General features: G+C 40.4%; 8 protein-coding genes, 5 long non-coding RNA genes, 10 other non-coding genes and 2 pseudogenes across 57 annotated transcripts in view; 12 read left to right on the top strand and 13 right to left on the bottom strand.

Moving 5' to 3' along the window:
- Positions 1-536: 536 nt before the first annotated feature.
- On the bottom strand, positions 537-16,699 carry LOC123638790. Its single transcript, XM_045552617.1, has 3 exons — positions 16,273-16,699; positions 2,833-3,219; positions 537-1,762 (listed from the first exon to the last, which is right to left on the bottom strand). Exons 1-3 carry the CDS (start codon positions 16,677-16,679, stop codon positions 1,327-1,329), a joined length of 1,230 nt encoding a protein of 409 aa, XP_045408573.1. The 5' UTR covers positions 16,680-16,699; the 3' UTR covers positions 537-1,326.
- Positions 2,562-3,336, top strand: LOC123638401 (histone H2B type 1-C/E/F/G/I-like). The gene has a single exon (XM_045552018.1). The coding sequence runs from the start codon at positions 2,847-2,849 to the stop codon at positions 3,225-3,227; it is 381 nt and encodes a 126-aa protein (XP_045407974.1). The 5' UTR covers positions 2,562-2,846; the 3' UTR covers positions 3,228-3,336.
- Positions 16,700-17,627: 928 nt separating the features above from the next.
- On the bottom strand, positions 17,628-18,154 carry LOC123638389 (annotated as a pseudogene).
- A 402-nt stretch (positions 18,155-18,556) lies between these two features.
- On the top strand, positions 18,557-19,083 carry LOC123638793 (histone H2B type 1-H-like; the record flags this gene model as incomplete). The annotated part of the gene is made up of 1 exon (XM_045552618.1): positions 18,557-19,083. A coding segment is annotated over one exon (396 nt), but the record flags the coding sequence as incomplete, so codon positions are not given.
- A 9,182-nt stretch (positions 19,084-28,265) lies between these two features.
- Positions 28,266-29,180, bottom strand: LOC123638407 (histone H4). Its single transcript, XM_045552023.1, has one exon. It carries the CDS (start codon positions 29,149-29,151, stop codon positions 28,840-28,842), a length of 312 nt encoding a protein of 103 aa, XP_045407979.1. The 5' UTR covers positions 29,152-29,180; the 3' UTR covers positions 28,266-28,839.
- An 888-nt stretch (positions 29,181-30,068) lies between these two features.
- TRNAM-CAU lies at positions 30,069-30,140 on the top strand. Its single transcript has one exon. It is a non-coding gene; the product is annotated as a tRNA-Met (tRNA).
- Positions 30,141-32,139: 1,999 nt separating this feature from the next.
- Positions 32,140-32,212, top strand: TRNAR-UCG. The gene has a single exon. It is a non-coding gene; the product is annotated as a tRNA-Arg (tRNA).
- Positions 32,213-37,971: 5,759 nt separating this feature from the next.
- TRNAS-GCU lies at positions 37,972-38,053 on the bottom strand. Its single transcript has one exon. It is a non-coding gene; the product is annotated as a tRNA-Ser (tRNA).
- Positions 38,054-42,230: 4,177 nt separating this feature from the next.
- TRNAQ-UUG lies at positions 42,231-42,302 on the bottom strand. The gene has a single exon. It is a non-coding gene; the product is annotated as a tRNA-Gln (tRNA).
- A 1,396-nt stretch (positions 42,303-43,698) lies between these two features.
- Positions 43,699-43,780, bottom strand: TRNAS-UGA. The gene has a single exon. It is a non-coding gene; the product is annotated as a tRNA-Ser (tRNA).
- Positions 43,781-44,705: 925 nt separating this feature from the next.
- TRNAG-GCC lies at positions 44,706-44,776 on the bottom strand. The gene has a single exon. It is a non-coding gene; the product is annotated as a tRNA-Gly (tRNA).
- Positions 44,777-47,211: 2,435 nt separating this feature from the next.
- TRNAW-CCA lies at positions 47,212-47,283 on the bottom strand. The gene has a single exon. It is a non-coding gene; the product is annotated as a tRNA-Trp (tRNA).
- Positions 47,284-49,282: 1,999 nt separating this feature from the next.
- TRNAR-UCG lies at positions 49,283-49,355 on the top strand. The gene has a single exon. It is a non-coding gene; the product is annotated as a tRNA-Arg (tRNA).
- A 1,760-nt stretch (positions 49,356-51,115) lies between these two features.
- LOC123638418 lies at positions 51,116-90,931 on the bottom strand. 7 transcript variants are annotated; one of them, XR_006735342.1, is made up of 7 exons: positions 90,045-90,931; positions 78,927-79,037; positions 78,144-78,318; positions 77,897-77,957; positions 76,506-76,885; positions 62,870-63,017; positions 51,116-51,135 (listed from the first exon to the last, which is right to left on the bottom strand). It is a non-coding gene; the product is annotated as an uncharacterized LOC123638418 (long non-coding RNA). The 7 variants fall into 7 exon arrangements; XR_006735339.1 differs by lacking the exon at positions 51,116-51,135 and having other exon boundaries at positions 62,454-63,017; positions 90,045-90,930; XR_006735341.1 differs by lacking the exons at positions 51,116-51,135; positions 62,870-63,017 and adding an exon at positions 64,282-64,384 and having other exon boundaries at positions 90,045-90,930.
- On the top strand, positions 53,123-53,204 carry TRNAS-AGA. Its single transcript has one exon. It is a non-coding gene; the product is annotated as a tRNA-Ser (tRNA).
- TRNAW-CCA lies at positions 57,581-57,652 on the bottom strand. The gene has a single exon. It is a non-coding gene; the product is annotated as a tRNA-Trp (tRNA).
- Positions 90,001-117,131, top strand: LOC123638353 (butyrophilin subfamily 2 member A2-like). 18 transcript variants are annotated; one of them, XM_045551940.1, is made up of 17 exons: positions 90,001-90,179; positions 91,795-91,885; positions 92,146-92,493; positions 93,538-93,819; positions 95,353-95,432; positions 95,714-95,734; positions 95,825-95,851; positions 96,719-96,745; positions 97,169-97,195; positions 105,102-105,204; positions 106,535-106,882; positions 109,094-109,234; positions 109,457-109,738; positions 111,312-111,479; positions 111,946-111,966; positions 112,063-112,089; positions 116,665-117,131. In XM_045551940.1, exons 2-17 carry the CDS (start codon positions 91,807-91,809, stop codon positions 116,712-116,714), a joined length of 2,031 nt encoding a protein of 676 aa, XP_045407896.1. In that variant the 5' UTR covers positions 90,001-90,179; positions 91,795-91,806; the 3' UTR covers positions 116,715-117,131. The 18 variants fall into 18 exon arrangements, 16 of the variants coding, with proteins under 16 accessions (XP_045407896.1, XP_045407894.1, XP_045407895.1 ...); XM_045551938.1 differs by lacking the exon at positions 116,665-117,131 and adding an exon at positions 113,957-114,805; XM_045551939.1 differs by lacking the exons at positions 109,094-109,234; positions 116,665-117,131 and adding an exon at positions 113,957-114,805.
- On the bottom strand, positions 94,187-95,242 carry LOC123638426. Its single transcript, XR_006735353.1, has 2 exons — positions 95,185-95,242; positions 94,187-94,573 (listed from the first exon to the last, which is right to left on the bottom strand). It is a non-coding gene; the product is annotated as an uncharacterized LOC123638426 (long non-coding RNA).
- A 2,568-nt stretch (positions 117,132-119,699) lies between the features above and the next one.
- LOC123638356 (butyrophilin subfamily 3 member A2-like) lies at positions 119,700-131,605 on the top strand. 8 transcript variants are annotated; one of them, XM_045551962.1, is made up of 10 exons: positions 119,700-119,918; positions 122,858-122,942; positions 123,202-123,549; positions 124,597-124,878; positions 126,452-126,652; positions 126,774-126,794; positions 127,872-127,898; positions 128,322-128,348; positions 129,868-130,419; positions 131,310-131,605. In XM_045551962.1, exons 1-10 carry the CDS (start codon positions 119,838-119,840, stop codon positions 131,315-131,317), a joined length of 1,632 nt encoding a protein of 543 aa, XP_045407918.1. In that variant the 5' UTR covers positions 119,700-119,837; the 3' UTR covers positions 131,318-131,605. The 8 variants fall into 8 exon arrangements, 6 of the variants coding, with proteins under 6 accessions (XP_045407918.1, XP_045407915.1, XP_045407919.1 ...); XR_006735319.1 differs by lacking the exon at positions 129,868-130,419 and adding an exon at positions 126,885-127,046 and having other exon boundaries at positions 119,703-119,918; XM_045551959.1 differs by having other exon boundaries at positions 119,701-119,918; positions 129,868-131,605.
- On the bottom strand, positions 125,287-126,553 carry LOC123638425. The gene is made up of 2 exons (XR_006735352.1): positions 126,285-126,553; positions 125,287-125,673 (listed from the first exon to the last, which is right to left on the bottom strand). It is a non-coding gene; the product is annotated as an uncharacterized LOC123638425 (long non-coding RNA).
- A 13,564-nt stretch (positions 131,606-145,169) lies between the features above and the next one.
- Positions 145,170-165,591, top strand: LOC123638423. The gene is made up of 3 exons (XR_006735348.1): positions 145,170-145,293; positions 150,673-150,787; positions 165,571-165,591. It is a non-coding gene; the product is annotated as an uncharacterized LOC123638423 (long non-coding RNA).
- A 20,057-nt stretch (positions 165,592-185,648) lies between these two features.
- Positions 185,649-187,268, bottom strand: LOC123638363 (annotated as a pseudogene). Its single transcript, XR_006735327.1, has one exon. The product of XR_006735327.1 is annotated as a dnaJ homolog subfamily A member 1-like (transcript).
- Positions 187,269-212,643: 25,375 nt separating this feature from the next.
- On the top strand, positions 212,644-230,878 carry LOC123638794 (rap guanine nucleotide exchange factor 2-like). The gene is made up of 13 exons (XM_045552619.1): positions 212,644-212,700; positions 213,331-213,489; positions 219,324-219,476; positions 220,026-220,190; positions 221,133-221,240; positions 221,340-221,543; positions 221,644-221,758; positions 222,208-222,457; positions 226,186-226,346; positions 226,964-227,204; positions 229,149-229,532; positions 230,449-230,660; positions 230,751-230,878. The coding sequence occupies exons 1-13, from the start codon at positions 212,644-212,646 to the stop codon at positions 230,876-230,878; spliced, it is 2,337 nt and encodes a 778-aa protein (XP_045408575.1).
- A 622-nt stretch (positions 230,879-231,500) lies between these two features.
- On the top strand, positions 231,501-233,253 carry LOC123638422. The gene is made up of 3 exons (XR_006735347.1): positions 231,501-231,531; positions 232,571-232,794; positions 233,134-233,253. It is a non-coding gene; the product is annotated as an uncharacterized LOC123638422 (long non-coding RNA).
- A 50,906-nt stretch (positions 233,254-284,159) lies between these two features.
- The window catches only part of LOC123638359 (butyrophilin subfamily 2 member A2-like), an 11,062-nt gene continuing 6,863 nt past the window's right edge, over positions 284,160-288,358 (top strand). The window contains exons 1-4 of one of the 4 annotated variants that reach the window (XR_006735321.1): positions 284,160-284,405; positions 284,879-285,005; positions 285,752-286,099; positions 288,348-288,358. The exon at positions 288,348-288,358 is cut by the window's right edge and continues 271 nt beyond it. Coding sequence is in view for 3 of the 4 variants with exons in the window: in XM_045551967.1 (XP_045407923.1) it covers positions 284,909-285,005; positions 285,752-286,099; positions 288,348-288,358 (456 nt within the window). In the remaining variant the exon portion in view is untranslated. The remainder of the gene's footprint in view (positions 284,406-284,878; positions 285,006-285,751; positions 286,100-288,347) is intronic. The other 3 variants (XM_045551967.1, XM_045551969.1, XM_045551968.1) reach the window with 3 other exon arrangements.

Below are 288,358 nucleotides of genomic sequence, written 5' to 3' on the forward strand. Positions count from 1 at the left end.
TGACTAGAGAAGCAGAGACTGTGATGCACTTTGGAAATAGAAGAGGCCACACTGGCTCTCCTTTTGTTTCTGGAACACACAGCTTTTCTCACCTTGAGATTTTCCTCTTGCAGGTCCTCTAGCGGCCAGGAACATCCTTGGCCTGGCTCCCTATCTAAGAGTCCAAGTTATACGAGTTATCACACAACCAGTAAGTGTTACAGCTGTGATTTTAAGCCAGTCATTCTTGGCTCCCATCTGTTGTTTAAACACTATATCATATTTTAAAAGGGCACGAAAAATTCGGAAACCCCAGGAAAGTTGTTTGAATAAATAGGATTGGAAAACCCTGAAAACTATATATAGATTCCATATATAGATTCGTGGAAGTACCATCCCATGCAGCTACAAAACAGTTCTAACATCAAGAAATTTGTTTTAAACCTTTTTAGTTACACCCACCCACGCCTTTCCTTAACAGGGCAAACAGTAACTTGTTATCCACATTGTTATTTCCAAGATTATACAAATAGAATAAAATGTTTAATCTCCTTAGAATTAACATTTGCCATCCTGTTAGTTTAAAGACAATTAGGTTATTCCCAACCCTGGGGAGATTACAAATAATGTTGCAAGTGTTAGGTTTGTTCCAGCTGGCAACTCGAAAAGTATGTATGGGACACAATACGGTTAATGGAAAACCGAGGTTGGTGAAGCAATAGCCACGGGAGTCCGTAGAGTCCCCGGAAGTTGTAAACCTAACAGCTGCAGCCAGCATTGCTTCTCCCCTGATAAGGACGGAACTACCCTCCTCCCGTATCGCTACAGGATGAGACTGACCCAAGGGTCCCAGAAATTGGTTGTTTAAAACAAATTTATTGCAGCGGCTGTTTTTGCCGAGGTATTCACTCCCCCCAAGAAACCCTCTATAAAAAAACCCAAGGCTTTCCACTCCCTCAATGTGGATGCTCTTTGGCCTCCACCCATCTGCACTCAGATGCCCAAAATAAATAGCATTTTGCTACATATGAGGCTTCGTGCCTCTCTCTCCCGGACTTTACAGTAAGAAACTCGTGTAGTTTTTTTACCCGGGCTTTTACTTTGTCCGGGATAGAATGGAGGACACACCCGCGCTGTTGTGGGAAATGGTCGGGAAGTTAAGACCGGAATAAATCAGGCTTGGCAGCCGAGGCGTACGGGCTTCACCCACACTCCCAACCACTAGCCAGCCCTTACTCTCTACTTCAGAACAATTTGCTCCTTTGTGATACAGCGCTTGAAACTGAAACCGTGGGTGGCTCTAAAAAGAGCCTTTGGATTTAACGGTTACGCCCCCAGGAAAGCAGCTTACGCCCTCTCCCCACGAATGCGGCGCGCGAGCTGGATATCCTTGGGCATTATAGTAACGCGCTTGGCGTGGATGGCGCAGAGATTCGTGTCCTCAAAGAGCCCCACCAGATAGGCCTCGCAGGCCTCCTGCAGCGCCATCACAGCCGAGCTCTGGAAGCGCAGGTCGGTCTTGAAATCCTGCGCGATCTCCCGCACCAGACGCTGGAAAGGCAGCTTCCGGATCAGCAGCTCCGTCGATTTCTGGTAACGGCGGATCTCACGTAGAGCCACTGTGCCGGGCCGGTAGCGGTGCGGCTTTTTTACACCGCCGGTGGCCGGAGCGCTCTTGCGAGCTGCCTTGGTGGCCAGCTGCTTGCGCGGCGCTTTGCCGCCAGTGGACTTGCGGGCTGTCTGCTTCGTACGAGCCATGAGGGAATTCTTCAGTAGATGATCCCTACAGAGGGATCAGCGTGGCTTGCTCCTATTTATACAGGCAGAGTTCTCCTGATTGGTCCGAATCTTAAAATTCCGCGCCCAAATTAAGTTGCTTGATAGGCTCTGTGATTGGCTGCCACGTTTCATTTTAGAAAACCTTAACCTATTGAAATGTGCTCATTTTTTTAGAAAATCTTAACCTATTGAAATATGCTCATTTTTTCTTTTCTAGTTCTCTTGCCCTATATTATGTATTATACACCTCCCTGTATTATGTACGTTAATTGACTATTTTAATGCATCTGTTTGGGATTGAGTTTGGGAAGAGACAAAAATGAACGTTCCGCGGTTGCCGAAGGATTTCAAAAAGTCCACGTTTGAACATGATTGGTCCACCCCGGTTTCGTCGTGTATATTTTACAAAAATTTTTGACTTTGAAAAAAAGTTTTTTTTAGCAATAGAAACACCCTATTTCACAATTCTGAGCCTTTCAACAAACACTGGCATCATTCCCATACAGTGTTCTAGGCAACGTTAAAATATTACTGTAGTTGAAATAAGACCACCCTTTCGTATCTGAAAATGCTTAAATCTTTAGGTAAAGTAAAAATACTGCCGACTTTGACCAGATTTTACAAGAATGCCAATGGCATAATTTTGGAAGCACTTAAATCTTTAGGTAATCTTTTCTAGAATTAGTTCTTGACAGATAACTTTAAAACAGGAAACTGCAACTTGGTACGAAACTAGAGACATAAATACATACCAGTCTTTTGTTTCTGTTTAAATCCGATCTAGGGAGGCAGGATTCATAACTAGATAGTACTAGCAGGACATTACCTTTTTTAACTGTTTTAAAAGAAAAACTACCTTTTCTCCCCGCAGTGGTGTATAAAAGAATTTAAGGGCGGTTCCGCACAAATAGCCAATCAAAAAGTATATCTGAATCCACCTTATTTGCATAAAAGCCTATTTACTGATTTCGTCCAATCAGGGATTGAGAAACATCAAGTACCTATTTGCATAGAAGACCTACAAAAGTAGGCCAGCTGGGCTGTTAAACTTTCATTTTCCTGTCCTTTTGTTGCCTCAGCGCTTTATCATGCCGGAGCCCGTGAAGTCCGCTCCTGCCCCGAAAAAGGGCTCCAAGAAGGCGGTGACCAAGACCCAAAAAAAGGACGGCAAGAAGCGGAAGCGCAGCCGCAAGGAGAGCTACTCCGTGTACGTGTATAAGGTGCTGAAGCAGGTCCACCCCGACACCGGCATCTCTTCTAAGGCCATGGGTATCATGAACTCTTTTGTCAACGACATCTTCGAGCGCATCGCGGGGGAGGCGTCTCGCCTGGCGCATTATAACAAGCGCTCGACCATCACCTCCAGGGAGATCCAGACGGCCGTGCGCCTGCTGCTGCCCGGAGAGCTGGCCAAGCACGCCGTGTCCGAGGGCACCAAGGCTGTCACCAAGTACACGAGCTCTAAGTAAATGTTTCTAGACACTGTCAAACCCAAAGGCTCTTTTCAGAGTCATTTCACAGTCTCAATTAGAGCTTTAATGTTGTAAGCTGTTATGATCTACAGAAAAGTTAATCTTTCTACGTTGCTTGCTTCTCCAGGCTATTCTGGTGCTCCTACTGTTGTAGTGAACAGATAGTTTGGGCAAATACAAAGCAGAAGACACTAGTGGGCAATATAGATAGTTGAGATAAGTTTTGGCTGTAGTCAGTTTTTTAAGAAAATGCAATGAAACACTTCCAGTGAGTTACTTTAATCGTAGTTGGAAACATTGAACATCTTTAATAAGCCATCATATGCCGGGCGCGGTGGCTCACGCCTGTAATCCTAGCCCTCTGGGAGGCCGAGGCGGGTGGAACGCTCGAGGTCAGGAGTTCGAGACCAGCCTCAGCAAGAGTGAGACCCCCCCCGTCTCTACTAAAAATAGAAAGAAATTATATGGACAACTAAAAATATATGTAGAAAAAAAATTAGCCGGGCATGGTGGCGCATGCCTGTAGTCCCAGCTATTCGGGAGGCTGAGGCAGAAGGATTGCTTGAGCCCAGGAGTTTGAGGTTGCTGTGAGCTAGGCTGATGCCACAGCACTCACTCTAGACCAGGTAACAGAGCGAGACTCTGTCTCAAAAAAAAAAAAAAAAAAAAGATACCATCATAGAGAAGATAATGTCTTTGTGGAAGTCTTTTATGTAAGTTAACATTCATTCCTTTATGGAGAGAGTTGATTCATTCTCTTATTGAGAACCTATTAAGCTATAGAAAATACTCAAAGCAGTGAGAAGGATAGAAATTATCCATGTTCTTATCTGGATTGAAATCTAAAATGGATATTTGAACAGTATTCTCAGATTGACAGAAGGAGGAGGCATCAGTCTGAAGATGACTTTTTTTAAAAAAACTGGCTTTTGATGGAGCTACATTTAAATTGCTAAAAGCTGAATTAAGACAATCTTGAAAATTTTCAAGTTCCCTGGAGGCAATGCTTGAGGGAGGGTGGAGCAAGAGAGATGGTAGGTAAGAGAAAAAGCCAACAACTCCAACTTTAAAAGCAGACTGATTCTTGCCTTTTTAGGGAGGTGGCTAGGGCCGGGGGAAGGAGGATGAAAGAGAGTAAGAGAGAGGACAGGTAGGGAGATAGCACAGATTTCAAGTCTATATATTGATGGAAATGGAATTAAGAACCACACATTTATGTTTTCATCTGGCCATATATCATTGGTTCACAGGGATTTCCAAGAAGTCTTAGTTTAATGCCTTACTAAAATGTACAACCTTACTGAAATGTGGAAAGTAATATTATAATGTTAATTATTCATGTTAAGAATTCTTTTAATAAGATAAAGGTTTTTGTTTTGTTTTGTTTTTAATGTGCACCTGTGTGAGTTAGTATTTGATACTCCTGGAAGTGACAAGCAACTTGAAAGTCACTACTTGATAAAAATAAAAGTCTACTTCTCTCTCACACAAAGCTAATACAGCTCAGCCTAGAATGGAAGCTCCAATATCCTTAGGAAATTCATCTCCTTATGTGTATAATATGTGTTTGTTCTATTTGAAATAGTCTCAGAAATATTCTGCAATTAAATTCTGCTATGGAAGACCAACACAACAAATAGGATGCATAAAACTCATGTGTTAAGTAGGTAATTCATAAGAAGTAAGAAACTTATAAGAAATGTTAAGTAGGTAAGCAAGAAGTTTCTGAGGTGTAGACAAAATTCAAAAGCTATGTTTAGTATAAATCATAAATTAGTAGCATGTAAGACATGTGAGACATACAGAGAGTCAGTAGGCCTTCTGTGTGCTACAGAGAAGAGATGAAAGAACAAAGAAGCGCCAAATACTTATCAGACACCAGATATTTATAAAACAACCAATATTTGTGAGGTCTTAAATTGACCACCCATTGTTAACACCCATTTTAGCCTCATTTGCCCTCTGCAGACAACATGCATGAAAAGAGCATGGCTGCTCATTATGTCACTGGTGAGCAATATGAGTAGCTCTATATACTTGTCCCTGTATCTCTCCAATATTGCAAGCATGTGTAGCTCCAAATAACTTCCACCTGCTGAGCCTCTTTGCTTATCATCAACTTTGGTTTGGAAAACCCCCCTCTCCATGGGAAAATATGTGGGGAGGGGGCTCACACATATGACATGCATAATCAAGGACTCAGGTAGTCTTACTCTCTCATTCACAACCTATCTGGAATGTGTTAACATGCCAAATCTCTTTCCCCTTGTTTCTTACTATATGTTTAAAATTGGTTCCATTAAATTAAATAAGCCATGAAACTCAGGAAACTGGTCTGTGAGTCTTTCTGTCCACCACCTTTGGAATGGCCTGCCTGGTAATGTATTTGGAGGCTACCATTGCATTAAGGTAGTTTCCCAGATGGCATTGTAATTCTGTCATTCTTAATATGTAGTCTAATTATACCTAGGGGCACATGCCAGAAGGAAAAAAAAATTGTTTTTAATCTAAGATGCCTGCTCCAGCTCCAGCTATCATGTTTGCATTTTATCCTGGAGGAAGGAGAAAAGCTCAAGGAAAGAAACATCCCCACTATTTATGGAAACTTAAGGAGTTCAAAATATGTCACCCCAAAATATGCTGCTTTGGACTTCAAACTGAATGCATTTGAAGAACAGCAAAAATGTGTAAGGGTCAAGAGAAAACTTCCCTTTTACCTTCTGAATGTTTGCTGAAAATCACTGATGAAAAGGCATACTAATAGGAGAAAAGGCAGACTAATAGGAGAAAAGGCATATAAATTTACTTAAGCATAGTTTTATGTGACACAGGATCCTTCAGAATGAAGAACCAAAGATACACTAAATGGGGAAACCCAGAAAAGACCTATATATATTCTTCTTGGCCTCTCTGAGCATGCATTCCTTCTTTCTGGGTGTAGGTCAGGACACTCTTTGGAATGAGGATCTCATGACCTACAATCAAACAGACAGGTCAGATAATTTATTTTTACAGCCAGTTTTTACACAGAAAGGCAGATGGAAACTTAGAGTAATATGTTTAGGTTTTATGGCTGGCTTTGGGGAAAAGGAGTTCTAGTTTCTATCACCCTGGGAAAGAGGGATTCTTATTTCTGTGGCCAGCCTCAGGGGAGAATGAGAAGCCAGAGACAGGAGGGCAAGAGAAAATTAGAGAAAAATTTTGCTTCAAGGCCTTCATTTTGGTATGTCATTTTCTGAGCCCCAACAAATGCACGACAGGGCTTTTTCTGAACTTCCTCTATCTGCCTAGAGACAGACCCTTCAAAAGGAACTCAATTGTCTTGACTCTCCTCCCTAGTAATGGTATCAACCAGTAAAGATTAAATTCATATCACAGGAGAAGAAACTGGAAGTTAAGGTCACCTAGACAGACTGTCTCAGGCTACCACCGATTCTTCTGAAAGAATTCATCTTTCCTAAAATTTATTTACTCTCTCCTAAGTTACTTACATGTCTCTCCTCTTTTCCCTATGAAAAGGATATATATAAGCTTCTAGATCTCACTGGGTTTTAGGGTATTCACTTTTTTTCATGTGATACCCCCATGCACATCATAAATTTATATACCTTTTCTACTGTTAATCTGCCTGCTGTCAGTTTATTTCACAGACTTAATTACCGAACCATCAGAAGGTAGAGGAAAATCTGCCCTCCCCTACAAAACCCTGAAGATGGTATAATGTCACCTTAGCTAACATGTCACTGATCAAAAATAGTCAATGGATACACCTATGTGCAAAGGAAGTTTGGGGAGTTTATTGAATCATAAAGGAAAATCAATTTTAGGGAACAATTATGTGGCAGTCCCCGCCACAATTCATGCCAAAAAACAGTATAAGTAAGACAATGAGGAGAATAGCTCTTAGAGGCTGACTGGTGAGTTCTTATATTTTCAGGAGGACACTGTAGGTTCCCAGTACAAAACAAATAAATTATAAACATTGGCAACAGTTGCTTCAGTTGGGAAGGTAATAAACAATATAACTCTAACTAGAATCAAATTTTCATTTTATCATTCACAGTGCTAGAAGTCCAAATATAGCTGTCTGCAGTCAGCACAGGACTTGGGAAATCAGAAAAACACTGGGAAAAGTGAAGGCAGGACTATGTGGTCAAACTCAATGCCTACTGTGAATGAGGCTGGGCTATTTGAAACACAGTGATATCCTACTGTTTTAAATCTCCATTCCAGGTTCAACAATCTGTTATACAAATTCTAAGTCTACCTGCCATAGTCCTGTCTTCTATTTTGCTGGATTTTCTCAAGTCACTCAGAAGACGTACCTATTGATGTCAATATCCTTTGTGCACTGACTCCCCCTCCGCATTAGGTTCAGCCTTCCCTTTTGCTATAAACAGCTCAGCTTTCTCCTTTCAAGATTCCCTGCCATGTTCCTCAAAACCTTCTATATCTAAAATGCCCACCTTACGTAAATGTAATTATCAATCAAACCACAAAGGTGAACTAGAAATGGTCACCATTATCTAGGACATGAAATATTATCTCACAGAGGAAACAATAATGTATATAACACATCAACCTAAATTAATCAAAAGGATCAGAATCTAATGTAAAGATAATGTATTCAAGCACAAAGTATAAGAATTAACCAACAGGAAACAACAACTCCAAAGGAATGGAGTCAGCATTTCAAAATAGAGAAGTTAAGTTTTCATTTATATAGGCAGAGACAGACATTTTTAGCAGGATTCCGTTATTTATACAAGGTTGGCACATAGTTAAAGCTATAGTTATTGGTTATAAGCTCTGTGGCTTTTGGGGAAGGGTACGTTTAACTTTTTTTAATAGAGGGTATAAGAATCACAGGTTTTCTGTCATCTGGTCTAAGGAAGGCATGATAACAAAGGAGAAATTAATCTTTAACAAGGGTCATTAATTAAAGAGGCAGGAGGTTTTTGTCCCTGACATTGCTTCTGTCTACTAATTGCACAGAACAAGAAAAATAAGAAAACAAGCTGTAATCTGAGAGACAAAAGTTGTAACCAAATGTGACTCAGATCACAGTCACATCTCTCTCAAGGCTTTAAGTGTTCTGGGGGTTCCAACAGCTTTTAAATTTTATTTATTTTCACAAACTACAGAACAGCATTGGAATATGCCTGAAATTAGAAGAGTTTTGGGGGCTATGACCTGGTTTGAAATTTGTTTCATCATTTATTAGCTGGGTGACCTTTGGTATTATGTAGAATCATTCAGCTTGTTGCACCTTCTGTAGAGATAATAGAGTAATTTTAACAATGATTAGGTAGGTGACTTGCTCAGGCTTATTCAGAATTGGGCCTAATACAGACTTCTGACTTCTATTTCATTGTTCTTTCTACCACTATCAAGAAAGAACATGGGGCTTCTGTGATTTTGGAAAATAAACAGGTTTTCTGGAAAGGAATTTACAGCAAGAGAGGATATTATGACACTGTTGGGACTAGGAAACTGACATCCCAAAAATATGGTACTTTGACATTCTTAACGGAAGAAGCCACAAGATCTTTCTGACCTTCTCCTCACCCTTCCTGTTTCTCAGTCCTCTGTGTTTACCAAACCATAGGATGAAGTTGTTTTCTGAAGTTCCTTATCTGCTATAGTCTGGACCTGCCAAAGAAGAAAACACTTACTTTTGGTCCATTCCCTGAGTTTACATTAACTGAATTCTTATTACAGAAAGAAATATTGAGGTCTATCAACAAACCTGGACAGACTTTTGTTGCAAACCATTGTCGACTACAGGCTCAACAGACTTTGTCTCAGCCCACAGTATGTTATTTACACCCACTGAAGTCCCTAAAAATCATATACTATTCCCCTACTTCATCAATACTTCCCCATTCCCCTTTGTCCTACGCATTAGGGTATATAAGCATCTCTATCCCATTGGGATATTGGGTAATCACTCTGTTAAGAAATTTGTACACCTTTTCTCTTATTAATCTGACTTTTATGAGTTGATTTACCAGTGAATCTTCAGAAAGCAAAGGGGAAGTTTTTCCCTTGGCTCCTACGATACCAACTCTTGGCTCCCATTTCCATGTAGATAAACTCTATAAACCTTTGCAGGTAGAGATTCGCTTGCTGTTAATTTAGCCTCTTTCTTCCTCTTGGGCCCACAATGAATCCTCATTCAACCTCCCTTGTAGTTAGGTGTGGCCTTTTAGCTAAGTTCCTCACAATGGAACATATACAAAAGTAACGCTTGACATTTCCAAGCCTGGAGCATAATGACCTTCCATGAAGGAGTTTTTCATGTTCTTTCCCCTTCCAGGGAAAATGTGGAAGCCATAGTTAGGATGGCTAAATGACAAAGACATACGGCATCTGGGCTCTAGAACCACTCTTTGGAAGTACGCATACTTGGAAGTACATTTTGGACCTCATATCAACAGAAAATCAACTTGTATTGTGTTAAGCCACTGAGGCTTAGGGGTTTATCTTAACTAATATACCCTGCACCAAGGCAGAGGCCAGATTCCTAATTTCTAAAAGGAAATATAGTCACTTATTGCTAGAATTTCTTCAGGTTTGAGACACTCCATCTATAGAAGAAAGATAAGATTTTATGGGTCATAAAGATACAAAGCAAAATATGGCTGAGTTTTTCCTCAAGAGTCAACCAGAGGAGAAGAAGCTATAATCACCTCAGTCAGCAATAGAACTTCTGCCCCCAGCCCAGTGATCTTTCAAATCTGGATGTAAACATAAGGACAAGACTGTTTGGTTGCATATATTGCTTCCTGGACCCTCAATCAGAAAAGCTCAAGGAGAAAATAGAGACCCTGTGGTATTGATGTTGCTCCCCAGATACAGTTATCTGGGTAAATCCTTAAGGCCCCCCAGACATCTGTTCTTTCCTCCAAAGGCACTTACAAAAGAAGTCAAAGTTACTAATAGTTCACACACTGTAAATAAAATCTCTGGATGTCATATTAAACTACAGTCTCATTCAATAGGAATGATTCAGGAAAGATGCAATCTTTCAATTTTTCTGCCAAGCTTTACTTAGGGCTCAGGATCAATAGTTAGAAACATGTGTCACCTTCATTGTAAATAATTTTAATTTATTTTTGTTTTATTAATTACAGATTTGGCCATCATATAACCATTATGAAGATTTTAAGATACATTTCTGTTGGCAATAGGATGAGCAGTTTTCTTTGTACTTGGGAACTCATTGTTACTGAACAAAACTGGGGTCCACTCACCTGGCACAGCAAAGTCAGATACTGAAGCCAAGAGTTGCAGTGGGAGAAAGAGACACTTTAATTTCACGGTGCCATGCAAGGAGAACAACAGGCAGCTAATGCATAAGACCTGAACTCCCTGATAGCTTACAAACCAGGGTTTTTAAAGACAGGGGTACACTTCAGCCAGGCAAAATTGTAAATCAATACATGGACTTTATACATTGGCTTGGCCCAAAAAGGCAGGATATCCTGAGGGCCTATGAGTCATAGGTGGAGTCAGTGATTCCTTGATTAGGAAAAAGGAATGCTAAGGTAAGTGTGGGTCCAGGACCCTAAGGGAGAAATGTAGAACAAAGAAGGGCAGTCAGAGTTCAATTTCCCAGTTCCCCCTTATCTGCATTTTCCAACTGGTGGGAGGTTCTGAAAAACAACTCAACATATATAATATTAAGATGCCATCTTTAGTTTCCATAGGGAATCACACTGCCTCCTGACTGTGGCTTGCTCGGAGAGCCATTGCTATTCCCATTTACTTTTCAACGCTAGCTAGGTCCCAGAACTCTCCCTGAAGAAACTCAAGATTTTCCTTTATTTCCAAGCTTGGGGAGCCTGGCAAGCCCCTAAGAGGGGTCTCTGCTCTGTCTCAGTCCTCCCTTGTCTTTATGTTAGTTCTCAATATTGAGGGGTACAGAGATGCAGACTACTCTGGATACTTTATGCTGAACTGGGGCAAAGATTGAGGACTAGCACATGAGGAGAGAAAGTTTCTAGCATGAAGCTGGAGATGTTCATGAGTCCCAGGCCTGGTACCATAGTTCTGAACTATTATTAGTTGTTTTTATCACTATTTTATCACAACAATTTAATACACATTTGGCTACAGTATAAAGTATATGTAAAATTAGCAAGACTGGCATGCCTAAATTTAGTAATCCAGAAAACATGGACTGTATTCCATGAGGAATCTAAGAAAACAAAGACGAAAACCAGTCCTCAGGGACAGTCAGGGAGACTTATAACCAGCAGCTTGTTTTCCAGTATTTTTTAGACGAGTTATCTCTGTAGATATGTTCATGTAAGTAGGCATGCAATACTCTTCCCTGCTCAGCTAAGATGTAATCTAAGACTATCTTATTATCTAAAACAACCTGAGTCAATGAATTAATTTTACCAGCAACACCTCATATAGTCCCATTCAATAAGGATGAAGTTGATCTTAAACCAGCTTCCTGGAGGGCAGTCATTTGGGGTCTCTAGATGAATTTCAACTTGTAGGGCCTCAGGAAAAAGGCAGTATCAATTTTATTGAATCCAAGTTAAAAAAAAAATGGAAGAAAAATTTAGAAAACATTAGTGTAAAGATTTGTTGTCAGGAAAAAATTCAGGATTCAGTCCTGAATTTTTATAGGCAAATAATAAATACTCAAAAACACTGTATAAGGCTAGGATCTAGGTATACTATAGTTTTTTACTGAAACATAATTTTTCTCTCTACAGTTTATATCAAGGATAAATCATAGTAGGACCAATTTATATACAAAATAAATTTTAGTCTCATTATACTTGGCTTATTTCCATAAAGTACCAAAAGAATAATTATTGGCAATATAGGCTCCATTTATTTATTTGTTCATTCATTCATTCATTCATTCATTTATTCATTTAATTTTTGAGGCAGGGTCTGGCTCTGCCACCCAGGCTGGAATACAGTGGTACAATCATAGCTCACTGCATCCTCAAATTCCTGGGCTCAAGTGATCCTCCTGCCTCAGCCTCCAGAGTAGCTAGGACTACAGATATGCATCACCATGCCTGGCTAATTCCACCCCCACAAACCCTGTAGAGATGGAATCTTGCTATGTTGCCCAAGCTGTTCTCAAACTCCTGGCCTCAAGAAATCATCCCACCTCAGCCTCCCAAAGTGCTGGGATTACAGGCATGAGCCACTATACCCGGCTGGGATCCTTTTAAATTGTGTTTTCTGGAATTTTTCCATAAAGGATCTCAGCCTAACCAAGCTTTTGCCATCAAACTGTTTGTAATACCTGCATAAATTGGGGGAATTTCTCTCTTCTCGATAATCCCAAAATAACCTGAGGTTCCTGGACCTATCAGAAAGTGACATTCTTTACCTACCACAGGTCAAGAACCTTGTAAAGAACAAATTATCAGGCCAGTCTTTGCAAGGGTATTTTTACCAGCTCTATAAAATCAATCTTAATTCCACAATGTAGTCTGGGCATATCTGAAAATATGCCATTCCAGTTAAAGCCTTGGTAAAATAACCAGTACCACCATTTGTGTCCTGTTACAAAAGAAAACAGATTCTTATTGAATTTATGTAAATAATTATACTGCCAGAAATCAAAAACATTCACAAATAGTTTCCAAATTCTGGAGAAATCAGGTAAAGAGGAAGATAAATGTTTCAGATTTTGCTCATGAAACTATAATTTAACCAATTTGTTGTAAGCTATAAATAGCTCAAAAGAAAAATGTTTTCTTGATTCTGGAAAACAAAACAAAGAATCACTAGTGTTTTTAAAAAGTCATAAAAAAATTTTAGTCTTTTATTAGTTCAGACCAAATAAAGCAGAACTTGCTTAAATGAGAGACACAAAGACTCTTGTGTTCAACTCCTCTCAGAACCTTGCATCTCATCTAGTGCAAAAGCCAAATTTCTTACAGTGGCCTGTGTGGAAAACCAGAATATGCCATCCCCAAATATGAAAGACTGTTGGGCTGAAGACAATTAAGAAGCAGCAGATACAGGAAATCTCTCTCTATTTGCCTAAAACAAGGACAGAGATTTACAAAGACAAAAAGATATCTTGTACCCCTTTCTATCAGGGAGGACAAAAGTTAACCACTGAAGATAGCTTTCACCCTTACTGGCCTGGAGATAGACCAGAGGAACCGGCAAAGCACCACAAAGCAAGCTTTACTAACTAGCCTTCATCTGCCATTTATTTGCTTTCCTCAAAGTTGCTACCCCTAGAGATTCAAAGTCCTTTACCCTTCGCCTTGTCACTTCTCTAAAAATTTTCTGTTCTTCTTTGAAGATACTACATAAGTTGAAATTCAGTCACTTCTTTAAGTATTCATTCTCTGGATGTCTTCCATGTCAATATGAAATATATATGTTAGTAAACTGTTTTTCTTTTGTTAATTTTTCTTTTGTTACATAGTTTGTTTCAACTAAGAACCTATGTGAGGGGTGGGGGCTGAAACAAAAATTATTCTTCCTTTACACCTACAAGCCCCTACATGGTCTGGCTTTCTTTTGTTTCTCTCCTTTAATTTCCTATTGTCTGTCCTCTGCTTATTCCACAGAGCCATTCTGGTACCTCAGCACTCTCCTTCCACTTCTCTTTGAAAACATGCACATAGGTTGTTTCCTCACCAAGATCTTTCAGCTCTTTGCTGAATGAAATATCTTCTTGGTGAGATCTTCATTGGTTGCCTCATCTAAATTTCAGCTCCCCATGACACTCTTTATTCTTATTTTTCTCTCTCACAATGTAACATATTACATATGATATTCACTTATCTAGTTTATTTTCTATCCGAGAGCCAAATGTAAATTACATAACAGCGAGAATTTTGTCTGTTTTGTTCTCTGGGTGTATTCCCAAAGCACAGACCAGCATCTGGCATATTGTAAACTCACAACAAATATGATTGGAGTAGGCTCGGTGCAGTGGATCGCTTGAGGCCTGGAGTTTGAGACCAACCTGGTCAACATGGTGAGACTCTCATCTCTACAAAAATTTTTAATTAGCTGGGCACAGAAGATGGTTCATTCCTGTTGCCCTAGCCACTTGGGAGGCTGAGGTAGGAGGATCACTTGAGCCCAGGAGTTGGAGGTTGCAGAAAGCTATAATTGTACCACTGCACTGGGCAACAAAGTGAGACCCTGTCTCAAAATATATACATATATATATGTATGTTTAGAGTAAATAAATTTTAAAATTCAGTGTTAAAGAAATATTTGTTATAGGAATAACAGTAGCATCATAATTAGGTTTTTAAATGGCAGCTATGTATTAAAATATTGAGAGGCAAAATACTGTTACTTGCTTTACAAAAATCAAGGTAGTGGGATGAAGTGGTGTAGATAACACATATTTGGCCAATGTTGATGTTGAAGCTGGATGAGAACTACATGGGTTTTATTAAACTATCTCTTTTTCCATATATTCTGAAATATCACATAATAGTTTTTAAAAATAAAAACAATATTTTAAAAAAAATTTCTAAATACATAAGTGAAAGTTATGGGGAAGAATCAGCTGGATACCCAAACAGGACTTTCTACTAATCTGTACAGGAAAGACCCCATATGAAGATAGAAAGGTATCTCGGTTGTCTGCCAGAAGGCCCACAATGGTATCTGCTCCTCCTCATAGCATCCCTAAAAACCAGATACTGCCAATCACTCCACCGAAAGTGGCTTGATATCTCAGCATAGACTTACATTAGCCTTGCCCTCAGAAATTGTTATAAAAGCCAGGTGTTACTTGACTCATTGCAGTGAGATAAACAGTTGTCAAGCAAGTCAGAAATTCCTCTCTTGGAGACCACTATATTCTCTCTGAAGGCAAATTAGGAGAGAAGCCCGATTCAATTAGGTAACTGTGCTAAGCCTAAAGTCAAACAGGAGCTAATTAAAAGTATGGGAATTTATGTAGCATTGAGTCACAGTACCAACTACTTGTTGGAAGCACCTGAATTTTAATAATTACTATTTCCTGTGCCCACCATGCAGACTCTAAATTAGCCCTGATTGAACCCCAAATAGTTTTATAAAACCTCCCCCTGTGGCTGTAATGTCACATTGAGGCAACTGATCTTTAATGAAATCAAACTATCTTAGGGGCTTCTTGCTGTGCTCACTTTTTTAAGAGAATATTTCATTCTATTACATAAATAAGCATATAGTTTGCAAAAACTCAACCCTGGTAAGAAGAGTTCACAGGCAATCTGTTTTTACTGATGAAACCTAAAATACCAGTAAACAAAAACGACCTAGGCTACTGATTGATTTAACAGTGGTCATGAGAATCACCTGAGGTAAACTTAGCGCAATGCAGATTCTGACTCAGTAGCCCTGGGTGGCCTGAGAATCTACAATTCTAACAAGCTCCCAGGTAATGCCCATGCTACCAGTAGGCGGCCCACACTGAGTAGGCAAGTTGTAGAAGCCATCGATTTGCTTTGGGTTCTACCACCAATAAATTCATTTAGGAATCTTGGAGGTGTCATTTTTGATATAAAGTCTACTATCAGGAAAAGACAAACCTATTTCACATTAAAGCCGAAAATTGCTTTTTAAACATAAATGGAAATGAGCAAATAACTTGAGGTTTGAGACATGGCTAAAGCTGTGAGAACATAATTTTAAGAGGTGAACTGCAAATGCACATCTATGCTGTTGACCCGAACCCAACCTATGTGGGTAGACTTTTATACTGTGTACCCAGATGACCCAAAACTTGAACGAGTAGCAATTACTGCCCCATTCCAAACTACTCTGTAGTTAATCCCACTACCAGACCCAATACGCGGAAAATGTCAAACCCACCTTAAAAAGGAACACAAGTCAAACCGTTTAAAGCTTCCAGGAGACTGCTAGGAAGCAAATCCAGCAAATTTAACACACGAAAACGCAAAATGAATGGCCTTTAACACAACAGAACCGCAGCACATGCAAACAAAATTGAAGTTAATTACAGCTATTTAAGGTAGAAGTGGGTGGCTCTTAAAAGAGCCTTTGAGTAAAATCATTACTGAGAAAGCTTTACGCTCTCTCCCCACGAATGCGGCGCGCGAGCTGGATGTCTTTGGGCATGATGGTCACTCTCTTGGCGTGGATGGCGCACAGGTTGGTGTCCTCGAACAAGCCCACCAGGTAGGCCTCGCAGGCCTCCTGCAGCGCCATCACCGCCGAGCTCTGGAAGCGCAGGTCGGTCTTGAAATCCTGCGCGATCTCCCGCACCAGGCGCTGGAAAGGCAGCTTGCGGATCAGCAGCTCGGTCGATTTCTGGTAGCGGCGGATCTCGCGCAGGGCCACGGTTCCGGGCCGGTAGCGGTGGGGCTTCTTTACGCCGCCGGTGGCCGGAGCGCTCTTGCGAGCCGCCTTGGTGGCCAGCTGCTTGCGCGGGGCCTTGCCACCAGTAGACTTGCGAGCTGTCTGCTTTGTGCGCGCCATCTTAAAACGACTACAAGAAAAACCACACCGCAATGAAGCTGAAAGAAGATGCGTTTATATATACTCAGAAACATTCTGATTGGCCTTGTTGAGTTTGAAAAGCCCCGCGCAATGAAACCATTGGCTGAAGAGTCAATTAGCTGATTGGAGAAGTACTGAAGATTCTGATTGGATGAATTGATTCACCTTTGGATCCCTTCTTCTCTTTGTTAAAATCTGGGATCCAAGGGAGTTAATTTTTTACGATTCTAATTCTGCAAATCTCAAGCTGTAATGTCCATAAAGAACCACTTGAAGATCTTGGAAGACGCTAATTGTGACCTAGTAGATGTGAGGTGGGGCCAGATATTCCGAGGACCACGCTCTGAGAACAGACTTAACGTGTGTTTTGGTTTTTCGAGTCACCCGGACGGCCACTTCCTAGCTCCAGTGAACCAACCCTTTGACCTACATGGCAGAGTTCCTAGGTGGAATACCTGAGAGATCACAGGTAAGCGCCTAGCCCGGAGGTGACAGACACACAACAATGCGCAACAAATGTTAATTGACTTTTATTATGTTGTCCCAAATGATGTTTTGGTTCGGTTTGGAGTTGTCTTTTTAGTTCCCCAAAATTTGATCGTTTAGTTCTCACTGGGTTCTATCTATTGTTGACATTCTAGGCTACAGCTCCGGCTAGCCTCTTCTGCAGGGTAACTTGAGGAGCACTGCAGTGGCCCTGTCCATCTAAAAATTACAAGGTTTGTAAACGTTACCGAACTTGCTTCCTCCTAACTAGAGTAAGGTCTCTACTTGGAATATTAAACATGCTCTCATGTGTCCTGTTTGCCTGGACCACATTCAAGCACAGTGGTGTCACAGGACATTTAAATTGCAGTCAACTTAGTCACTTGTATAGTGAGTAACCTGAAGGATTATGGGCGTATAACTGTTTTAAGGTTGACAGAGAGTAAGAAAACCCATAATTCTTAGAGTTAGTCAACTGCAAGGTTTTTGATGTGAAAATGGGAATGGCTCTAAAGAGCCTTGGTGGGGGACGAGGGACATGGTAGTTACACCTGCTGATGTTTCAACTGATTACTTCATTTGCTCTTGGCTTTGTGGTGATTCTCGGGGGTCTTTGGCAGTAGCACAGTCTGGATGTTGGGCAGGAAGCCACCCTGAGCGATGGTGACTTTGCTCAGCAGTTTGTTGAGCTCTTCCTCGTTACGGATGGCCAGCTGCAGATGCCAGGGGATAATGCAGGTCTTATTGTTGTCGCGGGCAACGTTGCCCACCAGCTCTAAAACCCTGGCAGTCAAGTACTCCTACACAGCCGCCGAGTAAACTGGCGCGACGGCCCCCACCCGCTCGAAGTAGTTGCGCTTTCAAAGCAGGCGGTGCACTCGGCCTACTGGGAACTGGAGACCAGCCCGAGAGCAGCGAGTTTTAGCCTTGGCGCGAGCCTTCCCTCCCTTCCCTCCACGTCCAGACATAGCGAAGTACTGAAATAATTGTATAGGAAACGGTAAGAAATTGTTACTAGTAAAGCGCAAGCAGCTGGAATATTATATTTTGCGGCAGTTTGGTGAAATAGTGCATGGTATTGCCCGAATACCAATTTCAACCAATAGAAAAACAGGTGTTAGGAAACGAAGGAAAAAAACATCGCTTCTGATTTATTTAAAGTCATTTTAGTTCAACAGTCTAGTGATTTAAGGTTGAGGTTTGGGAAGAGCCAATGAGAGTTAGGAATTCAGAAATAGCCTATCGGTATTCAGATACTAAAAGAGCCAATCAGAAAGTGTAACCCAGAAATCCTAATTTGCATATGTAACAAACAAATAATAAAAGCATTTGCTTTCTCTCACATTTTGCATTTCTTTTCTGGAAGGTGAAAGTGTCTCTTTGAAATCCCTGATCCAGCTAAGTCCGCTCCTGCTCCGAAGAAGGGCTCCAAGAAGGCGGTGACCAAGGCCCAAAAGAAGGACGGCAAGAAGCGCAAGCGCAGCCGCAAGGAGAGTTACTCTGTGTACGTGTACAAGGTGCTGAAGCAGGTCCACCCTGACACTGGCATCTCCTCTAAGGCCATGGGCATCATGAATTCCTTCGTCAACGACATCTTCGAGCGCATCGCGGGCAAGGCCTCTCGCCTGGCGGATTACAACAAGTGCTCGACCATCACCTCCTGGGAGATCCAGACGGCCGTGCGCCTGCTGCTGCCGGGAGAGCTGGCCAAGCACGCTGTGTCCGAGGGCACCAAGGCTGTCACTAAGTACACCAGCTCCAAATGAATTTGGCTGTGAGAAAAGATGCCAGTGACGCAAAGGCTCTTCTAAGAGCCACTCATAGTGTCTTTTAAAGATCTGTAATTCTCTAGGTTTGTAAAGTGGATAGGGCAACACGTGGATTAAAGGCTTAAAAATACTGGGACATATTTCTTATTCTATAGAGGCCTAAGAGTAAATGCGTAAAAGGAAAAGTGTGCACAGTTGTAGGTTGTTTTCCAACAACAACCACACCACCCTTACCCCACACCCGGAGAGGAGAGGTTTGAAGTTTGTTTTCATTTTTACTTTCACTTTGTCATAGTCCTGTTGCCCTTGATCGGGAGTAACAATGGAAATCTGGAGTTTTGGGTGGTCCTAAATCTAAACAAAAGTCGAGAGTAGAGTAAGAATTGAGGAAAGGAAACTACTTCGTTTTGTAATTTGCTGTTAGCTTGTGAATGGCTAGTACTACACTGATACAGCAGTATCACCTCTGCTGGTTGCATTTCTAAACCACAGGTCTCTACCAGTTTCTCATACCACCGTCGTTGCAAATCCACTAACATCTCTACAAATTTGTCCACTAGTATGTCCTTGGATTGTTTTATGTAGCTATATGTTATCTCTTGGCAAAATCAGGAACTCTGTTCTGTCATCCAGTAGAGTTTTCAACCTGGCTGAACTTACTGAGGTTTAAGAGGTAGAACAGCAACAAGATTACCATGAGGAGGGAGGAAAGAAGTGAAAGTTTTAGTGCTACATAATTCAACAACCATGATTCCTGGGAAGTGAGGAGACAGGGATCTGCTTCTATCTGTTTGCCTCTTTTAGGCTCCAAGAACTCCTGGAGTTCTCTCTACACTTTCTCCTCCGTGTGCTGGACCGACCTTGCCCACAGCTACTTCTTTGTTCCCTGAAATCCCGTTTTAAGAGAGGAGGGTTACAAACAATTAACATTTGTGTGAGAGTCCTTAGCATGCATATGACATTGATTTTATACTACAATCACCTCCTGTGAAATGGAATCTCCTGCTTTACGTGTGAATGACCCAAGGAATTAAGGTTAACTAACTCCTTACACAGAAATAAATAAAACTGAGATCTGAATCCCATTCATCTTATTCTAAGTACTATTTCTATACTATTTATTTGTTTGTCCCAAGCAGTAGGCTAGTTGCAATCATAGGAGTAGAGAAATATAGGCTCATTTGGAATTAAGAGAAAAGTAGAAATGGTCAAGAGTTACACATATTTTAAGTTGTGCAGCAAATTCCTTACAGCAGCAAAAATTTCTTTACAAAAGAAAAAAAAAATCGTGACTTTTGGGCCCTAAAGATCAACTGGCAGCAAGTTTAACTTTTCCAAGCACTGCATTGGAAAAGAAAACCATGGGCATTAGCAATGTAAACTGATGTCTAAAATCTCATTTTGTACTTACAAACTACATGTCTTTATCTGCAAATGCCTGCATAGCATAGTACTGTGAACTTTAAATAAGTGACCCAATTTTGTAATGATGATTGTGAGGAAAATTTTGTAAACCCCATATACAATTAGGCATTCATTTCTTGCTCTCCAAAGCTGATTTTAAATACACTTTAAAATAATGTATTCATGAAAAGAAATATTCAAGCATGGTTTAGGTGTAAATCCGGGCCAGGCCGTGGTAGCACCTCCCTGTAGTCCCAGCTACCCAGGAGGCTGAGGCAGGAGGCTTTGCCTGAGCCCAGGAGTTGGAGGTTGTAGTGAGCTATAATGAAACCACTGTACTGTAACCCCGGGGGACAGAATGAGACCCTGTCCCAAAAAATAAATAAAAATAAAAAATAAAAAGGGTGGGAGGTAAATCCCTCAGGACATGATCTAGTCCTGATTGCCTGTTTCAATCCTGAGTGTAGCCAAATTATGTAATTCCTCTGAGTATTCCCTTACTTCTACATAGTAAAAATAATTAGTAACTACCAAATGACATTGCTGGTATGACCAATAAAAGAACATAGCTAAATATAGTATGATGATGCCTACACAAAGGATGTTCCCAAAAATATTAGCAGTGGCTAAAGCCTCCGGTTGAAGCCATAGGGGAGATGTCGTTGGTCCTGCCCACATGGGAAGCCCAGAATCCTGAGGCCTTAAATAAGATAGTAGACCTCCAAGTCCACTACTATTTGATACCAATTGGTCTTCCTTGTTTGGCAGTGTACTAACAGTCTCATCATCTATTTAGAACCATCTCTTTACTCTTGTGTTTTGAGGAAATCCTAATGCCTGTGGTAGTTAGACTTCCCTGTCTCTGCTTGCCAATTCAAGCAACATGTGTCATATTTTCCAGGGACATTCTCATGCCCTCACTAGAACTAGGGCTACCTCACTTAATGGTCCAATATGTTGAGTTGTAAAAAAGAAAACATAGAAACTCACATAAGAATTGCATAGTAATATTTTTTTCTTCCTATGCTTCCTGCTTCCTTTGCTAACCTTCCTATAATCATTTTTCCTTCATTTATGTATTAGGTTTCCCTCATATGTCTCCAAACCAGAATCATTTTTTAGATTGATAAGGAAAATCCCCATCAGCCACCTGAGACCCCCCCACTCCTCACGGAAGACCCGCATCAGCATAATACAAACCTGTTACCTGGCGCATCAACTAATCTATTACCTGGCACATCAACATAATACTAACCTATTACCTGACCCATCAACTAACCTATTACCTTAGCCACTTGAGACCACACCCCTCAGACAACCCCAACTTAATAAAAGTGGGAAAAATCGGGCAGACAGGGCTCAGAATTTGGTGGCGAGACCCCTCTGAGCCTGCTGACGAATAAATAAACCTTGATTCTCCAATTCTCCGTGTGCTGCTTGGTTTGTCCTCGGGACCACCCGCTGTAACACTTGCTGTAACAAGATGAACTTCTGCAACTGGGTTAAGTATGTTCTTTAATTGGGGAAAATGGGTGACTGATGAGAGCCAAGCTAGCCTGAAACCATTCTATCCCTGAGATACTGGTCACTCTAAAGGGCACCAATTATAATGTGTAAATTCCTGTGCCTGAAAAGCTGAGGAACACTATCTCACCCCCAAAGTAGAGGTAGCATCATCTTTAGGCTCTGATACTAGGAGCTGCTACTTTTGTATTAATATTTGTCATTTCTACAGTAAATCATTTCTGAAAAGGACCAGAAAACAAGTCAGTCTCTCATCTACCCTCAGCAGTGTATATATATTGATGGAGTTCAGAACACACTAACCCAAAATATGACATCTTGACATACTGAATATTTTAAAGAGAAGGAATTTGAGAAACAGCATGTGCAAGAAGTTCTCTCTGACCTTCCCCCATGCTTCTCCCCTGAAACAGGTCATAAGATCCTCATATGAGATCTGCAGAGTCTGAGAGGGAACTGAACAAATTGGCCTTACTAGGTTTCTCCTTGCTACATTTAGCTCATACTCTTCTTTTTGTTCTATTATATTTCTGCACAATTCTCCATTCTCCATCAAACCTAGTGTAAAAACACTGGGATTTAACTCCTTCTTCAGGTCTTTATTTCCTTATGAAGGCTCCAATATCATATGAAACATATTAAATATGTATGCTCTTCTGTTGTTAATCTGGCTTTTGTTACAGAAGCTCCAGCCAATGAACCAAAGATGGGCAGGAGGAAAAGATAAATTTCTCCCCTACAACATTCATTAGTGTGCGTGTTTGTCTTTCAAGGGCAGAGAAGCAGGCATAACATTGAAAAAATTCCAGAGAAAAATAATTGCAGAATGAAAATATTTGAGAAGTGTATTCGAGTGCTAGAGCTGCCTTAACAAAGTACCACAGATTGGGTGGCTTAAACACATTAATTTTCTCACAATTCTACAGGCTAGGAGTCCAAGATCAACCCTGTGACCAGGGTTGATTTCTTCTGCGGCCTCTCTCCTTGGCTTGTAGATGGCTGTCTTCTCCCTCTATTGTCCTATAGCCTTTCCACTGTGGGTGTCTGCGTCCTAATCCCCTTTTCTTATAAGGACATCAGTAAGATTGGATTAGGACCCACCCCAATAACTTCATTTTATATTCTTAAAGAGCCTATCTCCAAATACAGTCACATGTGCAGGTACTAGGTGTTAGGACTTCATCATATGGATTTGGGGAGAGTGGGAGGGAGACATAATTTAGCCCATAACAAGTATGGTGATTAAGCTTCTCAACACTACAAGAATTAAGTATTCCACAGGCGTCTCACACTCAGCAGGACCAAGATTGACCTCATTATACTGCCTCCAGCTCAACTTACTCATCCAAATTTGAAATCTAGTTCCCATCCTATACTATTAGCTTTCCTTTTCTTCATACATTTAATAATACATGAAGTCTTATTGATTCTAACTTCTAAATTTATTTTAATATTGCCCATATTTCTATTTATTTTAGCTAAAAACTGGAAATGTAAATGTTGAAAAGTATGGGTTTGGCTGAAAATAGGTTTTATCCATAATGAAATACTATGCAGCTGTTTGAAAAAAATGTGATAGAAAAAATAAACATAAAATATGTTCATGGGATAGTATAGGAGGAAAGCAAGTTGCTAAATAGTGTATTCTCATTTATATATCATTGTATTATATTATATTCATAATATAGTTACAGGAAAAGGAAAAAAAAGAAATGACTAGAGGCTCAATACCAAAAGGTTAACAGTGCTGATACATTCTTTTTGGTGAAAGGATCAACTCCTCTGAAAAGAACTTTATTTGGCTCTCTCCAAAATTCCCAATGGTGTGGTTTAAAAATAGGTTAAGTTCTCCCTCTAGCCCTTTTCTCTCCAAGTCACACTGTCCTATGTTAAGAAAAATAAAAGTAATTCAATTATTGAGCACTATGTACCAGGGATTATGCTAGCTAGGTTTGGTATACAAAAAATGCATAGGATGATTTTAAGATACAATTCTTTAGTAAGAAATTAAAAAAATAAGGCAAGAGAAAGGTTTCCTAGCATAAAGGAAAAAATAGACTAAGAATTATTTGTGAACTGCCTAATAATTCATGTGACTCAAAGCATATGTTCTTGTTTATAAAATACTGTCCTAGTGACATCAAAGAGGATCAAATGGGAAAGTGAAGCAAAATAGGGCAATGTGACTGTAAGGGCCAGAAAAACATAAGGGATTTTAAGGCAAGGAAATAACATAATTCAGGGCCATGGTTACCTTTGGGAGGAGTAGCCGGAGGAAGAGAGATTATGTCAAAGTGGTTATTGGCAATATTTGTCATATGCAGTTGGCTATTGGGGTCAGACTTGGTCATAATATTAACCTTTATAACTTGTATATGAATTTAATATATTCTTTTATAATACCTAGAAGTATAAGTTTAAAAGTGAATAAAGAAACAATAACATACAAATATATTAGTCAAAAAGTCACTTCATCTTTCATGAAAAGACAGAAATTCCATAAGCTTTTAAATGTTGCTTGTATTAGAAATTTGGTTATGAGAAACAGAATTACCCCTTGTACCCCAAAAGTCTATAGATGCCCAGAAAAGACAAGTAGGGTATTATACAAAAATTGCTGCTAATATACAAGACTTGTTTTTTAAAGGATTTTTCTTGAAATATTCTACCAGAAAAAGGAAATACTTCACATCTACACTGAAGTATTTCATTTTATCAATTGTAAATTCATTTATATTTGTATTCATTTTATCCATATTCATCTAGGCACTTGTTCAGATAAATTAAACATATAATTGAAGTTTAATATGCTCAGTGCAAGACCTGGTTTTGTAAAAGTTGAGAGAAATCAAAATCAATGGGGGGATGGGGAATTTTGCATGGCTCTCTGTTGTCTAAAGTGCACATTCCTGTCATTGGCCTAACAGGGCTCCAAAATCTGGCACCAAGCCACTTGTCCAAGCATCAACTATCGTTTTCAATACTGACATGAATTATACTCTTTGTGACATCCTATATAGTATTCCTTTCCTGCTTCGCTTTCAGGGGGTCATGTTTTGTCTCTCCAAATAGGCTGCAGGGGAAAATAAAGCAGGGAGGTGTGGATGGGGTATAATGCTAACAGTGTGGTCGTAGCTTCACCAAAAGGATGATATTTGAATACAAACCAGAAGGAAATGAGAAAGCAGTACCCACAGAGATCTGGAAGCTGAGTGACCCAAGCAAAGGGAACTATAACTATCAATACATAGTCCCTGAGAGAGATACATCCTTCAAGCAGGTTCGAGAGGCTAGTGAAGCTGGGCTAGGAAGGAGAAGACGAATAGCGAGATTTGAGGCCAAAGAGCTAACAAGAGGCAGGGGAGTGGGGCCTTGTAGCCACTGAAAGGACTTCAGATTTTCCTTTGAGCAAAATGAAGGCCATTAGAGGATTTTATGCATGGGAGTGACCTGATCTGATCTGCCCTTTATTGCAATCCATCAGGCTGCTGAAGTAATGAGGGTGCTACAATCATAAAGGCAAGAAATGGCAGTGGCTTGACCAGAGCAGTAGCAGTGAGAATGAGAAAATGAGAAATGGTTGAGGTCTGTCTTTTCAAGGTAGAGCTAATAGGACTTGCTGATGGATTGGATGTAGAAAAATAAAAATGACTCCAAACAAAAGGGTAGAAATGCCATTCACCAATTTCAAGATGATGAGAGAAGTTATTTTTGCAGACGTAATGTGAGAAATTCTAATTGAGGCCTGTTTAAGTTGGAAGTGGGTATTAACTGGACTTTCAAGTAAAGATGTCAAGTAGGTGACAGGGTCTCTGAGTCTGAAGTTCAAGGGAAATCTGTGGGCTGGTGATTTAATTTCCAAATCATCGTCATATAGACAGTGTCTCCACAGGGAACAAGGAAACATCAGTTCAACAGAATCACACAGAGAGTTTCATTCTCCAGATCCAACTTCTCAGAGTGAAGCCAAGCTAAAGGAGGAGAAAAGGTAGCATAGGATATAGAACTCTTGAGCTAAGTTCCACAGATAGGCTTGAGAGGCCACGGGAGGCCTGAGAACTCCTGGAATTGCATGCAAAATATGTGGGGAGAGTAGGTGCATTTTGGAGAAAGGGTGTGAATATGTATCACTGGGTACCCCAAGTGATTTCCCCATGGCTCTAACTTTAATAGATTATTTCAATGAGAATTCCAATTTTATTGTATACTCTTATTACGGAGGGCAGTTTTCCACATCAGTAAAATACGGATAATTTTTATTCTGTTTGTTCTGAGAACTACAGGAGACAGGGAGAATTACTGGAGAAAGCACTTGTGAAACTGTTAAGTTAGGAATACACATATCATCTATACACAGCAAACACTCCTTATTTCTCTGACCTAGGGCTCAGTCATTGAACTGCTTCTCTTCATTATCATCCCTCTTTCCTAAGAGACATCATTTCATCTTGTGGTGTTTTTACTCTCATGGCAGTTATAGTCTGAGGACTCTCAAATATGTTTCCAGCCAGACCTCTTCCATAAATTCTAGGCTCATATATCCAACTGCTTATTCCATATCTTCCTCTTAGATATGCAGCAGGCATCTAAAACTCTCTCTGGATGTCCAAAGCTAAGCCTGGAATTCTCTCCAAAACTTGTTCCTCCCACATTCTTCCCCATTTTAGCAACTGGCACCTCCATTCCAGTTCCTTTGGCTAAAATCATTGGAATTATCCACAATTTGTCTATTTCTTTCATCCCCTACATTCACTAGCTCAGAAAAGAACTATCAACCCTCCCTTCAAAATATATACAGAACCAACCAGTTTTCCCAGCGTTCACCACTAACACACTGTACCCAGCCACTGTCATCACTCACCTGCATTATTGTAGTAGCCTCCTAACTGGTCTCCTTGCTCCTATCTTGGCCCCATCAGTCTATTCTCCATCAAACATTCTGATAGCTCATTTTAAAATACAAATCAGATTATGTTAGTCCTTTCTAAAAACCCTCCAATGGCTCCCACCTCACTCAGAGTAAAAGCCAACGTAGTTACATTGGCCTACAAGGCCATACAGGAACTAATTCCTCCAAATGCCTCTCAGACCTTAGCCCTTTTCCTCCCCACCCCGTGTCCCTTTGCCCAGCCACAATACTTCCTTGCTATCTCCAGGCTTTCCTACTTGGTCTTCTATTTGGAATACTCCCTCACTTGCTCAATGTCCTTTTTCTCCAACCATCATTTTATCAGTACAGCTTTCCGTGATCACATCATTTAAAAATATCATCTCTTCCCTCCACGTTATGCCTTTTCCTGCTTTAGTGATCTTCATGGCACTCAGTATTACCTGACACACTATATTTTACCTGTTTTGTTTGTGCACCCATGCCCAATAAATGTAAAACTCCATGAATATAGATATATTGTTCATTATTGTTCATTGTTATAATTTCCAGAGCAGAAAACAGTGACTGGCACATAGTTTATGTGCTTAATTTTTTTGTTGTTAAATTAACATCCTCATATTAGTTTTTCTCCTCAAACCAATGCCTTACTTCCAATAATATCTTATTTTTTTCTTTTCATATTTATGCACAAGTCCACATCATTAAAAAAAGGCAAATTCAAAATAACTACATTGATTTTCCTGGATTCAAACTATCACCGTACAGATTACTTGCTGGACACAAGAAAGAAAAAACTGATTTTACAATGGGATTATCGCTGTAAACCAGCAATTGTTCTATCATCTTTGCATAAACCAGATATCATGTACCTATGGTGCAAAAGTATGTACATATCTATAAATTGTTCCTGACAAGCATATTAATCTGATTTCAATTAGGTCTACAGAAATCACATCTACTCTACAGGACATAGAGTATAGAAAAGTAAAATGATCCTATTGGGAAACAAGCCAATCCAAAGAATATTCTGTAGTTCTGGTCTCCAGCAAATCAGTGTCCAAAAATGAGAGAAGGAAGGAGACTATTTTCAATTCAGAGAATTGAGACAGAACCAGTCATGATTAGATCTTTCACTAAACAAACCTTATCTCCAAGACATTTAGGGCATACGTGGGATTTTTTTTAATGTGGATTGAGTATAATCTGAAGAAATTCAGCTTTAGTTAGGTGTGAGATACTATCTGGGAGTTTTTAGCAGGGCATGCTTAACGTGGGGTGAAATAAATATCCTGAGGCCTGCAAGGACACTTTTTTAAAACGGTATCATGGCTAGTTGCGGCTAGTTGCTAACAAGTTTAGCTGGTATGTCATTCTACATTTTTAATGTTTTCGTGACGAAGTCCATAAATACATTAGTATCTATACCAAACAACACTGGCAAGCTCTCCTTGAGTATGCTCTTAATGAGCCATTTCATCATCCAGTGAAAGCAGCAATGCACACGCCACCAATCTCAGGGTCGTGTTTCTGCCGGGAGGCACTCTCCTTTGGGTTTCTGAAGTCGCCTTTGTTTCCGGCCCACAGCCCAAGCGCCGGCTTTCTTTGTCCCTCCCCCTGCGCGCCATTTTGAGCGCGCTAACGCAGTTTCTGCGACAGTTCACCCCTTTTCCGCAATACTCGAGAACCTCACGAACACGATTTCGAACTGTATTTAAACACTAAGAAACTGCTCGGGGATTATAAGCAATCTCAGTCCAGCTTCTCCATTTTGCCACCGGAGTGTTTAGAGAACGAGTTAATCTCACACCTAAATTACTGATTACGGAAGGCAGGAAGGAATACAAGTTATTTTTTATGCCCAAGCCATTAAGTCAAACTAACACTGAAACAACGAAAAAAATTATTCGCAAGTCAGACACACACTCAAAACTACGTTCTCACCAACAGCAATCTAAAACATGAAGCAATAAAGCAAAATGTTAGCTCTTTCTCACGAAAATGTGGGCGGCCCTGAAAAGGGCCTTTGGCTGAGAAACGAAGAGTTTGGGTTGTGTAAGCGGAGACTTCAACCGCCGAAGCCGTACAGAGTGCGCCCCTGACGCTTAAGAGCGTACACCACATCCATGGCAGTCACCGTCTTCCGCTTCGCATGCTCCGTGTAGGTGACAGCGTCACGGATAACATTCTCCAAGAAAACCTTCAAAACGCCGCGAGTTTCCTCATAAATAAGACCAGAAATGCGCTTGACACCGCCACGCCGAGCAAGACGGCGGATAGCAGGTTTGGTAATTCCCTGAATGTTGTCGCGCAGCACCTTACGATGACGCTTAGCGCCCCCTTTGCCTAGTCCCTTGCCGCCTTTGCCACGTCCAGACATTTTGAAAGCTCTCCTAAAATCTCTTTCAGAAAAAGCGTACAGCGAACTGAAGCAATACCCTTATATGCAAGGAGTGCGGACCTAATTGAAGACTGAAGATATGCATACGGGAACTTTCTACTTGTCTGCTGGCCCCACCTCTCACAACCCAGCCCCCAGTGACGTCACCAACGTTTCAGTTCTGCGGACATAGAGCGTGTTGTGCCCGGAGACTTCTGCAGCTCCTTCACATCCAAATAGGAATTTTGGGGCGGTTTTAGCAACTACGTCAGACTGAAACAATTGACATTTTGTAATGCTTACTTGCTGCTTGGGATGCTTTGACACGATTGCACAGGAGCCTTGGTCCACACGATCGGTACTGCAGCAACCTCCATTGAATGCGGAGTCCAGCTTTGTCTCTTCGTTTGCAGTGCTTTCCGCATTTCCGCTCCTCGCTGTAAAGCTCTTGCGGACCAAACCCCCCTGCGGAGAGTTTGAAAAATGCAAGACTTCACTCTCTCCATCACCAAGCCGAGAAAAGTCTTACTAAAAGGGTTTTCTCTCCGAAGGGAAAACTATGGTTGGTTAGTGATTCGGAAATATAATTCTCGCCCGCCGCGAGGAGGCCCGTGTTGCATTTCTAGTTTGTTTCTCTTCCTTCCCTGTTTATTAAAAGTGTGTAATTCTCATTTAAATAGCTAGCCACCCCTCACATCTGCATCCAATAACTTACCAGTGTGGTAATGTTTACTTCTCTATTCCTAGTTTTGTTTTCTCTTTGATTCTGGTAGCAAGAAGCCTTATTCGAAAGAGAATTGGCAGCTTTTGATAGCCAAGGCATTAAAATAAATAGACAAATTCCCACAAGCTCTTTTAGCACAAGAGTTTTCTAATCACAAGTTAAGAATATTAGTAGAGAACCTCGGCCATGGGGAAGCAGAGTGGCGCAGCGGAAGCGTGCTGGGCCCATAACCCAGAGGTCGATGGATCGAAACCATCCTCTGCTAAGTTCCTTTCTTTTTTCTTATAGTTACCCAGAACGTTAACCAGTATTTTACTAAAGGCCATCATCATGGCACTTATCTACAGAGATAAATGAAAACTAAAATTGAAAAAATAAAAACGTAACATTTAAATTTTCCTTTCCATTTGCTCACAGGTGATTTTCAAGTCAGAAAAACAGGTAGTTATAGTAGAAATTGTGATATTAATTTTCATTTATCAATATAGAGACAACGGATTTTAAGAATTGATGTCATAGCTAGATGTTGAAAACAAAGCTACAAGAACATAAAACACGTTTACCCCCATAATTTCCTGAAATAATAAATAAATAAGCAAATAAAAAGAAAACTAAAATTGATTTGCTACATTAACTTTGCTTTAGCAATTTTCTAATTCTGGAATGGTGGCAGGTTTTGAGTCAAAATGCCAGACAGCCAAGAAGAGCATGCTAGGAAAAAGAAACAAATACAAGGAGACATGATAGCTAAGGGTTCCTAAGGAACTACAATACAAATAATTCAGTGTGATAGAGTATGGAGGTGAGGTCGTGTGACGAGAAGGATTTGAAGAGAAAAATGACTATGTTCTATTCACTTCCTATTCACCTCCTGTGTTCCTCCTGAAGTCACCCTCATCTCAGTAAATGCAAACTTTGTTGTTACACCAAAAAATATCCTGGAGATATATATGACTTTTCTATTTCTCTCACATCCCCAATCTAATCAGCAAATCCTTCAAAATATATTTAGAATTCAAGCACTTCTCACTACTTCTGTCAGCACTACTTATGTTGGTTTAGCCATAATCATGCCTCCGAATATTGCAATAGCCTTCAACTGACATTTCTGCCTCCAGGAAAAGAGAAAGAGAGCAATATATCTATGTTCAGATTTTTGTGGGATAGAAGAATCTTCTGGTTAAATAATCCCTACGTTAAAGATGATTGCAGAATTTTAAAAAATGTATACATGAGAATATATTGAAAGAAAAGCCAAGACTATTACAAATGAGCCAGGAGGGCCTTTGCTCCCAGTGTCCGCGATTTAAGAAAATTAAGGAAATGCCTTATGTGCAGACTGCTGACATTATCATCAAATGGAGTTCATGAGGTCACAGAGATTAACTAACAGGCTTGAAAGAAGCCATCCAAAACACAACTTTAAATTTATACTCCATTATGGGACCAAGCACTCTACAAAATATTATACATTGTATAAATATCTTCTCCATAATACGATTTTACTGCATCATGTTTTTATGGTGATTCATCTATTTAATGTAAATATTGTTAATAGTCAAAATGTTTCTGTTTCTATTTCGTGTTTCTTCTTAATATATGGCAGCCTCAAAAACAGTAATGGCCCTGGACCTCTCTATACTCCCGAGAAACCCCAAGAAAGGTATTCTCTTTTTTTCTCACCTCAGACAGGGGCATACTATGAAAAGTGCTCTGATAGCACATATAACAATCAGAGAAAGTGCCAGAACGGTGTGAGGAAGGGAAAATTGTCGTAGAGGTCATGCAGGATGGCAAGAGAGACGATCTTGCAGATGTTGCCTCGTGGTAAAACTGCCTTCCAGGTGCAGTTTCCTTGACAACTGTCTAGGCAGATACCCCAGTTACCTAGAGTCTGTAAATGGTGGGTGTGGGTGAGCATCAATATGGAATAAACCCTGAGTAACCTTAATTTTAAAAATCTCTCAGTGCAAATAATATTTCTGCATAATTTAGTTCCCATAAATTCCACTTTTTTTGCTTTGGGAGTCGTAGAGGAAACTTTTTCTCCATGGAGTACCCATGTACCACAAGACTGAGATAATCTCAACCGTTCAGAAATCCTGACTCTGTGGCCGCAAATAACCTCCATTTTCCCAATGGCTAAAAAGCACGGGAGCCACAGATGCCCTTGCCTTTGGGTCATTCATTATACGGAATACTCAGTACGGGGCAGAAAGCTCATTCTACTTTCTAAATGTTGCACTAGAGAATATGATTCAGGGGACCACGTGGCCTAATGGATAAGGCATCTGACTTCGGATCAGAAGATTGAGGGTTCGAATCCCTCTGTGGTTACTTTGGTGCTGCGTTTTAGGCACTTGTACAAAACTCGATTACCCAGCGTCATTGGAGAAGAAAAAAAAAATCACCGTTTTTCTCAACAATTTTCTTTCTTTCACCTCCTTTTTGAAGGGAAGAAGGAGACGTTCTCAAAGGCCTTGGGAGATCGAGTGCCAGAGTGAAGGCAGGCCGAAAGTTAAAACCGAAATGAAACCATCCAGTATTGGGAGTCTCTGAAGTTCTCCCCAAGTCTGGATTTTAAGAGCCTTTTTCAGTTTGTCCTGAGCCTCTTGAAAAAAGGAATTCAGATCTGTAAGTCAATCTCTGTCAAACTGTTGAGTTTCAGACAACCCCAGGCCCCACTGGCTATCACAGTAGGAAACCTATAGCTTTTTCCCTCTGATTTAGCACTAGGCCTCAATCTCTTCACGCTCCTCTCCTAGGTCCCCATGTCCTACAGAGTTTTGGCTGCTGCTGCTACCAAAGTTTCACTCTTCCCCTCTCTTTCCATCTTAACTTTTTTGCTTTGGTTTTGTTGCTCTTAAAAGGACGATAACAGCTCATATTCAATCCTACACTGAGCAGAAATATAAAGGTCATTAAAAAGAGCCCAACTGGTTACAATGTGTGTGCGCAAACAGAAAGACCAGGAAGACAGCTGCGCAAAATAATTAAAACCCATTTTGTGTGCCTAAATAATTGAATTTAATAATAATTTTTAAGATTAAGGAAAAGTAATTTCCAATTGTTGACATCATGGTAAAACATACAGCATTTGACTCCACCCAGATGAGAACATTGGTTTAAATCACATGGAGGCCATAAGGGTGTTTCTAGGTCAAAGCAACAAATATTAAAACACAGTAATAATTACTTCTTCCTGTCCCCAGCCTTTTTCTTAGTTCTTCTGTGTGATTCTGGTTTCCTTTAATCATCTATAGATTTCAAATTGTATTAAAAACTTGGAGATTTAGCATTGGTTTCCAGACTTTGAGATTTCTTGGAGTAAAAAATGTCAATGTCCTTGTTCTGTGATAGGGCCATATAGGCAAATTGACCCCCAGATGCAGGAGGAGCCAAGAAACCAAAGAAGGAGGCAGACAAATACATTTTGTCAGTAAGAGGTGATTATTAGGGGGATATCAGACAGAGAGTGGTGGGGCACTGCAAGACAGGTAGATCTCCACCCTTCAGCCCCTAAACCCAGGGCTTCTATCTTGGGGAAAAGGTATAGATGCTCTGGAAGTAATGTGTAGGTGGCTACAGGAGCCACAGCCTGTGGTGTATGCAGCAAGCAACAACAAGGATTGGTTTAGAGGGAAGGTGAAACTTAAAATGAGTAGGTGTTTCTACATAAAGAAACATCAACTAGACATTTTGGAGGCAATACCAGACTCCAGGTTAGTCAGGTGGATTAATATTTAAAACTAAAGTCACTCTTGTCCCCACAGTCCTCATGTCACGTAAAACAACATTCCGCTTTCCTGCTTGAAAAACCTACCATTTACACTAAGCATCCTTTTATAAACTAGAGAAAAGATACAACCTCTTCGAGGCAGAGTCTCACTCTGTCACACAGGCTGGAATGCAGTGACACAATCATAGCTCACTGCAGCCTCAAACTCCTGGGCTCAAGCCATCCTCTCCACTTCCACCTCCCAAGCCACATGGCCCTGCCTAAGAACAACCTTTGAAAGTGAGTAAAGTTATAGTTGAGAATACTCATAGTGCTCACCTTTTTTCTGAATTCTGAGAACATAGAGAAGCTTCCTCCTCTCTCTCTGACCAATATCTAATCCTCTGTATCAGAGGATGAACAAGACTTTCTCCAGAGGATCCACACCCTCCCCAAGTATTTAATGGAAGTAGAAATTCTGCTCCAAGAAGATAAAAATGTCTCTGACACAAATTTTTTCCCTCTTCTTTTTCTTTCTTTTGCCCCTGCACCGATAGGAAAGGTTATGAAAGAGAGATTTTCCAAACTGGGAAATGTCAAAAGGGAGAAATTGAAAAAGATAGGGCAATGTGTGGACATCCTGAGTCCTAAATGGCCACTGGAATTTAGGAGCTTGTCCCAAATCCAGAAAATGAAAATATATGCAACCTCTGATAAATGCATAAGCCTCTCTGCATTGAGAAAGGGATTCAAGAGAAAGAAAAAAACCTAAAAACCACTCATTAGAGAAGGATAAAAAAAGTGAGTGGAAGAACAAAAATAAAGGAGAAAGATTTCTAGATGTGAATCACAAACACTGGGAGTTTGGCTCAGTTGGATGGGGGCAAAACAGATTCATAAACTTAAAACAGCAGTTCCCACCTTATCAACAGGGGACACATTCTAAGATCCCAGTGGATGCCTGAAACCATGCATAGTACCGATTCCATAAAGACTATGGTTTTTTCTATACATACATGCCTATGATAAAGTTTAGTTTATAAATTAGGCATAGTAAAAGATAACTAATAAAACAATTACAACAACATACATTCTTTAGTAAAAGTTATATGAATGTAATTTTTCTCTCTGTCTTTCAAAATACCTTATTTTACTATGCTCATCAATTTTCAGACCTCAGTTCACTGTGGCTAACTGAAATCACAGAAAATGAAACCTTGAATAACGGGGGACTTCTGTAAATGTTTATGAAGCACCTACACTCTTCCCCGCCACAACCCCACTGCCGCAGCCACTATTCTAGGAACTAGGATTCTATAATAGAATATAGGATCTAGGATTCCAGGATCACAGTGAAAAAAATACACAAAAATCCATGGCCTAAGAGGTTTGGGGGTGGGGGAAGAAGGAAGGAATCAACACAGAAAACACAAAATGAATAAGTATATTATAGAATATATAATAAATTATACTGTATATTAGAAGAAATAGATTCTGAAGGAGTTAAAAATATACCACTTTAGCATATTGACTATTTTGAGTTAAAGACATTTGAAAACAACAGGTGCAAGAAAACTACTCTGATCTTCCCTCTGTTTCTTAAAATCAAAAGATGAAATTGCCATGTGAAAGAAGTCCTCTGTAAACCAGAAAGAATAATCCTTATCAAGAATGGGAAATTGAGGCCTAGGGAAATCTATACAAACCTTGTTATACTAGTCCTTGTCCTTGTAGCCACTTTTCAACCCAATTAACTATGCTAGCCCAAGCCACTTTGCCTTGTTACATTTGTATAATTGACTACTTTTTGTCATATTCAGTATGTAAATGTTCAGCTCAAACTGCATAATAGCATCTTCATTTCCTTCTGAAGGTTCCTGTACCATGTAAAATTTGTATTAAAGGAATTTGTATGCTTTTGTCCTGTTGATGTCTTACGTCAATTTAATTATCAGGCCCAATGGGAAAAATTCTAAAAAGATAGAGGTAAAATTTTTTCTCCCCTACAGTTCAAAAACATAATGATTTTTATTATGAATTGTAAGAAGCAAAGACTATGTGTTTCAGTCAGTTATTTCCCCATGACAAAAGAACACAAATACTTAAAAATGTATAACAATAAGCATCTGTGTGTTGAAGGTCAACAGCTTTAGGCCAAGCTGATATGGATGGCTGTACTTTACGATGTGGGTACAGTTCAACTTGGCACCTCATTCTTAAAATACAGCAAAACTAATTTCTTTAGTATTAAAGGAAAAATAGGAACTTTGGGTTTAAAAGAGGTAAAGGACACAGGGAAAATTGCCCCAAATCTACCTCCCTACTTTGTAACACCACAAAGGGATATGAGCACATTTCAAATCATTGTTTGGTGTTTATGGAAAGGAATGATATATAATCTTATGAGACCAAAAACAGGAGTGACAAATAACCTGGGTACATTCCGTTCTGCCTAGATGAGGTCTCAATCCTTCTCCTCCCTCCACCAACACCACGCACACACACATATCCCATATGACTTCAAGTGTTTATTTTATAAATATCTTTTGAATGTTTACAATGTGCAAAGATGGAAAGCCAAGGACATACAAGGAAGGTAAATTGAGGAGGGAGGTGGGAGGAGTAAGACTGCTCAGCCATCCACAACATCAAACATTTTTGATTCTTCACTGGGGAAAAAACAAAATATATGAAGTATATCATCCAATTCCTGAAGACTTCCAGATGGCTTCTAATCCAGATCATCACCTCTCAAGTTTTTACTTCCAAGATTAAATGGGTTAAAGTTTGTAAACCATCTTTGAACCACATATACCATAGATAAAATTCAACAACAGATATTGTCTTAAAAAGCCACACTTATGGAGAGGGCAGGACAGGAGAGCAAAAATTAAAAAAATAAATAAAATGTTTTCAAAAAGAGTAGGAAAAAAAAAGCCACACTTATGTCATGGTGGCTTGCACCTGTAATGCCAGCTTTTGGGGAGGCCAAGGTGGGAGGATTTCTTGAGCCCAGGAGTTTGAGGCTTCAGTCCTCAAGAGGGTTTGGGATATCTGTGCATTTATAAGAAGTATATTTCAGAAGAGTTTTCTGTCAAAAGTCACAATCCCAGTGTCAGGGTTTGAACCAATTGGAAAGACTTCATCACCTTAACCACTTGATCTGAAACAACTTGGTTCCCACAAACTGTAAGGTTGGTTTTTTAATAAGGAAAGGTGGGTTCTTAAAGAATTCGTTTATCTGCTCCCTACTTTTTTCCCCTCATATGTAAAAAAGACAGGTGATAAACGGAGAGAAATTTTTCAGAGTGATCATTTTTATGATCCCTGAAAATTTTGTTATTCTACTCTATGTAGACAGTACCTTGCTATAGTTTACTATAAAGTGAAAACAGGTGACTGGAGATTTTATGGGATGATGTTCTAAAAATAAGATACAAGTGACAGAAGATGATCAAAGAAGGGAGAAATAAATAGAGGTTGGAATAGCTGGAGAAGACCTTCAATTTAAATTAATTCAATTAAAATATTAAGAGAACAATGATGCTTTCTGTTTGCAGATTCACATAAACGGGAGGGGAGTACATTTGATCTGGATCTTGCAAAAAGATTTTGCCAGAAGGAAGGAGAGACCCTCCAGGTAGAAGGAACAGCATGGGCAAACGTAGAGCATGTGGACAATTTCTCCTCCTGAAAGACAGGGACCAGTGGTCAGATAAAGGCAGAGTTTGGTGGAGAAGGTGATAATAAGGTGTTGAGAGAAAGCCCTGGACCTGGAAACGTGCATGAGACTTAAAAGTCAAAGAGGATTAGATAAAAACTGCCAAAATAAGGAAACCAAGTCTTAAGAGTGGGTGGGAGCAGTGACTGAAGGGCACCTGCAGTGGTTCTCAACCCGGGAGACCCATTTGAATGACCCAAGGCCAGTGCAACACCGACCACTGGACCCCGCCTCCAAAGATTACGGTTCATCTTATCTGAGAGAGGGGAAGAGACACCAGTATTATAAGAAACCTCGCCAGTTGCGAGTAATTTACAACCACTGGACCACCATCTGGCAGGAGAGAGGCCAGGGGCTGCTTGGGGCAGAGGGTTAAGTACAAATCGAAGGTGGGGAATCAGTTTCCAACTACAACCGTGTTTCGACAACCTGAAACAGCGGTGAGCACACCTCTGCCTGATATGTTCACCGCTATGAGAGTTTAAATCTCGTAACTTCCCACCAATCCCCTATAAAATGAGGGGGGAACCCGTTGCTGGCAGACAAAATTGTTCGTCCAAACGGCTAGGACTTTCGTTTTTCCGAAGGCTCCCCCGCTTTGTACACGCTGGCAGAAAATCTCACGCCCACGAAACAGCGGAGGGACTAAACACCGAACGACGAGGGTGGGATTCGAACCCACGCGTGCAGAGCACAATGGATTAGCAGTCCATCGCCTTAACCACTCGGCCACCTCGTCCCACATGCCAACCATACTCACGAAAAATTTATTTATTTACTCAACAGAGTTTTGTTTCGCAATTTCTATCGTTTTAGTGTATGTTTTCAGTGATGAAATTGATGTTTCTGCTCTCTGTAAATGGCCCTCTTACTTCAATTAAAAAAAAAAACTAGAAGGGAGACTGGAGAGGGGACGGGTGAGGCTGAATAAAGACGACAAAGTACACTTCCTAAGGGGGGGGGATTGGGAGAAATTAACAAAGGAGAATGCAGTTAGTGACTGCTTTTCCTTTTAAAATCAAATTAGATTTTGTTTTTTTCTATTTGGCCATGTATATGAACACTATGAACAGCATCATTAAACCAGTTGTAATTATTGTTGCATCCCTGGACACTCCTCTGTAGGATTCTCAGAAGGATGCCTACCATATGATTACACTAATGTCTCTGAGAAATAATAACTATCAACCTCTTCTGGAAGCCCAAGTGGGTGATTGGTGAAAAAGTAGGAGTGGTGAGTTAAGGTCAGATTGTGATTGGTTCTGAATGTCAGACCAAAGATTTTGAACTGTATCTTGAAGAATTGTAGAGCCATCACAGGGGTTTTTGTTTTATCTTGTTTATTTTGTACAAAGAAATGTGATCAAAAAATGGTAATTTAGTATTGTCATTTTATATTATTATTACCTATTTCTATGCCCTCCAGCCAAAGACTACCAGGAATACACCTAGAGTTGGATAAAATGGGTTTGTTGCTGCTTCAAGTAGGAAGAATACACATCATAAGAAACCTTGGAGAATCTCAGCAAAAAGGTGTTTACAAATACCTCTTTTTTTGTGCTTGTGTTGGGTGATTTCAGGGAGGGTGAAAAAGGAAGCAGGGCTTTCTTCTGGATTGGATGCTGTCAGGAAGGGAGGGCATAATTCTGTAATTAGGTAGCTTCATAAATTTTATCTAGAGGGAGGTAAGAATAGAATGAAGCTAAAACTATAAAAGCAGTGGTGCTTCATATTAGTTAGTAGAAGTTGATGTTTGGTATTTTTGTGGTTTACATAGTGACTTTGTTTTATTATCAGTGCTTAGACAAGATTATGAAATGTTTTGTTGTTAATATGTCTTTTGTTTGGTTGTTTCTGTATCATTTCATCACAATCGGAAAGATCAGTCTGAGGCTAATGTTCTGTCTGTGAGATTGTTTATATTCAACAGAAGAACCCCATGCCCTAGCTGTGAGCACCAGGCCCATTCCTGACAACACCCAGGCCTAGTGGATAGGGTCAGACCAGTTCCTGGATGCCAGGGGCAGCTTTTCTTTTTCTCATCTATACACAACATAATTACAAAAAAATAAGTATATATGTGTGTGTGTTTTATGACATGATGTAACATACAATAAATAAGAAAATGAGGATGAAGGAAAAATAAAGATCAAATTTGTAATATGATCAAGATTCAAATTGCATACTCTAAGGAGGTAGCAGGAGATGATTTAATAAGTATCAAACATATTAAGTATCAAATCAGTTTCAAAACATGCCAAGCTAAAACAGGAAAATATACAAAGTTTCAGTGTTTTAAAGCTTAAGTGAGTGACAAATTCTAAAATGTTTCTGGAAAGAAAAAAAAAAATGACTTGTTCTCAGCCTGGTGCAGTGGTTCACACCTGTAGTCCTAACACTCTGGGAGGCCAAGGCAGGAGGATCACTTGAGGACAGGAGGTTGAGACCAGCCTAAGCAAGAATGAGACTCCATCTCTACTAAAAATAGAAAAATTAGCTGGCAGGGTACTTGGGACATGATTCACCTGAAACATTTATCATTGCTTTTTGTTGAGAACATTTGAAAACTTATAGCTATTCTGAAATATAATAAATTATTGTTAACTATGAAAAAAAAAAAATTAGCTGGGTGTGGTGCCATGCACCTATAGTCCCAGCTACTCGGAAGCCCAGAGTAGGAGGATCACTTGAGCCCAGGAGTTTGAGGTTGCTGTGAGCTAGGCTGATGCCATGGCACTCTAGCCTGGGAAACAGAGTTAGACTCTGTCTCCAAAAAAAAAAAAAAAAATTACTTGGTGTTGGTAGTGTTGGGATTAGGAATTATAAAGCATAATAAACAAACCTGGGCCTAAAGAGTCCATTGATTCATTCATTCATTCAATCTTTTGACAAATATTAATTAAGTATCTTATATGTACCAGTCACTGTTCTAAGTACAGTTTTATATACTACACACAAAATTCCCTGCCCTGATGAGGCAATTAAAAACTTAAAAATCAAATATATGGGGGCCGGGCGCGGTGGCTCACGCCTGTAATCCTAGCACTCTGGGAGGCCGAGGCGGGTGGATTGCTCGAGGTCAGGAGTTCAAGACCAGCCTGAGCAAGAGTGAGACCCCGTCTCTACCAAAAATAGAAAGAAATGATTTGGACAGCTAAAAATCTATATAGAAAAAAATTAGCCGGGCATGGTGGCGCATGCCTGTAGTCCCAGCTACCCGGGAGGCTGAGGCAGTAGGATCGCTTCAGCCCAGGAGTTTGAGGTTGCTGTGAGCTAGGCTGATGCCACGGCACTCACTCTAGCCCGGGCGACAAAGCGAGACTCTGTCTCAAAAAAAAAAAAAAAAAAAAATCAAATATATGGTATGTCAGAAGGCGGTAAATGCATTTGAGCAGAGACAACTTAAACAGGGTGGTCAGGGAAAAATTAGCTCAGTGGTTCTCCATGCTGCACATTGGAATCCATGGGAAACTTTTGAGAAATATCCATGTCAGGGCAGTATTCCTAGAGATTATTTATTTATTTATTTATTTTATTAAAAAAAACTTTTTCTGTAGAGAAGTCTCACTATGTTAGCCTTGATAATCATAAAGGAAGATATATAAAGAAAAACTAAAAAAGTTTCAGCCACGAGATAATTTTCTCAACGGGAGGTACCAGGAATTGCTCTCAGTATAGCACTTCCTGACTATGGAAAGAAGAGACCTGCAAAGTGTCAGTCATAGCAGTAGGCCAGCACCAGTCAGAGCTCATTCCACCTTGGGGTCTCTAGGGTATTTAAAACACAGTGTAGTGGGCACACTTCTTGTGTAATCCCCTCCCTTTAAGTGGGAGCTAGACATAGTGACTTGCTCCTAACCTATAAAATATAGAAAATGTGACAGATGTCACTTTCATGATTAGGTTAAAAAAGATCAAGACTTCCATCCAACCAAGAAATTTGAACTATTGCCTTCTCAGTTTATGTGCGTTGATGAAATAAGCGGCATGTTGGTGAGGCCCACATGGCAAATGAATCCTATGAAGTCTCCAGAAGATATATAGCCCTGCTGACACTTTGATTCTACACTTTTGATCTCCAAAACTGTAAGAAATAATTTCATATTTTCTTAAGCCACTAAATTTGTGGTAATTGTTACTCACAGCAGCAACAGGAAACTAATACAGAGGCACTAAGACGCTACCGTGACTAGGGCTGAAGAGCCGAAAGAAAGTTTACAGAGCTTATTCTGGAACAACTTTTAGAGGCCAGAGGAGTTCATGGGGCTCTTTTCATGTTATTGAAATCACAGAGGATATGTTTTGAACTGTGGAGAGTCAATAGAAGGAATTCAGAATCCCACTAACAGCTGGGATTCCTGTATTTGGAGTCCAGAGGGTTAACCATTACACCATGGTACCTTTGCACAACAAACCTCAAAGGTGAGCTAATGGAGAAGAAGAGACGAAATGGAGAACCACAGAGGAAAAATCAACAAGATGTTCCTAAAGTCCCAAAGAGATTTTGACTCAAATTCCTGGATTCTGAGTCCTGTGTGCTAACCATTATATTTTGGAATCCTTACATGAGGAGCTGGCTGCTGCAATTCTTAATGTATATACTTGCATTAGGCCAACACATTTTGAGGGGGCTCCAAAGAAGAAAACATTCACTGGAGGGGCCCCTGACACATGAACTGTTGAGCATTCTGAGCACACAGCTAACTTAGGATCTGACAAATTTTGGGAACCCAGGCAAAAGTAGGTATTAGGAGAAAAAGTGAAGATTCTACAAGGACAAGATACTCTTCAAAAACCAGAAATTAGAATTAGTAGCATAAGAGGATGAGGAGAGAGGAAATACCGCGCAGGAGATAAATCCATGGACTGGGATGTACTAGCGATTTGAGAGAAACACAGGTCACAGAAATCAAAACAGGTCCCACCGAGACTTGAACTCGGATCGCTAGATTCAAAGTCCAGAGTGCTAACCATTACACCATGGGGCCACCACTGGAGGCAAGGGAAAAAAAAAAAAAAAAAAAAAAAGAACACTTGGAAAATCTTTAAATATTGATTGAAGGTACTGTTACAGTGTTCAGTACTTGTGGACTACAGTTTTAAGGTAAGAAACAGCAATAGAATATCTGCTGCATACCTGATAGCAGAGGATCCAAAAGGTTCACACATATTACACACTTCCCAAGACTAAGTTCATATTAGAAACTGACGGAACAGGAGCCCATTGTATATTATTTTAAAAAGGAAAGAACTGAGGTCCAGTATGTGAAAGAAGTGTCCTCTAGCATCCGGACGATAATCTAAATATGGGGCAACACTGGCGTCCAACAAAAATGAAAAGGAAAGAGAGGATAGATGTAGAATTCAAGGTGAAAGAGTACAGGGTGCTGCTCTGCAGTGAGGCATCCTATTGCTAACTTTAACGGGGTATTTAGTTGCGCAAGTAATCTCCTTCCTCCCGGTACAATGTAATTTGAGAGAAGGGGAGGTAAAACGACAGCGAAAGAACTCTAGGTCCACACCGAGATTTGAACTCGGATTGCTAGATTCAAAGTCCACAGTGCTAACCATTACACCACAGGGCCAACAACAAAGAGAGTTACCTGCTACATTTTTGACAGCATTAGTGCGGCATGTTAAATTAGTCTGATGGGAATGTTTTCCACTTTGGATTCTCAAAATAGGTGCATGTTCCTAGATTCCAAGACAGCTGCAAACTTGCACCAGCCGGCAAAAAGTATTAATAGAGCTCCCCTTTCCTTGGAATTGTTCTAACCTGTCCATGGTCAGCCTGAGTACCGGCGTTGCCTTGCAAAATCAGAACTGTGCATTTGCTAAATTCTTAACCTGGGCCATGAGCATTCATCTACCTACGGGTTTATAGAGGAAGTGTGGACACTGATAAATCTCTGACTTAGGACGTCTATGCAACGTTTTTGAAAATTCTCTATCTGGTATTTCCTCTCTGCAGTTGTGATCTCAGAAAGTGAGATGATACGAGGATCCAGAGGGTAGGTAAAAATGGAAATTTCTGTTTGAGATATGGATTCCAAAAGTTAAAGGCAGGTGAGGTTTTGGAAGTCAGACATGAGCTGGATTCAGATAGGGAGACAGCATTTCAAGAAGTGTTAAAGACATAATAGCCTGGGCAGTTTTACAGTATCTTTATAGCGGCCTCAAATTGCTAGTGTTTTCAGGTGCTTTCCTAAGTAACACGTGCAAAGACTTTTATCTATGCCTTATTACACGAAAGGACTACAACCATCCTCTCCAAATTTTATGTAGAAAGATAATAGTGGAGGGATATGCAACATATTCCGTGCTGCTTTGTATGATTGCATAGGTATGAAACATGTTTGGGTGCCTGCAAACAAAACATTCCTTCGTAGCCGGCAGGATTCGAACCTGCGCGGGGAAACCCCAATGGATTTCAAGTCCATCGCCTTAACCACTCGGCCACGACTACGCACCTTCCTTACTAAACTGGATCTATTCCCATGAGGAATAATATCTTTCCTGTTTCAAACGTATCTTTCGATTTATTGATTCCGACAAAGGTTTTGAAGTACATGTCAACCTGCTAAAAAAATCATGATTTTGAATATTTACAATTTGGTAGCAGGAGTTATTGCAAATTGCAAAACTTACCTGATATACAAGACGGTAAGGGGGGCGCATGCCAACCCCTAACAGATGTAGTGGTCTCCAAATCCGGAGACTGAATGACCGACTATCCATATGTAATTAAGATTTACCGTATTGGACACCAGAAACAAGAGTTTCTAACAAATTACCTTGTGGATTCTTACACAACCATTTGTGGTCCGCAAATCTTTGATAGGAAGTCAGTGAGAAACCTTATTCAACCCTTATTTTTCTCTAGCGTCTCAGACCGTCAAAAGGTACGCTTTTTCATAGCAGAGGATGGCTTACGATCCACCGACCTCTGGGTCATGGGCCCAGCACGCTTCCGCTGCGCCACTCTGCCAGCATATGTCACAATGTTTCAATGACTTATTCAAGCCATAATTTTTTATCTTTCTGCTTCCAAATGATCTATTATATTTTTAATGTTTACCTCGAAGAATGGGAAAAGCACGTTGATAATCTGCACGCAGCTACACTCTACCACCAAATAACAGCAGTTTAGATTTTCTCCCGAAAAACTCAAATCAGGTGTACTAGAGTTCACTGGAACTCAGACCGGATTACGTTTCAGGTTATTGGAAAACCAACCACATGCTAATTGACATAATTTTTAAATTGAAATTGCAAAAGCTCCGACTGCTCTCAGCCAGCCCCTGATACTGCACGGAGTCAAGGTTACTTCAAACTTTTCTCGCTTTGTGAGTTCATTCGAAAATAATTTACTTTCGGGAAAACACAGAGGCTGCATTGGCCGGGAATCGAACCCGGGCCTCCCGCGTGGCAGGCGAGAATTCTACCACTGAACCACCAATGCTTGCTAACAGGCTCTTTCATTATCATTATATAGCTATGTTTGTATTGTTTCCAAGTTTAGTAAAACAGTGAAATTGCACTTTCTCTGGAATTTTCTTCTCCAGAAGAAATCAATTTGACTGACACCTGGATCTCAGACTGCCAGCCTCCAGAAGTGTGAGAAGATAAATTTCTGTTGTTTAAGCCACCCAGTCTGTGGTATTTTGGTGTTTGTTATGGTAACCCTAGCAAACTAATATTAATACAATTGTTACAGTGAGGAACAAGACAGAGAAAATAATACTAGCTAGTATAGAGGTGCAATACTACCATACAATTTGACAGAACTCTAACTGTATACCTTTTAGGAATACAGTAAAGTAAAAAAATGCATGCTTGATTTTTTTTTAAATGACAATTATCCTTTTTTCCTGTTTTGAGAGAAAAATTTATCTTTTTCACTTCCTTATAAGGCAAAAGATAGATCAATGTATTTTGTGACATTCTTTGATCCTAAGTAACATAAAAATACTGTAATTCAGTGCATTCTTAGTAAGGTAACTAGTCTTAATCCTTCATTGCATAGGTTCATTTTGTGGGAAAGAAAGAAGGAGACATGGTAAAAGATGGTTTCCACTCGTTGTTCCCTGAGTTACCAGGCCAGCATGCGACTACTGCACCACTCTGCTACCTTTATAAAGGTTTTTAGCAAAGCCATAGTAAAATCTGCCCTCTCCTCCCATAGTTTCTCAAAAATTATTAAGTGCCTTCTGTGTACCAGACACTTGGCCAGGCACTAGGAGTGCAGCAGTGAAATACACAGACTTGTTTAGCCCTCAGGGGTTGTTATTGTTAACCCCTAAAAGATGAGTGTCTCAATCATGCATGGAACAGAGAATATCCTTACAGAGGAAATAGCAGGGGCAAAGGCCCTGTGGTGGGAAGGAGCAAAATGCATTTGGGGAACTGAAAGAAGGCCAGTGAGACAGAGGACTGTTAAGCAAAGTCAGTTGGTTTGTTTTGTTTTTGTTTTAAGCAGGAGAATGTCAGGATAAGACTTGCATTTAAAGACAAGCATAATATTATCAAAAGATCACATTGTATCCTATAAATGTATACAATCATGATTTGTCGATTAAAAATAAAATTAACTTTTTAAAAAATAAGAATAAGGACACTGATTTAACTGAACAAAAGAGATTTGCAAAGGCGAGTTAAGAGATGCGAGTCATGATCCCTGGCAAGAGATAAAAGATGAAGCAAAGAGGCCATTGTGGTAATGGAAAGAAGGGGACAGACAGGATATAACACATGAGGAGGAAAAACTGCACAACTCACTGCTCGACTGAGAAGAAGAGGTAGTGTTCAGGATGGCTCCAAGTCTTGAGGATGGAGACAAGGGTGAGAACTCACAAAGTGCTTTAGGCAGATAACCAAAGGAAGAGTCAGGAAGCAAAGAGGGCTGAGGATGAGCCTCAGAAAAACACCAACATTTAGTGTTCCACGTGGAGGTCCTCTGCAGGTAAAGGACATGAGAAGAAGTGATAAGAGAAGAAAGAGGAAAACAGGACACTAAGGTCTCTGATGCCAAAGGAGAGCGTTTAGATTAAATCTCCCTTTAAAGAGGATGGCAAAAGATGCACTGTCCAAGAGGGGAGTTCAACAGCAAGCCAAGGGCAAAACAGATGAATCCCACTGAATCTCTGTGAAAGCCATGAATTAAACTAAAATCTTAAGGCTCCCCTGCCACCCACTGACTGAATGGACCTCTTCTTGGCAGAGGGGATATCCTAAAACTAAATTGCCTGCCACGAGGAGGGAGATCAGACATGCCTCACCATGCTCCCCTCCCTTCTTGGAGATGTCCTTTTTAATCCATTAACAGGCCTAACGATATGCAAGACAAACCTGCAGGTCCTCAGTTTACACAACAAATATACATCCAGTGGCCTGTCTCTGATTAACAGACCTCCTTATCTTAAAACATTGCAAGCCTTTAGACAAAGCTTCATGTCTTTAACCAATTACAAGTCAAAGAATCTTTACACCCATCTGTAACCTGTAAGCCTCGGCTTCGATATGGCCCACTTTTTCAGACCAAACCAATGTATGCCTTCCATGTATTGATGCATGACTTTACCTGTAACCCCTGTCTCCCTGAAATGTATAAAACCAAACTGTAACCCAACCACAGAATTTGCTCAAGGCTTCTTGGGTATGGCTCCAGGTCATGGTCCTCAAATTTGGTTCAGAATAAATCACTTTAAAACTGTTTTACAAAGTTTGGCTTGTTTTCCACTGGCAAGGTAGGTAAGTCTATTCTCTTTGTCCTCACAGTTTCCAGGGTCTCAAGTTTTCTATCCAGGCCCAATTAGATACATCTCAGAGTAAAGTCCGCTTAGCGAATCATCCACTTAGCTGGATCAGCTTTACCCCCACCCAAAACACTACCACCTTTGACCTCGACGTGATTTGAACACACAACCTCCTGATCTGGAGTCAGATGCGCTACCGTTGCGCCACAAGGTCACAGGCACAACACTTTTTCACTTTAAGTTAAGAATCTAAAATTATTTCCTCTTTCTCTCCCCCCCCCCCACCAAAAGGATTTATTTTTTTATTATTTGATTTGATTCTTTCCCTCCAACACACACTGTTCACAGCTCCGCTAAGGTTTCATTGAGAAAGGTTATACAAGGGGAGTTCTAAATCTTGGTTTGGGTTGACCAGATTAAATATTAACCCCAAACCCAAATGATCCATATGGTAAAAACTCAGTTGTTCACGTTCAAGCTTTCCATTTGTCAAAATTTCCCGCTTTCAGAAAAATCTTCTACGTATTGGGTTTAAATCCGCGGTAAAATAGGAATAGGAACGGCTGTGAAGTTTGTACTAGTACTTTTCTTTTCAATTCACTAGACTTCTTCTTCTGGAGACTTCCAGCCTTGCATTGCCCTGCTGTACCTGACCTAGCGGTGCCTACTGCGCTCAATCCTATCCACACACCCACCCCATCCTTAACCTGCTGGGCCTCAAGGACCCAACCTGAAGGGCACCTCCTCATGAAACGCTCACTTCTCAGACAGAACCCGGGGCCTCTGGTCTCTATTGCATACACCTGCTATTCAGTTCACAACAATAACCCCAAACAAATCGCTAACGTTTAATTAAGCCCTTACCATTTTCTTCTACTAGCCCCATGTCCCACTGATTCTCAAAAAGTGCTACCCGATCGGCAGCTGCGAAGAATTCAGAAATGCGAATTATTGGCCACACCCCATACCTACTGAATTAGATAGTGGAGGTGGGGCCCAACAGTCTATGTATTAACCAGCCCTCCAGGTGATTGTCATGTAGGGGAAAGTTTGAAAATTCCTGCTCCAGCCTAGAAACCCGATATTTTCCTATTTCAAGAAAATAACTTCCCATCTTCTAGGATGGAGGAGGGGCAGTGTATTATAATAGTTTACCAGGGCTGCTGTAACAAACACTAGACTGGGTGGCTTAAACAACAGAAATTATTTTATTCATAGTTCTGGAGACTACAAGTCCCAGATCAAGGTGCCAGTCAAGACTGATTTTTTCCAAGGCCTCTCATGTTGACTTGCAGGTGGCCATCTTGTCCCTCTGTCTTTACATGGTCTTTCCTCTATGTGTCTGTGTCCTCTTCTCATAGGGACATCAGCCCTTATGATTAAGGCCCACCTTTATGATCTCAATTTACCTTAATTACCGTTTTAAGTAACCTGTCTCCAAATACTGTCACACTCTGAAGTACTGGAGGTTAGGGCTTCAACATATGAATTTGAGGAAGTTGGAAGGAGGCCCAGTTGAGCTCACACAGGCAGTTTCCAGATGAAGCTAGTGCTGACAATTCCTGAACCTGGCATAGGAGAAGAGGATGGAGAAGGGAGTTCAATGGCGTAAATCTATAGCCTCTTTGCTTTTCCCACTCCTGGTTTAAGATTTAGCTTTCTCAGGGCTGACAAATCAATGATCACTCTTCAATTGTCTTTCCAGATTACCAAATTTTGTTTCTGTTTTCTCCTCTCCTGAACTTTTGTCCTATTTGAATTTATTTTTTAACATTGCTTGAGTGGGATTTGAGGCGTGCACGTAAGTAAATTCTTGTGTTTAACCCACAATCTTTACCTGGAAGCATCGCAAGACAACGGTGGTTCCCTGGGTGTGTAAAGCAATCCAGTTCTATCTGCGCCTCTTCTTCAGCAGCTCTCAACTCAACCATTCTTTCCTCAGGGTGGCCTTTCTCCCTGATTCTCATGAACAGATAAAGTACTCTATTATTAGTTATTGAAGCACCACATTCTTGCCCTTTGTAGTTATCCACTTGAAACTTCACTGTATTTTTGACCGTTAGATTAAACTTCTTCCCCCAATTAGACTGTAAGATTTTTTCAGGGGTTGGAAATTCCTTGGTTTAAATAATGATTTCACTACAGTATTACTTTGCAGCTCACGAAAAGGATATTATTTTCCTGCAACAAATTGGTAGTTGTCACTAGCCAAGGACCACGTGGCCTAATGGATAAGGCGTCTGACTTCGGATCAGAAGATTGAGGGTTCGAATCCCTTCGTGGTTACTTGAGGGCTATAATCTATTTCTACTCCAAGTGTAGCTTAATGTTCAGGGTGGCTCAGGCATCATTTTATTTTCTCAGTTAAAGTCGATAATCAGAAATCTAGTCCTATTCACCTTAACAGCCTGTAAGGTCTATAAATGGTTCTCATACTTGCGTGCAAACCGAAGCACCTGCTAGCTGGTTAAAACCCCAAATCCTAGGCCTCACCCACAGAGATTCTAATTAGGTCAAGGGTGGTGCCTACTGGGAAGGGAAGCCAGCTTCGAAAGCTTGCATTTTATTTATTTTTATTTTCTGGAGATAAGAGTCTCGCTCTGTTGCCCAGTCTAGAGTGCCGTGGCGTCAGCCTAGCTCACGGCAACCTCAAACTCCTGGGCTCAAGCGATCCTCCTGCCTCAGCCTCCCCAGTAGCTGGGACTACAGGCGTGTGCCACCGCATCCGGCTAATGTTTTTCTATTGTCGGCAGAGATTGAGGTCTTGCTCTTGTTCAATCTGGTCTCAAAACCTTGATCTCAAGTGAACTTCAGACCTCAAGCGATCCTTTTGCCTCGCCCTCCCAGAATGCTAGGATTAAAGATGTGAGCCATGGTGTTAGAACCGTTCCCCGTTCCGCCCCAGGAACAGAATGGCAGAGTCCAAGGCTGCAAAAGGCAAAGGAGTTTATTGGCTGGCTCGAGCCAGGGTCCAAGTCCCAGAGCACCAACGCAGTGGTCTCTTTACGAACTAGGACCCCGTTCAATGGGACATATGCCCTTTTATATTCTTTGCTACAGCTTGTTACAAAAGATTGTCCAATATTGATTGCCCAAACCCCCCCCCACACACACACACCCTGCACAAGCCATTTACGTGCGATTAGGAATGTTGCCCTGGCTGTTAGGCTGTTTACGTGCTGATCATGCCTCGGCCCCTTTATCAGTAAGTTATTTGCAGTCACCCCCCAGGGCCTGGGCCTTGTTTACCAAGCATTTGAGTAAGCAAGCACCATTCACAGAAGCGGAATTTGGCCGTTAGCTATAAGCAAATTATTTTACTTTTCAACACACTTAGTTCAATGAAATAGCATAACACACTTGAAATAGCACAACACACTTGTAGGGGCTGCAAATTATTTCTGCTCTTCAATGGTGCTCAGCCTCAAGCTTTTGATCAAACAATAACAAAAAGCTGGGAGACTGTTCTACACTAAAAGGGATTAAGGGAATATTACAATCAAATCCAGTGAATGAACTTTGGGTGTTGGTTAGAAAAACTGGCTCTAAGAAATATATTTGAGAAATTTACATAAGGATTGGATATTGGATATTTTTAAAGAATTGACAGATATTTTAGTTGTGATAATGGTACTGTGCTTATAAAAGATGCATGTTTAGGTGATATATGTTTATGTATTTAGGTGTGGTATATCATAATGTCTGCAAATGAATTTCACATGATTCAGCAGAAAAAGAGCTAAGACTAAGATGGCAAAATGTAAATTATTGAATCTGAGTGGTAAATAATTGCCTATTTTTTTCAAAGTCTTATATGTTTGAAAATTTTTATAATAAAATTTGAATTTTTAATAAAGGCTTGTCAGAGACTGTTCTATTTAAACAAAGATCCTGAAGGATGAGCACAGAGTTCCAGGTAGCCAAGGCAAAGGTCAAGGTGAAAAAAAACGCCTTCCTTGTCTCAGGAGTCCCAGGCTGCCTTGACAGAGCAGGCAGAACAGGAACTGAAAAGGTCGGATGAGGGTCTTCTAGCTATTTTCAACCTTCCCTGTAGTCCGCAGAATATCTTAAAGACATTAAAGGAGGTAAGGGACACAATCAAATATGCCTTCTCTGTTAATGCTGAGGTAGCCCTGCTTACACAATCTGCCTGCAGCTGCATCTCCGGTATTACCTCTCACCGCTGCTCCTCTCAGTTCACTTCCAAAAAGCAATGTTTGAACTAGACAGAATTTTCTTCAATTTCTCATATATTCCGTAAAATTTAAATCTAGAACACCACCCTCCCCCTAGTTTGGTTCATTTCTATACATCCTTCAGATCTGAGCTTAAATATGATTCATTCCACAAATATTTATTGAACACCCATGGAGAATTCAGAGTAGAAACTTTCTTCACAACCCTTCTTCGTAAAGCTTGGAGTCTAATGAGTGACCCTCTAGGCACCCACCGAAGACCTGTGTGGTTGGGCTCTAGCACCCCTCTTATGGGCTACTATGGCACACTACACCTCTCACTTGCATTCATTTGTTTAATTGTTCATTTCTGCAATTGTTTACTCTAGAAATCCCTGAAAATAGTGGCCATATTTTTTTTTGTTCTCCACTGAATGAGCAGCTCCTAGCAAAGTGCTTAGCACATGATTGTGCTCAAAATAAAATTTTTGAAAGAATGAAGAAATGAATAAATCATTTTAGGGATCAGGGACTGAAGGCCAAAAGACTTCTAAGAAGTTGTTGCAATAACTCTTAGAAGCAACTGAGGACCCGATCTAAAAAAAATGGGCCTGAGGCTGGGGAGGAAGAGCCAGATTTGGGAAATAATTAGAAGGTTGAATGGAAGGCCTGGTGGGGAGGGAGTTAGGGAGAGGGAGGACAAAGGGAGTGTTTGTTTGTTTGTTTTTGATTTTGATTTTTTGTTTGTTTGTTTTTGGAGACAGTGTCTCACTCTGTCACCCAGACTGGGGTGCAGTGGCCCAATCTTAGGTCACTGCAGCCTGGAACTGCTGGGCTCAAGTGATCCTCCTGCCTCAGCTTTCAGAGTAGCTGGGACTTCAGGCATGTGCCACCATGCTGGGTTATACAAGGGGAGTTCTAAATCTTTGGTTTGGGTTGTTGGAGGAGGTTCAAGTCTGAGGGAAAGGATAGAACTTTCCTTTGGGGATGTATTGCTTTTGTGAGGCCCATGGACATGCAAGAAGAAATAACTAGGACAATTGAATATTCTGAAATCCAGAAAAGAGATCTGGACTGGAGATGATTTTCAATCCATCAGCACATGAGCAGTAGTTTATCAATCATCCCTTACTCTTCTGTTCATGGATTGGAGCCATCGATAAAATATACGGAATCCCCTACTTGATCTCTAATACACATTCACACATGCAGATAATATTGTGGTAATGATAGTGTAATTTCAGAAACATGGAGATCCTGGGGTTTTGTTCTTCCTTTGGAAGTGGCCTTTTTTATATGTTTTCAAATTATTATCCACAGCATATAAAATACAGTTGTTCTTTCCCTTGTGGGATAAGGGTCCATACAGTGAAGAGGATATGACTCTCAAGATACTTTCTACTTTCCAATTTCATTTAGAAATGTTCTTTCTGCTGTTTAAAATATTTTGAGCTTTATGAAGAGACAGGAGACAGGTTTACTATAGAACATTTTGGTGGATCCAGGTTCTTGAATTTTAAAATGGTAGTTACAATTGTGCTGACGTTTGTGCTTACTATATCACAGGCACTGTGTTTAAAGACATAGGGGATCTCTGAGGAACATCTTTGTCAGATTATTTATTGAGGATAAATTATCCACTAGGCAAAAACTATAAGAATTTTTAAAGTTATTAAAACATATTCTTGATTTGCATTCTAAAAAGACCCAAAGAGCATTCTCAGCTTACCACATATATGCCTTGAATTGAAGTTTGTTGATTCCTTCCCGGTTTCATTGGTGGAAACTAGTATTATTTTTAAATCCTTAGTCAAAATAAAAGGTAGAATATGTGATACATGGTAACATGTATGATATTCAAAATCTGTAGGGAGACTTGTAGTTGTGGCCAAATGGTTAAGGCAATGGACTAGAAATCCATTGGGGTCTCCCCGTGCAGGTTTGAATCCTGCTGACTATGAAAATGTTGCTTTTTGTGTCTTCAGTCTCCTCTCATTCTGTTACCAACACTTCTCTACGTTTTACAAGTTACACGAAAATGAATTGTTCAGGGGCATAAGTTAAGAAGAACTTGAATTTTTGTGGTCCTCAAAATGGATTTCTCATTATCCAAAATAGACCTTATCTCAGGTCCTTTACAAGTTACATCAAAACAGATTTCTCATTGCCCAGGAAGGAATCGTTGTGTATGAGTAAAGGAAGTCAAAGCAACCAAGAGAACCATAATTTGTTTTAGTTCTGAAGGTTTGGGGTTCAAAATCCTATGATTAGAAGGAAATAAGTTGAAATAAATGTTTCGTGTTCCTTCTTAGAACAGTCATCCCATGACACTTTCTTTTTCTATAGATGTAACTCCAGGGCTGGACACAAATGGGCCAGTGGCGCAATGGATAACACGTCTGACTACGGATCAGAAGATTCCAGGTTTGACTCCTGGCTGGCTCGTTGCCAGCTTATTTTAAATGTGGTTATTGAGGTTCCACAAATTCCCCTTTCCTCGATCTCTGTGTATCATTTGATATGTTAAGTTTTTAAATTTCTTAAAATATTACTTTACAAAAAAATGACAAAATTTTTATAACATTAACTCTAGCCTTAAGTTCACTATTCTTCTTTTGCATAATGTTTTCTTTAAAATCGAATTGATAACATTGATAGTTTTAAAAACAGACTAATCCTCACATTGCTTGATAAGACTTAGTAGAAGGAAGACTTTTTACATGCATCATTCTGTGAGAGTTACGATTAAGAGTTTCACAAAGAGATTTCTAGATATCAAAAATTTTTAGGTCCTTTTCTATCCTTCTAACATATACATAATTTCAAGAATCAAACATTTCACAAGATTTGTAACAGAAACCAATAATCTCTTCTCCCACATGCATCCATGGTGTCTCTCTGTGTATCCAAATTCCTTTTCTTAGAAGGACACCAGTCAGACTGGATTTGGGCCTTTAACTTAATCACTTGTTTAAAGACCCTATCTCTAAATACAGTCACATTGTGAGGTACTACGTGGGGGGAGAGAGTGGAGTTCTGCATATAAATTTGAAAGAACACAAGTCAGCCCACACATTCTATGTTGACTCTAGCCATCAAATATACTACCTGATTGGTATGGTTGACTTCTCAGAAATAAATAAGAACCTTCATCAAGGATGCTTACTCAGAAAGTCCCACATTATCCTTCCAAATGAATAACAATTCTTAAAGGAGGCCTTTTCATTTTAAAGAACAAAAGAGAGGAAAAGAAAGGACTTCTGTGTAGTCTGGACTGAGGGGAACCTTCTGAATCAAACAGGTTGCCCCTTTTTCCTTCCTTCAAAAACTATTTGGAACTTGGAAAGCAGTTAACATGTTCTGCTTTCTATTGTAAACATTTCATTAACCAGTGCAAAACCCAGTTTCCCCAACGCTCAGATTAGGAATCTCAGAAACATGAACATCACAGAGAACCACGGGGTTTTCACAAAAACAATCGACTTAAATTTCAGGATTCAAATCAGAACAGTTCTCCATGGTATGTTAACAATCTATGGTTTTAGTGCCTTAAAAATCTGCTCCCAGAAACCTCTCTGATACTGTTAGTTCACTCAGTTCCAGACAGATCCACTGACTTTTCTCTATTTTTGGAACAATACAGGCATGCTCCTGCCTCAAAGCCTTTGCATTTGGTATTCTCTCTACCTGCAACCATCATCCACCAAATAGTACTGTGGCTCACACTCTTTATCTTTCTGAGGTCTTTGCTCAAATGTCATCTTCTCAAGGAGACTTTCCCTGATCTTCCTATTTAAACTTGCAACCCCTACCACTCCCCCACTCCCAGCCCCCCACAGGCTTTATCCTCCTTCCCTGCCTTGTCTTTCTTCATAGTTTGTTTACTGTGGTTTCCCCACTACAATGTAAACATAATGAGGACAAGATTTTCTTTTTTCCTGCTTTATTAACTGCTGCAGTTTTGGCAGAGACTGGCAAGCAAATTTTTTTTACTTGAATACGTGAATGAATAACTAGTGAAACAGAATAAAGAAAATTGGGGGACTAATACGGGAATAAATCAGTGCATGCTTTGATCATTGAAGTGGCCATAAGTGTGGGGCCATGTCAATGTGATTATAATAATTCATGTCTATCTCTGGTACCCAAATAGGAAAATAATTCCAAATTTGCTGCAAATGTTAGTGTTTATAATTGTGAACTAAAATAAAATCTTAAGGCTCCCCACACCCCGCCACGCCCCCTCCTCCCACCAGCTGACTGAATGGACCCCCTCTTGGCCAAGGGGATATCCTAAAACTAAATTGCCTGCCATAAGGAGGGAGGTCAGACATGTCTCATCATGCCCCCCTCCCTTCTTGGAGACATACTTTGTAACCCATTAACAGGCCTAACAGTATGCAAGACAAATCTGCAAGTCCTCAATTTACACAACAAATATATGATATGTCCAGTGGCTTGTCTCTGATCAACAGACCTCCTTATCTTAAAACATTCCAAGCCTTTAGACAAAGCTTCATGTCTTTAACCAATTACAAGTCAAAGAATCTTTAAACTCACCCATACCTGTAAGGCCCCACTACGAAATGGTCCACCTTTTCAGGCAAAACCAATGTATGGCTTCCATGTATTGATTCATGACTTTACTTGTAACCCTTGTCTCCCTGAAATGTATAAAACCAAACTGTAACTCAACCACCACCCATCCACTTGCTCAAGGCTTCTTGGGCATGTCTCTGGGTCATGGTCCTCAAATTTGGTTCAGAATAAATCTCTTTAAAATTATTTTACAGAGTTTGGCCTCTTTTCCCTCAACAGAATCATGCAGAGAGGTTTAGAGTATTATCTCCAGTTCTGCTGTTTACTAGCATGCATGACCTTGGGCAAATTATTTAAACTCTGCAAATCCCAGCAGTCTCCTTCATAAGGTGAGAGTAATAGCAAGTATTTACTTTGTAGAGGTGCGGAGAATAAATGATTTAGAACTTGGAAAGCAATTGGAATAGTGCATGGCACCTAGTAAATGCTCAAACAATAAAAGCTAAACTGTTGTTTTTGTTATTATTTATTTTTGGATAGTAATGTATTGCCCCCAGAGATATAGATCTCTGACAGAAGTATAAATCAAAAGTAGTTCTTCTACGGTATCTATGGAAACTGGTACAGTTTCCTCCTTATACGCGGAAGAATCTATCTTGGAAGAAAGGAGGGGAGGAGGAAAAGTCCAACCTGCGTAGCAGAGGATGATTTTGATCCATTGGCCTCTGGGTTGTGGGTCCAGCGCACTTACACTGCACTACTCTACTGAAAGTAATAAAGGCTTCCTAGTTATTATTCATCTCTTTTAGTTTGTCAGTTTTCCAAATTGCAGAACTGCATGTCTCCTCTTTTCCCTCCAGAGTAATAATCTATTTTTTGTAATACAATGGTCACGGGCCTAGACTAACTACTAAGAAAAAGGTCAATAAGAAATAGAAAAAGATCATTTTAGGTATACTTCTCTAAAGCACAAATGTATGATTAGATATAACGTCTGTCACTGTGTATTGTGTTAATATATACAGTAAATATATGACAAAACGTCTGCTGATATTCCAAATGTCATGTTTTAAAGTCATTACAAGTTTTACAAAATAATAGAAACTCTTCAGAAGAAATAGATGTAGTTTACCTTTTTTTCCATGCTGTAATGTACTAATACATAATCTTTAGGGGGGTTCACGGAATGTTTAGCCCAGAGGATTAACCTTCTCTGATGTAAGGTTCATTCCCCATAGTCTCCATTGGGCAAAGTAACCGCGTTCAGGTTTTTTCCTCTGGAAATCGATTAACTCTTTCCGTGATTTGCAAGGGTTGGGGAATTGCAGAGATCCAGCGAGGTGCTGTGGAACCCCTCTACCTTGGAAAAGCTGATCCAGGTATGAAGCAAGTGAACTAGGTCTCTGCGAAGATCTGTTAAGCTCCTGAAAGTTGGAAAGAGAGATGTGGATAGAGAGACGGGGCCAAGAGCACAAAAGTGAGAGTGGACAGAAGTCTAGGAGGGTTTAGAATAGGGACAAATTGGTGAACAGTGTAATTCAGAATGTTTGCTTAAAAAAGAATGAAAATGTCTCTATGGGCCTAGGAATAATCCAAAAATACAATAATATATTCCTATGTATACCTACCTAGTTAATTAAAAAAAAAAAAAAGTGGGGCATTTTGAAGAGACTAAAGTAACTGACCATACAAGCCTTGGAGGAGGGAAGGCAACTCTTCCTTCCTTCCTTCATAACATTTCATAGATACGGTACTCCCCCCCCATATCGTCATCCACATCAGTGGGCTAAAAACAACTGACCCCGACGTGATTTGAACACTCAACCTTCTGATCTGGAGTCAGATGCGCTACCGTTGCGCCACGAGGCCCCTCTGAGTCGCTTGTTAACTTACGTATTACTCTGATCTATAAAAATGATTTTTCGGTACTTGCTTAGGGCCAGGCAACCGAGCACCAAATAATGCCTGGTTGCTGCTTTCTGAATAAAGCCGCTGTCCATCCAATCATTCTGCTTTTCTCAGCCTCCGAATTACTCCATTTTCACCTCTTCATATGCATATTTCATTCCTTTTCTTACCTTGTTTTCTCCATATATTCCAAAAATAGAAGTTTTGGGCGTTTTGTTGTTTTTTTCTTTTTAGAAATACATTCTGTTAAAAGTTGCTCCCTTCGGAGTGGGGTTGTGTAGAGGAGGCGGCTGAGAGTAAATAATGAGTATCTTTCCTTCCCCTACTCCTCCTCAGTAATGGACGCTAACCAGGGTGAATTTTGAACTCGTTTCCAAAGTTGACTGCCGATCCTAACCAGTGTTTCAGTGAAATGAATTCACGAGGCAATCAGATTACTGGGTCTGAAACTAGCCCAAAAAAAGAACAAGAAATCTTGTCTTTGGGGGCGAGTGGGTTATTCTGGCCCTGTGCTTTGGCCGCTTAAAGAGCCTGCCTAGGTAAGTAGAGATCTGAATTTTAATGTCAGCGGGGTTTTCCTGGGAATCTGAGATCTACACACAGACCATCTCCCCTAATAGTGAAGAGGCCACTTTGAACTCCTAGGAAAAGATGTTCTGAAAAGTGACCCGCTCCTGAAAACAGATTCATCTTTCTCTGAAAATTAAGGTTTCCTTTTCTTAATCCTAAAAAATCTGTCCAGAGCCCTGGGTTCCAGCTGGAAGTTGTAAAGGATCATAAATACTGAATTGAAGGAATTTGTGTTTGACCCTGTAGATAGCAGAGTAGTTTTGGTAGGTTATATGCTGTTATTTGTCTGTTAACAAATGAAGGTAGTCATTCTGTGGGGTTGTGGAAAAAGATTAGGGGGCTTCAGTAAGGAATGTGTTGAAAGTCGGAGGCATTGGGTGGTGAGATGAACCCAGCTTTCAGAAAATAAATTACCACGGATTTAGAAGGATCTGTAGCTGCTTCCAGAAAGAAAGGAGCCTGCAGATTTGGTGTGTCAAGACGATCTAGTGTGATCTGCTGTTGAAATGTCTGTTTTTCTCATATATAAAATGGGGATAACATTCTTGTGATTTTATTTAAGTAATGTGCTCTAAGTTTATATATGCTTAAAATGATGCCTGGCATATAATGAGCTCTCAATAAATGTTAGTATAATTTCCATCACTATAAAGTTCAGTGAAATTCTTAAATTCGTATGTCCACCACCAGCCTCATTCAGCAAAGATTGTAGTAAGACTTACATTTGTCAATTGTTAGCCCTCTTGCATAAATTTAGTTTGGTGTTATGAAACAGAATTAAATAAATTTGCTCATTTCAGATGTTAAAATTATTCTTTTCCTTTAATAAGAAAAAAAATAGTTAAAATGAGCATCATCCCAGGTTGCAGCTAAAATCAGTGAGGACATTGGCAACATAGGGCTGTGAAGGAAGCTGGAAATGAACACCAATTCCAATCAGCAACTGGAATGAAAAACTCAGTGAAACACTTTAACTCATAGAAGTTTCATTATTCACTTGTTTTAGTCCATATTTAACAGTAATTCACAGCACTGCTGATTTCTGTCAGGTTGTTTATAATGAATTGTTTCTAATAACAGAAGCAAGTCTGGATAAAATTTTTAACATTGAGTTGTTATTCAGTTTCAGTGACAAGCATCTAGAGCACCTTGATATTGAAATTGCTTCTCTCACTGCAGACCTTGTTTCAAAGCCCGTTACTTTCCAGAGCTGGAGACCATGAGCCTAAGCCCTGCAGACTTGGTTGTATTAGATACCTTACTCTAATCTGGGGCTCAGGCAAGAGAATTTTCAAATCTCCCAAATTCTGGGTCATAGCACCAATCACAGATATTGCTGATTTGAGTTTTAATAGCTGGCTTTGTCTTTGTGACTGTGTTCCTGTCTCTATCCAGTGCTTCTTCCAGAAACTTGGATAAATTTCTGAAGATCTAAGGAAAGGGAGTCAAGGAAAAAACAGTTTGTGTTTTGTGAGGCTCCTCCTACAGACTGCCTCCTGCCTATCACCACACTCCTAGAACCACCTGCTGACAGATTCCCATATCAGCCACTTGTCTGGGTCTCCAAATATCTTTGTTCCTGTCATACATCATCACTGAGATCTCCAGGCCTACTTTGACAAGACACACTGTTGAAATCTATTTGGGATCATCTCCTGACTTCTCACTGAATACAGACACTTGTTTGCTACCATTTCCTCTGAATAAAGTCTCCCTTCTCAGCTGGGCTCTATCCTGATTCCAGCAATGGGCCTGTCCTCTGCAAGAAGGTGTCTGCTCCACCCTAGTGAGTGAACCAATTTCCAGCCTGACTGCAACACCAGCGTAGATTTGTGTTTGGGGTGGAAACAGAGGTCAAGTGTAATTATGTGTGTTTAAGGCTTACTTAAGAGATTTACGTCCATTAAGATGGCTATTATTTTAAAAAGTCAGAAAATAACAAATATAAGTGAGACTGTGGAGAAATTACAACAACTTGTACATTGCTAGTGAAAATGTAAAATGGTGCAACTACTTTACCATTGTGGAAAATGGTAAAGTAGTTCCTCAAAATATTAAACATAGAATTACCAAATGAACTAGCAATTCCACTTGTACATATATACTGAAAATAATTGAAATCCAGGACTTGACCAGATTATTTGAACACCAATGTTGATAGCAGCAATGTTCGCAATAGTCAAAAGGTGGAAACAACCTACATGTCCATTGACTGATGAATGGCTAAACAAAATATGTGTGTGTGTGTGTGTGTGTGTGTGTGTGTGTGTGTGTGTATACATGAATATTATTTGGCCTTGAGGAAATTCTGATACATGCTACAATATGGATGAATCTTGAAAACATTATGCTAAATGAAATAAACCATACACAAAAGGACAAATATTTTACAATTTCACTTATATGAGGTACCTAAGAAGGGTCAAATTCAGAGACAGAAAGTGATTACCGGGGCTAGGAGGAGGGGAGAATGGAGAGTTATTGTTTAATGGGAAGAGAATTACTTTGGAATGATTAAAAAACTTCTGGAAATAGATGATGCACAAGAATGTGAATGTACTTAATACCACCAAATTGTATACTTAGAAATGGCTAAAATGGAAAATTATATATTTATTTCACTACAATAAAACAGTATTTAAAAAAACTAAAAGAGAAAGGCAGAGAGACAGAAATGAGGAGAATCTGGATGTTAAAAAAGGGATGCACAGAGGAACAGTGCCTTTCCTCTCCTGGTGCAGAAATATGAGACTTTGTGTGCATGTCGTGGGTAAGGCTGGTAGGCCTATCCTGTATGTCTGTGATCTCATCTCTTACTACCCTTCCGCACTCTGTTCCAGCCACATTGGCCTCAGCACGGGTAAAAACATAATAGGCTCAATATAAGGCCTGGCTAATTTTTTTTTTTCAATGCAAGGTCCTTGGAACTACAAACACATACCTTGAAATTAATTCAGGAGTCCCTCATGAGGTATATAAAAATCACAAGGTGTATCATTCTGAGATAAGGACCTGACAGGTACTGCTTTGGTTACAGCATCGCTGCAGGCAATGCTTTAGACATTGCCTTGGGCATTGCCTCACTGATCAAAACAAAGTTTCTATTATAATTGCCCAGATCAAAACAAGATGAAGGCAGGGCAAGTTCCAACCGATTAGAACCAAGACGGTGGAGGAACACTGCTCCTCTCATGAATATTTCTCCCCTTATTTAGCCCATTGCTTAAATAGAAACGCAACAGGAGCCAGGGGGCTGGTCCTCCTCTGCTCTGTCTGTGGAGTAGACTTCCTAACCTTCTATAGTTTCTGAATAAATCTCACTTTCACATTAGTTTGTTGGCCCAGTCCTTAATTCTTTCTTTTTTTTTTTTCCTAATTCTTTTTTTTTTTTTTTTTTTGAGACAGAGTCTCATCTGTTGCCTGGGCTAGAGTGCCTATATATAGTTTTAGTTGTCCAGATAATTTCTTTCTATTTTTTTTTTTTTTAGTAGAGACTCAGTCTCGCTCTTGCTCAGGCTGGTCTCGAACTTCTGAGCTCAAATGATCCACCCGCCTCAGCCTCCCAGAGTGCTAGGATTACAGGTGTGAGCCACCACACCCAGCCCTTAATTCTTTCTTGAGCAAAGCTGAGGACCTACTTGGACTTCAAGTGGTTCCCAGCATTGGGAGTCACTTTCCTGCATCATCTTGTCTCTCAAGGAGATAGAGAATTTTTACTTGTTCTTTCTTCTACTTTACTATATAAATTTGTGTGAATTCTTTCCAGACTTTGTAGTCATTTTTGTGCTACCTTACACACATGTAAATCTGAAAATGCTTACTCAGTCATAAATTGTGTTCTCCTATATTGGTACGGAAGGATATTTTGTTGGCAGGATTGCTTTATTTTCCCAAAGACACCAGGCCTGGTCTCACCTCAGGGTCTTTGCATTTGCCATTCCCTCTGCTTTGCCACTGTTTCACCAGATATTTTTATGGTATGTCCCCTTGTCCTTAAAGTTTTTGTCACCTTCTCATCGAGAACTTCTTGTCCACTGTTCTCAAAATGGCATACCTCTGACTCTCCCTATCTCTTTTCCTTGCTTTATTGTTCTCTGTAGTACTTGTTAGCATCTAATATATATATATATATATATATATAGCTTATATATATATATATATATATAGCTTATATATTTATATATTACCTCTTAAAAATAAGTAAAAGTAACTAAACTAAAAGCTAAGACACAGCTCCTTCAGGGGTCTGTCCAGGAGGTCAGCTTGCCCTCCACACAGTATCCCCCAGTGGTTAGTTACCATACCCTCGTCACCACCACATCATGGCTACAGCTCCCTGCTGAGAACACCCCAGGAAATTGGCCCATAGGGATAGTGGCCTCTCCAGGAGATCAAATTCTTAATATGTGCCTCATTTTTCTTGCGGATCCCCTGTGAGACAACACATGGTTAATTATTGTGGCAGAGGCTGCTATAGTAGTTTTGTCAAAGTCTGTTTCTTTGTCTGTCAGAAACATAGCTAAACTACATTTCCTAGCCTCCTTGCAGTTAGATGCACATGGCTGGGATCTGGACAATGGAGTGTGGGAAGAAGTGTTCTAGTTATACCAATTCACAACTTTGAGACTTGATCTAGGAAATCCTTCCACAACGTTTCCTTTTTCTCTTTCTCTTTCTGTCAGTCAAACGCTGAAGACCCCGTGGAGGACTCCATGGTCCTAGATGCCAGAACCATTCAATAATCTCTTGGTGACCACTGAGAAAATCAAAAAGAAAATCTGCATTAGATATTGTCTGAGGGGAAAAAAGAAACGTATGGAGGTGAAAAACTGAGACTTAAAGTTTTCTGTGTTATAGTAACCAGTATTACTAATACAATAATGCTTTATTTTTCCTTGTTCTTTTGTTTCCCAAGTTTTAGTATGTAAACTCTAAATCTCATAGCATTCTAGAATCATTAACACGTACTTGCTACACATATGGCAGAAAATACATCAATTTTTCAACATTCTAAAAATTATTAGCTTATTTAACAATGAACCATTGTTCTGTAAACTAATTAAGATTCCTCATGCACTTCACTTCCTCAACCTACAAATCCAAGCTGAGCAGAAATAAATAAATAGATACTACTTTTTTGCAAATGCAATACTACACTAAAAATCTCTAATAATGTGGACTTAATTCTAGGTATGATTTTTTTTTTTTTTTAAGAGACAGGGTCATGTTCTGTCACCTAGGCAGGATTACAGTGGCACCACAATCATAGCTCATTGTAACCGCCAACTCACAGGCTCAAGTGATCTTCCCACCTCAGCTTCCTGAGTAGCTGGGACTACAGGCACATGCTACCATGCCCAGCTGATTTTTTTTTTTAATTTTTTGTAGAAACGGAGTCTCACTATATTGCCCAGACTGATCCCAAACTCCTGGCCTCAAGCAATCCTCCTGCCTAGGCCTTCCAAAGTGCTGGGATTACAGGCATGAGCCACTGTGTCAGGCAGTATGATCTTATTTTAGCCTGACTTTCAAATTTCTTCCCACTCTCATCAAAGCAAAGAATTTTCTTAAGTGTCAGTCTCACACTTATTTTTTATTTGTCTACTTACTCTCCTGCTCATTCCCAGGCAAGTGTGCTAGTAAGTGTTTACTAACTCTCTAAGGAAAAACACTATCCTGGGATATAGTGCTTGCCAATTTTCTCACCAAAGCTGATTCAAACTATAGAATCACTGAAGTCACTGAATGTTGAGTTGGGAAGAGATGTGCATAATTGGATTCTCTGAGCCAGTACAAGTGGCTCTGGAATACCACCAAGGTCTAATCTATAGTTCTCTCAACAGTAATGGCAATTAGAAGAAGCTCATTGACTTAGTCCATTTGTGTTGCTATAAAGGAATACCCGAGGCTGGGTAATTTATAAAGCAAAGAGGGTTATTTGGCTCATAGTTTTTCAAGCTGTACAAAAAGCAGAGTGCCAGCACCTGCTTCTGGCGAGAGCTTCAGGCTGCTTCCACGCATGGTGGCAGGGGAAGGGGAGCTCGCATGTGCAGAGATCACATGTGAGGGAGGAAGCAAGAAAGAGAGAAGGGAGAGGTTCCAGGCTCTTTTCAACCACCAGTTCTGTAGGAAGTAAGAGTGAGAATTCAATTACTCCAGTGAGAATGGCATGAAACCGTTCATGAGGCATCCACTTCTAGGACCCAAACACCTCCCACCAGGCCCAGTCTCCAATGTTGGGGATCAAATTTCAACACAAGACTTGGTGGGGCCAAACAAACCATATCCAAACCGCAGCACTAATATGTATTAAGCACTTACTATGTGACAAAAATATTTCTCTGAATTTTTATATGCTCTCATATAATCATATTTAATTCTCATAACAAGTCTGTGAGATTGGTGTTGAAAACATGAAAAATTTCCCAGCAGCTGGAAGCTAAAATCTAGGATAATTGAACATACACAATTCTTTACAGGACAAATAGTAATCAGACAAGACCACTCTGTTACCTTGGTGAAACAAGATGAAGATAAGACTACTCCATAACTGTGTATGAAACAGGAAAGAGATAATGACACTCTGCAAGCATAAAAAAAAGTAAATATTCCCTTTTCCAGCATAATAGATTGACTGTGATTTCTTACCAATGACAGCCCCAGCCCCACTTTAGTTGCCTTGTTTGTAGGTAGAAATTACTAGAATACCCAAAGTCACTGAATTGCCCCACTTCCTGACAACACCCATTCCAGAGCTGATGTCTGATTCCCTTACACCCTCCTTAGAAAGTAAGCTTCTCCCAACTCCCTCCTACCTAGATGCCCTCTATTCCACTAGCGTGCACGCTCCCTTGCCACAGCAAGTTAAATAAATCTAACTTTGTTGGACCATAAGTGTATTCCTAGAGGTCTTTGGTCAGTGGACTTTAACAATGTCAGTAGCCCTACAGAAGAGAAAATTAAAGTTTAAGCTAAAGAGTCAGGGAACCTGTTATTTGAGGTATGATTTCATATGAGAGATGGCTTTACCTTCCTGCAAGGAGCATATGGTCTGGGCTGAATTTATAAGACATTATCAGAGACAGCAAAATGAACTGACTGCCAGAATAGGGGTGCACAGGTGGGTAATCCAGAAATTAGCAACAGCAAGAAGCTGTTATCACCCCTTAGGATGGACGGACAATAGAAAGAGGGGGCTAGAATGGTGACAGTGGTCCCCAGGGAATGATGGGCAGGAGCTAGAATTCCAGAGGGAGGAACTCAAACCCTGAATGGATGCAGCTATTGCACGAAAAGCCACAGGAAGCAGAGAGAAAGGGAAAATATCCTGGCGTCTGTGTTCCTCCTGAATTCCAATCTTTTGTTAGTTCTCCCATTGGCTAATCCCACCCAGAAGCCACAAGGCACGAGTGCCTGGGAAATGTAGTTTTTTTGTGATACAAAGCAGAGTAAGGGAAAGATGGGGACTGAATCTGAAAAAGACAACTTGATTGATACAATACCCTTCCCTGTTATGATCAAAGTATTAAATCTATTAAAACATGTTTGAATGCATCTATAAATAAGTCTTTTTTTTTTTTTGAGACAGAGTCTCGCTGTGTTGCCCAGGCTAGAGTGAGTGCCGTGGCGTCGGCCTAGCTCACAGCAACCTAAAACTCCTGGGCTCAAGCGATCCTACTGCCTCAGCCTCCCGAGTAGCTGGGACTACAGGCATGCGCCACCATTCCCGGCTAATTTTTTTTCTATATATATTTTTTAGTTGTCCAGATAATTTCTTTCTATTTTTAGTAGAGACAGCCTCGCTCTTGCTGAGGTTGGTCTTGAACTCCTGACCTCAAGCAATCCACTTGCCTCAGCCTCCCAGAGTACTAGGATTACAGGCGTGAGCCACGGCACCCGGCCTTATAAATAAGTCTTCTCATTAGAGTTTGCCCTTTGGACTAATTCTTTCTAATATGCAGTTTACAATGATAAGAATTCTAGTATAACATGATGTTACATTTTATATGTATTTATAGAAGTGTCTAAGTTTATAGCAGAAAAATCATAGGGAACAACAAATTACAAATATTCAATTGAATAAAAAGTTTTCCTTTCTAAGATGTAGTCATTAGTATATAAAACACACACCATGTCCCAGGTATAAAAATAGTAGTAATTTACTTATGAAAGAGTGATATTTTGATAGGAGGATAGTTTCATAGTTTGATAGTAGAATTTTTGTTGGTTTGTATTAAATGTAAAGCACCTTAACAAAGAGGCAGACCGTAATTGGTTACAGATCACAGATTTCCCTTATTTGAACAAAACACTTGTAAATATATATATATTTGTAGAGTTTAAATACCAGGCCTCAGGAAAGGTCTTGAATATCCAATAGTCATTACAGTAGATGAAAGGTCAGCAAACACACCTGTAAGGCAAATCCAGCCAGCAGCCTGTTTTTGTAGTGTCCACAGCTGTTTTTACATTTTTAGACAGTTGACTATAAATGAAAAGAGAATAATAATCTGTGCCACATCAAAATTATATGAAATTCAAATTTCATCACCTATGAAGATTTTATTGAGACACAGCCACGTCCATTTATCTGTGGCTACACTACAAGGGTAGTTATGAAAGACATTGGAGGGAGGGCTTACAAAGCCAAAAGTATATAATATCTGGTCCTTTACGGATAAAAGGGTCCAGACTCCTGGGCCAGAAGAAGGTATTTTCTTAGAGACAGAGGCAACTGCTCCTCTCTAAGCGTCAGAGGCATCTCCAGAATTTCTCATTATGGGGGCAGCCCAGGTCTGGATAGGCAGAAGGATCCAGTGCCTTCCAGCATGCACTGTTTGTTGCCCAAGGCCACAGCATATGGAAGGCCTGAGCATAGGGTGGCTCCTAGTCCTAGCTGGTCCATCTGCCTGCTGGCTCACCGCCTCTGTCCAGGTTCCCAGCCCTAAATGGAGTATGACTGAAGCTCTGTGCTTGAGTTTCATAGTCACCATTGTATCCTTATAAAAATATGATGTATTCCTTTTTTTTCCTTCTTTACTGAGCTTGGGTTACATTGTCAGCAGCAAAAGTATTAGCATATAAAAACTCAACCTATATTTTGTGTGCTTGTGTTTTACTTTAAAAGAAACACTTTTTTCATTTGGGGGAGAGGATAGACCACTATATCCTTCTTAATTACAGAAAAGTAAACAGGCTCTTTTGTGGTTCTAGATTAGCGACCCATCCATTCATTTACTCATTCGCCAAATATTTATTGTTGGCATACTATGTGCCAGGCACTTTTCTAGATTTAAGGGATATTTCAGTTAACAAAACAATTAAAACAAACAAACAAACAAAATTCCTCTGTTTGATGTTACTATGCCTGGGATAATACTAGTGGCAACTGGAGCCTTCTTGTGACCGTGAAGAGAGCTAAGCTGACAAGCTAAGCTTGTGAAATATTAAGATGGAAAGAATCTGGGTCCTTGATGACAATACACAGATGGGAGTTGAACATTGTGTTGGTCAGAGTTCAGTTGTAGAGTGTAGAATGCATTTTAGGTTGTTTAAGTAGGAAGGGATTTCTTACAAGTACTCTCTACCATGAGCATTCAGAACTGACTTCCAGTGCCACACTGCAGAACTGGACTACCAAGGAAGCTCCTGTGGTACAGCACTGTAACTGTACCACAATGCTGCTGCTGCAACCAAGGACATCACCACCACCAGAAAGCCCCCGCTTGCTGCCAGGTTCAGAACCGTGCAGCACCTGCATCGGCACCAGCAAAACAGATGCCTTACGGCCTGCCTCTCAATTCTTAAAAATCAATGATAGGTCACTAAAGACTCTGCTAACACTACACAGTGAAACCACGTAACACTTGAAATAGCAGAAATGCAGCCCCTGCCTCATTTCTATCTTCCACATCCCAAGTGGCTGCATCTGATTGGCTAGAGATGTAGTTTGTTAAAACTTCATACCCAAAATGAGATACCATTCTTAGGAAAAGGGGAGGCCCAACATTAATTGATAAAGTCCTGAACTGACCAAGATGAAGTCGAAGTCCATTGACTTAGAAGTAGCCTGATTTAACTAAGATGAACGATCTGCCATTAAGCAGGAAAAGGGCTGGACATGGAAATAAGGCTCAGTTTATATTCAAATAAATGTGCAAAATTTCACTCCTGAGGTTATGGCCTACAGAATTCAGACATATTCATAAGGCCTTCTAACTCTGTTATAACAATCCTGCGGGCAGCACACACGTCTTTTCAGTTCCTGGGATTCCCACTGTGCACAACTCTCGGCTTGCCCATCTACAGTTGCGAGCTTGAGTCTGTCTCTCAGGCACCCAGCACAGGCAGCGGCGCGCGGCGCCCGCCAGGGGGCGCAGGAATCCGGTGATGATCACCCAGGAAAAGAGAGGAAGGAGAGGCGGGAGGAGTGGAGGAAGCGGGGAGGGAGGAGGAGTGGGGGAAAGGGCAGGGAGGAAGGAAGAGAAAGGGAGAGGAGGGCTACGAGAGAGAGAGAGAGAGAGAGAGAGAGAGAGAGAGAGAGAGAGAGAGAGAGAGAGACAGACAGACAGACAGACAGAGACAGACAGAGACAGAGAGAGAGAGAGAGAGAGAGAGAGAGAACTTGTGAAAGGAAAGGGGAAAAGGAGAGGGGAGGGGAAGCAAGTTACTGAAGGGAAAAGATTCTCTGGATGCAGTTAGTGGCATTTGTATGATACTTTACATTTTACAATGTATTACAGATACTGTCTCATTTTTTCCTCACAGTAACAACCCAGTTAGTGACTGATGTCCACATTTTATTTTATTTTCAACCTGAAATGTTGTCACTTGTTTTTAATGTAAAACATACTTTCCATGTGACAACATAAAGAAACATTGGGTGTGTCAAGACTAATGGATCTTTACTACATATTACAGCTTTAAAAAATCCATTTCTGTGGTAATTCTGAGATCTCTGAATAACGTGTCACCAGATGATACAATCCTGTCAGAGCTCAGACACAGACAAAGGGACAGAGCAGTACACAAAACTCAACAAAAGTCTTCCCTCAGGGAGTTGAGCATGCTAGTTAGTGGGAGAGAGAGAATAAGTAACATATTTAGTTTGTTAGATGTAGACTTAAATTTCATGGAGAAAAATTAAGCTTGGAAGAGAGATAAGGTGGGGTGAAGAGGAGGGAGTGATCAGGGAGGGTTTTAAGCAGCCTCCTCATCCCTCAACTGGGGACAGTTAGTTCCCACAGGCTGCGGTTCCCGTTCTAGCGAGGAGTGTGAAAGTTGCAGATACCAGGATGAAATCACTTTTTGTCAGACCCAAATGAACTAGAGCCAGGGATAAATCACGAAGGGGAAGGATTCATGCTTGCATATCTGAGATAAAGACTGTCGCAAGGACTTTCTAAATTAATCCCATGAGAAATTCTTTCTTTAGGACTGCAGCAAATCAGAAAAGATGCTCTCAAAAGAACACTGCCCAGTAATGGCATCATCACCAATGAACTGATGCCAACTCTGGCTTTGAGTCTTTGAAATCAATGGACTATGTTTCCAAGAAGCTTATGTGAACTTCCCTTTTTGCTAATACAAGTTTCTTTCATCTTTTCCTCTTCAGATGCATATGTGGCTTGGCATAGTTCTGCATCTGGGGTTATAATTCTCATTTCTAATTGCCAAATAAATTCAACATATTTGGAGATATTTGTCTGTGATTTTTTTTTTTTTGGTTGACAGACACAAATAAGTTACTACATGTATAGGCTTTACTAAGGGCTCTGTAAATGTTAACAATACAGAGAGAAATAGAGATAATTTATTACTGTAACCAAAACATTTGGAGCTGTAATATTTGAGGATTGGATTAATTTTTTTAGCTCCACAGAGCAGAACTACAAACAAAAGGTAAAGGTACAGAGAGGAAGATCTTGCTCTGTAGGAGAAAGAACTTTCTCACAATTAGGCTTGTCCATTTTGTGAGGTAATGAGCTCCCCATTTGGGGAATGATTAAGCAGAGATCTGATAGCTCCCAGAAAAGGATGTAGTTGAGAGAGTTTGTGCCCTTTGTGGGCAACTAAGTTAGCTGAGCTTGATGAGTCTTTCCAAAACTCAAACTTTATGATTCAACTAAAATTTACCAATAAGGTAATCGGACATGTATCGAATGATGCATGTTCACTCTACAAATCCTGTTTGAACTCATCTGCTGGTCATTTTTAGAAGTTAAGCATAGGGTTTACAGTCTTGTGTTATGTTATATTTTACTCATGGTGGGGCTCGGAAATGGATACCCCAAAATATGGTGCTTTGTGCATGCTGAACTGAAGAAGCCTCAAGGTTCCTCTGACCTTCCCACCCTCCAACCATCCATCCCCACCACCACCATCTCTCCCAAAGCTTAGGATAAAGTTGTTCTCTTAAGTTCCTTACCTGCCTAAAGTTTAGATCTACCAAAGAAGAAAAAAATTACCTCTGGTCCCTTCCTTGAGTTCATTAACTGAACCCACATCTCAGGAAGAAAGACTAAAGTCTGTCAACAAACTTATACAGAATTTTGTCACAAACCATTGTAAAGACTGTTGTATGTTCTTCAAGCCCATTGAACCTTCCCTAGTAATCATTTATTTCCCCTCAGTAGAATTCCTCTTCTCCCTCTTCTCATAACCTGTTTGCCAGGATCCAAATCCCCCTTCTTTCTGTAACCTCAAGATGGTATATAATCTTCTGCACCCCATTGGGGGGTTGGGTCTTCATGCTAAAGGCTCCTGTGTATACATGTTAATTAAATTTATATGCCTTTTCTCCAATTAATCTGCCTTTTGTGAGTTGATTTTTCAGCAAAAATTCAGAGAGCCAAGCAGAACACTTTGGTTCCAACACTGACAAATAGCAAGTGGCATAAAACCTTCCGGCATCATTTTCATAAAGTCAAAATGTTTTCCTTCACAATTTGTTTTATAACATCTATGACCTGAGTAAAGATCCACTGTTTTCTCTATTATTGTGCATATTCAGCACAACTTAGTTGTTATAAACAGAAACTTTGGGATGAGACAGACCTGGCTTTAAATCCCAGAAATCTGTTCATCTTTAAGTGACCTGAGGCACGTTACTTATCTGAGCTTCAGATTTCTCATATGTAGAATAAAGTCATCATTAACTGTTTAAAAGTGATGTTTTGAGGATTAAATGAGGTAACACATACATAAAACACAAGCATAGTGCTTGTAAAAAAGTAAGCCAATAATTAGCAGTTAATAAAATTAGATTTCATTCTCATCCCCCACACCATTTCCTGTGGTGTGCATTAAATTACAGTAGTCTTACTTTGTTAGGACCCTAATTTGAACAAATCAATTATAAAAATACATTTTGAGACAACTAGGGAAATTTGTATATGACTAGCTTTAGATGATTTGAAGGAACTACAGTATTAATTTTACGATATGATAAAGGCACTGTGGTTATGAAAAGAATGTTTATCTATTAGAGATTCACTCTAAAATGCTTACAGATAAAATTGTATAGTGTGTGGGAAGAAAAGTGAGAGTGGAAAATGTTCCATCTCTTCATGGGCATATGAGGGACTTCCTACTATTGTCTCTACTTCTGTGTCAGCTAAAAACTTCCATAATAAAAAGTTGAAAACTAGAATGGAAAAAAATGACATGAAAACCCTCCTAGTTAACATTGTTGAACCATAAAAAGGCAGGCCATGAAACATAAGAATTCATTTGGGAAAAAAAGTACATCATTCATTGATCCATTCCACAAATATGTGTCAGACACTGTTTAAATGAAAGGTGTTCTGCAGAAATGTTAGTCTCAGCTCCTGAGATAGTAATTTCCAGCTGACAGAAAGACTCAGAGAACTTGTAAAGGCTCCCGCACCTGCTGAATGCGGCACATACCATTCAACACCATTTCTGTTTGTTTCGAAAATGCAAAAGTACCTGAGGCCTGTTTGTGGAATTTGAGAAGTTCAACTTCATGATATCCAGTCCCCTGCTGGTACTCAGTTTCAGATGCCCAGTCCCTGCTGACTTTTTAACCCTATCCCTTATCAGATAAACTCTGCAAGGCATGGCCCTTATGTTTCACATTTGCATACTTAAAGGAATGGAGTTAATGTCTGAAAGACACGAAATCATCGTTATTTGCCTATGACTTAAAAACTCATTTGCTCTACTTATTTTACCTTGCATCTGAAGTCTTTCATTTCTAATTGTGGAATAAAAGGCTGTCTCCCTCATTAAATAGACTTCAGGCAATAGCAAGCAGGTTAGATACATATTTTCAGGTCTAAGGGAATCTTCTTACTCCAGATGAACCTGTAACCAAATCATGCCCTGGAATTGATCCTGATGTTAACACATTCTCTGGGGTGGAGTGAACAAGAGCCCTTTCTCCTCATGCTCCTTTCCTACCTTCATGCTCAGTGAGATGATTAAGCTGCTCTGATCCCCAAAATGGAAAATCTCAGACCTAGCTAAAATAGTCCTCCCTCTGATCAGTGAGTGACAAGGAGTAACTGTTAGGTCCAGAGCCGAGAGAGAGACACAGGAAGTCTCCTGTGTAGCAAAATGCTGTTTATTTTGAGCATCTGGGTGCAGATGGGTGGAGGCAAAAAAGCATCCATGAGAGAAAAGGGGAGAGCCTTGGGTTTTTATAGAGGGTTTTTTCGGGGGGAGTAAGTAAGTGGGCCAGAACAGCTGCTTGTAATTAATTCTTTTGCAAATAACCAACTCCTGAGACCCCTGCCCCAGTCACATCCATCCTTCAGCTCTGGTGTTGTTTTTATCAGGCGAGCTAGGGAGGGGTGGCCTTCGTCTCTATCAGGGAGGGAGGGGGAAGTAATACTGGCTGCAAGCTGTCTGTTAGATTTAACAAAGTCCAGGGACTCTCTAGACTCCTGCAGCTATTGTTTTACAGGCCTAAGTTTTGCATTAACCCCATTCTGTCCTATACATACTTTTCGGGTTCCCACCTGGAACAAACCTAACAGTAACCATGAGCATAAAAAGATAATGGTAATAACATTTACTCTGTCCTGGATGTATGTGTATAGAGTTGCCATTCAAAAGGGGTATATATGGTGGCTGCCTAAAGCACTTTAAATGTCCAAATTATGAGAGGTTGGTGCACCCCAGCGGCAATTTTCTGTTACCACAGACTCCAGTCAGCAGTCATGGGGTTGAGAATACCTGCACAGTAGTCCCACCTTATCCACAGTTTTGCTTTCTGAGGTTTCAATTAACCGCAGTCTGAAAATATCAAATGAAAAATTCCAGAAATAAACAATTCGTAAATTTTAAGTTTCGAGCCACTCTGAGTAAGGTGATGAATTCTCACCTGCTTTGTACTGCCTGGGATACTCATCCCTTCATCCTGCCCATCCACGCTGCATATGCTACCCACTCATTAGTCATCAGCGTCATCTGCTCCTGACATCCAGCCATAGACATTGTCCTGGCTCAGTGATCCAGGATCGCCCAAGTAAATAATCTTCCTTCTGATGATACATCAGAAGGTTAATAGTAGCCTAACACTATATCACAATGCCTACATCATTCATCTTATTACATAGGCATTTTATCATCTCACATCGTACAAGAAGAAGAAGGGTGAGTACTATACAATAAGATATTTTGATAGAGAGAGAGAGACCATTTTCACATGGTCTCTATAACAGTAGTTTTATTACAGCGTATTGTTATAATTGTTCTATTTTATTATTGTTGTTGTTAATCTCTTATTGTGCCTAATTTATAAAGTAAACTTTATCATAGGTATGTCTGTATAGGGGAAAAAAATACCCTCTGTGGGGTTCAGTGCTATTTGCAGTTTCAGGTATTCACTGGTGGTCTTGAAATCTAACCCCTGAGGGTAAGGGGGAATTACTGTAATTCTACCAGGCTAGCAGACTCTAAAGGTTTTAGAGGTAGTGCCTGGGCGGTGGCTTATTTAATGACTTCCATGCCCCACAGGCCTTTTTGACCAGCCAAACTGGGCTGTTACATTTTTATCTGTAACAAGTCTTTTTTTTCTTCTTTTTTTTTTTTTTGACCTTTTTTTCCTTTTTTTTTCTTTTACACATACTGAAGAATTCCCAAAGCAAGTCTTGAATTAACACAATAGTGTCCTATTTTGCATTTAGTTGCAGAGCTTTTTTTCAACTTTTGTTGAATAATCTCTTGAGGCTTGGGTATCTCAGGTGGCAGGCAGGTGTGGATATGCCCTATTGTTATGGCTGGAATTCTTAGCTGTGAAGGGGCATACCCCTTGAGCAGTGGTGATGTTCTGTGCCTCAAATGTCAATGCCTATAATACACTCAGCCATAGAAACCACGGTCACCAACACTCAAAATGGCTCAAAAGGCCCCACGCACAACAAGCAGATGAGCACCATAGGTCACTGCTTTTGTCCCCAAACCTCCTGACTTTATCAGTTTAATTTTTCCCTTAAGGTGACCTAGAAATATTGTCATGTGGACTTCAGTATCTAAGAACCCCAGAAAAGTCTGAATTTTATTTTCTTTTCTCTTTTCATCTTGACAGGAGTATAGGGTTATTGGCCTCCAGCAGGAAATGGGAGACTTTAGCTCCATTCCTAACTGCAGCATTCATCCAGAGACATTTGGAATTACAATGTTCCTTTATCAAACACACACACCAACCAGGCTGCATAAGACTTGCCCAGCCTTTCTCCATATCCTTTAAATGCCCTTATCACCTGTGTTGGTTCCATCCCAGATGCCTCAGGGACCACCTGAGGACCTCTTTCTTATTCCCTCTCAGGGCCCTCTGGGTCCATCTGAGTATCCATTTTCTGAGTTTTCTGGCCCCAGGGAAGGAGCAATCACATAAGTGCCCAAAAAACGGGATTTTTTTGTGCCTCAGTCCATGCAGCCAGCTCACTCACAGCCACGGGGTTGGGGGGTGACCTATGTCCCATTTATCATCCTTCCTTCCCCATAAATCTGCAGTCCTCAGCCCCAGGCCATGGACTGGTACTGGTTGGTGGCCTGTTAGGAGCCAGGCCACACAGCAAGAGGTAATCGGTGGGCCAGTGAGTGACCAGTGAAGCTTCATCTGTATTTACAGTCCCTCCCCATTGCTCACATGACAGCCTGAGCTCTGCCTCCTGTCAGATCAGCAGTGGCATTAGTTACAGGAAAACAAGCTCAGGGCTTCCACTGATTGTGCATTATGGTGAGTTGTATAATTATTTCATTATATATTACAATGTAATAATGATAGAAATAAAATGCACAATAAATGCACTTGAATTATCCCAAAACCATGCACCCCACCCCCAGTCCATGGAAAATTTGATTTCCACATCCCTTGTGCCAAAAACGTTGGGAACCGCTGCCATAAATCATCCATCTGGATGTCCAGCCCCTGCACTCCCAGGTTGATGTCTCTGCTCTGGTCTGGGTGCTGGGGGCGCGGGTATCACTCCTCCTGCTTCACCAATAAGCCATGGTTCTGTCAGACAGTATGCTGCTCACTCAACCAATTTTGTGAAGTCGATTCACCATGCACTACTTATCAACTTGTCTGAATCTGGTGAAATAGAACATACATGCAACAAAGTACATGAAGCAGATTTATTACTTACAGACGGCAGCAAGAGACAAAAGAAGGCTAGGATCCATTTTGTGTGGGTTCTCCAAGGCTCAGGAAAGCTGCCCAGGGTAGATAGAGCCTCAACTGCACATGCCCTACTAGCACCACAGCTGAGGGACCCGGAAAGGCAGCCCACCTGGATCATATACCTCAGGGGCCACGTGAAGCTAAACCTTTGAAAGACATCCTACTTCCAGAGACAGAAACAAAGCCCAGGCTGTCCTAGGCAGTTCCTCCCTAATTCAAGATGTTTCATTCCTTAGGAGAGGCAGAAACAGGCTGTTCAGGTAGTTCCTCCCTATCTCAGGATGTTGCATTCCCAGCACATTCTACAGTTATATTCTTGAGAACTACAAGCCAGAAATGGGGGAGAAATGGATCAGCCACCTGGAGAACTGTCCTGCAGAAAGAAGCCACACCAATGAAACCTGCCTGACAACAGGGAACAATTGCATTGACAATTATGTGAGAAGAAATCAAATGCTTTTGGGTTAAGCCACTGAATTTTTGAAATATATTTGTTACAACATCAGGCCATACTCCCAGAACCATTATGGAGGGAGGGACACAGGAAGAACCATAAAATTAAAAAATCAGAAATGGCAGGGGCCTTACAGGTAATCTAGTGAAGTCTAGCCGTGCAGTCTACAGTGGAACTGAAGTCCAACCAGTTTAAGGGACTTGCTCCAGATCACACAGTTTACTGTCAGATCTGAAATGAGATCCCAAGACATCTGTCTGTGACCTGTAGTATCTCCACAGAGATTTTATTTTTCCATAGAGATTTTGACGATTTTCCTATTCCAATGCAGTAGCAGTTCCCAGAAAATCAAAAAACGATCTTCAGACATTTTTTCAAGGGGTAAGGACTTATGGAATGGAGTCTAGAGAGACTGGTATCTCTTCAGAGTTGTAAAATAGCCAAGAAATAGAAGGGCACATTCCTGTAGAATCAGATATATCCAGTGTGAGGTCTGCTAGGCAATGCCAGTAATCTGTTGAAAAGACAAGATACCAAGTCATGTTTTTTTGACCATTTTAGAGTCTTTCACAATTTTTCTTGACAGTTCTTGTTTCTTTCTTTCTTTCTGCTCTATAGTGTTGGGCACAAAACAAGTAGTTCACACTAAGGCAGCAAATATTAGATTAAATATTAAGTAGATGAACAGACATTTCCCCAGAAATACCGCTTAAGTAGTGCTAAAGAAGATCAAAAAGGGATTTCCAGAAATGATCTGGACCACTTGCAAAGACCCTAAGAGGAAGAGAGAAAACTACATACATGCATACTCCTCTTTAAATAGCATCCTCACTGCCTTCTTCCGTCCAGCATGGGCTTCAGGGAAGTCCCATCCTTGTACACATTTATGTACGCTTATTTCTCTGTTCTGGCTTTATGGGTAGTTTTTATTTATTAACTTAACTTTTTCTACACATATCATATTTCAAATTGCAAAATATCTCTTAAAAGGATTTCCACTTATATAGAATCCTTTTTCTGACAGAAAACAGGGTGGAAACTGTCATTTTCTTCAACTCACATTATTTATTGGATGCTTACTAAATGACTAGCATGGGCTGAGTGCTAAGGAAAATTCAAAAGAAATATATGCAAAAAAGGTCATTTAAATAGGGTCTCTTCTCACAGTTATTTTAAATTGATCTGGCAGTGTTGATAGCACAGGTAATATCACTGAACTCTCCATTTTATAGGTGAGAATCAAGACAGAAAGACATTGGGTAACTTGGCTGAAATTACATGTGGTGGAAGTGGTGAAACTGGGACTGGTACTCAGGTCTTCCAGTTCCTACTGTAGCCCCTTTCCAGACCAAAAACACATCACTCAACAAAGAGCATTAATTTGAAGGGCTCCCAAGTTCAAGGTAATTCTCAGTGGAAGGCTCCTCTTCTCATGACTAGAGGAAAACGGAATAATTTCCAGTCATTCCTCAGGATTCCAGTTTCAGTTCTATATTCCAGGGGTGATTTTGCCTTTCTGACTTACCACCAGGTCCCAGAGGCTTTTTAAAAAATGATTCTCAAGGTTTCTTGGTTTTTCAATGATCCTGTAGGAGAGAATGGAACAAAGTTGGAGTCACTATCCTGGCCAGGCCCCTCCCTGCTGTTGGACTGGACCAGGAATCTCAGGGGGTCCTTGAGGCATCCTCCATGCTGCTCCAGCACCTCCCAGCCCTTGGCCCTTTCCTGTGTTTCTCCACAGGAATCATGCTCAGCAATCCCAACATACGCACTCTCTTCCTGAAGGAATTTCCTTGGGTGGCTGCTCAGATCTCATTCTTGCTTGTGCTGACACTTCTTCTAGTGGGTATGCTTGGCTTCATCTGGAAATGTCACCGGGAGAAAGAGCAGGAATGCCGGAGCAAAGGTAAAGCCATCAGGAGACAAGGAAGTGAACTCCAAAGAAGACTGAAGGAAAGGGGATTGGAGAGATGAAAAGGGAGAGGACAGGCATGAAGCAGATCAAGAGGGTCTTTTTACTGAGGATTCTAATGCAGTCTTTCTTCGCTCCATAATCCTTGTTCAACACTGAACCTATCGTCCCCCATTTACTTCACCCAAGCTGTAATCCTGACTGGGACCTGGAGCTCCATGTTCTGAGATAGCTCACAGGACTCCCTGTGCACAGAGCAGGAAAGGGGGCCTCCAGAGGGTCCTTGGCCAAATAGATCTGGCTCGTCTATTGTGGATGGTGCTAATTAATTTCTTGTCCTTTTGCAGACAAATTCCAGAGAGCTGGGTAAGCTCTGTGCTTCCCTCTCTGTGTATGATTTGGGGCCATGTCACATGTCAATTATCACATGAGGTTTCTTTGTTCTACTTCAGGCTGGAGAAAAGCCCAGAAAATGGGTAGTGAGTAAATTGTACTTTTTTAATTGAAGACTTACCTGCCCATTTAATAGGTGTCTTTGTCCTGATTCTTTCCCCTGAGACCTTGCTCACTCTTACACAATTTGAAGTTTTAGCCCAAATATCTCCTGGCTCTCACCTTGGAATGCCCCAAAGCTTTTCCAAACCTGTGTCCAACATTGAACTCCATATCCTCTTCTGCCAACCTGCTGGTGCTCCTTCTTCCTTTGCTTCGTCAGTGGTGCCAACATCCGTCCAAGTGGGCTCCTTTCCTACCCCTAAGGAGGCAAGTCCTTTCTATAGCTTATCCTAGGGCCCCTTCACAAGCATGGACCACTCCCCCAATGTTTTCTTTCTTCTTGTATCACAGATCCCTGGGGTTCAGTTTACCACAGCCCTTGTCTCAATGACAGCCACCAACAAACTACTTGGGCTCCTCCTTTGCTTCCCCACAGAGTGACTGCCGCCCTTTTCATTTTAAGGCTTTTAGTTTAAATAAACATTAGAAAACAGACAGGGAATCTGAAAAACAACCAGCATGGACAACACATTGCTTCTTAAAAGCCATTACAGTATTTACCCTAGTCTGGAGTTTCAGAGTAAACTTGCTGAAAGAGAAATCTGATTATATTCCTCTGAGTTCCCAGTCCTTCCGTGGATTTCCATTGCTTCCTGCAGTCTTATTGGGGTGGGAGATGCTATGGAGATTTGTAAATTCTAAAAAAATTTTTAAAAATTATTTCAATGTCAATTTTAACCTGAAAACACAACCTAAGAAGACTCTGTATCATCTGGTTGCCATCTTTATAATCAATTATTGCAGAGAGGTGCCAGTTTTCAAGGTAACTGCTATGTTTATCATCATATTAGTGGCAAATGACCTCCTAAAATGACAGATTTTAACTTTAATGCTGCATTTTTAAACTAGTTCCCCTCTTCCTCAGGAGTTTGAAGATATAATTTCAGGTGCATTCTAAAAATTAGTTTTTGTCTAAACAAGCTTTTTCTGTAACTGCACTGAAGAAACACTGGCCTCAAAGATAAAGTCCAGCTTCCTTGGACTCATTACTGCATGACAGGCACTCAACCATCCAGGCCTCCTCCTTCTGCTCTAACTTTGGATGTCCCTGACATGTGCCACCCCACACCAGACTGTTCACACCGCCTGCAGTGCCCCAAACACATCATGTGGTATCATGTGGTATCATGTTTCTACACCTGTTTCCTCTGCCTGGTTTACACAGATGGTTGACCTCTATTTATTGTACTCATTGACACAAACTGGCACAGGTTCCTTAACCTTTCTATAGCTCTATTTTTCCCTTCTAGAAATAGAGTTAATTACACCAGCTGCTCTGAGCAGATGTTAAAAAATGAGATAAGGTATGGAGAGCACAGCACAGAGCTTTGATAGTGAATATTAGCCGTTATCCTCACCACCACATCCTTTCCCCACGTCTCAGATGGTGAAACAATCTCCCACCTCAGAGAGAAAATAGAAGAGGCAGGTCCCAAACTCCCTGCACCACATCCTACACCTGTCCCTCCTGATCTGTCATTTCTCCTGTCTGAGGCTAATTCTACACCCTCGTCCTGGATGTCCTCCTCTCCAGCTTCCCTCGGACTTCTCTATTCACTTTATTTATTCATTTATTCATTCAACAAGGATCCATGAGCACTACCTATGTGCCAGTCACTGTTCTAGGTGCTGAAAGCAGAGGAATGAACAAAACAGAAAGTCCCCTGTCAAAACAACATAATTTGTTGTGGTGGGAAACAGACAACAAACAAAATAAGAAGTAATATGTGTGGTGTGTTGGATGATGATAGGTGCTAAGAATATAAATAAATCAGAGTAAGGAATATCAGAAGTTGCAGTTTAAAATACCATGGTGATGAGCAAGAGGAGCAAGGCACAGGAACACCTGGGGGAAAAGCATTCCAAGTAGGGGGAACAGCACTGTCAAAGCCCAGAGGCAGAAGCACACGTGGAGTGTGTGAAGACTAGCAATGAAGCTGGTGTGGCTAGAGCACACAGGTGACCAGGGAAATGGGAGGGCAGGATGTCAGAGGGGTCTGAGGGCAACATCACATATGACCTTGAAAGTCATCATGCTGACCTTGCCTTTGCCTCTGAGAGGGGAACAACTGAAGGGTCTGAGCCCAGGAGCACTGGACTGACTTAAGACTTAAGAAGTCACTTCAGATGCTAGACTGAGACTGGGCTGTGGGTAGGGGTGGTGGATAGAAGACTGAAGACCAGCTGGGAGCTACTGCACTGATCCAAGTGGGATATGAGGATGACTTGTACCAAGGTGGAGCTGTAAAGTAGTGAGAAATGGTCTGATGCTGCACTTATTTTCAAGATAGACCAAAAAGGCTTTGCTGATGGCCTTAGATGTTAGGTGTGAACAATGGAGTGGATCAAGGGTGTCCACAAGGTTTCAGTCCTAAGAAACTGTACAAATGGTGTTGCCATTCACTGAGATGGGGAAACTGTGAGAGAAGCAGGTTGTGGAGGCAGAGGGAGAAGGCAGCACAGAAGTGAAATTTCAGTTTTGGATACACCAGGAGCCGATGGGAGGCCCACGTGCAGGTGCAGAGTAGGCAGGTGGATATGAAGAGCACAGTCCAGCTGAGAGGTCAGGATGGAGTGCAAATTATTCTTTTTGCTCTTCTGTATCTTCATCTTGTTGCCACTGTCCCTTTCCACTTACCTAGTGTATTAGTTATCTATTGATGCATGATAAATCACTACACACATAGTGGTTTAAAGCAACACACATTTATCATATCATAGTTTCTATGGACAGACATCTAGGCACAGGTTAGTGAGGTTCTCAGTTCAGGGTTTCCAAAAGCTACAATCAAGGTGTTGGCCAGGCTGTGTTGTCTGAAGTATTGACTGAAAAAATCTCCTTCCCAGATCACTCAGGTTGTTGGCAGATATTATTTCATTATAGTTGTAGGACTAAGGGCCCCAACCTCTGGAGGCTGCTCTGAGATTCTGGAGGCTACCTCAGCTCCTTGTTATGTGGGCCTCCCAACATGACTACTCTCTTCTTCTTCAAAGCCAGGTAAGGAGATAGAACCCCTAGAGTGGGTCGACTAGCAAGACAGAGACTTATACAACATGCTATAATCAAGGAAGAGACATCTCATCAGCTTTGCCATATTTTATTGGTCAGCAGCAAGGCACAGGTTCAGCCCACTGTCATGGAAAGAGAGCACACAAGGGTGTGAACTCCATGAGGGGTGAGTGATCTTAGGGTCCCCCTAGAGTCTGTCTGTCACGCCATGTAACAAGCTCAAAGTTCTCCCACCGTAAGCAGCCCCTGCTTCTGCCTTCCCTGAACAATATATTCCCACTGGCTTCTCTCTAGGTCCCTATTGCTGCACAAGCGAACTGTCCGAAAAGAGAACACATGACACGAACAGCCTTCCTTCCCTGCCTGCTGTGATGATGGACCACTGCTCTACAACACCATAAAAACTGTTCCTGCCTTATCTTCATCAGGGTAGGCTAACTATTGTAACAAACAACTCCAAAGCCTCATTGTATAAACATAATACAAATTTATTTTTCTGTCTCTTTAGAGTTCAGGACAGATCACATGGGAGGTGAGAGCTCTGTTCCACACTGACCTGCTAGGGCCCCACCCTACTCTGCATCCAGCCAGCAAATGGGGAAGAAGTGATAGAAATATTGGGTAGAAGGCTTCTCATGGGCCAGGCTTGAAAGTAGCTAGCTCTTCTCCTGGGAAATGTCGTCTCACTGTGTCCTTAGGAGAAAAAGACACAGTATTTGGTGAACACATACAAGTTGTCCCCATAAGAGTCTTCTGAGTCTCTCACTATCAGGACCTGGGCCAAAGATGAACACACACTCTTGACCTTCTAGAGTCCTAGTCTGGTATAGAAGAGAAACAAGAAACAATAGTGCAGTGACAGAAGAGTGATTTGTACAAAACGCTGTGGGAGATGAGAGGACAGAGTGAGAAGAGGGGATTACTGAATAGCTACCCCTGCTCCCAGGGCCCTTGACCTCCAGATTTCAGGAACCTGGAGCATCTACTTATAAAAGTCTCTGCCTCTCCCAGGGGCTCTTTGAAGCATGACCTTGAGGACATTGGGGAGATGCTTATCACTCCAACTGCTTTGAGGAAGAAGGAGGAGGGTTTTATGGGTGAGGGTCAGCTTCTTGTCCCCCTTAGTCTCAGTCATTGAGATGCCACAGTGGAGCTGGTACTCTCTTCTTTCTTGCTGTTTCTGAAGCTAGTGTGACTCTGGATCCAGATACAGCCCACTTTGAAATCTTTCCATCTGAAGATCATTGAATGTGAGGTGGAAAAACGCACTGCAGGGTGTCCCCGAAAAACCCGGTAGGTTTTTGCTTGCACTATGTGTGATGGGCTATAAGCCTTCTCTTTGGGGAGATGTATCTGCAAAGTAGAAGTGGGGGACAGGGTTTCCTGGGAGCTTGAGGTTTGTGTAGAAAATTCAGAAAGGACTTGGGGAATCACAAAGTCACCTCAAAATGGATTCTGGGGCATGGAACTGTATGCTATAAGTATCACGTCACCGTTTCCCTCATATCCTTCTTCCCACTGAGCTACCTGCGTCACCAGATGAGGATCTTCTTGAACTATAAACCTCTTTCATCATGTGGCTGATGATCCTACATCTCCACTTCCTCCCAGGCTTCTTTTTCTCAGCCCCTATGGCCTTTCTTCTGCTTCTGGTTCTCTCACCCAACCCCTCTGACAATCTGTCACTGAGGCTGTCAATACTCAGGCACTCTCTCAGTTGAACCTCCCTGGGAAAACTCTGCACTGGGATTGAGGAGCTTCTTCTAGGGACAACGGCCCCAGAGCTCCCATCCCAGCCAGCAGTGGAGGCTGAGCCCCTCTGACTTTTGATCTCAGAGCTTTGATTTCCTTTCCAGTTTTCCAAGGGGCTGGACAAAGGCTGGGGCTAGTGTATGGTGCTCCAGGGCTGAGTGGTGCAGAGGATGAAGGAAGGACCATGCAACATGATAGACTCTTGTTAGGATTGTGCATCTGGTGCTGCCACCCCAGCTGGAAACTGAAAAAGAAACTGAAAGGAAAGCAGAGAGAAGAAACTCTGATATAAAGACAAAAGGGGTGGTGGCTCACAAGTCTCACAATGTTAGACTTTACATCTAACATTCTTACATCTAATGCCACATCAGATCATCTCTAAGAATCCAACACATCCTCCATTAGGCAATTTCAACAACCCTTACATCATTTTTCAGCAGAGTTTCATGATGTCTATTCCAGTTTGTGAATTTGTTTACTTTTCTTTTCTGTAAATAACTTCCCACTTAAAATATAGTGCTTCATCAACGGTTAAGTGCATGTTCTCTAACCTTTTAAGATGTTTATACCAATACATGCCCATTTAGTTTATCTCATGAAAATTGGACCTTGCTATATATATTGTTCCATGACATTTTTTTTTACTTAAACACTAATATTATAGTATTTATAACAAGATAGTTTTCTTTCTTTCCTGTTGCAAATGATATTGCTATAAACATCTTTGTGTGTAAATTGTGCATAGCTTTAATCACTTCTACAGAATAAATTTCAGGATTTCATTTGTCATTCAGATACATTCTTGAAAGTGCAATTGCTGGACAAAAGCAACTTGAATTATTCTTAAGTATGTGTACATACCTATCTATTTCCTACAGGAAAGAAGTGTCTGCTCTTATTTTTGGTCTCTGTTAGGCCCATCTCCTAAAGTTAATGGTTGAAGCCCACCCTTCAGTTTTGCATTCATTTGGGGTCAATTTGAACCTTTTCATTCTCCTCAAGGAATAATTGCAACCTAACAATCCTGAGAAGGAGGATCAAGTTTACTTTTTACTTAGCGTACATCTTTATGACTTATTCTTTGTGAGGCATTGTTATAAGTCAATTGCCTGTATTATCTCATTTCATCCTTGTAACAGCAACACAAAAAGTCAAGTACTATTATTACCCTTATTTTACAGATAGGGAAACTGAAGCACAGAGAGGTTGGGTCACTGGCCCAAGGTCACACAGGTAACTTAGCATCAGAGTCTGTGCTCTTATCCACTCCATACTGCAACCTCTCCTCACCAATTATAAACTTGGGTGCCTGAGATGTACTAAATGGTACGTTCTCAATAGAAATTTGTTAAATCAGTGGATTTGTTTCTGTCCCATTTCACATCCATTTGTTCTAAGACTTTTCTCTCAGGGCTTTGTGGAAAGGCCTGGATGAGAAACTACCAAGGTTAGAGATATGAAGTATTGGGCCCAGAAACTTCTTTTTTTGTTTTGTTTTCCTTTTCTTGAGACAGGGTCTCACTCTGTTGCCTGGGCTGGGATGCAATGGTATCATCGTGAGCAACTTCAAACTCCTGAGCTCAAGTGGGCTGCCTCAGTCTCCTGAGTAGCTGGAACTACAGGCATAGGCCACCACACCCAGCTAGTTTTTTAATTTTTTTGTAGAGAGGGAGTCTCATTGTGTTGCCCAAGTTGCATATTGAACTCCTGGCCTCAACAGATCTTTCTGCCTTGGCCTTCCAAAGTGCTAGGATTATAGGTGTGAGCCACCGCTCCTGGCCCAGGAACTTCTATGACTCTCAGCACCTTGGCTGCTTCTCTGTGTCAAAATAACTTGGATCCTCCAGGTAGCAGTTGGATGTTTCATTCTTACTATAAACACAGAACCAGCCCTACTTATTTTGTGTAATAAAATGATGAGTTGTATTTCAGTTGCCATGGACCCCCAGGTTGAAGGTCATGTAAGCTGAGTATGCCCAGATGAACCAAGCCTGCACCCATGGGTGGAACCTAAGTGCTTTCACCAAGGCATGCTGACCGAATTAAGAAGCCGACACCTCATTGCATGATCCATGAGTCAATCAGATTGAGCCCAGTATCACCCCACAGCATGATCCAGTCATATCATGCCTCCCAGCATCACATCATTGCAAGATCCAGTCAGATAAAGCCTTGTTGCTCTCTTCCTACAAAATCTGCCCCAGATACCAGTTCAGGGAGACAGATCTGAGTATTGCCAGTTGACTTGCAATAAAGCCTTTCTCTTCTCAAAACCTGGTGGCATAGTATTGGTTTTTATGTACATCAGAGAGAGAGCCCATTGCTTGCTTCATAACATTACAGATATAATTTCAAGCAGCAAAGCTTCTGATAGATTTTGAATTTAAAATTAAAACAAACAAAAAAATAAATAAGGATTGATGGATGTATAAGAGATGAAGAGAGGTATGGATTATAATAAAGTAAGAAAATTCAGTAAAATGTTACTTGTACAATCTAGGTCAGGGGTGGGGAACCTGTGGTCCAGAGGCCACATGTGGCCTTGTAGGTCCTTAAGTATGGCCTTTTGGCTGAATCCAAATTTTACAAAATAAATCCTTTCATTTGTATTAATACACTTTGGTTCACCTTTTATATTTTTATTTTATTTTTAAAATGAACCTATTTAAAATACCAAAGAATAAAATAAGTTTCAATGAAATAATCCTCCCAGACTCCCTGACACAATTAGAAAATTAATAAGCCATAAGGGCTAAATTGAGGGCTGCTGTGCTCATGATTTAGTTCTAACTTCCCTGCCTGACTGGCACCAATACTGCAAGAGGCTGGTTGGCGAGAGTTTATGGGATTCCATTATGCCAGTCTGTTATCAGCTTTGACAGTGGTGTACTGTTTGAAGTGGAATTTATGAATAGTTGCATAGCTTGACAGTATTTTTAATTCTGTTTGCTTAACAGCCTATCACATCAAAGAAGACCAAGAGAACACTGAAGGAAGAAAACAGACTTTTTAAATAAGGATTGGGAATTGCAGTATTATCTGGTTTCTGATAAAGATAAGATGATTTGCTTGCTTTGTGATACTGCAATATCAACATTAAAGAAATTCAATGCTCCTCAGCATTATAACACTCATAAAGACCACAAATATTTTAAGTTAGAGGAAGAGGCACAAAATGTTGTATTGTGGAAATTAAAAGATAAAAAGCAAAAGCAGAGACAATTCTTTCAAGCAGCAATAACACCTGGAAATAATGCCACTGAAGCAACATACCTTATATATACCTTGTATACTCAGGGAAAAAAGGGAAGCCATTCAGTGATGTAGAAATTGTGAAAAAATGCATTGTCAAAGTTGTAGGATGCTTAGACTCTAATAACATTTCAAAGTACAAACAACTGCCTCTTTCAAGGAGAACCATAACTGATCACAACATGAATTAGACTTCAACTTAACAGAACAAATTAATGCAATACTTCAAAAGGAAAATATATATTATTCAATCACTTTAGATGAATCAACTGATGCTACTGACTCCACACAGGGTTTATACTTCATGCCGGTAATAGCAGAAGATTTTCTTTGCCACAAAGTGTTACTTACTTTGGGGTTTCTTGCCAACAGAACATGTAAAATAGATAACTTTGACAACTTTCAGGATAAATGTTGTGAAGTTGGACTGAATTTGGTAAATTTACTGAGTGTATGTACAGACAGTGCACCTTCCATGATGGGAAAACATGAAGGGTTTATTGTGCAGGTAAAAAAAAGTATTAACAAATCCAGATGCTTTCATTCATTTTCATTGTATACAATCTTGCATCACCAAAATCTCTGTGCTAAAGCTACTATTTTAAGTGACACTTTGCAACAAGTTATAAGTATTGTTAACTGTATTCCTGCAAATGCAACATGGCATCATCAGTTTTCTAATATGCTAAAGTTGAACCCTGAGGTATTCAGTGTGAATTTGCCATATCATTCTAAAGTGCATTGACTATCGTAGGGACAGGTGTTAGCCAAAATTTTATCTCTAGAGAGAACAGATAGTTACATTTTAAGAACAGAATCAGCAATGCGAATTATTGAAAGAAGATTTCTATGGGAATGCAGCATTTCTAAGTGACATCATGTCAAATCAAAATGATTTGAATATTTCTTTGCAAGGTAAAGCTCAGTCTATGTATGATATGTAGCAAAAAAAATCCAAGCATTTTTTAAAAAGCTATCTTTTTTCAAAATACTTCTTCAAAAGGAAATTTTGGATGAACATTTTCTCCAGTTAGCGAAGGCCATTGATAAGCAGGATGATATATGTGCATCATTTGAAGAATATGCAGCTGTTACAGAACCATTAATTGGAGAATACAATGAAATGTTCACTGACTTTGAGAATTATGACATCACACTCAAATTACCGTTTCAGCTTCTACTTGGTATCACCAAGGCACCTGATGAACTACAAATGGAATTGATTGAGCTCTCAGTAGAGGACATTTTAAAGTCATTGTCTGATGCTAAGAAAGATCCAATTGAAATGTGGAAAAATGCAGTAGAATACCTTCAGCAACATGCCTGAAAAATGTTTTCTTGCTTTTCAGCCACTTACTACTGCGAATTTACATTCTCCTACCTAACCCAAATGAAGACACCCTTAAGGTCACAAATGACTGATACCCATCTAGGGGATCAACTGAAACTGCCAACCCCCATGCTACAACCAATTATTCAAATGCTTTCCAACAAAAAGAAGACACAACAATATCATTAAAAGGTCAGTTAACTTTAAAATTAACAAATATTTTGAAATTATTAAGTACATAGTAGTTAGATTTTTACAAAATAATGCACATTTTTAAGTATATCTAATTGAAGTTTCTTGAATGTGGCCTTATTTGATTACAGCTAAATTAATGCAGACTTTCAACATGAAAAGATTCACCACCCCTTATCTAGGTAGTAGATACACTGGTATTCACTAAAAATTCTTTCACCGTTACTATATGTTTGGAAAGTTTCATGACAAACTAGTGGGGAAGGAGAGAGGGAAAGGGAGAATTGTGTTTTCTGCTGATAACAGAGACCAAAAATACTATCGGCTAAAACAAGAGTTTATTTTCCTGTCATGTAAAACGAATTCAAACGTGGCAGTCAAGGGATAGTCTGGCAGCTCAGCAATGTCATCCACGCCCCAGCCTACTCTATCTTCATTCTCTACTGTCTCAGCACTTGGCTTCCATTCTCAAGGTTGCCTTATGGGCACAAGGCAGCTGCTGTACCTCCGTGTCCAAAGCCTATGTACTAGGTAAGAGGAAGAAGGAAGGAGGGAGTAAGTGTCTCTCAGCAGTTTCAGCCTCCCCTTTTAAGGGTATCTGGGAAAAGCACAACCCTACAACTTCACCTACCAACCAGTGGCTCAAACTTAGTCCCTTAATTTCCTCTATCTACATGGGGAAGACAGCATTGCAGTACACGAGAAAATTAAGCCTTGTTACTAAGAAAAAGTGGGGAATGAATATTACACAAATGACCAGCCATCTTAACCACAGAGCCTGAATTCAAACTGTTGTAATATAATCAGATTCCATCAGCCCAGATCACATCTAAGCCCTAGGAGCTTTGAGGGCTGTATCACTGTCTTGCAAACCAAATAAAGTGTCTTGGGAGGTCTTAGGCCACAGGAAGAACCAGTTTGTCCCACAGATCTCATACACAGACAGGATTCACAGCCTAGCTAGAGTCTAACCTCAATGAATACACTGGCAGAGTGAGAAACAAATACACATGAAAATACAATATAGCGCAAACAAGGAGCTGAGGGTGAATGAAGACGCTCAGAAAGAATTGCAATAAGAATTTCCTGAATTATGTAAAACATGCCAAGCAGCACTGATTCTAGAAACCAGAAAATTATGATATTCATTAATGGATCTTAGACCTAGATGCCAGAGGTGCTTAAAACGGTCCAGTGTGTCTGGTTTTCTTTCCATTCTTACTTTCATTAGGCTCTGTAGTAAGAGATCCTCCTCCTCCTCCATGTGCCCATCTACAGGCAACCAAATGTTAGTAAATATCACAGTAGCATTTTAATTAACGCACATTGTTCTCTGTTCACACATTAAAATCTTTTTATTTTTCCACTCCATTCTGATGACATTTCTATTATGAGGTAAAAACCATAAGAAGAAGGTATAAAAGAATATGAAGAAATACTTATATACATACACACATAAGAATGATTTAAATAGGTAAAGCCCCAGAAATGCAAAAGCTACAGGGGGAGGTAGGGCCTGGAATTTTTCTTCAATGGGTACAATTCAATGTAGTTTCAGTTTTCATTCTAACCTTCCCCAATGGTTTCTACCCAGCAACTGGTGAGATGCACCACCTCTGAGCCAATCAAAACACTAATTCTTCCAAAGACAGATTTTTGCCGTTTCTTACCCGAGTGAACCGTCTCTGCTTTCTTTCTTTTTCTTTTCTTCCAGATAAGAGCCTCTTAACCATAATAGAAAGGATGGAGAACTATTAATCACCTTTATTCTGTGGGCTGTGATCTTCAGATGGGAATACCAAGGGGTAAGCGAGGGAAATTGCTTAGAGCCAGGACTACAGGGCCTGGGAGGAGAAGAGGGGCTGATAAGCTGAGAGCAGGCATGCAGAAGGTACCCAGACAGAGAAAGGGGTGAGGACCTTGTGTGTGGGTGTGTGGGTGTGTGGGTGTGTGTGGGTGTGTGTGCGCACACACACGCCACGTGCAGGAGCATGCTGGGAAGGGTGGAGAAGTAGTGCAAAGAATGAGGACTTAACAGAGGTTGGGATTTGGTGGATTGAAAGGGAGACATCCTGAGTGATGAAAGATTCTAACTGCATGTTCTTAAGAACACATCATGGTCAGAAAGGAACAAAGGACCCTTAAAGTCTGTTCTGGCCAAGACAAGGCATCTATTCAAAGAGACTGTAAAAAGAAATGTGCCCTAAAGATTTATATATAAATGTGTGTATTTCAGAACTATTTCTTGTATAGAAAAATCTGAACCAACATGCATATACAAGAGGTGGGGCATCGATAAACAATGCATAGTTCACTCATTAAAAGGGATTTCCATGCAGCCACAAGAAATTCAGTTTTTAATGAAGAATGATTATTTATAATTTTAACAATATTGGATCCATACATTATACTTTGTTTAGTATCTTTTAGGGGTTAGTATCTGTTTTTCTTTCTATTCTCCATTTCCTCAAAACGTAAACTATCCTTTCCATTATTTATATAACCATTTCTTTATTTTGGATATTTAAGTTATAGCTACATTTTGCTATTATTGATTTTACCATGTTCAGTAGCCTTAAACATTGAGTTAATTTCTGATTTTTACTTCTTCAAAAGTAATTTGTATAAACAGAATTTTTGGCTCAAAGAATACCCTGTTAATGCTCTTGCAGAAAAATTTACATTGGCAATAATAAAGTATATGCTTACCACTACATACAATTTAAAATTTTATTCCCTTATATTTTTCTTTATTTTCAAAATTGTCTAAAATCATGAGACAGAAAAATAAATATCCTAAAAAAAAAAGAAAACTAATTTCTGATTCTGAAGACAGCACAGAAATTCTTAGGTCAAGGACTAACCATAATAACAATAATAATAATCTGCCCCCCAAACCCCAGCAGCATAAAGAACAGTTTTGAGGAGCAGAAGATGGGGTGAAAGGCAATGTTTATTCCAAGCGAGGGTGTGAGTCCCAGGCAGGGGTAGAAGGACAGCCAGCTGCACAGACCTGTGTCCCTTGGTTTCTCCTCACCCCTCCCCACACCTCTTGCAGACCTTGTTCTCAGAGGCAATTCCCAGACCCAGGTACCCCTAGCAGCAGGTACCATGACTGTGGGCCTCATAGTCCTTTCTTTTGGGGGAAACTGTTGAGGAGTTAGTATTTACTGAGCACCTAATAAGTTCCACTCACTAAAATTACACATAACAATAATTAATTGTTAAGTAGTACATGAAATTTTTAAAATTTAAAAAACATTAATATAGCTTTAAAAGTAATGAGAACAACAGGCCAAAGTGTCCTTTCACTCGCTAAACCTCCAATTTTCAGTTTAGCATACATCTTTTTATACCTTCTTGAGACATTTACATATACAGGTATTTACAGATCATGCTTTTGCTTTTGTTTTCAAATAGAATCAGAGGAAAATGGCAAGTGACCTGGACTTCTTCCTGCTCTACTTCCTTGCCTGCCTCATCTTGGTCCAGCTGCTCACTCCTTGCTCAGGTAGGTATGATTCTGTTTTTATGTGTGTGAAGCAGACAAATTACCTACTAATGCTCACTTAGATCCTTTGACTCCTTCCATATCTGAAAGTTCCATCCCAAACCAAAGTTCACATGCCATTAAGAGACAAAGAGCACTTCTGTTAGGATCCTGTTCCTCTCTAGGCTCTTTATACCTCCCCTTCCCTGCCAAGGACAACCCTTACTCTGATGACTCCATCGCCACCACCTCTGATGGAGCTTCCCCCTTTTGCTGACCAGCTCAGTTTGCTGTACATGGACCCCCTGGGCCCATCCTGGCCATGGTAGGTGAAGACGCTGATCTGCCCTGTCACCTGTCCCCGACGATGAGCGCAGAGACCATGGAGCTGAGGTGGGTGAGATCCAGCCTTAGGCAGGTAGTGACCGTGTATGCCGGTGGAAAGGAAGTGGAAGACAAACAGACCCCAGAGTATCGAGGGAGAACTTCCGTTCTACGAGATGACATCCCTGCAGGGAAGGCTGCTCTCCGAATACACAACGTCAGAGCCTCTGACAGTGGAAACTACCTGTGTTATTTCCAAGATGGCAACTTCTATGAAAAAGCCATCTTGGAGCTGAAGGTAGCAGGTGAGCCCCCGGGTTTTGCTCTGAGGTTGTTCCTCTGTGGGACCTGGGACAAGAATTTCTGCCTCAAATCCAGTGCAGAGCACTCCTGGCTGGCCCCTAGGAATTGCCTGCACTGTCTTCCTACTTAGCTGCTCTGAGACCCTTGAGAAAGGCACACGCTTTCCCTCAGAAAGAATTCCTCCTGTCCCCTACATGCTCACGTAAAGAACCCCCACACTCCCACCCCCAGCCCCCAGGGGTCTGAGAAGGGAATCAAAAGACAAGGGATGGGAAGGATTAGAAATCATCTCTTCAGTGACACGTACACAGTTGCTTTGGTTTAGTTGTGTACCGGATGGCTTCTGTGGCCTCGCCAGATGCACCTACTGTGGGCCCTGGGAGGCCACTCATAGGGGCCGTATCTCCTGCTAATGTTCTCCAGCCAGTGACCCCCAGGAACACACCTGCAGTGGAAGGGGCCATGTTGATTATCTGTTGCAGCAAAGATCACACACCGTGGAGAACTGTGGGGTGTCTCAGTCAGAAGGTGTTAGAGAAGACTTGGTATAGAGTTTGGGCTTGTGTTAGGGGATTTGGGGGATGGCCTGCAGAAGTGGGCCTCTGCTCTTTACTAGATGCTGTCAGGAAGGTGGAAGGGGATTAACCCTGTGAGTGGGAACCTTAATCAATCTTTTCTAAGAGGAAGGAGACTAGGGCCAGATTGAATCTCTAATTGATAAAAGGAAAACAGTCCCTCCTTGCCTGTGTGGGGTGGTTGGCCATTGTTGTGGTTTGGGCAATGTTCATATTTCTCTCTACTCAGACAACGCTCCCTCTCCTCCTGTTTTTAAGTTAGGGGTGAGTGGTAATAGCCCCATTGTTTCTGGCCCTGGGGCACTGCACTAGCCCACGTAGCTTTCCCCTCACTGTGACCACACAATTGCAAGCAGCTCCTGAGTGAAATCCTCCTTGAATTATCTAATGTGAGTGTATCGTTGATTCTTGTTGAGACTCTTCCCGATGCAGGAGGCTCCCAAGAATTTAGGCTGATTTATCCTTCCACAGCACTGGGTGCTGATCTTCACATGGAAATGAAGGGTTATGAGGACGGAGGGATCCATCTGGAGTGCAGGTCCACCGGCTGGTACCCCCAGCCCCACGTCCAGTGGAGAGATGCCAAGGGGGAGGTCATCCCAGCTGTGGCAGCACCTGTGGTTGCAGACGCAGTGGGCCTGTATGCAGTGGCAGCATCTGTGATCATGAGAGGAGGCTCTGAGGAGGAGGTATCCTGTACCATCAGAAATTCCCTGCTCCAGCAGGAAAAGACAGCCAGGATTTCCATCGCAGGTCAGTACCTTGCTTCCCCGTGAGCCTCTGCAGTGAATGTAAGGCCTGAAGCAGGGACCTGGAGCCTTCTTGTTTTAGGAGAGCTTGTCTGCCCCATGAAGCTGTTTGTGCCACAAATATTTACTGAACATTTTCTGTCTGCCAGAAACTGTGGCAGGTAATAGGAATTGGAGGAAAATGGTCAAGATAAGATCTTTAACCAAAGTTAAATGACAAAATGAGAAAAAACGCACATATTTATAACTCATAAACAATCAATTTCCTTAAAACATAAGGAGATTTAAAACAATCTAGTAAAAACATTAACAAAGAGTATGAATTATTAGTTCACAGAAAAGGACATAAACATGCAAAAAAGTGCTCATTCTCGCTTATCAGAGAAATGTATATTAAAGCATTTTTCACTTATGACATTGGCAAAAAACAAGCAAAACCAGTAACTGATAACACATTCTGATGGCAGGATGCAGGGAGGCAGTAACTCTCAGGCATTTGCTGTGTCATTTCTTGTATCCTCGGTATACATAAGCAGAACCTCTATTGGGGGCTATAGTGCAATATCTATTCGCACCACATATTTATTGATCCAAAAGTCCACTTCTGGGGATTTATCTGATACATAAGCTTACACTTGTGGGAGATGATCCATGTAAAAGGCTGTTTCTTACAGCACTCATTATGACTGCACGAGGTTAGGAAACTATACAAATGTTCACTGATACGGAACTTCCATACAAGGAAACGCCACACAGGCCTGAAAGAAAACAGAGATAATTCTCTCCATACTAATACGGAAAGATCTCCAAGATACACTCTACACAGAGAGAGCAAGAATTCATAACAGTGTGTATAGAGTGCTATCTTTAGTGTAAAGAAGAGGCAAAATAAGAATACATTTGTATTTACATCTTTTACATTTAACAAGCAATTGCTTAACACTCACTATATGTCAGTCACTTTATAAGCATTAATTCAATCCTTCTAACCTCAGGAAGTAGGCACTATCATTGCCCCACTGCACAGATTAGGGCAGTAGGAACACAGATTAAACAATTAGTCCAGGGTCACACTGCTGACCAACACTGGAGCCCACATTAGAACCCAGGCCCTCTGGCACCAAAGTTCATGTTCTTAACCATCGTATTCAGCTGACTAATGAGAAGCTAATAAACGGAGGGAGGGAGCACTGGGTGGATGGGAGACTTGGGTGACGTTTTATATCTGTATTTTTTGAACCATATAAATGTATTACCAATTGAAAACTTAAGAAAAAATGTGTGTGACTGTGCTCAAGTCACTCACTTTCCATGGGAGAGGCAGGCATCTCAAGAGAAGTAATGGTAGCGGGTTGTAGTAAGGGCTTACCAAAGTCTTATCCAAAGTTGTCTGAGACTTTAGGAAGAGAAAGATTGTTTACCCTCATGACATATGTTTCGTGTCCCCTGTCCTGGGGGGAGCAGCTAAAGCTCGAGATGCTGCAGGCTGGGAAGACAGAGCCACAGGCCCCCCGGCCCACAGACCGTCCCTTTGCAGACCCCTTCTTCAGGAGCGCCCAGCCCTGGATCGCCGCCCTGGCAGGGACCCTGCCCATCTTGCTGCTCCTTCTTGCTATGGTGGGTTACTTCTTGTGGCGACAACAAGAGGAAAAAAAGATTCTGTTGAGGGAGAAAGAGAGAGAGCAAGAGATGAGAGAATTGGCACAGAGCGCAACAGAGCAGGAACGAAGCATAAGAGGTATCTGACCCCAGGAGGGACTCTAAGCCCCTGGGGTACAGGCCTGAGCCCAGAGACCTCTCCCACATGCCCACCTTAGCACTGGGTGGTTTTTAAGGTTTGTTGTCCAGAAAATCCCCTCTCCCATAACACCTCATTATTCTTTCTGCTTATTTTCCAGAGAAGCTCAAGGAAGAACTCAGTAAGTTCCCTTTTCCCCAGATACCCAAGCATGTCTTCCTATCCCTGCTTTATGTACCTTGATGACTCTTCCTTGTTTATTCCATTTCAGAGTGGAGAAAAATCCAGTACATGGCTCGTGAGTGGCTCTGGCATTTTCTGTCAATTATCGCTTATGACTGCCTGTGCCTGGGTATTTTCTAACCCTTAACTCTGCCCAGGCTTGGGGCATGGCCTTGGATCCCTGTGACCAGGGAAAGAAAATAAGTGTGGGTCATGGAGAAATCCCCAGAAGGAGAGTCTCTCTCTCTCTTTCTCAGAAAAAAGAGGCCTTCAATCTCTCTCCACTGAGGCCTACAGACTCTTTGGTCCTGAGAGACACTAAGGAATATCCAGGGGTACACTTGAGGAGAAAGGGGGAAGAGGTGGGTAAGGTGCCTTGTCCATCCCAGGAACCTGACTAATTGCTTTACATAAATGATATGCTGTTGAGGAAATAAGAAAAATGGAAGATTATAAGGAATGAGAAGATCAGAAAAGAGGGAGGGAGAAAAGTGTTCCTCATATACAGAAGTAGCTACAGTGGCTCAGTTGGTGTAGATTTATTATAACTACTTTCAAAAATTAGTCCGTGAAATTCCTCATTAAGTTTCCCAGATTATTTTCAGAAGAAGGTAGGAAATAATACAGATTGATACAGATGTATATGCACACACACATATAGACATGGTGACAACAATACCTAAGTATGGGAATATAGATATGTACAAAACAGATCAGCTGGACCACATCAGGAAGGTACTAACACACTGCCTGTGGTGTCTGTCACTAGCATTCAAGTGAGGTTCCTGGACGTGATATGAAGGAGGAGAGGGGAGGAGAGTATTGAACCTGCAGAGGGAGAAGGTAGGGAAGAGTGGAGTGGTCAAAAAGAAGATTAGGTGGATGCAAAAAGAAGGCAAAAGGGCAGAGTTCAAGTGATATCTCTACCTTTCTTTCATTGCAGTTGGTGGGAATTCTCCAGCCTATAATGGTGAGTGACATTGATGTTCTCTGAGTTTCTTGGGACGTGTGCCCTGAGCTTTCCAACTTTTTCTCTACTGTCACTCATTGACATTCTCACTTGGAATAATCAGATCTAGCCCAAAGGCTAATTTTCAATGGGGGTTCCACTTATGCTTTTTGGGAGCTTCTGAGAGAAGCCTGAGGCTCTGGCACTCATGCACACCCCCTAGCAAACCCTCGCCATGCAGCCGGCAGCTCCTCATGACAGAGGAAATGGAGCCCTCAGTTTTGTAGAAGTTGCCACCCCTGATCCATCAGACCTGCAGAGGAGGGAAGGTGGACACTGGAAGAGACTCTGAAGAAAAGGAGAGAGAAAAGACTGAGTGAGGAGGATGGGGTCGGGAAGAATAGAAATACTGACCTTTTCTTATCTCTGTCTCCTTCCTTTCAGAATGGAAAGTGGCCCTCTTCCAAGCTGGTGAGTAAATCACTGTATGTTCCCTACACCAACAACCTGAGGGACCATATCCCTTTCTATTCTCCAACTCTTGAGGTTTGGAGAAGAAAAGTCCCCATGACAAGGAGACTTTTGGGTGGGCAACATGAGGGTGCAATTGCAAGCATGCCCATCTCCAGGACCCTGTCTGCTGAGAGCATAGGGACCCAGGGAGAATTGCTGTCTTGGGCTTCCACAGACCTTCATGGGAAGGAAGAGGCATGAAGTGTGGAGCTGAGGGGCAGATAACACAGACTGAAGAATACTGCAGGGACAGTGATGATAGGAAATGCCAAGGAGAGAAGGCAATGCCTGCCCAGTCTTCATATGCCACCTACTGGCTCTGTGTGTGCTCAAAGGATTCAGTGTGTCTGAGCTTTGGCCTCCATATTTTTAGATGATTGTAATTCCTATTTTGTGGGCACTGAGGTGAAGACTGAAGAAGGTACTGAATATGCATTGGAAAAAACCTAGCAAGAATGAAACAGCATGTTCAAAATGGGTGTTTTAAGAGGGTTTGGAGAAAATAGGGTTAAGGGAAAGCAAGAGGGGAAAGTGCATTGACTCAGGGCTCCCAATAGTGGGGAGCTGTCTCCACCCCTAGACTTCAAGATTAGAGGCAGGGGGCTAGTCCGGAAACCCAGAGGACACTGTAGCTGAAAGAGAGGGATGCCTGAGAAGAGTCAGGCCTTTCTCAGAGCGGCTCCATCTGTTGGTGCTTCTCTCTTCTCTCTCCCTCCAATCTTCTGCCAGGGCCTGCCATTGGCCTAACACAACAGGAAACCAGACAGATTCCTGAGGCCCAGAACAGGGTGGAGAAAGGTGAAGTGTGGAGAATGGATCTGGAGGCATATAAAGCCCCCGACATAGACCCTAGCATGGAGCAGACATGGCAGCCATTATAACATCACATGCTACCTTCATGCCCTGCCCTGAGATGATTAAATTACACTGTTGTCTTATACAACCCTAGAAATTAGTATTTTTATTCTCTATTTGTCAGGTAAGGAAATGCTTCACATAAGCCTCAAAGATGTTCCATAGCTCAGATATGAAAGACAGACTGCAGAAAAGGAAAACTCATTCAGCTCATGAATAATAGAGTGAACATTGAAAGTTAGATCTATGACTATGAAACGTAAGTGGGCGGTGTCAATTTTGGGAAGGAAACAAGACGACGGAGGCCTGTTGCTTCCTGAGGCAGCGTCAGGATATCGGGATATCAGGTTAGGCAGACTCCAACCCTCATTTAACCGTTCCCTCCCCCACTACACACAACCCCAGGGCTTTCTCTCATGACATTAATCAGGTAGTCACATTCAGGGCAGGGTGGGAACACCAGGCTCTGAACTCTGGCCTCCTGTGCAAGGCCCAAGCCTTGTATGCTGAGGCTCTGAGGTCCACGAAAATGGCTGACCCCACAGACAAATTGTATAACTCCCTACAGCAGATGTGACTCTGGATCCAGACTCGGCAAACCCCATCCTCCTTTTGTCTGAGGACCTGAGGAGTCTGCAGCGTGCAGAGGAGAAACAGGACCTTCCAGACATTCCTGAGAGATTTAATTGGCGTTACTGTGTGCTTGGGCGAGAGAGCTTCACATCAGGGAGACATTACTGGGAGGTGGAGGTGGGGGACAGGCAAGAGTGGCACATTGGGGTGTGTAGGAGTAATGTGGAGAGAAAAGGTTGGGTCAAAATGATACCTGAGAATGGATATTGGACTATGGGACAGTCTGGTGAGAATAACTATCGGGCTCTCACTGAACCCAGGACCAAACTCACGCTTGCTGGGCCACCTGAAAGAGTGGGGGTTTTCTTGGACTATGAGACTGGGGAGGTCTCCTTCTACAACGCCATGGATGGATCTCATATTTACACCTTCCCACACACCTCCTTCTCTGGGCCTCTGTGTCCTGTTTTCAGAATTTTGACGTTGGAGCCCACTGCACTGACCATTTGCCCAGCACCAAAAGAAACGGAGAGGCTGGGAATGCCAGGTTCTGTTCCTGACCTAGTTCCTGACCTTTCCCTGGAGACTCCAGTGACCTCAGGCTTACCTAATGAAACTAGGGAGCCTCGAGGTGAAGTGACATGTCCCCTTCTCCCTGCCCAGTCTGGAGCTGAAAGTCTCCCCATCCACAGCAACCATCACAACCATAAAGCTACACGCACACCCTGAAGCACTTTACTCGTCCAGTTATTCCATATGACAGTGGTTTGAGTTTGGTGCCACTTTATTGTCTCCTTTGTACAAGTAAGACCACTACACAAATGTGAATTAACTTTCCAAAGGTGACATTGGCTAGTGAATGACACAGCAGGGATCTGAACAATAACTACCATTGATAGAACTTGAAACATACTGGGTATATTTTAAATAAATGCACTAAGTGGATTTCACTCATTTAAGCCTCACAACAGTCTGTGAGGTAGTCTCCTTTTGCAGATGTGGCAGCTGATGGGGGGCAAAATTAAGTAACTTGTATAACTCATACAGTAAGTTGTGCAGCTGGGAGATGCTCAGCCTCAGTCCCTGACCACCCGCCCCTTCCTCTTTTCCAGCCTCATTTTCCCCATGGGATGGGACCATGTGCAGCCCTCAGGTTCTCTTCCCAGAGCAGCCACAGGGCAGGGGTCCTTGTGGGTGGCTGTAGGGGCTGCACCCCTCCTGAGTCCTTCACACCTGTGAGAGCGTACACCCAGCACTCTTGGGTTGGCTTTGCATGGGGTCTTGGTCTAGAGAATAAACTCACTATAACCATATCACACAGGACTGAGGAAGGGACTAGAGGCCAAACTCTAAATTAACAATAGGGCAGCACAGGTGTGTCCACCCTATAAATGTGATAAGTGATCCTGAAACCAATACCAATCTTCCTATGTTCAAGGTCTCTAGGAAGTGTGGCTAATAGCCCAAAGACTGTCAATGAAAGAAGAATTGGGGAGGAAGAAAGCTAGAAGAACATCAGGCATTTTTCTAATACCACTGTAGAATCCATCTCGAGGAATGGGGTATATTCACCCTGATGATTGGTGGATATCAAACCACCTCCTTTCAACTGATGGATGCTAAGAAAAAACTGCTCTTAATTATCATTCCTGTTATTGTTCACCACTGTATCCTCTCTACCTGGCATGTGGTTGTCAAATTTTATTTGTACAATAAAATTGTTAATAATCCTCACCCTTCAGTTTGGCTTTCTCCAGGCTCTCACAAGTCTGCTCAGCACGGCAGAGTAGCCTACACACCCTCTCTACCCACCACGGTTTCACCTCAGTTTACCTCATTGCAACATTTGCACCAAATCCTTATTATACAAGCTTTCTACTGCTACAAGAATGAATTACCACAAATTCAGAGACTTAAAACAAAACTCATCTCTTATTTCACAGATCTTTAGGTCAGAAGTCAGACATGGATCTCACCGAGCTAACATCTAGGTGTCTGCAGGCCACATTCCATTCTGGAGGCGCGAGGGAAGGATGTGTTTCCTTGGTTTTTCACATTGTTGGCAGAATTCAGATTCTTGGAGTTTTAGAACTGAGGCCATAGTTCCATCCTGGTGGTTATAGATGAGGGCTGTTCCCAGCTCTAGGGGCTGCCACACCCTGGCTCCTAGCTCCCTTCCTCCATCTTCAAAGCGGCAACAGCAGGTTGAGTCTTTCTCAATCTTTGAATTTCTCCTGGTTCTTCTTCTTGCAGCTCTCGGACTCCTCTGCCTTCTACTTCTATGTACTCATGCTATTAGATTGAGTCCACCCAGACAAGTTAGGATAATCTCTCTATTTTAAGGTCAATACCTTAATTCCATGTGCAAGGTCCATTTGGCCACATAATATATCATATCTGCAAGTTTTACAGTGGCTATTGCTGGGAGGGTGGGAGCACTATTTAGCCTAGCAGTCGTATTTGGAAGTGTTCCCAGGAAACACAAGTGCAGAAATAAAGTGAGACAAAAGGGAGAAAGCCAGTTATGTAAGAAATGTTATAAAGAGTTCATTAATGAGTTAGTAAGAGTGTGGACGACTTGGCTCAATCCCACCCAGCACTCTAAGAAACCATATGATATTTTTGAATACACCAGAGTCTTTCTAAGAGCTGGGGAGCAGGAGAAATTTGTCCACTTCTTGCATCCTCCTTTGCTTGAATTGGTTGAAGTTTGCTTCTGGGGTGTTAATTCTGCTGCAATTTGAGATTGAGCTGTGTATCTCCAAAAAATCCAACATCACTGGTGATAGAGAAAGCCCTCAGGCACAGGAGATGAGAGGCAGATACCTGAGATCAGACATGGTGATCCACACAGGAAACTCCCTGCCTCAGTTTTTGCTGAGATAGGTCAAAGGAAAATGGATATGGCATCAACAGCATCTGTTCTCAGTCCTCTGTTTTTGCGAATATAGTGAGTGCCTGTCAAGGTCTGTCTGCATCCACTTCATTTACCAGTAGTGACCTCCTGTCTTCCCATACATGTCCCCATCACACTGCCATGTTCACCACATGGACTGGATCTGGGATGGTCATGTGGCCCACGCAAGGTCTCCTGTTAATTTTAATTTCTATGTTAAACAGGTTCATATGGTCAGTGTACTGACTTTCTTGGAAGCTAAAGACTTTAGAATGACCCAGTGGCCAATCATCAAAGCTCAAATTCAGAGTTTATTGCAAGAGATTCACACACACAATCAAGCTAACATCCACAATGCAATTATTAAAGGCAGTAATGAGGGGGTAATGAACCATGGTGCAGGCTTGGAAGGCCACCCCACTAACAGAAGAATGCAAATGAATCTGGACATCTCTCTGAGGTGCCAATCAGAGGGCCAGTGGCCATTCCCCTTGGGCAGAGCTGTCTTGGCAGCAGCTGCCAAAGTCAGGAGGAGACTTTCAGAGTCTCAAGAACCCGGATAGTAAAAGTACTCTCATACATTGCCATCCTCTTGCTGTTTTTATGCTCTGCAGGTATGCCTATTATCCTTATAAGCCTTTGGGTCTTGGGCTGTACTGGACCACAGCAGATCTTATCTCATCACCTTAGCCTATCACAGAGTTGAAAAAAATCAACTCTACTATGAGCTCTGTACACATATGTTTATCACTTTAAAGAAAAATAATTTTACTCTGACCTCCATGTTCCCATATGCTTATTACTTTGAGGGAAAACAAATGTGCTCTAGGCTTAATGCCACCTAATATGACTGAGTTCATTTTGAGACATTAGGACCACAAATCATTATTATTAATCTCTAGGCTGCAGGACCTCCATGTAATATGTGACCAGTGACTCCTGTGTGCGTGGGAGCTGTGGGAAGGCATCTTCCACTCACAGTGAGGTCCACAAGAGCAGAGAAAGGTGGACTGTGGAGACAGGACACCGAAGCAGATGAGAAGGCTTCAGGGTAGAAAGAGATTGATTCATTTTCTTGTCTTTGGTTCCTTTGGGGTCCCAGTATCATTCCTACTGTGTGTCCTGTGAAATTTGTTCTCCAGATGAGGTGAATGTACTGGTTAATATTTATGCAGTCCTGGAAATTAGCAGCTTATGCAACTGTTGTACTATGTTCATTGATTCCATGAGTCAGGTATGTGGAATTTGAACAGGACAGAGTAGGAATGGTTTTTCTGCATGTCAAAGTCTCTGGGCCTCTCCTGGAAGAACCTTATGTCTGGCAGTGACTCAAAGGGGGAGACACAGCCAAATTGTCTTTACAGATTGGAGTTTATTGCAAAGCAAAAGGGAATCATTCAGTGTTTAGTTGGGATCCTGTTTCTTCCAGGACCAGCATGTATACTAGATCCATGGAGAACTGTGCTGAAGTGACCCTTCCTCCATGTTTATCTCTCCCATGACAGAGAATAATTGGGTCAGGTTGTCACTATCTAACATGGCACATACAAGGAGGGCTTGGCTTCCTGCTAAGCTACCTCATTGCCCATGGATCATTCTTCTGCTCAGAACACATGAGTTTCCCTCTGGTTCACATCAGCTTGGCAGGGGTAGGAGCATAGTTTAGCGGGATGCTTTTGGCACATGCTGCCTCAGAAACCCTGGGCCATATTTCTTCCAATAAAAAATCTGAAGCTAGATCTGAGCCTGGCTGGCCAGTCTCTTAGTCCCTCATATCCACCTCTTCTGTCCCTTCCCAGCAGCAGCCCAGTCCTAGGTGGTATGATCCAAGAATTACAATGCTTTGACTCCTATTAGTCTATTAGTCACTCCACCCAGAATCTATTTTTAAGTATACTCCAGAAGCATTAGGTGATAGGTGAAGCTGTTATATGAGAAAGTGACAGTTCAGGGGTCAGTGCAATAGAAAAGTCAGTTCTCTGGGCTTTCTTAAGCTTATTCTGATCAAAGATCTCCCTTTACAGAGCAAAGAAGGAACCTGCTTTGGTAACTAACTCTGGGTGATTCCTTCAATTCTCCTTTCCAGTCTCTGAACTCTTGACCTTGAGTGGCTTAATCCTGCTGCCATCTCTTTCCTGGTCTTGGTGCTGGATGAGGGTAGCAACCGGGTCATACTGTTGAGGGACTGAGCGTACCCTGACCATTTTCACTCATCCATTGAACAACCACTGAGTGAAGAGCTTAGGGCCAGGACCTAAAAAAAGAGATCAATCATATCCAGCAGACATCTGTTCTAAGGAGCAGATATTCCAGTCACTGTAAACATGCAATTGATACTTAAATAACAAGGATGCAGACAGATTATAGGAATAGCAAAAGCTTTGTGTGTCAGAACAGGCTGAGAATATTTCAGGCAAAAATATCCAGAGGTGTTCTTGGCAGAGATGACATGAAGGCTGGGCAGGATCAAGGGGCAGAAACGGAGGGAATAATTCAGGTGAAGGGAATGGCATAGGTAAGAGAGTGCTGGCCACAGGGAGGGCACTAGTGTGACATAAGGCAAGTGTGGACCCATTGCTAGTGTATTAACTGTAAAGTTCTGAATTGAATCAGAAGGGAATTGGAGGCCTCCAGAGGAAGCATTTAGGCACTTGAGGGGAATATTGACAAGTCTGACTCAGGAAAATTATCCTGGAAGATATCTGTACAATATCTGGCGTTTGGGGGAGGAAGACAGTAAGTATATGGGTTTGGGGGTGTGGGTGGGCATTGGACCCAACCAGCTCAAATTCTGGCAAGTGTGAAAACCAACTAGAAAGTCTTCTACATTTCCATCTTCTGCCCCCACTAGGTTGTCATCTCCCTGAGGGAAAGGATTTTTGACTTTCACTCAGTATCCTCAGCAACTCTTTCCCAGTAGTTTTTGAACAGCTACTGCAGCTGCTGTCACTCTTTCCTCTCTCCCCTTCCCTTTCACCCACGCCTGCTTCCAGCAACCGCCTCCTCTCCCGGCCCAACCTCTAAACCTAGCAACTTGAACAAACTTCTTCTGGCTCTGAAAACTAAGCTGCTTATGTTTACCTCTTCCCTGGCCTACTGCCACCCAGTAGACTTCTGCATGCCCACATCTACAGGCAGAGGCCTCACCTCCTCGTTAGCAGCAACGCCACTAAACCGCGGAGAATCTCAAGGCTTTGCAAAAAAGAAAAAGAATAACAAAGAAAAAAGTTTCTTGCTTCCGAAGAAAGAAAAAGGAAATAAAAAGACCCAATAATCTCAAAGGCTATTTGCTGCTTGAGAGTTTTTGTTTCCATGTATCCTACCTAGTAACTGGTGATAAATAAAGCTCAGGGACGCCATTGGCCGGCTGACCCACAGCTGGCCAATCCTGGGCTCGAAACCATTCAATGGAAATCTTGGGACCTTGTGGACACCCAGGGGACCAGATCTGAGATCCCAGGTCCCGCAGCTCCCGACATCGCAACTAATGGGAGGTGAAAACAAGTTAACTTTCCTCTTTCGAAACTATTTGTTCTCTAGTGCTTCCGATGCCCATGGGCAGTTTGGAGAAAAGAGGCACGACCGGAAAATCATCATTTGAGGGTCGGAGGAGAAAAGAAAACACAGAGGTTAATTCTAGAAGGTAGGAAAGGAAGGGGAAGCGCTACAGCTCCGAGGTGGGGTCGATGGGTGGCAGAATGGAATCGGCTATGGAGGAAAAGAGGGTCCCTGGCAGAGGGGAGGCCCACCGGTGGGGAGGCGCGGCCGTGCCTGGCCTTAACTCGGATCGCCAGGCCTGGTTCACCGGGAGGAGGAAGACAAGAGAAGGGAGGGTGTGGAAGAATATCAAGTGACAATTAAAGAAACTGGACTCTGGCTAGAGAGGTGAGCCTAGGAGGGCGGAAAACTGCCTGCCCGATGGTTGTATTGTTGACTTATTTCATGGAATGTTTAATGAATCCTTTTATTGGAAAATATCTGAACCTTGGGCGGAAGGGGGCCACCCAAGACAGAAGTTGGGGCGCTGATGAGAACAGCATGGGTGACAGGAATGTTTGAGCTAGGTCAGAACTGTGGTGCCAGGTCTCCTTTGACTGAATCTCCTCCTCTGGACCCCTAGGCTTCTGGTCCCTGCCTGTCCTGGGTGACTATGTTCTTGGTACTCATGGAGCCAGCTGTTTCCCTGCACTTCTCCTTACCAGCCTCCCTTCTCCTCCCGCTCCTCAGCCTCCTTGCACTGGTCTCAGGTAGGGATGTGTGCCACTTGCCGCTATCAACTATCAGAAAGCCACGTCAACACTTAAGCTTGCAAACAGGAACAGGGAAGAAGGACCGCAGTGCTGTAGACTCCTCCTTCCTTCTGCACGTGCTGTCCAATAGGAATACAGTGAGAGCTACAAAGACTAATTGCATATGCAATTGCAAATTTTCAAAAACTTTTTATTTTTTACTTAAAAAAGTAAAAAGAAACATGAAAAAAGTTTTCCATATTTGGTTTCACCCCAATAATGAAATATTAATATTTAAATGCTTAATTTATGCAAAGTATTACCAATGAGATATTTAATATTTAAAAATTTTAAATCTTCAAAATCCTGTATATGTATTTTACAGGATCAGTTCATTTCAATTGGAACTAATTAGTGGATACCCTTTTGGACAGCTCTAGTTTACAATACACTCAGGCACTGTGCTAGCTTGGGGAAGAGAGGAAAAAGTCCTTGGGGGCACAGGGTCTATAGAGGGTGCTCAGGGTGAGCTCTTCAATGTTCAGGAGGCATTAGCAGCCTCAATGCTGCTGCTCTGAGGAATGCTGGTGACCAGCCACAGCTACTAGTCCCCAGAATTCTCAGCCCAGGAAGCCCCTGTGGTCTGGGAAAGCATTTTTTAGTGCCTGGAACATCTACTTCCTTTTCTGCCTTAGATATTCGATGCCTCCAGTCCCTGTGTGATTCTGCTCCTTTGTTGAACAGCCCAGTTTACCATCCAGGGTCCAGCTGATCCAATCCTGGCCATGATGGGAGAAAACACCACTTTACACTGCCACCTGTCACCTGAGAAAAATGCTGAGGACATGGAGGTGCGGTGGTTCCGGTCTCAGTTCTCGCCAGCAGTGCTGGTGTACAAGGGTGGGCGAGAGAGAACAGAGGAGCAGATGGAGGAGTACAGAGGAAGAACCACCCTTGTGAGCAAAGACATCAGCAGAGGCAGGGTGGCGCTGGTCATACACAATGTCACAGCCCAGGAGAATGGCACCTACCGCTGTTACTTCCAAGAAGGCAGGTCCTATGATGAGGCCATCATGCACCTCAAGGTGGCAGGTGGGTCACTTCATTTTGCTTTATTATTTTTTCACAGTGTGACTTTTGGGGCAAGTTTCTCAGCTAATCTCAGGCCTATTGCAAACCAGGAGATTTTTGCCTGGAATTCCCTTTGCACAGGAAGAGTAGCTTCCTCCTGCCCAAGGGCCAAATGAGTGGGTTTGCCCTGCTAAGCTGTGAACATCGCTTCTTCAGAAGCACACTTAAAATTCATCTGTGCCCTTGAGTAGGGGAGCCTGGTTAATCCCTGAAGGTAATTCTTAAACTTGTTTTATCACTAAAACTGTGCACTTTTGAGTGAGAGGAGGCACTGTTAATAATTGCACCTGTATAACTGGGATAAGCAAAGACTAGCTAGAGAATTACAACAGTTGGGCATCTCATTTCTTGGTAAATATTAATTTTGCCTCTTTTTCCTTTTCCCAAATGCTAACTGCAGAGAGAATAACAGATACGTAAATACATAATTTTATTAAAACAAAACTAAAACAGAGGGAAAGTTATGCACTAAGCACTAATCCCTACAGAGAAAATGAGTGAGAGTTTGGTAGAGAGGAATGTGGCAAGGCTTCAACATAGACGTGCATTTAAATGGAAATTTCAGCAGGGCCCAGTGGCTCACACCTGTAATCCCAGCACTTAGGGAGGCCAAGTGGGGAGGATTGCTTGAGGCCAGGAGTTCCAGAGAATCTGGGCAACATACGTAGACCCTATCTCTACAAAAAACTAAAAAATTAGCTGAGAATGGTTGTGCACCTGTAGTCCCATCCACTCTGGAGGCTGAGGAAGGAGGATCTCTTCAGCCCAAGAGCTGGAGGCTGTAGTGAAGGCAGCAGTGAGCTATGATCGTGCCACTGCACTATAGCCTGGTCAACAGAGTGAGACCCCTTCTCTACAAAAAATATAAATAAATTAAAAATAACTTTGGATTTCTGACAGTTTATTAAAATGCCTGTAAGGGTTGACCTCACGCCTGGGGTTAGTGTATTGTGCTTTAAAAGAAACATTTGAAGACTGGAATAGCTTTTAAAATACAGAAGACTCTATGTGGCATTTCAGTCCACCAGATCAGTGGAGTTGAATTTTGGGGACAGTGTGTCCTTCCCAGGGGGCCTCAATCCATAATTTGTATGAGATCCCATCTTTGTCACAATAACAACCTTGTATCTGATCAAATACGAATATCATGAAAGGAGAGTTTCATGACCTGAATGTCCTCACTGCTCCTGGCAGCAGTGTACAGTTGACAAGTTGTACTTCATGTGTGGCAGGAATCCTGGATTTTTCCCATGTAAACCTGACCCTGGCCTGGCCTGCCCACTCTGAATTGGAATGTTGGAGGATTTTTGTCTTGGTTTGTTAATTGTTTGTTTGTTGGTTAGTTTGGTTCACTGACTCATTTTGTCCTTCAATCTATTGTCTCATGCTTGCTCTCACTGAACCCCATGGAACGTTTTGTAGAACTTTGTATTCGTATTTGCTTAGTTATCTTAATTGTTATTCTATTTCAAAGTTTCTGTGTGAGCCTTTAAATGTACAATTGATTTTTTTTCTCTCTTGATAAAAATTAAATTGAGCAGGAAGCACTAAACTTAAGTGATTGCTTTCATTTCCTGTCTTTGGTATACTTTGCTGGGTAGGCTTTACAAAGGAATTATTCAAAAAAACCTTAGAAGATCACATGTTGCTAATGGGTCTCCCTGAACCATGTGTTTGCACCCTTCTCACACTTGGTATTCTCTATTATTGAGGATATTTTTAAAGATATAATTTAGTTACTATGAGTCTAGATTTTGAGGATTTTTCGTGATGATTTTTGATGTTCAAGAGGTAATATTGTTATCTTAAGGATCTCAAGAGCATCCACATCTTCCTAATACACAGATGTTCTCAAAAGACTATAAGATCACCTAATAGACTGCGCCTCTAGGAGATAAACATCTGTGAATCAGGAAAAGGGTTGGCTTTGGTGGCTAGCTCTGTCTATTCTCCTAAAAACCATCACCTCCTATAGATAGTAAGTAGCTGTGGTGATGTGAAGCCAAGTTCTGGACAGAAGGGACAGTGTCTTTAGGTCAAAAGTTTCTTAAGAGTCTGCCAGTGTGGCAGGTTTCTGTCTGTGTTGTATTATTCTAGAGCCTCATGAAACCAACGTCTATTGAGAAGTTTTTTCAAGAACAGAAAGTAAAATCCTCAACCTGCCTATTTCAGGTTGGACTGGACACACCCAGCTGGAAGGGAGAAAATTAGTCTTTGGCAGAATAAACCCAACAGCAAACATTTACAGCAGACAGATGGATGCTTGGTGCTGTGATGGGGCCTATACGTGGAGCACAAAGAAGATTGTGCACTGTAATCCTTTCCTCTTAGAGATCTCACAATTTATTTGACATATTGGTCTCCCAGTGTTCTCCAACATCAAGGTTCTTTCCTACTTCCTTTCCTACTTCCTATGTCTTGCTCCCTCCTTCTGTTTTTTTTTTTTTTCTTCCTTTCTTCATCCCTTCACAGAAGAGGCACAGTAGGGGCTGAGACACCACTGCTTGGTAGCTGAGCCCTGGTCTCCCTCCCCAGGCCTAGGCTCTAAACCCCTTGTTGAAATGAAAGGGCACGAGGATGGGGGCATCCGGCTGGAGTGCACATCTGGAGGGTGGTACCCAGAGCCTCTCGCGGTGTGGAGGGACCCCTATGGTAAGGTTGTACCTGCCCTGGAGGAGGCTTACACTGCTGACAGAGACGGCCTCTTCATGGTGACCACAGCTGTGATCATCAGAGATAGCTCCCTGAGGAACGTGTCCTGCTCTGTCAACAGCACCTTGCTCGGCCAGGAGAAGGAAACCGTGATTTTCATTCCAGGTTAGTTCTCTGCTCTCTGGAGACTCATGGTGTGGAGGTGGGATCCTCAGCCCACAGATGGATCCCCAAGTGGGGATGAGGGAGGGTGGGAGTGTGGGTTGAAGGGTCCTGGGCCCTGGGGATCTGGAGGCTGCAGCTGGGCTGAGGCCTCTTCCCTTGTCACAGGGGAAAAATTAAAGAATCTCAAAACACTTGAGTAGAAGTCTCTTCTCTGAGGGTTAATCTGATCTTTTTTTTTCTAATAAGTTTCTTGTACTGAAGCAAGTTTTAAACATTAAGAACTATCATAAAATACGGAGAATAATAGGCTGGGTGTGATGGTGGATACCCACAATTCTAACTATTCAGGAAACTGAGGCAGGAGGATCGCTTAAGTCTAGGAGTTGGAGGTTATAGTGAACTATGATCACACCAGTGGCACTCCAGCCGGGGTGACAGAGCAAGACCCTGTTTCTGAAAAAAAAAAAAAAAAAAAGAAAAGAAAAAACATACAGAATAGTATTGATGGTGACTATCTACACATGGTGGTTCTGTCTGCTGAAGCCCTCCATCTATACCCATGGGATTTTTTCAGGGACAGAACTGAGGATATTCCCCATCTATACACATTCATCATTCATGCTCAACAGGCATTTCATTTATTCAAGACACTGTTTTATAAACTGAGGGTAAATCATTGAAGATGCCCTTATGGAGTTCACATTCTAGAAAGGAAGAGAGCAATAAGTGAAATAGTTAATATAAGTGGTTCAATAATTAGTTAAATGTATATTATATCAGGTGTTGATGAGTATGTGGGAAAAATTAAGCAAGGAGGGAATAGGGAGCGCCAGGGGCATGGGGCATGGCGATTATTAACAGGATGGTTGGGGAAAACTTTACTGTAAAGATGAGAATGGAGCAATGAAGGGAATGAACCAAGCAGATACTTGAGGAGGGAGCAAGCCAGGTAAGAGGAATACCTTATGCAAAGGGCCTGAGGTAGGGGCAGGTCTGGCAGTTTCAGGGAACCCCAGGAGTCTGTGCTGGTGTTGCTGGAATGAAGCGAGTGCAAGAAGTAGGAGTAGATGAATTCACAGTGGCAATGAGGCCACATTGTATGGGGCAGCATAGGCCAAAACAGACTTTGGCTTTTAGTCTGAGTGAGATGGGAAGCACTGGAAGGTTTTGAGCAAACAATTAACATCATCTCACTTAGGCAGTTCTGCTGAGAATAGACTGCAGGAGGTAAGGGCAGAACAAGGAGGGGGCATTGCAATATTCCAGACAAGAGTGAGGGCTTGAGCCAGGGAAGTGGCTATGCTGATTCAGCATGGCTGGTTAGCCTCATTCACCCTGGTCCTTTCCATGGTGACTCCAGATGTCTCTGCTTTTCTATCTCCTGGGGCTCAGCCCTGGTAGTCACTGAGGGATCAGCCAATGCAGAGTCAGCATCGCTTGCTCCACCTGGGGTTTCTGAGCAGAAGGTGACAGAGCAGGTACCTGAAGAAGCTCTTCAGATGTGCTCCTGAGGGGCCTCTCACCCTGCGTCTCCTGTTTCCTACTAAATGGACTTTTCTGGCTGCCTTTTCAGAATATTTTACACCCAGCACATCTCCCTGGGTTGTGATCCTGGCTCTCATCCTGACTATTCTCATCATCCTCATGGCTGTGAGCATCTGTTGCATCAAGAAACTCCACAGGGAAAAAAGGATTTTGTCAGGGGAAAAGGATGTTGAACAGGAAGAGAAAGAAATTGCACGTAAGAAACTGGGGGAAAGAACATGTGAAAAAAGAGAAAGAATGTCAAATAAAAAAGAGTAGGAGGACAGTCCACTGACACAGAAAGGACACAGCTTCAACAGGTAGCAGCTTGGGGAAAAGAGAGAGGAAACATGTATCAGCAGCAGCCAGGGCTTGGAGCTTTCAAGTCCTAAGGATTAATCCCTCAGAGCTTTATTACTTCCATTGTGCAATCATTGCATTCATTCATTCCCCTGGACACATGTTCAACCACTAAATGGTTGAACAAAAGAAGCCTAAAAATGTGCTGATACCATCCAGCCTGTGGATCACAAATCCTTTCTGGTTTCTGACAGTTTGTGTGGCATGGGGGGAGGGTGATCCTGGTGCTCATAGGGAGGACTGGTCCTGCATCATTTAATGCAAACCCAACTTCTCTTAGTTCTTCTGCTGAGGACATTATTCTGTTTCTGTTTATTTTTCAGAGCAACTTCAAGAAGAATTGCGTGAGTTTAGCCTTTCTTGAATTACTCCATGCACAATTTCTGCCCTGCTTGGTTAGCCTTTATCTCATAACATTCAGCTCTGTCTGTCCCTTGCAGGATGGAGAAGAACACTCTTACATGCTGGTGAGCACCGCTGACGTTCCCTGAGATCCAGAGCTTTCTCCCCACTAGCAGCCAACAGTGCTCTTGAGAGGAGAAGAGCAAGGGGCCCAAGGCTGGGTGGGGATGGGTGGGGGCAGCTGGGAACACCGGCAGTGTCCCACCAATGCAAGATCATGGCTCTTCTGTCAAGGAATCCCAGCAGCAATTCATCAACCCTACAGTTAATTTCCTATGATCTTTTCTCTTTTGGAATAATTTAGTCAGTAATCACCAGAGGTCTCTGATACATAGTAGACCTCCCCAGGAATTACATTTCAGTAGTTGTTGCTTTTGGATCCTGGATCAATTTGAAAGAAGCTAATGCTGTCTTAGCTATTTATAACCTGGAGATGGTGTAAACTGTGCACAGTTGAAGACTTATGTGGGGAAAAGGGAACGAGGTTCCCCAACAAGCCTGATGCTAGGGTGTCCAAATAGGTGGCCAGAAACGCCTTTGTGCTCCTCAGAGAGCTCTGGTACCTTGCGTGTAGCCTCCCATGGGAGGGGAGCCAGGTGAGCGTGAGGACACAGAATCCACTTGTCTACTCCTAATGAGCACTTTGAACTTTATGATTTGCCACCTGCTGTCCAGAAGCACTAAAAAATTTAGTGTTACCAGATACCATGGAACAGGGACTATTCTTTTTTAGGTGACTTTCAAAATTGTCACACAATCAAAAGTTGTCACAATCAGGCATATTAATTTGCAGAAAGGATGAAATCATATTTTTTTCTTAGGCAAGCATGAAAATGAAGTTTATTGAGTAGAGAAAGACAGGATTATAGGGCAAGAGCAAGATATAGGTTTACAGAGCATGGTAGATACACCACAGATGACTACCAGACCCATTGTCACAGCAGGGCATGCAAAAGGAAGGGCAAAGAGAGAAAAAGAGTGAAATCATTTTAATACAATAGAAAGGTAGACTGAATAAGTAATAAAGGATGAAGATGGGAGAGGTCTGTAGAATGTCCAGGGTCTGGAGCATTTCCTGTATCCAGAGAGATCACAGCTGTTGACGTCAGACCCAAGTTGTTAAACAAAACCGGATGCAAATATTTCCTACCTTTTGCCACACACACTTCTCAGGCAGCCGGTTGGCTTTTGAGGAAATTTATCCTCCTTTGCCCTTTGAAGGATGTCCTCGTCAATCATTGAAATCAATTGTCAACTGGTTAAAAGAACAGGAGAGGGATGAAGAGACCCTTTACCACTCAGGACACTGTGCAGTGAGAGACTCACTTTAATTGTGCGGTCCCCAACCCACATGCCACAGCCTGGCACCAGTCAGTGGCCTATTAGAAAACGAGTCTCTCACCACCACTCCCCCTGCCCCACCACAGCCAACGCCTCATCCCTGGTCTGTGGAAAAATTGTCTTCCATGAAATCAGTCCTTGGTGCCAAAAAGGTTGGGGACCACTGCCTTAATTGATCCATGGGTGGTTGATGGGAACAGGATATGAAGCCTCTTTGCTGGTTTCAGCCACATTGGAAAATTTCTGACTAAAGAGAGACCCAGAGATCATCTGTCCTACATAGAATACAGGGCAGATCTAAGAATGCTGAGAGAAAGTGGAAACCATTAATTTTGGCTCATTTGCTAAACCTTCTGGGTTTCTAAGGGCCCCAATTCTCCTCCACCTGAGGGCACTGCTCCTTCACTGGAGAGAGACGTGCAGCTTCAGTAACTCTCAGTCTGTGAGCTGCCTGGGACCAAGGCCCTTCATGGAAAGAACCACGACATGAGGGACCCCCACTAGCTTTCTGAGCCTTTTATGAGGGATCAGGAATCACACAATCTCCAGGTTCCTGGGCCCCCAGGCCTAAACCTGAGACTTCCTCTGCAGCTGATGTGGTCCTGGACCCAGACACCGCTCACCCTGAGCTCTTCCTGTCTGAGGATCGGAGAAGTGTGAGACGGGGCCCTTCCCGGCAGAGCGTGCCTGACAACCCTGAGAGATTCGACTGTCAGCCTTGTGTCCTGGGCCGGGAATATTTCACCTCAGGAAAACATTACTGGGAGGTGGAAGTTGAAAACGTGATGGCATGGACAATGGGGGTTTGTAGAGACAGTGTTGAGAAGAAAGGGGAGGCCCTGCTGCTTCCTCAGAATGGCTTCTGGACCCTGGAGATGTTTGAAAACCAATACCGGGCCCTGTCCTCCCCCGAGAGGATTCTTCCTCTGAGAGAGCGCCTCGGCCGGGTGGGCGTCTTCCTGGACTATGAAGCTGGAGATGTCTCCTTCTACAACATGAGGGACAGATCGCACATCTACACGTGTCCCCGTTCACCCTTTGCTGGCCCCCTAAGACCCTTCTTCAGGCTGGGGTCTGACGACAGCCCCCTCTTCATCTGCCCAGCACTCACAGGAGCCAATGGCGTCACAGTGCCTGAGGAGGGCCTGATTCTTCACAGGGCACAGACCCTACACCGCCCTCAGGACTAATTCCCTGGTCTCACAGCCATGTAGAGAAGCCCTGGCCATCTCAGTACCACTGCATGGGGCCTCCTGGCTGAGTCCAGGCCCTCCTTCCCTCTGGTCACATAAGAGAACATCTTCTAGCTGCCTCTTTCATAGCCATTTCAGGCCTCAGCCCCAGTCTCCCCCTCACCAGGCAGTGGCTTTAGTAGCTCCTCTGCTTGTACCTATGGGGAGGATCTAGTCTTAGGCAGCTACTGCTATTACACAGCTCCCAGCCAAGACGAAAGTGTGACAAGGTGATGGACAGCAAACCTGCTGCTTTACCATCAGGGTGACAATGTTGATCCTTATACTTCACTTGGTACCAGACGTTGTGGACATGGGGCGAGAGCAACAGCATGCACCAGGATGTAGGAGGGAGGGAATCACACACCTCCTGAGAGGAGAGGAAACCACATGTAGAGGTCAGAGATAGAGGAAGTAGGACCAGAGAGCTGGGAGGAGACCAAGGTTGTGAGCATGATTAAGCCCCACCATGATAGCTAAGGGGGTCCTAGGAAATGATGGCCCATTTCCACCCAGCCCCCAAGATTTCTGGACCACATATGCACAGGTTTAGACCTGGGATGAAAAAGAATGAAGGACAAGGACGTATGTTCATCTGGTCTGGCTAAGGTGTCCCTGCAATAAACAAGGAATCACTACTCAGTCACTGAGTATGGCTTGACGTTTAAGGTCCTGCCTGAGCAGGTGAGTACTGGACTAAGGCCACCAGAGGGTTTAGGTTCAATGGGGAACAGCAGTGGTTTCAAGCTCCCTGGTCTCAAGATGCCTTTAGACCCTTTACAATTATTGAGGACCCCAAAGAGATTTTGTTCATTTCAATGAATATTTATTGATATTTATGGAATTTGAGATCAAAACTGAGAAAAGTTTTAAGGTATTTATTAATTTACATAAAATAACATTAATATTAATATTAATAAATAAATTATATTTTAATGCAAGTAACATATTTTATTTAAAAAGCTATTGTTTCCAAAGCAAAATAAATTTATTGAGAAGTGTGACATTGTTTAATGTTTTCCAAATTTAATGTCTGGCTTAATACAAGATGTCCGGATTCTCATATCGAATCCCCAGACCATGTTTGAGACTTGGGATAGAGGAACTTGGAGGTGAAATAGTGTGATGGTTAATTTTAGGTGTCAGCTTGACAGCATTAAGGGATACCTAGACAACTGGCAAAGCATTATGTCTGGGTGTGTCTGCCAGGGTGTTTCTAGAGGACACTGGCATGTGAGTCAGCAGACTGAGTGGGCAAGACCTGCTTTCAATACCGGTGGATACCATCCAGTCAGCAGGGGGCCCTGTAGAACAAAAAGACAAAGACAAAGGAAAGGAGAATTTCTCTCTCTCTCTCTCTCTCTCTCTCTTTCTCTCTGTCTTTGTCTCTCTCCTGGAAGGGGACACTCTTTTTCTCCTGTTGTTGTACATTAGAACTTCAGGCCTTCCAGCATTTGGACTTCAGAACTTATACCAGGCTTCCTGGGTTCTCAAGCCTTGGGCCTTGGGCTGAGAATTAAACTATCAGCTTCCCTGGTTCTGAGGCTTTCAGACTTGGACTGGGCCAGGTCACCGGCATCTCAAGATCTCCAGCCTACAGACAGCCTATTGTAGGACTTCTCAGCCTCCATAATCACATAATAAATGAATTTTGTTTACTTCTCTTTTCTGTAAATAACTTCCTGCTTAAAATATAGTGCTTCATCAACAGTTAAGTGCATGTTCTCTAACCTTTTAAGATGTTTATACCAATACATGCCCATTTAGTTTTTCTCATGAAAATTGGACCTTGCTATATATAATATTCCATGACATGCTTTTTTTTTTTAGCTTAAACACTAATATTATAGTATTTATAGCAAGATGGTTTTCTTTCTTTCCTATTGCAAATAGTATTGCTATAAACGTCTCTGTATGCAAATTGTTGTGCATAGCTCTAATCACTTCTGCAGAATAAATTTTGGAATTGCATTTATCATTCGGATAAATTTTTGAAAGTGCAATTGCTGGACAAAAGCAACTTGAATTATTCTTAAGTATATGTACATACCTATCTATTTCCTACAGGAAGGAAGTGTCTGCTCTTACCTTTGATCTCTATGAGGCCTATCTCCTAAAGTGAACAATGGAAGCCCACCCTTCAGTTTTGCATTCCTTGGGCATCAATCCGAGGCTTCTCACTCTCCTTGAGGAAGAACTCCAACCTATCAACCCTGAGGAAGACCAAGTTTGCTTTTTACTTATGATACATTTTTATGACTTATCCTATGTGAGGCACTGTTGTAAGTAAATTGCCTATATTATCACATTTCATCCTCACAACAGCAACAAAAACGTTAAGCATTATTATTATCCTTATTTTACACATAAGGAAACTGAGGCATAGAGAAGTTGGGTAACTGGCTCAAGGTCACAAAGGCAACCTGGCATCAGAGTCTGTGCTCCTACCACTCCATATTGCAACCCCTCCTCACCAATTATGAACTTCAGTGTCTGAGATATACTAGATGGTAGGTTAATAGAAATTTGTTAAATCAGTGGATTTGTTTCTGTCTCATTTCACATCAATTTGTCTCAAGACTTCTCTCCCAGGGCTTTGTGGAAAGGACTGGATGAGAACTGGATGTACGTAGGGCTCTGTGGGGCTCTTGGAAACTACCAAGTTTAGAGACATGAAGTATTGGGCCCAGAAACTTCTTTTTTTTGTTTTGTTTTCCTTTTTTTTTTTTTTTTCTTTTTGAGACAGGATCTCACTCTGTTGTCTGTGCTGGGGTGCAGTGGTGTCATCATGAGCAACCTCAAATTCCTGAGCTCAAGTGATCCTCCCGCCTCAGTCTCCCGAGTAGCTGGGACTACAGGCAGGGGCCACTGCACCCAGTTAATCTTTTTATTTTTTTGGAGAGACCGGGTCTCTCTATGTTACCCAGGCTGGCCTCAAGTGCTCTTCACCTCAGCCTCCCAAAGTGCTAGGGTTACAGGCAAGAGCCACCAAGCATGGCCCGGAAACTTCTTCCATGAAACTTCTTCCATGAAACTAGGCACTTTGGCTGCTTCTCCATGTCAAAGTAACTTGGATTCTCTAGGTAATAGCTGAATGTTTCATTATAACTGTAAACGCAGAACTAACCCTATCTGATTCAACTTTGTGTAATAAAATGATGAGTTGTTTCTCAGTTGCCATGGACCCCCAGGTTGAAGGTCATGTAAACTGAGCATGCCCAGATGAACCAAGCCTGCACCCATGGGTGGAACCTAAATGCTTTCACCAAGGCATGCTGACCGAATTAAGAAGCTGACACCTCATTGCATGATCCATGAGTCAATCAGATCGAGCCCAGCATCACCCCACAGCATGTTCCAGTCATATCATGCCTCCCAGCATCACATCATTGCAAGATCCAATCAGATAAAGCCTTGTTGCTCTCTTCCTACAAAACCTGCCCCAGATACCAGTTCAGGGAGACAGATCTGAGTATTGCCAGTTGACTTGCAATAAAGCCTTTCTCTTCTCAAAAGCTGACGCCACAGTATTGGTTTTTATGCAAGCAAAGGAGAGAGCCCAGTGCTTATTTGGTGACCTTACAGATATATTTTTCAAGCAGCAAAGCTTCTGATAGATTGTGAATTAAAATTAAAAGAATCAAACAGACAAATAAATAAATAAGTACTGATGGACACATAGGGATGGATTACAACAAAGTAACAAACAACCTAGGTGGTATATACATTGGTATTCACTAAAAATTCTTTCACCTTTACTGTATGTTTGGAAAGTTTCATGACAAACTAGTGAGGAGAGGGAAGGAGAGGGAAGAATTGTGTTTTCTGCTGATAACAGAGACCAAAAATACTATTGGCTAAAACAAGAGTTTATTTTCCTGTCATGTAAAATGAATTCAAACATGGCATTCCAGGGATAGTCTGGCAGCTCAGCGATGTCATCCATGCCCCAGCCTACTCTATCTTCATTCTCTACTGTCTCAGCACTTGGCTTGCATTCTCAAGTTTGCCTTATGGGTACAAGGCAGCTGCTATACCTCCGTGTCCAAAGCCTATGTACTAGGTAAGAGGAAGAAGGAAGGAGGGAGTAAGTGTCTCTCAGCAGTTTCAGCCTCCCCTTTTAAGGGTATCTGGGAAAAGCACAACCCTACAACTTCACCTACAAACCAATGGCTCAAACTTAGTCCCTTCATTTCCTCTATCTACATGGGGAAGGCAACATTGCAGTACACGAGAAAATTAAACCTTATTACTAAGAAAAAGTGGGGAATGAATATTACACAAATGACCAGCCATCTTAACCACAGAGCCTGAATTCAAACTGTTGTAATATAATCAGATTCCATCAGCCCAGATCACATCTAAGCCCTAGGAGCTTTGAGGGCTGTATCACTGTCTTGCAAACCAAATAAAGTGTCTTGGGAGGTCTTAGGCCACAGGAAGAACCAGTTTGTCCCACAGATCTCATACACAGACAGGATTCACAGCCTAGCTAGAGTCTAACCTCAATGAATACACTGGCAGAGTGAGAAACAAATACACATGAAAATACAATATAGCGCAAACAAGGAGCTGAGGGTGAATGAAGATACTCAGAAAGAATTGCAATAAGAATTTCCTGAATTATGTAAAACATGCCAAGCAGCACTGACTCTGGAAACCAGAAAATTATGATATTCGTTAATAGATCCTAGACCTGGATGCCAGAGGTGATTAAAATGGTGCAGTGTGTCTGGTTTTCTTTCCATTCTTACTTTCATTAGGCTCTGTAGTAAGAGATCCTCCTCCTCCTCCATGTGCCCATCTACAGGCAACCAAATGTTAGTAAATATCACAGTAGCATTTTAATTAATATACATTGTTCTCTGTTCACACATTACAATCGTTTTCTTTTTCCACTCTGTTCTGATGACATTTCTATCATGATATAAAAGACATAAGACAGGTGAATATGAAGAAATATTTACATACATACCCCCACAAGAATGATTCAAATAGATAACCACAGAGAAACCCAAACACTCAAGGTGGTAGGGCTGGAATTTTTGTTCAATATGTTTGATTCACCGTAGTTTCAGTTTTCATTCTAAACTTCCCCAGTGATTTCTGCCCAGCAACTGATGCACCACCTCTGAGCCAATCAAAACACTAATTCTTCCAAAGAGGAACTCTGCTGCAGTTTCTTCGTGAGCAGATGAACTCTGCTTGCTTTCTTTTTCCTTTCTTCCAGATCAGAAACTATGAACCATAATAGAAAGGATGAAGAAGTACTGACCGCCGTTATTCTGTGGGTTGTGATTTTCAGATGGGAAGACCAAGGGGTAAGTGAAGGAAATTGATTAAAGCCAAGGCTACAAGGCCTGGGAGGAGAGAGTTGACAAGCTGAGAGTGGGCATGCAGGGAAGTGCCCGGACAGAGATAGGGCTGAGGAGGGTGTGTGCGCACGCATGCGTATCTGGACACACAGGGGAGAAGGGAGTGGTGCAAAGAATGAGGACGTATGGAGATTGGGATTTGGTGGATCGAAAGGGAGACATCCTGAGTGAAGAAAGATTCCAACTACATGTTCTTAAGAATGTATCATGGTCTGAAAGGAGCAAAGGACACTTAAAGTCTGTTCTGGCCATGACAAGGCATCTATTCTAAGAAATTCTGAAGAGAAATGTGCCCTAAAGCCTTATATATAAATATGTGCATTTCAGAACTATTTATTATTTAATATATAGAAAAATATGAACCAACATGCATGTACAGCAGGTGGGGAATGGATAAACAATGCATGGTTCAGTCATAAAAGAGATTTCCGTGCAGCCATGAGGAATCATGTTTTTAATCAAGAGTATTTATAAATTTATAAATTATAATTTTAACAACATTGGATCCATACAGTCCACTTTGGTGTTTTTTAGGGACAGTATCTGTTTTTCTTTCTGTTCTCCATTTCCCGAAAACCTAAAGCATGCTTTCTATGGCTACAAGCTCCTCCTTTGTATGAATATACCATTATTTATTTAACCCTTTTTGTATTTTGGATATTTAAGTTGCATCTATATTTTGCTATTGTAGACTTTAGTATGTTATGCAGCCTGAAACATGAATCCTTGTGTTATTTCATGATTTTTTTTCTTCAACACTAATTACTACAGGTGGAATTTTGGGGACAAAGAATACAATAGTTTTTAGGCCTTTGCTATATATATATATATATATATATATATATATATATTTATACACACACACACACACACACACACACAAGGGATGTCTGGAAAGTATCCAGCCATTATTGGTATTATATAATGTTATATTAATATCAACAATAGCTGTGTACTTTCTAGACAGCCTTGCATATGTGGTCAGAATACGTCCAGAACTATTTACATTACCACTAGCAAACTATATGATTACCACTACAGATCATTGAAAATTTTATTTCTTTATATTTTTCTTAATTTTCAAAATTGTCTATAATCATGAAAAAGAAAAATAAATATTCAAAGAAAAATGAAAACTAATTTCTCACTGTGAAGACAGCACAGAAATTGTTAGGTCAGGGGCTAAAAATAATAACAACAATAAGAAGAGGCCCCCCTCTCTAGCAGCATAGAGAGCAGTTTTGAGGAGCAGAAGATGTGGTGAGAGGCAATGTTTCTTCTGAGGATGGGTGCAGGTCCCAGGCAGGGATCAAAGGACAGCCAGCTGCTCTGTCCCTTGCCTCCTACTCACCCCTCCCCACACCCCTTGCAGACCTTGTTCTCAGAGGCAATTCCCAGACCCAGGTACCCCCAGCAGCAGGCACCATGACTGTGGGCCTCATGCTCCTTTCTTTTGGGGGAAACTGTTGAGGAGTTAGTATTTACTGAGCACCTAATAAGTTCCACTCACTAAAATTACACATAACAATCATTAATTGTTAAGTAGTACATGAAATTTTTAAAATTTAAAACATTAATATAGTTTTAAAAGTAATGAGAACAACAGGACAAAGTGTCTTCTCACTCACTAAACCTCCAATCTTCAGTTTAGCATGCATTTTTTACACCTTCTTGAGATATTTATATATACAAGTATGTATAAATCTATAGCTTTGCTTTTGCTTTTAGATAGAATCATTAGTACAGTTGTGCAATGTGCTTTTTGATGACTTAGTATATCTCAATTATCCAGATGATTGACAATAAATCACTTTTTAACTGCTGCATTGAATTCCTGCATAGGGATGAAGCACCATTCTTCTAACCAGTCTCCTGTGGGTGGCTGCTTCTGTTGGTTATGACTTTTATACTTTTAAAAATAACAATTCAGTGTCATTCTCACACATGCTTTTCTCTGCACCCATGCAGGTGCTTTGCTGGACTAGATAATCAGGCAGTGGACTTGCTGGGCCAATTGTGCACATTTTAAATTTCATTTTTCACAATATTTTATGAGTGACTAAAGTTCAGATAGGTTTAGTCACATGACTGAGCTCACACAGCTTATGAATCATGGAGCCATTACCTACCCTCTTTTTGATGCCAACACCTAACATGGTGGGCCGCCCCCACCACCCCCCTGCCATGGGTGCTCACTGAATATTTGTTGAATGACTCAATGAAGGAGAAAAAGAAAAGATGGGCAAGGCCTGGTCTTATTCACAGCTCTCCCGATCACTAGCCTTGTGATGAACGAGTGGGGGGTTCAGCCCCTGATTGACTCCAGAGCCTCCAGCAGGGAGTCTGCCTGGATCCTACCCAGAGTAGGTTGGACCATGATTTGACCTTGGTGATGGCTGAGAGTTAGGGCTTACAGGAGTCCACAGTGTTGCACACTCACAAATGGGTTCCACAAGTGGAACGAGGGAACCAAATGAGCACAGTTCTGCAATAATCAGAAGGTGATAATGGAAGCTTGGACCTGGTGAAGCAAGGGAAGTGTGGGGAAGAGACAGGTTTCTGAATATTTTTAAGAAGTAGAGTCAAGGATTTCCTGGTAGGATAACATATGTGCATTTATCATATCTGTGTTTTCGTGAGTGATTTACCATGTTGGAACTGGAAGGTTAAGAGACTCAAGGGCAAATAAATTAAAATAAAATAAAATAAATTAAAAAAGAGAGACTCCTAGGGCAGACATTTTTGGCAGAGTTAAGATCTTCTTGGGTCACTACACATGGGGTGCAGCACTGGGGAAGTGGAGGTTTCAATGTGGAATCCTACAGATTCTTCTAGGGCATAGTGTCTGCCTCACCCATTCTGGTGTCCCCTGATATGCAGCACAGATGAAAATGGCAAGTGGCCTGGCTTTCCTTGTGCTCGACTTCCTTGCCTGCCTCATCTTGGTCCAGCTGCTCACTCCTTGCTCAGGTAGGTATGATTCTGTTTTTATGTGTGTGAAGCAGACAATTACCTACTAATGCTCACTTAGATCCTTTGACTCCTTCCATATCTGAAAGTTCCATCCCAAACCGAAGTTCACATGCCATTAAGAGACAAATGGCACTTCTGTTAGGATCTTGTTCCTCTCTAGGCTCTTTATACCTCCCCTTCCCTGCCAAGGACAACCCTTACTCTGATGGCTCCATCGCCACCACCTCTGATGGAGCTTCCCCCCTTTGCTGACCAGCTCAGTTTGCTGTACATGGACCCCCTGGGCCCATCCTGGCCATGGTAGGTGAAGACGCTGATCTGCCCTGTCACCTGTCCCCGACGATGAGCGCAGAGACCATGGAGCTGAGGTGGGTGAGATCCAGCCTTAGGCAGGTAGTGACCGTGTATGCCGGTGGAAAGGAAGTGGAAGACAAACAGACCCCAGAGTATCAAGGGAGAACTTCCGTTCTACGAGATGACATCCCTGCAGGGAAGGCTGCTCTCCGAATACACAATGTCAGAGCCTCTGACAGTGGAAACTACCTGTGTTATTTCCAAGATGGCAACTTCTATGAAAAAGCCATCTTGGAGCTGAAGGTAGCAGGTGAGCCCCCGGGTTTTGCTCTGAGGTTGTTCCTCTGTGGGACCTGGGACAAGAGTTCCTGCCTCAAATCCAGTGCAGAGCACTCCTGGCTGACCCCTAGGAATTGCCTGCACTGTCTTCCTACTTAGCTGCTCTGAGACCCTTAAGAAAGGCACACGCTTTCCCTCAGGAAGAATTCCTCCTGTCCCCTACATGCTCACGTAAAGAACCCCCACACTCCCACCCCCAGTCCCCAGGGGTCTGAGAAGGGAATCAAAAGACAAGGGATGGGAAGGATTAGAAATCATCTCTTCAGTGACACGTACACAGTTGCTTTGGTTTAGTTGTGTACCGGATGGCTTCTGTGGCCTCGCCAGATGCACCTACTGTGGGCCCTGGGAGGCCACTCATAGGGGCCATATCTGCTGCTAATGTTCTCCAGCCAGTGACCCCCAGGAACACACCTGCAGTGGAAGGGGCCATGTTGATTATCTGTTGCAGCAAAGATCACACACCGTGGAGAACTGTGGGGTGTCTCAGTCAGAAGGTGTTAGAGAAGACTTGGTATAGAGTTTGGGCTTGTGTTAGGGGATTTGGGGGATGGCCTGCAGAAGTGGGCCTCTGCTCTCAATTAGATGCTGTCAGAAAGGTGGGAGGGGGATTGATCTTGTGCGTGGGAACCTTAATCAATCTTTTCTAGGAGGAAGGAGACTAGGGCCAGACTAAAGCTGTAATTGCTAAAAGGACAGCAGTCCCTCCTTGCCAGTGTGGGGTGCTTGGCCATTATTGTGATTTAAGCAATGTTTATATCTTTCTCACTGTTCAGACAAGGCTCCCTCTCCCGCTGTCTTGGGTTTAGGGGTGAGTGGTAATAGCCCCATTGTTTCTGGCCCTGGGGCACTGCACTAGCCCACGTAGCTTTCCCCTCACTGTGACCACACAATTGCAAACACCTCCTGAGTGAAATCCTGCTTGAATTATCTAATGTGAGTGTATCGTTGATTCTTGTTGAGACTCTTCCCGATGCAGGAGGCTCCCAAGAATTTAGGCTGATTTATCCTTCCACAGCACTGGGTGCTGATCTTCACATGGAAATGAAGGGTTATGAGGACGGAGGGATCCATCTGGAGTGCAGGTCCACCGGCTGGTACCCCCAGCCCCACATCCAGTGGAGAGATGCCAAGGGGGAGGTCATCCCAGCTGTGGCAGCACCTGTGGTTGCAGACGCAGTGGGCCTGTATGCAGTGGCAGCATCTGTGATCACGAGAGGAAGCTCCGGGGAGGGGGTATCCTGTACCATCAGAAATTCCCTGCTCCAGCAGGAAAAGACAGCCAGGATTTCCATCGCAGGTCAGTACCTTGCTTCCCCTCTGCTGAGCTGAGCTGTGGCTATTGAAAGTGGGGGAATGTGTGAGTCTCTGCAGTGAATGTAAGGCCTGAAGCAGGGACCTGGAGCCTTCTTGTTTTAGGAGAGCTTGTCTGCCCCATGAAGCTGTTTGTGCCACAAATATTTACTGAACATTTTCTGTCTGCCAGAAACTGTGGCAGGTAATAGGAATTGGAGGAAAATGGTCAAGATAAGATCTTTAACCAAAGTTAAATGACAAAATGAGAAAAAACGCACATATTTATAACTCATAAACAATCAATTTCCTTAAAACATAAGGAGATTTAAAACAATCTAGTAAAAACATTAACAAAGAGTATGAATTATTAGTTCACAGAAAAGAACATAAACATGCAAAAAAGTGCTCATTCTCGCTTATCAGAGAAATGTATATTAAAGCATTTTTCACTTATGACATTGGCAAAAAACAAGCAAAACCAGTAACTGATAACACATTCTGATGGCAGGATGCAGGGAGGCAGTAACTCTCAGGCATTTGCTGTGTCATTTCTTGTATCCTCGGTATACATAAGCAGAACCTCTATTGGGGGCTATAGTGCAATATCTATTCGCACCACATATTTATTGATCCAAAAGTCCACTTCTGGGGATTTATCTGATACATAAGCTTACACTTGTGGGAGATGATCCATGTAAAAGGCTGTTTCTTACAGCACTCATTATGACTGCACGAGGTTAGGAAACTATACAAATGTTCACTGATACGGAACTTCCATACAAGGAAACGCCACACAGGCCTGAAAGAAAACAGAGATAATTCTCTCCATACTAATACGGAAAGATCTCCAAGATACACTCTACACAGAGAGAGCAAGAATTCATAACAGTGTGTATAGAGTGCTATCTTTAGTGTAAAGAAGAGGCAAAATAAGAATACATTTGTATTTACATCTTTTACATTTAACAAGCAATTGCTTAACACTCACTATATGTCAGTCACTTTATAAGCATTAATTCAATCCTTCTAACCTCAGGAAGTAGGCACTATCATTGCCCCACTGCACAGATTAGGGCAGTAGGAACACAGATTAAACAATTAGTCCAGGGTCACACTGCTGACCAACACTGGAGCCCACATTAGAACCCAGGCCCTCTGGCACCAAAGTTCATGTTCTTAACCATCGTATTCAGCTGACTAATGAGAAGCTAATAAACGGAGGGAGGGAGCACTGGGTGGATGGGAGACTTGGGTGACGTTTTATATCTGTATTTTTTGAACCATATAAATGTATTACCAATTGAAAACTTAAGAAAAAATGTGTGTGACTGTGCTCAAGTCACTCACTTTCCATGGGAGAGGCAGGCATCTCAAGAGAAGTAATGGTAGCGGGTTGTAGTAAGGGCTTACCAAAGTCTTATCCAAAGTTGTCTGAGACTTTAGGAAGAGAAAGATTGTTTACCCTCATGACACAGGTTCCGTACCCCCACCCTGGGGGGAGCAGCTAAAGCTCGAGGTGCTGCAGGCTGGGAAGACAGAGCCACAGGCCCCCCGGCCCACAGACCGTCCCTTTGCAGACCCCTTCTTCAGGAGCGCCCAGCCCTGGATCGCCGCCCTGGCAGGGACCCTGCCCATCTTGCTGCTGCTTCTTGCTGTGGTGGGTTACTTCTTGTGGCAACAACAAGAGGAAAAAAAGACTCTGTTGAGGGAGAAAGAGAGAGAGCAAGAGATGAGAGAATTGGCACAGAGCGCAACAGAGCAGGAACGAAGCACAAGAGGTATCTGACCCCAGGAGGGACTCTAAGCCCCTGGGTTACAGGCCTGAGCCCAGAGACCTCGCCCACATCCCCACCTCCCCTCTCCCATAACACTTCATTATTTTCTCTGTTTATTTTCCAGAGACTCTCGAGGAAGAACTCAGTAAGTTCCCATTTCCTCAGACACCCAGGCATGTCTTCCTATCCCTGCTTTATGTACCTTGATGACTCTTCCTTGTTTATTCCATTTCAGAGTGGAGAAAAATCCAGTACATGGCTCGCGAGTGGCTCTGACACTTTCTCTGAGTTCAAACCTACGACTCTCTTTACTTGGATATTTTCCAATCCTTAACTCTTTGCCCAGGGTTGGGAAATGATCCGAGAAAACTTTGACCAGGAAAAGAAAATCATCATGGTATGCCAAGTCATAGTCAAAAAAAAAGGATAAAGCAAAAAGGAAAATAAGTGTGTTTTATTGGAGTGATACCAAGAGGAGTCAGTCTCTCTCTCTCCCTCTCTCTCTCTCTCTCTCTTTCTCTCTCTCTCTCTAAATGAGAAAACAGGCTGTCAGTCACTGTCCACGAGAGGCCACATACTCTTTAACCCTGTAAGGCATTGCAGAATATCCATGGGTACACTTGAAAAGGAAAAGGTAAAAGGAAGATGAAGTGCCTTCTCTGTGCCAGGAACTTCACAAGTTGCTTCACATCATCTATAAGTTGCTAAGAAGAAAAGAAGAATGGAAGATAATAAGGAACAAGAAAATCAGAAGTGAGACAGAAAGAAAAATGTCTCTCATAGACAGGATGAGCTAGTGTAGCTCAGTTGGTACAGATAAACCATAACTGCTTTCAAAAATTAGTCCCTAAAATTTTTTATTAATTTCCCCAGATTCTATTCAGAGGAAGATAGAAAATGATAGAGGTTGGGACAGATGAAACTTGTACACATATACATATAGACATGGTTACACATACAACATGTATAGGAATATAGACACATATAAAATAGATCACTTGGACCACATCAAGAAGTTCCTCACATAGTACCTGTGGTGTCACTGGCATTCAGGTGATGTTCCCTGAATTAATATAAAGGATGAGAAGGGAGGAGAAAATTGAATCTCCACAGGGAGAAAGTAGGAAAGGGTGGGATGGTCAAAAAGAAGATTCCACAGGGCAAAGGGGACAACTCACATATGGCACAATTCAAGTGACATCTCTACCTTTTTTCATTGTAGGTGGGGCGAAGTCGACAGCCTATGATGGTGAGTGACGCTGATGTTCTCTGAGATTCCTGGGACACATGCCATGAGCATTTCAGCCTTTTCTCTACTGTCACTCATTGACATTCTCACTTGGAATAATCAGATCTAACACAAAGGCTAATTTTCAATGGGGTTCCACTTCTGCTTTTTGAGAGCCTCTGAGAGAAGCCTGAGGCTGCTGGCACTCATGCACACCCCCTAGTAAAACCTGGCCATGCAGCCTGCAGCCTCTCATGACAGAGGGAACGGAGCCCACCATTTTGTAGAAGTTGCCATCCCTGATCCATCAGAGCTGTAGAGAAGGGAAGGTGGACAATGGAAGAGACTCTGAAGAAAAGGAGAGAGAAAAAACTGAGTGAGGAGGATGAGGTGGGGAAGAATAGAAATATTGACCTTTTCTTTGTTATGTCTCCTTCCTTTCAGAATGGAAAGTGGCCCTCTTCCAAGCTGGTGAGTAAATCACTGTATGTTCCCTACACCAACAACCTGAGGGACCATATCCCTTTCTATTCTCCAACTCTTGAGGTTTGGAGAAGAAAAGTCCCTGTGACAAGGATTATTTTGGGTGGGCAACATGAGGGTGCAATTGCAAGCATGCCCATTTCCAGGACCCTGTCTACTGAGAGCATAGGGACCCAGGGAGAATTGCTGTCTTGGGCTTCCACAGACCTTCATGGGAAGGAAGAGGCATGAAGTGTGGAGCTGAGGGGCAGATAACACAGACTGAAGAATACTGCAGGGGCAGTGAGGATAGGAAATGCCAAGGAGAGAAGGCAATGCCTGCCCAGTCTTCATATGCCACCTATTGGCTTTGTGTGTACTCAAAGGATTCAACGTGTCTGAGCTTTGGCCTCCATATTTTTAGATGATTGTAATTCCTATTTTGTGGGCACTGAGGTGAAGACTGAAGAAGGTAATGAATATGCATCGGAAAAAACCTAGCAAGAAGGAAACAGCATGTTCAAAATGGGTGTTTTAAGAGGGTTTGGAGAAAATAGGGTTAAGGGAAAGCAAAAGAGGAAAGTGCATTGACTCAGGGCTCCCAACAGTGAGGAACTGTCTCCACTCCTAGACTTCAAGATTAGAGGCAGGGGGCTAGGAACCCAGAGGACACTGTAGCTAAAAGAGAGGGCTCCTGAAAAGAGTCAGGCCTTTCTCAGAGCAGCACCATCTGTTGGTGGCAAGGAGGAAGCAGGGAAAATAAATGCTGTGCTTCTCTCTTCTCCCTCCCTCCAATCTTCTGCCAGGGCCTGCCATTGGCCTAACACAACAGAAAACCAGAGGACATGGCAGCCCAGTGGCACTGTCGATAGAGGACAGATTCCAGAGGCCCAGAACAGGGTGGAGAAAGGTGAAATGTGGAGAATGGATCTGGAGGCATATAAAGCCCCCGACATAGACCCTAGCATGGAGCAGGCATGGCAGCTGTTATAACATCACACGTTGCCTTTGTGCCCTGCCCTGGACTGAATAAATAACAATATTGTCTTAGACAACTCCAGAGGTTAGTATTTGTCACATAAGGAAATGCTTCAGATAAGGCTCAAAAATGTTCCATGGCTTGGACATATGGAAAAATAGATTGCAGAAAATGAAAACCATTCAACACATGAATAGTAGAGTGCAGACAGAAAGTGAAATCTATGAGTATAAAGCACAGCTTTGCACAGTCAATTTTTGGGAAGGACACAAGAAAAAGGTAGTGAGAAAGAGGCCTGTTGCTTGCTGAGGCAGCCTCAGGATATCAGGTTAGGCAGACTCCAACCCTCATTTAACCGCCCTATTCCCCACTGCACACAACCCCAGGGCTTTCTGTCATGATATTAATAAGATAGTCACATTCAGGGCAGGGTGGGAACACCAGGCTCTGAACTCTGGCCTCCCGTGCAAGGCCCAAGCCTTGTATGCTGAGGCTCTGAGGTCCAGGAAAATGGCTGACCCCACAGACAAATTGTATAACTCTCTGCAGTGCATGTGACTCTGGATCCAGACTTGGCAAACCCAATCCTCCTTTTGTCTGAGGACCTGAGGAGTCTGCAGCGTGCAGAGGAGGAGCAGGACCTTCCAGACATTCCTGAGAGATTTAATTGGCATCACTATGTGCTTGGGCAAGACAGCTTCACATCAGGGAGACATTACTGGGAGGTGGAGGTGGGGGACAGGCAAGAGTGGCACATTGGGGTGTGTAGGAAGAATGTGGAGAGAAAAGGTTGGGTCAAAATGATACCTGAGAATGGATTCTGGACTACGGGACAGTCTGGTGAGAATAACTATCGGGCTCTCACTGAACTCAGGACCAAACTCACGCTTGCTGGGCCACCAGAAAGAGTAGGGGTTTTCTTGGACTATGAGACTGGGGAGGTCTCCTTCTACAACGCCATGGATGGATCTCATATTTACACCTTCCCACACACCTCCTTCTCTGGGCCTCTGTGTCCTGTTTTCAGAATTTTGATGTTGGAGTCCACTGCACTGACCATTTGCCCAGCACCAAAAGAAACGGAGAGGCTGGGAATGCCAGGTTCTGTTCCTGACCTAGTTCCTGACCTTTCCCTGGAGACTCCAGTGACCTCAGGCTTACCTAATGAAACTAGGGAGCCTCGAGGTGAAGTGACGTGTCCCCTTCTCCCTGCCCAGTCTGGAGCTGAAAGTCTCCCCATCCACAGCAACCATCACAACCATAAAGCTACATGCACACCCTGAAGCACTATACTCGTTCAGTTATTCCATATGACAGTGGTTTGAGTTTGGTGCCACTTTATTGTCTCCTTTGTACAAGTAAGAACACTACACAAAAGTGAATTAACTTTCCAAAGGTGACATGGCTAGTGAACGACACAGCTGGGATCTGAACAATAACTACCATTGATAGAACTTAAAACATACTGGGTATATTTTAAATAAATGCACTAAGTGGATTTCACTCATTTAAGCCTCACAACAGTCTGTGAGGTAGTCTTCTTTTGCAGATCTGGCAGCTGATGGGGGGCAAAATTAAGTAACTTGTATAACTCATACAATAAGTTGTGCAGCTGGGAGATGCTCAGCCTCAGTCCCTGACCACCCGCCCCTTCCTCTTTTCCAGCCTCATTTTCCCCATGGGATGGGACCATGTGCAGCCCTCAGGTTCTCTTCCCAGAGCAGCCACAGGGCAGGGGTCCTTGTGGGTGGCTGTAGGGGCTGCACCCCTCCTGAGTCCTTCACACCTGTGAGAGCGTACACCCAGCACTCTTGGGTTGGCTTTGCACGGGGTCTTGGTCTAGAGAATAAACTCACTATAACCATATCACACAGGACTGAGGAAGGGACTAGAGGCCAAACTCTAAATTAACAATAGGGCAGCACAGGTGTGTCCACCCTATAAATGTGATAAGTGATCCTGAAACCAATACCAATCTTCCTATGTTCAAGGTCTCTAGGAAGTGTGGCTAATAGCCCAAAGACTGTCAATGAAAGAAGAATTGGGGAGGAAGGAAGCTAGAAGAACATCAGGCATTTTTCTAATACCACTGTAGAATCCATCTCGAGGAATGGGGTATATTCACCCTGATGATTGGTGGATATCAAACCACCTCCTTTCAACTGATGGATGCTAAGAAAAAACTGCTCTTAATTATCATTCCTGTTATTGTTCACCACTGTATCCTCTCTACCTGGCATGTGGTTGTCAAATTTTATTTGTACAATAAAATTGTTAATAATCCTCACCCTTCAGTTTGGCTTTCTCCAGGCTCTCACAAGTCTGCTCAGCATGGCAGAGTAGCCTACACACCCTCTCTACCCACCACGGTTTCACCTCAGTTTACCTCATTGCAACATTTGCACCAAATCCTTATTATACAAGCTTTCTACTGCTACAAGAATGAATTACCACAAATTCAGAGACTTAAAACAAAACTCATCTCTTATTTCACAGATCTTTAGGTCAGAAGTCAGACATGGATCTCACCGAGCTAACATCAGGTGTCTGCAGGCCACATTCCATTCTGGAGGCGCGAGGGAAGGATGTGTTTCCTTGGTTTTTCACATTGTTGGCAGAATTCAGATTCTTGGAGTTTTAGAACTGAGGCCATAGTTCCATCCTGGTGGTTATAGATGAGGGCTGTTCCCAGCTCTAGGGGCTGCCACACCCTGGCTCCTAGCTCCCTTCCTCCATCTTCAAAGCGGCAACAGCAGGTTGAGTCTTTCTCAATCTTTGAATTTCTCCTGGTTCTTCTTCTTGCAGCTCTCGGACTCCTCTGCCTTCTACTTCTATGTACTCATGCTATTAGATTGAGTCCACCCAGACAAGTTAGGATAATCTCTCTATTTTAAGGTCAATACCTTAGTTCCATGTGCAAGGTCCATTTGGCCACATAATATATCATATCTGCAAGTTTTACAGTGGCTATTGCTGGGAGGGTGGGAGCACTATTTAGCCTAGCAGTCATATTTGGAAGTGTTCCCAGGAAACACAAGTGCAGAAATAAAGTAAGACAGAGAAGGGAGAGAGCCAGTTATGTAGTAAATGTCATAAAGAGTTCGTTAATGAGCTAGTAAGAGTGTGGACAACTTGGCTCAATCCCACCCAGGACCCTAAGAAACCATATGACATTTTGGAATATGCCAGAATCTTTCTAAGAACTGGGGAGCTGGAGGTATTCATCCACATCTTACATCCTCCTTTGCTTGAATTGGTTGAACTTTGCTTCTGGGGTGTTAATTCTGCTGCAGTTTGAGGTTGGGTGGTATATCTGCAAAAAAGCCAACTTCACTGGTGTTAGAGAAAGCCCTCAGGCAGAGGAGAAGAGATACCACAGGTCAGACCCCAGGTCAGAAGAGATACCCCAGATACCCCAGGTCAGACATTATGATCCACACAGGCAATTGTCTCCCTTAGTTACTGGTGAGCTGTGACAGGCCAAGAGAACATGCATGGGGCATCAGGAGCATCTGTTCTGAGGGCTCGGCTTCTGTGAATATAGTGAGTGCCGGTTATGGTCTGTCTACACTCCTTCCATCCTATTCAGTTAGCATTTAATTGTTGTGTTAAACAGGTTCATATGTCTAGTGTGCTAACTTTCTTAGAAGCTAAACATTTCAGAATGACTCAGTGGCCAATTAGCAATGCTCAACTTCACAGTGTATTGCAGGAGATTCACACAAACAATTATTAAAGGCAGTAATGAGGGCATAATGCACCATGGTGAATGCTTGGAAGGCCAGCCCACTGACAGAGGAACTCAAATGAATCTGGGCATCTCTCTCAGGTGGCAATCAGCAGGGCAGTGGCTGTTCCTCCGGGGCAGAACTGTCTTCCCAGCAGCTGCCAAAATCAGGAAGGAGGAGGCTTTCAGAGAGTCAAGACCCAGACATTGCCAGCCTCTTGCTGTTTTTACATTTCTCCCCAGGTGTGCTTAATATCCTTGCCTCAACCTTTGGTTCTTGGGTTGTACTGGGCCATAGCAGGTGTTATCTCAACACCTTAGCCTATCACACATATATTGAAGAAAACCAACTTTACTATGAGCTCTGTACATATGTTTATCACTTTAAAGAAAAATAATTTTACTCTGACCTCCATGTTCCCATATGCTTATCACTTTGAGGGAAAACAAATGTGCTCATTATTATTATTATTATTATTACTATTACTCTATAGGCTACAGGACCTCCATGTAATATGTGACCAGTGACTCCTGTAGCAGATGTGCGTGGGTGCTATGGGAAGGCATTTTTCACTCACAGTGAGGTCCACAAGAGCAGAGAAAGGTGGACTGTGGAGACAGGACACCAAAGCAGATGAGAAGGCTTCAGGGTGGAAAGAGATTGATTCATTTTCTCATCTTTGGTTCCTTTGGGGTCCCAGTATCATTCCTACTGTGTGTCCTGTGAAATTTGTTCTCCAGATGAGGTGAATGTACTGGTTAATATTTATGCAGTCCTGGAAATTAGCAGCTTATGCAACTGTTGTACTATGTTCATTGATTCCATGAGTCAGGTATGTGGAATTTGAACAGGACAGAGTAGGAATGTTTTTTCTGTGTATCAAAGTCTCTGGGCCTCTCCTGGAAGAACCTTATGTCTGGCAGTGACTCAAAGGGAGAGACATAGCCAAATCATCCTTACAGATTGGAGTTCATTGTGAAGCAAAAGGGAATCATTCAGTGTTCAATTTGGATCCTGTTCTCCCAGGACTAGCATGTATACTAGATCCATGGAGAACTGTGCTGAAGTGACCCTTCCTCTGTGTTTATCCCTCCCATGACTGAGAATGATTGGGTCAGGTTGTCACTATCTAACATGGCACACACAAGGAGGTCTTGGCTTCCTGCTAAGCTACCTCATTGCCCATGGACCATTCTTCTGCTCAGAACACATGCGTTTCCCTCTGGTTCACATCAGCTTGGCAGGGGTAGGGGCATAGCTTAGCTGGATGCTTCTGACACAAGCTGGAGGGGATTTTGGTGGAGTGCCAATCACCATGGAACACTCTCCTCCTGCCAGTCAAAAAGCCCAACGGAGGTGGATACAGGCCAGTCCAAGACCTGTGACTGATTAATGAGGCTACAGTGACTTTCCACCCAGTGGTACCAAATCCATACACCCTCCTGGGCCTCGTTCCTCCTAATACTGCCTGGTTCTCGTGCCTGGACTTAAAGGATGCCTTTTTCTACATGTGGCTCACTCCAAAGAGCCAGCCCCTATTCACCTTCAAGTGGGAGGATCCTCAGACTAGAAGGAAAACCCAGCTGACCTGGACACAACTACCACAGGGATTTAAAAATTCACCAGCTCTATTCGGGGAGGCTCTGGCCACTGACCTCATCTCCTTTCCATGAGAAAAAACCCACTGCACACTTCTACAGTACGTCGATGACCTCCTTCTAGCAAGTCCAACCAGAGAAGACTGCCACCAGGGAACCTGGTGCCTACTCCAACTGCTCACTGACAAAGGATACAAAGTCTCCTGGGAAAAGGCACAGATCTGCAGGCAACAGGTATAAAGAGTATTTTGAATTAAAGGCCCTTAGAGATCAACAGGTGTTGGAAGGGGCTTTCCCTCTATCTGCATAAAAACCTCATGAACCCACCAAGAACAATTGGCTTTCCTTTCCCTCCCTGTTATCTCAATACATTGCAGGAAAGAAGATCAAGAATGCAACCAGACCTGGCCCAACCCATTTTAAAGATAATACCTGTCTCTCCGGTTAATTTAATTTCCAAAGAGAATCATTTACAAATCAATCTGTTCCCCCCCCCATCCATTTATTCATGCAAGTATCTATTCATCCTCTCTAGCAACCATTTATTGCCCCTCAAAAGAATTACCTATATTCCTCATCTTCCCCTCCCCTCTAAAATGAGAGTATGTAAACTTCTGGGCCCCACTGAGATATGGAGTAATCACTCTGTGATTCTCCTCATGTACACGGTAAATAAATTTGTAATCTCTTTCTCTTATTTATCTGCCTTACTGTGAGTTGGTCTGTCAGCGAACCTTCTGGGGGTGAAGGGGAAGCTATCCTTCTCCCCCACAGTTGTACTGATAATGTTTATTTGAAAAAGGTTACTGATATTTTTTTAAAATAGCAAAACTATAATGATATATCACTGTGTCAAGACTTCGACTTTAACTCCTGCATGTAGTGTCTTGTTATTATGAAGGGCTTAATTTCTTCATCACTATGCTTTTGGGGGAAAAAATTATATAGTTGTGTCTGGTATTTGGTGTCAGTCTCCCATGTATCTCATGCCCTTCAAGCTTCAGTGAATTAACTTTCCCCCTAGTACTTGAATACAAAGGTCTTGAGCCTTCCTTTAGAGACAAAGTCCATACCTGAGCTGCAGACGGGACAAATAGCCAGAGATGCATACCCACTTTGGCTGGTGCAGCAGTATGCATTGGCTAAGACTCAAGGAAACAGGATTAGTAGGAGGTATGCATGTCCTTCATTGAACATTGTATGCTAGGAAACTGCAGAGACAGAAGAGGAGAGGGTCCTCCGCCTTTGGACTCAGGCTTATCGAGCTGCATGGCTGGGGAAGCACCAGGTCCTTTTCTGTTGTGGTCAGGGCAATAATACAATAGCAACAAGATGGGGCAGAATCTTGGGTCCAGCTTCATCCTGTGAGGGTTCAGTGTTTACAACTGGAGAAGCACTAGCATTTTCTTTGGAATTTTCAGGAGTCTGGTGTTCAAGCCTTGTAATTACAATCATGTGCCATGTAATGACGTTTCAGTCAACTACAGACCACATATAAGGTTATAATAGTGTATTTTTACTGTACCTTTTCTATGTTTAGCTATGTTTAGACACACAAATACTTACCATTGTGTTCCAGTTGCCTACAGTATTCAGTAAAGTAACATGCTATAAGATTTGTAGCCAAAGAGCATTAAGTATTAAGCTATACCATGTACGTTTACACTCTATGATGTTCACACAATGACAAAATCACCTAATGATGTGTTTCTCAGAATGTGTCCCTCCCAGTAAGTGATGCATGGCTGTACAGCTGTATAATGTGGCAAGACAGCAGTGGGATTTACCACATCAGCTTTTATGGTTGGGGAAACACCTGCTCTCTGCTGGCATGGCTGGGGGGCTGGGGTCCAAGCTTGTTGATGAGAATTGATTGCTTTCAGCACAGGGCCTTAGCTGGATTCCATGGAGCGTTGCAGAAACTCAGCTCCCTGTCTGGGAGGTCAGTTGCAGAAATCAATTTGGAGAATTCTTATGTTACAAGTAGAAGAGGTTTGTTCTGCAACTTAGGTAAAAGCAATATGCCATCAATGAGAATTTTCCATTTGTTCAGTGCCTCTGGCTCCATTCACATATGACAGAGAGCCCTTGTGATGTGACTTAGGTTTTGTCAATGGAATATAAGTAGAAGTGGTGTTTGACGTTTGTTAGTGTAGGTCTTAGGACTGGAGGAAACCAGAATGTCACCTCAACATATACTTCTTTGGCATATTTCAAGATGGTTATTCAGAGAAACTGCAGACAGAAATAGCTCTGAAAAGCTGCCCTTTTGTGGGGGAGATTTGATTGGTAGAGAAAATCTATTTACTACATTAGTGAAGTAAACAAGGAGGCAAACAGCAGATGCAGACAGGCTTTCTCTGACAGCCTCTTTACTCAGGTCCAGGAAAGATTAACTCACAGGGAAAGGAGACTAAAGTCTGACAGACAAACTTTTACCGCAGGCCACTGTCTATTCTTTCTGAGGGCTGCTACTTGCAAGGCTCCATCTGTCTGACAAGACAGCCTTTGCTCCTAAACCTTTCCTCCCCTCTCCCTCCCATGACCTTTCTTCCATGTTCAAAGCTCTTATTCCTTTCTGTATAGTATAAAAACTCCAGTTATCTGGCCTCTCTTTTGAGTTTCATACTTTGTGTATAGCTCTTGTGTCGATATGCACATGAATACATTCGTACACCGTTTTTTCCTGGTAATTTGTCTTTTGCTATAGAGGTGTCCTAGCAAGGAATTATGAGAGTTGAGGAAAGAATTACATTTTTTTTCTCTCCTTCAGAACACTGGGCTTATTTTCTTCCCTTCCCACCAGATTATGGATGCAGGTTATGGAGTTGACTCAGCTTTGACCAATCACGTGAGAATAAAGCCCTACCTGGAACAACAAGATTAAAGGAACATGAGCCTTCTTTGTGCCCTTCCTTTGGTTCTCCCTTTGCTGTGACGATGGGTTTGGTCATTATCGGTGGCATGTGTATCATGCTCTGTAAACCTGTATCTTGCTCCTGCCCTATAATCCTATCTTTCACTCCTCAACAAACCTCATTTTTGTGCTTGCCTAAAAAATAATAATAATAAGGGAACATGAGTTCATTAATCGCCATTCAGAGGAAGATGCCCTGCTCAACTGGGACCATTGCCCGACCTGACAGGGAAATAACCTTTATTGTTCTTCAACCTATTGGTATTTGGGGCCTCTGTTAAAGCAATTTAGCCTTCATGCCAATTAATTATAAATTATTTGAGGTAGGGGAGAAAAAAATCCTTTTTCCCTCTAACCTCTTAGGTTCTGTGCCTAAAGTCTGATAAATTAGACTGACAAAAGACAGATTAAAAGCAGAAAACAAACAAGCTTATTAACGTGTACATCACTCTTACCTGTGGGAACACTCAGTGATGAGTAACTCCCTGAAGTGGTTAGAACTTGGGTTTATGTAGCATCTGAACAAAAGAACACTACATTTTTAGAGAAGCAACAAAACAAAAGGACACTGAACTGTGAGAAGGTACATATAATATATGGGGGAATGAATGGAAGATAAAGAATAGTTTGCAGAAGTTGTTATGTAGATTACTCTGCGTTACCTCTGGGATCATAAGGATCTGCAGTTGTCTCCGGAGATTAACTTCTGTTTTTCCTGAGAGAGAAGGCAGAGGTACACCTTGACGAATTTATGTCCAGCTTTTAGGCAAATAGGTAGAGGGTGGAGAGCTTTTTCTGTATCTGCTTCTTTTCAATTTTTGAGTTTTCAGATCAAAATAACCCTTATGCTAAAGTGGCATAGTTTGGGGGGGCCATATTCTGCTACCCCTCATTGACAACAGCAAGACAGTGAGATAGTGCAGGCTGGAAACTCATGTTGTTTGTGTAGATTGTGGCAAAATGTTTCATAAAACTTCCCTTGGAGGACACCTTATCTGCTATAAGGGAAGAGGTTGGAAAGAACAGAATTTGATTGTGTTTTGGGTACTCTTTGAAGCTTTTAGCAAGAAATTCAATAAAGAGTGAAGCTGGCCGGGCGTGGTGGCTCATACCTATAATCCTAGTACTCTGGGAGGCTGAGGCAGGATGATCATTTGAGGCCAGGAGTTTGAGACCAGCCTGAGCAAGAGCAAGACCCTGTCTCTACCAAAAATAGAAAAAATTAGCCAGGCACAGTGGCCCAGCTACTCTGGAAGCTGAGGCAGGAGGATCTCTTGAGTCCAGGAGTTTCAGGCTGCAGTGAGCTATGATGATACCACTGCACTCTAGTCTGGGTACAGAGCGAGATCCTGTCTCAGGAGAAAAAAAAAAAGAGAGTCAAGTTCCAGCAAGAACTAGTCAGTCTGTAATGTGAGACGTAAGGAAATGGAAAGAGTTCAGAGATTTGGAGCCTTGTAAGGTTAGAAAGGCCAATACTTCTGAACCCCTCAAAGTTTTTCTCAAAGAAATATATTAAGATTTTTCTGCAAAACACCTAGGTAGGCCTGTGGAAAAGACAAAATTGAGAGAATGGCTTTCCTACCCAAACCTTTTGCTTCAGATGGCCTCACGGTAACCTTCATTAAAAAGAAGGAAAGAGGCTGGGTTGAGTTCAGAGGCCAAGAAATAAAGTAGGTTAAAGAAATGTGGCTGGAAAAGAATGCTGGGTGTGGATCCTGGCACCTGGAATGGACTATAGTAAATACACCAGAAGTCTGCTAAGATTTTGAGGGAAGTGTACTATCAAAGAGATGACAAGCCTAGCTTGTAAAAACTTGTTATTGTCCAATCCCAAACCAGGTCCAAAGTAGGGCATACTTCCTAATCTATTTTAGAATTGGGGGACAAGAAAGTGCCTTCTGTAACGGAAATCTGGGTCCACCGAGGACATGGGAGTTGTTTCTAGATAGCAAATTGGGCTAACCAGACAAGGTACTTCACTGTCACAGTCAAATTCTATCATTTTCTGCCCAGCAGGATTTGATAATTTTTGTGCACTAGTGACCTATTTCCTACCTTTTCCTTTTCCAGGCAGGAGTTTTATTACGGTTATCTTGTTTCTGCTCTGTCGTTGCCTGTTGTGTGTGGAGGTTGGGTAGGGCAGAAAGATTGGGCAGGTTAAAAAGTCTTTTAGTTTATGGGCACCTAAACTACAAAAATCCCCAAGGAACATTACCTGTAGTTTCTGGACCTTAAGCTGGATTGAGCAACTGGATGGGACTTTGGATTTCTCCTTTGAGGAAAGATTGTATTCTACTTGTAGGAAGTAAGATGCACATGGATACGTAGATGCCCAGAGTGGTGAGCTGTGGCAGAGACTACTAGTTATCTGCCAATATCCATTACCCGTTTCTCCAGAGTAGTACAGATACAACTGGGCTCATGGCTGACCTGTTAGGTCATCTTTCCTAGCCTTCCTTATCAATGACGTTGTAACTATTCCAGCTAAGGGCATGGGAGACATATTTATATATCTGACAGATATCTTTTAGGCATCTATTAAATACTGGGCACTGTACCAGGCATTAGGAATATAATGACAAGTAAAATGGACAAGGTCGTTACCTGTTGGAGTTTATATTCTATGGAATAAGGATTAACTAGATGTATTCTGGTCAGACAGTATAAACGGCATAAAGGCTCTCTGGTAGGGACAGAAAGTTAAGGCACTAAAGGTTACAGTGGCTCTAGCAGAAGGGGAAAAGTAACATAATGTTTAAGAAACAAACACAGGATAGACCATACAGGACTTATAAACCATGTTAAGATTTTCCTTTTTATACAAGGAGCTATTGAAAGTCATTAGAAATATTTTAAGCGGACTTGATCATATTTACACTGGAAAGATCACTCTGGGTCTGGGGAATGGATCAGATGTTTGAAGAGAAGCAGTGGTGGATTAAAAAGAAAGACTATAGGGGATATTTTATTGGTAAAATAGACAGGATTTGGTGAGAAATTGAACATGAGGACGAGGAGGAAGAGAGGTATCATAGATAATCACTAGGTTTCTAGGCTTGAAAAATTGAACGGATGATGGTACCATGCACTAAGACAGGGAGTGTTGGAAGAGGACCAGGTTTAAGATGGAAGACAGGTGTTAAATAGGCAGTTAGATATATGGATTTATATAATACTTTACAGTAGAGATCTGGGGTGGAGATGTAAATTTGTGATTTCATATGGTAATTAAACCAAAGCTTTGGGTGAGATTTCCAAGGAAAAGAGTATAAAATGAGAATTAGAAGGACCAAGAAAGGAACTCCAAAATGTAAAGGCGGAGTAGAAGATCGAACCAGAAAATATGACTGAGAAGGAGGAGGAAAACTGAGTAGTAGGAGAACTAGGAGCAGAAGACAATGTTTCCAGAAAGAAGGAAGCCTCCACATGGTTGCTTGCAGCTGAAGATATCAATAAGACATCCAGAATGTTCAAAGGATTTAGTGAAGTGGAGGTTTCCTGTAACATTAGTGAGAATTATTTAAATGGAATGATGATGTGGAAGCCAGGTAAGAGGCACCTGAAAAGTGAGTGACAGAGCATGAAAGGGACATGGTTAGAATACCTGGCTCTGTGAAGGAAGCTGAGGTAGGGCAGAAGCTAAAAGGGAGGTGTGGGGTCCATAATGTTCATTTGTTTTAATAAGAGGTAGTTGGACATGTTTAAATGGGGATGGGAACTTTCCAGTCAGGAGGGAAAGGTCAAATCCATGACACAGGGAGTTTTCTGAGAGGGCGGTGCACTGTCCCCCACCAACATGCTCTCCCTCAGGCCCCTCAGATTACCGTAGAAAGGAGATTGCCGTTGCAATAGAAATATGGCTACAGCTGTAGGTGATGCGCTATGTTTGGTGCAAGTAGACTGAGGGAGTTCTGATTTGATTCTTTTATTTTTTTCTAAAGTAGAAAATAAAGCTATTTCCTGAGAGTGAGCAAAGAAGTTCTGTGAGTGTGAGTGTGTGTGTGTGTGTGTGTGTGTGTGTGTGTGTTTGGGGAGAGGGATGTTAATAAGAGGATTCAAGAGACTAGGGAAATACAGGGGAGTATTCCAGGTACTTACCACTACATTACAGACTACCTCAAAATTTAGTGTTATAACCATTCTATTGTGCTCACAGACACCACGAGCAGGGATTTGCACAGAGCACAGGGGCAAGAGCTTGTCTGTGCTCCATGGTGTCTAGGCTGTCAACAAGAAAGACGGGAAGGCTGAGGGTAACATGATGGCTGGGAGCTGAGATCATCTGGAAGATTCTTCATTCGCGTGTCTGGCCATCAGTGCTGGCTTTTTGCTGAGACTCCAGCTGGGTCTGTAAAGTGAAACACCTACCTAGGCTCGGTCCATGCACCTACTCCTCCTGGCAGTGTGGGGCTGGGCTCTAAGAATGAGTGTCCCAAGACTCAGGAAGTGGAAGCTGCTGGTTTCTAAGGTAACTGGCACAGGATCCTCCCTACTATATTCTGTTGGGCAAAGTGCATTCCAGGGGAGGAAACACAGACCCCACCTCTTACTGGGAAAAGTCTCAAAGAATTTGGGACTATTTAAAAACTGAAAATAGAAAAGTTTGGAAGAGGTGTCTTGGGAGTAGACAATTGTGTACAACGTGGAAATGTAGTTGGAGTGAGAAGAAATAATACAAAGGCTTGCTAACAGAACCTTCCCGTGGATAAGGCCTCCTGGGAAGCAAAGGAAGCAGGCAGGCTAACCTGGGTGGAGTCGCAAGAAAATGGAACAGCGATTTTTAGCACAAATGCTTGGCATTTAAAGGAGCCATAAAGTCCTTAGGAGGAGGAAAAAAAGACAGGGACTGAGGCTACAACTGTCACACCTGTCACACTAGACAGGTATCAGGTGAGAAAATAGCCGCTGCCCAGATATGGCTTCACAGGTGTAGCACATACGTAGTTAGCAGCATAATCAACTAACTATTGCCACATGGAATCAACTGTTTTTAAGCGCTTAATTTAGATTATAATCCAATTCTAGCCTTAAGTTACTTTTTTTTTTGAGACAGAGTCTCCTCTGTCGTCCTGGATGGAGTGCAGTGGAATCATCATACCTCACAGCAACCTCAAACTCTTGGGCTCAAGTGATCCTCCTGCCTCAGCCTCCCGAGTAGCTGGGACTACAGGCATGTGCCACCACAGCCAGCTAATTTTTCTATCAACATTTTTAGTAGAGATGGGGTCTCACTATTGCTTACGCTGGTCTCGAACTCCTGAGCTCAAGCAGTCTTTCTGCCTCGGCCTCCCAGAATGCTAAGATTACAGGCATGAGCCACCACTTGTGGCCTAGACTTAAGGTGCTTTAAAAAGTGGCCGTTTGTATGCTCCACTCCCAGACATCTTGATATAATTCATTTGGAGGGCAACCTGGCCTTGGTATTTTTTTTAAAAGCCTCCTAAGCTAATTATTGTGTTATAGTATTTGTGGTATGTTAGTACATGCATATCATTATAAATAAATATTGGATACCATTGGATCAACCCATGTAGCACTTTATTTTACATATTAGGACTACATTACAGAGACTCTGAATTATGTTCACTGTTACTGCTACAACTGTGACTGCTCCAATTTTGAATTCCATTTCTCTTCCACTGCAAGGCAAACTCCACGTGTTTCATATTCTGATTATTTGTGCCTGTCTGTCTCTCTCACTGAATTGTAAGTTCATGATCAACTGGGACTCTGTTCACTTTATCTTTTCATTCTCCATAGCACCTGTTATATATAATTCCTTGCTCATAGCAGACTGTCAGTGTGTTGAGAACAAATAATATAACCATTTAGATCATTTATATGACAACTATATAATATGCTTCACTGAGCTTTTCTGACATTTTTGTACTTTAAGCACTGACATTTCATTATTTCAGAATCTTTTCCTTTGAACATTAAAGGGCTGAATCAATTTTAGAGCCTGAAATCAAAGAGGTTTAAGGAATCTTGAAAGTACAGAACCCTTTCTGGAGTATTAAGTATCAGTACCATAGGGATCATTTTAGTCTATGGTTGAACATATTATTGACCAGTGTCAGAAAATAAAGGGTCTCCTCAATCAGGAAGAATTTCTGGTTATTTCAAGAAGTACAGATTACTATAATATGTACTAGAGGCATCACCTGACCCATAGTATTTGACCCAAATTCAAATGAAAAAAATTCACTGTACAGTGAATTATTTTCTGATTTGTTTTCTAAAAAAGGAAAAGAAGAAAAAAAAACCCAACAAATTCAAACACCCCAAATTCTTTCTTAAATAAATGAGGTAGCTCTGGCTGTAGGAACTACCTATTTTGGGGTTGGGCTCTTTCCAAAGAAAGTGAAAATAAAATTATCAATCAAACCCAGGAAATTTTGTGGCTGGAAACATGCAGTAAGCTACCTACTCTTATCTGGTGAATGGAGGGTGTTTCTAAGAAATAGAGTGCCCGGCAAATTTTCACATGGCAAAATTAAGCTCTATTAGAAAATAAAGAATTGGGTGAAAACAACTAAAATAGCATTAAAATAGTTTTTAAAAAATTTACAATAAATAAAAAATTCAAGAAGGAACCTATTTCATCAGTATAGTAAGCCACGCCCAAATCGTCCTCCTTGGTTGATCGGGATACACTGCTGTTGGCTCGATGATCTGCTGAGGTCATAGATTTTGTGTTATATGAAATGTGCTTCCTTACAGTGTTCTGCGCCAGCCCTTGCTGGCTTAAAATGCAATGTTTTGTGCTCTTGCATTCTTGTTCTGTTCTTGCAAGTCTTGTCAGAATGATAAACTCCTCATGAATGATTATGTGCTCAGGGGCATGTGTTCTAGCCATATAGTGAGAGAGTTAAATGTAATTAGATCTTTCTGTGCTGCTTCTGAGACCTGCCCTCCTGTTCCACAGGAGAAACAGAAAAACAACAAAAAACTACCGCCCCATAATACATAATAAACAATTATATACAGATGGATAATTACTTTAAATAAAAACATAAAATTATTCCATATTTCATATTCATGGTGTTTTTGAAATTATGTGTCATCCTTCATTGTTAACTTCTCTGTCACATAAATGCTATTAGTGATAGAAAACAACAATAGGACTATTGTTCATATGGCAATTAGTAGATTAATTAATAGAACTAATTAAATAAATAATATGCATGAGAAAAACAACAATAATTTTATGTTTCTCTCTCTGTCCTCTGCTGTAGCAATTTATTTTAACTCTATTTTAAATTCTTTTTGGGGGGATGGATTATAGCTTAGCAACGTCTCTTCCTCTCAGAACAAAACTAAATTCCCCCCTAACCTCCTATCTCCCGTCTTGCTTTGGGTGAGTACTAAAGCAGATGTTGACAATTAGAAAATCCTCCATTGAGATCTTGGTATGTGGCACCTTGGTGCCTCCGGCTCGGTTTTCTGCATTTAGCAAACATCTTTGGATTTATTTTTTTTAATTTCTAGTGAGTGCTCTCACTCTACACTGTCCTATGATGGTCCCTTCTCTGAAAACCAATTCAGTGATGCTTTATGAATTTTCTGTTCTTGTATCATCAGGAACAAAGACACGTGGACCTCGTCTCAGGGCAGAGGATCCATCAGGGCTGTGGGTCCTTCTGTTCATCAGATAAATGATCGGCAGGCTTGTGTCTCAGGTGGTGAAGCAAACAGCTCCAGGACGTGCTTGCGTACTTCAACAGATCAAGTGAGTTTTAGTTATTCCTTATGACTAGTAGTTGAAAAGCTGCCCAGTTCCTTGTCCATTTTAATGCATAAACTTGCTTACAGTTTTAAGACATTTAGTGTTTAGGATAAAACACACTAGATTCATTAACAGAGGTTTTGTGTTAACAATTTGTAGACTGCACTCCCTCCTTGGCTTGTAGGTGGCCATCTTCTCCCTTTGCCTTCATATGTTATTGTCTTTCTTCTGTGAGTGTCTGTTTCCTAATCTTCTCTTCTTATAATGACACCAGTCCTATTGAATTAGGGCCCACTCATATGAACTCATTTTATCTTATTTTTCTATTTTATTTTATTTTTTGAGACAGAGTCTCACTCTGTTGCCCTGAGTAGAGTGCTGTGCCGTCAGCCCAGCTCACAGCAACTTCAAACTCCTGGGCTCAAGCAGTTCTCCTGCCTCAGCCTCCTGAGTAGCTGGGACTAAAGGCATGTGCCACCATGCCCAGCTAATTTTTTCTATATACTTTTAGTTGTCCAGCTAATTTCTTTCTATTTCTTAGTAGAGACAGGGTCTCGCTCTTGCTCCGGCTGGTCTCGAACTCCTGACCTCGAGTCCTCCCAGAGTGCTAGGACTACAGGTGTGAGCCACCACGCCTGGCCTCATTTTATCTTAATTACGTCTTTAAAGATCTTATCTCCAAATACAGTTGCAGTCTAAGGAACCAGGGCTTAGGACTTTATCATATGAATTGGGGGGGGGCACAGTCCAGCCCCTAGCACAGCATAAATGCTGTATCTGTTGATAAAGATGTATAACACCTAAAAGTAGGAACAGTTAGAGTTTAGGACTTGGACTGCACTGGGAAGTAACAGGTAAGGAGCCAGAGTGATAGGCAAATGCCCAGCTTGACTGGTCAAGCAGAGTAGCATATCAAATCTATAAAAAATGTTAGTTCAGGGGCACAGCCGTCATCACGGAGCAGTCCAACAGAGAATGTAGGCACTTCCTAGGGGTAGAACATAATGTCCCTCAAAAATATAGAAATAAGGGCAATAAGATTACTTCTGAAAGAATTAAATATAAAAGTGATTAATGAGTCCTCAGAATAAATAGTGCAAATTCATCTTAAAGATATAGATCTCAGTCCAGATCAAGTCTTGACTAAATTTATTAGCATATTTCCTTTCTTTCCCCCTCCAAAACACTATGTCAGTTAACGAGGTAGAACAAATTGGTCATCCATGGAAACAACAACAGAAAACCAGCCTGTCTTAGAGGCAAATGTTGGCAATTAATATATAGGTGCACTCTGAGTAGAAGACATTTTGACTCAATGACTTTACTTGTTGTCAAGGGACAGATAATATCCCTTTTGTTGGGATGGATACATCATGTTTGGAGAGCCTGACGGTTTAACATTCAGATCTGTTAACCAACTCCTATGTACAACAGTGTGAATTTTGATTACCTGAGTAGTTTGGCTATAGGAACAAAGTGTGTTGGCTAGATAATATGAAATACTATTCTATTTCTCACTGAATGTATTTATTGTTGTAAATTAATAAATGGACACACTGGTTTACACATGAAGATCTTGAAAGTTTTGGTATTGTCAGGTGGTGTCCTTGAAATTGGCCAATCATGAGGCCTGAAAAAGTCAAACTTGTGGGCCTTTGTCAAAGGTGAACTCTGTTATTACACCAAAATACTGTCACTCTTTGTGGCTTTGAATCAGGAAGCAGGGGGCCTTTTTGGCATGACTCCAACCTCATCATGCAATTTGTAGTTGAATTTCTATCACAATAATGAGGTACCCTAGTGTCAGTACAGAATGTTACAGTTGGGAATCTGTGTTACCACTGGGAGCCATCAGCAGCTCAGAGGTCCGTGTGTCCGTGTGTGTGGTGTATGCACGCCTGTGTGCACGCGTGTGGTTAGGAAGCAAGAGAGAAATGGATGAGAACATTAGGTGAGCCCACAGGCACAGCAGAGTAAAAAAAGGCAATATTAGCTAAAATTTACATGGTATTTACTATGTGCTAGGCATTTTTCTAAGCACTTTTACATTTACTAACCCATTTAATTTTTATAAAACTCCATGAAGTCAGGACTATTAACTTGCTGATTTTAAACATAAAACTGAGGTACTGAGAGGTAGAGTAGGATTAGAACTGAGGAAGTCTGGCTGTAAAGTCTGTGCTCATAACCATTAAATAATCATCATCACAGGACCACGTAAGAATTCCAGTTACTAGGAAGAGATCACAGAGCTAGCACCTGGAAGTGCTTATCCCTGAGTCCTGGAGGTGGTGATTTTATACCCCTGCCCCCTTGGGAAAAGGCAGCTAGCATCTGCAGCTTATCCTGAGTGCTACTCCATACTAGATACTGAGCTAGGCACTTTATATTATCTCAGAATAATTTAGGGTTAGTTCTAGAAGGTTCATAATGGGACCAAACCCCTGATGATGGTGATAAGAATAAAAATAACAATGATTATGATACTATAAAATATAGAAACAACAAAAATGATAACTACAATAGCAGCTAATATTTATTTAGGGCCGTCTGTATGCCAGGTATTGTGCTAAACACTCTTTATGCGTTATTTTATCTGCCCGGAAACCTGAGGTAAGGACTATGACTTGTTAGGATTGTTGCCTTTTCCAGTTTTTTTTTCATTTAAGCTACAGAGAGGTTAAGTAATTTGTCCACAAATGACTCTGGTTGAGGGTAGGAGAGAAATATAAGGATAGGAAATCAGAATAGTTTGGAAAATTGCAGAGATTAAATGTGTAAATATTTGGACAAGTGGTTTGTATTATAAACTGGTACACAAGTGAAAGACGGCTTATGTTTTCCGCCCTGATTTTGTTGTATACTGAAATACTCAGAGGCCAGCAGGCAGGGAGCAAAGTCTGCTCTATCCCACTGGATGACGCTGGCAGCAAAAGCCTCACCATCTGGCTTGGCAATGCCAGGCTGATGCCCAGCCCAGGGACTGGTGTAGATGAGATACTGGAAGGGAAGGCAGAGCCGCCAACTACATAATCCCCCAATCCCTAAGGGAGGACAAAATGTTATCCTTCTGTTCCCCTCCCCCACCCCGGAAGCATTAATTTTTCCCCCCCAGGGGAATGAAAGTTATCTCAGTTTGAACAAAACTTTCCAGTCCAGTCCCATCCATTGGCCACATTAATTTCTGGCCAACCCAATCTTACCATCTTCCATGGGTCCTGCTTGATGTTGCCTCTTCTGGAAGTGGGAATGGTGATTCATCTCTCCCATGCCTATTTCCCAAAGGATGCAAAGGAAACTTCCACAAATATTTCACATTAGTAGATGATGAAGATTCTGTAAGGAGATCCTACAACTAGGGAAGGCCCCCTCTGCCCATTCCACTTTCCTTTTCAAAACATGCCTGCAGTTCTCCACTGCTTACAGAATCAAGCCCCAACTCCACGAGACATTCATTCAAGGACTATATTTTTTTTTGAGACAGAGTCTTGCTCTGTTGCCCAGGCTAGAGTGCCGTGCCGTCAGCCTAGCTCACAGCAACCTCAAACTCCTGGGCTCAAGCAATCCTTCTGCCTCAGCCTCCCAAGTGGCTGGGACTACAGGCATGCGCCACCATACCCTGGAGCGATCCTCCCACCTCGGCCTCCCAGAGTGCTAGGATTACAGGCGTGAGCCACCATGCCTGGCCCATTCAAGGCCTATTAAAACCAAACTAACTAACCATCCTTGTTCAGTCACTTCTGTCTCCTAAGAGATTCATTTGCAACTGGGAAATGGTGGTGGAATTAGCATTCTGGTGGTGAACTTTTGATTGGTGGGAAACCAGAACCCCCTTTCCAATCTTACTGAGCTGAGATGTACTTTATATGACTTCTCAGGGGTGCAGTTCCACAGATCCAGCCGTGAGTTGCACTTGGCTGTGGCCAGCTCAAAAGCACATTCTTGTCCTGGCTCCCCTTCCTTCCCAGCTTCCCCTGCTGGGTCCTCACTTCTGTTCCCCAATAAAGTAATAAACAGTGCAGAGGACTCTTCTACCTCAGGCTTTGCTTTTTTAGAGAACCAGTAAAAACAGTAAAAAGCCCAGTTTTCAGAGATTCCCCATTTTCTCCTACCCAAAACCTCACCACTTATTCTATCATATTATTTGTTTGAGTCCATATAAGATTATTGAGTAAGAGAGGGGCTCAGAACCCACAGTTTTGAATCCTGGCTTCACCACTTACAAACTGCAGCTTTGCTGTGGTTGACACTGTGGAGCAACTTGCTCAAACCTCATTTCACCCTCCTTCTATTAATAGTTGGCGAGTAAAGGCTAAAATCTATAATGTCCGAACTCTAATGCAGCTAGCGTTCTGGATGTGCGTTAGATGCATTTGTGTGAGATTTGAAAGGTGGACTTGAATCAGAGACCATCTTCTTTCTCTTTCCTGCCTTCTGCTACTGGTAAGCTAGGCTGCAATAGGGCTGCCATGGAGTCACCTCTGTTATCCCGGGAGTTGAGAGGCAATTGCAAAGACAGAATGGTCTAAATGTTTCCCTGTGCCTGGTGAGAATAAAATAAACGAGGAGATGCTTTCAATTGGCAAAAGACTATCAGGTAAATAGTCAGTGAATCTGAAGGTGGAACTTTCAGAACAACAGCTCTCAAGGAACAACAGCTGAATTGGCACTAGGACTAGAGTAATTGCAAAAAAGTATGAGCAGCAGCAACTTACCTCTTTTGAAACAGTGCTCCTTACTGGGAACTTACTTGCAGCTTAATCTTAACTGTACCATCTGTTACTGTGTGACCCTGGATAAAACACTTGGGCTCTCTGAGGCTCGGTTCCCTATGTATAGCATGTAGATAATGATCCCAGCCCAGTGTCAGGTCATGGGTGTGAAAGTGTGTCGATTGTGTCTACAGCTATGTTTATGTCTGTACATATGTGTGTGTGTGTGTGTAAATGGATCTGTGTGGGTCTGTGTGAGTGTATCTGAATGCATCTTTCGTGTTTGTAGAAAAGTTTATTTGTATGTCTCTGTGAGTTTTTATGGACATGTGACTGTGCTGATGAATGCGTGTCTGTGCACATATGCTAGTGTGTACATACGTACCTATCTATGTTGTGAAGGTGTGTGTTATGTTTGTGATGATAGGTGAATGTTTGCCTGTATAGCTAAATACATGTATGTGCATGGGTAAGTCTTTGCCTGTGTTGCTCTACTTGTGTGTTTTCAGGTGGGAATACTGATATTTATGGGTGCAGCACTTCCTATAGGAATGTACAGAGCGTCCTCTAGTGCTCAACAGGAGAAAGCGCCCTACCGCAAACACAACAGGGTCTGACTTGTCATCAATAAGGCTGCTGATCAGTTGGTCCCTGTATCTACCATCTACAGGCCAGGTTCCCAAGACTGCCCTTGAGAAGCAGAGGTGGATCATGCCTTCTGGAGTGGGGCATCCCTGTAACAGAGAACACTGGATGGAATGCAGTCCACATGAAGGCGCTTGATGGTATGAGGTGAAAATAAGCATTTGCTGGTGGTGGGGATGGGAGCATAGGGTAGGGTGTGACAGGGGGTGAGCGTTTATTACACTGCATTTCCATATGGTGTGTCACCAGGGAGGTTGCTGGCACCTAATCAAATTTTAATGGGAAGGAAACTTACTTCTGGTCCCTACATTGGAGGATCACTGCACTTGAGAAGCTGATCCCAGAATATACTATATTCCTATACAGCTCTGTGTGGAGCATTTTGGGCTGATGGCATCTAAAGCACACAGGGGCTGTTTATGGAATGTTTTCTCTGTGCCAGGCACTGAACTAAACCCTTTATGGACCATCTCATTTAATTTTCTGAACAACTGTATGAGGTGGGTACTATGACTACATCCATTTCAAAGATGAGAAAACTGAGGCCTAGTAAAGCTAAATAATTTTTTCACAGTCACACAGTTGAGAGGTAGTAGAGCCATATTTTTAATCCAAACCATCTAACTTCAAAATACTGCCCTTAATCATTACATGGCGTTTCATGGGCCGAAATCCCCATTTTATAGAAGGCAACATGAAGACTAGGGGTATGGCACTTGCTGGCAATTTGACATAAGAAGGAATTTGACTGATAGAAGGAAAATATTGCTGACTTAAGAAAATATGTGAAATTTTGGTAAGGGTGTTAAGATCATTCAATGAAAAAGCCACTCTTTTCAATCAGTGATGTTGAGAGGCAATTGCAAATACAAAATAATGAAGTTGAATACTTACTTTATATCATATTCAAAAATTAGCTCAAAAGTGAATCAAAGACCTAAATATAAGATCTAAAACTATAAAACTCTAAGCAGAAAACACCGGGAGAAAGCTTCATGACGTTGGATTTGGCAATGATTTTGTGGGTATGACACCAAAAGCATAGATAACAAAAGAAAAAATAGAGAAATTGGATTTGATTTCCAATCATGCATAGCTAATAAATATATGACATTATTCTTAACTTTACTAGTAGTGATCAGAATGAGAATTAAAATCAAGATGAGAAACCAGTTTGCATGCATTATATTGGGAAAAATAAAAAATACCCAAGAATATCAAGTATGTGTGAGGATATGGAACAGTAACTCTTCTACGGTGCTGTGGAAATTTACCTTAGTATGATTACTCATAAGTACGTATCCTAGAGAAACCCTTACGTGAACAGAATGGGACATGTTTAGGATTGTTTTTGCACTAGGCATAAGATGGTAATATCTTAAACATCTTTCCACATATACTTCCTGCCTGCCCTTCTATTAGATTATCTTTTTCTTATTAAATTTAGGAGTGCTTTATTTTGAATACAGGTGATAGATATAGAAATTATAGTCTATCAACACAAAGGAATGATATAAATTCATTAAAAGGAATTAATTAACACATGTATCAATATGAATAGATCTCATGAATAAAATACAAGGTATTGAAGAACATGTTTAGTATGATGTACCACACGAAGTTTAACAACATGTAAAAAAGCCCCCACATTTTTAAGGGATTTACACATTTATATTAAAAAGAATTAAAAAGAGGCATGGAGATGAGAAATAGCAGACTCAGTGTTTCCCTCTGAGGTGCAGGGAGGCTGAGGAGGTTGAGAAAGCCTGGGGGGCTGGGTTGGTAATGCCTTATTTCTTAAGCTAGGAGGGGGGTGCCTAGGTGTTTCCTTTTATTCTTTCTACCTTATTTATGTGTATGAAATATTAAATTATAAATCAAAATATATGTCTCAAAAATACCTAAATAAGGTAAACATTATTTTCTTTCTAGTTGCTTTTAATGATGATTTTTTTCCTTCCTGGCTCTGCTGCTTCCTCGTGGCTCCCTCTGGTGGTAGCTTGTGCAACCGCAGATCATTTCCTTCCGATGTCTTGACTGAAGTGACGGACAGAAATGGGGTGGACTTTTAGCTCCACCCTTGTGCTCTTTGTAATGTAAACTTTCCACTCAAAGTAAAGTAAAAATGACAAATATATCTCGAAAACCATTTAAGAGATTCCATCTTCCCCATGAACTGAGCAATTTAAAAGCGGCTTTGCTTGGTTCCTTTAACCACCAGTGAGGATGTGGGGTGGGGGGAGCTGCAGTATATGGTTTAATTTTATTTTGGAAAACGGGAGTTTAAAAGGAGGGTAATTTGGAGAAATATTTGATTGGATTTGCATTTATATGCTTATTGGCCTTAAAATTAATTTGACAATAATCAATTTACTTTGCTTGAGCCCCTAACCTACTTTTTTAAAATGACATTTAGCCTGTTTTTCCTGTCTCATTTTTCTGTAATAATAGACAACAAATGCCCATCAGTATTTGACATTGCTCTTTTACATGCTGAAATTGTTTTTTATACATTTCCTATTTCTTGCTTCTCTGAACTAAGGCCTTATAAAGTATATTGGTAATAAGATATTTGCACTTGCCTTAACTCTTTTCCAGGTGTGTTAGCTTTTTTTTTTTTTTTTTAATGAAGCAAAGGCTATATACACGACAATTTCACTAAAATATTCTTAATTTCTTTTACAAAGTACTTATATGGCACTTGTTGCATTTTAAAGTGTATACTCTACTATTCTTTTTTTTGACAGAGTCTCACTTTGTTGCCCAGGCTAGAATGCCCTGGCATCAGCCTAGCTCACAGCAACCTCAAACTCCTTCTGCCTCAGCCTCCCAAGTAGCTGGCACTACAGGCATGTGCCACCATGCCCGGCTAATTTTTCCTATATATATTTTTGGTTATCCAGATAATTTCTTTCTATTTTTAGTAGAGATGGGGTCTTGCTCTTGCTCAGGCTGGTCTCAAACTCCTCACCTCGAGCAATCCTCCCGTCTCGGCCTCCCAGAGTGCTAGGATTACAGGTGTGAGCCACCGCGCCTGGCCTAAACTCTACTATTCTGAATACAATTTGTGTATACATGTATACTCAACAGAGTATATCCCAGAAAAAACTGATCACCCTGGATGTTTGGTTGCTCTTTCCCTTGCTGCTCACCAGTAATATTGCTGTTAGTCTCAGTAGGTCTTCATCAGTTCAGAACCCACTGAGAGTTTTTTCATTCTGAAGCCCTGGAGAGGAAAACATTGGGCTGATAATAGAATTTTTTTTTTTTTTCAGACAGTCTCGCTCTGTTGCTTGGGCTAGAGTACAATGTTGTCAGCCTAGCTCATAGCAACCTCAAACTTCTGGGCTCAAACAATCCTCCTGCTTTAGCCTCCTGAGTAGCTGGGACTACAGGTATGTGCCACCACACCCGACGCATTTTTTCTATTTTTAATGGAGATAGGATCTTGCTCTTGCTCAGGCTGGTCTTGAACTCCTGACCTCAAGCAATCCTCCTGGGTAGGCCTCCCAGAGTCCTAGGATTACTGGCATGAGCCACTGCTCCTGGCCCTGATAAGTAGAATTTTTTGTGCTTGAATTAGGCTGAATTTTTTCCTGAAAATGAGTGATATTAGATAAATATCTTGGGACTATCCATACTGGGGATTTTGACATTTGAAATATGATGGAAAAGTCATTTATAAAAAAATATTAAGTCTGAGTAGGAAAAACTGAGAAGAAAATGTCCAGTGTGTTAACAGTAGTAAGAAATTTGTGGAAATAGGAATGAAAGTCGGGGAGAGAGTGGTGGAAGAGGGGGAGACTTCCAGTATCTACATTATATACTATGTGAGCAGCTGATCTGAAAATCTTTCGGGTAGTTTTTTCTTTTGGCAAATTTTCCTTTTTAATCGTTTTCAAAACGACATGTAAGAAATGAATGAAAACAATATCCCAAGGTCCAGGTACCTTCCCTGTTAATATTAGAGGGAAGAAGTGAAAACAAGAGGTGTATGGGGACCATCCAATCTAGAAAGAGGTGAGCGTGGGATGTGAACACCTGCAGCCTGGTGTGTTGGTGATGTCGATCAATCAGGGACCACATTCTCTCTACTGATTCTTCTGCGGGGATAGCTGGAGATTTTAAGGGACTGGGGCAACTGGATTATTTGTCACCTGCTACCCTTTGCCTTATAAAGTCCCATTTAGTCTTCACTATACTCTTACAGAAGGATAAAAGAAATGATTGTCCCCAACCCCCAAGATATTATTTTCCTTATTGGCCTGCTAACTTGTCATCCTTCAGGTCTCAGCTTAAACATCTGTCTCACAGAGGACTTGTCATTGGTCGCACACCCTGTTCTAGTTTAGGTCCATAGGTTAAAATTGCTCATCACTTCCGACATTTTTTATGGTAACGCTGCCGGCAGTTTGAATATGCATTTTTATTTGTCTCTCCTACTACATTGTCAAATGTGCAAAAGAAAAGCCTGTGTCAGCTTGGTTTCCTTCTGTGTTCCTCACTTGGCACTGCGCCAGGTACAGAGCAATGCTCAATAATCTGCTGAATAAATGAAGAGTAGCTGTCGCTACAAGGATGTTGAATAGTTCCTGAGTGTTAGTTACATATTTCACCACCCCAAGCGCCTCTTTTGAAAATCTCATCGGAAACATTTTGCAATTATATCATTATGCTTTCTAAAAGAGAAACATACTGCCTGTCTTCAGCCGGTGACATATATATACTTCGTGGTTGGTTTACATCAAAGGCTTTCCTAAAGATCTGCAATATAGCATCGGGATAGAAGGCATTGTGCTGAGTGCTATGAACGCAGTAATTCCTGCAACAGATATTTGCTGACAGCCTCGTCTTTTCAAACCATCCCTTTCATCTTATTGATCCCTATTGATGAACATACAATGGCTTCCTCTTGGGCAATCATATTAAATCCTAAGATTGCAAAGTGGGAGACTGGGTAAGCTTCCCAGCTGTCTCGCTTCTTTCTTTTAATAGATGTGGGGTTCCAGATCCAGAGAGGTCCAGTCATTATAAACTTCTGGAAGCAGAATTCTGACCATATTATTTCATTGCTGGAAAGCATGGGCCCCATCTAATGTCAAGACTTTTTAATCCTGCCTGTTCCATTCTTCAAGATCTGTTCGTACAACATTCCTTTTTTAAATTTTCTTATTCCCTTTTCAACACTCTTTGCTCAAGCCCAGTTAAGCAATAATGATTCTCTGTTTGTCACATGTGCCCTGTGTCAATTTATTTTAAAATATGGGTTCACTTTCTCATCACTGAGAATCCTTAGCCAGGGGTTCCTGGGTAGCCCCCACTCTATCTGCCTTTTCATGTCTCTCCATGTTCACATCCTGCTCCTCCACAATCGTGGGCTCATGTAGGGGCTTTGGAGAAGGAATTCTTTAGCAGATTGGCTTTTTGGTGAATTGGCTTGTTTCCTCCTATCATCCACCAAACCTGAACTTAGCAACAATATAATCTCTAATCTGAATCCTCATTGCATTTTCTCTGTACCTCTCTTAGGACATGTCTGTGTGGGAATTACACATTGGTCTTATATTCTCTGTGAGAATGTGCGCTTCCTTAAAGATCTGCGTTTAATTCATGTTTCTGTCTCTCTGCATCGAGTGTCCTCTAGTACTTTGTACATAACTGATATTCAATAAATACTTGAGTAAAGCTGCGGAATGAATAATGGGCACTCACACAGTTTGCTTTGCCACTTACCTTGAGCACGTGCTTAAAGAGCGTGCCATGAGAGAGGTCTGACCTCACATCCTTGTCTAGTGACATGGCAAAGATCCCAGTGAGGCAAGAATTGTTGATGGGCATCTGGCTTGTCATGAGACCGAGTATCAAAGTGGGGTTAGAATTTAGGAATTCTGCTTTTTCTCTAGAACTCAGACACAGCGTCACTATTATTGTTTCTACTGTGATGGAATTATGTCCACCTCTAGCCAGTTATGTTCTGCCCATGTTCACCAAAGAAATTTTAATGGTATGCTCAGTTATTGTTTTTCTGTATTTACAGTCCTAGATAGCTAACAGAGCATTTTCTGAGAATTTCCAGGGAAAGGAGAAAGAGCAGTGACGTTAGGCAAGTTACTAAACCTCCCCAGCTCTGTATGGTAATGCCTCCTCACAACAGCCTCACTGAGTTTCATCCATGAATGTTAAATATGATAACGTCTTTGAAATCCTGTGTGAGGCATAAAATTCTGTACAGTTATCAGTTTTTGTATTAAGATGGAGTCAATAGCCTAAAATCTTTGTGCCATTCTCTGACCGGCCAATGGGAACTCTAACGGTTGTGATCCAAACAAGGCTGCTTTTGGGGTGGGAGGAGGGAGGAGAGAAGTGGGTGAAATTTGTGTCCCCACCACCCTGCTTTACAAGGGAAATGTACCTTTATTTTGTATGTCATCACTATTGGAACAAACCCCCGTATGCTATTAAATCTATGAAGTAACTCACCTCATGAAATGAAATATTTAAATGTTTTTCCAAATTTATCAAACACAAGTGCTCTCCCCCATAAGGAACTGCTTGCTGTGTAATGAGAATTGAGTTCAGCCTGCCGCAATAGTTCTCAGTCTTCACTGAATATTACAGTCATCTGGGGAACTTTAAAAAAAATCCCAATGCCCAAGCTGTACCCCAGACCAATTACATCGGAATCTCTAGTAATTCCAATGAGCATCCACTATTGAGCATCAATGGGCTAAAAGACTTACCGTGGTCCTTATGTTCTTGGTGTCTGCCTCCAGTAAGGGGTCTTTATTGGGGGATGGTTATTTACTTTAAATACATATTTTAGTTTCTTTGCTTCATGTGTAACTGCAAATTACATGTCAGGGTCATACTTAACATTTTGTCCCAGGAATCACACTGTTTGAAGCTTTTAGAAGGCTGATCTCTGAGCATGTTCTTCAGAAATGCCCAACTTTGAAGATGACACATTGATTCAAAGGGTTTGCCTGACTGACTCTTCTTGACATTGTCCTTCCAGGTTTCCATTACTCTTCTCCTTCCTTTAATCGCAAGATCACTCCTGTTTGGAAATTGGCTGCCTCAGTGAGATCAGGCTTCTTTACTTTCCAAGCATCTTGTGTTTATTTTGTTTCCTTTGAGCAGGGTCCAGCGGCCTCCAGTCCTCCTGGATGAAATCCAACCTACATTCTTGATCGGCCCTGGCTCCTCTGACATCCCGGGCCAGCCCTCTGGCTCACAACTCTTCTCTCGAGAGGAAAGTCCTGAGAATAACCCTTTTCTCTGAAGCATGTGAGTCACCGTCTTCACTAGGATCACCACCTCCTCCCTGTCTCCTGGAAACTGCGCCTTCATTCAAGTCCCTAGATTATTATAGTCATCATGATTAGATATTTATCCAGTACCAGAATTTCTAGACTATTCTGCTTAGAGTTAATGTTTCTGTTATAAATTGCATTTAGAGTACCCATGAGTCTAAGACCCATTTTGAAATGTCCATATCTTATGGGTATTGATATTTCTTTCTCCTTTCTAGATTGTTTCTGATTTCCTCAGGGCATCCACATTACATGTATAAGCAGTGCTAGGATTTTCAGGCAAACGTAACATGAGTCATTTTTTCATTCTTCAGCATCTCTCTTCCTTTCTACCAGCACTCCAAGAAATTACATTTGTACATGGGACATGAAAAGGTTGGTATATTATCAGACACCTGTCCTTCCATAACAATGGGGCAGGTACCTGACCCAAACTGGGCACATTAGATGCTCCTGAATTTAATCTTGGACAGAAAGATAAAAGAGTCTAAAAACAGTTAGAGTTTATTTACCTCAATGCTGATGTCTGCCCAGGCTGTGATAATAATCTTATTGTACTTGTTTCCTCAATTCTGGGGACACCATGGTTCCTACCAAACTTGAGCCTAGTTCATAGTCTTCTTGTTAGTTCTGTAAGTTTTCAGATATCTTTCTGACTAGCTTCAGTTACTCAGAGTCAGTTTGTGTTGGCCACAACTCAAGATCAGAGCTGGAACAGAGCAGATCCTGATAAAGCCTACTAGGGACTTGGGTGACATGGTTTTCCCTCATCCTCCCTTTTGAGAATCATGCTTTGACTGCCAGAGTCAGCAGGGAGGACTGGGTAGCCTTGTTTACATTATTGCCTTGTGCCATCTGGCAGGGAGTAACAAAGACCCCCAAACACACTCATCTTTAACCTAAGTACTGAAGGTGTTAGGTACATAATTACATAAACAAGCTAGCAAGGAGGATAAGATCACGCATTTATGGTGAGAGACAGGGTTTGGGTCCTGGCCCTAGCATTTACTAGGTGAGTGATGTTGAGTACTCCATGTTTTTAACACAAGGGTACAACAGAACTCTCTTCATGGGATTGTTACTTAAATTAAATAACAGCATTGTAAGATGCTTGGCACTGCTCTGGCATGTAGTAAGTTCTCTCTAATGATAGCTATTATTATTATTAGAATTCTAGAAATAATGGTTTTGTCCATCTTTTTCACAGAAAAATTATTTTATTATCTATTATATCAGGAAGGAAGAGGAAGAGCAACCAGTTGGGCCAAAGGGTGTCTTATTTGATCTTATAAGGTTTTCCTCCAATAAAGCACATGGGAGGCGTAAATAATTACCACGCTTGATCTTGATCTTGTGTTAGACTTTGGGAAAATGAATCAGACAGTGACTTTTTTCTGCAGAGAGGTGAGGCTGCTATGGACTTGCTATGGGACTTGGTGAGTTTTGGGCATAGACTTGGATTCCTAATGTTCACCTGGGAAACGGGCTTGTGGCACTAAGAGATTGGTTGTGAGGTGGGCTATTACATGACTGGTTAGATTTCTCTATAGGTGGTCCACTTCCTTCTGTGATTCTGGTGAATTCATTTCAACAAATATCTCTGGACTTCATTACTTACAATTAACCATCATCATGTCCTCCTGACCAAAAGGCCACCTAGTCACCTTAGTCAGCCTGAAGAGCCACTGATGCTTGTTATATTTCTTTCCCTACAACCCAAGGTTTGTGATTCAAGCCAATGAGAAAGTGTATTAGCCATAATAATAATAACAACAAATACTAGGGCAGCTTCTAACATTTACTGAGCACTTACTATGGGTCAGGTCCTGAGCTATATTGCTTTCAGTCCTCACAGAACCTTATAAAACAGGTATTGTTAAGGTCCTCAGTCTTCACATGAGGAAACTGTGGAGCAGAGAAATAAACTTTCTAAGATAATGCAATGTGTATGAGCAGAGCTGGGATTTGGACCATGGTCTGCTGGACTCAGAAACCTGTGCTGTTAGCCAACCTGAAGGTTTCCTAGAAGAAGTGGGGGCATGTTCTTTCTAATTATGCTTTAGCACCTTTCAGGGGATTACGTGAAGGGGTAATTTCTGAGCCTCTATAAGAGAAATGTTGCAAGAATTTGGAGAGGCCCTTATGATCTTTAGGAAGTGCTTATTTAATTTTTATCACGACAGTTTTTGCTTTCTTTTCTTCATCTGCTCCATAGCCCCTTTTCTAAGCATATTACCAGTTAGTGATCTTTTTAGATTTAGAAATAGATTACTTGCAGCTGGGCTATGGGCCAAGTGTTCCCCAACAAAATCATAATTTACCACAAAGACCTTATCTTACTGGTATTATAATATGTGAAGATTTTCCTTAAAGTGGGAAGTAAACTGACACAGTAGAACACTGAGAGTCAGAACATTTCAGATCAAGTCAGTGCTTATTTGCTACCAACCAGGGGCAACCTGGAGCAATCTCCTCTGGCCTTAGTTTCCTCATTTGTAAAATTAAATTATTTCTAAAGGCTCATGTTAAAATGCTTGTGCCACTAATTTCCAAGTCCAAGTGGGGGACAAATTATAGGATGTAAAGCAATATAATAAATAGTTAAGAACCTAAGGCTTTGAGACCATCTGCCTGAGTCTGAACGCCAGCTCCACCAATTACTGGTCTTTAGTCTTCATTCGGCTACTATTATAAAGTGAGTTCTCTAGAGGCAGATGCTGAGAAATTTGGTGTGCAGTATATTTAAGGATCAATACATCCCTGAAAGGTATTAAAGGAAGGAGAAGCAAGCAAGATTGGGCAGAGAGAGAAACTAAACTGTGATGCAGGTCAGACAAAACCTTGGCCAATCCAGTGGGGAACTTTAGAGCCTATATGCCCATCAGATCTTCCCCATGGTTCAGGCTTGACTTATTACTTTATAAAGGCTTAGCTGGAAAAAATATACCTTTGGGCAAGGTGGCTTTCTGAAGCTGAGGAAAACGCTGAAGAAACTGACAGCTGGAAGAATAAGTCATTTCTCTAAGAAATATTTGGTGGTGCATTTCTACCATAGCTACCTGATACTTTCAGGCCTCAATTTCCTTGTTTGCCAAGAGGTGGTAATAATAAAATCTGTCTCTCAGGGTGTTGTGATAATTCAATGGATTATTATACATAAAGTACCTCGAATAGGGGTGGGAGACACAGAGGAAGCTCTTGATATATATTACTGATGATGATGATAATGATGACAGTGCTATAGAATTTTTGAGCTGTCAAGAAAGTTGGAGATCATTTAGTTTGGTGGTTCTCAAATTTCAGCATGTATCAGAATCACTTGGAGGGCTTGTTAAAACACAGATTGCCAGGCGTATCTCCAAAGTTTCTGACTCAGTAGGTCTTGAATGAAGCTTGAGAATTGTATTTCTAGTTCATGGATTCTTTATTGGGCTTCATCAGTTCTGCTATTGATGCTCTCTATTGCATTTTTCATTTCATTGATTGTATTTTTCAACTTCAGGATTTCTGATTTTTTTTTAATTATTTCAGTCTCTCTGTTAAAATTTTCTGATATATCTTTAAATTATTTCTCTGTGTTTTCTTTTAGTTCACTGGGATTGAAAGCAGTTATTTTGAATTCTTTGTCTGACTGATCACAGGTCTCCATTCCTTTATGGTAGTCACTGTCACCTTATTTTGTTCTTTTAGTGAGGTCATATTTCCTTGCTTATTTTTGATGCTGGTTGACATGCATTGATGTCTGTGCATTGAAGAATTAGGTATTTATTCTAGTCTTCACAGTGTTGGTTTGTTTGTCCCTGTCTTTCTTCAGTAGACCTGCTCAGAGATTCTAAGCAGACTGACTTGTGTTCCCTAAGCTTGTGACTGCTACAATTATTTCAGCACTAGAGGTCCCCTGAAGCTCAGGTTTGCTATGAATCTCACAAGGGCTTTGAGGTTGGTGTGGTGCCCAGCCTGATGGACCTGGGGAAGACTCGAGGAGGGTACCCAGGCTGTGTGGGAAAGCTGGCAAGGGGCTCAAGCCTGGAAGCCTGTCCCAATGACTCAGCGGGGTTACCTCCCGGCTGTTCCCTGAACAGGCAAGTCAGTCCCTAGACTATAGCAAGAGGAGCCAGAGCCAAGAGTGGGCTCTTTTAAGATTGGTGGTGGAATGGTAGCTGGTGAGCCTAGTCCTGTGGGCCCTGATGGGCACATGTCTTCCAACAGTTCTCAACACAGGTGGAACAGTTCCCTGAGTGCAGCAAGAGGTGGTGGAGCTGAGACTGGGCCCCTTCAGAATCTGCTGTGGGATGGAGGCTGCCCCAGTGGCCCAGAGAGGCTCATATCTCCCAGCAGTTTCTTACACAGGTGAGATAGTTGCCTGACTGTTCCAAGAGGGGCCAAAGCTGAGACTGGGCCCACAAAGGATCTGCTGTGGGACAGAAGCTGGCAAGCCTGTTGTCACTAAGACTCAGTTCAATGGGTAACTCCCAGGCTGCAAGATATGGGCAAGTCTTCTTCTGGGTTCTTGTGTGAGTAGTACTAAGCTGAGACCACAGCTGACCAGGCTGGAGCTCAGCCACAGGAAAACTTTCAGTCCACTTCTAAGACCAATGTCAGCAGGCAGATGAGTCTCTCTGCCAAGATTCTAGTGTGTGTGTGTGTGTGTGTGTGTGTGTGTGTGTGTGTGTGTGTGTGTGTGATTGGTCTTAGACTACTTGGTAAATGGTTTTGGTTGCAGCTAAGCTTCTTGGAAAATGGGGCCATTTCTGGGCTTGAACCTGGGAGCCCAATTGGTAGGTTTGCCACCTGGGTGCAGGTCTGAACTCTCAAAATGATCCTTCTAGGTCTTGAACTCCACCAGGGTTCTATAACCTCCTACCTGAATCCTGAGGCGCCCACAAAGAGATTTTTGTCTGGGTATAGGTGCGGAATTCTTATTTTTGTGGGATGATACAAGTGGGTGAACTTAGCCATTTTTCTACGTTCAGTCTTTAATTTGCATTTCTAATAAGTTCCCAAATGGTGTTGATGTTGCTGGTTTTGTATCACACTTTGAGAACTACTGGTATGAGCATTTCCTTTTTCATTTGAAGTCCATACAGGTAATGATTGGCCAATGTCTTATAGTTAGGTTGTGGCAGAAGGAGACAGATCCAGAATCAATATCTCCAGTCTGCTGCTCTTTCTACTGTTGTAGCATCTACATCTGTCACTTTAGCATTGAAATGACAAAATGACTTCTTCAGAGCTGATGCTAACCACAGACAATAAAAATATTTTGTTTGTACTAAGATTTTTCAGATGTGACTAACAGTATGTGTAACACTTGAATCGGTACATTTGTTTCATGAATTCCTCTAGGCAATTACTTTTATGGAATAATTCCTGGTGGTATGTTTCCCTTTTCCAGCACTCCTGGGGATATTTGAAATAAAAGACAAATGTTTTTGTCATAAAGTTTAATTAAGAAGGTTAATTAATGGAAAATACCATATAGCACAAATCAAACTTCCTCCATCCTCCAGGGCAGATGTGACTCCCCTGCCTACCCTCTACCTAACCAACACACAGGAAATACCCTTCCAGGGATCCATAGCTCTCTCCTTCTCTCCTGGGCTCACCCTTGCATATAGCAAGTGCTGAGTTTTAGAAAACTGGAATTGCATTTGATAAATTGCTATCTCTTCTCTGTTTACAAAAGACAAAATTCCTATTTGTTCAGGCTGCTATCTTGACGGCCTTCTGAGATACCATGGGGGCCTCCCAATCTCATACTCCTTTGTCATGCTTCTGTACCGTGGAACTCTGGGCTGATTGTGCCAGTAAGTGGGGAAACTGAATCATTTTCTGGGGATGCCATTGTATTGTTGATTTTACTTCTTCCTGAGTGTTGAAGGCCTCTTTTCATGTCTTCCAGAAAGTCACCTTCACTCCTTTTAGAATCATTCTAACCCAACCTGCCTCAAGGCCCTCGTGCTACAGAATAGTCCCCCCTGTAGCTTCATTCCATACAGTGGATCTTTCCAGTAAGCATGAAAAAAGGGCATGAGCATGTATTTTACTATTGTTCAGCTTCTTATGTGAAATCAGAACAGATGGTAAGTGAGGACTCAGAAGGCATAATTTCAAAATGTGCTGAATGGCCCAGGCTGGCCAAGGGGGCTGGGGATGGAGAGAGAAATCTACGGAGCCCCCATAGCCATAATTGATCCTCAGCCACTTCAGCTTCTATTGGCTCTTCATTTTCTTTTTCCTGCTTCATGTTGTTTGTAAAGAGCAAAATGTGACAGCAGACTGGCTGCATAATTTGTGGGGCCCTGTGCAAAATGAAAATGCAGAGCCTTTATTAAAAAATTACCCAGAATTTAAGACAGCAACAGTAGACCATTAAACCAAATGCAGGGCATTTCTGAGCCTTGTGTGTCTACCCATGAAGCTAGTCCTGGGTAACAATCATAACCTGTGACCATGTGTGCCATTGGCTCTCGGGCCAAAGACTTAGGGTAAACTACCTTTGTTAAATTTGTATGTGACATCCAACCAGACCTTTTCAGTGCTCTACCTCACTTGCCTTGACCTTGGTAAACCAGGACAATTTTGTACTGCTTTGGCCACTGCCCTTAAGTGGTAGACTAAAAGGTCTTTGGGGCAGAATATTCATCTGTAGAATCCTAACTGTTCTGCAAACTTAACACTGTCAGCTGGTGAGAGTTTCTCAGGAAGTAACAATGAAAAAGATACAAGTCTTGAGACAAAGATCTGCTGAGACTCTGAGCTACCTAAAGCACGTAAAGGGATTTTAAGTTAACTTTTGAGCGGGGTTCACCAGGGAGCAAATCAACACCAGGCTTGAAGAACGGATCATTATAAATGCAGCCTGTGACCTACATATGCCTCTGAGCTGCTGTCCTGGGGGCAGTGCACAATATGCTCTGTGAGTCAACACAGCTTGAACAGGATTCTTATCTTAAAATTTTAAAGCAATTAAGTCATAGACTTTATGTCCTTTCTCTAAAAAGCATCTAAGAAATTCCAATAGCCAAGGGTTGAGTGAGGAACCACCAAGGTGACACAAATGGCGAATGGTGAGCCTGCACTTGCTCTTGTGGTGTCCAGGAGAGAGGCTGCACCCTGCTCTTTCTCAGACAGGTTCCTGAAGTTGAGCAGTGAAAAAACAAATATAAAAACTGCTGAAACATAGGCTGGCTCCATGGTTAACTGCTCTAGGAATTTCAGGAGGTGTAGGTGGGATGCAACGTCTTACTGTGTTTTATGAATGGTAAAGAGTACATCTTGATTCCGTTCTTCCACTTTCCACTCTCCAGTCATGTTTGTTGTAACTTATTTTTAAACAGTCCACGTAAAATATGGATGTCTCTTGCCTCTCTAATTGTAACATAATTTCAAAACCAGTTTTACTGAAAGAAAAACAAGATGCATAGTGCTGGGTCGATTATTCTGTGAGTTACTTACTAAAACAGAACTTTGATTTTGGTTTTGTAATTGCACAAATTGGGAGGAAGGAATAAAAGGAATGGCATAATATTAAGTCTGGTCAGGGGGAGAAAGACCAGGTGCCCATCTGAAATATTCTTTTGATTCCATGGTATTATCTTATATTCCAGAGTGAGAAACGTGGAAAGGAAGACCAAAGACGTCCATCAAGGAGATGGGTGTAGGGGCTCAGAACTGAGAATTCTCGAGAAGCCAAGGCAACTCTCCCTAACCAAGCTTCTTCCTAGTGAAAAAACATGTCTCCACTTTTGTTGTTTTTACCTCTAATGTGGTTTCTCTCCTTGGTGGAGCCTTGCCAGTATGTCCTTATTTCATCTTCATATCTGAAGAATATTTTCACTAGATCTAAAATTCTTGGTTGAGAGTATTTTTCTTTCAGGATTTATAAGATAATCGTCATCGTATTCTATTTGCCACAGTTTCTCTGTATGTAACATAGTGCTCTTGTTCTCTGGTTCTTTTTTTCTGAGGGTTTTTTGTTTGTTTGTTTGGTTTTTGTGAGAGAGTCTTGCTCTGTTGCACAGGCTAGAGTGCTGTGGCGTCAGCCTAGCTCACAGCAACCTCAAATTCCTGGGCTCAAGCAATTCTCCTGTCTCAGCCTCCCAATTTTTATGAGATTTTTCCCCTGTCACTTTCTAGTAGCTATTGTTGTTATGAATACTGTCTTCTTTTATTTTCTGGCCAGAAATATGTCAGCAATATGTGTCTTTTTATGTTAAAGTTTTAGTCACTTCATGTGGCACCACTGGAGTCTTGCTCTCAAGTAAAAAGCCATAAAAACTATAAACATGTCCTGTCTCATGCTGGTTTCTTCTTCCAATTTTTGTCTTCCTTCCAGAATTTGTCTGTTTTTGTCACTCTTCTAGCACCATTAGGTCATTATTTTATTTTATTTGGCCTACAGTTAATAACTGATGTCTGCAGGAAGATCAGGTTCCATAGGAGCTTACTTGGCTGTGTGGGATGTGGGCACTGGTTTTATTTGGGAAATAAGTATGGCAACCGTAATCCTTTCAGAGTTTAGAGCATTTAAAATCTAAATCTAGCTATGGGTACACAGCAGGTTTACAGTAAATGTTCATTGAATGAGTAAAGGAATTAAAACAACTGGTCTAATGACTTTTTCACTGAAAGAGAAGGTTGTTTGATCTATTTAGATACACTGTTTTACTTTTGCTATCCTGTTAACCCAATTTACGGACTTGGAGAGAAGAAATGATTTCTATGTTTATCAGCACAGTTTTTACTTGGTGGACTCTTGCTTCACTTAAACTAGCATTTCCTGTGAATACCTGCCATTGTTTCTCAGAGGCACAAATCAATAAACCAGAAGAGAAACATACCTTCAGTTTTGGAACCATAAGATAAACACTGTTTGTCATTGTTCCAAAGAAAAAGACTTCAATTATGAAGCAGGTCACTTGGGTAAATAAGATTGCTTTAGCTTGCAGTGAAATAATAGAAGAAATGCTTTGTAGAGAAGACAACCACTCTCATTTAAATGTTGTAAAAGCCATGAAATATGAACAATAAACAGTCTAAAATTATGAGAAACTAATTTGATTGCTTTTTCTAAAAATAATTCAATTACTGAAGTAGTAGTCAAAAGACGTGGAACAGATGTTTGATCCAATGTCTTATAAAATATATTACTTAGCTACATACGAATGAATTAAAATTGATTTTGTGGATGCCAATTCAGGAGCAGCAATGCTATGTAATAGACCTTCAAATTACTCAGAAGATTTATTTTTGAACAATAGCGTGTAACTTGGAATGGAGAAAGTTTAGGAACAATTGGAGAAAGGGATTAGTGACAAAGAAATTGAAAACTATATATTGCTTATTAGACTATTTAAAATCTAGGAATTTAATAATGTTTTAAAAATATTTACTCCATGGAATATTTACTCAGTATAGTCTATTACTAAGTAGACAGAATTAGAGAGAGAGAGAGACTAAAGAAGTGGGCATGGGACCGGTGGTAGCTTTAAAATACATCCACAAATTCTTCAATAGTCCTCCTCATGTAAATGGACTTAGTGATCACTTCTAAACAAGAAAAAGTGGCAGAAATTATGATGAGTAACTTCCGAGGCCAGGTCATGAAAGACGTTACTGCTTCTGCCTTGCTCTTGCTGAGATCCCTCATGCAAGGGAAGCCAGCTCCCGTGGCATTAGGACACCGAAGAAACCCTGAGAGGTCAGTGGGTGAGGGACCGAAGCCCCTGAGGCAGCCAGCATCCATTCGCTGGCCATGCTGGGAGCCTCAGTCAGGCCTAGCTTCAGTCAGACTTCCAGACGACTTGGGATTGGGCTGACTGTAGTCTCAGACGATAAATTGACTAAAACCTCCTGGGAGACCCTAAGCCAGAATTACCCAGCTAAGCCACTCTCAAATTCCTGACCCACAGAAACTGTGAGATAATAAAGGTTTATGCCTGTTTTAAACAACCAAATGTTGAGGTAATTTTTTTATAAGTAATAGAAATTTATTTGTTCTGGAGGCTGGGAAGTTTTGTTTTTTTTTTCAATTCAGGATAATATGGGGGTACAAACACTTTGATTACATGAAATGCATTTGCCTCACTCAAGCCAGGGCTGCAAGTGTGTCCTTCCCCCATACAGTGCGCCCCGCCCCCATTAGCTGCGGGTTTACCCTCCCCACCCGCTCTACCCCCCCACCTGACCAGCACCCAGTGAGTATTACTACCATGTGAGCACCTTAGTACCCGCTAGATGGCGAGTACTTGTGGTACATGTTTTTCCATCCTTGTGATACCTCACTTTGAAGGATGGGCTGAATCTCTATCTAGGATAATACAAGAGATGCTGGATCACCATTGTTTTCTGTGGCTGAGTAGAACTCCATGGTGTACATATACTACATTTTATTAATCCACTCATGTATTGATGGGCATTTGGGTTGTTTCCATATCTTTGCAATTGTGAATTGTGCTGCTGTAAACATTCGAGTGCAGATATCTTTATCATAGAATGTCTTTTTTTCCTTTGGATAGATGCCTAGTAGTGGAATTGCTGGATCAAATGGTAGTTCTACTTGTAGCCCTGTGGGGTATCTCCAAATTACTTTCCACAGGGGTTGTACTAGTTTGCAGTCCCACCAGTGGTTTAAGAGTATTCCAGTCTCTCCACATTCATGCCAGCATTTTTTATTTTGGGACTTTTTGATAGAGGCCATTCTCACTGGACTTAGGTGACATCTCATTATAGCTTTGATGTGCACTTCCCTAATGATTAGAGATATTGAGCACCTTTTTATATGTTTGCTGGCCATTATTCTTTCTTCTTTTGAAAAGTTTCTGTTCATGTCCTTCGCCCATTTATTGATGGGGTTGTTTGATTTTTTCTTGTTGATTTTCTTAAGTTCTATGTAGATTATTGTTATCAGCCTTTTATTGGATGTGTACAAAGCAAATATTTTCTCCTATTCTGTAGGTTGTCTATTCACTCTAAGGACAGTTTCCTTGGCTGTGCAGAAACTTTTTAATTTGATGAGGTCCCATTTGTTTATTTTTGTTGCAGCTGTGATTGCTTTGAGGATCTTCTTCATAAATTCTTTACCTAGGCCAATGTCTAAAAGAGTCTTCCTCATATTTTCTTCCAGAATTCTTAAGGTTTCACGCCTTAGGTTTAAGTCTGTTATCCAATCTGAGTTGATTTCTGTGAGAGGTGGGGATCCACTTTCAAATTCTGCATGTGGATATCCAGTTTTCCCAGCACCACTTATTGAATAGAGATTATTTTCCCTAATGTATAATTTTGTCTGCTTTGTCAAAGATTAGCTGACAATATGAGGATGGTTTTATATCTGGAATCTCCATCCTATTCCAAAAGTCTATATCTCTGTTCTTGTGCCAGTACCATGCTGTTTTGGTTACTATAGCCCTGTAGTAAAGACTGAAGTCTGGCACATTGATGCCTCCCAATTTTTTCTTCTTACTTAAGATTGTTTTGGCTATACGAGGTCTGCTCTGGTTCCAGACGAAGCGTAGAATTATTTTTTCTAAATCTGTAAAGAATGATGGTGGAGGCCGGGTGCGGTGGCTCACGCCTGTAATCCTAGCACTCTGGGAGGCCGAGGCGAATGGATTGCTCGAGGTCAGGAGTTCGAGACCAGCCTGAGTAAGAGCAAGACCCTGTCTCTACTAAAAATAGAAAGAAATGATCTGGCCAACTAAAATATATATAGAAAAAATTAGCCAGGCACGGTGGCGCATGCCTGTAGTCCCAGCTACTCGGGAGGCTGAGGCAGTAGGATTGCTTAGGCCCAAGAGTTTGAGGTTGCTGTGAGCTAGGCTGACGCCACGGCACTCACTCTAGCCAGGTCAACAAAGCGACACTCTGTCTCAAAGAAAAAAAAAAGATTATTAAAAAAAAAAAAAAAGAATGATGGTGGAATTTTGATAGGGATTGCATTAATTCTGTAGATCACTTTAGGTAGAATGGAGATTTTAACGATATTGATTCTACCAATCCATGAGCATGGTAGGGATTTCCATCTGTGCACATCATCTACAATTTCTTTTCTCAGCATTTTGTAGTTTTCCCCATGAATATCTTTCACCTCCTTCATTAAATATATTCCTAAATATTTAATTTTCTTTGATGCTATTGTGAAAGGTGTTGCATCTTTGATTTGATTTGTGGCTTGACTGTTATTGGCATATGTGAATGCCACTGATTTCTGTGCATTCATTTTATATCCTGAGACTTTACTGAATTCATTTATCAATTCCAGGAGTCTCTTGGCTGAGTCCTTGGGATTTTCTGATAATTATGTGACAAGGTGTTTGCCTCTTCCCGTTGAGTCTCCCAGGAGTTCTGTGTGCTTCTTTTATCTGGATATCTAGGTTTCTGGCCAGGCCAGGCATATTTTCCTCCAGTATTCCAAGAAATAGATTTTCCAGACCTTGTTTATTTTCTTCTTCTCTCTCCAGGATGCCTATAATTCTTATATTTGGTTTCTTTACATAATCTCACATTTCTTGGATGTTCTGCCCCTATCTCTTGCTTCTGTGTTCTTTTTCTTCATCTGATTTTTTTAGCACACAGGCATTATCTTCAAGCTCTGAGATTCTCTCCTCTGCATGATCCATTCTATTTTTAAGGTTTTCCACTGTGTTTTGAAGTTCCTTGAATGCTTCCTTCATTTCCAAGATTTCTGTTTGGTTTTTTCATAATATTTCAATTTCTTTAGAGAATCTTTCATTCATTTCCTGTATTGTTTTCGTGGTTTCTTTGTGATTCGTTTCTATATTCTCTTAAATTCCATTGAGTTTCCTTACAATCCATATTTGGAATTCTTTCTCTGTGAATTTAATCATTTCCTTTAAGTCAGTATCTGTATTTGAGGGTGTCATGATTTCCTTTGGGGGTGACTTTTCTCTCTGCTCTTTCATGTTCCCTGTGTTCTTTCTCTGGTGCTTTCTCATCAGAGTAATTGATTGAGAACTGGGAGTACTAGGACTGGTTTATGCCCGAAACTTCAAGCCCCCAAGGGACGTTCCTTAACAGTGGTAGGAGGAGGTGCACTGGTTTTGTATTGCCTTAGAGGTATTTTGGCAAGTTGGGCTACCTCTGACCTGTTGTTTTCACCTCCTGCCAGTGGAGATTAGTGAGTTGGGTCCCGCAGCTTAAGCACCCACCTGTTGAATCGCACCTGTGTGTATAACTCCACTGCCCTCTAATAGCTTGAGACAGAGGGCACTATGTTGAGCTGTGGGTTACCCTCTCTGTCATTGGTTGTAGATTGTGTGGAGGAGCCAGGTATCGAGGTAATCTGATGCCTCTGTGTTGGTTTCTGGTCCCGGGTGAGGAATACTAATGCCTCAACCTTTAGGAAGGACCTTGTCACTCCCCAGGGTTACTTGGACCCTATTCCCCCTTAAAGTGGCTGCAGGAGCAAGGCAGATCGCAGTTGCTGCCTGCCAGCCTGGATGTGTGTGCGTCTGTGGTTGCTTGATCTGCCGCTAGGGGGAGCCGCTGATATGTTATTCAGGGTTCTTCCACCAGGCTTAGGAGGCTGCTCCTGATGGGAGGGGTTACTTGGTGCGTCTGCTGTGGCCTCTGGCCAGGATTTTCCTTTTGTGACTGCAAACCCCACTGTTGGCAGCTGCCCGAACGCGGAGATCAGGCCCCAGAGTTATGATCCTACTGGATGACCTAAGCCGGTCTCAGAGGCCTGGTCACTGGGCTGTCAACTATTGATCTGTGCCAAGGCCCTGTGGATTCATGCCAATCGCACAGGGAAAGTGGCATTTCCTGCCTGTCCCTACCCCCAGGGGTGGAGCCTACCACTGTTGGCATGAAAGTCGCTGCCCTGGGGGGAGGGGTGATGCCCAAGTCTGCCCAGCGCCCCAGCGCCTGGGAATCCCGCAGGGGCCAGCCTCTCATGACTGGGGAAGCACTCAAAGTCCGCCCATCAAAACGGCCCCGCTAGTTTCCAACAGGTCACGGAAGGGCGCAAGAGTCCCCTGGCTGGACGAAGGGTGCCGCTGGAGACTGTAGCACCACAGCGTCTGGGTTGTGGACCCCCAAATGGCAGCCGCCCACCCGCAGAGCCCTAGCACTTGGGGCAACGGTTCAGGAGTTGGCAGATGCCAGACTGGGGAGCTGAGTCAACAGGATGCCCACTGTCTCTTGTGTGTCGCCCTCCCACAATCTGGCGCCAGTCCAGCAGGGCGACTTACACCTGCTGACACGCCCTGAGCCGGCCTAATCGCCTGCAGCGGTTTCCAGTTAGAGCCCCCTTTTCAGTGCTCACTACCGTTGTTCGGGCCTGCTGACTGGCTGGGTCGAGGTGCCCGTCTCCTAACTCCCTCCAGCGGTAGCTCAGACCAGTCCCTCCCCCGCCCAGTGCAGTCCTAGCACAGAGCTGTGAGTCATACATGTATTAAATCTTAATCCCTAGTGGGAGTGCGCTCCTCAAGTATACATGAGGTCAGGATGAAGTGTTGAGTTTGAGAGGCCTCGTTAGGAACATTGGATAGAATTGGAAGAAGAGGAAAAAAATAGAATGGGAGCGAAGTAGGGCTGGCCATGACATAGCCCCTGGAAAATGGAATTATAATGGGTATAAAAGACAGTGGGGACAGAGAGGGAGAAAGAGAGACATATGAGAGAGGTAGGAGGAAAATGGAGAAAAAAATTATATAATGTGTGGAATGTGCTGAACAAAGAGATGTGTAAATGAGGGACTGGGTAAAGATGTCAGGGCAAAATCCAGGACTGTCCCAATTAATGGGTATGTCACTGATTTTAATATTATGTTCCTTTGGGTCTTTTGGTTGCAGGGATCTGACATATGTACTAGATTTAAAAAAATAAAGCTTATTTTAAGGATATACATGTATTGGAAGAGACAGGAAAGCCAAGGAACCAGGTCACACTCCAATGGTCAGCAGAGGCCAGACCACTCAGGTTCTGTAGTCCACACCCTGAGGGCGCCGGTCTGACCGGCTTTGCTAATCACCACCCTCTGACTGGACAGAGAGTCCTATGGGCTGGGCCGGCTGGACCTCACATCTGCCAGTCGGTACCATCCCAGTCGTTGCCATATCCCTAGTTCCCATAACAGTGACTGGCTTGTTGCAGAATGTCAGTAAATACTTGTTAGATAATTAAAGTAGATGAACGAATCCCACGGTTCTGAGTAGAGCTCATATATTCTTCCTCTGCCAGGCTCCTCTGTTGAGATCTATAAAGATAGAAAGTTAGAAATTTGTGACTTCAGAAATTTTGTCCTTAACTTTTTTTGTTCTTGCTTCCAGAAAATCTAAACTAAATTTATTTCTTAACAATAGTTAATTTTCCTTGTCTTATAATTTTTGTCTGGTGATCCTACCTGTAATTGCTGGTGGAATGGGAGACCTTAGAGTTGGTAAGGGAGAGAACACTGGGTCAGGCAGTCCTCATTCATTTTCTCTCAGCCTCAACATCCTTGACTCTAAACTAGGGTTAATACATCAATGATTTGTTTATTAAGCACTTACTATGCTTTAGGCATTATGTTTGAGGCTAGGGAAAGAGTGATGAAAAAGGCAGACGTGTCCCATTGAACTCACCTAGAGAGGACACCGGATTATTATATCAGCAGCTATTGCCAAGGGGCTTAAGTTCTGTGACAGGCAACAATTCTGCATGTCACAGAAGCATCTTCCAAGAATTTCTAACTCCAGGAGGAGGATACAGAGAATTAGCCAGCTCAGGGGCGAGAGTGTTCTTCTAGGAGAAAGGAACAATGAAGACCCAGGAGAGAGATACAGAGTATGACATTTAAAATAACCAGAAATAGCTTTATCTATTTAGTACAGAGATTGAAGGGAAGAGAGATGAGTGTGAAATGATCAAAAGAAGATGACAGTGGGGTGCAGTGGTTAGGAGTGTAAACTGTTTCTCCTAAGGGTAAAGAGAAGCTAGGCAGGGGAGTGACAGGGAGTGTATTTTCCTATCGTGTTTTAAAGTTTACTCTGGCTGCAACAAGAGATTGTTGCAAGAAGCAACACAGGACAATGGTAATGCAGTAGCATTAGAGTCAAGTGGGAGAATATTTGTAAGTCCTTTATCAGAATGCTCTCACCCATAGTGGGATTTTTGTTAATTTGATAAGTTCTGGATTTTCCTGAGGGCAAATGGAGGCTACATAATTTTTAGGTTATGGAAGTTAATCTGTTTCAAGTTATCAGTGCTTTAGCAGGTATGTGCACGTGCGCCTGTGTTCATATGCACTAATGACACCATGGATTATATTTAACCAGTCATCAGAGTCTCTAAGTGTATTTTAATGAGTACTGTTCTGTCTCCCTGATTTAAAACCCAGGATAAGTCAATATGCATACATATAGACACTTATCAGAAAAGTTAGAAAAGTTCAGAGAGGCTGGGTGCAATGGCTCATACTTGTAATCCTAGTACTTGGGGAGGCTGAGGCAGGAGGATCACTTGAGCTTAGGAGTTCAAGACCGGCCTGAGCAAGAGCAAGACCCTGTCTCTACAAAAAATAGAAAAATCAGCCAAGCGTGCTGGCATGTGCCTATAGTTCCAGCTACTAAGGAGGCTGAGGCAGGAGGATTGCTTGAGCCCAGGAGTTTAGGTTGCAATGAGCTATGATAATACCACTGCACTCTAGCCAGGGCAGCAGAATGAGACACTGTCTCAAAAAGAAAAAAAGAAAAAGAAAAGTTCAGAGAAAGTAGCTGAATTGAGGAAAGTAAACCAAGTGTTATACAGTAATAGAATATTCAAACTTTGTATTAATTTAGGAAGTATGTACTTTCTAAGATAGTTGCTCACTTGCTTATGTAAATAAATCTTTGCAGATGACTGAGACAGTCATGAAAAATACCGGAGCATTGACACAAGTGAGGGTATTGGGAAGGAGTCTCCCTATGAGGTAATGTGTGCTTGACTATGTCTTAGTAAGTCAGACTATTCATTTGATAGCATGTGTCTAAGATTTGCAAGAAAAAAAAACGATGAAGGAAAAAATATTAGACTTCTTGCAGTTTATGAGCGTATATTTCTGCTGGCCCTGGGCGGTGAGTAATGCACCACAAACTCTTTCATGGTGCCCTCCAGACAGAGCCAAAGCAGGGAAATTATCTGGCCTGCCAGTGTTGACACATCAAGCCCTTGAAAATAAATGTGAAATTAAATGTCTTATCATTCGATGTCCTTGGAAATAAACGCTAAAAATGAATATATTTATCATTGAAATAAAAGGAAAAACTGATAACACTAGACATAAAATTAATACCTAGTATTTTTGCTAGCAACTTAAGAGGGGTAACATATAATTATTTTTTGATTTAAAGGTTATTGTCTAGCTAAGTTGTAACACTCATCTAGTGAAATAGCACCTGTGCTGGTGTTTGAATGAAATCTAGAAATGAATCATTAGAGGTAGAATCGGAGATGTCATTTAAAATAAGGTAGTTTCCTGTGTGTGGGAGAGAGAGAGAGAGAGAGACAGAGAGAGAGACAGACAGAGAGATGAGGGATGGGTGGAATTTTTCAGTCCATAAAGTTACATAGCCAGTGTATCCATACATGGTAACTTAGAATAGATACAGTCTCACAGTTGAGTCCCTACCCATGGTCTGTCCATTAAAAAAATCTATGGTGCTGTTCTTTGTGGATGGCCTATTGTTACTAGTTGTAATAAACATCTTTTCCTGTTTAAGTTACATGGAATTACTCTTAAAGTTTTCTTTTTCTTATCACAAAGTAATACGTTTATATTAAAACTGGAAAATAAAGATAAGCAAAACTATTTTAATTGTTCATAATCTCATTGTGTAACTGTAGCTGTTGTTAATATTTTCTTTATGTCCTATGGTCTTTATTTTGTATATCTGTATAGGTTATGTATAAAATTGTTTCACATTGAAATGCGGAAAACCTTTTGTGCAACACTGTCGATATTTAAAATGTTTTGAATTCTTGATGCACACATTGTGAGTGCTCAAAGCCCTCTAGTGGTTTCCCAACTCATTCAGAATATAATGAAATTCAAACTCGTTACCGTGGCTTCCCTACATGATTTCACCACAGAATATCTCTTTCCCAACCCCACTCTGTCTCAGGGATTGTACTGACTTCCCAGCTGTTCCTAGAACAGGGGTTGGGAACCTGTAGCCTTCTAGGTCCTTAAGTGTGGCCTTCTGACTGAATCCAAATTTTATAGAACAAATGCTTTTATTTGTATTCATACGTGTTTGCTCATCTTTTATATTTGTATTTTATTTTTAAAATGAATATATGTAAAATACCAAAGAATAAAATAAGCTTCAATGAAATAATCCTCCCAGATTGACCAGCACAATGAGAACATTAGTCAGCCATCAGGGCTAAACTGACAGCTGCCATGCTCATGTTTTATTATAGTTCTAACTTCCCCTACCCGACTGGTGCTGCTACTGCACGAGGCTGGTTGCTGAGAGGTTATGGGGGTCGAGTATACCAATCTGTTATCAGCTTTTAACAACGGTGCACTGTGTTTCTATTTGAAGTGGACTTTGTGAATAGTTGCACATCCGACAGTACTTTTTAATTCTGTCTGCTTAACAGCCCATCATATCAAAGAAGACCAAGAGAATGCTGAAGGAAGAAAACACGTGTTTTTTTTAATGGGGATTGGGAATTGCAGTATTAATCTTGTTTCTGCCAGACATGAGATGATTTGCTTGTTCTGTGATACTGCAGTACCAATATTAAAGAAGTTCAGTGCTCAGCAGTGTTATAACACCCGTAAGGACCACAATCCCTAGAACCATACTTTTAATAGAGTGGGTAGAACAAAAGACTTGCTTTCTGAACCCATAAACTGTGAGGCATTCTCATCTGAGGACACTAGAACTGATGACAGAGAGCATGTCAGGGATTGGGAAGTAAGAAAGGAGATGAGGACCAGGGCTCAGCTGGAAGAGAAAACTGCCTCAAGAAGGGTTATCTCAGCCACAGATAATGTAGCCGTTGTACCAAATAAAACAAAAGGCAACAGTTCAAACACAATGGAAGTTTTGGGTTTTGTTAAGTCTCTTTTGCATAAATCTGAAGGTGTTCTTGATTGACGACAGTTCCCTTCAGAGTAGTGGTTCAGGGTTCCAGGCCTGCTCCATTTTGTGGCTCAGTTGTCTTTAACCTTCAGCACAAAGTTTGTATTGTCTTCCAGCAGAGACTCTCTCAGTGGAAGGGGAAAGATGACAGAGAGTTGCATGAGGAAGGTTGTTGTAAGTCAGGTATGGAAGTGGCATAATCACTCTTATTGTTCATACTCCAAAGGCTTGAACTCCTTTGTAACTGTAAGAGAGGCTGGGAAATGTAATCTCGCTGTGTGTCCAGCAAGAGGACAGTGGTGAATAGCTAGCCGGTCCCGGCCATTTTATTGTATGCAGACCTAAGTACATTTGCATTTTGGTATAAGGTAGCTTTTATAACTTTTAACTAGTTAAAAATTAAAATTTCTTGTGGGTTAATGTTTTTAATTCTGTGGCGAGACTTTCTCTCCAAACCAACTATTTATTTTTGTTCACAAAGAAGGCAGCTTAGACTCCTCTGTGGATCCCATAGGAATGTTTTGTTCTCTGACTTTAAACTCTCATTTCCCAAACTTCATACTCCACTGAGCATTTTTTCAGTTGGGATAACTAAGCACAGTCCCTTTGGAGCTCATCAGAGTTGTTGTCTACTTGGTCATAGAAGCTGTCTTCTGGTATTACCAGCAACACCCCCTGCTTCTCGGGGATTGCTGCTTCCATGGCACCAGTCTCACTTGGTTCTGGAAAAGAAGAGACTGAGAATGGAAGTTGTGGTAACTATAGAGTGTTATCAGTATTACTGTATTATCAGTATGACTTTATGGATGGTATAATTGTCATGGTATGTTTATGTTCCAATTACTGTCTTTTATAAACATTCATAGATGTCAGAGCCTGTTACCTGGGGGCATTGGACAAGCCACATGAGCTCTTTGAGCTTCCATTTCTTCTGCAGCACCTGGGCTCTTTCTCAGTATTAGAACAAAGGGAGAACCTGCAAAACATTCAGTGCATTGCCCATTACCTAGTACATGCTCCCCATAGTAATGGCAGTGATTATTACTAACATTAAGAGAAAATATACAAAGGAGTTTGGGATTAAAATAGATGAAATTCTATCCAGAAGATGACTTTTAAATCACCTGACTCAGTGCAAACAGTTGCCATATTTTTCATCGAAAGTTCTAGGACTGACCGACCTAGAGAATTTTTTTGAATCTCTCAGAGGAATTTGTGCTTTTCAGGTGCATGGTTGTTGATGATTGGAAATAAATTGAAAGGGAAAAGGGATTATATGCAGAGTGTGTGTGTGTGTGTGTGTGTGTGCATGTGTGTGTATGCGTTTGGACTGAGAATGAAGTGGCTGTCACTTGAAAACCATCATAAAGCTGCTGTGTTTCTTAACAAGCGACAGAACATTTCATTTGGCCATGTAAACATGATGATTAATCATCTACCTCAATATTTCTATGGAAACTTGTACAGTTTGGACTGCTTTGTTTTGGATCTCAGATAAACATTTTCATTTTGAAAACATACAGCTATCTTTTAGATGGGAAACTTTCAATGGATTAGATAATGATTCTAGAGCTGCTCTCACTGTGCCAGGTATCTTTCTTAAAGTGATAAAATTAGCTGACTAGATTAAATATGTGTGTGTGTGCATACACACACTCATAATTTTTTCTTATATTCAGATGTTAGAAATGAAATAAGAGGCAAGGTTTTATTTCTGCCAAAATTAACTATCAGAAAAGGGGTTTCCTTAATCTCTTATATTATGAGGTTCTCTCTCAATTTAGTTTCCTTTTCTTTGTTGTTAACAAAAAGATATTTTTCAACGAGGAAAATAAAGCAGAAGTGACCTCAAGCAATGTTTGCTTGGTGTGCTTATAGGGGCATGGATGGAATTGGTGTAAAGGAGTTAAATAAGTTTTACATAGATTTAATAATGATTCCAAGCTCTGTTATCTAAAAATTGTAATTACTGGATATTACCATAAACCTTTTAAAGGTTAATTTATAAAGCAAATAGTAAATGATCGTAGCTGTAAAGAAGCTACAAAGATAAAGATCAACTTCACTAATGTTATATCCAGCACCGTCATGTAGATACATCACTATCTCAAGCAATTTGAAGCAATGGAAACTCTTAGGCTTTGCAATGTCAAGGTCATTGATGCTGGAAATGCAGGTGCAAGGTTTTAATAAGTTTGACTCATGAAAGTGAGAAATTATTTTAACTTAATATTTTATTTTTCCATGTGATTTTTAAATGTATATGAGAAGCTATATTATTAATAATAAATGGATTTGAGTAGCCATTTGACAATTTCATCAATATTTATGAGAGTTTTCAATTCAACTAGTAAACTAATAAATACATTAAAGTTTAATGCTTAAGTGTGTAAGTTCCAGACCCCTTCCCCTGGGGCTAGAGTCTCTCTCTGTCACCTTTTTTGCTGTATGATCTTGGTGCAAATCACTTTTCTGCATCTTGGGTTCCTCCTGTATAAAATAGTCACAATAATACCTACCTTGTAGGATTGTTATAAAAATCCAATGAGCTAAGGTATATGCAAGTGCTTAGAGCACAGCCTGGCATATAGTAACTTGTGTGCAAGTGATCTTATTATTGCTTTATCTGTGGAAAAATGGGCAAAGCCTTACATTTTGCAGTATATGGTATTTAGATCATACACTTTCTCACCACACTGAAGGATTCTGCTTTCCATTTTGAAGTGAAGTTGCTGTGCAATTCCTCCTACTCAATGCTTTCTTTCAACATCCAATAGAAAAGGCTTTCTAAAAGTATTTGCTTAGGAACATCAATTGTCTTGTGACTGACAGCCTTTTTTCAGCCAATTTACTAATTTTGATGATTTGTTTTTCTCATCAGGAGTCCTAGGTATACTATTTGTGTTCAAATCATCCCCAATTCATATATGTAAGAATTAAATTTTAGATAGATTGTAAGTTGCCCACCTGTAGCCCATGAAGTTTATGATTCTAACCCCGAAAAACATGAAGGTAGCCTTTCTGCCTTGGGAGAGGGCAAGGGTCCTACCACATTTCAGTAGCTAATTCCAACACATAAAAGTATATGTTTGGGCAGAAAGACACGTGAAATATTCATGTGTATAAGTCCCATCTTTTCAAATCTTCTCTGTTACATTAATAGCTCCCTCTAAAACATAATTATTATGTAAGAAAGTAGCAAGGAACTTTTGAGATAGACCTCTCCACCCCCTGGTGTTTCTGTTCAGACTGTCCTCCAGGGTCTAGAGGCAGCGTGCTCTGTATGGCGGGAATGAAGCTTTGTGCTTACACCGCATCTAGTTGTGGCGTGTGTCGGGCCAAATACATAACTGTTTTGGAGGCTTTTGCAGTCAGACACAAAACTACTCACATAAAAGCACAAACAGCGGAAGTTTTGTTATCACTTTGAGAAAATTCTAAACCATGAAAATTTGAAGGTTCACAGAGGAGGGTAATTGGACTATAAGTGTACTCTCAGTTTGTAAAATTTCTTAAGGTATTCGATGCAGTGAGTTTCTCTCTGTATATATGAGATTTGTTTATAATATATAGACTTTGGGGGGAACATACAAAGCTGAACTACAGTAATGCTAGTTCTAGGTATCACAGTGTTAACAACAAGGTTATTTATTTATTTTTTTGGAATTGAATTTGAAAAATATCAGACCTAAAGTTAGGGAGGACCTTGACTGGAAAAGAGAGGCATCTGTAAGGAAGATTCTATAGTTCACAGTGATTACGTCATTTGGTCACTATATTATATCTATTTCATAGAAGAAACTAAGGTGCACAGAACTTATCTTGCCCAGGTTTGTTTGACTTAGAAGGTAGTTGACTAGAAGATAAATCCACGTATGCCTAACATGAGGCTTATGTCTTTTGGGCCTGGTAGGAGGCTAGAAGAATATTAAGTTCTTACAAATTGTTAAATTTTTTGCAAGTTTCTCCAGTGGTTATAAGGCAAATAAAATTTCGTAGAGCTATTTCCATCAAGCATACTCATATCAATACTCAAAAATGTCTACAGGTAATTTAATCAGGAAAATATTAGATCTATCAACATATTCTTATCTCATGACACGTTTAGAAAACTTTTGTTTCCTACCATTGTATATACTTACAACCAAAATAAATTGTATGTTGCTCCAAAATCTTTCCTTTGGTTTGTGAAATATTTTGGCGGATGAAGCATTCGAGAACAAGAGCATTTGTTAAGGGGTTATGACAGAAGTCAAAATTAATTTTGGTGAATAATACTTGAGTCCAGATGTTTACTTTTTCTGGTGTTCTTAAAGAATTATGATTTAAAAAAATAAAAGTTGATCAGATTATAAACAGATCTTTAAAATGAGCTACTAAATAATATTTCTGCCTCATCAAGCTGTATGTAGAAACAGGTCAAAAGGTGCGAGAACTTAGCAGTAACTGCAAGATCAGTAGTAGAAAGAAAAAGAAAAGAAAAAAACAGGTGTGGGTGTGAGAGAGAGAGAAAGAGTGTGTATGTGTGTTTGTGTGTGTGTATGTTCCCAGAGAGAGAGAGAGAGAGAATATGAATTGCTTTTGGAACATAACTCGAGTGAGTGAAGGGTAGTGTCTCTAGCTGGGTGACTTTGGCCACTAAAGCCCAGTAGATTACTGATCTGTTCCCAGAAGGGGCTTTAATTCTAGCTACAGAAATTTTAGGCCTGGAAAGGACCTGTGCTTTGCACAGAGTCTGGCATGCGGTAATTTATAGTTAACACTTCTTTAGTGATTTCTGTGTGCCAAGCACTTCTCCAAGTGCTTTACACCCATTCGTTCATTTAATCTGCACAGCACAGGCTTTCAATAAATGATGGAAGAATGAAAATATAGTGTCCCATATTTTCACTAATAGCCCAGAGAAAAACAGAAAATATCTCTAGTAATATACTGACTCCTCTCTGTAAAGCTTAAAAACATGAGCGTAAAGAGTATTCACAAAAATCCAGTGATGATATGGGAGACACGGTATTCATTTGAGTAAATTCTTAGTGATGCACCTTAATATAAAGTCAGTTTTTACTCACTAAATGGGAAATCTAATTTATCTTAGGTAGTCGTGTTACTCAAGCTGCCCGGGAAGGTGGGATAGATTCCAACGATCACCCCAAACTTTGTATGTTCTGTTGTAACTATTACTTGAAATAAAGTGCTCCCAAGGTTAGTTTGAGAAATTATCAGTTCAATAAATTTCAGTTGATAGCAGCAATATTTTTTGTTTGTTTTTGTCTTGTTTTGTTTTTTAACTATTGGATTTCTCAATGATGCTGAGATGATAATATACGTTATGGAACGGGAAACTCTCTTTTACATAGAACACCTGTTGGGAGTAGAATCCCGCAAAACTCATCCCCTGTGCTTTCTGGCTGGATTGGGGGTCTGGTCCCACAGGTGCTGGGTGTATTGGTAATGCAGACATTCTTGGGAGAGAAAAGGAAGGGCAAGAAGGGCAGCCACCCTGATTTCTACTGCACTATCCCCGATTTCAGGTATTTTACCAACTCAACAAATTATTTATTCAGTAGTGTCAGAGACTTCAAGGCATCCGTATACATTACATTTATGTTCAAAATAGAGTTCATTTATTAGCTAGCAATTTTATAAATGCCAACCATTAGATTAATTAATAAATTGCTGATTATCAAATAAATGTCTAGTTATATATGGGTATTAGTCATGTGCAAAACTCCCTTTTTAAAAGCTAATTACTGTAGCGTCCCTGCTTGTCCTGTAAACTAAAACAAAACAAGCTGTTATACAAATGGTACCAAGGTTTTATGAAACCGATTAATTTTCGGTTTGTGCCTACGTTATGTTAGCACTCAGGTTTAAACATGGGAGCCTACACCCGTGTCTGCCTCCTGGTGCCCAACCCCCATACGGTTTGTTTGCCTCTGAAAAACTCCATTTTTCCTAGGCTTGGACTCAGGTCTCTAGGAAGGGTGTTGTGTGGCAGGGCCAAATCAGTGCATTTCAGACTCTTCCGTTATGGGAACACCTTTTATAACTTCTCCCATTCCATAACCTGACCGATGTGTGTTGTCAATAAACTTTAATAATGGTATTGTTATCCCAGTTTGTGGGAAAAAATTTTAAGATTCCTTGAATATAGCATCTAGTCATACATCTCTTATAAAGAGGTATTTAGTTAACGTTAAATTATATTTGCATTTAATCTAAGTGTAGTATATGATTTTTTCATGCTATTCTGAAAAGAACAGAGGTGCAGGGGAAAGGGATGAAAACAATGTTTATAAAACTATGTTTAAACCAGACATGGTGGCACGCGCCTGTAGTCCCAACTGTTCGGGAGGCTGAGGCAGGAGGGTTGCTTGAGCCCAGGAATTCAAGACCAGGCTGGGGAACATGGTGAGACCTTGTCTCAAAAGCTCAGACTATGCTTAATTCGTTTTTCTATTGCTTGTAACACCTATCACAATGACTGTTGGGGTAGTAGAAGTTCCATGTGGAATCAGGAATGTCTTATTCACCTTGGTATTCCCTGCTCCTGACAGAGTGTCTGACTTAGCAGGAACTCAATAAGTCTTTATTAAATAGAATTGAATTTTTAAGAGCAAAAATATTTCTTTCTCTTTTGAGTCTTTAAGGTTCTGGGCCTACAATTACCACATAATTCTGATATTTGTGGCTGTAAGTAGGCATAGGTGAATACATTTCAGAACTTGAGTGATGCTTAGCAAAAAAAGAAGGATATTTTTATTTATACATGAACAAGTAGAAAATTGATATGTATATATGTGTGTAGAGATCAGTAAATGTTGTCCATAACTTTATCAGTTCCAAAGAATTGGTGTATAAAGGCTGGACGCAGGTCCCTTCTATTAGGTTTGAAGCTCTGTCAGCTCCCAGTGTTGTCCACACAGTGAATTCTTAGTCAGCAAAGATGATCAGATGATGGATTGTAACAAGAAAGTCCTGTAAGACGTGAATAAATAAAAAGTAAAGGCCGGGCGCAGTGGCTCACGCCTGTAATCCTAGCACTCTGGGAGGCCGAGGCGAATGGATTGCTCAAGGTCAGGAGTTCGAGACCAGCCTGAGCAAGAGAGAGACCCCATCTCTACTAAAAATAGAAAGAAATTATCTGGCCAACTAAAAAATATATATAGAAAAAAATTAGCCGGGCATGGTGGTGCATGCCTGTAGTCCCAGCTACTGGGGAGGCTGAGGCAGGAGGATCGCTTAAGCCCAGGAGTTTGAGGTTGCTGTGAGCTAGGCTGACGCCACGGCACTCACTCTAGCCCGGGCAACACAGCGAGACTATGTCTCAAAAAAAAAAAAAGTAAAAACTCATTAGATAATTATATCTTCATTTGACATATTAATTTTTTTTAAAAAATCAGTGTGACACGTCAGTCTGAGTCATGTCTGTAAAAGGTAATCAATAAAAATCAGTTTATTATTCTGTAATTACATGTATCGATTGATGCCTTTTAAAAATCTCTGAGCCATAGAGTAACGTTTCCCCAGTTGCCTTCTGTGGTAAATGACCAAATTAAATGGCAGTGGAGCTAGGATGATGAAGGGTATTTATCCTGGCTATAAACATGTTATTTATTTTACTATCTGATAACTGTCACTTAGCTACATTTAAAATCATATTCATGACTACATTTCTACAAACTTGTCTTCAAATTATTCACAAATAATTCCTGCAATTAATTCACTCTTCTACATTGTGAATAAAACATAGAAATTCTGAATTTAGAAGGATTTGTCTATCTACTCCTTATAGAGAAATCGTTATTCTCCTAAATTTTATATGTTAATATTTCATAATATCTTTATAATTTTTTAAAAATACTCTTAGTGAGATGGACTTGCAGTTATTTCACACATTAGAATAAACATCTTACTTCTCTGAGCTCCTCCAACATACGGGTTTATATCCATTTATTTGGCATCTAATTATATGCCCCCTAATAAATTCATGGTTTTTTTTTTTTTTTTGCTTTGTAACCAGTATATTAAGGAGACATTCGTACATTTCAAGAACTGCTTATATTCTGATACCCAGATTTAAGCATGTGAACACATTGATGAGACTTTTAAACATACAATTAAAGCTATTCATCATTTGCTATACTACCAACATTAAATTACAGTTACTTTGGAGCATAAGTCAAATGGTTTAAAGTAAGCCTGTAACATACCTAAAGGAAGACCTTCCTATATTATGCATGCAAATTACTTCTCCATGTAAAGATCTCTTCACTTCTAAATTATCCATTTCTGGAAGTTACTACTCAGGGGCTTGTCATGGTCCAAAGAGAAGAAGGAAAAAATAACCAGGACTGGTCAAGTTACATATCTATGGATATATTATATATGGATGGCACAGAGGGAATGCAATTCTAGAAGTGCAAGCCCTCAAGAAGCAGCATATTATGATAAACCCCTTCTTTTGAAAGGCATCTTTTCTATCACTGATACCACAGGCTAAATTATATAGTATGCCATCTTCAAGTAACAGTTGAGGCAAAATAAATGCAGAGGCATCACAATGAATCCCACCTAATACAAATTAACTACACAGACCAACACATCTCTACAAATTTAAGTTTTCTTTTTCTGATTGCCAGTTAAATACAGAGTTTTAATTTCATAGCTTAACAATGAAGGGTCATACATGAAGCCAATACATACACCTAGCATTTCAGTCTAAGCTTGTCCACATACATAGCTCAAATCAATTACAAGGTTTAGCCTAACAAACACTAAGGGAACTTTTTTTTTAAAGTAATTTTTACAGGTATTAAATTTCACCTTGCACACTGAAGTCATCATACATACAGGGCAAAGTCAGATCTTTTATATTTGCATTTATTCATTTAACTTTTAAAACACTACTATAGTTGAATATTAAAAGAAAAACAATAGCAAGTAGTGAGCATATTACGATTAGAGTCCTTCACTCATTCACTACTGCACATGAAATGCCAGCAGTGAAGTATCATTAACTGGCCTCATTAAGAGGTTTGACACTGAACACCACCTCTGGGATGATGTTCATCATCCTCATATGCTTCTCCATTGTAATGGTGCCGTCTTTCTTGATTTGGATCAAAGTCCACCAGTTCTACTTGATCCATTTCATCAGTCTCTTTTACTTCCTTCCTCTCGGGTAAGAGTTTTTCCAGCATAGACAGTTTATCAGGAGAAAGAAAGCCATTTTCAGGGAAATTTACCTTAAATTCGATGATTAGGCGACCCTTTTCATATGGTCTACGATAAATTGGCATGCCTTCATTTAGCACACACTTGATATCTCCATGCTTGACAATTTGACCTGGATGAGAGGTGATGACTATGGTTCGGTTGTCAAGAGTAGATATTGGCTTTTGGAAGCCACATAATGCTTCAACCAGCTGTATGTCCATACACATAAAAAGGTCTTCTCCTCGTCGAGTAAAAACAGCATGGTCCTTCTGATCTAACACAATGATAATATCTCCTGGCTCTAGTCCTGGTTCTTGGTCTCCTTCACCATGGAATGTTATCTTCTGGCCATCTTTCATACCTTTGTCAATATGAACTTCTAGAATCTTCTTTTCTCGAACTATCTTCCTTCCATTGCAGCTTTTACATCTATCTTTAGGACTGATCCATTCCCCATGGCCCTGGCACTCCATGCACACAGACTGAATTTGCTGAACCATTCCAGGGCCTATCTGATGAATTCTTATTTGCATTCCAGTACCTCGGCAATTGGGGCAGCACTCTACTGCTCCTTTCTTACCACCTCGGCCTTCACATTTGTCACAAATCACATTCTTTTGCAGAGCCAGTTTTCTTGTTGCACCATTATATAAATCTTCTAAGGTTACTGACAGCTGATGTACAACATTTTTACCTCTCCTTTCTCTTTGCATCCTTCCTCCTCCTCCAAAAAACATATCAAAGATGTCCATGGGGGAGCCAAAACCGCCACCAGCTCCACCCTCTTTAATTGCCTGTTCTCCTCCTTTGTCATATAGTTCCCTTTTCTTTGCATCAGAGAGTACTTCGTAAGCTTGAGAAATCTGTTTAAACTTCTCTCCTTCATTTGGATTTTTATCAGGGTGGTACTTTATCCCAGTTTCCTATAAGCCTTTTTCAACTCTTCATGAGTGGCATTGGGTTTGACCCCCAAAACATCATAGTAAGTGGTTTCTTTCACCATTTTCTACAGTCGGTGAGCAGGCTGAGGCCGACGTGGAGGAGCGGGAAGGAGTGCGTAGCTGTGCCCAGCTTGGGCAGCCGCTGCTCCTCCGCCTCTCACCGAGCGTTCTGGAAAGTTCCCTAAATTCATGTTTAAATCTGTCCTTTGTATGCCTTGATCCTTTAAAGTTAAAAAACACTATTTCTGAACATATTGTGTATAAATATTGTTAAGTATCATGCACTTAACGTAGGGAGGGGTGTAATTTATTCAGAGAGTCAGGTCTGAATGATATGGGATATATATATATATATATATTTTGCTGGGTCCAGTGGCTCACGCCTATAATCCTAGGATTCTGGGAGGCCAAGGCAGGAGGATCACTTGAGCTAAGGAGTTTGAGACCAGCGTGAGCAAGAGTGAGACCCCGTCTCTACTGAAAATAGAAAAATTAGCCGGGTGTCATGGTGCGCACCTGTAGTCCCAGCCACTCAGGAGGCTGAAGCAGGAAGATGGCTTAAACCTAGGAGTTTCAGGTTGCAGAGAGCTAGGATGATGCCACTACACTCTACCTGGGGCAACAGAGTCAGACTCTGTCTCAAAAATAAAGAAATAAACGAAATACATTTTGCCTGTTTGTTTGAAGCTTTGAAATATCAAAACCCATTGATCATTGTCATAAACCTGAATCATCTCCCTCAGGAGGCTTATTCTAGAGAGGGGATAAGGATCAAAGGGGAGATGGCAATGTTACTAAAGTAAACCTTTATTTAAGTTGTAACAGTTAGTCTTTTTATTATTATTCACCAGCTAAATAGGATCAGTATGCAGGCACAAAAAAGAGAATGTTATCAGTAATTCACGATGCTAGTTAGCATATCTTTTGAACTGTCGTGTGTATTACTGGTCAATAGTATAAGTGTCATATTATAGATAAATGTACTGTCTTTTTAAGTTCAGAAGACTTGGCAGTAACTGATAAGAGCCTGAGGTTCTTAAGGGCAGTGTTTTCTTAGAGTTTTACTTGCTAACTAGGACATAATAAGAGAAAAGAGCCTCAGTAAACATTTGTTGAATGAGCGAACGTGTGAATGTTTTCCTTTTTTGTGAATGCATTTTGTCCGATATATGAGGGGTAGTAGACTTCAGAACTTGAGGGATGTTTAGCAAATCTGTTTATTTTAATAGAGGCTATTTTTATTTGAGCATGAACAAGTAGATAGATAGGTAAACGTTGTCCATAACCTTCTCAATTCTCAGTTATTTGCTGGCATTCTTTTCCCTTTCTCCATAGAGCTTAGTGTAGTTACTTGTATGACAGTATACTTAATCTCTAAGACGCTCTTTGTTTTTAACTTTTAAACATCATGTGGGCATAAAAGAACCTCAAATCTGTTGTATCAGTTAAACTGTTTCTTGCCATGAAGTTGCATTTGTGACTAGTAATAAATATTGATAGTAGTAGAATAATTTGCTCATTGATGTGTGATTTGGGAATTGTAACTTACTAAATTAAACGTTCATCCAAATTCTCCTTGATCACCAAACCTACTTATTTAAGCATCAAATTTCATATTATTTAAGGTTCATTGTATGCCCATAAACTTGAAAAATTTATGGCTGGGAGCAATGGCTCATTCGTAATCTGAGCACTCTGGGAGGGCCAGGCGGGAGGATAGCTTGAGCTTAGGAGTTCAAGACCAGCCTGAGCAAGAGCAAGACCCCGTCTCTACTAAAAATAGAAAAATTAGCCAGGAGCAGTGGCATGCCCCTGTAGTCCCAGCTACTCTGGAGGCTGAGGCAGGAGGATTGCTTGAGCCAGGAGTTTGAGGTTGCTGTGAGCTGTGATGACGCCAGTGCATTCTACCCGGGGCAATAGAGTGAGAGTCTGTTTTAAAAAAAAAAAATGATGTGATTTTTGGTAAATAGGATAATATTTAGTAATTTATGAATTTAGAAAATGAAGACTCTTACCTAATAACATTTTTGGCTTAGTGGTATGGAATAGAATATAATATCTTAATTTTAAAATGTCTTCTTGGAGATCTGATTCAAGTTGTAGTCCTAGTTTTTCCTGCTCCTTCCATAGCTTCCTGCAGATTTCACAAAACTACACCTTACTGGCAGTCTCCACCCACAGGTGACCCACGTTTCTTCTAGCCATTCGGGTTGTAGTATCACTAGTGATTCTGGAAGCAGCAGTCTTTCTGATATCTACCAGGTTAAGAAGGAGATTTTCTTGTCATTTGCTTCATTTTCATGTATTCCAAGGAGTTTCAGGGTTCTCAGTTAATATTAATAGAATCTATAAATTAAATATTTGTGTGTATATTGTATGTGCATATATGTACGTAAAACATTAATGTTTATACTTCTCACAGACAGCATGTTATACGTTTGTTTGTTTTGGGATGTAGAACTACTGTCTAAGTGTACTTGCCTCTGCTATTACCAGTTATCAGAATTTTAACTAGAGTGGTTGGAATGGAATCATTTGTCTTGACTTTAAATATTTCATTCATTTGACTACATGTGTAGTATGTTTATGACTCTTTCTCGACTGAACACCATAGGGGGAAACTGTAGAGTGGGGCTTTTATACTAAGTGTTTCTTATTAAAGTCCATATTGAGTATGACAAAAGGGAGGGATTATTAAGAGTGGATCATTGAATTATATTCCTTGTATTTTAAAAAATTACCTATAGATTTAGTTATGTGTTTCAAATAAAAATCTTACGGTACCAATGAATGGAAAATAAGCTAGAGTTATGGGATTCCAAACATATTTTTAAAACAAAATAATCTTAATTGTTAAGGAATAGTTAGTTGATTGGCTTAGAATATGCAAATTTAGGAAGTGACTAAAATATCCACAAGAAACCCTCTTTTCAAATACATTCCAATAATACTTGATTTTAGATGGTTTCAAACAAAAGAACATTATATCCACAAAGCATAGTTCGTGGCTCCTTAGGAATTGTGACATGAGGTGACCATAAAAAATACCCTTTTTAAGGAACATTATAGTTATGAAGGATCATTGGTGTGTTTAGGCAGTGCTAAGTTTCTATAGTTTTTAATTACTAAAAGTAAGTGAATAATTAGAATACCATATATATAAGACATATTTGTTTAAGTCCTAAATTTAGTAGATCTTAGAAAATAAATTTTCTTTTAAAGAGATAGTCTATTAGTTATACACTTTTCTCAGTCTACCTGCCCCCCTACCCAACACCATCTATTTCTGGAAGTTCATTGTTTTAAAAACATTTATTCCACAGTTCCCTTCCACGGAACAATGAACGGGATACATAAAAGCTGTGCTTAAGCTTATATTAATGAAAATATCACGGAAGAGCCCTTGTCCTCTAAACTTCAAGATGATTATTACACATTTTGACAATCTATAATGGGAATACAGCTTGAGATTAGAGCAGGTATTACTGTTTTCTTCAAGCATATACAAACAAATGGAATTTCTAAAAGATAAATTTATAATAAGAATGAAACAATTTGCTTATATAATTTATTGAGGGCCATTCTGATGGGAATTTTACCCGAATGTGCAATTGTCTTGAGTAAGCTGGATGCATTCATGATGAAATTCCTGATGGTACGTCTGTCCCTAGCTATCATCCAAATGTCTGGGTGGGTGAGAGTTCCTAATTGCTCTGGCGCAGTTGGAGCTTACAGTCTGCAGTCTGATTGTACCTTGGTATTAGATAAAAAAAAAAAAAAAAGAGGGTCTCTGTGTATCATTTTGATTCATTTAGTTGAGTTTCAAAACTATTTGCTTCAAACTTGATGACAGGCATGCAGCCTGTAAGTTTATATTTGTCATAAGGAAACATCCATAGCTGTATCTAAGGATTTGGCTATTAGCTAGGCAAAACTTAACATTTAATATTCTCAATAGACCATCTCTATTATCTTTAAATCAGAACTTCTTAAGGTGAGAAGAAGCCTGACGTCTCATTGGTCCAACTCCAAGTCTTACATTGGATCCTATCCAGCAAGCATCCAGTTATTCTTGAACAGTGCCAGGGACGAGCAGCTCTCTCTCATGGCAGCCCATTTAATCTTTGCACAATTCTGACTTAGGGGATCTTTTCCTTTTTTGTTGAAAGCTGTCACATTGAGGTGAGTGTAAATGCTCATCAGATGGGCACAGAGAGGTTGAAATTGAATGCTGTGAACAGGGAGAAACGTGTAGAATAATGTTGCTGCTGCAGTGGAGGAAGGAGAGAAATTTCAGAGGAAAGTGAAATGATGAGCGTTAGGAGAAGAAACCCTCCTCTGTTTTAACAGGGACACATCCTGCTGGGTTTGGAGTGGGCACTTTGGGAGTTGAGGGAGTTCCTTTCTTAAACTTCTGTTTTCTCTCTGGAGAGTTGAGTTCCTTTGTTGAGAGTGAGAGAGTTGGTGGGTAGAGAGTTTTAAGGAGAGACAAGTTGCAGAGAGCGTAGTAGAGCAAATTGACCAGAGAAACGGAGACTCAATTGAGTTGGTACCTTCAAATATAAAATGATTTCCCTTTACCCTGGTAAGTAATTTTCTCCACAGTTAGCACAAAGATTTGACTTCATCCAGGACTGAAGTTGTGCTAAATGAGGGTAATACAAAGACAGGTGGAGCAACATGTCAAACTTTTTCTAACTACAGAGCTTTGCTTTTGCATGCCTTCTGGCTGGAATGTTTTCTCCTAGCTTGATCCTTTTCTGCCTTCATTTTCAAGTATTATCTCCTCAGCGAGTGCTTCCTTAATAATGCTCTGTAAGGGAGCGCTTACATTTTGGTTCCTTTCCTGGCTAGTCCTTTTATTTCTTTCCTAGACCCTAAGTGAAATGATTATTACTTTCTATGTTGTCTGTCTGCCTACTAGAATAAGTTTCAAGAAGTCAGGTCTCATCTCCATTTTCTCTCTAGAGCCTTAGTACAGTGCCAGGAGATCATAGGAATTCAGTCAAGATGTGTTGAATGAATGTAATTGAAATAATAGACTAGGGAATATAAGCAGAATATGAAAGGAAGTTAAGACGGGAGGTGCGAATGCTAGACACAGAGGTAGTAGAGTGTTGAAGACTAAAGATCCTCCTTAAGTTGAAAAAGGGTTTTCTTAGAAGCAGATGGGAGCAAGCTGAAAGACTAGGAGGTTGCTGGTGAAAAAAAGCAGAATGCCTAAGTTAGGGATACGAGACAATGCCATTTCCATCCAGGATAAGGTCCTGGTTAAATGATATGACCGTCAGAGCGAGTGGCTTACACAGACTGGAAATAGTTGTACAAAAATAGCTAGATCAATAAAACAGAGTTCAAGCAACATGGAACTCGTGTAAGGGTATAATATGTAACAGAGGAAGCCACAAGTCAGTGAAGAAGGCAATGAATTATTGAATAAGTGATCTTTAGAGTGTGGGAGTGATTTTATATTCTCACTTTGTATCATAATTAAATAAGTCCCAGATAAGCTAAAGGGTTGGCAAACAATGTTGTAATGAATGATCAAAACACTTGATAATTAAAAGATCAATTGATATGAAGATTTAAAGTCAAAATATAACTGATTTATGCAAATTAATAAGAAAAATACTCAGCTCACAGTACAAAAATGTTCAAAGGACAGAAGTCTGTCATTTACAGAAAAGAAAATGCAAATATCTCTACCTCACATAAAATATTTAAGACATTTAATAATGGACTATATGAAATTTGAATATGGAACTATTTTGCTTATCAAATTAGCATAGATTTTCCTAAATATTTATAGACATTTGTATACATTCCTTATAAGATTATAAATTTAGGAAAGCAACCTAATAATTTACATTAAGAGCTTTAAAAAATTGTCCCTCTCTTTTAGGTGTATGTGTGTATATGTGTGTGTGTGTATTTAAAAGCATATATTGAAGTAAAAAATACTGACAGTGTAAAACTAGGAACAACATAAATTATATCCAAACTAGACTTAAAACCAACATTATATTTCTAAATATATTTTTATACTTTCCACGTATATATAATTTTATGTGATGTTCCTTCTCTGTTATCTCACTTAAATTAGCATTCAGTAGTACTTTCTAGCCTAAATTTATATGAGTCTAATTTAGGTGCTATTTGGGTTAAATATATATGTTTGAGATTCTGTAAATTTTATTTCCATTAAAGGCTGGGCATGGTGGCTGGTGCCTGTAATCCCAGCACTTTAGGAGGCCGAGGCAGGAGGACAGCATGAGGCCAGGAATTGGAGAACAACCTGGGCAACATAGGGAGACCCCATCTCTATGAAAAATTTAAAAATTAAGTGGGCATTGTAATGCACGTGTGTAGTCCCAGCTACTTCGAGACTAAGGTGGGAGGATCGATCGCCTGAGCCCAGGAGTTCAAGATTACAGTGAGCTATGATCACATCACTGCACTCCAGCCTGGGTGACAGAGCAGGACCCAGTCTCGGGGGGGCGGGGGGATACTTCTTAAGCAATCCTCTTAAAATGGCTGTATGTGTGAGATATTTAATAAACAAAACTTTTTTGCAAATGATTTTAAAGTGCTTAATAAAATATATGCAGTATTTTATTTTTACTTAAGTTAAATTAACCTTTCACTAGAGCTTTATGGCATTTAAAATTTTTTTAGTTTGTTCATTTTCTTGACACCCTTTAAAAAAGTCCAAAAATACTGGTTTTAAGAAATATATTCACTATAAAAGAATATATTTAGTTCCTTTTTATTTAAATCATAGATCTTTCAGCATTGATCTGAGAATATTATTATTTTTAAAGAATATTACTATTTAAATAGTAACGGGCAACTAAATTTATGGTAGGCTGTACATGTATAGAGTAAATTCATTTAGGACAGGAGTTATTTGCCGAACTGGAATATGTAAGCCTTTCTTCTGGTTGCTGAGACAAATATAGTCATAAACTTTTAAATATAAAGTGTCTGTTTGAGTATGCTTATTTAGAATAAAAGGGCTTAAAGACAAGCATAAATGTTAGTAGTGTTGGATTCAAGGAAGCTAGAAAGCAAGTGTTTCAATTACGTTTATATGCAAATATATATTTATAAATGTATCTTTTATAACTTAGCAAAGTTATTATTACTGTATTGTATTTTAACTCTTTTCTTTATAAAGACTGTCTATTGAGAAAGCTGGGCATAATGCAAAGTATTTAGTATTTTCTGTGTTGGTTAGACCTCATTTTGAGTCCTGGCACAGTTACTAGGTTTGGTTTTGTTAACTTTGAACAACTTATTTAATTTCCTTGAGCGTTTTCTCATCTATAAAATAGGGGTACTATAATACTAACTTGCTGAATCGATATGAAGAGTGATGATTATGTATTCAAAGCATCAAATTTACTGCTAGATATTTAGTAGTCATTCAATATAGGACCACTATCATTACTGTATGAATCATTTGGCTAGAATTTAATGGGTGCAATAGTCTGAGAGGTTTATTTGCAAATTTGTAAGGAGGTAAGGTGTTTAATGGAATTTCATGTTTTTCTTTTTTAAATCAAATTCTGCAAATATAAATTGTGTGCCAGGCTCACTGCTGGTATGGGTAGAAGCTGTACAAGTGTAATACTAAGATGAAAAATGTAACAGCTTGAGGAAGGAACTTTTGATCTTAGCCTGTAACTGGCTTTCTTTTCCCTTGTTTGATCCCAAAGCAGTTCTAGGAATGGTGAGAAGCTGTGTCTCCAGTTTACAGATAAAACTTAGACTCATGGAGGTTGAGTGACTTTGCCAAAACCACATAATGAGCGGTAGAGGTGAGATTTGGAGCCACGAAACTGAGTTTGTTCCTTCAGCAAATATAAATCCAGTAAATACTGTCTTCCAGTCATTTTTCTTAAGTTTAGTGTAATACTCTTCTCCAGAATACCAATTTGTTTTCAGTAAACTTTTAACTCAGTCTCCAAATGTCTCGTTGTTCATGAGACAGTGGTATTTTGAAATTAGTGGATTCCTGAAAAGTTGTTTAATCAAGTTTTTTGAAATGTCTGATTTAGGGAATTCTGTAGCATTTTCAAGTAAAATAGACATGTAGTATAAATAAATGTAATCTTCTAAATTATTGGGTTAGTGAATGTTATTTTATCAGTAGTTTGTTTCTTAAAGAGTGGAATACCAAGAGATAGCTTACAACTAGGATCATTTACACAAATAGAGTAGAAAGTTCCATTTTGGAGAGATGAATCCAATTGACATTTAAAAGACTCTTTTCTTTAAGACCTAAATATAATTCATTTAAATGATGATTTCTTTCGGGCATTGCAAAATATATTTTCATGGTTAAGTATCTATTAGAAGTTTTAAAATTAAAGAAAATCCTTTAATTATATTAAATTATTTAAAATGCAGATTTTTTAAGATGTATATCTTCCGTAAAGTACCCTTTTGTCGCGCCGCACTCGCCTGCAAGGACGACGCAACAAACTGGAGTTCTTCCAACAGCAGTTTAATGAGGCATCTAGTCTAGTTACATGGCGAGAGACCCCGAACAGGAAGGACCGTGGGCTTATATACCATTGCAGGTAGTCGTGGCGGGAAGTGATTGGTAGAGGGCCCTGACAAGGCTCCCAGCAATGATTCTATTGGCTATGTGCTCACCCGTAATCAGAGACCGCTCCCAACAGCTCCCCCTTTTGTTTTGCAACACAAGCTTTGGGGACTCCAACCTCAAGGTCCGGATCCAGGGGGTGGAGTCCCTGAAGCAGGTGCAAAGGCCACCGTCTCCCGTGCAATGAGCAGAGACTCTGGGAGGTGCAACGGCTGGTAAGGGGGTGACACGCCACAATCTGGTGCAATGGGGAAACCCCTCAGAGTGCATGGGCCATGTCACGCTGTGCGAGAGGGGAGGCGGTCTTGACCTTTGGAGCGTAACATTTGTAGCCAGATGCCAGGGGATTGACCACACTCGAGGGCGGCTAGGGCTTGGGTAACCACCACTCGGTCCCTGCGGCGCTGTGCACGAATGCACAGGAACCCCCAGATCACGAAACCTGCTCCCAGGATCCCCATGAACCCTAGGGACCCCAGGCCAGCCCAGTCCCGAAGTCCTCGGACTATTGACTGAAATGTAGGAAAGAGACCATTGGTCACTGTCAAGTCCAGGCGTGTGGAGTTAATGTGGGTGATCTCCAATTGCAACTGCCGGGTCAAGGCGGTAAATTGACTAGACCAGTGTCCTGTCAACATAGCAGATAATTGACGAGACTTGTTGGCCGCGGTGGAAGCATTATCAAACGGTACCGCAGTAATGCATAGTCCTGTGAAACGCCATTCGCAGCCCAGCTGTGCCAGCTGCCATAAGGCATCTATTTGCTCCTGGACCAAGTCCACACGTTGGTTCAGTATCATGATATCACCCTTCAGATGCGCGTTGACGGCGGATTGTGTGTCCAGAGCTGTAGCCACAGATGCCGATAGGTTGTTCAGCGTCTGTGCTGTCTGAACAGAGCCTACCGCTGCAGCCGTAGCGGCTGCCAGTGCGGCAGTCACTGCCAATGTGGAAATTACAGCTGCAGTAACGCCAAAATCTCTTCGCTGTCGGAAAAGGGTCAAGAAGCTAGGAGCCTCCACCGGCCAAGGAATATGCCGAGGCATACGGGCAACAATTGCCATGGACTGGCTGGAGGCATTCCAGCAACGGGCATAGGAGCAGTTTGCCGTGGAGCAATTGAGAACACCAGGACCAGAGGAAGTAGCAGTGATCCAGATAAAAGGGGGCCAGAGGCAAACAGGTGTGGAGGGGAAAGACAGATCACGCTGCTGAATAGCGTGGACCGACGTCTCAAATGTTGAGGAGGAGTTCCATGTAAGATTGGCAAGGCCCAAAGAGGCATTAGTAGCGAACAGCCGGGGGAAGATCTGGGCATCATGGGTCACCGGCATCGGTCTCGGGAACACCGACAGGATGGCCCAGTGCTGGTCCGTCGTCACCGATGCGGCCAGCAGCAGAAAGGTCAGGAGCAGCAGCATCCCCGGCAGCAGACGCCCCATCATCTGCATCCTCCACATCCGCCAACCGCTGCACTCGCCGCGTTAAGCGTGCCGGGACCCACACTGGATCAGGAGTGTCCTGCGGGAAAACACAGACAGCTCCCCTGGACTGGCTCACAACCGGATCCGGGCCTTTCCATTTGTTAAGCAAGACATCCTTCCACAAGACCTGCTCTGATAAAGAGGAACCAGGGTTGGCGTGGCGGTCCGCAGCAGAGCGCCCCTGATCATCCAGCAAAAGAAAATTTAAAGTGAACAAGGTGAGAGAGAGCACAGGCTTAGGGGTATGTAAGCCCAAAGGGCTCGTCTCCGTCTCCCCCTTTTGTTTTTTGAGATAGGCCTTTAAGGTGCCATGGGCACGCTCTATGATACCCTGGGCCTGGGGGTTATAGGGAAGGCCCGTGCGGTGCTCCACGCCTAGGCGTGTGCAGAATTGACGAAAAGCTTGTGAGGTATAGGCAGGGCCATTGTCAGTTTTGATAACCTGAGGTTTACCCCAGGCAGCCCAAGCCTCTAAGCAGTGGGTGATGACATGACTTACTTTTTCACCTGTCAAGGGAGTGGCATGAATTACGCCAGAGCAGGTATCAACAGAAACATGGACATAAGAAAGAGTGCCAAAGGAGGAGTAATGAGTGACGTCCATTTGCCACAAGTGGAGTGGCCGAAGACCACGAGGATTGACACCTACATGAGGTGCTGGACGAAAAGGTGCACAGGCCGCGCACTGCAGCACAATATCGCGTGCGGCTGCCCGCGAGAGGCCAAATTTGAGACGTAACGTCAGTGAAGGAGTATGGTATAGAGAATGAAACTGGCGAGCTGCCTCCAACGGAGAGCCAACCCAATAAGCGTGAGTGGCATGATCCGCCAGGGCATTGCCGCGCACCATGGGGCCCGGCAAAAGGGAATGGGCCCGAATGTGCGTTATAAAAAATGGGGACCGGCGCGAATGGATGGCAGCACAGATAGCACAGAATAAGGAGAACACCGTGCTGCGAGAGTTAAGAGAATGGGCTGTTTCCAAGTGACGGACAGCCTGAACAACATAAGCAGAATCAGAGATTATATTAAGGGGCTCTGGCACGGTTCGGAGAACCAATTCAACGATAGCACATTCAACGTGTTGGGGAGAAGAGTAAGCGAAGCGGGCCGTAAACACCTGATCATTGATTACATAGCTACCGGTGCCTGTGGATGACCCGTCAGTATAAACAATGGTAGCCCCGATTAGAGGCTCAGGGGAAGTCAGATGAGGAAAGATAAGCTGATTGTGAAGTGCAAACTGAAGAAGGGGATGTTTAGGGTAATGGTTATCTATGTCTCCTGGGAAGATACAACAGAGTACTGCCCAAGAATCTAAGGAAGAGCAAAGGACTTGAGTCTGGGACTTGGTGTATGGGCAATGAATAACTGTAGGGTAAATACCGAAGTGGGAAAGGGACAACGAAAGCCCAGATAAGGCCAAATCCTCAACCTGCGTAGGATAATGTTCTATAGCACGCCGCGGAGAAGCATGTGAATGAATCCACAGCAAAGGCCCGTCCTGCCAGAGTACTGCCGTGGGCGCCACGGGAGAGGGCAAGAGGCACAAGGAAAAGGGGCGGTCCGGTTGGATGCGGACCAACTGAGCTTGCTGAAGAGCTTCCTCGACCTTAGCGAGAGCCTGCCGAGCCTCAAAGGTGAGCGAACGGGGGGACAGTATATCAGGGTCACCCTCCAATATTTGAAACAGAGGGCGCAGCTCAGAGGTTGGGAGATGTAAGAAGGGGCGAATCCAATTGATGTCGCCAAGTAATTTTTGAAAATCATTTAGAGTGTGCAGAGAATCTTTTCGAATTTCAATCTTTTGGGGTCGAATAGAAGAGGGACCGATACGAGCCCCCAAGAAGGTGCCTACATCGCCTTCCTGGACCTTTTCTGGGGCAAAAGTTAGGCCAAAAGAAGATAAGCTGTCACACAAGGCGGCATAGGCTTTGTGCATCACTGAGGTGTCAGAGTGGCAAAGCAAAAGATCATCCATATAATGGAGAATCTGGACACAGGGAAAGGCCTGCCTCACAGGAAAAACTGCTGCCGCCACATACAGCTGACACATGGTAGGACTGTTAGCCATCCCCTGAGGCAGGACCCTCCACTGGTATCGCTGATCAGGCTCCTGATGATTAAGGGATGGAAGCGTAAAAGCGAAACGCTCCCGATCATTGGGGTGTAGCGGAATGGAAAAGAAACAGTCCTTAATATCAACAATAAGAAGTTGCCAATGCTTAGGCAAAGCGGACAGAAGCGGGAGGCCGCGCTGCACTGACCCCATCAGCTGCATCTGGCGATTGATTGCGTGGAGATCGTGTAAGAGCCGCCACTTGCCAGATTTCTTTTTGATAACAAAGATTGGTGTATTCCAGGGAGAGCGAGATGGCTCCAAATGGCCCATGCGGAGCTGCTCAGAGACTAACTCTCGAGCGGCAGTAAGTTTGACTGAAGGCAGGGGCCACTGAGGCACCCAGACCGGCTCCGCTGTTAGCCACGGTATGGGTATAGCTTGCTCCTCAGTGACCCCTAAGAAAAACCCAGCCCTTGTCGCGGAGGTCGCGGCTCAGGTATAGTGGGCTCCGCTCGGCCCTGTAGCCGGGGGCCCAGTCCTTTTCCAGGAACGCAGCCCATAGTACGCATCATCTGTTGACTCTGTGGAGAGAACTCATTAGTCAACCGAAAAGACATTTGCTTTAACACTTCCCGTCCCCATAGGTTGACAGGTATAGGCATAACATATGGCTGAAATGAACCCTCATTACCCTCGGAGTCCCGCCATTTGAGACGGGATGCACTCATGGCCGGGGCAGAGGCATATCCGAGGCCTTGCAGACTATGTGTAGAGGGAACAGTGGGCCAGGAGGAAGGCCACCATCGACTGGACATAACACTGGAATCCGCCCCGGTATCCAAGATACCTAAAAAGGACTTGCCCTGAACTTGTAATGTAAGTGTTGGTCTCTCTCCCAACTCAAGGGTTACATATGCCCCTACACCCCCCCGAGGAACCAAAGCTCCCCTCCCCCCGAGGACAGGGAGCACTGGGAAAATGAGAATGAAGACTGGGTAATACTAACAGCTGAGCAATCCTGTCACCAGGGCAGATAGATACTACACCTCTGTGGGCCGAGGCTAAAATCTGAACAGTGCCTGTGAAATCTGAATCTATAACTCCTGGGTAAATAACTAAGCCTCGCAGTGTAGAGGAGGAACGACCTAGCACTAACCCCACCGATCCCGACGGGAGAGGACCGCGAAAATCAGAAGGGATGGGCTGACATCCCATCCCGGGCGTTAATACTGAGTGGGTGGTGGCACAGAGGTCCAGTCCTGCGGAACCCGCAGTGGCTCTCCGGACCCTGGGGGCACCAGGGACGGCAGCTGCATCTGCGGGGGCACCAGTGGCTGTTGGACCGGTGGCTGCTGGAAGACCCCATACATTTGTGGGCCCTGGGGTCGAGGGCCCCTCCTCCCATTTTTTGGCTGGTTAAATGTTTTAGAATGAGCACCAGGTGTGGAGGTTAAAGGCTGCAGCCAGCGTCCGTGAAGGTCCTTGACTGACCGACACTCGGAGGCTCGATGACGGCCCTTACCACACCGATGGCAGATATTTTGGCTTTTGCACTGTCTCCGAATGTGTCCTTGTTGGCCACACTTAAAACAAGTCACTTCGGAAGTGTCCTTAGCGGCGAGGATGGCAGCCGCCAAGCCCACATTGGTGGGAGGGCCTCCAATTTCTCTGCAAGCTTTTAACCATGCACTGAGGCCCTTTCCCTTCCAAGGGGCAATAGCATGACGACACTCTCTCGTGCACTGCTCGAAAACCAACTGTTCCACTAATGGCATAGCCGAGTCGGCATCGCCGAAAATCCTTGCAGCGCATTCCACCATCCGAGCCACAAAGTCAGAAAACGGTTCTGCAGGGCCTTGGATGACCTTGGTTAAATTACCTGCAACTTCCCCGCGATTGGGCAGTTGTTGCCAGGCTCTTATAGCCAATTGATTAATCTGGCCATAGACCTGAATGGGAAAATTAAGCTGATTATTCTGCCAGCAACCCTGTCCTAAGAGCATATCGGCATCCCAGGCAGGCTGGCCCTGCTGCGCGTTCTGCCGAGCTTGATTAATACAGGCTTCTTGATATATGGATTTCCAATCTAAATATTGCCCCATGGATAGACAGGCCCGCGCGGTACCAGCCCAATCACTGGGGGTCATGGCATGCGCACTTAGCCGTTCCAGTAGGCCACGGGTGTAAGCGGCATTGCACCCATAAGCCTTGACAGCTTCAGCCAAAGCTTTTAGTTGCTTGTAATCTAGGTGTTCGTGAAAGCGATGTTGATTAGCGTCCTCAAAGACGGGGAAAGCAAACTCCCTCTGTATCTTCTTTCTAGCTCGGGGAGGCACAAACGAGGTTCCGCCCTCCATATTTAGAGGGGCGGATCCCGCAACGGGAAAAGGAGGGGCAGTAGCGTACGGGGGCGGGCGATTACGCTCCGCCTCATATCTAGCCGCCGCCTCCTCCAGCTCCGCCTTCTCCTGCGGAGACAGCCCCTCTTCCACCTCGCGAGAACGCGAACGGGAAGAAGAGCGAGACAATGAAGAAGAACAGGAAGAAGAAGAAGGACGAGAGGAAGAAGAAGAAGCCGACATGTGGAGGGAGGCCATTTTGAGAGCCACCTCCTCCATGTCCCTTTCAGGCGGCGGGCGTCCCCGCCGTTCCTGTTTACCCGCGGACTTACGTTTCCTTTCCGGCCTTTTCCTCGGCCGCCCCGGCCGAGCCGGACCCACTTTGCCTCTCTCAGACATACTCTCTTGATAATCACTGAGTACTTGCTGACCTTCCCGGACCGGACCGCTGCAACGGTCGTCCTCTAAACAGGAGCACACCAGTGCCCACACAGGGAGAACACACTCCCAAAGGGGACCAGACTCTCGGGCACGGCGAAGGTCCTGCTCTAGCTTATCCCAACTCGGAATCGTTAAAGACCCCGAGTGGAGAAACCATGGGGCCACCCGGTCCACGTCCTGCACAAAATGGCGCAGGACACGGTCAGGGATACGAAACTCCCGGGCGGCCAGAAGACCCCGCAGGGCCCGCAACAGGTGACAACTAGGAGAGTTCCCCATGGGGTAGGTCACAAGCACCCGGTGCCGGCGTCAGAAGAGGGCAGGGGTCCAAAATAAAACCGCCCCTGCTGCTGTGGTTCTGAACTCACCTCCAAAGAGGTCGTCTCCGCCGGTGCCAGAAGTTCCCGGGTCTCGGCACCACTTGTCGCGCCGCACTCGCCTGCAAGGACGACGCAACAAACTGGAGTTCTTCCAACAGCAGTTTAATGAGGCATCTAGTCTAGTTACATGGCGAGAGACCCCGAACAGGAAGGACCGTGGGCTTATATACCATTGCAGGTAGTCGTGGCGGGAAGTGATTGGTAGAGGGCCCTGACAAGGCTCCCAGCAATGATTCTATTGGCTATGTGCTCACCCGTAATCAGAGACCGCTCCCAACACCCTTTCTTCATTCTGCTAATAATAATGTGTATATAGAGGACTCATAGTATATTTGAAAATGTAAGGTGATTGGTAATGAATAATCTTCAGTGTGAAGATGAAAGTGGGGTACAAGTGTAATATTAGCAAGCATTAGCAAATTGTCACCTTTCTTCAGAAGTAAGGTGTGGTGATAACAATTTTGACCGAATTTCTCTCGTCACAGCCCTGGCATACTGTATCACGTCAAGTTCTACTTCAGTCTCCTAGACTCTAGAGATAATTCAAAGAATTTTGAATTTAAATTAGGAGATGTGTTTCTTCTTTTTTAATATTAATTTTTTTTAACCAATTAACTTCTTTATTGAAGAAACCAGAGGAAGGGGTCAACTTCTAAAAAATGAGTATGATTTGGAAAGTCTATAAAATCAGTCTTGCTGGGGTTACAGTAGGTTAAAAGTTGTGAATAACACCTGGCTCACCTTAGTGGGGAGCTTATATAGGGCCATCTTTACATGGCAGGGTGGTCCTGTTGGTGACTAAGGAGCATTACAATGTGGAACCTGCTCCCAAGATTTCAAATGACATGGCAGTAGCCCATCACCCAGCAATGACAATTCAAGATAGTACTCTGTGGAAATAATAGGAAAAGCATACAAAAAGTATGATTCATGATCATAGAATACTAAAAATAAGTAAAATGTCAATGGTAGATGGATAAATAAATTCTGGTTCATAACTATGATGGAATAATGTGTAGGTATTACATACATTGTAGAAGAGAAAATGTTTAACATTTCACTGTGTAAAAGAAACCAGCAGCTGCACGCAGTGGCTGACACCTGTAATCCTAGCTCTCTGGGAGGCCAAAGCGGGAGAACTGCTTGAGCTCAGGAGTTTGAGACCAGCCTGAGCAAGAATGAGATTCTGTTTCTACTAAAAATAGAAACAATTAGCTGGGCGTGGTGGTGTGCCCCTGTAGTCCCAGCTACTCAGGAGGCTGAGGCAGGAGGATTGCTGGAGACCAGGAATTTGAGGTTGCAATTAGCCGTGGCTACAAAGTGAGATTCTGTATGAAAGAAAGAGAAAGAGCGAGAAAAAAAAAAAGAGAGGGAGAGAAAGAGAAAGAGAGAGAGAGAGAGAGAGAGAGAAAGAAAAGAAAGAAACTAGCAGTCCAGGTGCTGCTGGCCTGTGTGCTCCGAGGGAGAGTCCAAGCCGCCAGAGGAGCCTCATGGGCCACGGTAAGCATTAATAGTCTTTCTTCTTTGAGTGGATCTACAATGGCTTCAGCAGTGTGCTCCCAAAGAAATCTGGAAAGCTTGTATTCTTGGGTTTGGATATGCAGGCGAAAACCACTCTTCACATGCTCAAAGATGACAGATTGGGCCAACATGTTCCAACACTGCATCTGACATCAGAAGAACTGACAATTGCTGGAATGACTTTTACAACTTTTGATCTTGGTGGGCATGAGTAAGCATGTCGGGTTTGGAAAAATTATATCCCAGCAAGTAATGAGATTGTCTATCTCGTGGACTATGTTTCTTCTGAGTGTCACAGCTCTTTCTGCATGGGCCCTGATGGCTTATTGTGCTCCCACCTGGAGCACATCTGCTCATAACAGTCAGTAGTATTAAGGCCATTGTAGCTTTTGTAGACGTTAGGTCTTCTGTCATTAATTATTTTCTCCTTAAGTTTTGCTTATACTCTATGTGTTACCATTTGGGAAATTGTATCTCAAGAACTGAAAATGTGATTAAAACTCATTGTTAAACTTGAGAAAACATTGACACATGCTTGTATTCCTTTGAAATGTAGCATTCAATCTTATGTTCTGTGATGGAAACCAGGACTTTACAGAGGTGAAACTTTATTGATAAGAAAATAGCACAATTTATTCTTTAAATATTGACTTCAATTATAGAAAGGGTATAGATCCTTTATACAAGCAACATTTGTATGTGTCTGTTAAAAGGAGCCAGATTAGGTAGGAGTGAAGACTCTGTAAATGGAATTTCTGGGTTCTAATCCTGATTCTACAATTTATCAGCAGCATGACCTCAGAAAAATAATTTCTCTGTAAGTGTTCAGAGAATAATAAAAGTTAATAATGGCTCTTACTTTATAGAATTAAATGAGTTTGAACACACATAGCACTTAAAGCAGTGTCTGCCACATTGTAAGTATTCAGTGCTGGCTTATTATCAGGTTCAATATTTTATATTTTTATCTTCTAAAAATCTTTATTTGCCTATTCTTAAAAATGTTTATTATTGAAAATAATGTGGGCTATCATTTATTTGAAGTTGGCAAATTATGTTTTCTACAAAATTAACAATTATTAACAACTTTAAAATATTTTCAAGATTTTAATATTTCATCTGGAAAACATCTTTGTGATATTTAAGATTGATGTAGTTAATATTTAATTGAATTCATTCTGACTGTGCTTAAGTAGTTAGTGAGTTCTATGTATGTAATGTCCGATAAGACCAGTATGATGCATATATACATGTTGCTGAGATGATAATCACAAGATTGAACTAAAAAGGATAAGTGTTCTATGCTTGAGCTAGCCCAACAGAAGAGACCATCTTGAAATGTGTGACTCCAAATACTGTCTTTTTCCTTTTTATTCTACTATGTTACAAATGACATAACAGCTGAGATAAGAAATCACAATTACTGAGATAAGATCATTAATCCTGGCCAAAAATTTGAGAGGAGATAAAATTATTCATATTTTATTGAGGTTATTATATATAGTGTCTGGTATACAAATAGTTGTGCGATGTTGAATACATCTCACTTAGTTATAGAAAAATAAATATAACAAAAAAAAATTATTTTGATCTAGACTTATTTTTATCTTTCTGGGGCCCCAAAGACTGATTTACTTAAAATAGTTTTTAATTTTTCTTGTCTGTTGTAAGGCCACAGAAAGTGAGGTGGTGATATGGACCTGAGTGGGTGGCCAGAAACCGCAGTGGATTCCGAGGACGATGACGACAAAGAAGATATTGAGAGGGCGTCAGATCCTCTGATGAGCAGGGACATTGTGAGAGACTGCCTGGAGAAGGACCCAGTTGACCGGACAGATGATGATATTGGTAAGTTTGAATGAGAAAATGAATCTAAGAGTAATTAAAAACATTTAGAGGTAAAATTATCTGTTACAATAGAGCCCAAGACTAGTAGGCTTTAAAAAGTCATTATTAAATTCCTTAGTATAAACAGTAGTGTTTATTGAGCAAAAAATGGAAAAAGTCAATTTTCCTCAGTCAATACCTTCAAGAGTCTACAAATAATGTGAATGAAACTTCCTAGTAAAACCCTTCCACATACCCTCTGTCTTAGCTCAGTTTATGACCAAAAATAAAATGTTAAAAGCAGTCTTCCAAGCAATATTTCCTCTGTTAATTTTCTTGTGAGCACTATTCCTATCAAGTTTTCTGTATGTAAACATTAGTCAAGTGGTGGGTAAAACTGTCATGCAGATGAATTTGCTTCTACTCTGGTTCCATAGAAAGCTGAGACTGGGTGGAAGAAGGCAGCACGATGTCAGGTTAGCTGTGGGGGGTGGGCACCCTGAGATTAAAAATTGAAGTGGCTTTATATCCACCTTTCCATCACAGCAGGAGTTGATTTCATGATAATGGTTTTGTGTTTGAGTCCCCCTCCCAGACTCAGCCTTCTTCCTTTGTCTCCTTGGAGTGAGGACTACTTCTGTTGAGAGTCATTTCCCCACCATGCCTGAGCCCAGTTATCTATTCTACCACTCCCCCAATTCTTTGGGCCAATATGAATTTGGAGAGAAATTCAGTGAATTGAGTGTATTGGGATTAGGTATAGGATGGTATGAGTGTGTAGCATATGTTTGAGTGAGACAACCATGTATGAGGAAAAACTTTATTTAGGCTATATACATACACTGGGAAATTAAAGATGAAAAACCAAAACCTTGCTTGGATTAGATACTTAAAATTTAATCATTGTAAGAATGGTTCACTATATATATGAATATCCTATGGTGGTAACTATTCATTCAGCGAACATGGCTGAGCACCTTCAATGTCCTGGGCATTCTTCTAGGTCCTGGCAACTCAGTGGTGACCAAGGCAGCCAAGGTCCTTGCTCTATTAACAGTCTGTTTGGTAGACACATGATTAGCAAGTGAACAAGTAAAACACATTGCAGGTAGTGAGTGCAATGAGGAAGATTAAAATGGGGGCCAGGGTGATGGAAGCAGGGACATGGCCTGAGTGGAATGGTTCTCAGTTTTACCCCCTGCACACTTAGGGTTTTACTTCCTTGTGTCTGATACCACATGATCATCTGACTTACAGTGTCCAAAATTGGTCCTCACTCTCCCCTTCCTTGTTTGCTTTCTTGGGTCTGATAACATAAATTCTTCGGATTTTCATTGTCCAAAATTCGGCTTACTCTATTGTTCTAGGTCCTTACCAGCTTCTGTTTTTTTAATCCCTTAATTGCAGTTTGAAAGAAAAAATTAAATTGTAAGTGTGTTCAATTTATCATTTCAACTCAGAATTCTTGCTCATAGGGTTTTTTTAAATTACATACAATGTTGCTTTTGAATCTGTTCATTTTAGAGTAGTTGGAGAAGAAAATGCTGATTATTTTATATTAAAATATGTGTAGCATGTATGTCGTTCCCGGAAATTTAAGACTTCCCATTGATATCTGAGAAGAACGTCTCTTCCAGAAGTTCTAGAAAGCAGGAGCTGTGCTGATTTCTACAAATAAGTACAAAGCTGTCTTTTTAAAAAATGTGCTCATCAATACAATCTCTACAGTGAATGACATTTACTTGAATACCAATAGACTTGCAAGCAGTGACTATTCTAATGCTTGCGGCTATCAAATATACATTTATTTAAAGTAATAAATCACTAACATTAAAGAGAAGGCCTAAAGGGTGTTGTTTGGTCTATGTGAGATCCTGAAAGATCTTTTATTCTATCTCCCCAAAATAAAACCATGTGTGAGGACTCCTTAGCTGTTACTCTTGTGAAATCTAACTCATCTTCCAGCATTTGGTTAAACAGACACCTTTTATATGAACTACAAAAATCTGTAAGTTTAAAGTTTTCTCTAGATGCCTCTCTTCCCACCCACCTTCCTCTATCCCCACCACAAAGGGGGAGATGGGGTGCGTGTGCAGGAGTGTGTAAGTTGGAGCCAATGCAATTGCTAATATTTTATCATATTTTACCAGCTACAGGAAGAAACAAATTTCCCTTTGGGTTCCCATAGATTCTTGGGTATACCTTCTCAATACTTTAAAAGGAGGAACTTCATTATATTCATTTTTGCTCTAGAACTCATAACTTTGTAGTTACTCGATTACTGAATGTTTGTGAATCTTATTTACTTATTTTTGTGCCGGGAGCCACGCCCAAGAAGCCTTGAGCAAGTGGACTCTGTGAATTTTATTTTTTCCTTTGAGCACCTGACACATTAGAGAGCTATTTTGATCTCTTTCAGACAACCAGAGGTTTTTTTTGTAATCTTAATAGTAAGCATTTCTTATATAAAATTGAGTCAAGCAAACCCAAGGTAAGCTAATGTTCTGAATTGGCTTTAGCTTTTAGTATTGGCAAGTTGATTATTTGTGTTTACTTTGGGTCATTGACTAGAAAAACTTTTTTTTTTAAAGGTTAATATTTTTCATAAACAGATGTCCCTTTCCTAACAAAATACGATAGGTCACAATAGTCTATCATTCTAATAGATTAGTGTATAATTCTAATGGGATTGTTCTAAGAAAAATAAAAGAAAGCAGACTTGCTTCTCCCATCCACGGCTACTGCATTCTGTATTTCCTAGGAACTGTCCTAATACCCATCCCAAGCTCTAAATTCTTGGCAACTGCAATCCCTCTAACTCTGCATGATACCTGTGGCGTTATTAGGGTTTGTTTCGAGCCTCCTGTAGACAAATGCTTCTTTTTTTTGTTTTTTTGTTTTTTTTTTTGAGACAGAGTCTCACTCTGTTGCCCAGGCTAGAGTGCCGTGGCGTCAGCCTAGATCATAGCAACCTCAAACTCCTGGGCTCAAGCAATCCTTCTGCCTCAGCCTCCCGAGTAGCTGGGACTACAGGCATGAGCCACCATGCCTGGCTAATTTTTTCTATGTATATTTTTAGTTGTCCAGATAATTTCTTTCTATTTTTCAGTAGAGACAGGGTCTCGCTCTTGCTCAGGCTGGTCTCGAACTCCTGACCTGGAGTGATCCTCCCGCCTCGGCCTCCCAGAGTGCTAGGATTACAGGTGTGAGCCACCACGCCTGGCCCAAATGCTTCTTTTTTATCATTTTCTTTTAAAGATTGGTGATAGAAAAAGTCTTTATTTTTTAAAATTGCTCCAGTCTTCTAGTGTAATATAGTGTAGAAGTTATCACAAAACCAATGAGACCATTATTGAATCCTTAAGAATCTTAAAAACTCTTAGATGCCATCTGGTTAAGCATTTGCGTATTTTTGATTTTTCAGCTGAGCCTAGAAAATGATGTACATCGACTATTATTAGATCTTTTCTGTCTCCTTTATTCCTACAATATATGATACACAGATATTTTCTATCCTGTTGCATTGTTTTAATGCTGGTCACTACTCCTATATCACAAATTGATTTCATGACCCACTAATACAATAGGAATCTGCCAAAAAGCAAGAAACATGTCTATACAAGGCACTTTAAAATCATCATAGCAAACATTTGTGAAGATGTTTTATATTTTCTGCCCACTTCATCTTCTTCAATCAGATGTGTAATCTTTTGGCTTCTATTTGACTTCTGTTATTGTCTAAACACACATTAAATTCAAAATACTTCTTTTTTTTTTTTCCGCTCTTTTTTTTGAGACAGGGTCTTGGTCTTTTACTCAGGCTGGAGTGCAGTGGTGTGTGTCATCATAGCTCACTACAACCTCCAACTCCTGGGCTCAAGCTGTCCTCCTGCCTCAGCCTCCCTAGTAGCTGGACCTACAGGTGCACACCACCATGCCTGGCTAATTTTTCTATTTTTTGTAGAGACGAGGTCTCACTCTTGATCAGGCTGGTCTTCAACTCCTGACTTCAAGCAATCCTCCCACCTCAGCCTCCCAAAGTGCCAAGTTTGCAGATGTGAGCCACGGCGCCCAGCCAAATTCAAAATTTATCTGATAATTTCTGGTCTCGCATTTTTCTTAAACCCATGAATTTGTGCCTGTCCAAGAAACTCAGCAACAGCCAGGGGAGCAAAAAGTAACATATGTGGTCTAGAGGTAATATTGTAATACCTTAGCGTAAGGCATGAGGGATTGTGGCTGAAGAAAACTGAGGCTGGAAACAGCAGAACTGTGATGTACTAGTCAGAGGACCATGACTTCTTCGTTCACCTTGATGATTCAAATCAGCACATTTGTAAAACAATAATTCCTAACTCACCTATGTGATAGGTATGGGTCCTATCTTGCAGTAGTATTCAGAATTGCTTCAACTGCTTTGCCAAGGAATAAACACACTTTATGGAATGGCACAGGCACGCCTACTCATTCCAAAAATAAATTTCACTAAATAGAACTTACTCTTTCTATAAGTGATGGGCCTTGATATTTTATCTTTTTTTTAAAATCTGTTAGTTGCAAAAGTAAATTGATTTCCTGACACATAAATCTGGGTCAGATTGAAGAACACTGTCCTGTTAGACTCTTTGGGTACCATTTATCATTGTTATTCTCCTTAGCACCAGAGCCGCTCTGTGCAACGAAAAGTCTTATACAAGAGGGATGACACAGAGTCTAATCAGAACACGGTGTTACCTAGCTGAACCACAGAAAACCACTCAGTCTGTCCTTCTAGTATAGTAATGTTTCCACAGACTATATCCTTCTATTGTACAGATACATAGGGACAGTATGATTATGTGGAGACAGGAAAAATGTAGGTAGAATTTTTATTTAGCTGACGGGTTGAATGATATCCTGACTATAATAATAATGACAATAGTTCTAATTTATTATTTACATTGTGCCATGGACTTCATCATTTTTATTGCATTTGATTCTCACAGCTATCCAGAAAGGTAGATATTATATTATATTTTTGTAAATGCAAAAACCATGCCTTAGGGCAATTAATCAACTTGCCCAAAGTAGTACAACTAGTAAACATTCAAATGTCTGACATTATACCCTGTGCTCTTGACCACTACCCATGAAGTCCACTGTGAGCTTTGGAGGCAAAGGGTCCTGAGTCATGTCACTGCCACCTCTTGACTATATGACTCTGAGCCTCAGTTTTCTCCCTGCAAAATGAAAAAGAACACATGTACTTCATATAGCCATGGTGAGGAGTAAGGAAAGAGTTTAACAGCCAATTAGTAAAACTGCCTAAGAATAGAGAAACACAGGACCATTAGTAATGGAGATGACATGGCTGGAAGAGACTGTGAAGTCTTCCCTCTTGTCAATAGCTGGAACCATACATACCAAAGTGTAAGCGGTTTGTTTCTCCACAGCATCGCCAATAGGAAAAATGATCAAACTTTTTTTTGTTTGCCAAACTGTGGGAGAAGAAATGGTATATCAGTTTTCATTTACATTTATCATATTATGTTATAAATTTTAAATTTTTTAATTGACAAATAATAATTGTACATATTTATGGGGTAGTGATGTTTTGATACATATAAAATCATCAGATCAGGGTACTCTATCATCTCAAACATTATTATTTCTTTGTGTTGGGAACATTCAGCCTCCTCCTAGCTATTTGAAACTATATATAAATATATATATATTTATACAGACACACACACACACACACACACACACACACACACACATATATATATATATATATATATATACACATACATACATACATATAGGTTTTTCTTTTTTTTTGAGATAAGAATCTCACTTTGTTGCCCAGGCTAAAGTGCCATGGTGTCAGCCTACCTCACAGCAACCTCTTTTGCTTTCATTCTTTTTTTTGAGACAGGGTCTTGCTCTTTTACCCAGGCTGGAGTGCAATGGTGTCGTCATAGCTCACTGCAACCTCCAACTCCTGGGCTCAAGCAATCCTCCTGCCTCAGCCTCCCGAGTAGCTGGGGCTACAGGCATGTGCCACCACACCTGGCTAATTTTTCTATTTTTAATAGAGATGGATCTTACTCTTGCTCAGGCTGGTCTCCAACTCCTGATCTCAAGCGATCCTCCTGGTGCAGCCTCCCAGAGTGCTAGGATTACAGGTGTGAGCCGAGTGAAACTATGTAATATATTATTGTTAACTATAACCATTCTATGGTGCTAGTTGAATTTTTTTAATCGATTAGTGTTTGTGGATTCTTATCCATAGAAAATATCCCTTAGAATATTTCTGAATTAAAGGTAGTTACTTCTGATGTTTTAGGCATTCACCTGCCCAAGAGGCACTGGAATGGTCCTACTGACTTATGGGAAAATTCTCAGAGCTCCATTTCGTTTTAGCTCTTAATAAGATCACAGCTCATTTTCAATTGAAATTTCTCATTTGAGGTTTAGTACTTTCTTCAGTGCCGTTAGAGTTTGAATGATGCTGTAAACTGACAGTTGCCCCTGAATCAACTGCTATCTCCATGGTGACAGAATTCTTTGTATATATACCTGTAAGAAACTCAACTTGTCCTGACGATACTTCAGTATATTTGTCAATATACTGGGCTAAAAGAAACATTTTCGTTTTAAATATTTGTTTTTAAATAAAAGTCATGGTTTTGACTAGAATTAGCTCTTGCTTTTCAAAGCAGCTCTTGGAATTTATTCACCAGTTGCCTGCTTTTGCCAAAATGACAATGTCGTTGAGACGGGAACTCTGGGCAGTCATGGCGTTTGCGGTGGTGGAAAGAGCAGGAACCATAGTTTTGAATGATGGTGAAGAGGTTAGTAAATACTTCTACCACTTAAAAAGCTTCTTTTTGAGGATCTCTCAATACAGCAATTGAACAATCCATTTCTTTTTCTTCCTTTTAAAATCTCAACAAGTTTGAATAAATCAAGAAGCATGATACATGTCACAGAATTCCAAATCCATTAGTTTTGTTTTTCATTATTTGCAGTATTTATTATAATTTAATACTGATAGAAATTTTTTGATATTAACTTTTCAGTTTTCGCAACTTAAATGTTCATAAATATAATGCGTTTTGTCAGACAAAATGATATTCTTATTGAGGCAACAGTTACCATATTATCTTGTTTACATGTGCTTCGGGGGACAGAAGAAATTTTTTGTTTTGTGTCATTTTAGAGAATCATCATCCAAAGTCAAATTAAAAGGGCACAATGATACATACTCTGTGGTAGACATATGAAAATATGTAGATATGTGGTTGTGTTTTATTCTTTGTTTTGTGAACTTGTTAAGCAGTTTATTTCACTTGTTATTTGTTCCATCTTAAAAATGGAAGATGTACTAAATCATTTTTTGGGACAATTCTAGCACTGACAGATTATGAGCATGATGTTATATTTTATAGTTTCTTTTCTTTCTGTTTTTTTTTTTTGATTAGCTGGACTCATGGTCAGTGATTCTCAATGGTTCTGTGGAAGTGACTTATCCAGATGGAAAAGCAGAAGTATTACGTATGGGAAAGAGTTTTGGTGTCTCTCCTACCATGGACAAACAATACATGAAAGGAGTAATGAGAACAAAGGTGGATGACTGCCAGGTATAAAATAATCATTAAAAATGCATATTTTATTCTTGAAAAAGAACACTTATATGCAGTTGTGATAAGACTTTTATTGTACCCCAGGAAATTAAAAATTAATTTCCATTTAAGTCATTTGAACTCCACAGAGCTATGTGTTCTGTTTTTTTAAGAAAGCGTTCTACAAATATAGGTTTTAAAAATTGCCGTCAATAATATCCATCAAAAATATGGAAATAAATGCACATCATGAAAAGAAATAAGTACATTAATAAAGATGATATGGTACAGTTATGCAATGTTTTTACTTAAATACCTATAAAGAGTTGATTTTAGAAGAGTCATGGAAATTCATCATAGTATGAATCAGTAGAAAAACTTGCTAGTCAAATAATTGCTAATAAAAAATATTTTATAACAAAATAATGTTGTTATTATATTAATATTCATTATTTAAAAGCATTTAATAATGGACTAGAGAAAATGTTAAGACCAAATGTGAAATTTAATTAGATTGATGTCACTGGTAGCCTCTGTATTACTGAGAAATTTAAGATACTTTTGTTATTAAATGTTTATAATTTATGTCTTCTAAAAACATTTGTCTTTGAAAGATAAAATGTTTTAAAGTAAATAATCAAAAGTTTAACTTAGAGTAATTAATGTTAAGTGCTCATTGTATTTATTAGTCTGCAGTTTGAAAGACATTTGAATATGGATTATTCTAAAAGAACATAATTGAATTTTTATAGTGTCAGATCACTGTAAAATGGTGTCGCTCACTTAAATATTCATTGTTGGCATTTTACTTACCAAAAGAAAAATGACCATTGCTGTACATAAAATAATCTTACCTACAGAATCAAAATAATTTTGCCAGATAATTCCTTCAGCAAGCAAAAAAAAAAAAAAAAGGCTAGGAATTCAATGTTTTAAAGGTGTAATGCCAGAAAAGCATTCTCTATATAAGTCAACTCTCAATTATTTGATATATACAGGAAAACAAAATGGTAGCTAAATCCTTAAGTCTTTATTTGCCCTGGGACTGTGCATTTAAAAGGGGTTATGTGATATTTTAACTCTGAAATGGTACTCAAAAAAAACAATAAAAGCAGAGTCAAAACAAGTTAGAAAACTGGTAAAGGTTTTTCCATCCTACTGTCTTATCAGTTCTTCCCCGAACCCTTTCGATGTTGAGATCACAAGACTGGAGTCAGAATCTCTGTTGTTAAAGGGCAAGTAAAAGTTACTTCGTTTTTGAGAATTCCAGCTGTTAACATTCACAGTTGGTCAAATGCTTTCTGTTAGAAATTTTATGATTGTGGGGCTGAAATGATGTAAGAGGCATAGGAATATTTTCAGAATAATTGATGAAAACGTTATCTGAATATTGCGGAGTGCTGACGTCACATCAAATGTAGCAGCTAACATTAACTATGTAGGAGCTCTGGGAAAGGAAGGGGAGGTAGGGGTGATGTTAGGGAAGAGGGTCTAGCCTGTTTACAGAATGAGGGATTGGTAGGAAACACAGATAGTCAGCAAGGGTTGAGTTCAATTAAAAAAAGACTCTGATTAAGATATATAGACTCCTGGGCCGGGCGTGGTGGCTCACACCTGTAATCCTAGCACTCTGGGAGGCCAGTGCGAGAGAATCCCTGGAGGTCAGGAGTTCAAGACCAGCCTGAGCAAGAGCGAGACCCCCCCTCTCTACTAAAAATAGAAAAAATTAGCCGGGTGTGGTGGTTAGCACCTGTAATCCCAACTACTCGGGAGGCTGAGGCAGGAGGATCACTTGAGCCCAGGAGTTTGAGGTTGCTGTGAGCTAGGCTGATGCCACGGCACTCTAGCCTGGACAACAGAGTGAGACTCTGTCTCAAAAACAATTAATTAATTAATTAAAAAAAAGATATATGGACTCCTATAGCTCTTAATATGGCCTATAGCTCCTAAAATAAAATTAATTATAAAGAAGGTCAAGGGCAAGGTACCTGTTAGAGAAAATCTGTCTCCTCTCCACTCCACTCCAGCCACTGTAAAAGGGACATGTTAAATCAGGGATTTCAGTCTTGTACTTCCACCGACATTTTATCCCCGAGGGATCCCTTTACAGGGATGGAGAACGAATTTGGACGTTCTAATGTAACTGCTTGTTTGGGATAGCATTTTGGGGCCTTTCTGTTAAAATGTCTTGTCTCTGTCAGAAAATACAAATGCTAGCTGCTTATCCTCTTGTAACTGTGGGACTTGGAATTAGGGAAAGTAAAGGAAACAGTGAGAATAGTTTTATTCCTCCGTAAAGTAGCCTCTGTAAGTTTCTGTCATTCTGTTGTCCACATTGTAGGGGATCAACAGCTATTGAACAAAAGTAACAAAAGTGAGATATCTTTACCAACCAAAAGCAACTTTGCCTAATGAGGATTGGCCCTCATTATCTTATATTCCAGTGGGTTCCAAAACGAATATTAGCTAATGTGATATATGGTTGAGCTCATGTTAAGCCCAAGAACACAAAGGTGAATGCACTAAATTTAACATTTATTTGGATCCTATGATATGGTCAAACTTGCGTTTTGTTCTGGGTCCCTTCTTTGTATTCTCCTCTTCCAGATGTCTCTCTTTAGTGTTTATTCTTATTGCCCTACTTGATGGGAAGGACAAAGGTCAGAGCTTGGTATAGACATCCTCCATACCAAGCGCTTGGTAATGGTTTTCCATTCCCCACATATACCTCTTTCTTTTCTTTTTCCCTTCTCCCGTGTCCCTTTTTCCCTTTCCTCCTCTTCCACCCTCCCACTCCCTTTATTCTTCTCCCTTTTTGCCTTCTCCACTGCCTGTGTCTTAGACCTGCCAGTGACACCCAGGCATTGCTTAGCCCTGCCCTCCACCCTTCAGTGGGGAACGAGCACTTGGAAATCTATGTGAACAATTAGGTATGAACTTCCCTTACAAACTACAAAGTGTCGGTTTAAACAGATCTAACCTCTTAGGGTACATCTGTGTCAGACTCAACTTTTCCTGGGATCATGGGAGGTAATGACATTTGGATTGAAAAAGTCGTGTTGGGGCCGGGCGCGGTGGCTCACGCCTATAATCCTGGCACTGTGGGAGGCCGAGCCAGGTGAATTGCTCGAGGTCAGGAGCTCAAGAAGAGCTTGAGCGAGAGCCTGAGCAAGAAGAGCGGGACCCCGTCTCTACTAAAAAATAGAAAGAAATTATCTGGACAACTGAAAATATATATAGAAAAAATTAGCTGGGCATGGTGGCACATGCTTGTAGTCTCAGCTACTTGGGAGGCTGAGGCAGAAGGATTGCTTAAGCCTAGGAGTTTGAGGTTGCTGTGAGCTAGGCTGACACCACGGCACTCACTCTAGCCTGGGCAACAGAGCAAGACTCTGTCTCAAAATAAATAAATAAAAAGTAGTGTTGGTTGAGAAAGCAGCTTGCTATGAATAAATTGAAAGTTGACTATACTAATGTTGATTGAAGTTTGATTTTATTTCATTCATTGTCTTAATTTTTCTACCTAAGTATAAATTATTATGTCATGTGCTCAAAGGAAAATAATCCTGTGACATAAACTGCCATGGACCTTTTATAAATGAAATCCTGTTTGAATTTTTAGTTCATCTCAGGGTACTAAGATTACACAGTACTTTCATGTGTTTATTAGTTGTCTGAAAGTCTAAAACCTCACTAAAACAATGCGCAGATTTTTCAGCAGACTTCATCATACCAGTTAAAATTAAATGTTACCTGTGAATTTCACGTTAGATCTACAGATTTCTTAAAGAAAAAGTAAGTTGCTATTTTAAAAAGATAAATATTTTCAACTAAAATTTATTTCTTTTTAGATACCAGTTCTATATGGCCATATTAGAAATTCAGTTGGGATCTTTTTTTCTTTTTGGATGATATTTCAGTTTGCTACAGAAGAAATGCCAAAATGTCCGTCTAGACACCAGGAATTCCAAATCAAATTTATTCTAATTTCTTTAATGTCTTTAGTTAAGAAAATTAATTTTAGTATATTTCTCTTTAAAAAGCATTTTTCCATCTATTTAGCTACTTATTTATTTGAACTCTGGGATCTATTTCTTTTTTAGAGGACAAATGAGAAATGATGCTTTAATTATGTTCGATAAAACTGAGTGTAAGAAAGAACACCTAAAATTATTTGGCGATAAAACCTTTCTAAATCTCCTCTACAGATCTGGGGAACAATTTTGCCGCTCTATAAATAGAAAGAAAGATAATTTTAAGTTAAGAGACTAAGGATCATATTTTTGAAAACATACACGCCTGTGGTCAGTGTTATGGAAATGGGTTTTTTAAAAAGGTATTTTTAAAAATTTAATGAAACTATGCATAATAATGTACAAAAATGCCTTTCTGAATTTTAAACTTTTTGATTCTAAATGCTTAATAGAAAAATTAGTGAGATTATGTCAGCCAACTCAGTGGGAGAAACTTGATATTGCAATATGCTGTTTCTCTTACGACCTACTTACTGTTCTACTGCTTAAAAAAACTATTGATTATGCAGAAAGTATGGAAAATATAGAAAAGGACATTAAATAAAAGGAAAGTTGCTCATAATTTGCATTGCTCAGAAATAATATTAACATTTTATTATGTTTCCCTCCAAAATTTTGTGTGTGCATGTGTAAGTTTTTAAAAACTTAGCCAGCATGTAATTAGGAGGCTGTTTCTTCATCTGTACGGCAGGGATAAGAGTACCTTCCTCAGGGTATGACTAGGAGAACAAACTGAGAAAGTTCCTGCATGGCTACTATAATATGATGTGATTATGATGATGATGTTCTTGTCATTATGACTATTATTATAATATTTAGCATCGTATCTTTGAAAAAAGTTTAATAGGATCATCAAAGCCAGAGTTCTACATGATTTGGGGTGGTTGCATCATATTTTATCTTATGTACAATCTAATTTAACTACCTCCTTATACTTCATCTTCTTCATATTGAAAGAGAAAAAGAAATGTCATAACTATTTCCATTCCCAAATGATTTCTTAAATCAGAATAAATCGTTCAAAATTTAAGGAAAATAATTTTTATTTGTTCAAGTGTCTGTTCTTATCTCCTCACTGGCCTCTGGTTAATTTGAGTAGTAAGTGGTTTCTATAATTCATTCTTAACTTTCTTTAAAACTACTAAGACATGGCATTATTTGAATGGTTTGTCCTAAGCTCTGAATTTTTTAATATTTGGGGTGGTGAAGGAGTGATTAATTGATATGCATATTGTTAACTTTAAGAGCAACGATTACCGTTAAAGATGTGAAGCTATGACAAATGTGTGGCTTATTCTGTAACCTTCCTTGAACACGCTTTCTAAAATGGTATCTCATCAATATAGCTAGCAAATTTATGTATCCACTCCTTTAGGTATCTTTGAATGTATTTTTTATTTAAGACCATTCTTATTTAGAGTTGTTGCTTTTTAAATCTTTAAATTTTTAAAATTCACTACATGATAATTAAATTTTTGTATGTGTCCTCCTAGCGTTCCTCTCCCCCCGTTCCCCCGTCAGTGTTTTTAACTGAAAGGAGCATGAAAAAGGACTCTTCTAATTTTGTCTTCTTTTACAATTGTTACGATTTTGAATGTAAAATACATATAAATATTCTAAAAGAGAAACTTTTCGTGACCAAGGAAGAAATGCATTAAAAGTAGAGGAGTCTGATTAACGTGCATTACTGCATTAATTTAGAAAGTAATTCTCAAAACAGGGAAAAATGTCAGTTTTAAATAATTAAAACACTGAATTATTAGTCCTGCTAGGTCTTTTGCAAGCACTTTATCACATGTGACTTATGTGTTATTCCAGTTCGTCTGCATAGCCCAGCAAGATTATTGCCGTATTCTCAACCAAGTGGAAAAGAACATGCAAAAAGTTGAAGAGGAAGGAGAGATGGTCATGGTGAAAGAACACCCAGAACTTGATCAAACTGGAACAAGAAAGGGACACATTGTCATCAAGGTAAGACAAAGAACCACCCCTGCGTCCCATGGAATGGAATTTTTTTGGTAGTATCACTTGTGGCAATTTAGGTTTTTGTCAGTTTTTGTTTTATTTTATTTAATGGATTTATCTATTTCTATTTTGAGACACGGTCTTCTCTGTTGCCTGGGCTAGAGGGCAGTGGCACGATCATAGCTCACTGCAAACTCAAAACTCCTGGCTCTAAGCAATCTCCTGCCTCGGCCTCCTGAATAGCTATGACTATAGGCATGCACGACCACGCCCAGCTAATTTTTAAATTTTTTCTTTTGGTAGAGACAAGGTCTCACTGTGTCACTCAGGTTGGTCTCAAACTTCTGACCTCCTGATTTTTTTTTTTTTCATTTTTAATCATAGTATCTGTTAAAGGTTATCAGTTATGAAAAAACTTCTGATTTCCTGAAAAATAGTTTTATTAATTATTGTCTGTGTTGCTACCTAGTTCATTTTATGTTGAAGATTTGAAATCAAGATACCATGTAAATGTTAAATATTCGGGGTAGTGATTAAACCTTTGATTTGCTACAGGACACCTCAGAAAGGTTAATGATGCGTTTGGTGGAAGAGCCTTCAGTAGTAGATCCAACATTCATAGAAGACTTCCTGCTGACCTACAGGACTTTTCTTTGTACCCCATGGAGAGTGTGCAGAAGGTTGCTGGAGTGGTTTAATGACCCAAGCCTCAGGGATAAGGTTGGAACTATATTGTTTTGGCTCTTAAATATGAAATATTAAAATGTAAACCTGAAGATACTTTTAATGTATATTTTTGTTCCACGAGTTATACTCAGATTAATACAAGAGTGTGCTTCTTAAGCAACAAAAAACAAAAAACAAAAAAGGTGATACAAATATTAGTATTATACATTTCTAAGTTCAGTCCTAGAAATGTCTTTTTTTCTTTAAATACCAAGGCCAATAAATTGGCCACCAAATGCTTAAACTTTAATTGTATTGGGAATATGTTAAAATATAACCAAATATCTGGATTCCATGGGAATCTGCATTCTCTAGTTTGGTAGACAGTCAGTGGACACCAGATAAAAGTTACAATTCTTAAATTGGCATCAAAGCAGCATTTCATGACAGCCAATGCTGCCTGTAGGCTCCAGCAATATAATTGTAAGGAGACTAGAGACCATCTTTAGGAGCTCTGGAGAGCTCTGTCAAGGCCAGATTGGATGATAAATTACATAGTCTTATCTCCTTCCTTTTACAACCTATTCCCTTAGAGATCTTTCTAGGCTTTTTAATACTATTCATTCTCTTGGTCTAGTTTGTTCTTCTCCCTGTATTGTTTAGTTTCTGTCTTTTTTTCTATTAACCTGGCTTGGTTGGATTATACCTTTGCTTTTCTTTTGATCTGTTTCAAATGTGTTTTAATAGTAAAGCAAGATGTAAGTTAAATACTTTCACAGATTCAAAACCCTTCCTGGCAAAGCAACATAGTCTACATCCAAAGTATAAATATCTATTTTCAGAAGGTCATCTTTTGACATAAATAAAATGCTTATTGAAGGCTGACTGTTGTTTTCAGTAGTATTAGATCAATTGAAAATTAGATATCATTTTTGAAATGACTTTAATCACATTTTCACCATGAAGAACACTTATTGAAAATAATTGATTTTTCAGGTTACATGGGTAGTAGTATTGTGGGTGAAAAATCACTTCAGTGACTTTGACGGAGATCCTCTAATGACTGGATTTTTAGAAGAATTTAAAAGTAATCTGAAAAGAGAGGTACTATTTGTGTTTGTTTTTTTTTTTAACAAAAAATCAGCTTTAATTTCATTTATTCACTCTGTCTGAATTGACACCACTCTTTCTGAACTCCTACAGCAAATGGGTGTATATCTAAGGCTGTTAAATATTACATGTGCAGCTAAAGCCAAAAGAAGATTGATGACATTAACAAAACCGTCCCGAGAATCTCCTTTGCCTTTTGTCTTACTAGGAGGCTCTGAGAAGGGATTTGGAATCTTTGTTGACAGTGTAGATTCACGTAGCAAAGCAAGTGAAGCGGGCTTGAAACGTGGAGATCAGGTACGCTATTAGGAAATCCAAATTTAAGGGTGAAGTTTGGTGTTTTTTTTTCCTTTAGTTCGTTGTGATACTGACATTAATTTTATAATTTCATTTTTAGATACTAGAAGCAAATGGTCAAAACTTTGAAAATATTCAGCTGTCAAAAGCCATGGAGATTCTTAGCAATAACACACATTTATCTATCACTGTGAAAACCAATACCAATTTCTTTCGTAAGTATTATTACCTACTTTCATTTTTTTCTTGGTCTTTTTTTTTTTTTTACATTTAGTTATTGAAGGAATAGCAGTCATTTTTATAAGTAATATTTCAAACATAAGAGCAAACTATAGTAAAATGCATAGATGAAGTCTAAGTGAAAATCTGACTTGAAGACCACAAGTTATTTTTAAAATGTTTTTATTGATAAATGAAATCTTTTATCGATAAATACTAAAGGACCTATAGATTAAAGCATATACTATTTTTTAAACTTATTCCGACAGAGCAATGTGCAAGCAGCTTCTTGGTGTCATTCATTTATGGCAGTCATGTTTTTCTACAGGATTGCAATTTTGATAGCCAAAGCCTGTGCTTCTCATACATTTCTAAGTCCACCATTGCTTTGGAGTTCTTTAGATTGCTTATAATTAGCACTTTGTGGTGTTTCTATTTATTTTAGTATTTAAGGAACTTCTAACAAGATTGTCAGAAGAGAAAAGAGATGGTGCCCTTCACCATCCTAAAACTGGTGACATCAAAAAGGTCAGCCGCTACTCCATTTCAGATTTTGCTGTAGATGTGGAACAGGTGACAGGACTTGAAAAAGTGAATAAGAAAAGTGAAGCCAACACTGTTGGAGGAAGGAACAAGCTAAAAAAGAAGATATTCGGCAAGACTGGGATCAGTATCTTACCACAGAAACCATATAAGTGAGTGTCTGTGTAAATTTTCTGTATGTTATTTTATTGGTTAAAATGATACACAAAGGTATGTTTGTTTTGCATGAGTCTACTGTTTTAAGCTTTTATGGCTGAGCTAGTATAGAGAAGTAATATTAAACAATCAAGTTAGTTTTAATCCCATCTTTGCTACTTAATTGCCCACTCCCAATCTTCATTAGAGGATAGTCTAGCACTTCCCCATTTGAATTACTTTTTTCCTCGTCTGGACTTTTTAAAAAGTGTGTGTGTATGTGTTTGCCTCCTCTGTCCCCCAGGAAGATTCAGAATTGTTTTTGCTACTGTGTCGCTGTTTCTGGGTATCTTCACCACCATCAGCATCTGCTCTTTACCATTCAAATCATTGCTTCATCCAGTTGTCACTGTTCATCCCTGTCACTCTCTTTTGCCCCTCACTCTTCTATTTTCAGTTATTAAGTGTTGCGGAGACATCAGCAACCAAGTACACAACTACTTCCATTCTTTCTGATCAACTCTGTAGTCAGAATGTTAGGTGTATTCTTGAGTTTCTTCTTGGCTATTCTTATTTGTGCCAGAAGCTCAGGCCAGACAAAGTTGCAGGTGTCTCTTGATACTTTTTTAGCTTTGCTTATTTGTTTACTTCTTCGTTTTAGCTCCTTCTTGAGTCTAGGGATATTTTATTAAAAACTCAGTTACCATCAGCCTGTGCTTTGTTTTGTTTGGTTGTTTTTTTTGGTTATTTGAGACCTGGTCACACTCTGTAACCCAGGCTGGTCTTGAACTCCATGGCCTCAACTTGGTCTCCCAAAGTGCTGAGATTACAGGCATGACTCTCCACACCCAGCCTGTCAATTTTTTTTTTAATGTGAAGTGACTCAATATGCCACATTTAATTATATAGTCCTCAAACTACAATGATATAAGAGAGGATGGGCATGGTGGCTCATGCCCTGCACTTTGGGACGCTGAGGCAGGAGGATCCTTTGAGGTCAGGAGTTCAAGACCAGCCCGGGCAACATAGGGAGACCTTATGGAGCACCACTATAGTCAAGGTGGGAGGATCGCTTGAAAACCTACAAGTTTCAGGTTACAGTGAGCTATGATCAAGCCACTGCACTCAAGCCTGGGGGACAGAGCAAGACCCTGTTTCTAAAAAAATAAAACAAAATGCACACACACAGATACACGTATACACACACATACGAGATAACTTGAAAATATGTAGGTTAATTTCTTTCTTTGATAATTTAATAAGTCTAAAGAGAAGTAGTAGGTACAGACATTCAGGACTCTACATCAAGCATTTCTTTTTCTTTTTAAAAAAACTTCCTTTTCAGGCTGGGCACGGTGGCTCACTCCTGTGATCCTAGCACTTTGGGAGGCCAAGGCAGGAATATTGCTTGAGGCCAGGAGGTTGAGACCAGCATGGGCAACATAGCAAGACTCCATCTCTGCAAAATATATTTTAAACAGCTAGCCAAGCGTGGTGGTGTGCACCTCTATAGTCTCAGCTCCTCGGGAGGCTGAGGCAGGAGGATCACCTGAGCCCAGGAATTTGAGGTTGTACCTTTCACTCTAACCCGGGCAACAGAGTTGAGAGCCTGTCTCGAAAAAGAAAAAGAAAAAATTCCATGTTAGATAAAATTTTAATCCACAGATTAGAGAGAGATGATTTAAAATATACTACTGATGGGCTAAGTGTCAAACTTGTGTTGTCTCCATTGAACTGTAGAGTAATGAATGATTGGTAGTTTTGTGTCCGCTAAGGAAGACTTCTGTGGCAGAGTCCTAAGGATAAGGAATGACTATGATGGTTTTATTTATAACCTCAAGGGTATGTTTCTATTGAGTAAGTTTCTAAGAGACAAGGGATTAGGGCAGCTGGCATTTACAGAAAATAGGATTTGATTTTTAAAATGACCCTTCTTGAAGAAAAATTTATTTTTAAATGGATCAAAAAAAAAAAAAACTTACCAAAATGCAGAATCATTAGCAGCACAATAACAAAAAAAGATCTGAGAGTCAAGAGAGACCAAGAGTTAAATATGAACCTTGAAACAAAAAACAAAAGTCACCATGACCCTGGCAAGTATTAATACAATGTGACATATAAGAACTGGGATATAATCTATCCACAGCATAGGATGTTGGCCAGGCACACTGCATGAGAATACTATGTATAATTTTGTTCTGTATGTATCTAAATACATCTCTCCAAAGAGATACTCAAAAGCTAGACAAGGGAAAGAAAAGACAATTAGTTATACTGACACTGAAAAAACTAAGATATTTAAAGGACAGCTCAGTAAACTGTGAGATCCATTATATTGGTAATAGACCTGGTTTAAGAGTAACTACTACTTAAGATTTTCTAGAAATCAGCATGTTTATGAAAAAAAAAATTTTTTTTACAAAGCTGCTAAACCAGTAAGTCAAAGAAATCTAGATGTAACATATGGTTGGGTTGTTTTTTTTCTCTGAAACCTCATCAGTATTACAGAAGTTAAGATGCTGGAGAGAAAGACTGTTAAACCCAGAGGAAAGAAGGAATAAGTCAATAGACTTGATTTTAATTTATGTCTTGTCTTTAATAGAAAGTTCTTGTCCTTGCTTATTTACCTCTATAACTTCCATTTTCCAAAAAAACCAAAGAGAAGGAATGTGGCTAGATTTTTTTTTTTTTTTTTACCACAATGACTCAAAAACAGTACGTATTATGATCAAGCCCTAATGTATGAAAACATAATAAATATTAAATGTCTTCATTTTATTTAGGATGCCTTAGTTTAAATCCAGACCTCAGTATAATTTTCTTGCTTCTCTTTTCAAGGTCTTTATAGAAACTAGTTAGAACCATAACCATTTGCTTGTGATCTCGTTGTTTTTGTGTGTGTACGCTTATTATTTTGCTTGGTCTTTTGTTTTAGAAACAGTTGACCCTTCAAAACTAGAAATCATTTTTATGTACTATTAAATCAGGTTTCAAGAGTTGTTCACAGTAACAGGTGTTTTATAAATGGAAATGAATTTTTATCTATCAACCAGTATTTCTCTGGGAATTTAAATGTGTAACTAGAAAATTTTGAGGAGGGAATTAAAAGTGAGTCATTGGATTTCCATTGCCTTTTATTTGATACTAGGAAATGTCATCATGCACCACCGCTTTTTTATGCTGTGTATAATTAAGAAATAATGTCTGTGTCAGGGTGTCCTTACATTTGACTCCATAGTGATCTCATTTTTTTCCTCTAAAACAATGGAGAATAAAATTAGGACAGTTTGGGTTTTTCCCTTCTTTTCATTTTACTCAATTTCTTCAGGTCTTGAAGATCAAATTATGAAACAATTTATCATTCTCATGCAGAACTATCAGTTGAGTGCCACTAAATGCATTCTTTGTAACGTATCTTTTCTTAAATCCATTTTCATGAGAAGCGAGAACTTATATTTTGTTGAATACGTTTCTCTAACAAGCTACTAATAATTATTATAGCTTATCTAATTAAAAATTAGGTTCTCCAGAAACATACTATATACTTAAGAAACAGAAAAACACATTGGATACATTTAAACAGTAGTTGCTTTTACAATTTTCACCCAAATTTATAAATGACATTTTATATTAACTGCAAGTTTTATACAATAGGGTTTGTTTATGGTCTGTGTCTTTATATGGCGATAGCTTACAACACTTTAACTTGCTGATAATTTATTTTCTGATTTTCCTCTTTGTTCAGTGATACTGAGATTGGTCAGTCTCAAGATGACAGCATAGTAGGATTAAGGCAGACAAAGCACATCCCAACTGCATTGCCTGTCAGTGGAACCTTATCATCCAGTAATCCTGATGATGTATTGCAGTCACATTATTACATTGTAGATTTTACGTCTACTCCTGGTAAGCATCACCAATACTTCTTTCGTTTCTCCTTCTAATATAATGGTAACGTTAGACATCTCTCTCTTGGTTTGGCATGAATTATATCAGATGCCCAGAGTCAAGATGAACCTTAAATTTCAAGCAGCTGGAACCAGTTCTTTTTATATTCTGCAGACTATTTTGATATGGCCATGGGCAAATTAATCTCTCCAAACTTGTTTCCTCTTTCATAAAATGAAGATAGCACATACTGTGCCGTTATTACTAAGTCTTATCTAGTAAGTAAAGTAAAAGGTATATTTTAGGTCAACTTAATGGGTTTTTCAATATAATAAAGATTTACTCCAGATTTAAATTTTGTTTTTTTCATACCAACATGACAGTCTTTTGTGCTGCTGTTGTATACTGATGTGTTTGCAATTACCTGTCGATCACTCAGTTATATATAGGGGAAGATGGAAGACGTGTTCTTGATTTAATCTATTAAGAGAGCTATAGTAAGGGAGAGGTCAAATGTCAGCATTACCTTATTTACAGAAGTTTTTGGGTTTTTTTCCCCCCAGATTACTGTTTAATTACATTATCATCTGTTATGAAACTCCCTTCTACTTACGTGTGACTTTTCTTTCCCCCAGACTTGCCAGATCAAGTACTAAGGGTTTTTAAGGGTGACCAGCAGAGCCGATACATCATGATCAGTAAGGACACGACAGCGAAGGAGGTGGTCATGCAGGCTATCAGGGAGTTTGCCATTACTGCTACGCCGGATCAATATTCTCTATGTGAGGTCTCCATCACACCTGAGGGAGTAATCAAACAGAGAAGACTTCCTGATCACCTTTCCGAACTTGCTGATAGAATACAACTGAGTGGAAGGTATACATTATCTATCTTACTGGATTTCTTCACCCACTCTTCAAAACCACATCAAAGTCTAAGAGATAGACTAGGTTTTAAAGGGTATCTTATATGATTGAGTGCCCCTGCAGATTAAAAAGGTTTTTTTCCCTTTTCACCAAGAATTGCTGTGTCAAATGCACACGGTCCACTACTGACCCTGACAAAGATCCTCTAAGAACTTGTTCAAGGATACTGTGACCTGAAAGTTGTTACTGACTCCCCAAGTGCAAGCAGTAGCTTCTCGAGGTTGCGCTTTAGGATACTGGCCTAGTAGAATGGTCAAGTAAGCTTAATGTAAAGTCACAGGTAAACCCTGATGCTGTCTTCTCCTTGGAAATATGTAGGTTCACAGACACATTTTCTAATAACATTCTAGTACCATTTGCTCGTGCATATCTAACTTTTCTAGGAGCTTCATTTATTTAGTCAGAGACATCTATGACAAGGTGGTTGGCTAAGACTGCCTATTATTATGTACCACACTATGAAATACGCATCTTAACTCTGAAACCAAACTTTGGTTACTACAGAGCTGGATCCTTTGCTGCACAAGTGCTTATATCACACATGTTACTTGCAAGAACACATTGTACCTGATTTTGTCATTCTCGTGAGTATATTTCCATTGTTAGGTGTATGTAATTTCATCTTCAAATCACAATAAATGAAAGTTGAAAAATGAAATAGTTAAGTTTTGGTTCTCATCTAGTGACTACATTCTGCACTGACAAAAATTATGTAGTTCCGTAAATCATATTTTTTCTGTTTTTCTTATGTATTGTTTCATTGTACTTTTTCATATTATAGATTTTTATTTCATTCATTCAAAACTTCCGTTTTCTTGCTATCAACTATTACTTCCTTATTCTTCTTCATTCTTTTTTCCAAACACAATCAGATAGTTTTGTGTTAGGTTTTTCTCTATCATTTGAATATACATTGATATATGTGTAACTGTGATAGAATTCTACATCTTCATTGACCTGCAGATTCACGATTCACATTCATTTCTCAAGAAACTCTTGGATGGGTCCATGTCATTGGCCTCATGAGTAACCGAAATGGAGAACATTAAATCTGTGAATTTATGACAGGTATATGTTTTCCGTCATAAATATCTGCCTTGGTGAATTATGCAAAAAAAAAACCACTTTAACTAGACCCCCACTGTGCTCATTCTGTTTCTGTGTTTCCTCATTTATGGAATTTGGCTTAGAAAAAACATCTACCAGCCATCCCCCCCCCCCCAAAAAAAAATCACAAGGCAAATATCTGAATGCTATTTTCAACCAGTTGTTTAGAAAAAGATAGGAGCACCAGCCCTGAGTTCTTATTCCGGCACTGGCAATAACTAGCCACTAATCTTTAAGAGCCTCCGTTTCCTATTCTGAAAAATAGGGATTATACCTGCTCCACTTACACATAGGGTTTTCGTGAAAATCGAGATTAAGTAAAGTTGGATTCATCCAATTTGGACCCATCAGTAATCACAGAGTCTCTCTTCACCGTGGGAAAATAGAGTGATGACCTGTGCCTGAACTTTCCCGCGTCCTGCTATCAGTCCTATTCCCTCATTTAAGTTGAAAATACAAGCTGTAGCTATTTTCTGTCATTTTTAGCCAAAAAGATAAAATAATTTAGAAAGAAAGAATGGAACGGAAAGGAAGAAAAGGAATTAAACCTGGTACAAATGAAATTCCATGTGATCTGTTTGTTTCCATCACCGACTTCGGGATAGGTGGCTCTATGACGTGGCCACTCAGACAGCACCTGCACTCTCTGCCTTGGTTGGACAGAGCCCTTACATCATTGAATGCAGTGTTCTCTCAAACTTTCCGCAAAAAGTAGCATTATTCTTTCCAGGAATATCATGAGACTGCTGCTCAGGCTTTAAATCTGGTTTGTTTCTCGTTTGCATAGGTATTATCTGAAAAACAACATGGAAACACAAATACTTTGTTCAGACGAAGACGCTCAGGAGCTGTTGAGAGAGAGCCAGATTTCCCTACTTCAGCTCAGCACGGCTGAAGTGGCCACGCAGCTCTCTCTGCGCAATTTCGAACTATTCCGCAACATTGAACCTACTGAATACATAGATGATGTATTTAAACTCCAATCAAAGACCGGCTGTGCCAACCTGAAGAAATTTGAAGAAGCCATTAACCAGGAAACATTTTGGGTAGCATCTGAAATTCTGAGAGAAAAAAACCGGCTGAAGAGGATGAAGCTCATTAAGCATTTCATCAAGATAGCACTGCACTGTAGGGAGTGCAAGAATTTTAACTCAATGTTTGCAATCATCAGGTAGGAGAGCATACTTTTCTTAAGATTGAATTCAGTTTACAGATTTAAAATAAGTATCAATCCAGTAACACCACATAATTACTATAAATGCAGTAGGTTTTAATGGACTCATAATGAACAATTCTTTTTCTCCGAATCCTAATGTAATCCTTAATTTAAAATCTGTCATATGCTGATTTGGAGCCCTGAAAATCTATATCCCCCACTTTTTTTCTTTCTTTCTTTTTTTTTTTTTTTTTTAGCTCTGTGACCTTGGGCACATTACTTGAACTTCTCTGAACACCATTTTATTTCTCTGTAAAATATCAATACCCCAAGGAATTGTCAAGAGGATTAAACAATATGATGTATGTGGAGTTCCATCAGAAAGCACAAAGCAGATGCCCAATAAATGTTAATTTTCTTCTCTTTTAAGTCCTTAGACTGAGCTTGGAAGAAAGTACGAATGGAAGCAATTAGCTATATTGATGTGAAGCATGATTATTAAATGAGTCATTTTCTCTGTGGAAGTTTGGCTATGCTCTCATTGCTATCAGAGCTTTTGTTTTATTTTGTTACTGTATGATATTTGCCCAGTTTGTTTTATCAAACGGCTATTGTGGGCCACGTGCTGCTGTGTGTACAGAGACAAAGCATCAGTACTTATACCCTAGTGGTTCTGAGGCAGATGAGGAGGGAACAAAAGGAAGAGAAGAATAAAACCCCTTGGCTTGACCCTGGCTCTACTTCCATCAGCCATTCTTGTTACCCAGAATTCCCCTTGCGAGTTTCTTATGCCTCCTTCTGTACATTGTTATGTATATAAAGCACACTTGCAGAGGTGTTATATGTCAGTACTTAATCTGTACACTAGTTTACTCCCTTCATTTTGGAAGAGATCATTTAATTGTAGACCACTTTTTCTTCCTCCTCTCAGTGGTCTCAACCTGGCACCAGTGGCAAGACTGCGAGCGACCTGGGAAAAACTTCCCAATAAATACAAAAACCTATTTCAAGATCTCCAAGACCTATTTGATCCCTCCAGAAACATGGCAAAGTATCGCAATGTCCTCAATAGTCAAAACCTACAAGCCCCCATAATCCCTCTCTTCCCACTTATCAAGAAAGATCTCACATTCCTTCATAAAGGTAAATATAAGGTAGAGGATTTCTTTCATCACTTGGACCGGCATAGAATACAGGCCATATGATTTCCTTTTCCTTCTCTGTCAATTACAGGAAATGACTCAAAAGTATACGGGCGCGTTAACTTTGAGAAGCTAAGGATGATTGCAAAAGAAATTCGTAATGTGAGCCGAATGGCTTCAGTTAAGGTGGACCCGGCCCTCGTGTTCAGGACTCGGTGAGTGTGTCCTCTTCAGTGTGGCACATGTGGGATGAGAGAAGGTTAAGTGGAGAGCTTCCCAACAAATGACAAAAAAAGTTGAATATTTGTATTTGTAGTATGTCAGAAATTATATTAGGACAGGTTGAGAATCACCACCATTTACTCTTTGGAGTAAATGTCTTATTCTGCACCACGGGCACTTTTGACTGTCAGTAAAATTAACCTGTCCTTCAGACATTTTTGATTTAACATTAGTCACAATGATATGTTTATTTTTCAGAACAATGACTTATACAGAGCTAAAATTCATACCTAGTAGTATGAACTAAAATACGTAAATAACCCAAACAGTAGTGTCTCAATATCCACGCAGTGGGATTCAGCTGTCAGCGTGGTCAAAAATGACAAATTCAGTGAGGGAGAGAAAGAAGCCAGTCTTCTTCTAGAAAAAAATATTTAAATATATTTGTCTATTGAGCCAGAAAAATAATTCTGGTAAAGTTGTATGTGTGAGGTAATTATGCAGTTTAATGTTTGTGTGCTTCCAGAACTGTTTATCCAGAAGCCTAGTCTTTTTTTTCTGAGCTTGTTATCTCTCTGTCTCTCCTTCTGCACCAGTGCTTCAATCTCCATGGCTCTCACTTGCAGGAAGAAGAACTGGCGGAGGTTGGGGTAAGTGGTGGAGACCTTGCATAGCCACACGTGGTTCTTATTCTGCTCACTGCATTGTTTTCTTCCCTGCTATATTTTCTGATGCTTTGCATTGTTGCATTTTTGTCTTAACCCTCTTGGTGTAACAGAATTTCACATGGCAAACTGACTTCGAATTTACTCTGTTGGGGCTTTTGCTTTTGAAGTTATGATCCGTAAGAGCTGTGAAATGATTGACGATTGTTCTGGGGAACTGTAGGCCAGGCATATTTCTGAGCTCTCAGATTTCATTTTAATGTAATTTGTATGTCTTGAAACAACAATACCCCAAGTAGGAGGAGGGTAGTGAGGATGGTAGAAGGAAAAATCATGCAATTACAATAGTGTTGCATAGGTATGTCAGAAGTAAATACGTAAAATATAAAAGGTGCCCCCAGGTGTTAAAACCAAACTTTTTACAGCTCAACTAACTACTGTTTTCATTCTCTGTAAACCAATCTTTTTAAACAATAATGCTTGCTAAATATTAATAGTTTCCATACATACGCATTTACATTTGCATGACCGTGTTATTAACAGACTGACAATATTACTGTAACAACTCACCACATTCACCCCACAGGATAGGAAAACAGTTGTGAAATTGCAGTCAGTTTGATTTAAATCTAGAGAAAACATGCTCTTTAGGAGAAGTACATTTGATATTGCAAACCTTAATGATTGTAGCTGTATATTCTTGCATGAACTTCTGTATATATGATTGTTATTTACTAGCTTCTATGACAGAACCATCTTGAATGCTCTACGGAGGTGAAAAGTACAATTTCCTACTTGGAACAGAACAGGTGCCAAACGTACATATTTTTATGTATATTATGTATAAGGTTTTAACTAAAACAATTTTTCTATATTATTCCTTTATAACAGTATGCTGACTAGAATGGGGCATGTGACCTTTTGAACAGGGAATATGTATATTCATATAGGTCTTGGCCCATTTGGAACAGATAAAATAATCCCATGCTACAGTGCGCTGCGTATCTACCTTTTCGTCTTCCAGGTCTCTCAGCCAGGGTAGTACTAATGCAACAGTGCTAGATGTTGCTCAGACAGGTGGCCATAAAGAGCGGGTACGTCATAGTTCCTTTCCCAATGTCAAAAAGCTTTATGAAGATGCCCAAATGGCTCATACAGTGAAGCTGTACCTGTCCAATCTGAAGCTAGAAGTGAATCAGAAGCGTCTTTGGATATTATCACTAAACTGTGAGCTGCCAACCCACACACGTGAGTTTTTCCTTAAAATGGCTGCAGACTTTGGCTGGAATACAGATTTGTTTCCTCTGGTATGGGTGGTGAGAAAACGCGGCTTAGTGCAGAGGGAGGGATAGCAACACTGAGATATCCTAGCCTTTCCCTTGAATGCTGCTATCGAGTACCATGCAGCACCGTGCTTGGCCAAGCACTTGTGTCCACCTGGGGAAATTGGGGAGACTGGGGAGGATGACACTGTGGCTGCATCAGGGGTAACCGTTGCTTTAGTTTCATCCTGACACAGCCAGTACATATGCAAGGGACACATGGGTGAATGGGGCTCCCATTTGCATGCCTGGTTTTCTCACAAAGGTACTGCCAAGGTGATTCATGGACACCCCAAAAGGTTGAGGCGCACCAGGTCAGAAAAGCACGGAACTCGGTGTGTCTGCTGCCTTTGACAACCCTATCCCAGCCAACACTCAGCAGCAAATTCAGGTACCACTTGAAGCAATAATGCCACTTAATAGTGAACCACAAGACCCCAATGTGTAGGTTTCTGGCCTTATGCATCAAGGAATTTTGGACACCATCTTAGAAAAATAATGTGTGATGTCTTTCCTGTTGTACATTTTACCAAGTATTTTTATTTTTAAATATACATACATATAAGGTATGGAACTGTCCACATGTTTCGATTTTTATTTATGTGTTTAATAGTATAATCATCTTTTGAGATTGCTAATTTCATAAAGTAAATATCTTTGTCCTGCCATGACTCTATTTTTTTTTTTTCTTTTTGAGACAGACTCTCACTCTGTTGCCTGGGCTAGAGTGCCGTGGCGTCAGCCTAGCTCACAATAACCTCAACCTGGGCTTAAGCGATCCTTCTGCCTCAGCTTCCCGAGTAACTGGGACTACAGGCATGCACCACCGTGCCTCGCTAATTTTTTCTATATATATTTTTAGCTGTCCAGATAATTTCTTTCTATTTTTAGTAGAGACGGGGTCTCGCTGTTGCTCAGGCTGGTCTGGAACTCCTGACCTCGAGCGATCCTCTTGTCTCGGCCTCCCAGAGTGCTAGGATTACAGGTGTGAGCCACTGCCCCCGGCCCATGACTCTAATATTTTATGTAACTAGGGTACCCCCTCAGTTTCCGTCCTTTATGTAGGCAACAGATAAAAAGATGTGCATTTTAGTATTCTTGCTGCAGAAAATGCTCATGCAGTTCTAGAATTATCTTCTACGTAGCTACTAATGTCTCAAATCCTTTGTTCTATTTTCAAACCTAACAAGTATCAGTGCCTAAGAATCCTGGTGACAAAAAGCCTGGCAAATCCAAAACCTCCCCGGTGGCTCCCAGGGCAGGGTCACAACAGAAAGTACAACCCCGACAGCTGCGGTTACCACAAAAAGTCAACCAGGGGCTGCAGGTTCCTGCTGTGTCCCTTTACCCTTCTCAGAAGAAAGTCCCCGTAAAGGATCTTCCACCTTTTGGCAACTGATTAAATTCATTTCCTTTTTTGGTGCTATTCCCTATCATGTTTTTTTCAGATTAGGAAAAAACTATTTGCATTGCAGAACTTTGTCTAATATACTTGAGCTTCTCTGTGATTATTATCGCCCAATAAAACTTTCAAGTTAAGTAAATTTTACTTTTGCCAGGAAAAGGAGTTGTTTTTATGAATACTATCTCATTTAAACATGCTCATTTGTCATGATGGGGTATCATGGTGACTTTATACGTTTGCTAATTTAATTTTTAATGACTACAGAAGATGCTTTGTCCATATATATTATTTAAATTAGTTTTGCCTTATGACCAATGAATTGCTATAATTTAGGCAGAATATTTTCAAGTTAAGAATTCACCTTTAGACAAATTATTTGTTGAATCACTTATTCAATAACCTGGGGAAAAATATGTAACTTATTCCTGAGTGGTGATGAGCTAAATCATGCTTCATCTTTCCTATTAAAAGTGATGCATCGGCCAGGCGCAGTGGCTCACGCCTGTAATCCTAGCACTCTGGGAGGACAAGGCGGGAGGACTGCTCGAGGTCAGGAGTTCCAGACCAGCCTGAGCAACAGCGAGACCCCATCTCTACTAAAAATAGAAAGAAATTATCTGGAAACTAAAAATATACAACTAAAAATATATATAGAAAAAAATTAGCTGGGCATGGTGGCACATGCCTATAGTCCCAGCTACTCAGGAGGCTGAGGCAGAAGGATCGCTTAAGCCCAGGAGTCTGAGGTTGCTGTGAGCTAGGCTGATGCCACGGGACTCTAGCCCAGGCAACAGAGTGAGACTCTGTCTCAAAAAAAAAAAAAAAAAAAAAAAGCGATACATCTACTAGTTTAGTCCCTTTATGTAAATTGTACAACAAAATAATGTTCCATAAAATGTACTGCTCTTTTTGTACCTAAATGTGAAAAGAAACAGTGTTAATAAAATGAAATTGTTAAAAGTAAATAGATACCAAAGGTAAAACTGGATGCTGGTAGCTAAGTTCCTGAGCTATTACAACCTGTCCTTGTGAGTTGGCCAAGAGTCCTTTAGTAGATCCCTCATACACTCTATCTTTGCCCCATTCCTCCTGATCAGCAAGTGTCATATTTGTTAAGTTTGGGAAAGTGTGGGAAAAGAACACCTTTCCTTGTTGTGTTTTCCCTTTCAAATATTTGTGTTGCTGTGTCTCTAACTATGCACTACACAAACAACATTTTATACTCTGAGGTCCAAATTTAGGGGTAGAGCTTTTGACTGCTTTCTGTGTGTGCGTCTGTGTTTGTGTGTTTCCCTGAATGGCTCAAGAAATGGCAAAGATTGTAGAGCGAATCGCTTTTAATAAAGTGTATAGCTGGCTGGATTTGTTTTTTCTAATTCTCATCAAAATTGAAGTACTTCTGGGGCCCTATTTTAAGAAAACGAATACAAACTTCATAAATTTGTGCTATTTTCAAGAACTTTTAGAAACATCTTGAGCTGTCAAACTGGATGGTTAAAGTTTTCTGTAGAATCATTCCATTTGGACTCTTAACGAATTGAGGCTCACGCCGGGTGCGGTGGCTCATGCCTGTAATCCTAGCACTCTCGGAGGCTGAGGCGGGAGGATCATTTGAGCCCAGGAGTTTGAGGTTGCAGTGAGCTATGATCATGCCACTGCAGTCTAGCCATGGCTAAGAGCAAGACGCTGTCTCAAAAAAAAAAAAAAAAAAAAAAAAAGTTGGGGCACATTTGGAAATGAAAGTCTGATAAAGAAATATACTTTATGACTTTTGCCTTCTTTCTACAAATCTACCTGGACATGCTGGATTGAGGATGAGAAGGGAGATCATGTCCCCCACTCCTCTTCTTTAAGTTTTCAGCTTAACATGTTTTATTACACAGTCATTGTGGAAAAAAGCAAAAACATTATAAAATTACTTATCATCCTACCACTTGCAGATAGCTGCTATTAACATTTTGTTATATCCTTCTAGACTTTTTAATGTGTATCTGACTGTGTTTTTTTTAAAAAGGCACATAATATTTTTAATACCAGCTGTACTGAGATAAATTCACAAACTATACTATTCACCCATAAGAGGCAGTTTTTAATATTGAAAACTATATTCTGAAATGTATGAAGACAAACCAAGAGTTACATAACAATAAATTTTATGTAATGTGGTTGAATTAATAATATAAACACTCTCAGCTTTTGTATAATCTTAAAATACCACTTCATCTGGTAACTACTAAAATATCAATGATAATTGCCAAAATGACCAGAAGCCAAAAGAATTTAACTACCTTCCAGAGAGGCTGTCTATACAAACCTAACCTGGACTTAACTACTAAGTAACTAACGTGAACTGTCTTAGTTAAAAGCCACAAGCTTATTATGAAAGTATTAATACTTTTAAATACTCTGATGAGCTATATGTTTTAAAATCTGTAAAAGGCCATGATTTTCATAATTCTAGGTCTGTAGTTAGCAACTGGGGGTGATTTTGTCCTTGGGGGATCCTTGACAACATCTGGAGGTGTTTTTGGTTGTCACAGCTGGGGGTGGGGGTGCTACAAAACATTCTGCAATGCCTGCCCAGGAAAAAGCACATGGTATTTTATAACTTTTTCCAATGAATTTATTATTAATAACTTTCTGACCAAAAAATATACAATATATATGTTTTTAATATTATATATTTTTAAATATATGCATTGTATTAACACCACATTCTTGTGGTGGTAATCATTGCCTTAGGAAAAAAGACAAGGATTTTAAATGCACTATACTAAAAAGAATAGCTATAATATTTTTATTTAGCACATCAGTGAATAGATTCTCTATAGCACAAGAAATTATTTGCTTGTTCATTCATTTTCCCCCCTCTCTTCCTTGCTGTATTTGCAGAAGATAAACAAGTATCTGCTGTTTAAGGCACAGGCGAGCCACCTACAAGGAGAGCACAAGAAGACATCCCTATCATTGGAGCCTTGGAACTCACATTCTGAGGATGGTGGACCAGTTTGCCTCCTTCCCTGCCTTAAAAGCAGCATTGGGGCTTCTTCCCTTCCCCCCTACATGTGAAAAACTGTGAAAAATTGCCCTGTGAAGAATTGTTGGAGCTAATACAGCTGTTTATACTGCCCTTTCCCTTTATTGAATTGGCATTAGGGAATAAACAAGCCTTTAAACGTGATAAAAGATCAAAAACCTAGTTAGATATGCCAGCCTTTGCAAGGCAGGTTAGTCACCAAAGACTAACCGCCAAGTGGCTTTATGGACTCTGACTATAGAGAAGGCCTAAGTGTAGCAACCATCTGCTCACAGCGGCTATTAACCCTATATTGACTGAAAATGACCCCTCCGCTCTATTTTTGTGTTGTTTTTGCACAGACTCCGGAAAAGTGAAGGCTGCCAATCCGAGTAGTACTCAAATGTGAGAAACTGCTGGTCTTGGATTTTTTTTCCATTAAAGTCAGCTGATCACATTGATCGGTAGATAAACCTAAATAGCTTCCAATTTTAGAAGTGGAATTGCAGTGTTTTTTCACTCTATCAAACAATGTCACTGCTTGATTTAATAATTCTCTTCTGTACCATGGCATTTGTCTACTTGCTTGTATATTACATTGTCAATTATGCATTTGTAATTTTACATGTCATATGCATTATTTGCCAGTTTTATTACATAGGCTATGGACCTCATGTGCATATAGAAAGACAGAAATCTAGCTCTACCACAAGTTGCACCAATGTTACCTAAGCATGAAGTAATTGTAGAACATAGGACTGGTAATCTCAGTTCTGGGATGTCAAGTGCAGAATGTACGATTAACTGGTGAGTTCCTCATACTTTTGATGCTGTTTGTACCTGTACGTCTTTTAGAAAGACATTGGTGGGGTCTGTATCCCTTTTGTATTTTTAATACAATAATTGTACATATTGGTTATATTTTTGTTGAAGATGGTAGAAATGTACTATGTTTATGATTCTACATCCAGTTTGTACAAGCTGGAAAATAAATAAATATAACATAACGCCTTGCCTATATTCTTAATGAATCACGCATGCTTTTTATTATTGAAGTGGAATAGAGGCCTTTGGTTTCACTGCAGAAGCAAGTCCTCAGGAGGTCGGAAGAGATTTAGCCTCTTGGTTGTTAGAAACTGCCCAATAGCCTATTTGTAATATTTTGTGTAGCTTTCTGTTGATTCCAAGAAATATCATTAATACTACCACCAGCCATACCATATTCAGAATTCAGTATTCCTTGAGGTTCAGTGAAAAGTGAAGATGGTATCACAATATATTTATACAACATGTGTCTTTTCTCAACCTTTTTCCAATAACAATCTCTGTGGGATATAATATTCTGATTCCCAGTACATACACTGAGAAATAGGACTTCAGAGATCTTAAACCGACATTCCAGGGCATGAACACTAAGAGTACCATTTAGCTAATGATTCCAGACTTCTAATTAGTACATACTATTGTTATGTCTATGAGTACTAATGTGTGGTAAGTCTGAATAATATTTCAGTCTATCAAAGGGGCACTTATATTTAAAAAGGTAAAAAATCAGTTAAGTAGCAGCCTGTATAAGCACATTTTGAAATCAACGACTCACTTCTTATCTTCAAGCAAGCATGACTAAAAGTATTATCCATCAATCACTGGGAAGTCTAAGAAGATGAGTGCAAGTGTATGGAAGCACTTGCACAAGATGTTAGAGAACGTCAGGGACTGGTGCAAGGAGTCAGGAGAAAGGTCCTCCTGACACTAAAGCAAAGACGCCCACTGACCAGACTTAAACATCTTTCTGAAGCATTTGTGCTAGCTACTTAGCAGAGTAAATTTTGAAAATCTGGCCACCAAAACCGTTTAGAGAATTAAAACTTGCCATTCCAGTAGCTTCAACTGTACTCATTAAAAAGTGAAGTTACTAGGCCAGGTGCAGTGGTTCACGCCTATAATCCTGCCACTCTGGGAGGCCGAGGCAGGAAGATCACTTGAGCTCAGGAGTTGGAGACCAACCCGTATCTACTAAAAACAGAAAAATTAACCAGGAGCAGTGTCGCGCGACTGTAAGTCCCAGCTGCTGGGGAGGCTGAAGCAAGAGGATGGCTTGAGCCTTGGAGTTAGAGGCAGCACTGAACTATGATGATGCCACCGTACTGCACCTGGGGCAACAGCGTGAGGCTCTGTCTCAAAAAAAAAAAGCAAAATAAATGAAGTTACTGTACATATACATGTGCTTTTATATGTTCACCTCTATCATCTTTTCATTATACAACTAATTCCTCAGGGACTCGTCTATAATGTCCTTCAAAAAGTTTAATTTCTCAAACTTTTTTAAAAAAATACTAAGAATCTGATGTTTTGGAGAATAATCTCTTCATCATCACTTGTGCAGAGTATAACGTTAACTTACTAGGTATACAAGGAAATAGGAAAACATCAGCTTGTGTGGGAAAAATGCCAAAGCCAAGAAAACACAGGTGTTGAAATTATCTAAAAAATATATTAAAGATTTTAAAGCAATTATTGTAGAATGCTTCAACAAGTATGAGCAAGCATTCTTGAAACAAATGAAAAAACAGACTCAGAGAAGAAATAGAAGATATAAAGAAGAACCAAATGGAAATCTTAGAAGTGAAAAAATGTCAATAACCAAAATTTAAAGCTCAATAAATGAGCTCAATAGAGAATGGAGATGACAGAAGAAAAAATCAGTGAATTTACTGCAGATGAATAGAAATTACCCAACCTGAAGCACAGAGAGAAAAAGATTGGGGGTAAAAAAAACGAAGAGTGCCTCAGGTCCAATATTTGTGACATTCGAATCCCAGCAGGAGAGAAGAAAGAGTTCCGTATAAATAAAATTAGTTTATGAAAATATTTTCCAATTTTTTTGAAAGATATAAACTTACAGAGTCCAAAAGCTCTGCAAATCCCCAAACAGGATAGATACAAAGAAATCCATGCCCAGATGCATCCTAATTGAATTTTAGAAAATGAAAGACAAAGAAAAAAATCTTGAAAGCAACCAGAAAAATTTATCATTACTTTTAGGGGAAAAAGTGGTCAAATGATTTATCTTCAGAATCCAGCAGTCCAGAAGGAAGTGGAATATTTTTAACTAAGCTCCCAAAGAAAAGAACTATATACCCTTCAGAAATGAAGGTGAAATAAATACACTCTCAGGTGAAGGAAAACTAAGTCGATGTGTTGACAGCAGAACTACTTTTAAAGAATTGCTAAACAAAGTTCTTCCAATAGATGGGAAATTATACTAGAAAGAAACTCTGAAACATCAGGAATATAGGAAGAGCAACAGAATGTTAAATATTTCAGCACAAATAACAGACTATTCTTATCTTCTTGAGTTCCTTAAAATATGTGTGACAGTTGAAAGCAAAAGTACATCTGATGAGGCTTTATATATATGATACACATACACATGACACAATATAAAAGACAAGTGTGGGGAGCAAAGGGACTTTTATGGTTGTACAGTTTCTATGTGCCACTTGAAGTCGTAAAATATTGATTCTAAGTAGACTGTGAAAAATTAAGTATATTGTAATCCCCAGAGCAACCATTAAAAACAAAAAAAACTATACACAGAGATATGGTTAAAACCACATGCAACAGTGGAATACCTAACCAAAAAACAAACAAACAAAAAAATCAAATAAATAAAAAAAGGTGGGGCAGGGAAAACAGAGACAGAAAGGAGAAATAAATAAGAGGGCAACAAATGAAAAACAAATAAGAAAATGACAGGCATAAATCCAAATACATCAATAATTACAAGTGTAAAAGATGAAAACATACCACTTAAAAGACAGTCAAAAACAAATAGGAGAAAGGAAACATTCTGCAAATATAATGACGTAAATAGTAAGGCCATTGCTGAAAGGGGCCATAAGCTAAGGAAAGAAAGAATGAACCTCTAGAAGGTGGAAAAAGTCAGAAAATGGATACTCCCTTAGAGCTTCCAGAAAGGAGCACAGCCCTGCTTACACCTTGAGTTTAGCCCAATGAGACTTGCCTCAAGCTTCTGAGCTCCAGAACTGTAAGGTAATAAATTTGCGCTATTTTAAAGCCACTGTTTGTGGTCGCTTGCTTTTACAACAGCATTAGAAACTAATGCACTACATCATAAACTTTTACAACCTTGAAAGAACTGAAATCATACAAAGTATGACACCTGATCATAATAGAATTAGACTAAATATCAACAACAGAGGGGTAACAGAACAATCCAAAGATTAGGAAATTTAAAGACACACTTAGTAATCTATTGGCCAAAGAGAAAATCTCAAGAAGAAGTAAAAAACATTTTGAAGTGAACAAAAATAAAAAGACAACATATTAAAATTTGTGAGATGCAGCTAATGCAGTCTCTAAAGGATAGTTTATAGCATTAAATGCTTACATTAGAAAAAAGAAAAGTATAAAATTAACAATCAAAGCTTCCAACTTAAGAAATTGGAAAAAGAAATTAAACACAAAGTAATTGCAAGAAAATAATAAAGTGCAGACATCAAAGTAACTGAAGAGAACAAAATTAATACCAAAAAAATTATTAAAACTAAAACTCTTCAAAAAGATCAATACACGCAATACAAGTCTTTCTAGCTAGACTGACAAAGACAAAAAGGGAGAAGACACAAATTCTCAATATATTAAATATAATATGTATACAAAAACAGAGATTTCATCATAGAACCCACAAACATTTAAATGATAATAAGGACACACTGTGAACAACTCTATGCACATATATTCAACAACTTAGATTAAATGAATCAATTTCCTAAAACCACAAACTACCAGCATTCACTTACAATGATATAAGCTGCATAGCCCCATAACTATTAAAGAAATGGAATTTTGAGTTTAAAACGTTCAAAAAAGAAAATCTCCAGGTCAGGATAGTTTTACTAATGAAATCTATCAAACATTTTAAAAGAAATAACACCACACTGGCAACACTGATAAGGAAGAAATAAAACTGTCCTTATTTGCAAACAATGACTTTCTAGATAGACAATGTCAAGGAATATAGACACACACAAAAAAACCTCCTAAAACTAGTAAGTGAGTTTTTCAAGTCAAACAATACAAGGTCAATAATCAATCACATTTCTATACACTAATACTCAACAATATGGAACCCCCAAATTGAAAAATAATACCATTCAAAATAACCCCATAAGAACAAAACACTTAGGAATAAACCTAATTGAACATGTACACGATCTATACGCTAAAAACTACAAAATGCTGATACAGTAAGTCAGAAAATATAAATAAGTAGAAAGACATAGTGTGTTCATAGATCAGAAAACTCAACATAGTACAAATGTCAGTTCTCCTCAAACTGGTCTAACAATTTAATGCAACTCCAATGAAGATCCCGGGATTTCTGTGTAGTTATAGTTGAGTTGATTTTAAAATTAATATGGAAAGGCAAAAGAACTAGAGTAGACTAAACTAAGTTTTTAAAAAGAAATAAAGTTGGACAATTATACTCCCTAATTTTAAGGCTTTAAGCTACTTTTCAAGACAATGTCGTATTGGTGAAGGAACAGACATATCAATCAATGGAACAGAATAGAGTGTCCACAAATAGATTCACAAAAACTTGGCCAACTGGTTTTTTACAATGGTGCAAAGGACATACCATGAAGAAAGAAGAGTCTTTTTGACAAATGGTGTTGGAACAATTGGGCATCCATATGCAAAAAAAAATGAAATTTCACTTTGCCCTCTCATATTATATACAAATTAACTCAAAATAGATCATAAACCTAACTAAATATAAAATATAAAACTATAAACCTTATACAAAAAATAGAATTTAAAACCAGGACAAAATCTTGGTGCCCTGGAGTTAGGCAAAGAGTTCTTAGACAAGACACCAAAATACAATCCATAAAATCAAAAGTGGTAAGTTGGACTTTAGCAAAATTAAAAATTTTTTGCTCTGGAAAGACATCTTTAAGAAAATGTAAAGACAAGCTACAGACAGGAAGATGATATCTGCAAATCACCTATGGGACAAAGGACTTGTAGCCAGAATACACAAAGAATTCTCAAAACTTAACAGTAAGAAAATAATACAATTTAAATATACGCAAAAGCACACGGATTAGAATAGCTAAAACCAACCAACCAACCATGGCAATACAAATACTGCCAAGGATACAGAGCAATAGGAACTCTCATTCATTACTGGTAGAAATGAAAAATGGCACAACCACTTTGAAAGATAGTTTGGTAGTTTCTTATAGTTAAATATACATTTGCCATATTGACCTAGCAAGTGAACTCCTAAATATTTACTCAAGTGAACTGGAAACTTACACACAAAACCCTGCACATGAATATTTAATATAGCTTTACTCATAATCACCAAAAGCTACAAACAACAAAGATGTCCTTCAACAAGTAAGTGGATAAATAAACTATAAATAAATTGTGGTATCCCTATAGAATAATACACAACAATAGAAAGGAATGAACTATCTGATTTATGAAACAACATGGATAAATCTTAAATGCATGTTTCTAAGTGAAAGAAGTCATATCCAAAAAGTAATATATGATTGCATTAACATGATACACTGGATAAGACAAAACCATAGGAAAAGCAAAAAGATCAGTGGTTGTCAGGGCTTGGGGGATGGGAGAGGGGCTGCCTACAAAGGGGATGTAAGGGCCACAAAGAGGAATTTTTTAGCCTGATGAAATTGTTCTGGATAGTACCAAGGTCGTGTATACATGACCCTGTGCAATTTGTCAAAACCCACACAACTGTACATCACAAAGACAGAACTTTAATGGACACAAATTTTTAAAATTCAGCTAAGATGTTGGGGGAACTTCAAGACAGAATGCAGTCTATGACAAATGCATCTGCCTGTATGATAAAGGACCGACATAACCTGACAGAAGGGTATAGGGTAAATTTACTTCCCACAGGGTTACAGGTGAACAATTCTGAACTTGCTTTACTGGGATGGAACAAATAAGTAAATGGATGATCAAAGCCAGGTTTCTCACTGCTAGAGAGGAAAGTTACAGATAAGCAAAGTAGGCAAGGCTAGCATGAACCCTGTGGCACTGGATTAGAGTTACAGACATCAATATGAACTTAATATATACAGCTTAATATGTAATAAGATGGATAGATACAGAAACAACTACACATGTATACAGACACGTGGATTAGTATATACATGTATATTTCCCAGCTCTGTCCTCTAAGAAGGCCTAAAAAACAGTGATAACCCTACATAGCAAGGAGTATACCCAGTACCCACACAGACATCCTGGGTACTGGGTATAAACATAATTCTCCAATACAAGAAACCAGGGCTCCTTAGAGAAATGGCTGATTCTAGGGGTAGGGCAGAGAAAATGCATGATGAGCCTGGAGTATTGCGTAGTGCCAGAAGTCAAGGAAGGATTAAAAAAAGAAAAGAAGAGGGACATGTCAAAGGGATTCAAGGACCAAAACTGGAACAATTTTAGCAACAAAATCACACAGTATGGGATTAAATATGTATAATGTATAAAATAAGTGTACATATTGCTATAAGTGACAAACAAATGGAAGACAAGGGACAAAAGCTTCTGTACAGAAGAAATCCTAACAACATATGTAGATATACCCCATCCACAAGATTAAACAACCTCCCCATCTCCTTGAGTGTGGGCTGAAATTAGCAACTCACTTCTATAGAATAGAATATGAAAGGACAAAAATACTAACTTCATAGTGGAGAAATGTGGCAAATACTACCTTAACCAAATGATTTTGTCATCATGTACTCCCCGATAACATGTGAGGAGAAGGGCACTTCCCTCTATGATATTCTTCCCTAAAACCCATAAACTCAGTGTAATCACAAGAAAAATATCAGACAAATGCAAATGGAGGAACGTTCTGCAAAACACCTCACTGGGATTGGTACTCAAAACTGTCATGGTTAGGAAAAACACGGAAAGACTGAGAAACTCTCATGGACTAAAAGAGACTACGGAGACATGACAAATGCAATCTGGAATCCTGGACAGATCCTGGAATAGAAGGAGACTAGTGGAAAATCTGGCAAAATCCAAGTCTGGCATCCAGAGTTTGGTTAATAGTAAAGCACCAATGTTGGTTTTTTTAGTTTTGATAAATGTACTTGGTTTTGGTTTTCTAAAATATTAGCATTATGGGAAGCTGTGTCAGGGATGTGAAGGAACCCTGTATTATTTCTGCAACTCTTATATAAATTCAAAATAAAACAGATCCTTCAACCGATGAGGATATAGGTATGACAAAAACAGCACATGACAAGATGCTCAACATCATTAGCTATCAGAAAAATGCAAATTAAAACCATTATCCCTGTCCGGGCAGGGCACGGTGGCTCAAGCCTGTAATCCCAGCACTCTAGGAGGCAGAGGCGCGAGGATTGCTTGAGCTCAGGAGTTCGAGATCAGCCTGAGCAAGAGCAAGACCCCATCTCTGCTAAAAATACAAAGAAATTAGCCAAACAACTGAAAATAGAAAAAATTAGCCGGGCACGGGGGCGTGTGCCTGTAGTCCCAGCTACTCGGGAGGCTGAGGCAAGGAGGATCCCTTGAACCCAGGAGTTTGAGGTTGCTGTGAGCTAGGCTGACACCATGGCACTCTAGCTCAGGCAAGAGAGTGAGACTGTGTATCAAAAAAAAAAAAAAAAAATTTCCAATACCATTACAAATCTATTAGAATGGCTAAATTAAAAACAAAACAAAACAAAACAAAACAACCTGACCATACCAAGTGCTGGGAAGTATGCAGAGCAACCAGAACACTCATCCATTGCTGATGGGAATATAAAATAGTACAGCCATCTTAGAAAACAGTTTGGTAATTTTTTTTTTTTTTTTTTTTTGAGACAGAGTCTCACTTTGTTGCCCAGGCTAGAGTGAGTGCCGTGGCGTCAGCCTAGCTCACAGCAACCTCAAACTCCTGGGCTCAAGTGATCCTCCTGCCTCAGCCTCCCGAGTAGCTGGGACTACAGGCATGTGCCACCACGCCCGGCTAATTTTTTTTTTTTTTTTTTGCTATATATATTTTTAGTTGGCCAGATAATTTCTTTCTATTTTTAGTAGAGACGGGGTCTCACTCAGGCTGGTCTCGAACTCCTGACCTCGAGCGATCCACCCGCCTCGGCCTCCCAGAGTGCTAGGATTACAGGCGTGAGCCACCGCGCCCGGCCAGTTTGGTAATTTTTTATGCAGTTAAATATATACTTCCTATATGACTCAGCAACCTCACCTCTATGTATTTTTACCCAAGAGAAAGAAAACTCATAGTCACACAAAAGCCTATACACAAATGTTTATAGCAGTTCTATTCAAAATAGCTAAAAACTAGAAACAATCAAAATGTTATTCAACTAATGAACTAATAAACTGCAGTACACCCATACAACTGAATACTACTCAGCAATAAAAAGGAATGAAGATATCAATAGATAGAACAACTCAGATGAATCTTAAACGGCATTATGCTGAGTAAATGCATGTGTAATAGTCTCAAATGGCTCCATGACATAGGATTTCATTTAATAACCATTTTCTAAAAGACAAAATTAAAATGTCAGAGTGGTTGCCAGAGATTTTGGGGTGCGGAGAGGGTGTGACTATACGGGGATAACATGAAGTAGTTCTTGAGCTAATGGAACTGTTCTGGATACTGACTATGATGATGGTTACATGAATCTGTACATACGTTGAAATACATCAACTGTACACAGAAAAACTCAGTTTTCCTGCAGGTTCATTAAAAAAATAAAATTTCTGATACTTAAAAAAACTTTTAAGTCTTCAAGTCTTTTCTAGGATATTTAGTTTGGATTTTACAGTCTATAAAAATCCTCTTGTTTATTTCTGCCTACTTTTAAGATAGAGCAAGTGACAAATTTCTCAGCTCAGTCCTAACATGTAAAATCACTGGGGGGGGGATCAACAGTCTAAATGTCAGTTGCCCTAGGTCACACATCACCTGCGAAGGAGTCTAATCTGCTAACCATCACAAACCCACCTAACTGAAAAGTAAACCCTGGCATCTGCTTAGTGGTATCATAAAAGCACTTTCATTAAAGAATTTTTTTTAAAAAAAAATACTGATTCACAGTCAGTAGAGAATTTGGGGCAGGAGGGATGTGATTAATTCTATTCCAATTGCATAGAAAGCATTCTGACAATGAAAAAGTAAAACAATCATGTTTCTACCTTTATTATTAGGGAAAAAATAGTTGCTTTATCTGAATAAGTAGGATGAGGGAAGCAGGATGTAAACCAGAAAACAATATTTCAGAAGTAATTCCACTATTTTGCGAGAATTTATTTATCTTTCCTCAACTAATACAGTAATACTATAGGCTTCCAGTGAATTATTATTATACCACATATACATGTGGTCACAAAACATTGAAATCCACATACTACAGAAATCAAAGTTTATTTATTTTTATTATCATTTTTTTTTAGAGATGAGGTCTTGCTTTTTCACCCAGGCTGGAGGGCAGTAGCATCATCATAGCTCACTGCTGCCTCTAACTGCTGGGCTGATGGGATCCTCCTGCCTCAGCCTCCCGAGTAGCTAGGACTACAGCCATGTGCCACCATGCCTGGCTAACATTTTAACTTTTTGTAGATATGGGGTCTCACTATGTTGACCAGGCTGGCCTCAAATTCCTGGCTTCAAGCGATCCTCCCACCTCAGCCTCCCAAAGTGGTGGGATTACATGTATGAGCCACCGCACCCAGCCTAATTTCATTTTTTTAAAAAAAAAAACTTGGTATAGGCCCGGCGCAGTGGCTCATGCCTGTAATCCTAGCACTTTGGGAGGCCGAGGTGGGAGGATCGTTTGAGCTCAGGAGTTCAAAACCAGCCTGAGCAAGAGCAAGACCCCTGTCTCTACTAAAAAAACGGAAAGAAATTAGCTGGACAACTAAACCTATATAGAAAAAATTACCCGGGCATGGTGGCGCATGCCTGTAGTCCAAGCTACTTGGGAGGCTGAGGCAGAAGGATTGCTTGAGCCCAGGAGTTGGAGGTTGCCGTGAGCTAGGCTGATGCCATGGCATTCTAGCCAGGGTGACAGAGCAGGACTCTGCCTCAAAAAAAAAAAAAAGAAAAAGAAAAAACTACTTAGTATAACGGTACTATCCGTCCTGAATACTTTTATCATATTATTTAATCTATTCAATTCTTAAGTTTATCTCAAGTATTATTTTTAAAAAATATATCCAGTCAACTATTTCCATTTAGGCTAAACTCGATGACTGCTTGTGTTTAAGGATACTGTTGTTCTCACTTGTACTACTCAATTTAAAAACGATTTCACATTGCTATACTTTATTTAAAAGAATCAGGCATTTAAAAATAATAATCAGCAATTGTACTAATTTAAAATGGAAAACAAAAAGCCTCTATAAGAACAGTTTTTGCTTACGGCCTTTTGTTCTCCTAATATTATATCCAATTATATGTGAAATGATCTGCTTTAAGAATTTAGGTTTATTTTCACCAGAAACACAGTTTGGAAAACATATGAATTACTTCTGGTACCATATCCTTTATAACTGAAGCTGTTTGTATATAGGAGCTATAATAAGTCACTACAGTCAGTTGAGTTTCAACATCCATTAAAACAGCACCTACTGCAAATCTCTACGCTTATTGCTCCACCTAATCTTCTCGCTAGATGTTCAATTTACTAAACAAAGGCTGCTTTAGTAATCCAAATCTCACTTCCAAATACACACAATGCACCCAGTCAACATCTTTCAGTAAGTTAGTAAATTTCATCTGTCTGTCTGTAGCATTGTATGTGTTTAAGTGACTCCTATGTTTTAATGTCCATAACCACAGTTTTTTCCCCCTCTCTTTTTCAAAGAATCAAGAAAACTGTGATCATTACTACTGCACCATTCACTGTTATACTTCAAAAGTTTCAAATTCATAAGAATTTTTACATAAGAACGAAGCCCAACTATAGTAAAGGATGCTATACTTTACTAGCCACTGAGATGCCAAAAAATTCACAGAAATCAACATTATCTAGTGACATTTTAAAGATTACAGTATATTACATTGCCTACCTCTAAAAAATAAAAGTAGCTATCACCTTCCTGCACTCAATATCATCCCAACTTATTAATGACATCACAATAGCCACCTCTACTTAAGCAAATCAAATGAACTTTTCATGCATCGTTTCACAAGTTCTTCTTTCAGAAATGAAGTTTGGTATACAATATATTTAGGCTGTTTACAATCCTAAAGAGTCAAATTGATAAGAAATTATCCATAAATGATGTTAAATCATCAAAGAATCAAGAAGGGATTTGGGATGGAGAGTTTCGTATGGAAATTAAGGTCCCAGGTGACATCTATACTTTGTAGCTCAAACTTGTGTTACAAGTGTACTTAGCCACTTGCTAAGAGTTCTGATACAAAGTTCTGTGATGCCCAAGTTTAAAATTAATGTCTGGGTAGATTATCTATAAATCTCACACACCTTTGCTCACTCCAATCCATCACTATTAAAGTTCCACTTTGCTGCTTTGGGAAACTACATGGTACAGAATTGTAACTTTGACTATCACTAAGGAAACTAAGAATAACTGCTTTTAGAAGGCTTTCAACAACTGATGAGAATCCTGCAGTTTGTCCATGCAGAGTAGACCCACACTCAACACATAGTGGGAGCACAAAAGGGAATTATGAAGAAAAGAGAAGCTCTAAGAACAGTAAACAGATAGTAAATCTCTTCCATTATTTAAAAAGTCTACAGAAAAGCCATATGAAGAAGTTTACCAATGCTCCTGAATGGGTGATTTTGCACTATTGAGGAATACTAGTTTAAAGCAACTGCTTATTTTTTTTTTTTTTTTTAACTCAGTAAATGTTTTCTGGCTGTTGAACTTAGGAGAAAAAAACAAAACAGAGCTGCCTTTAGCACTTTAGAATCTTTACTAGGAAAAGTAAAATGGAGTACATGGTAATTCTTGAGGCCTTTTTAAAAAGTCCTCAATGGGCACCTGATTAAATCTTAAATTGTCATCTGAGTCTGGATTGTTGATCTCAAAATTCCTCACTGCTTCTGAAGTAACAAATAGCTGAGAGAGTGAGTGCGAGATAGCGAGAGAGTGAGGTTCCTAACTCAATGCAAAGGAAAAACAAAGCAAGCCTGTGTTAACAGTATCTGTTGAGTATCTTTTAGGTTATTAAGTATGAAATATCTGATTTCCTTAAATACTAAGTTTGACAGTTGATATCTCTGACATTTCACTTTGACACTTCTTGTTTTATATTTATTGTGAAGGTACCTCCTCAGTCTTTCAAATGCACATTTTGGCTTGTGATTATCTTTCAAAGTTCTTTAGAGCAATTTTTGTGAAACCATGGATAAGTAAAAAAATTCATGTTACTTTTTAATATGAATTCTGTTGTGAAACCAATGCACTGCGGGCAGCTCGAAATATCAACGAAGTATTTGGGAAGAATGTGCCTAATGAACACACAGTACTTCGATAGTTTGAGAAGTTCCATTCTGGTGATTTTAATCTTGAAAATGAACCATGTCGGCAACCTGAGACCAAGGTGGATGATGATGAGCTGAAAGCTGTAGTGGAAGTGAATATCTCAACCCACACGTGAATTAGCACAAGGTTTGATGTTACTATTCCAACAATATTGGACCACTTAAAACAAATCTGCAAGGTGCAAGGTAAAGAAGCTGGATAAATGGGTTCTGCATGAATTAAATGAATGTCAAAAGAGAAATTGTCTTGCAGTTTGCTTTTCTTCGCTGTCACGACATAAAGGTGAACCATTTCGGTACTGTATTGTTATATGTGATGAAAAATGAATTCTTTTGACAGTCGCAAACATTCGGCACAATGGCTGGATAAAGATGCAGTGACAAAACACAGTCTAAAACCAAATATTCATCAAAAAAAAAAAAAAAAGCTAATGGTGTCTGTTTGGTGGTCCAGCACTGGTATTATCCACTACAGCTTCATGAAACTTGGTCAACCGATTACAGCAGATGTCTGCTGCAACCAGCTGGATGAAATGATGAGGATGCTTGTGATTAAGCAGCCAAGACTGGTCAACAGACACTAGAGACAGGCTAATCGTCTTGCAAGACAATGCTTGACCACATGTCGCACAAACGACGCTGCTCAAACTACAGAAACTAAACTTGGAAACTCACCAGACCTTGCAGCAACTGACTACCACTTCCTTCCAGGCTTTGGACCACTTCTTGCCAGGAAAAATATTCAATTCTCAACAAGCTATGGAAAACACCTTTCACAATTTCATCGCCACTCGCTGTCCAGGCTTCTTTGCTGCTGGCACAAACAAGCTACCGTAAAGATGGCAAAACTGTGTTGATAGTTTAGGCTCATACTTTCATTAATTGTACTGCTTCTTGTTTGAGATATAATAAACTACATTTTTGATTCGAAATAAAACATTTCATATTTAATGACCTAGTATGTAAAAAACTGTTGTAGTGTCGGGATGAGGAAAAAGCCAAAACAAAGAACACTAGTACTGGTTTTCAAAGAACTTATATAAAAACGAAATACATGAAGAATTCTTTATAAAACAATGCTATAGCTATTTTGCTTGTTTTTAGTAGTGCTACATATACAAGGGTAGGTACCCTGTCTGTCTTGTTCACCACAATAGCCCGAGTGCTTACTACAATGACTAGCACATAGGAAGTACTAAAAAAACATATGTTGGATAAATGAAGACTTTCAATGTTATGTCAATACTGTCACTTGGCTTCCTTGACTACAGTGACCTAGCCCCTGTGACAGGCAGAACAATGGTGCTCCAAAGATACCTGTGCCCTTAGTCACTGGAGCCTAGGTTACCTTACATGGCAAAAGGGACTTGTAATTAAGGCTAAGGACCCTGAGATAAGAAAGATTATCCTGGATTATCCAGGTAGGCCCAATCTCATCACATGAGTTCTTAAAGTGGAAGAGGAAAACAGAAGGTAGATCAGAGAGAAGATATGAAAGAAGTAATACAGGAAGCTTGAGAGGGATGTGTGTTATTGCTGGTTTTGAAGATGAAGGAGGGCCACATGCCAAGGAATGATGGTGAAATGTAGATGCTAGAAAGGGCCCTCATCTAATACCCAGCAAGGCAAACGAATTCTACCAAAACCCAAAATGAGCAAACAAACTGATCCTACCCTACAGCCTATGGAATGGAACATAGTCCTGCTGAAATTTTTATTTTAGCTCAGTGAGACTCATATTGACTTACTGACCTACAGAACTGTACGATTAAAAAAATCTTCTGTTGTTTAAGCCCCTAAATTTATAGTGAATTGTGATGGTGGCAACAGAAAACTAATACACCCCATCACCTTTACTCTAGCAATCTGAATATATAGCTTTTTTTGTTATCACTCCAACACTACTTCAGTAAAGATCGAATATTCTGAAATACTTCAATCTGCTCATAATCTGCTATTCTTAACTCTTCTATTTCACACTCCCCACATCTGTCATTACAAAGGAAATAGCTTGCTTAAAAGCACCAATATCTTGAAACATCTCATTTACCAGTCATGAATTAGTATTTTCTAGTTACAATGTTTGGTCAGCTTTATGCCAAAGAGTACATGACAACACAACAGTTTGGCTTGGTTATAACCAAACGGCAAATTTCATATTCTATGCAACATGCAGTATCAAGGACATAGGAAGAAATGTGTTATTAAGCAACTCAATATGTCAAATTCTGATTAACTTACTTTCAAAGGAAAAGCCGTTTGTTTTTAAATCTGGAAACATTTCTTTGCCTCTTTGTACACTTGTTCTAAAATATTAAAAACAACCTCATAAACAATCTGTTTAACAGTAATTAGAATTTTATCTAGTTAAAACAACAGCAGAGCATGCCACAACACAGATGGCAGAAGACTTTTTCCTTGCCTGATCAGTGTCAAAAAACTGTTCTATTTCATGATTAGGAAGAATTTTGTCACAAGCTATCTCACTTACAGAATACAAACTAGTAAAAAGATAGCATTATTAATAAGAAAGTCTTTGTTCAGCAAAAATCTTGATTATTTCTCAATGTAAAAATTTTTCTTACTGACCTGATGAAATCTAGCCAAATACATGATTAAGGAATCATTATGGATGGAAGTCTGTACTATTGATTTCACCCTGGTTCCAATACCTTAAGCACACTAATTCTCTGGGGAGGAGAGGTTCCCAGACTGTGCTGCACATTGGAATCACTTTGGGAGTATTTAAAAATCCCAACACCCAAGTTCTACCCTGTAGCAATTAAATCAGAATGTCCAGAGATGAGATAGGCATAAGTAGTTTTAAAACTCCCCAGATGGTTCCAGTATGGTTTATTACTGGCAGTGTGGCATGGTTCAGTGCACTGGATGGAATCAGTAGGCCTGGGATATGGCACTGGCTGTGCCACCTGCAAGCTAGGATACATCACTAGGTAGCCACTTCCTCATATGTAAAAAGATGGGGTTGGACAAGTTATTTCTAATATCTAATATCTAACATGTTATGAGTCTAGGATGAGATTCCTTAGTTCCTCTAAAGATTAACTTGTCTCAACATCTAAACTATGCCAAAAAAAAAAAAAAATGAAATCGATGATCTGATGCTTATTTCTGCCTGTTAAGGATTTATTTTTGTAAGGTAAGACTATTTTATAGTAGGGATCAAATCCAGCTATACTTCAACCGCAGATTTTTATATGTCCTTATGTCCAAGGATGTACAAAGAAATATGTTATTAAGCAACCCAGTCTGTCATAAAATGTCATTTTATCCAAGTCATAAAATGATATGTACGTTGGGAATGACTGGAAGCTTGAATTATCTCAAAATATAGCTTGCCCTCAGATTATTTCTGGAATTCCTATTAGAATATACTGCATGTATTCTGATTTTCATGAAAGCATTCCTAGTTTTGTTTACCTCCTAAACATACAACATGATTTTAACTTTTCATTAATATTACTTTATTTCACAAAAGCAAATCATTAAGGAAACCAGAAACATAGGCCAAAAGAATCCCTAAATAACAAATTATTCTTTTGGACAGTCTCAAACTGAATTCTGATCCTTGATCAGCCCTCTCACAAATGTACACTACCAATTATGAAGGTACCTGGAAAAAGTTTATTTCATTCAACATGTTAAGCATTTTATAGTTCCAGGCTTTGGGAATTGACTAGCAAACTTCTAAAAACATCCTCCAGTGATCCCTGCCTCCTGGTCATCTCACAATTGTGTAACTTCTCTTCCTTTGAGTGGGGGCTGGACCTAGTAACTGGCTTATAAAGAAGAAAAAATGGGCTGGGAGTGGTGGTTCACACCTGTAATCGTGGCACTTTGGATCACATGAGGATCATATGAGGCCAGGAGTCGAAGACCAGCTTAGGCGATATAGTGAGATCCTAATTCTACAAAAAAATTTATTTTCATATTTATAAAAAGAAGAAAATATGGCAAAAGTGATGGGATGTCACTTCTGTCATTAGGTTATAAAAAATTGGTTGGGTGCAGTGGCACACACCTGTAATCCCAGTACTTTGGGAGGCTAAGGCGAGAAGATGGCTGGAGGCCAGGAATTAGAGACCAGCCTGGGCAACACAGCAAGACCCTGTATCCACAAAGTGTAAAAAAAAATTAGCTGGGTATGGTGGTGTGTGCTTATACTCCTAGCTACTCAGAAGGCTGAGGTGGGAGGATCACTTGAGCCCAGGAATTCAAGGTTACAATGAGCTATGATTGTACCACTGCACTCCAGTCTAGGTGACAGAGTGAGACCCCATCTCAATTAAAAAACAACAAAAAAAAACTGCTGTCCTTTTGGCTAGCACTTTTTTGTGCTGGCACTCTTTCTTACCCTCTTGCTTGCCTGCTCTGATGAAGCCAGCTGCTGTGCTGTGAGACGCTCTACAGGTCCACGAGGCAAGGAACTGAGGAAGGCCTCTGGCCAACAGCCTGAGAGGATATAAACCCTGCCAATACCCAAGTGAGTGAGCTAGGAAGTGGATCCTTCCACAGCAAACTTTCTGATGAGATTATAGGCTCTGTCAATACATCAACTGTAACCTTGCAAGAGACCTACCACCTAAGCTGTTCCTGGAGTCCACTGTGAGATAATAAATGTGTGTTTTGAATTGCTATGCTGTGGGGTAATTTGTTATGCAGCAATAGTTAACTAATGCAGGCACAGAGCAATGAATAAAAACACTGGGAACCAAGAGTTGAATAATAAGACAGAACAAGGTATCAAAAACATAGCAATGAGTAGGACATGTAAATAAATATATAATAATAAAGTGTTTTAGGTGCTTTGATAGAGGTATACATGCGAGGGTTATGTTAGGGACATAAGAAAGGATATGTTTATGAAAGGACAATGAAGCTCTTTAAAAGGGAGGAATGTGAGTCACCAGCATCAAAGTAGAAAATATAACGGTCTATTTGGAAAACTGTAGGTAATCCAATAGGGTTGAAGCACAGAGGGAGAAGATGACTATTCGTCTTTCAACTTCAAAAGTGTGCAAGCTTTTACAGGTGGCGCACAGGATTCAAACAGGCCTACAGAATTGCCCATAGTATAATCTTAGCCATATTGGTTGCAATCATTATGATTTATGTTTTGACAGATATAACACGCTAATTATACTCACACTAGGGTTATATTAGTTTGCACTCCCCTGAAAACATCCTCATCAGGAGAGGAAGAATAGTACAGAATTTTTTTAGACAAGGAATAACCAAATTGATTTTTAAAAAAATAATTTTCCATGGATAATCCAAAGTAGAAAATCCACATGCAACATGTCACAGAACCTAACTGTTAAGGACCTTTTTCAAATTTTATTAATACAAACAAAAAAAATATTTAAGAAGATTTTATAAACTCATAGGTAATTTTTAACCTTTGCCTAAGATAATATGTGTTTCCATCCATTTTCTAATACACATTTCTCATTTCCCTTCTTTTAAACTATCAGTGATAAAAATACTTAGATAAGAAACTATATTTACAGTTTCCCAAAAATAAAAACAAGACTTCCTTGAGCTAAGATAAAATAATTTTATAAATATAATTTTTACATTTGTCTTTGTATAGCGCTTTACACATTTTTCAAAGTACTTTCACATCTTTATTATGATCTTCACACTGACTTGTATAATAGGCAGGCAGATATTATCACATCCTCCCCTACCTCCCACATACATACACATACTTTACAGATGGAAAAAGTTGAGTCTCAAAGAGATTAATGACCTTGCTCAAGGCCACAAAGCTATAAGCAGTTCAACCTAGACTATAATGAGGCTTTTCTGAATCCAAGTTCACTGGTTTCTATCACAACAGATTACCTCACACAGTAATTAAAGAAAGGTACATTGTATATGTCTACAAAGACTTGACTATATAAGCGTCTTCCTTCAGGATTGGGGATTTTCACATTCCAATCTATAAGAAAAGTGCTTTGCAGATGGTACAAATACAGTAATATTCTTATCCTTTTAAGGGAAAAAAAGCCCAAGAAGTCAATAAAAATAAAGAAATATGAGTATCCAAAGTATACACGAAATTAATGGTAACTTCCTGCACACAGGATCAATGTTTTAGAACCTTTGAACTATCAACCAGACACAGATACTACCTCAAGTGCCAGAGGAAGATATTTAACAGAGACCATTCTGGGTAAAATCACTTTTTATTACTGCTAGAATACATACTAGATCCCTATTTGAGAAATCCTGGTCATCTGGACTAAAAAGAGTAAGAATGAATTATTTTTTCCCCCTTTCCCCTAAGATTTAGCTCAGGTTCAGATAAACAAATGGCTCCATGACTAACTTCATCTGGACTTCTTCCTGTCTCCTTTAATATTCTAAAAAAGAGAGATTCCTTTATCATTCCAGATACATGAACACCCTAAAGCAATCCAAAAGTGGATCAAGAGCCAAAAGACTCAAAAAGGGTACATTTCATGTGAGATTAAAAGCTTTGTTCTTCCCAACATCAGAGCCCAAGTGCATGTCCCCTATCCATACTAAAATTCCTCTTAGTAGAAATCTAGATGCATTCCTGAAGCCCAGGCAGGCTTACTTGGGACTCTCAAACTGCAAATATGGCTGCACGCCTGGTGGGCAATAGCCCACGTGGAATTAATAGAATCTGAGCTAGGTGAGGAGAGCCACTGGTTTCTAGGGCCAAGACAGACTAAACTAAAAATAAGTAAGGCTTCAGTACGCATGATTTTGGCTTTGTGGAACAGTATTTGCTACCTTGGATATTCTTTCTTTTCATTTCTTAGCCAATCCTAAGGGACTGACATTTAACATCACACTTTATCACAGCTAAGAAAATAGATTGTTGGAGAGAAGTTAAAATAACTTAACTATGAAGTTAAAAAGGACTTACACCTACTCTTTGAAGGGCAGAAGGGGGAGCAGGAGTGACTCCATGACAGGCTGAATCCCCTGACACAGGCCTAAGTTTCGGTTTCCCCAAGCCGGGTGGGCCTAAGTCACGAGTTCCTGGGATGGGTCCTCTTCCTGCCCAATGACTCTGCAAAACAGCTGGAAAAGTATTGGGATGTGGAGCACCTTGGAGCCAACCAATCAGGAGACAACTCAATCAAGCCACCTTTGAAGGAGCAAATGAACTAAGGGGGGAGGGGGAATGGTATGCACAGCGTATGTAACCTACTGAAAAGCATAAAAGCTTAGCTTTTACCCCAGGGCGGGGTCCTAGTTCGTAAAGAGACCACTGAGTTGGTGCTCTGGGACTTGGACCCTGGCTAGAGCCAGCCAATAAACTCCTTTGCCTTTTGCAGCCTCAGTGACTCTGTCTTTCTGTTCCCGGGGCTGAGGGGAACCGGCTCTAACATCTTAAAAAAAAAAAAAAAAAGATAAAGTGATCTAATTAATAATGGTTTGGGACTAATGCCCTAGGTAATGAAAGTGATCTTTCTCTGGAAAGCCTGGACTAGAGTGAGGCAAGCAAGACACCCAGGGCACAAAATTTAAGGAGGCACTGATTCCCCAGGTAGTACAAGTACACGATTGGCATCTGAGAGTGTCTCCTTAAATTTTGTACCTTAAGTGACCCACTTTCCTCACCATAGTTGGATCCCTGATCCACAGTCATATATAGGTATTCATCACAGGCATAGCTGGAGACTTTTGTGACTACCAAAAGTACCTGAGCAGAATCTGAAGTTTGAGATCCTGATCACATTTATCATGGCTATCTTCTGAACATAATAAGAAAAAAAACAAGAGGCTTGGCATTTCTACACATATTATGAGATGAAGTTGCTTTGGAAAAGCAAAAAGTTTATGGTGTCAAGGGAAATGTTGAAAGTGTTTACAGGGAGATTTCTACTTCTGAATATGAAGGACAAAGATGAACTGGAAATACCCTTCTGCCTAAGCAACTAGAAATTAGACAAAATACAGGAAACAACTATTTTCTGATACTGAACAAAGGCAGCACAAGTCTATGATCCCAGACTATTGCCCTAAAAGGGCAATAAATGAGAGAGCCCTCCAACTTTCCACCTGGAGGTAATTTCCAAACAATGGCACAGAAAGAGGTAACCCCATAAGAACCTAGCAATATTGCTGAATTTAAAAGACTCATATCAGAGTTTAAGGAGGCCAAGATGGTCAGAATGTGGAGGAAGAAGAAGCAGAATATCTGAGTGGGGAGATACATAAAGCAAAGAAAGAGATCCTAAAATACGCATAGGGTTCCTATTAGCTCTTTGGCTGAATACGATTTATACATGTGAAGAATGAAACCCAAAGAGGCTGGGCAAAGTAAAGATCAAACTTTAGGGGAAAAAATTACCAAGAAGTTGTAAGATGAACAATTGAGAGTGCTCACAAAGGGCCAGGAATTCTTAAAATTCCTGCTATTCAAAGTGAAGAAATCTTGCTGAATTGCAGGGTAGCCATCAGTGACTTCTAAAGGACCACGCCTTAGAAGAGAGGTTAAATTAGTCATAAAGACTACTCTAGATTGTCCTTGAAGCTGCAAAAAATAAGACTTGAAAAGACCAAACTTCTGCACAAGTAACATAGCAGCTTAGCAGAAAAATCCCAACATTCTTTAAAGTAATACAACAAAATCCAGCAAACAACTTAGATGAAATAGACAAATTCTTTGAAAGACAAACTACGAAAGCTCACTCAAGAAGAAACAGATAACCTGAATAACCCTGTATCTATTAAAACAATTGAAACTGTAGTGAAAAGTCTTCCCACAAAGAAAACTCCAGGTCCAACTGGCTTCACTGGTAAAGTCTACCAAATATTTCAGGAAGAAACAATACTAATTCTAAAAAACTCATCCAGAAAATTGAAGAGAAGGAAACATTTCTGAAGTCATTCTGTAAGACTACCCTGTATCAAAACCAGACTAAGATATTATGAGAAAACTATAGACCAAATCACCTATGAATGTAAACGCAAAAATTCTTAACATGTCTATAAATCACATCCAACAATATGTAGTACCTAAAAAGCACAACACATCATGACCAAGTGGTGTTTATATGAGAAAAGCAAGGTTGGTTTAACATTTGAGAATCAATGTTTAAAAAACAAAAACAAAACCTTTTATGTAAGTAAGTTTCTATTCCTTCATGTAGTACACATGTTTTTGTTTTCTTATTTTTTAAATTGTACTTTCATATTAACTCTTTTCTTCATCTGCAAAATGAGAATAAAAGCTTCCTCAAAGAGAAGTTCTATTAATTAAATGAAAGCAAGTAGGAAAAATGCCCAATGAGGGTGAGAAGGAGCAAGGGAGTGGGATTATACCACTATAATAATTTTGGATTAACTTAATCTCTACATTTCAATGCTTCTTTTTGTAAAATGGAGACAATAATTCTCATCACGTTGAAGGTAGAATTAAGTGATATAAATGTTAAATATTTAGTATGCTTCTGCATAGAAACAAAGTCAACATAATGTTAGTGCCCTTTTCCCTTCAATGTGTATATATAGTATCTCCTATATATTAATAAAAGAAAAAGATATGGTGAGACTAGTCTTTTCATTTAGAAAAGGGTATTGCCCCAAATCCAACATGACAGATAACAGGAACTAGCCCAAAACAAAAAGGTGAATGATTATCAATTTAAGAAGCATATATACCTTGTTTCACCAATAGTAATAAGATACAGAAACTACAGCTAATACTCTACAATTTAACATATTCAGATTCTACATGAACACTAACCTAAGACATGAATGAATACATATTAATAATATTAAGTAGTTTTTTAAAAGTCAAATTCCTTACTGTCATCTTAATTTCATTCAACTCCAAATACGAAGTTTTGCTCTTCAGAGTTCTCAGCAATGAAATGTGACATCCCCATTGGTAACAACAACCAAACTCCACCCACACTTCAGTGGGAAACCTCAGAGTTCTTCAAAAGAATAATATTCCAAGAAAGGAAAAGAACAGAGTACATGTGAGAAAACAGTCAATAACTGGCGTAAATAAATAAATGTATCTATCACATCCTGTAAGCTACATAAAGCCCTATAGCTGACAATCTACTCTGCAGTTGATATTTTAAAAACAGGTTTAACAACAACAACAATTAAAAAAAAAAAAAAACAAAAAACAGGGCAGGCCGGGCGTGGTGGCTCACGCCTGTAATCCTAACACTCTGGGAGGCCGAGGCGGGTGGATCGCTCAAGGTCAGGAGTTCGAGACCAGCCTGAGCAAAAGCGAGACTCCGTCTCTACTAAAAATAGAAAGAAATTATCTGGACAACTAAAAACATATATAGAAAAAATTAGCCGGGCATGGTGGTGCATGCCTATAGTCCCAGCTACTCGGGAGGCTGAGGCAGGAGGATTGCTTAAGCCCAGGAGTTTGACGTTGCTGTGAGCTAGGCTGATGCCCTGGCACTCTAGCCCAGGCAACAGAGCCAGACTCTGTCTTAAAAAAAAAAAAAAAACAGGGCAAAAACTTGAAATAAAAAATTCTGGACAATATTTGAAAACTAGTTACTAGGACATACTAACCAGCATCAAGCATTCAAATACCTATTCTATGATAAGGTTTCTTTCTTTTATTAATTAAGCATCTTATTTCAAAAAAGCTGCACACATCCTTATCTTCTGATATACCCTAGATACTCAGAATCTAAGTTAACTATTTTTTTAAGCAAGAATATCCCGGATTATTTAAGTTTCCTCCTTTTAACTGTCTAGCCTTTAACTGGTATAATAATGAAAGCAATTTAAAATTGTGTGCTATTCTATATTTTTCAAATTTCTTTCATATTAGCTTATTTAACACCAATAAAAACAACTTGGTGAGAAGGTAGATAGTTCTCTCCAGCTTACAGAAAAGGAAAGTGGAAGGTCGGAGAGACAAAGCAATTTGCCCATGATTACACATAACAGGAAAGCAGTGGAGCTAGAATTAATGAGAACCTTCATCATAACCCAGCCTACTTTCTATTTTACCACAATACTTCAGGCAATTTTTGACTGTAAGAAAGGAGATACAAATCAAATCACTAAAGTCTCTATGTAAATGGTAGCTAAGTCAATTATCTGGAGGTGAAAGAGGTTAAAAATTATTGGTTATAAGGAGGTACAGATTCAAATTTGCCAACTATCTCCAATCACTACTCCAGTATCTTTTCTCTTTTTTCAGAAAGAATGCTTAATAATTGTTATATTACTCTACAAGATAGAAAGCTCTCAACATGGCAATGAAACCAATAAAATATGACTAAGCATATTTTGTCATTATAAAAATGTATCAGATCAGAATGACTAAAAAACCTTAAGAGCACTAGAATCAACCAAGGTAGATACGGTAGTAGACATTATGACTGTCTTCCAATATCCATGCCATACTCTGAGTGGCAGCAACTTGGAGAACTAACTTTAGCTTGAGGGTGGTTCTACTCTCACTGCCAGACATAGATTCAGAAATGAGGAGGAATCATGCTAATGAGATATGAGAAGAGGTTTGCTGATGGCCTCTGGTTAAGTTTGTTCTTTCTGTTAGGAGGAAGCCAGACTTTTTCTTACTTATAAAACATATGGTTCCCTCCTGGTAAATATTGTACAACTACAAAGAGAATCCTGCCTTGATATAAAGCTAGCAGTATGGATAGCAGCGTGGAACAATGGAAAGAATCTGAATCTTTGGTGTCTTCATTAAGGTATTAACTAATCCTGAAGCCGACCCTTCCTCTGAACTTGAAGTTATGTTAAGATAAATTTCTTAATTATGTAAAGCTGTTTGAATTGGGCTTTCTGAGACCAACAGAAAGCTGAAACAAGCCTAAAACAGATATTGTACTAGGGTTATACAGGATAAGATGTCACTGATAGAGGGAACTGAATGAAGGGTAGATGAGACCTCTCTACACTAATTTTCCAACTCTTGCTAATCTATAATTACATACTACAAAATTAAAAGAAATTTTTAAGGAATACACTCTTGACCAAAAACAAAAAAACAAGCACTATAAAAATGATAAAAATGTACACAACCAAACTCAACCAAAGTCTTACTGAAATCTCAGATTTCCAATCTCCTAGCCTCTTTTTTCAGTACCTCTTCAGAAGCAACTACTATTCCCTTTCTTGTGCATCCTTCCAGAAAAATCTATGCATATTGAAGCAAATGTTCATTAATGTGTGCATATGTATGTATATTTACTCCCACACATACACAACTTATTTTTTTATGGTAATGTCAACATACCATAAATACTGTTCTGCAATTTTTTTTTTTACCCAATAATGTCATAGAGATGAGCTCATGCATAAGTGCTCCTTTTTTATTTCTTTTTATAGCTATGTAACATCTCATTGTGTGGCTATACCATCATTTATTTAACCAGACCCCTATGAAGAGTCATTTAGGCCTTCTGGCAATATAATTAATACTATAATGAGCAAAGATAAATTCTTTAAAATTGAATCAAGAAGTTTGAACATTTATCATTTTAAATAAGTAGTCAACTTGTCCTCCAAAGAAACTGCACAAATTTACAATTCTACCTCACTACATGAGAGTCAGTTAGTGATTCTATACATCCTTGCCATTATTGTATATTATGGAACTTTTTAATCCCTGTCAATCTGGCAAGTGACAAATGCTCTCTTACTGTTTAATTTGCATTTTTATAACAATAAAAATTAACCTTCATAGAGCACTTACTGTGTGCCAGGTATTGTTCTGAGAACTACACATACATTAATTCATCTAATTCTCATAACAATCCCTTGAGGTAGGCATTATTGCTATTTTATCCCCATTTTACTGACAAGAAAGGTTAAGTAACTTAATCACATTGTAAGTGAAAGAATATGCAAAGCCAAGCAGTTTGGCTCAAGAAGTCTGAATTTTACATAATACATGAAGTTGTTTGTCAGTTTTCCAGAAATCTTTTCTTATCTTTGAAGCCATTTGTATTCCTTTTGGTATGAGCTGCCTGTTTTTGCCCTCTCCCCATTTTTCTGTTGGGGTTTTCATCTTACTCCTATTGATTTACAAGATCTCTTTGTGTATTAAGAAAATTATTCCTTTATAATAAATATGTTATACCCAAAAAAGTTAAAACATACACCTATCATGTGTGATCCAGCTATTCCACTCCTAAGTATTTAACCAAGAGAAATGAAAACATATGTCCATATAAAGACTTATACACTAATGTTCATAAGCAGCTTTATTTGTAAATAAAACTGTAAATAACCCAGTGTTCATCAGCAAATGAATGATACACAAATTTTAGTATATCCATATAATGGAATATTACTACTAAAAGGAATAAATTATTGATACATGCAACAAAGGAGAACCTCAAAAAAGAAAAGAAAGCAGCACATACTGTATAATTTTTTTGAAATAGGGTCTTGCTTGGTTGCCTGGGCTAGAGTGCAATGGCATCATCATAGTTCACTGCAACCTCAAATTCCTCGGCTGAGGCAATCCTCCTGCCTCAGCCTCCTGAACAGGGACTACAGTAGTTGGGACTACAGGCACACACTACCGCACCAGGCTAATTTTTTTATTTTTTTGTAGAGATGGGGGTCTCACTATTGCCCAGGCTGCTCTCAAACTCCTGGCCTCAAGCGATCCTCCCATGTTGACCTCCCAAAGTGCTAGGATTGCAGGTGTGACCCACCGCACCAGCCTTGTATAATTCTTTTTATATAAAACTCTAGAAAATGCAAAACAATCCACAGTTACAGAAAGAGATCAATGATTACTTTGAGATAATGGGGTGTGGGTGTGTAGAGGGGCAGGAAGGAAAGATTACAAAGGGGCATGAAGAAACTTCTGGAGATGGCTATGTTCACTACCTTGAATGTGGCAATGGTTTCACAGGTATATACCTATGCCAAAACTGATTAAATTGTATACTTTAAATATCCACAGTTTACTGTATGCCAACGATACCTCAGTGAAACTGTTAAAAAGGTGGACTCATAACATATACTAAGTACTATTGTTTTAGAAATTATCAATAAATGGTGGTACCTTCTGTTTTATCTCATTTATATTTATCATAAAGAACACAAGCAAATGTGAAGATTGTTACTAATTCAGCTTTGAAACAAACATTTTCCACTTCTCCTTTTTCAGTTATAGTTCAATTTGGCAGAGTATCCTGATTCTAAGCTGAGCCTCTAGAACCAACCAAAACAACCTTCCAGTTGTGGTAGACACTGTATACGCAAAACAAAATAAAGAAATAAATTCAATGCAGAGACTGAGAGACTACAATGAGCATCCAATTTTCAAATTCCTGAGTACATCAAAATGGCATCAGTCATTCATCTATTTATTCCACTACAGTATCTCTGGAATCTGCTATATGTACTAGATACTGTTAAGTGTTGGGAATAAAATAGTAAGCAATAGGATCCCACGAAGATAAACACAATTTCTGAGCCTACCTTCAATGTATCAACAATTGACTGACTTTATACTAAGTTAAGGTTATAAATGTGTACTTAAAGTTACACAAATATATTACTTTTTATTTGTATTCTATGTTGCAGTGCCATATAAAGAATTTGAAGAAAAAAAAAATGGTTCCATTGAAAACTACTAGACCACACAAGTATTTCACTCCTTTTAGGTTCTAATGTGGTAATACAAATATAATATCACATCCCATGCCAAATAAAAAGTGGCTTTGAATTATCCAGTCTTCATTAGTACAATTACTTGAGAGAAGTAGCATTAATATATAAGGGACATTTAGCTTCTAAAGATAAGCAAGTGAGCATAGTATTACATGACTTGGTACAATGTAAGCTTTCCCAGCCAGTATATTCAACTCCCTAGTTGTCTTTTGATGTTTTTCTATTCAAGGGTTCTAAAGTTATGCTCAGCAAATTCACACATTTCCTTAATGTCTTCGGAAATTTTATTCTTTAAGATTTAAGTAACATGATAACTGGAAAACAGCAATTTACATTGCAGAGAGGCCCCCAGAGGAAGAAGCAGTGAAAGCCCATCATAACAGGATGTCATTAGCCTCACTGAAGAAGGCAAATAGATCTCTGATATGGGCTCATCCTTCCCGAGGAAGAGTCAATCAAAACAAAATATGACAATGCTGGCTTGATTTTAAAACATGCTAAGTCTGGAACACTCACGGGTTTTGCATGGAGAATGGAGAATACAGAAAATGAAGCTGATAACTATAAACTAATTTCATCTATGGCTCAATTAGATGTCACAGACATGCTTCTCAAATAAATATTTTTTAATTTTTTAATTTAACTTTTTTGTGTTCATATAGTATGACAAAGTAAAAAGTATACCACCAGTACAGTAAATACATTTATCGGAATGTATCTCCTGATTTTTCTTTATTTCATATCAGAAATTTCATTTTGAAATAAGCATTTTAAAATTATCTGCCACTGTTGAGGGCTAATGATAAGGAAATTGGCATATGCTTAGAAAACTAAAGAGAAATTAAAGAGAAATTCCAAAATTCGCGAGATGGTGGTATTAAGAATTTCAAGATGAGGGAAGATTTTTTTCTCATTTGTTAATTTTAAGTGGATACATTACTATTATCTGTAGACTTTATATTAGATGAAGACAAATAATAAAGATCATACTGAAGATAAAAGTAGAAATTAAACATATGGAAATTCTGCACAGGCTTTTCTTATGCTGTCAAGTGTTTTGATATTACTTGAAATTCAACCACCAAGTCTCTAAATTTTAACTTCATTAAATAGTTTTCAAGCTCTATGAAGGAATCCTCAGGAGGCTTATAATCTTTTTGATTAAAAAAAAACTCACATGTTATAAAGCAATTAGTAAGCAATTCCCAACAGTGTATGATATAGTACTAATAAAATATCAAAGTGTTAGAAAAGAAAGAAAAGTACCAGTGTTGGATAGAGGAACCTAAGATGTCTTTTAATAATGTATATGGGGGAAAGTCCTGAAGATTAGGCCTTAGATGGGCTTAAAGAAAGGAGTACTCTTAGTATTTAAAAACATGAAGGTCACGAAGTCCAAAACAAGCTCCTGGTTTGTTCAAGCAACAGACAGTGAATAAAACAGGTTATTGTTTCATTTTGAATTTAAACAACTAAATTATGTAGAAGCTATTAATCTTTGGTTTCAGTTTTTGGCACTAACATTAGTTCTTGATATGCAGAAGAGAAAAATCATAAGTATTTGAATTTAATGATACTTATGCTACCATATTTAAAAGGAGCTTCACATAGTCTGTGAAATTTCTAAAACAAGACTAAAATCTTGTTTCTTTGGAATTGTAAATAAACTTTTAAAAAATCATCTAGTTAAATTATTCCATATTCTAATTTAAGAGCTTGATAGTCAAGAAAGTATAGTTTTCCTTACTAACATACGATACTATATGAAGCCATAAGGTGTTAAAAATAAGTAAGAAGTGCCCAAGAAAATGTTTTGCCAACTGGAATTATAACCAATGAAGACGACAAAGAAAAAAAACCAAAAAGGTTGGAGTTGGAAAAGTCCTTAGAGGATAGCTTGATTAAACTCTACTCAATACATGCTTTAATATCTCAATGAGACAATGTTCACTTCATTTTTATTTCAATTGTTAGAAGGGTCTTCTTCATTATAAACCAGTATTTCCCTAATTCATTGTTGCTAGTTCCATCCTTTGGAAATGCAAAAGATATGCTTAATCCTTCTTCTACATGCCATCCCTTTAAGTGTTTCACAGAATAACATATTTGAGTCGGGATGTACATTAAAGATCTTCCAATTACCCGATGTGAAAAGCCTTACCACATACCCAACTAAAGTCTTCTTTCCTTCAAGCTGAAAAACCTCAAATGTTTCAATTACTTTGCAAGTATCTGTTTCAAGACACTGCTTCATTCTGATTACTATCCTCTGAATACACTGTTTATCAATGGCCTCCTTAAAATGTAGCAAATAGAACTGAAAACACCAAGCAAGGTGCAGAATAGAAAAGGATAATCAACTGTGTTTTGGACAACCTGCTTCAAAATAATGTAGCTTAAGTGGGTGTAAACTTTTGGGACAGTTATACTGAACCACTGACTCCCCAACTTCAGGCAAGTAAGGAGACACACCCAGGCACACACCTCTGCATAAAATAAACATAACACCTACTAGTGTTAAGCATCCAAGATTCCCACCTTGTATCTGTGCAGACTTTTACAAAAGATTCAATTATAGGCCTTTGTCCCTATCAAATATAAACTTTTAATAATACAGACTATCATCCTAATTATTAAAAGTAAGGGGTAGGGGTCCTGATTCTGTACATGTAAAAGCACTCCCTTTAGAGTAACTGATAAAAATCTTAAATAGGACATAGGGGAAGATAGCATCTTGAGGCATACCACTAAGAACATACTGCAGTTTAATTTTAACATCAGTCCATTAATCAGTTACCTCTGGATATAGCCTTTTAATCAATTACAAATCCACCTACCTATGTAATTATTCAGACCATATTTCTCTATCTTGTACAAAGACATCATAAGAGCCTGTCAAATGCTACATGTATAAGCTTGAGGGTCCCTTTCCTCATCTGTAAAATAAGAACTAAATGAGACAACCTATGTAAAAGCATTTAACCCAGTGTGCAGCACATAATTAAAAATACAATAAATATAGCTATAATTCTATATATACTATGGCCAGAATATCTCCTGATGTACCTACTGGTTTACTTATCCTGTAAGAAGTGAGGCTATGTATTATGACTTGTTCTTTGTGAACCCACGCTGGCTCCCAGTGATCGATGTCTTCTTTTATAAGTACCAACAATTCATGTGTTCAACAATTTGTTTGTGAATTTGTTCAAGGAATGATACCAAGTTCACCAGTCTATTATCATTATTATTATCTGCAACCATTACTTGTTTTCCAATACTGTATGTACTTCAGCAGCTAAAACATTCTTTTACACATAGTAGGTATTCAAAAAAAGATTTACTGATTTCTTTTTTAAAAATCAGCATGGGCGGGTGCAGTGGCACACACCTGTGGTACCAGCTACTCCAGAGGCTGAGGCAGGAGGATTGCTTGAGCCCAGGTGCTGAAGGTTGTAGTGAGCTAGACTGCACCACTGCACTCTGGCCAGGGCAATAGAGGAGACTGTATCTCAAAAAAAAAAAAAGAAAAGAAAAGAAAAAGAGAAAAAGAAAAGAAAAGAAAAAAAACCAAGATGAATTTCTTAGTTTTGATAAATGTAACAGGATTATATAAAATGTTAACATTAGGGGAAGCTGAGTAAAGGGTAGACAGTATATGAAAATTCTCTGTACTATCTTTGCAATTCTCCTATAAAGATGTAACTATTTCAAAATTAAACATTTTTTAAAAAAAATCAAGATGACCTCTTCCTACCTCTGACAAATTCTTAAAATTCACCAAATATGACTAACCACTAATAGGTACAAATTCTTTCAGCAGCCCCAATAGCCTTATGATTTATCTCTAGTAGGTTATACAAATTCCAATGAATAGGAACTCTTATTTTTGAAAATAAGGGCCTTAAGAAAAATCTATCCCAAAAGCAAATATCTTTTCCCTAAACCATTAAAACTCTGCAGAATCCAATTAAAACCTCTGAGTGCTATTGCTCAAATCACTTATTTATCAGTGACATTCAAATCAAGCTCAAAAAGATCTTTCCGAGATCAGACAAGATTGAGTGCATCCAGGGTGGTATGGCCGTAGACTCGAAAATATCTTTGATGTGACACAAATGACTACTATACTATTAGCACGAAAATCTTTTTAAAAATATGTTTATATCAAGGTTGATAGGTTTTTAAACTAGGTAAATAAAAGTTTAGGAAAATAAAGAATTTTATTTACAATTATTCAAGCTCAAACTCTCACTGTTAAGCAACAAAGTCATAAAAGTTCTGCTAAAACTGTAATGTCAAGGAAATAAATCCTAAAATGCCTAAGAATAAAGCATCTTTCCCCTAAATGTTTTCCTAACTACCTCCAAATAGCTTTTGTAGTTAAAGAGTTTCTTTCAGGTATCAACTGTCTAATTTTCAAAAACCTGGCTTTCCATTTTGGAGTAGTACTATAGAATCAGTACTATGATATAAACAGAAGTTCTATATTGTCAAAAAAACAATCCAACAATAGAAAGAGCTAAGGGCATTTGTCTTATAGAAAATTACTGCCAAATGCTGCCAGACCCTGTTTTTCTTCCTTCTGGGCCAGTAGCCAGATACTGATCATTTTTAGACCCTTTCTAATTTTTGGTACACAATATCACATCTAAGCCAGGCAATATTTTAATGAATGGTCTCCATAATTCATCTAATGTTTTGGCAAATATACACGCACACCACACACACATATATTATACATACATACATTTGGATACACATGTACAAACACACACATTTATAAATATATATGTATGTGTATATATATATACACGTGATCTATAATACCTTTAGAAGTACACACAAGAAACTGATAATCAAGCATAGTGGTGCATACCTGTAGTCCCAGCTACGTGGGAGGCTGAAGCAGGAGGATTGCCTGAGCTCAGGGGTTAGAGGCTGCAGTGAGCTATGACAGCGCCACTGCACTGCAGCCTGGGCAATAGAGAGAGACCCTGTATCTTTGGCTGGGGGTGAGGGGCAGAAAAAAATGCAAAAGAAAAACTGATAACAGTGGTTGCCTCTAGAGCAAGTGTTTGGATCTTTAAATTTTGTATGTTTTTGTAAGTAATAACTATTCAAAATTTAATTTATCTATTAAACGGAAAAACTGTAATAATATAACATTAATTCTAGTTAAACCATCTTTTACCTTACAAGGTAGTACCTGAGGGATTCTTTAAAAAATCTTTAAACATAAATATTTTAAAATCAAATTGCTTTAAAACAATTTACTATGTTCAAATTCACTTATAATCAAAGAAATATTAAAGATCTCTTGCTTATCAAATTAGAAAAGGTTTTTAAAACTAATATTCAATATTAACATATAAATTGACATCTTTCTAAAAAGCAATAGAGTAATATCTAACTCTTCTAAGGTCTTATCTTTTGACTGAACATTTTTATTCTTATCCTAAAAAAAAACATCAAGTATGGAGAAAGATTATGCACAAGGATTTTCATCAATGTTATTACCAGAGGAAAAAACCTGTTATTGACTATTTTAATAAGTTTGAGATAATCTCACAGTAAAACATTAGTTAATAATTCATCTTCAATCATTTAATGATCATCTAGCACGTGCTAAGAATGATGTGGGATTAAGAATTATGTATATGGGTATGTGTATATATACACATATATATGGAAACATATTATATATTTAAGTGACGTTAACCTTTAATCATTTAGCCAAGAAATGGATTTTTTTTTTATTTCAGCTTATTATGGGGGTACAAAAGTTCAGGTTATATATATTGCCCATGTCCCGCCCATCTCCCAGAGTCAGAACTTCAAGTGTGTCCATTCCCCAGACAGTGCGCATTGCACTCATCATGTAGTTATAACCCCATCCCCTCCCCCCACCTCCCATCCCCCCGAGTCAGAACATTCAAGCCTGACCATTCCCCAGACGGTGCGCAACGCACTCATCATGTAGGTATACACCCATCCCCTCTCCCCACCCCCCACCTCAGTCTGATACCCAATTGGTGTTATTCCCAAATGTGCACTTAGGTGATAATCAGGGAAACCAATTTGCTGGTGAGTACATGTGGTGCTTGTTTTTCCATTCTTGGGATATTTCACTTAATAGAACGGGTTCCAACTCTATCCAGGAGAACAAAAGGGACTCTATCTCACCATTATTTCTTATAGTTGAGTAATACTCCATGGTATACGTATACCACAATTTACTAATCCACTCATGAATTGATGGGCATTTGGGTTGTTTCCACATCTTTGCAATTGTGAATTGTGTGGCTATAAACATTCGGATACAGGTGTCTTTTTCATAGAATGACTTTTGTTCCTCTGGGTAGATGCCCAATAATGGGATTGCTGGATGGAATGGTAGGTCTACTTGAATCTGTTTAAGGTACCTCCATAATGCTTTCCACAGGGGTTGCACTAGTTTGCAGTCCCACCAGCAGGGTATGAGTGTTCCTGTCTCTCCGCATCCACACCAACATGTGTTGTTTTGGGACTTTTTCATAAAGGCCATTCTCACTGGAGTTAAGTGATATCTCATTATGGTTTTGATTTGCATTTCCCTGATGATTAGAGATGTTGAGCATTTTTTCATCTGTTTGTTAGCCATTCTTATATCTTCTTTTGAAAAATTTCTATTCATGTCCTTTGCCCACTTTTTGATAGGGTTGTTTGATTTTTTCTTACTGATTTTCCTGAGTTCTAAATAGATTCTTGTTATCAGTCCTTTATCTGATGTGTAGTATGTGAAAATTTTTTCCCATTCTGTAGGTTGTCTGTTTGCTCTCGTGACTGTTTCTTTGGCTGTGCAGAAGCTTTTTAATTTTATCAGTCTTCATTTAAAGACTTACTTCAGTCACATCTTTTCTAAATAGAAACTTCTGTAACCACTAGCCCAGTCTACATTTACCTTCTTCTAAACTGCTAGAGCTGTATCACTCATAGCATCTTTATATACTATGTTGCAATTAAATATATACTGCCTCCTGCTAACAAATAGACCAAACCTCTTCAGGGCAGTGACTAGATTTCATCCCTTTTTGTATTTCTATTAGTTGGCCCATGGTTGTCACTTAAAAAATTACTGGTGAGGCCAATGTTAATAACAACTCAACAGGGAGAAAATCACTAAACTGTGAACAGACTTTTATAAATAAAAAAGAGGAAGGAAAGAAACCAAGATTAGGGAATCACATGAATAAAGGCACTGAGGTGTCTCCATGTGTCAAAGTCAGGATTTTCTCTGAGCTATGTCCTTAAGACTTTCAGATCCTCAACATCACTTTTCTCTAGGATGTTTTTCCCCCTTGCGGGGAAAATCAAGCATCTGGTAGTCCTTTGAAATAATGGTTTCACAACACCAATGTTCACAACTAGCTGAAAGAAAATCTTACACGCCAACTAGCTATGTGATCTTGAGCAGCCCTTTAACTCTTGAATATGTGATTGCTGATACGCTAAAATGAAGGAGTTGGATTAAACGGCTCCAAATCCAATCAATCTCAAATTCTCTACTTTAGCTTTTTTGGAAGAACTGAATGAATAAACCTTACAACCTACTTCTTCAATTTATAAAATGAATAAAGTATCTGTTAATAATTTTAAACACCAAATAAGCAGTCATATTCAGAAAGCAGTGTAATATTATGAAAAACCACAATGCCTGGACTCAATCAGACCTAGATGTACTCATATTCTGCTCCTTAGTAGGTAATGACCCTGAGCAAGTTATAAATCTTCAGGATTTGTTTTGAAAATTGAAGGCACTACATGTAAAGCAATTATTGAGCCAATATGAAAACCTACACACACCAGCAACTATCATTTTCTAAGTAAAAAGCAGCCAAGGTAAAATATCTACCAAATCGCTTATGTCCAAAATTTGAAATACCCAAACTAGTTAATATTTCTCCTAGCAGTTTTAGAGGTATAGATTAATGGCTGCCTCAAAATTCTAAAAGACTTTTCTGCAAGTTTAACAAAATAACCTTTAGCTCCTATAGTGCTAGGAGTCACTTCCTTAACACAAACCTAAGAACTACAGTTCTAATATCAGTTTGTATCATAGGGGCAAGAGAATAAGATATTTTAGAGACCCTCAAAATTTAGGAAAATAGGACAAGATTGAGATTTGAGTTTAACTCATCTCAGACACTATGAACACTTAATCTTGGTATTGAGAGCTCAAACATGTTATGAGAGGCAACTATGGGTAAACAAGCAAAAGGATTCAAAAGATAATAGGACAAATATAAACCTGCCTTGAGTCCAAGAGGAAAGGGAGACACAATTACAGCACACTAATGAATACAAGTGAATGAATGGACAAGACACAGAGAGTGAACAACCAGTGGCATGGGAAGAGGGAGAACCAGAAGACACAGAACACTTAAAACGCAGAAGGTGTTTAAGTTTTATCTTGAAAAATCAGTAGGCTTTGCCACCAAGACAAGAGAAGGAAAGATATTCTAATCTGTGGAGAGAACATATGTGAAGGCTCTAAGTTAGGAAACAGCATGGCTCATTCAGTAAACGGCTCTGCTCCTGTTAGTACAATTGGAGCTTGAGATTTATGGGGAGGAAATGCAGAACATGAGCCAAATGATGAAAGGCCTTGTAATGATAAAGAGTTGGGACCGATAAAGCATAGGTTTTAAGAAAGAAGCAAGGAACAGATTTGCATTATAGAAAAATTACCTTGGAGGTAGTGTAAGGATGGATTAAAGGGGGTCAAGTCTGCAGGCAAACACGAGTGACTTCACTCTACATCCAGAGTTAAATAAGGATATAACATTATGATATACTATTCTACTATCGAACTAGGGATCAGACATTAAAATAATAATGCTTTAACAGATAAAGCTAAATTATCCAAAGGAAATCATTTACCTTCATGAATGTATATTCTGGAATTAAATAATTCCCACATATCTTAAAAAAGAAGATGCTTCTAAAATTAGATATCATATCTAACAATTATACAGAACTAGTTGTATCCTGAGAACTAGCTACTCTTATGTTATCTCTCCCTTTTTGTACATATAACACTGCAGATCTGCAACATAAGAACCAGTGCAGTATAATCCTTGGAATTGAAGTTTACATTGATTACTAGCAGGGCTACTCTTCATATGTACATAAAGAGATAGATATATTAATAGAGATATATAAAAACTGAGGCCCTGAGAGACGAAGAAATTATCTAAGGTCACCCCATCGGCAGCACAGTGAAGACTGGAATTCATGTCTTATGATTTCCTCTCTAGAAATTGTTTTAGTATATCACATTGATGATTCTAGAATTTCGAATGATAGTTCAAAAGACACTTTGGTACTGTTATTTTCAGCAGTGTATTAATGAAACCATAAAACTATTTTTATGGTTCATATGCCTCACAAGAAAAACTTATCTATTATGTGTGTATATCTTTGACAAAAAGAAATCTCTTCCTAACGTTTGTGCCACAACAGGAACACCTACTCCCCTGCCACAAAAGCACACCATATTCTTCTTTAGGAAATCTAAAAACTTCCTTTCTCAAACTCAAGAAACAATTACATTTGAAAAAAGAAAGACCTAAGATTAATTTATCTTTATATAATAAAATATCCAACAACCTTAACATATTTTGACATTTTACCTAGGTCTATAGTCTTTTCTTATTTTGCTGTGCTACCCACTCTACCTTGCCCCCCTATAATTTTTAGATATTTTAAGTATATTTTCCTTCATTAGTACACACAGGTGGAAGTGCCAACATTTACAAAAGCCTTATAAATACTGTACATTTCACCAATTTGCATACTAACCAAAATGCTTTAATTGTTGGGCTTCTCTAATTTGCATTTAAGTAATGCCTACTCATTGAAATAGATTAAAGTAATATAAAAGTATAAAAATAAACAGCTCCCTTCCATTCTCTGCAGTTCCCTCCTGAAGAATCCTCCAAACATGGTTAAGTTTGATGTGTATCCTTACAGACTTTTTAATGCTTGCATAACACAAGCATCTGCAAAGAGTCTATATATATTTAATGCCTAAACTCTACTGATCACAACTTAATCTTTCTTTAATAATGAAGAAGGCAGATCACTATCTTCCTTGGTTTCTGATTATCACAACCCACATCAATTATACTTCAGGCAGGGTTTATAAAATAAAAGAGAGAGCTGAACCCCAAGTATCCCATGTATTTCTTCCTTAGCAACATCGAAACTTTTTAATGTATTGATTTGTTGTCTTCCTCTCCCTCTTAATTTAGAGAATCACATGACAGTTGGAATCACTGTACCACTAGAGCTGTGACACCTAGAAGATAATCAAATATTTCTTGACTAATCAGTCTATGCTTACTTAGAAATCATAAAACTTTTTTTAAAAAATTTATGAAACCTGCTTAATTTATCATTTGTCTTTCTCTCAAAAATCGGGGGGAAAAAGGATCTGCTTAGGGTTTTTTGGGCTATCATTCCAACCAAATATCTGCTCAGCAACAAATTTGTCTGTCAACTCCAGTTTACAGATCTACAGAAACACTATGAGTACAGGGCCCATTGCCTGTAGATTTCATTTACAGGCCTCTGTGATAGAGTGAGTAGCTATCTAACCAAAAGAACTGTCAGGCAAAAGCACAGACTTTCTGATCTATTCATTTATTTTTAAACCACATACACATACATACAGGTCATTGTATTTAAATTCCACCCAGCTAAGTCTGGGCTAGTTACCCAGAACTCTGCAATAGATCCAAAGCTAAGGACACCTGTACAGTACAATGAAACTGTTAAGCAGCAATCTCTAAAAGAGCTCTGTTAGCCATCCTTACAGGTTGCCAATGCTTTTGCAGAGCTCTAGCTTTGGGACTTCAAATTCCAATTTTTTTTTTGGTGGCTGAAGTTGAAATTATCTCTCTCCAAGAATGCTTTTCAAAGGACAAAGAGAACGCAGAACACACTTCACAGCACGACTTGACTCTGCCTAATACTCAGGCAAGACTTCAGAACAGATCTAATAATGCAGGATCAGCAAAGGAGACCACCTAGAAAAGGAAGCCAAAACCACACAGCCTTCCCCACCCTGAATAGCTTCCAGTTGCTCAGGAACTGTATCCAGGCTCCATCTGCGGGGCCTGGCCTCAAGAATTTACAGACACATGCACTCCTAAGGTGCTGCCACCTCGCCAGCTCCCAGAGCTCCAGCGAGACCAGCGCGCCCCCACAGGGATCCCGGGCAGAGGAAAGAAAACTGCAGAACAAACCCACTATTTCTCCAACTACGCAACAATACCAATCAATCCTCCAACTAAGCACTGAATAAATCTCATTTAGAAAGAAAGAGATCTGATCAAAAACGTTCCAGGATGCTGACCAGCCACAGAGTGTCTAATGGGCCGGCTCCTGATGCTACTAAAGTCCCCTCCCGCCCCAAAAAGTCCCAGTGGGCCGGGCGCGGTGGCTCACGCCTGTAATCCTAGCACTCTGGGAGGCCGAGGCGGGTAGATAGTTTAAGCTCAGGAGTTCGAGACCAGCCTGAGCAAGGGCCAGACCCCGTCTCCACTAAAAACAGAAAGATATTATATGGACAACTAAAAATATATATAGAAAAAATTATCTGGGCATTGGTGGCGCATGCCTGTAGTCCCAGCTACTCGGGAGGCTGAGGCAGAAGGATTGCTTGAGGCCAGGAGTTTGAGGTTGCTGTGAGCTAGGCTGACGCCACGGCACTCGCCCAGGCAACACAGTGAGACTCTGTATCAAAAAAAAAAAAAAAAGTCCCAGTGTCCGCTGAGCCGCGCCCACTCTGAGAGATCACCAGGGACCTGCTAACTACCCCCGTCGCCCCCAAAAGACTGGAGACCATAACAAGTAACCACCCACCTCTGGGCAAAGCAGAAAGCCCAGTACAGACGCTGGTCGCCCGCCTTAAACCCTTCCGCCCCCAACAACCCAGGAAGGCGGCCCCAGCCCCTGCAGAACAGATACATCGCCCTCTCACTCGGACACACCGATCAACAGACCCCTCTTCCCAGAACCCTGATACCCTGCGGCTTCACCCCAGCAATGCCAAACAGACGCCCACACCTGCTCAAAGGACCCCCCCCCCAGCCCTAACGATATGCCCCCGGAGACCCAGGACCTTGCTAAACTGCTTCTTCTGCCCCCAAAGAGTCCGAGACCCCAATAAACAGACCCCTTAGCCCGGAACCCCAGTACACCACTTCCAAGAACCTCGAGACTCTGATAAATCTCCCTCGACTCCAAACACCTGGAATCCTCTATGCCGCCACCCACCGCGATCCCAAGCCGGAAGAGCCCCAGGACCCCCAGGAAGCTGCCCCCTCACCTCGAGAGCTCTGGAACCCGCTACACCGCCCCTCGGCGCCCGCACCCAGATCCCACAGCACCGCCTCCTCGCCCCTCGCACTCCCGACCCCCGCCAAGCCTCGCGCCCACCACGCAGCGCCGCGCAGCCCCCGGAGCCGCCCCCGTCAGGAGCCCGCCTGCCCCGGCTGCTCGGCGTCCCGGCTCTGCCGCCGCTCCTCAGCGGAGACGCGCTCGGAGCCTTCTTACCCGAGCAGCGCCGGAGGGCGAGCGGACCCGGGAGCCCTGAGGACGAGAAGGAGACGGCAGCGAAGCGGCGGCTCAGGCCTGCGCTGCCGCAGCTCCAGCTTCTCGGCGAGGAAGCGCTTGTGTGAGGAGAGCCCTCCCGCTCCGTGCGCAGCCGCCCACCGAGCACCGCCCCGCCCGCCGCTCTTCCCGCGAGATCGCAGCCACAGCGAGGGGCGGGGCCACGGCGGGGGGCGGGGGCGGCGGCTCCTCGAGTGACAGCCTTGGCAGCTTGGCACATTATCGCTACAGTGTGAGCCAGCAACCAACACATGTGAGTTTTTCCTTAAAGTGGCTGCAGACTTTGGCTGGAATACAGATTTGTTTCCTCTGGTATGGATGGTGAGAAAACGCGGCTTAGTGCAAAGGGAGGAATAGCAACACTGAGATATCCTAGCCTTTTCCTTGAATGCTGCTATTGAGTACCATACAGCACCGTGCTTGGCCAAGCCCTGTGTCCACCTGGGGAAATTGGGGAGACTGGGGAGGATGACACTGTGGCTGCATCAGGGGTAACCGTTGCTTTAGTTTCATCCTGACACAGCCAGTACACATGCAAGAGACACATGGGTGAATGGGGCTCCCATTTGCATGCCTGGTTTTCTCACAAAGGTACTGCCAAGGTGATGGACACCCCAAAAGGTTGAGGCCCACCAGGTCAGAAGAGCACGGAACTCGGTGTGCCTGCTGCTTTTGACACCCCTACCCCAGCCAACACTCAGCAGCAAATTCAGGTACCACTTAAAGCAATAATGCCACTTAATAGTGAACCACAAAACCCTAATGTATAGGTTTCTGGCCTTATGCATCAAAGAATTTTGGACGCCATCTTAGAAAAATAATGTGTGATGTATTTCCTGTTGTAGATTTTACCACATATATTTGTTTTTAAATATACGTACATATAAGGTATGGAACTGTCCACATTTTTCTATTTGTATTTATGTGTTTAATAGTATAATCATCTTTTGAGACTGCTAATTTCATAAAGTAAATATCTTTGTCCTGCCATGACTCTATTTTTTTTTTTCTTTTTGAGACAGACTCTCACTCTGTTGCCTGGGCTAGAGTGCCGTGGCGTCAGCCTAGCTCACAGCAACCTCAGACTTCTGGGTTAAGCGATCCTTCTGCCTCAACCTCCCGAGTACCTGGGACTACAGGCATGCGCCACCATGCCCAGCTAATTTTTTCTATATATATTTTTAGTTGTCCAGATAATTTCTTTCTCTTTTTGGTAGAGATGGGGTCTCGCTGTTGCTCAGGCTGGTCTCGAACTCCTGACCTAAAGCAATCCTCCCACCTTGGCCTCCCATAGTGCTAAGATTGGAGGCGTGAGCCATCACGCCCAGCCTCTTTTCTCTTTTATTAGTTTTCCTCTTCTCTACTGGATCATTAACATACAAATATGTTATAACATCTCTCATCTTAAACTACAGCAACAACAAAAAGTGTTCTTTTTTTTTTTTTTGAGATAGAGTCTTGCTCTGTAGCCCTGACTAGAGTACAGTGGCATCATCATAGCTCACTGCAGCCTTAAACTCCTGAGTTCAAGCCATCCTCCTTCCTTGGCCTCCTGAGTAGCTGGGACTACAGGTGTGTACCACCACGCCCAGATAATTTTTCTGTTTTTAGAGAGGTGGGGTCTTGTTCTTGCTCAGGCTGGTCTTGAACTCTTGAGTTCAAGCAATCCTCCTGCCTCAGCCTCCCAGGCATGAGCCACGGCGCCCGGCCCAAAAAATGTTCTTGACTTTCCTTACGTTGCCTTCTAATTACTGCATGAATTTTCTGCTCCCCATTATAGCAGAACTGCTGGAAAGAGTTGCCTGTATTCTCTGCCTCCATTTCTTCGCTATGTAGTCTCTCTTGAACCACTACTATGACATATTCAAGCTCACCAGTCCAGAGCTACTGTCAATGTCAGCAACAATGTCTACACAGCTTCTTCTAACGTTCACTTCTCAGTCATCTTCATCGAACTGTTGCAGCATTTGATACAGTTGCTTATTCACTCTTGGAACATTGTGTTCACTGTGCTTCCAGGGCTCCGTTTTCCTGGTTTTCCTTTTCCTCCCTACTCATCCTCTTCTGCTGACTCTTCCTCCTCTTTCTCACTTTTAACTGTTGGAGTGCCCACAGGCTCAGTCTCTGGGCTCTTGTTTTCTTTTCTACACTTATTTTCTCGTAGATGATCTCATACAATTTGTGGTTTAAAAGATCCATATATACGCTGAGATTCTCTGGAACTCTAAACTCATAAATCCAACTGCCCATTCTATATATCTGCTTCATTTCTAATGGGGATTCCCCCTCAGCTTTATTAAGATATAATTGATATAAAAATGTATATATTTACAGTGTACAACATGATGTTTTGATATATGCATACACTGTGAAATGATTAAATCAAGCTAATTAGCTCTACTGGGGATCCTGATTATTACATATCCAACACCAAATTCTTCATTTTCCTTCCCCAAATTCCTTCCCCCTACAGTGGTCCAAATATTAGTAATGGCATCACTATTAATTCTGTTGGTTTCACAATTTCCAAAACTTGGAATGGAGTGTCTTCTTTCTCTCATGATACACACACAGCCAGCCCATCATCATATCTGGTAGATTCTTCAAAATACATCCTCTCTCTTTCCCCACCACTACCTAGTCCAAGCCCATTCCCCCAATAGTCTCCCAGATTTTATTGTTACTTTCCTCCAGTCTATTCTCTACACAACTGCCCTATTGATCTTCTGAAATGTAACCAGATCATGTCAGGTTCTACTCAGAATCCTATGATGACTTATTGTCGAGCTTATTGTGGTGGTAATGTCTATCTGACAGCATCCCACACAGCATTGCTTCTGATCAAGGAACTCACTTCATAGTGAATGAAGTATGGCAATGAGCTCATGCTTTTGGATTTGCTGGTCTTAGCATGTTCCCACCATCCTGAAGCAGCTGGCTTGACAGAACAATGGAATGGCCTTTTGAAGACTCAGTTACCATGCCAGCTGTGTGGCAATACCTTGCAGGGCTGTGGCAAGGTTCTCCAGAAGGCTGTGTGTGTTCCAATCAGCATCCAATATGTGGTGCTATTTCTCCCATGGCCAGGATTTATGGGTCCAGAAATCAAGGGATGGAAATGGGAGTAGCATTATTCACTATTACCCCTAGTAAACCACCAGCAAATTTTTGCTTCCTGTTCCTGAAAACTTATGGTCTGTTGTCCTAGAGTTCTTAGTTTCAAATGGAGGAATGCTTCCATCTGGACACAAAATGATTCCATTGAACTCAAAGTTAAGACTGCGGCTTGGCCACTTCGGGTATCTCATGCCATTGAATCAACAGACAAAGAAGGGAATTACGGTTTTGGCTGGGGTGATTGATTCCTCATTACTAAGAGGAAAGTAGGAAAGTATTGCTACTCCACAATAAAGGCAAGGAACAATATGTCTGCAATACAGCACATCCTTTAGGCATCTCTTAGTAATACCATGCCCTGTGATTAGCTCCATAGAAAACCACAAGGACCCATTTCAGGACAGACTACTAATGGCCCGGCTAATTTTTAATTTTTTTTTTTTTTGTAGAGATGGGGTCCTGATATATTGCCCAGGCTGATCTGAAACTCCTGGGCTCAAGTGATCTTCCTGCCTCAACCTCCCAAAGTGCTGGGATTATAGGCATGAGCCACTGTGCCCAGTCACTCTGTGTTTTCTCTTCTATTTAGCTCTTATTACTTCTTTATATGATATTATATGTATTAAAATACATGTTTATTTGTTCATTTTCTACTAGCATATAATTCCCATGAAAGGAAGACTTTGTCTCTCTGTTTCCCTTGGCCAACGTGACCCCTTTCACGGGAGCTTTGAGATGTTTCCCCAGTCCTCATTTCTTGGCAGCTGATGTTGGTCATGAAGGTTACAGAAGGAATAAATTACTTTCACTTATATCAAATGATAACTTTTACAGCCAATCCAATTCAAATGTTTAAATACAATCATTGCCTCCTAGCAATGTATTTTTAAAAAGCTAATTAAACACTTATATATTATATAATCCTCTGGCTCTTACTCTGCCATCATATCTCCCTTTTAATTTACTAAACTGACTATATTCGATTTTGAATAATTTCCCTAATACAGAACTTAATCACTTTCTCCAAAACAAATTCTTTATAATTACCAGACCAACTGCCAAAAAAGCACGTAAAAAGATACCAAACCTAGATCACAACTTTGCTCAAACAGACTTCCCAGTGTTTTTTCTATGACAGCTTATTCATCTCTTTTTATTGTGAATTTTGGATCAACCACTTTGTAATGTGATAAAACCATAGCTCTGCCATTAGTGACCATAAACCTGAGTTCAGGATCTGCAGTTCAAATGCTGCATGACCTTGGCCAGTTGCTAAACATCTCTGATATTTTCTCATCTCTAAAAATGGAATAAGAATAACAATACTTTCTACTTCATAGGGGTGTTAGGATGATTGCCTGGCATCACCTGTAGGGGAAACTATTTGAGAAAGTTTAAAGTACTATAAATATATTCACTGTTACTTATATGTGTCTGGGACTTAGTAGGAGCTCATAATATTTTCTGAGTGATGAATGAATAAAGTTTTGTTGGTTTTGTTCCCCTGAGGACATGTAGGTGATAGCTGTGCTGATTTAAGGTGGGATTAACCAAGGACAGATATTGGGCAATTTTATTGAAAGCCTTTGTCTGCTTTCACTGCTTCTCAATCCCACGGTGCCATTTTAAATCATCCAGAGCTAAACGTGACATGAGAGGAAATATCAATTTTCCAGTAGATTTCTCCAGGTAACAAGGAAAGGACAAAATAAGATATCTCACACATAGTCACACACACATTTGTTTGCATATTGCTCAATTTTTATCTGAATTTTCATTGATTTAAAGTATATATATACCTTAAATCTATCTATCTACCTATCATCTCTCTATCTTTATACATCTATCTACCTACCTATCTTAAACCCATAGGTAGTTGAACAGAGATAATAACTGAAAAAACAAAACTCAAAAAAGAACAAAAAGTTAAGCTGATCAAAATGGAGAGTTCTTTATGTTTTTGTGCTAGAATTTTAATTTTACCGTAGGGTCTGAAGAAATGGATTATAGTATCTTGTGTATTCAATTTGCTTTTGTTGTCCTGTGTTCATCCTGATTTTTTTCTACCTTTCATTGTTTATTTTACAGCTCTGTTCTCTGATTTGCTGTTGTTTTGTAACCTTGATGTTGTCTATTACTCAGAGAGCATGAGCCATCATTTGCTAAAAATCTATTCAAATTATTTTGACAAATGTCAATCCCTCCCCCTTGAGCTTCCTTACACACACACACACACACACACACACAGACACACACACACACACACACACACACATAAAGATTTCCCAAAAGAATCTTAAGTGTATATTTAGTTCTGATAGTAGGGACCGCAAATCTATTGATTTGCACATCTTACACAATAGTTCTTGAATGAACAACAAGGTTTTCATAAGAGATGCTGCAATTGCTGTCTCACTTCCCTTCCAGTTCTGCTATTACCCGCCCTCTTCTACCCTGGTCTGCTGCCAGCTAATGGCTCCCGCCCCCAACCTCCAGACCTACCAATTTAAACGAAATTCCTCTGACTTTGGAAAACAGAGAAGCTTATGTTTACCTCTGCCCTTCCTCACCCCAACCTCTTTGAGCACAGGTCTACACAGGGAGAATTCTCCTCCTGGTTAGCAGCAACGCCACAAACCACAGGGAATCCCAAAACTTTCAAAAAAAAAAAAAGGAAAAGAAAAAAAGCATCTTCCTTCCGAAAGAAAAAAGAAATTAAAAGACTCAATAATCTCTGAAAGTTATTTGCAGCTTGAATTTTTTTTAAACTATTTCCGTATATTCTACCTAGTAACTGATGAGAAATAAGGCTCAGGGACACCACTGGCTGGCTGACCCATAGCTGCCCAATCGTGGGCTCGAAGCCATTCCTGGGAAATCTCAGGACTTTGCCGACCCACAGGAGACCGAATCTGAGGTTCCGGGTCCAGCAGCTCTCGACATCGCAGCTAATGGGAGGTGAAAAAAAGTTTTCTGTGCTCGTTTGGGACGGTTCGTTCTCTAGTGCTGCCTGTGCCCACGGGCGGATTGGAGAAAAGAGAGACAACTGGAAAATCATCATTTGAGGGTCACAGGAGAAAAGAAAACAAAGAAGTTAATTCTAGAAGGTAGGAAAGGAAGGGGAAGCGCTACAGCTCCGAGGTGGGGTTGATGGGTGGCAGAATGGAAGCTATGGAGGAAAAGAGGGTCCCTGGCAGAGGGGAGGCCCACCGGTGGGGAGGCGCGGCGTGCCTGGCCTTAACTCGGATCGCCCGGCCTGGTTCACCGGGAGGAGGAAGACAAGAGAAGGGAGGGTGTGGAAGAATATCAAGTGACAATTAAAGAAACTGGACTCTGGCTAGAGAGGTGAGCCTAGGAGGGCGGAAAACTGCCTGCCTGATGGTTGTATTGTTGACTTATTTCATGGAATGTTTAATGAATACTTTTATTGGGAAATATCTGAACCTTGGGTGGAAGGGGGCCACCCAAGACAGAAGTTGGGGCGCTGATGAGAACAGCATGGGTGACAGGAATGTTTGAGCTAGGTCAGAACTGTGGTGCCAGGTCTCCTTTGGCTGAATCTCCTCCTCTGGACCCCTAGGCTTCTGGTCCCTGCCTGTCCTGGGTGACTATGTTCTTGGTACTCATGGAGCCAGCTGCTTCCCTGCACTTCTCCTTACCAGCCTCCCTTCTCCTCCCGCTCCTCAGCCTCCTTGCACTGGTCTCAGGTAGGGATGTGTGCCACTTGCCGCTATCAACTATCAGAAAGCCACGTCAACACTTAAGCTTGCAAACAGGAACAGGGAAGAAGGACCGCAGTGCTGTAGACTCCTCCTTCCTTCTGCACGTGCTGTCCAATAGGAATACAGTGAGAGCTACAAAGACTAGTTGCATATGCAATTGCAAATTTTCAGAAGCTTTTTATTTTTTTTTACTTTTTACTTAAAAAAGTAAAAAGAAACATGAAATAAATTTTCATAATATATTTTGTTTCACCCAAATAATGAAATATTAATATTTAAATGCTTAGTTTATGCAAAGTATTACCAATGAGATATTTAATATTTAAAAATTTTAAATCTTCAAAATCCTGTGTATATGTATATTTACAGGATCAGCTTGTTTCAACTGGAACTAGTTAGGGGATACCCTTTTGGACAGCTCCAGTTTACAACACATTCAGGCACTATGCTAGATTGGGGAAGAGAGGAAAAAGTCCTTGGGGGCACAGGGTCTATAGAGGGTGCTCAGGGTGAGCTCTTCAATGTTTGTACAGGAGGCATTAGCAGCCTCAATGCTGCTGCTCTGAGGGAGCAGGTGACCAGCCACAGCAACTAGTCCCCAAGATTCTCAGCCCAGGAAGCCCCTGAGGTCTGGGAAAGAATTTTTTAGTGCCTGGAACATCCACTTCCTTTCCTGCCTCAGATATTCAATGCCTCTGGTCCCTGTGTGATTCTGCTCCTTTGTTGAACAGCCCAGTTTACCGTCCAGGGGCCAGCTGATCCAATCCTGGCCATGGTGGGAGAAAACACCACTTTACACTGCCACCTGTCACCCGAGAAAAATGCTGAGGACATGGAGGTGCGGTGGTTCCGGTCTCAGTTCTCGCCAGCAGTGCTGGTGTACAAGGGTGGGCGAGAGAGAACAGAGGAGCAGATGGAGGAGTACCGAGGAAGAACCACCCTTGTGAGCAAAGACATCAGCAGAGGCAGGGTGTCGCTGGTCATACACAATGTCACAGCCCAGGAGAATGGCATCTACCGCTGTTACTTCCAAGAAGGCAGGTACTATGATGAGGCCATCATGCACCTCAAGGTGGCAGGTGGGTCACTTCATTTGGTTTTATTACTGTTTCACAGTGTGACTTTTGGGACAAGTTTCTCAGCTAATCTCAGGCCCACTGCAGACCAGATTTTTGCCTGGAATCCCCTTTCTGTGGGGAAAGTAGCATCCTCCTGCCCAAGGGCCAAATGAGTGAGTTTGCTGTTGGCATGACTTCTTGAGAAGGAAACAAAGAATTCATCTGCAGCCTTGAGTACGGGAGACCAGTTAATCTCTGAAGATAATTCTTGACCCTGCTTTATCACTGAAAATATGTGCTTTTGAGAGTGAGAGCAGGCACTGTCAATAATTGCATCATTGCAACTGGGATAAACAAGGACTGGCTAGAGAATTACAACATAAGAGCATCTCATTTCTTGATAAATATTAATCTTGTCTCTTTCTCCTTTTCCCAAATACTGACTGCAGAGAGAATAACAGATATGTAAATAGATGATTTTATTAAACAAAACTAAAAACAGAGGAAAAATTATGCACTAAGCACTAATACCTACACAGAAAGTGAGTGAGAATTTGGCAGGGAGGAATTTGTCAAGGCTTCCCCAGCATAGAAGTGCATTTAAATGGGGATTTCTAGGAAGTTATGACGATGACTGTGAGGAATGATTTCACTCCTGAGTCAGTGTACTGTGCTTTAAGAGAAAGGTTTGAAGACTAGAATACCCTTTAAGACTCAGAAGACTATGGTAGCATTTCAGTCCATCAGACCAGTGGAAGTGAGGTTTGAGGAGAATGTGTCCTTCCCGCCGGGCCTTAAATGATAACAGGTAGGAGACTCCATCTTTCTTGCTGATAATGACAACCTTGTATCTGATTAAAATAGAATATCATGGAATGAGGTTTTCTTCACCCTTATGTTCTGACTCCGCTCACAAAGGCACTGCATGGTTGACCAAGTATGGTTTGTGAATGGCAGGAACCCTCGATTCTTTCCCTGTAAACCTGGCCCTGGCCTGTCCTGCCCAACTCCAAATGGGATTGTTGTAGGATTTTGTGTTTGTTTGTTCATTTTTTTTTTTGGTTATGTTGATTGGCTGGTTCATTTTAGTGATGATTTTCAGTCTGTTGTCTCATACTTGCCCTCATTGCACCGCACAAGATGTAGAATGTTTGTAGAATGTTGTTTTCCGATATACTAAGTTATTTTAATTCTTATTTCATTTCACAATTTCTCTGTCAGCCTTGCAATGTACAACTGTTTTTTTTTTCTCGCTTTTGACAAAAATCAAATAGAGCAGGAAGCTTTAGACTTGAATGATTGCTTTAATTTCCTATCTTTCATATACTTTGCGGGGTAGGCTTTACAAAAGAATTACTCAAAAGGACTTTAGATGATCACACATGGCTAATGGGTCTCCCTGAACCATGGTTTGTAGCCTTCTCACACTTGGTATTCTCTATTATTGAAGATATTTTTAAAGGTAGAATTTAGTTAGGTTGGGTCTAGATTCTGAGGATTTTGGGTGAAAGTTTTCTGACATTGAAGAAGTGATATTGTTATTTTAAGAATCCCAAGAGCATCCAGATCTTTCTAATACATAGATGTTCTCAAAAGACTATAAGAAAATCACCTAATAGACTGTGCCTCTGGGAGATAAACATCTGTGAATCAGGAAAAGGGCTGGCTTTGGTGGCTAGCTCTGTCTATTCTCCTAAAAACCATCACCTCTTATACGTAGTAAGTAGCTGTGGTGATGTGAAGCCCAGATCTGGACAGAAGAGACAGTGTCTTTAGGTTAAAAGTTTCTTAAGAGTCTGCCAGTGTGGCAGGTTTCTGTCTATGTTGTATTATTCTAGAGCCTCATGAAACCATCATCTATTGAGAAGTTTTTTCAGGAACAGAAAATGAAATCCTGACCCTGCCTATTTCGGGATGGACTGGACACACCCAGCTGGAAATGAGAAAATTAGTCTTTGACAGAATAAACCGAACAGCAAGCATTTACAGCAGGCAAACAGATGCTTGGTGCTGTGATGGGGCCTGTACGTGCAGCACAAACAAGAGTGTACACTGTAATCCTTTCCTTTTAGACATCTCACAACTTATTTGGCGTATTGGTCTCCCAGTGTTCTCCAAAACCAAGGTTCTTTCCTATTTCCTTTCCTCCCTCCTGTTTCTTTCTCCCTCCTTCTGTCTTTTGCTTCCTTTCTTCATCCCTTCACAGAAGAGGCACAGTAGGGACTGAGACACCACTGCTTGGTAGCTGAGCCCTGGTCTCCCTCCCCAGGCCTAGGCTCT

This window comes from Lemur catta, chromosome 5 (assembly GCF_020740605.2).
Source record: "Lemur catta isolate mLemCat1 chromosome 5, mLemCat1.pri, whole genome shotgun sequence".
In the NCBI taxonomy this organism is placed as follows: Eukaryota; Metazoa; Chordata; class Mammalia; order Primates; family Lemuridae; genus Lemur; species Lemur catta.

Excerpts from the sequence above, each read along its gene's own strand:
- LOC123638353 (XM_045551938.1), top strand. The coding sequence starts at position 91,807 with ATGGCAAGTGACCTGGACTTCTTCCTGCTCTACTTCCTTGCCTGCCTC. Across the intron at positions 106,883-109,093 it reads CATGCACCTCAAGGTGGCAG|GTTGGACTGGACACACCCAG; the intron begins GTGGGTCACTTC and ends TGCCTATTTCAG. Across the intron at positions 112,090-113,956 it reads AAGAACACTCTTACATGCTG|CTGATGTGGTCCTGGACCCA; the intron begins GTGAGCACCGCT and ends CTTCCTCTGCAG.
- LOC123638794 (XM_045552619.1), top strand. The coding sequence starts at position 212,644 with ATGGCGTTTGCGGTGGTGGAAAGAGCAGGAACCATAGTTTTGAATGAT. Across the intron at positions 221,241-221,339 it reads AAAGTAATCTGAAAAGAGAG|CAAATGGGTGTATATCTAAG; the intron begins GTACTATTTGTG and ends GAACTCCTACAG. Across the intron at positions 229,533-230,448 it reads TCAATGTTTGCAATCATCAG|TGGTCTCAACCTGGCACCAG; the intron begins GTAGGAGAGCAT and ends TCCTCCTCTCAG.
- LOC123638356 (XM_045551959.1), top strand. The coding sequence starts at position 119,838 with ATGAACCATAATAGAAAGGATGAAGAAGTACTGACCGCCGTTATTCTG. Across the intron at positions 126,653-126,773 it reads GCAGGAACGAAGCACAAGAG|AGACTCTCGAGGAAGAACTC; the intron begins GTATCTGACCCC and ends TTTATTTTCCAG. Across the intron at positions 127,899-128,321 it reads GAAGTCGACAGCCTATGATG|AATGGAAAGTGGCCCTCTTC; the intron begins GTGAGTGACGCT and ends CCTTCCTTTCAG.
- LOC123638407 (XM_045552023.1), bottom strand. The coding sequence starts at position 29,151 with ATGTCTGGACGTGGCAAAGGCGGCAAGGGACTAGGCAAAGGGGGCGCT.
- LOC123638401 (XM_045552018.1), top strand. The coding sequence starts at position 2,847 with ATGCCGGAGCCCGTGAAGTCCGCTCCTGCCCCGAAAAAGGGCTCCAAG.
- LOC123638790 (XM_045552617.1), bottom strand. The coding sequence starts at position 16,679 with ATGGCGCGCACAAAGCAGACAGCTCGCAAGTCTACTGGTGGCAAGGCC. Across the intron at positions 3,220-16,272 it reads CGCATTCGTGGGGAGAGAGC|AGCTCGTGTACTTGGTGACA; the intron begins GTAAAGCTTTCT and ends ACATTTACTTAG. Across the intron at positions 1,763-2,832 it reads CGGCATGATAAAGCGCTGAG|GGATCATCTACTGAAGAATT; the intron begins GCAACAAAAGGA and ends ATCCCTCTGTAG.